Genomic DNA, 248,098 nt, shown 5'->3' on the forward strand with positions numbered 1-248,098 from the left:
TAGTGTCGGTGCTGCGTTTGTCCATTTGTTGATTGTACTGTAGGGGATCACTGCATGTATTCAGTGCTCCAGTATCTGTATGAAAAGGCCCGTGAGCTGATACACCCTGCTGCACTGTTACGATGTTTACAGGCGTTCCATCAAGGAGTGCTTTGAATTCCTGTTGTTCTACATGAGCGTGTAAACCTCAGATTTCTCAATAATTTCCTAAAAGAAGAATGTATTTAGGTGGAGAAAACTGAGGCTAAAAACTAAAACTAACTAAAAACTTCAGCTAGTTGTGTTCATAAGAAGTCGTTGATATTAGGCCTTTCTAATGGAAGGTATTATGAGATGTCACAGTAGGAGATGCAGGTATAAATAATACAATGACTAAAGGCCAATTTCCATTTCGCAGCTTCAGTTTCAGGCTCCTGCTGGCTGGCTCACGCTGTCATGGCTTACTGGGAATAGAATTGAGCCATTGTTAATGTTACTGGTGACACACACTTTTCCCACCGTGACAAGTCAAAATGTCTGCTGTGAAAAAGACCTTTTAAATTTGAAAGGGCAACTCTACTCAAACCTCAGCTGGATCAAACTGAACTGAACTGAACTGTGTATTTTTCTGTGAAATAAACTGAGGCCGGAGAGGCCAACCCCCCTGAAAGGACATTAAAGATATATTTATTGATACTTTTAATTAATGTCTCTGTATGTGTTCTGACTGCTTTGTGTGACTGTTGTTTGTCTTTCTTGTAAAAGAGACCTTGATCTTTGTTGGATAAATACTTCACTAAGTAAACTGTCCTTCCTCATGCATTTTAATTGGAAGCTTAATTCTCTTATAATCTTGTATTTAAGAAAAAATAAATCATTTTGTATGTGTAACTCACCTCTTGCACTGACTAAAATACATGAAGTTCATACAGTCAGCCCTGCAGAGTCCTGCACTCAGTACTTTTAATGAAAATTTGGGAATTTTAGCAATTTAGGGGAAGTTTACATTATAATTCTTACACATGATGCATATTTTTAAGGCTGATTCCACAATTTTCATATTTAAATTTAGGCCAACAAAATTAATCACTCACCACAGTTGTATTCCTGGCATTAAAAACACGGATTTCAACCTGCATTTGGGGTTTCATGACTTGAAATATACAGAAAATATAAATAACATGAAAAATTTAGAGACTTTTTGTATTTATGCATTTCTAGCTATGGCCCTGTGTACAGTGTACATTACATACAGGTACTGATCATAAATTACGTTTGCCAGCAGATCCATGCTGCCTCATGCCAAGACATTGAAGGCTGATCGGTGAACCTGTACTGTTCTTGTTTGGTCCAGATTCAGGGACACCCAGTGGCGTGATTCATCCCCCTCTGACTCTACCCTGACTGCACTAGAACAGCAGCTCACAGCCTCCTGTGCTGTGGATGGCTGATGTCACGCCAGTCCATTAAAGCCGGAGTACGAGGGAAGCGTGTGTCTGTCAGGCCGTATTACATGAGGACGACAGTGATGGACTGCCTCGGGCTACAGTTGGAGCCTCTCGTTCCTCCATCCAACCCTCCATCCCCTCTTGGTGAAACTTATGATGCCAGTAGCAGCCATCTCTTTCTCTGTGCACTCTTCCATATGGAAACCACTATCAGATTTTACTGCTTCATGGACCTGCCTCCATCCTTGTGTGGTCATGTGTGCATGTTACCCACATAATTACATAATTGATGAAAGTCACTTGAGCTGAAACTATTAGTCTATTAAGGGATTGGTTGATGGACAGAAACATCCTCTGCAGCTATCGAGTAATTGTTTCAGTCATGGTTTAAAGCCAAAATGACAAAAAATCACTGATTCCAGCTTCTGAAATTGCAAATTTGATGCTATTCTTTGTCATATTAAACCAAATATCTTTGTGTTTTGGACTGTTGGTCAGACAAAACAAGCAATTTGAATACATCACCTTGGCTTCTTGGAAGTTATAATGGCCATTCTAAATTATGTTCTGATATTTTCTGAACAACCAACTAGGAAGCAGAGTTTTAACTTATCTCAGTACAGCTTTACAGCAGATTCAGTTGTAGGAAATCACTGATTTACCCTCTAACACAGTAGCTATGCACCTGCTTTGTGCTGTTGTTTGTAAGAAAGATGGATTCACTCCAGCATGCTCTCATCCAAAAGGCCCGTGGTCCATATCCGTGGTCCATCTGCCAGTTATGTAGAATCCAAATGTTGTTCACAGCATGATCAGGCTGAAGAGTGCAGCATCTCCAGCACGCAGCCTCCTGCAACAATGATGTCACACAGACCTAAAAACACATTCAACACTCATATCAGTGTTCTCCTTTTGTCTCCAACTGCTAAAATATTACTGTACTGTAATAATCATTAGGCCTGCTGATCGTAATTTTGTAGTCTTCCCCAGGCATCTCTTCCATTCCTGCATTAAATGCTTAATAGATATCAGTTTCTTTAAAATAATTTCTCATGTGGGTTTAAACACTAGAATTAATTGGTATTTTTAAAAATATTAAAAATACATTTTTTGTTCTTGTGTTTATAGTGCCTGCGTGCATTTAGATTTTGATCGAATCAATCAATTAATCTAATCTGTGCTGCACTTGGACTGCTTTATCTGAGGAAAAGTTATGTTGCATTCTATGTAAGTCGGAAATTCCGGCTTTCTATAAGTATAACGTGTAAAACAGATGGTGTTGGCTTGATTCACGATTTCTTACCCAGTATCTTTCCAAAGTTCCGTTATATTATGTCTTCTAAACACAATGGCAGACACTGTAAATGTAGAAACGTTAGCACGTTTCTGCTTGAGGTACACCGCTCTTGCCGTTAGATAACGTCCAGGGCTGAGTGCTCAAAATTCCGGGGTTAACGGTGTGAAGAGCGTGCTGTTACCAAGGAGACGGATGAAGCCCAGACCAGCGCACAGCAAGTACATGCTAACGTTTGAGCGTGTGTATGTGAATAACGGTATTAATTAAATGTTAAATATCTGTCGGTTTATCACTTTAAAGATGTTTTTTCACTGGTACATTGATTGGCTGCAGTAGTAAGGTAGTAGCATTTAAGCTAACGTGAGTGTGGAGGTAACCTAAGTTAGTTTAGAGACACTTTTGGCTAACGTTAGCCGCAGAATGGCAGCATGTTGACGCTAGCTAATGCGCATGTTAAATGTCATTAAACAAACTTTCATCACATGAGCACATCAGAAAATAAGCAAGAATCCATCTACAGTTACTGTGATGTGAAACCTTCAATGTGCATTTTAATTCTAATGTTTCTTCTTTTTAAAGCAGATAGCAGAAGTACAAAAACCCAGCCACAATGCCCACATCCCCGAGTCCTGCAGGAGCCAACCTCAGCCCAGCTAAAGACTACAGAATGACGAGGAGGATCATTGCTGAGGATCGAGACTGGTCCCTGGCTATAGTGCCCTGTTTATCAAACCTCTGTCTGCAAAGCATCATGAGAAACTTTGAGGGTATGCTGTTGTTTCCAGTACCAATATTATACACACTTACATTTCTAGTAGATATGGAACTTAATGCTAAATTGAAACCTTTTACAGAAAAGCCCATATTTGAAGACCTGACACCCCACCAGAAAGACTTTGTGCAGGAGAGGCTGTCCACTTCCCTGAGCCTGCACGTGACAGCTAACCTGATCAACGATGGTGTCTATTGGAAGCGGTGCTGCGAGCAGCGGTGGGACCTTTGTGACGTCTCTCACTACAGCCACAGCTGGAAACGAATGTACTTTGAGAGGCACATGGAGAACATGATTGAGCTTTTTATCCCAGATGTGACAGATCCTAAGACAGTTCTAGAGACGGTACCTCTTTGTAAGAACTATGTGAAAAGACTGGATATCTCCCAACTCCTGCCGCCTATCAAGGAGCCCCAGAAGGAGGAAGAGGAACATGGCTTCGAGTTGGCAAGTGACACTGACTATGATGGACCGTCTATGGACCACTTTGACTTTAACATCATGCTCAACAAGCTGACAAACCTGGAAGAGCTCCACTTGGTGTACAGGGTCAAACAGTGTGGCATGAACTTTGAATGGAAGATGTTTGAGATGACTGACAGAGACTGTGAGTCCCTCGCCAAGGCCCTGAAGTCCTGCGAGACTTTGAAGGTGACCAGTGATTCCTCCGCAGTGGCTTTATGGCATGCTGACTCTTTCAGCTCTGATTGTGTGGAGCATGTTTGTTTGTTGTCATTCAGCACTTCTGACTTTCTTGGCAGTTGCAAAGCATCATTTACAGACATTTTACAGTCCCTGTGTCATGAAATGGGAAAATTGTTGTTGGCACTACCCGAGCATTAAATTCATGCTCTATTTACATCAAAGAAAAGACAGCAAAGCCTCTGGCTGCAACCTAAATAAGTCACTTTTTGAACACAACATGTTTGTCACATTAATTTGTCACTGCATGAGAACATTGAGGCATATATCTGGTTTCTGTGCATGACATGGGAACTTCACAAGAGATTTTTGGACTTGATATTAGGGCTGCAATTTATGATCGATCCATCTGTTCATAATTGTTTTGATGAATTGTCTACAATATATCAGAAAATAGTGAAAACTGTCCAGCATTAACTCCTCGGTGACAATTATGACTGCAACAGCCCAAAACCCAAAGATATTTCACTTACATTCATTTCATTTATGATATGAAACAGAAAAAACATTATATTGTATAAAGCATAGTCCCCCACTGTTCTGCAGTGCTTGCATAGAATAGTATTTATACATGTGTCGAATTCATATTGTTCAAAAAACAGAAAGGGTAGTTATTCTCAAGATCTTTGCCTATGACATATTAGCTGTACTCCTATTTATTATGTTTTTTTGTGCTACACACCCCACAATCTTGATAATCTTATATATATACTCTTTTTACAGCTTCTAAGGCTCCATCAAAGCCACATTGAGGACAAAAAGTGTCGCATGCTGGTGAAATACCTTTTGCACCACCCATCCCTGAGGGAGCTTGACTTTTCTCACAACCTGATCGGAGACAAAGGAGCCAGAGCCATCGGCAAACTGCTCACCAATAGCAAACTGGAGATACTGAACCTGTGTGACAACGACATTCGAGGCCCGGGAGCCAAAGCTATAGCTCACGCTTTGTCCAAGAATTCCACCCTTTTGTCACTCAACCTACGTCTCAACCGTTTGCGAGATGAGGGGGGCGAGGCTATTGGCAAGGCCTTGCTGAACAACCACATCCTACGTCACCTGCACCTGGGAGGCAATGAGGTGACGAGGCCTACTGCTATTGCACTGGCTAAAGTGCTATTTCAGAATAACACCCTGAAGAGCGTGAATCTCTCCTGCAACAACCTGGGTGTGGTGAGTAAATGACTCTTAGATCAACACCCCCAGGGAGGTGATAGATATAAAGTTTTACCTGAGGCTGCTGCCAAAGAAAAGGGTTCATAAACTGTGCAGGCAATTTTAATATGTTACACATTCAGTTTGTCAAACTCAATTTGACACAGATTTCATCAGTCAAATGTGGATTTTCTTTAAACTTGGCTGCACATGGGTTTAAAGTTGCAGTTTGAGCTGAATTAACCAGTAAACTGTTATTTTTCTAGCAAAAATACCAAAGATTCACTGATTCCTTTCTATAGAATGTGCCTATTTTGTGGTTTTGTCCATCTTTTATTAGACTTTGATTCTAAAAACACTGGGACATTGTGTAAACCATAATTAAAGCAGAATGTGATCATTTGCTAATCCTTTTTGACACATACTCAATTGAAAACAGTACAGTGACAGTATATTTAATGTTTGACCTCATCAATTTCATTGATTTTTGTAAATATCTGCTTATTCTGAATTTGATGCAGCAACACGTTTTAAACAAGTTGGGACAGGAGCAACAAAAGACTGGGAAAGTTGTGGAACGCTCCAAAAACAGCTGTTTGGATCATTCCACAGGTAAACAGGTTGATTGGTAACAGGTGATAGTATCATGAATGGGTATGAAAAGAGCATCCTGGAAAGGCTCAGTCACTCACAAGCAAGGATGGAGTGAGGTTCACCACTTTGTGAACACATGATTGGATAAAGGATGTTACTACACGGGCTCAGGAACACCTCATAAGACCGTTGTCAGTAAACACAGTTTGTTTGCAAATGATTGCATTCTGTTGTTCCACAGTGTCCCAACTTTTTTGAAATTGGGGTTGTAGTAAACTTCAGATTTTGGGGGTTTTAGACTGTTGATCAGACGAAATAAGCTATTTAGATATGTCAACTTGGACTCTAGGAAAATGTTACAAGCATTTTTCACAACTTTCTGACGTTTAACAGATGACTTGACTACATCCAGTAGTTAAAGAAAAAAAAAAGAAATGTCCAAAATGAACAAAAATATTGCAAGTTATCCTTCCAATGTTCTGATTTTACCATAAGAATGTAGATGGCAATTATTTCTGTAAAATGTTATCATAGGAAGGACTTTGAAACACTGGATTATCTTCACCCCTAAATCATGCTCGTGCCAGTGTAGACATAGTACAGTGAAAGTAGCACACAAAATAGCTTTAAAGTACAGGGTTTTTAAATTATTCATTGACATGTGGAAAACATGCAATAATGGAAAGCTAAGTAAGTGCTGTTTCCCCATGAGAGATAGATCAGATTTTTCCCCATCTCATGCTCTCTCCTCTTCAAGATTTCACTGCGCAGTATATCTGTGACTGGAATACACTGCGGAGGATCAAAAATCACCCACATAGCAGAAATGCAACGTGTACATCCATCAATACTGTATCTGTGACCTTGGTCTGCTCGTCACAAAAATAGAAATGGCTGTTTCAGACTTAACAATGAAATGACACTGCCCATAAGCAGTTTAGAAAGTGTGGGCTACAGTATTTCAGACAGCCAGAGTTGCCGCGGGGGATTTTTCAAGGTTGGCAAGACCCTCCTCCGACCTTTTCAGAACAGCATCCTGTGAGGTGCTCAACATGGCCGTGCTTTTACACCAAATGTGTTTGTTTGTTCTCTTTCTCCCTTTCTGTGTGTGTGTGTGTGTGTGTGTGTGTGTGTGTGTGTGTGTGTGTGTGTGTGTGAGCGCAGGATGGAGGTAAAGCTCTGGAGGAGGCGATGTCTCACAACACCAGCCTAACAGAATGTGATCTCCGTCTGACGGAGGTTGATGAGCAGAGCGTTACCTTCATTAACCAGGTGGTTTGGACCAACCAGAGTTTGGAGCAAAGGAGATCTGCACTAGAGAGTAAAACCAAGTAGCTTTTTTTTTTAAAAATACAACCCCATCTCTTTTAGAAATTGACTCCTGCACCCCCACATATTAATTTAGCCATGTTGCATGATCACTGTATGCCAGTTCTGCATCTCAAATGAAGTAGCTGATTACACAAAATAGGCATTTTGCTCATATGACGTGCTGCTATAAGAGGAAAAATCTATGTTATGATGCTTATCATTTGTCAGCTTTACATTTTTGTGTCCATCTTGATATTTGATGGTGTATATCTCTAATGGCTACAGAAAATTGCCAAAAGAATGTTCCTTATTGCTGTTTTGGACATAACCACAAACACAGCTTTAAACAAAACAACATGTGCAAAAGCTAGAATTGAAAAAAACAGCGATAATATGTCTCATCATCAGCATGTTTGTCACATACTAAGACATAGACCACATGTCCAGTTTACAATACGCAAACACACTGAATTTCTTTGTGATGTGGCAACAATTGTCATGAAGTAATTGTTGACACATATTTTAGTGAGCATTTCAGTTTATTGAGGAGTCTTTTTTTCCATTTTGATACACAGATTTGGTTTTCAGTCCTTATGTAGCATCAAGGCAACGTTGTGGTGGTGTTGGAATACATACAGACTTGTGTTGTTGTTTTTTTTACCTATATCTACTGGTTAATAGTATAATAGTAACATCTTTGCTTGGCAGCAACAAAACATCAAAATGTTTTCCTAGTTTTTAATCTTGCAAAAACACTACTTGTTTTCTAGAATCATATAAAAAGAGGCGAAGCTATTCTGTAAGTTGATGGTGGACGAGTACATAAAGCAATTTACATATGATAGAATACTGATGTTCTTTGGATCAGTAATCACCATCAATCATCACTCATTTTCCTTAAAAAGATGTGTTTGTGTTTACGTGTGTGTACAAATAATCCTAAATCAGTCAAATCATTTTCAGTTAAATAAATGTGCATCAAATGTGATTTAAGAAAATGTAAAAAAAAAATAGGTTTAAAGGGGAAAAAAGGGTAAATAAAAAGCAGCACAAAGATGCTGTTGGCTGCTAAACCTGAAAACTTTAACAAAGGATTGTATCACCGTTTGTGGCTTCACAAACTCACATCTGCACATGAAAAATGTCCCTGCTTCATTTACCTCTAAGTGTGCGTGACACATTCAGCTAAGCACATAGATCCACGTCGACAGTCCTGCTAACCTCTCGTCTCTACTTTATTTACAGTACAAATCCTTTCTGCCCTACAGTCTTGAAAAAGCACAAAATTATTTAAATATAAAAAGACGAACCCCAGAGCATTTCTGAGTGAAAGAGTACATATCATAACAACCTTATCTACTTAATCGTGGGCTGAGTCTTTCTGGAACAAGACTGTTGCCATCTCTCCTCCTCCCAAAAGCGATTACACGTTGGCGTGCCAGATTTACTGTCCTTTTCCTGTGCACGAGCACGAACGCTGCCTGTTGCTGATTGGCCGGAATCGTGTTGTGTGGCTCAGTCCGACCCTTTTACAGAGCCAGGGCTGTGTACAAAACCTGGATTTTCTCTTTTCAGGGCACAGAACATTTCATATTCAACAGTCTTTGTCCAGAATGACTCACCCCACCTTTAATACACATGATAAAGGGTTCAGTGCTTTGCATGACAAAAGCCTTTATGCTAACAGTCATCTATGGAGGAAAAATGTTTAGTTATGAACCTTTATAATACCCCAAATAGCTTTTTTTGTCACTGCTGTTTCGTAAACATTGCACAGGTAAACACATTTTTCTATTCTTACACAAGAGTATGTATGGAGATCACAGTGAAGCCATCTGAGCGGCTCATTGGCTGATGATGAATGAGAGCATGTGATGACTTCAGAATAAAACAGTGACTAAAATCCAAGATTATATACTAGATAGTGTAGCCTCTGTACACTTTACCCCACAGTGCAAGGACGGTACATGATTCCCTGTATCTGCACCAATGCATGCTGGGATATTTTCCAGCCGTTCATGACACAAATGAAAAATAACTGGCTAAAGAAACAGAATTCATTAATGAGAGAAAGGTTGCTTAGCACAACACCAATGAACTATTAAAGGGATCATTTGACATTTTAGGAAATATGCTTATTTGTTTCCTTGCTGAGAGTTAGATTGGAAGATCAGACACGTGTGCATATCTATCCAGTAAATATAAGGGTAGCAACCTGTTAGATTAGCTTAGCTTAGACTGGAAGCTACAAGCTACCGAAAATAATTAAAGCTCACTAATATTCCAGCACATACACCCGTAAATAACAACTTGTTGTTTTTATACACACAGAATAAAACTTGTTAATTAGCTTGGAGGTGCTGATGGTTGGATTTTGTTTCCAGTCTTTGTGCTAAGCTAAACAAACTGGCTGCAGGTGGTAGTCTCATTCTTACCTCACTGTACAGACATCAGAGAAACAAGAATAAGTGTAAATTAATAAGTGTATTTTCCAAAATGTCTACATATAAACAGTTTCTAAGACATTCTAAGACGGATCTCAATACATATGTGTCATGAAGACCAGGACCTGGAGTGGCTTGCCCCAGCTGTTCGTAAATTCAAACTTGGCCATTTTATTATACAAGCGTTTACCTAGTGGAGTTTTACACATTGTTAAATTAAAATGGGTCGCCCCACACAAACTAATAAGTAGAGATTAGTTCTATTATATATTTAAATATTTTAACAAATCAGATGTAACTAACTAATCCAACAGACCTACAAATTCATCTTAAAACTGTGCTTGGCCACCTCAAACTGTAACATTTGGAAGTTATGCTATCAATGTAAACCAATTTACACATTACAAAGGTCTTTAAGACATTTCTTAAGTGCTAACAGTACAACCCCATTTAGTAATCACTGGTTTGAAACTAGCTAGTGGCTACTAAGAAGAAAGAAATGGAGTTCTGAATAGCTGGTGCAACCAAAATTATGCAGAGGAATGGGAACATTCGTAATGTTTCGCCAGTTTGGTTCGACATCTGATGTTTGCAAACCCCTCGTTTAAGAACGATCTGATTCTTGCTGAAGCCGTTGAAAAGCTAAATAAAGCGTCTGCATAACTGCCTCCTAAGCCTAAAGTTTAGAGAAAGCAGGGATAACCAGTTTTTTTGGATGTTGTTGCAAAGCAGAAAATCTTTGCCCTGAATACTATCCTGAGTTCTAGGGGCTTGCATAGACGGTCTGTGAGCTGTGAAAAGAGCTTGAAACTGTGTTTTCTGTCTAAACTCTTCTTTGTTGAATGAAGTGTGAGGTCTGATAGAGTCTCGCCTGCTTTGACTGTTTTCTGTGTATTCTGTAGTATTGCTATAAAGATCATCAAGATAACTTTACACCACACATGGAATGTAATGAGCATGGCTAATTGGTCATAATTTACAGTACAGGGTCGTTATTGTGAAGACAGGCTGTAACAGGAAGTAAAACAAATCGTCTGACCAGAGGCAAGATTCTGGTATTTACTTACATTTTAATGTTTTTAATGGTCTTAATGGTGGCAAATGATCGATGCCGTTGTATCTTCCACTGCAGGGCTCGTGACATGGTTTGTTCAGAAATAACGAGAGATGAGATCTGTGCTTATTTTAATCCCTTAAGATTAAAACCACAAAGACATGAAGAACACTTTGTTGTGCTTTGGGATTTTACAGTTAAAATGAGCTAAATTGTTTTTGCAAGCTAATTCCTACATTTTTTTTCTGGCATGCCTGATTTTCATTACTGCTTCCATTAGACATGTATTTTTGTGCGTGGCTCGTCTGTAGGATAAAATTCACCGTGACTAAGATACTGCATGCACTCAATTGAGAGGAAGTATTTTTTTTTAAAGTTCTTCAAAGTAATCCTGTCATATTATTAAATCTGACACTATCAGGAGAGAATCCAGGCCTCTGCCTATTTCTAGCGTCTTTGATGGCCAGCTCTCTGGCTGTCTCTCTGATACGCATCAGAAGCAGCAGCAGTCGGCTGCACAGAGCTGTGTTATGTTACAAGGAAAATCATCTAAAAAAACATTTAGGGCCTCATTCTTAAAATGTTTTAAACAATAAGAGTTTCTCCAGTGCATTGTTCCATATAGCATGTGCTATTGTGAGTGTAAATTTGACTTGTTTTAATGGGTTTTTAATGACTTTAGTTGTAATAGCTTTTGTTCGTCACTAACAGTTGATCACTAGGCACTTAAATAAAGAGGTAGGCTAAATACAAATATTGCCAAATATGAAATTTAAGTAGCTTAATTGACACTGATCTTTTAATATTATGGAGAGGTTTATTAGTACATAGTTGGCCATTATACAAAGTGGACAGTTGAATGTAATTAAGAAACAGTTTGAAGAAGTGTTGTTGATTCAGTTTGAAGTTCTTGTGTCCTTTAGCCCACCTGTGCTAAATTATTTATCGACTGTGTTGCCATATTTAGCAGGCCAGGAAGTATAATGTCACTGCAACCAAGCCGATTTCAGCGAACTTGCTATATCAGCATCTGCATCAGACCTCTATTTTTATACAATGGGAATGTTTTCCTGTTTAAATGGATTTCATGAGCATTGACTTTGCATTATGAGATTTAGCAGTCGCAGAACGTTTCACAAGTAGATGTTAAGCTGTTAGACTTGGGTCAACGTGAACTTCATTTTATAAGATGTGTATTTTATTTCAGCAAATAGTTTTTTTAAGTATGCTTTGACAAGGAGGCTGATATCTGAGTCTATGATTTCCTCAATAGTTCTTCATTTCTCACTCAGGCTTCTGTTAGTTTTCCTTTCATTTCTTGGCAATTTCTGAGGCCACTGAGTCAAATCTATATTGGGTTTCCAATGCGGGAAAGTGTTACTCATGTTTAAATCGTCTGTGACTAAGATCTATAAATATGGCATTTACAGTAGGACGTGACTCCTCTCGGTATTCCTCGGTTATTCGAGTCTTGCAGGACAGTATGTGACACTGGCAGTTTGGTCCTTTAAGGACCAGTGTGTCAGATTTAGGGGGATCTATTGGCAGAACATGACAAAAATGGAATATAATATTCCTAAGCATGTTTTCATCAGTGTATAATCACCTGAAAATAAGAATAGTTGTGTTTTTGTTACCGTATAATGAGCTCTTTATATCTACAGAGGGGGAGGGTCCTCTTCCATTGAGTCCGCCATGTTGCACTGGCATGTTTCTATGGTAGCCCACAACGGACACCCAGAGAGCACCTTTCACGTTTAACACGGCCACCGTAGATTCTCCTACATGCTTGGAAGGGGAGGTTGAGGCGAGGGTTATTCAGTTGGTTGCAATCTGCAACCTCACCACTGGATGCCACTAAATCCTACACACTGATCCTTTAAAGCCGTATTGTATTTTAAACAACAGTCTCATCAATAGCATCAAGTCTTTTTTTCCCTGACTTATTGACTGTACTGCAAAGACGTTCCCACACACATATAGTATATATGTACGTATATATACCTATACACTTGTTTCCTGTTTGTTTGAGGCTACAGTATCTTTAGAAACTTGAACAAATCCTTGTTCGTGGTAAGCTATAGGTGACTATCTGTTGTAAAAGGGAGAAGCGTAAGTCTATGTTAGCCCAACCCTCGTGTAAAGAGGGTTCTCGCTCTGTTCCTCTATCTTTGTATTCCTTGCTCAGATAAGTCCGGCAGCTGTGGGTCATAGAGAGGTCTCGACACAGGAGCCGTTTCTGTGCAGAGAGCGGTGGTCGTGGTTGAGGCAGCCTTCGTTGCGATGCACAATGAGCACTGGGAAGTACAGAGCGTCCTGGTAGGCTGGAGGGTTCTCTTCACTGGTCTGCTGGCCTGACAGACAGCGCGTGCTCTCTGTGGGGCAGGACCGCTCATTCAGGCTCCCGCTGCTCCTCCACAGGCAGCTCCGCCTGGAGCCGTACAGCCGGCCCAGCGAGAAGCGGCTGGCGCTGAAGGGCATGCGGGGGCTCCCCGTGTTGCAGATGCTGAGGGCGCTGCGAGAGAAGATGGAGGAGCTGCTGATGGCACGGTGACAGCGCTCACAGTTCTGCCTGTAGCTACCGTAGCCTCCACATATGGAGTAGCTGTTACAGCTCCCTGAGAGCTGGGCCAGGTCCATGAGAACGGCCTCTGAGTAGCTGGGCACCAGCTGCTGGTTGGAGCGGATGTGCCACTCCAGCTCCGTGCTGTCGATTGTGTTGACTCGTGGGATGTGTCTGCAGTACGGCCGCTCCTCAGATGGTGTTACTGGCACGTAGTCAAAGCCAAACAGCTTCTCAACATGGTAGTGTACACAAGCAGTGCGATACTCCGTCAGCACCCGCAGAGGCCAGGACAGAGTGAAAGCAGCAGCTGTCCAGAAAGTGGAGTTGGATGCGTACCAGGGAAGGTGATTAGGGTCAGAAAAGGCAATCATGTACTCCTTAAAGTCTACATTCTTCAGGTGCATCCCCTCACGGGCCTCCATGTAGTCATCCAAGCCCTCATTCTCTGTGAAGAACCTGGCCCGCTGGGTCAGGTAGGAGTTCTCTGACTCCACATTGGCAAAGCTAAAGCACTTAGTGAACCTCAGCCTGGTGATGGCAAAGTCCTCCAGGCCGAGCAGGTGCTTCGAGATGTCCTTAACACCACAGTTTCCATAGTCGAACTCTGCCTCTGCCACGTGGGTGTTGACTCGCTCGTGGTAGACCTGCGTGGTGGTGTAGGCATCTCCATTACGGTAGCGCGTCACCTGCCGCGTCCTCCTGACATAATGGTAGCTAATGGCCTTCCACCAGATGCAAGGCGTAGCCTGCTGCATTTGCTGGATGTGCTCCGCCACACTGTCCACGTCCACCTTGTACTGCAGCTCGTTCCTGGTGTAGCAGTGCCAACACTCCACCAGGTAGACCACGTAGAGCATGACCAGGAAGGCCAAAGGGATGTATATGTAGCCGTTGGAGCAGGGACTGTCATGGTACATCATAGACTTTCCCTTATAAGCGCTGTCGAAGGAGAGGCGTGTGACTTTGGTCACTTGGCACCAGGCCATCACCCCGACGCAGCTGTACATCAGCAGGGACAGCAGCAGGCATTTCCAGTGAGTTTCCTGACACAAGGATTTGGTCAGAGACTGTTTCTGGGGCCGCTGCTACAAAGAAGGTGAGAAAACAACGAGGGATTAACAGAACAATGCTGCAAATATGGTTTTATTCAACATAGTAATTGAGAATATTCATAATGTAAATTATTTTCTAGGGGTAAAAAAAACAACTTAGTAACCTCAAAGCAATTAGGAACTTAAAGGGTCATATTACCTCTAATTACACACTTCAAAATAGAATTATAACTTAACAGATGAGCATATGCATGACCTAAATATCCGTTAGGTATAAAATTAGAAACAGTTCAGAAGTAGTGGCTCATGCATATAAAATATTCAAGGAAATATTCTGCGTTGTAAGTGCTTTTGCATAGTTTATGCATGAGCTGTGAGCCAATTTCTCATATCTTGGTCAGCACTTGTTACAATCAAAAGACTCAACCGCTATTCAAATGAAATTCAATAAAAATGTCTGATTAATGCAAAATACAAAGTCGGACATCCGCCTTGGTGCCTGTGTGTATATAAATATGATATCTGAGAATAGAAAAACAGTAAAAACAGAAACAGGATGGGGTATAGACTCCACATTTAATGTCAAGCCAGGCAGAAAAAAAGCAGTTGTTTGACTGTGGCAGAGTAAAGCTGGTGCCATCCTTTATCACCGCAGGGAACAGCAACCCCCAGCGCCTGCATCAAGAGCTAGTCACGCCTTTTGGGAACGCTGCCACACAAACCTGGCCGAGATTCAAAAGCCCCAGGAAGGATGAATTATAACAAAATTCATTCAAAAAAATTTGCATAGCAGACAATGCAGCAGGGCAGGGAGTACTGTGTATAGACATAAAACACTTCCGGTTGTATTGCAGCAGCACTGGTTTAGCTGGAAAACAAAGGTTATCCTCTGCATCTCTTACATAGGTCAGCCCTGACCACACCAGTGAAACAACCAGCATCACTGCATCGATGTATTGAATTCAATATGTCAGCTCCCTGCTCTTTGAGTGACAGACGAGCATAAATAATAAATGATCTTTCTCCGTAATTATCTTCCTCACCTCGGTCACGTGGTCCCCGAGTCCCTTACCAACCCAAGGCTACACCCCGCGGGGTCAAACGGATTAAAATTCCCCATTGAGATGAACCTGGTGCAGAAGGAGCATTTACTCACTGTAGCATCCTGCACACGCTCGACAGCTATAATCAATACAACATGACATACTTTGTGGCTCATGTTACACTTTACTGCTTCTATTTAAGCAGCAGCAATGAACGAACGGTTGGGTGGAAGGAAACGTGACTGCAGTCGTGCACGCGTTTTTACGGAAAGCAAACTGCACCTGTGTGTGGAAGTGTTTGATTCAAAATGATTTTATCGCAAAGAAATGACATTTCAATTAAAAACTCCCTGGTTGAGATGATAACAGAGCTGTTCATGACACACATGGACAGCGGAAAAGGAAGGAAGTGACTCACCACATGAACACGGTGGTGTTGACATTTTTGATGCATTAGGCCAATGAATTCCCCTGGCCTGGTTCAACAGCAAGAATGACCTCTTATTAAACATACAGGAGGGAAATATCTCACGTATTTGTCACGCAGGGACACAATGAGAGAGGAAAAACCACCAGTAGTTTTAATTCCCAACATGGATTTGATGAAGTGGACACAATTTCAAGACAAAATATTCAAGAAGTTGCTCTGGAAATTGGACATACGGTTCCAAAACAAGTTTTCTGACAGTGTGTTCCTCTGGATTTAAAAGCTGCTTCTAATTATGGTGTAAAAGTTGGCAGTTGTATTGTATGTACTGTATGTCCCTTCACATGAGAACACAAACAACCTGCATCCAGGCTAGACAGTGTAAAACTAAACACACATGGAATAGGAAACAGCATGCTCTAATGTTTTGGGGATATTCAGCATATCACCCTGCATGTTTATATCCCAATTTTTACCTTTGTGGGTTATAATGTCCAGAAGCTTTCACAGGTTAGCATGATAGTGGCTTTACAATACTTAACATTATATGGACTTTCTTATGTGAATTTATTTCTAAAAAGAGCATTTGAATAGATTAAAAGATGTTTCAACAGGAAGGATAAAATCAGTATTTTAGAAAGCAAATGTTTCAGCCAGAACCTTGAAGACTGCACTGTGGTGCCTTTAACTAAGTGCCTCTCACACTCATGGACACTTTCTCTTGACATAATAAGACCAGCTAGGTTATATAAAAACCCTCTTGTGTAATGGATATGTAACTTGTCCAACATGTGTGTTTGTAGGGAAGTGTGCACAGTGACAGAAGGGAAGAGGGGAAACTGGAACTCAGAAAAATGTGTAACATTTGAATTTAATTTCTATTTTCCCCATGCAGGGTTATTTTTCATGGTGTTTCAGATCTGGAGTTGCTGTGATAACACTTCATGTCTGTCCTCGCAGAGAGTTTAACTGTCTTCGTCTTGAAAGCAACAAACTCACATGGATTTTGTTACTGAGGACTTTTATTTTGTTCTGTGAGAATTTCAGTCGCTCTCTCTTCCCAGGACCCACAAGAGGTCCGAGGACCTCGTTTTGGAAACCACTTGTCTGGAGGGGAGACAAACAGGAGTACAGCCGCGCACGTTCACACTCTCGGCCGCGCGCTTGGACGCACGGGTTCATATATTGCTGCACATCACAATACAATTGTCCAGATTGAATCTCAAGGTTCCATGAAAAGGCCCCAGTTAAACCCCTAATCTCCAAAATCTGATTATCACAGTGAGATTACTGGGATTGCACATTGATGTGAATGAAATATGTCACACTAATTAAAGGCTGAATCTGCCCTCGTATGCATTAAAGTGAGAAAATCAGACAATGCGTCCTCACCTCCTCTCTGGGGCTGTCCGACTCCTCTTCGGGGACGGTGGTGGTGCTGCTTTCACTGGCCGTTGCAGCCGATGCTGGGGACATGATGACAACGGTGCAAAAACCGGGGCATGGATCTTCTGATGGGATGGGGGGTTACCAAATCAGGGTGAAACATAAAGCCACCGAGAACCCCCTCTGCGCATCATCCAAGAGAAACCCGTCCGGCCGGAGCCCAAATGGAACGGCTTAAAGGATCCACCGTCATCCCGGCGTCCTCCAGGTGGGCAGACGTCGCTGGGTATCGCCTACGGGAATCCGGTCATTGTGCCTCGGAAGGCGCGCAGAAATAGGCTACAAGACTCCTCCCGCGATGCAATGGGTGGAGATGCTGGCGGTGGCTGCTGCAAGGGATGCAGTGATAAGAGACGGCAAAGACGGCAGTCAGCTCCTCTCCCCGTAGGCTGTGCCCATGGCAGCCAGGGAGGCTGGGGAGCAGGACAAAGACGACAGGCAGCGGCACGTGTGAGCAGCCACCCCGACACCACAATGTAAATAACACAGGCGCGCGCACACAAACCCTCCTGTTCAAGTGGGTCCCAGCAGCACACAGAGGCGGTGCTGCAGAGAGGAACCCACCCCCTGCATGAGAGAAGATGCATGACCATGTCTGCATGGACCAATTATGATAATAACATCCGCTTTAAGTAATATGAGGGTAAAAAGCGGCAACAAATAATAAGAAGAGCTGTTTCCTGCAGGAATACAGTCAAGTCACCTCATGAAAACGGCCTCAACAGTGTCGAGCACCACAGACAGGGAAAAACAATAGAATGAATAAAGAAGAACAAGCCTGCAACAGTTCTGTGATTTTCATGTTTTGGCTGAGACTGTGTCAGAAGTGTTACAGTAAGTTTTGAGTTAGTGTGTTGTTGCATTAAATTGCGTTAAGATAAATTAATTGATACAGAATTATAAGCACGTTTAAAGTGAAATCTTTGCACGACTGAACTTATTGTTCAGTCTTCTGTTGGTCTTTTTTCCCTAGTTGAGCTGTGTTTCTTTTTTTCCCATTGAGTGCAGTGTTTAAACCGTAGCGCACACATGCTTGGCCAATAAAGCCGATTCTGATTCCGATCCTGATCCAAGCCACTGTTTTGGATCATTGTCAGAGCCAAAATGTGGTCTAAAGTGTAAGTGGCTCATGAAGTGGTTTATGTTTCTCTTCTGTGCTGTATGTGATTGGAGTTCACCTCACGGTCATGTGACCCCATAGTTATGATCCCCTTCCAGTGACACAAAAAATCTCCCCAAAAATATTCAGCTTACAATAGAATTAATGCATTTTTAGCATTCGCACACTGTGTTGTTAGTGCATTATGCTCTGGTTTTTGCTGTTTATCACATAAACACTGATTCATCTTGCTGTATTCAGAAATGACAGAGCTTTGTTTTCATAGACAGAATTCTTATTCTGCTGTTATCCTCTTTAAGATTGCAACACATCAACAGTCTTCCTATACATATCATGTTGTACAGTGATGCACTCATGCTTTTTTAAATGTAGAATGCAAGAACAGGTAATAAGAAGATGAATAATGTATAAAAGAATATTCTGCATCCCTGTTGTTGTTTCTCACTTCAGCAGCAGTATTTACACAGGAAGCCTTTACCTTACACAAGGCCTTGTTTATCATAGCCCACAGTATATGGACGTTGGACTGGACGGCTGGCAGTAAATGGAATAAACAAACATAGCAGCAGATGACATGAAAACAGATGGCGGCTCTTGGCAGCAGGTTTCTCTTTGACAGTCGCTATTGTTTTTTTAGGCTAAATTTACGATGAATCCGGCCCTCTCACAGCAGAGAGCCGTGGCTGCGTAAGTGAGCCCTCTGACGGCCAAACCACAAGAAGCATTTTCATGACAGTGAAAGAAACAAGAAACGATAGCTGGGTTATTCCTAAACTTTTGGGGAGGTCAAAAAACTTTAAACTCTGCTTACATGCTTTCTCTTTTCCTCTGTGCAGGCCTTGACCCACGACAGAAAATACCAGCTGAATGGAAGTATTTGTTCCGTGTCGTCTGATATTAATTGAGTTATTGTTTGAATGCATCAGTGGAAACATAGCGGAGGTTCCACACAAGTATGCAAAACAACTATACTGTGGAGTTATATAAGGGTGTATGTCAAAATGCATTGACATTGCGGTTGCTTCTAGACACGAACACATATAGGACACATTGCAGCACTAATGATTCTTCAGCATCACTGTGAAATTAAATTAAATAAAAAAAAAAATATGTAAACCAAATTCAGGGTTGCCTGCTTCTCAGAACAGCCTAAATCCCTTGAATAATAAACTGTAGTTAGGACGCAGGTCAGGACTTCCGGTTAGCATTTAAGAAAATAAGACGAATGTTGAACGTGTGTTGTTGAGATATAGTTTTCTTGATACTTGGACTTAAATCAGATTTGAGTCACAAACATGATGATGTTAAGTTTAATTGGTCACCATCCAGTGACTTGTATTTATAAAGACTTGAATTTACCCCTAAAGCCTTGAAGGGTCATATTGGTGTGTTTAAAATTTTTAGCTCTTCAACCACAATTCATATATGAGTCATAATTTTGCTAAACATCTTGACCATGTGTTGAGTATTTTTGTATGGCAATGCAGTTTAAACACAGACTGCACTGCGTGACCTCAAAACAATAATGCAACTTTGACAAACATCTCATATATCATTGTTAGCATTTAGATTTTTCACATTTAATTTAATCACTGAACTGTTCAGTTCCCAAAATGAGGAACTACATGTTGGTTAAAACTTTCTCCGCGATGTCAGGAATAAAATCCTTTGATTAGAGCTGGGGTAATTTATCTGATTAAATTATTTATTTTATAGTATATTTGTTAGGTATCAGAGTATAAATTACCCATCAAGTTTTTTAATTGTAGAATGTAGAACTAAATTCACAGGGGGAAAGAAAATCAGAGGACATGACCTCAGTAGGCCCAAAACTCAAGTCACTGCTGATTGATTTTCACACTGTAAGGAAATTAATGGAAATGATTGTGTGTATTGTATTGCAAAGTGATTCCTTTGAGTTAAAGTATTTTTTCAGTAAATGTCCTAAATCACTATCAAACAACTGCATGGATCTTTAAAAGCAGCTCTCAAAGTAAGCCGTTCAAGTTGTGGTGAGTTTCTCAGCTTTATTTTGAAAATCTCACTTCCGCCTCTCCGTTTGACTGCTGGACCTTGACGCACTTTCAGTCGAAGTTTGTGTTCGTTCACGCGCACCGGGGATTCCCCGGCGTGACAAAAACAGCTTCGCCTTTCACATGTCAGCGCTTCCCCTTATCGCTTTTCACTGCTCATATGCTCTCCGCCTGGAGCTCATGCAGTTACCGGATATGTCGACGACTAGCAGCCGTTTTTTCGCCTCATTTCGCTCGTTTTAACCCATTTCAGGAAGTCTGGGATGACCGCATCGCGTTTTAAAACTCTTTAAAATATACATAATCGATAAAAAGATTAAAAAACGAACCGAAGGCCTGTCGCTGTGAGGTTTTGTGTTATCGGTTAGTGGCATGAAACGGAGCGGCTCATTCCTCCGGTTTCACAAAGGAGCGGTGGTTTCCTCAGGTGTCAGCAGGCTATCCTCGGAGTCCGGTCACATCACCGAGCACCGAGCGGCGACGACACGCAGCTGTAGCCTGTAAATCCTCGGGGAAGGCGGGAGGGGGAAACCCAGCGGAGCCACCATGGCGAGCGACGACTGTCGGAAAGATGACTTGCTGGAGGACAGCCGCACAGACTCGGGCATCGACTCGTATCGCTCCATACTTAAGTCAGAGGAGCCCCGGGAGCCGAGCACCGACCTGAGCGGGCCGAGGGACAAGTTTTCCACCGTGGAAGAGCGCCTGGACTCAGCCTACGGCTCCTCGTCCATCACGGTGGAGAGCCTGTCAGAAATAGTGGGGGACTGCACGCTTTCCAGCGCCCAGGAGGAGCAGGCACACATCTCTGAACTCTCTGAACAGGAGGAGAACTTGCTCACAACCGTTACTGAAGATGGAGACACGTATGTTTCAGTTTATTTTCTCAGTTTCTTGTGCAAAAGCAGGTCTTTTCTGAGCTCGCCTCGGGTCTTTGCGGAAAGGCCAGCTGTTGCACACTGGTGGGTGAAGTTTAAACGCGGTGCCTTGCATTTTAAATGTGTTTTCACCACTTTTTCCACCAGTAATGATTGCTCAGTCTCTCATGAAGTCGTCTGCAGTCTCCCAGACTGAAAAAGTTGGAAAAAGAGGCAATTTAATCAGTTTTTTATTAGTTCTCATGCACTTGTTTTCAAATTTCCCACCTGTCTCTTTGCGCATAATTATGATGTATTTAATCACCACTGCACGCAGGTGGTGTTTCCTCTTAACATCAGATGCTCTGGTGGTCAGGGCTGCAACTGATCAATATCTCGATCATCAATCATTCTGCTTGGTTTTTAAAGTGTCAGAAAACAGTGAAAAGTCCAAACTGTTGTTTTGTACACCCAGCAGTCCAAAGATATTCACTTTACAGTGACGTGACACAGAGAAAGCAGCAGATCCTCACACTCAAGAGGCCGAAACTGCAGAATGTTTTGCATTTTTTCCAAAATGATGAAACCACTATCAAAATAGCTCCTTGTTTGACTATTCAGTGGACTGACTAAATGCTTGAGGTGGTGCAAGAGACGAATCAATTCTTTTTGTTGTTGTTGTTGTTGGAGTCAAAACATCCATAAATGGCACTTGATGAAGTGTGTGAACCGTATTGAAATTGAGGCGCAGTCCCTCCCCGTGATGCTGGTCGTGAAGGGGATTTCATAGCGGTGTGATACTGCAGGCCTTAATGAACTTTGTCCCTGTCATGAATGTGGACGCCGTCTCTGTCAGAAAACAGAAGTGAAACAGATAGGCCTGGACTTCCCCCAGCACACAAAGCACATGCTGTGAGGCAGCACTGTGGATGGCTTTTGATCCAAGAAACTTGTTGATCAGGATGGGACAGTGTGTGCGCATATTTTTATCGGTGGATCCCACAATTGCTGCTGCCTCTCTTTCTTTCTTTTTTTTTCCCCTACCAGACTAGACTTGAAACCTCAGTTACCTGTCATGGTGGCTGTTTGCTACCGTTCATTTCTCAGTTTGACTCAACGAAACTGCTGCTTTTTGCACACAATCCAAACATCTCAGCCTCCACGCTCGGCCTTATCAGCCCGTGTAGACCGTCTTGCGTGACCCACTCATCTTGTGCTGCCTTGTCATCAGCGTGTTTTGACGTGAAACTTAATGACAACTGCAGCCGCGATCCAGTGATTGATGCAGTCACAGCGTCGTAGAGGTGTTGTTGTGTCTCTGACCTCTTTTCATTTCCGCTCGCTGATTGTTGGGGCCACATGGTTTCATCATTGCGCCCCAACTATAGATACCTGGGATGGAAAAAAAACACCTGACACACACCACACTGTACTGCTCAGACTGAGAGAGAATCATGCAAACATTATTTTCCCCCCGTGGGATTTTTTTTTTTTCTTATTCATTCAAGTCTTAGTCAAACCAGGAAGTCCCTTTCACACCAAGAGGTTTGCTCACAGGGTTGACTCGTTGGGAGGATATATCCATCAGTCTGGGGATATTTTTGGTGGGACAAAAAAACTGCTTTGGCTACATGCCGTGATACTCAACCATGAGACACATTATCAGTACACTGATTGTCTTATAATCAGAGGAGCTCAGCTTTTCCAGTTTGTGGAAGGATCCTGTCCTCCGATCCTGCACTCTGTTTCAGCTACATTTAGGGCTGCAGCAAGGGATTAATCAGTTACTTGATTAACTGTTTTATAAAATATCATTTTATATCATATATCATTTTCTCAGTGCCTGAAGTAAAATTAAAATAGCTTATTTTGTTTAAAAAAAAAAACAGTCCAAAACACAAAGATACTGTGTTTCCTATCATTTAAAATGTGGAAAAGCAGCAAATCCTCACGTTTGCAAAGCTGGAACCATCTGAAATTTGTCGTCTCTTACATGAATGATCGATAACGAAAATAGCTGATAAACTTTCTGTCGACTAATCGACTAATTAACGATGAATCGAGCAATCGTTCAGCTCTAGTTGTACTCAGTGATACGCTGTACATGCACTGTGCATGTCCAGTTCCGTGTTTTTCAGAAAATATTTTGTCACGTCAGAGAGATGTTGCCATAATTTCAAGCAAACTGTAGAATTGTAGAAATATGGTTAGCTTGTGCAACATGTCATGATTGTGTAATATTGTGACTAATATGATTTTTTGCATCCCAGTCAAATCTTTCCAAACGCTCTTTAAACGATTAACATCAGGCGATGTGTATCTATTTATACTTAAAAACAATTACAGCAGGGATATTTGCTTTTTCTTTTTAGAAAGTGAAACTTGAGATTTCAATTTTCTCAATCATTACTGTTGAGTCCCAGTTATTTTTATATTAATATCTTTTTTTTTAGAAGACAAAGAATTATTTCTGGCTGTGAAAACATGCAAAGAAATAAGATGCAAGATAATAGAAATAGATGTTATTGTTCAGCCAATTAAAAAGCACAGCAATAAGTCATCTTTTATTATTTGTGCATAGCATTCTGCACTGCTATTTAAATCAGACTATGATTCATTTATTATTCTTCTGGGCAATGATTAAATGAATTATATATACTACTGCCTTAAATGTTACATAACATCATAATGAACCACTGCAGTCTTTTAATATTTTTTAAATGTGTAGATAAAACTAAAGTGTGTAATATTCAACTGGAGATTCAACCTGCTCAAAGCAGACCGCTGAGACGAAGCGTCTGTGCGGTGAGATTTTGTGGGAACGTTTGATCCCACACTGTCTGTCTCTGCATAGTCAAATGACATTTGTTGCGAAATAAGAAAAACTCATGGCTGGTCTTTGAGAGAGCAACGTAACGGCAGTGACACACATTTTACAGCACGCTATATACTTCAGTAAAACTTCCTCGTGCTGTTCGGTGACCAGAAATCAGTCTCAGCCCTCGATATCAGAGACGCTTGAAGGTAAACTTTGATAAGAATCCGTTAAAATCCGCTCTGCAGACGAGACCCTCTGTGTGTTGCTCTGTCTTAGTCTAAATTAAGCACTAATGCTCCGTTCCATTTCCTGCTTTTTTGCACACATTTGTTTGCTAGAACTTCCCACTCAGGTTTTGAGGTTAGTGTGTTTTGGTTTTGTTTTGTCATTCGCTTTAAGGGTTTAAACTAAAGCCTGCAACGCTGCACCTACTGATAGGTGGTTTTAACACGCCTTCAACAGCTTACTGTACCATCTCTTCTTGAAAGATTTCACGTTGCTCAATACCCCAGCCACTAAATCATGTCATTCAGCCCACTTAATGTTACATTTCGAGGTAGTCTCTCGAGATGAATAGTAGGAAAAATTGTGAGGCAACATCTTCTCTTGTTGAGATACGGTCTTTCTTCTTTTTTTTTTGCTGCTTTTTTGAGTGCCGATTGCTCAATGTAAGATAAAGTAAGCCTGCAGGTTTTCGCAAGCGTTATGGATAAAGATGTTTATTTTCCTTTGCCACTCCTGTAGAATCCTGCACTTAGCAATCATCCATGAAGACGAGTTCATCGCTCAACAGTTGATACAGCTATTCCCAAAAGAAATCCTGGACATCCAAAACAACTTATACCAGGTAAGTGCAACGTGAGTCTTTCCACTACACCAGCACTGCTTCTACTGGAATTTTTCAGTCCAGAGTGACTTCCTCTTAACCAGTATCTTGATTGTGGAAACTGTCATTATTTATGTCTCTGTACTTCCAGAGAACTGTTGTTCCTCTTTATTTGTAGTCCGTCCTCTCTCAGGGACGTCACTGTGGGTGGTTCCAGTGTTAGCTCATAAGGGACTTTGAATGGAAACTCCCCTCCTCTACCTCCTGTAGAAATAGAACCACAGGGAGCTGTGGAGTGCATCCTTGTGTGGATGTGGGTGGAGGAGTTGTTCCAGTCCTTTAAGATGTCAGACCTGAGTCTTGCTAGTGCAGAAACCAAAGTGAAGGCAGAGAACTGTCAAAAGGAAACATCTGAAGTCAAGACTCTGCCTTATTTCCTCTCTGTAGTCATTCCAAGACCTCACATATGGAGACATTATCATTTAAGATTTTTAAAAGACAATTTACCCTCAGAAATGTGCACACACAGGCTAAGAAAAAGGCGAGGGTGCTGCATATTGGTGCCATTTTTGCATTTTTATTGTGGGTTGCACAGATGCAATCCAATCTTACAGCGTTCTGATGATGAATGAAAAGAAATTAAAAAGCATCGTAGATAACAGGCTGAGGTATCAAATTCTGCACCCACAATAGCCTCAATAGAAGAGAACACAGTGTAACCACAACGCTTGTTTGTTTTGGATAGAAGGTGCAACTCTCACTTTCTCAGCTGGAACAGTTCTCTGAGCTCTTTGTTCACACGTACGTTATGAATTTACCTGTTTCGATTCATCACTTTGTGGGTAAAATGTCAGAAAGTAGTGCAAAGTGTCTGTTTTGTCTAAGCGACAGTCCACACTCCAAAAATATTACATTTATAATTTGATTTATAAAATAACAGCGGATCCTCACATTTAAAAGCGAGAACTAGAAAGTGTTGATTTTTACTTGATAAGTGCTGATTAATCAATCCATTAATTGTCTAATCATGAAAAAAATCTGGCATGCATTGGGTATGATGAATAAAGGGTATTTAATTGAACCAGAGACGTGCAGTTTTGAATGCATCACACATCCGTTCTCTCTGGTGATCCTCAGAGTCCTTTGCACCTGGCCACCTACCTGAACCTGACAGATGTGGTGAAGGGCCTGGTGGAGAAGGGGGCCAGCCTGGAGCTGCAAGACCAGGACGGGAACACAGCGCTCCATGTGGCCTGCCAGCATGGGCAGACGGAGTGCGCCACCCAGATGACCAGAGAGATTTCCCCTAGCAAGCTGGCGCCGGTCCTGGAGACCCAGAACTGGAGAGGTGAGGGAAAAGATTTGAGGTATTTTTATGTTTCTGCTTCATCTATGGAATTATCTATCGACTTTTAAAGCTTTGTTTACACAACAACAGTAAGAGCTGCATGCAGATGTGGCGGATTTGCAAAACCAAGCTGTAGTTGAGCGATGTCTTCATGGTCTCGTCATTTGAACAAACACAGCAAAATGTGCCCCATGTTCCACCTTTCAAACAAGATGTGTACTTGCAGGTCTTGCCTGTCTTCACTTGGCTGCACTTAACAGACAACATCAGATTATGCAGCTCCTGACGAAAAAGGGAGCCAACCTGAATATCCAGGTTAGTCTGGGAAGTGACACCTTACTTTACTGCATCATGTGGATTATTATAGTTTTTAATGCAACCCCAATTCCAAAAACACCCGGAGGCTGTGTAAAACACAAATTAAACAGAAACTTTATTAATCCTTTTTGACATAAACTCAAGTAAAACACAGTACAAAGACAATATATTTACTGTATTACCTCTTCAACGTCATGATTTTTAAAAGGAGCTTTTTTTTGTCCTTATGTAATTTAGTGTGAAATTACCCTTTAAATAAGCTTCAATAATCAAAAATCATTGCCTGATTTCAAACAGTAAACCTCTAACTGACCCCCGACCCCAACCTGCCACTCATAAGATTTCAGATACACATCACAGATTCTCTCCCTGACTATGTTGAGGAAGTTTGGAGGAAAGTGAAGGAGAGGATGAGAAAACATTACAGTTTGTCTGCATATAAACAAGTTTAATTAGTCTCTGAGTAGGGTGGCCCTGCAGTATCCTTCATTTGATCCAGTAATTTTCCAGTATTTATAATCACACTTATCCCTTTCAAACTGTGTTTACTGCGCCTGGTCTTATGCTGTGTTCCTGTCTATAAATCTGCTGCACCTGTGCAACGCTGATAGTGATATGAGCTGAGCTCAGGGCTTCCTGCGGGATTCATGGGGACATAATTAGATTTGAGATATGATTAGGCTGGGCTGGCAAGCCTCTCTTAATTTCTATTGATGGAAGGGAACATGGTAGTCAGTCCAGAAACTACTCCAGACATTCCTCTCAGTTTAAATCAGCGGCCAAACATATCCCTCTGCCTCACATCCTATTAATTATTATTCCCTTTCTTCAGAGCCTGCAGAATGAAAAAAATAAAACGAAAATGAATGAAAAGTATCAAACAAAAATATAAAAATTAAATGTCCTTACTTTATCGGCCCATTTGTGTAGCTCTGGAATGTCTCATTACTGTTTTACATCTACGCGCCTCGCAGGAAGGAACCAGCGGCAAAACAGCTCTTCATCTGGCCGTTGAGCTGCATGACAGCACATCCGTGAAGCTGCTGCTCAGCAGGGGAGCCAATGTGGACGCGGCCATGTTTAACGGCTGCACGCCCCTGCATCTGGCGGTGGGGAGACAGGACGCCGCCATCGCCAACCTCCTCTGCCAGTCCGGCGCTGACACAATGCTGCGAAACATGGAGGACGAAACGGCGCTGGATTTGGCTGACGGCAATGATGATGTAAGTTACTGTGACTGACAGTTACAGGTGCATCACTGGATGTACCTGTAACCACACTGGGTAACATGTTCCTTCATTACAGTCTCCATACATACACCATTCTGCGCTAATAAATACTCCCATCCAATGCGTTTTCATCCACTGGTGAAAATAGTCCCCAAAAAATGCACAATTAACTCCAGGTTGAGTAACATTTGCTCGAAGCTGCAGTGTCCAGCAGTTTCAGGAAATTACTGAGACTTCTTAGAAAATGTATTTGTCACTCGTTTGTAAAGATTTGTGGATTCAGTAGAAAAGTTTGTTTGTAGGGGACAAGTTGAACGGCATTTATTTTTCACCTGCAGTACTTACATAAATACTGGGAGTCACATATTTTACTTTTCCTACCATCTGGTGAGCACAGCAACAGCTAATTAGAGACGCCGTCAGTAAAACCTGACCTTTTGTGTCCTTCTCTTTCAGATTCTGGCTCTATTTCCTTTTGATGACATCCAGATCTCCGGGAGGTCGGTGGTCGGTATGAAGTTTTGAGCTGAATCACAGGCTGAACAACAATGTTGAAATTGTCTAGAGCCTCGCTGCAGCTTGAACCTTTGATTTGGAAAAAAAAAAAAAAACATATTTGAGCTGAAGTTTAGTAGTACATTCTGATTTGATCTGTATTTATCCATTATCTAGGCAAATATGTGCATTGTATAAATCCTCCTTCCCTCTGTCAAAGAGGATGATTCTGCTTAACTTAACACTGATAAAAAAAAAAATAATCTGTTTCTTAGTCATTACTTTGCTTCGTTTCGCTTGCCTCTGGAGGGGTTGCAGCAAAAGCCACCTCAATGTGAGTGCCAAACATTCTATCAACATGTCCAACGTCCATCAGAAATTCTACCTCTTCATCACATTCACCTTATTTTAATCGCTGTGAGTGGAACATTCAAATTGCTTTGTATATCATTTCTCACACGTTATCAGTGCGATGGTTTCATTTGTATCGTAACCTGTTAATATGTCTGAAAATGCGCCCTTGCATTGTAGCCACAGAAGGACTTTTTGAGGAAAAACAACCAGAGGCAAAATTAATGCTCCATTTGCTAAATGTAAAACTAACTGCGTGTCCCAAAGAGACCTTCAATCCTGCGCAGACAAACTGATCACATCCTTGCTATTTGTTAAAAAAATGGTAACCCACATGGAAATATCACGCATAACACAAATGCAGCTTCATCTGTTTGATTTTCTTTAGGTTTGCTGCTTCATGTTGGGAAACAGCTTTCTCTATTTATCTCACCTTATATTTTCTCTGCAGTAAACTGTTGTTTGGTGTGTAATCACACTGCTCTGTCTAGTTCATATCAGCAATTCATTTATTTTGTAATAAAAATGGAAACAAACTCACTGTATGTTGTGCTCATTTTCTGGGTGAAGGGAATCTGGGGGAAATTTTAACCTGTGATATGTGGAGTATGTATGGAGTATTTATATGCCAGTTGAAAGTGAAAGATGAGCCCTTGCAGCCTTTTTGTTAAGCTCACCTGTTGAAATCGTATTCTTCATTCCAAGTATGACAGTATGATGTACTATCACATACATCCTGTCATACATTTATCCGGTAAACTGAATTGAGCAGACTTCATGAAAAAGCTCTTTCCCAGTTCTTTTCTTTTGTTTCCTGTCAGCTGCTTGTCAAAGGTGTATCTTTTGCTTTCCAGTAAGTGGCCTCCTCCTGATGTCTCCTGCAACACAATGACAGCGGAGCGTCTGGAAATTCCACTCAGCTGCATCTCTTATATAAGTGGCACATTCATGTTCACAAACTGAACTTATTAGCTTCTAAACAGACAAACCTCTGTGGTCAACAGCTAGAACAGAGAGTTATGAAACAATGTCTACTTCCCCATTGAGCCTATGGCATGAAGCTATCTGTTATATACAGTGGAGGTCATGCTGGTGTTGTCATAGGCTGTGTTAAAAACAGAAAGGTGTCGTGAAAAAGTTTGATAAACCAGTTTCACTTATCATGAAGTACCACGTGTTTTCCTTGTCTAAAAGAGCCAGGTATGGTTTTAATAATACAGACTGTGATGTAGAATTTTCACATTTTACAAGACTACCGTGCATATCAAATGCTGCTTTGAGAAACGCTGGAAATCACATAAATGGACAACAGAATTTCCATCATTGCAGAGATGCACCTCGGGTAAAGCTACAATTAATGGCAAGATAAATTAAGTACATTTGTGATTATATATGACTATAGTTAGATATGAGTATGCATGAAGTGCTATGCTATTCTATGATATCCTGTTATATAAATATAGTATTGCTTCAAGTGCAGGCATGCCGGAAGCAAAACAGCTTTAAGCTGTAATTAAGAACAATAGTGATGGCTGCATTCAGTTTAGATGCGTCAGCTATTGTTCATGCTCACTTACAGGCTTGCTGGGTCACTTGCATGAAACAGCCTTTTTTTTTTTAACAGTATCAGTTCCACCTGTGCTTTTTCTGCTACGATGAGTCAAAATGTCTGCTGGAAAAAAGGCCAGTTCTAAATGCTTAGTATCAAAAGGAATAATACTCATGATTGCATACTTGTGTAGTGGTATGTGTATTATATTACCATTTCTCGTGCCTTAATATGTAACTAAGTACATGTACTCGTTACCTGTAATTTATTTGAGTATTTCCATTTTATGGAACTTCACACTTCGACTCCACTACATCTCGGAGGCAAATATTATGCTTTTTACTCCACTACATTTGTCTAACGGCTTTAGTTACTAGTTACTTTTTAGATGACAATCTTTTCCCTCCATGTCCAGTGAAAACCATGTATCTTGCAACTGAACTGCTTATGAATTTCTGATTAAGGGATTAAGTGTTCCTTTATGGGTAATGGGAAAATTCTCCCACTTCTTAACTGAAATAAACGATTTAAAAAGCCTCTTGGATTAGCTGGAAGATGAACCGTCACAAAGCTGGAAACAGGCTGTTTTTTCTGAGCTCATGAAAAGTTGACTTTCTAGAGATACGTGGTTCTCACAGAACAACAATGCTACAAACATATGATGATCTTGTAGAATATGGTGCATTGCTGTAAATTCAACTAGCCAACAGTATAGAAATTAGTTAAAATTATGATTATTATTATTACATTTCCATGCACATTTGTATATATATTTTTAAATAGTGTTTTTTTTTTGTACCTTATTTCAGATATTTTTACGTGTTTTCATGCTGTATTTCTCATGTAATGTATTAATGCATCATGTATAGCACTTTGAATTGATTTCTTGAATGAGATGTGCGCTACCTTTAACTTGCTTTGTCTTGCAGTTCCTCCTCCTCACCGGCAGGGGCAGGGCCGCCGGGTGGGCGCTGTTTGTCTGTCTCCGGCATCCTTTCGTGTCGAGTAAATAGGAGGGGGCCTTTCCTGCTCAAGTAACACATCAGCCATTGAGGATAAGTTGAAGACATCAAAGCTATAGGCGGCTGCTCCATCAGAAGACAGCCCCTAATAATTACTATTTGGTTTCCTGTCGGGTCCGTGCGGCTTCATGCTCGGTTACAGCGGAGGCGTTTGAGTCTGTCGGCGTGTGTGCAGCGCCAGGTGTCGGCCAGAGAGTGTGGGAAAATGCCATCTTTTTCATGGAGGTAACGTTAGAAACCAAGAGGACCTAACTGAAAAATATGTCTTGGGTGAAGGCAAGCTCAGCTTTTCACTGTTCACTGACACCCTCGTCAGCGTGATATGGCGTCAGATAACCATTAATTCTCGTTATTCATAGTTACAGTGACTGACAGTGTTTTTGAAGTCTACAAACAACCTGCTTGCTAGCAAAACTGCACGGTTCGTGCTGAGGAACCGGTGTTACACCACATTCTCAGACACGCATAAGAATTTCAGCTACCCAAAGTTAGCCATATATGTACACAGCAAATGTTTTTCTTTATCTTCATATTACTTTGACACCAAATTCAGTGGCAAGAATTTCAGCTAACTTAGCCTAATTTAGCCTCATATGTCCACAAATGTTTTTATGCTAACGTCACTTTTTAACCTACTTTGTTATGGTATGAGTCAGTATATGGTGTCCCCGTAGGGTCATAAATGCTTATAGATGTTAACGCAGAATTGTGACCCTGTAATTAGAGATTAGACAAGCAGTCACATAATTTGATAGCTATGAAATTGATGTGTACAGGCCTGTCTGTAGAGCTCCATTACCTCTATTTATCATGGGGGCACCATATTTGGTTACTGCTTATTAAAATACTTTGTGTTAAAAGGGATAATAGAAACATTGGCAGTGGCAAAAGGAAATTTGTGTACTGGTGATTGAATCTGATGGGTCACAGATTTTGGTGCAACACCAGTTTGGGGTTTTCCCTCTGCTCTGATTGATGCTGTGTTGTTTCTATTTAAGTCAATATTATGTGCCATCATATACTTACACAAGGCACAAGCACCCAGTCTCTCCTCAGGTACATTTTGGCAGTGCTCTCTCTGTGTGCCTGTGGTGCAGCAGCCTGTGGGTTGGCCGTCCAGCCAGCCAGCCAGTGCAGTGCATTCCTCCATGTAATAAGCTGCTTGTTCAGAGCCCAGGTCTCGCTGCAGTGGGCTACTGCCTGGCCAAGCGACAGCAGAGTCCCACACAAAGAGGCTCTGTATGAGTCAGGCTCACAGGCCCCATGGGAGGAGGCCCAGCCTCACTTTGATTCGGATGCACACTCTGTGCCACGACAGCAAGGAGCACACCTTTCTCATTGGAAGATAGGCTTTCAACCCAGGTGTGCTTGAGTCATCAATGTTATGCTGTTTGTGTGGTTGGGCGATGAAGCACATTTCTTCAGGACTAGTGTAACAGGTTCTGGTTGTTCTACGTGATTCCATAATTCGTGGACGGTATGTTCTCCATACCTTCCTCCAGCTACAGCCAGCTTATGTTGTGTAGGAAGATGGATTTGCTCATCGTGGGTTGCACCACTCAGCTTGTGAAAACCAAGTCCCCAGGAACAGAGCTGGGCTGTGAAACAATTTTGGGGCCGCCCAGGGTTTTGCATTTTCTGCGTTGCTCACGTGACACACACACTGCCCCAAAAAGCATTTTTCATATACACAATCATTGGAAAAGGAGTGGCTGTAAAATGATGACTACATTTTTCTAATAGTCAAAATAATTTATCCCATTCATGTGTGCTCGAAGCCAACAGGAAGTCAGCCAGCTTAGACGTGTATATGCTCAACTAGTTTGACTGGGGAAAGACCGATGTGTATGAACTCTCGGTCCAAAGTCGTTGAAGTGTGTGGAAGCCCGCAGAGGCTTGTTTGTTGTGGGCCCAGTGAGCAACTTTCATTGGACTGAATGGGGCACCCCAATCCAGTTCTCCTTAATACAACCATGGTGAAAACTGTTGTACAGTGTTCTGTGTGGCTCGGGAGGGAGTTTTCTGAGGAAACCCTTGTGATGTCATCAGGGTTATGTTACAGCTTGTAGACTGGGATAATTTTTAAGAGGAAGCCTGCCTTACAAATGTTCTTAAGGTGCATTATGGGAAGGGTACGATCCAGTGCTTTCGAAGCTTGACTCAACCTAGGGACTAAACGTTTGCATATCTTGCCCTCTGCTGTATCGATTTTCTAAAATCTGTCTCTTGCAAGTTCCCCCAATTTCATAAATACAATACTAAATTGCTGGAGTAGGCGTTTCACTGTTACTGTATTTACCAGGGTCCCAGTCCAATTCGGAGAGAAACGCTAGTTTTAGGTGTTCTGTCAAAGTTCCTGGAAGTATGAATACATTGATTCAGCAAAATAAATTGACTCAAAAGGCTTTGTCAGTGGTTGTATACATCCAATGAGGAGGGAAGTCATGCTGAATTTTTAACAAATTAATATTAGAGCCTTTTGAATTGGCTACTTAGTTTATGCTTACGTAGTAACAGACAAAAAAAGTAGTATTAACATTTTCACATTATAATCTAGGTGACAGTTATCATCAGCTTTGTTATTATGGATAGTAATGTAAATGCCTTTTCTTGATGCATTGATAATATTAAATGTACATTAGAGGGAAAGACTGCCAAATATTGAACAGTAAAACATGAAGGTTACATTCACGCACTTGTGTTGATGTATTTCCTCACTCGAGCAGATACACAACACCTTGCTTGTCAAATGTATATTGCTGTAGGATCAAGGATGATTTTTTTTCTGTTATGTACTTCACAGTGTGGCCTGATACACCATATTGTTTTACACCGTAGGGTTTGGCCTGCACTTTTGTTGCTCCTCTTCCCTTCCACTGTGGCTGCCGAAGAGTCGTCACTACTGGAAGGCTGGCAAGATGTCTGGTTCTTCCGCTTCCTCGTCAACATGCTGGGTTACTCCACCATCATCATCCCGGGCTACCTCCTCATTAGCTATTTCAAGCGCATCAATTACTTAGAAACAGGTTTGGGCTTGTGAGATACTGACATCTAATTTGGAAATGCATGCCACTTAAAGAACACAAACTTGTTGTCGTAGTCCCTTTTGACCACCCTGATATCAAGTTAGTTCATTCATTTGTGTGTATGTTTGCCTTTCCTTCAGGTAGTGGGATTTGCTTCCCTATCATAAAGACCTGTGTGTTCGGCAGTGATGCCAAAACAGGTCTGTTGGATGACGTGCCAGTTGCCATCAGGAACGAGGGTGATTCAGGATCGTCAGTCAAACAGGTCATCAAATTGATCTTTTGTGCTGCTGGACTGCAGGTTGGTATCCTCCCAGAAAACACATTCACTGAATACATAAAGCCGGTGTGTTAATCCCTATAAAAGCACCATATAATGATGTTTCTGTTTGTGCAGCTTTAGAGATGGTTGCATTATGTTTGTTTTACAAGTTGTGATTCCACTTTCAGTGTGGTCTGTTTCAGTGTTTATATAAAGGGAGGTGCAGGTGAGAGACACTTGTAAAAACCACTTTCTGCTCCTCATCTGTGTTGTGTTGTGTAGATACTGAGTGAGGAAAAAAAAAAAACACTCATCATACACATCAAGTCATCTGTGCGTCCCCATACTGAAAAATAAACACAAAATATAATATAACCCTTAGTAAAAAAGTAAAGCTATTATCAACGAATTACGAATCACTTATTCTGTGAAGGCTTAATCAAAAGGTTTATTAGCATCTTATATTACCATGTGTGCCACAGCAGTATAGTTTTAAGGAGAAAAAAAAGGAGAGGGCACATTAAAACATGACTTACCAGCAGAGCATCTACGCTTGCTGAAGCTGGACACAGAGGTGTCACGTTAAAAAAGGACCCAGAGGAAACAAACACGTATGCTACAGGAAGCCAGAGTAGCAACCTATTTACATACCAAACTGATTGGGGAAGTTCACAATGAAAAAAAGAGAGATTTCAGGGAAAATGGGTGCAGGCCAGTAACTTCATCGTCAATGAAATCGAGCTGTCAAACTATTACCCAACTCTGCAGATGCCCTCAACTCTACAGAGCATTTTAGCGTACCCTACCCAACCCACTGTACACCACCTGTTCAGCACCAAACTGCAGACACACAAACTTGGCGGAGGAGGAGTTGGTGGAGGCCAAAACAAAACTTCAGGTGGCCAGAAGCAGAACTCCAAATGAATGATAATGTTGTTCCATGTCTGTTGGATGTGTAAATAGGAAACTGTTTGCTAACACGTTCATGAATACTAAACTCACATTCCATATATATATATATATATATATATATATGTGTAGAAGAAGTTATTGGTCACTTTAATAATTCGTCTTCTTCATACTGGACATTAACTGACTGCTTCGTAATGTGAAAATTATGTGCAAACGTGTATTAAACTTCAACTGAGGCTTTGATAGTTTAAGTTAGCCAGCCTGGTTTGTTGCCAGGACATTACACTTGCAATAGAACAACATGCAGTTTATTACGAGGATGAAGATGCTTCATGTACATAGTGTAAGCATATGCATGTATGGGAATATGACCCAAATATCCATCAATTGTGACAATAAATGTTTCCATCAATGTATCTTTATGCACATTTTGAAGTCTCGCATGAGGAAATGTTGATGGAAACAGCAAAATTCCAAAAAAAAAAGAAAAAAACCCAACTTTTCTCAGTTTCCCAAAAAAAGTTTTTATGGTGACTTAAGGTGGGTTTTGCTTTTGCTCTTAATGGGAGATGGAAACAACTTTTCCAAAACATTTTGAGGTTTATTGGCAATTGGCAGACAACTGGTTTTGTTTCCTGTTTGCAGCCTCTGCTCCTTCCACTGTGTTTGTTACAGCCATGTGTAATGTAGCCTACACCACCACACCACTTCTGACAAAACTACACTTTATGTTGCCTAGTTTATCTGTTCCAAACCAGTTGATGGATGGAACTGCACCTGATGCAAAATTCAGTAAGATGGAAACGCAGCTATAGAAACACCATAAAGAAAGCTGAACCACCCAATGCAACAAAATAATCTAGCTCAGAGGAATCAACTTCAATTTTTAACATAAGCTACTCATAAAAAAATATTAGTCTACCTCTGAAAGGCTAAAGTCAGTTTTCTTATTCATAGGCATCGTACCTGACATGGGGAGTCCTGCAGGAGAGGGTAATGACTCGTGCGTATGGAGCCACGACTCCAGAGGAGGAAGGTGAGAAATTCAAGGACTCGCAGTTCTTGGTCTTCATGAACCGTATCCTGGCTCTGACCGTGTCAGGCCTGTGGTGCCTCCTGTTCAAACAACCTCGCCACGGGGCGCCCATGTACAAGTACTCCTTCGCCTCGCTGTCCAACATCCTGAGCAGCTGGTGTCAGTACGAGGCCCTCAAGTACATCAGCTTCCCCACTCAAGTCCTGGCCAAGGCCTCCAAAGTCATTCCTGTCATGCTCATGGGTAAGATCGTCTCCCACAAGAGCTACGAATACTGGGAGTACTTTACCGCCATGCTGATCTCAGTGGGTGTCAGCATGTTCCTGCTGTCCAGCACGTCCAGCAAGCACCCATCCACCGTCACCACCTTCAGCGGGATCCTCATCCTCATCGGCTACATCGTCTTCGACAGCTTCACCTCCAACTGGCAGGACAACCTGTTCAAGCACAAGATGTCGTCTGTGCAGATGATGTTCGGGGTAAACCTGTTCTCCTGCCTCTTCACTGTCGGCTCGCTGCTGGAGCAGGGTGCCTTCTTCGACTCGCTGGCCTTCATGACTCGCCACTCCGAGTTTGCCTTTCATGCCGTGTTGCTGTCCGTGTGCTCGGCGTGCGGCCAGCTCTTCATCTTCTACACCATCAACCAGTTTGGTGCCGCGGTCTTCACCATCATCATGACCCTGCGGCAGGCCATCGCCATCCTCCTCTCCTGTTTCCTCTACGGTCACGCCATCACCATGGTTGGTGGCTTCGGTGTCGCTGTAGTATTCTTGGCACTTTTCCTACGGGTGTACGCACGTAGCCGCATGAAGTCAGGCCGGCGGCCAGCACAGCCGCTCGGACAGAAGGTGTAGTGCTCCGAAGCCGCACCAGACTAGGACCTGAGGCCACGTTTTCTGTGGTGCTTTTTTTTGTCTGTTTGTGTGTATCTGTTGGGTTTGTTTTTTGTTTTTTTTTTTACTGCTCTTTTCCATTTGTTTTTATTTTTGTCAGCAGTGGTATAGAAAGGGATTCTGCAGTTTTGACTCTTACACCAAGATGCCCCTAAGGGGTCCATGTGATTTGTCAGGTCAGCAGTCACAGAACTTTTGAGTGCCTGTAAGATTGTCTGATACACGGGTCCCAAACCATAAACTGTGCAAACTGCCTCCTCACCTCTTTCACAGTTAAACAGTAGAGTATCCTAAACCACCAGACATGGCTTGTGTGTCAACTTATTCCAAATATTGGACAAGACTGTCACCTAATGTAAAGACTTTCTATCCGTTGAGGTATCTTTCAGTCACCATAGCCACATGCTTATCTCACAGTCCTCCATGTTGGAGAGCAGGGGCCTTTTATGTGTCTTAACGCGGGATTTTATCTTTTTAAAGCTGTAAACATAGCCAGAACACATGGTGCATATTTTACTATTTAATTTTAGGTGTATTAACATGTAACATAGGCTACCATCTGTAATAAAGGGTGGTAAATAGCTTGTGTAATAAAGCGCACTACTTACAAATTGTATAATTTACAATCACTGAAGCAGATGCTGATGTTGGTACTTTTTGCACCGCATTATTTTAAGGGTTTTTTTTTGGGTTACAGTCTTTACTTCATATTATGAAATCGGGCTAGAAATGTAATAGAATATTATCTCTACGCCATTGTTTATTTTCAGGCAACTTGTCTGTTGTGTACTTTTTTAAAAGGACTGCTTCAAGTGTTTATTACATGTGAGTGTTTGGAAGAATACTGAATGGATGATGATGATGATGTCGTCATAGGGTGTGAAAATACTTTTGGGCCGGGGGTGGGGGCGGGTTTGCAGAAAAGAATGCATACAAGGGGAAATGCAATGTTACAGGTACCTTGTTTTTATCATTCTACTATTTCCTCTGGTGGATTAATAATAAAACATATCAAATTAACTTAAAGCTATGAAGTGAAGTAGTTTGATTGTACAGTTTCACATTGTTTGCGCTAAAAGATTTTGTTCGTGGTCACTGCTGTTTGTATTACAGGTAATACAATAATAATAATGATAATAAACCTTATTTATGAAGCACATTTCATATACAAAGTCCAAGTCAAGTGCTTTAAATCAGGAATAATGACTAAATAAAATAGCAGGCAATTATCAACAGGTGAACTTTAAAGTGTATTCCAAAAAGAAGCTTGTAAAACAAAACGATGAAAAAAAAAAATTAAATAATACTTGAAAAATCCAAAGTTGTGCAAAAATACTTAATTGAAAACCAATCTGTTAAATAAACCAGAGTATCGGACAAATTGAAGCCTTGACCTGATGGTGGCGCTGCATGGACAGTCAGGGCATCACCAAAGTCATTAGGATTCACCCTCAGGGGGCCATGAAAGCATGAACAATACATTCCAAAGCTAGAAATGCAAACCATCCAGTAGATGTTCAGATAACTCAGTCTGACCGACAGACCCACAGTGCTAATGTGGCTAAACATGGCAGCATAACACCCAGATTTCTTTCCTGAGGTGTGACGTGCTTAATGTCGGAATTTTTGTCATCATCTTCCACCATTTCTACATTGGCATTGATCTTAAAACATTTCTATGCTCACTGTGTTACAAGGTTATCTGCAGATGTCCTCTGTAGGGATGCAAGGATTAATCGATTAGCTGTCAGCTAGGGAATCACAAGATAATCGATTAATCAGTTTCAGTAAGGAAGAAAAAAAAAAGAAAAGCCAAAATTCTGTGAATGCGGCTTCTTAAATGTGAGTATTTTCTGGTTCTTACTATTTTCTGGACAGTAAACTGAATGTCTTTGTCATTTGTGGACATCATGTTGGGCTTTTGCAAACGCTGATGAACATTTTTCTCCATTTCTCCATCTATAGGCCGAACAACTAATCCATTAATCGAGAAAATAATTAAGAGGTAAATCGACGATGAAAATAATAGTAGCAGCCCTGGTCCTGTGGCTGGAGGGGTCCAGGTCTGTACCGCTACTGCACGTTTTCATTTCAAACTACATCAAGTCAGTCATGAAATTCTCCATATTCTCTGTTCTCTGTTCATATTCCTTTCACTGTCTCCAGTTTCGTCGAGCGAGGACAGCACACGTTAATTTCGAAACAAACATGTCTGATCTGCTCTTTGCATTCTACACTGATTCGTAAACCAGACCACTATTATGATTCACGGAGCATCAAACTGAAGCCCGAATTTGACTGTGAAGTGCGAGAATTGTGAGATTTCCCCCTGGTTTATCAATCTCACAGCTGCTCGATGGGGGAATTTCCCTGTACCTCTCATTTCACAACGTCCTACACCCCAGTTTGAAGTAGTGCGTCACAATGGCAGCATCTCCAGTCTCCAGTTCAGTGCTGCAGATGACAGACAAAAGAGGTGGTGGTGTGATGGGGTTAGAAAAGGCCGCAGATGTGGGGACCTCTGACCTAAGGCCCCCTGCCAGTCACTCCGGGCTCTCGCTCTGACTACAGGGATGACACAGGCTGAGTGTTTTTATTGTAACTTATACTAGCCAGTGTGAGCATCAGACTGCATTGGCGATGCCCGGAATCACTTTGGAGCCCCCTGAAACGATCTTTGTGTTCTCACAGGGCAGCAGAAATCCTTTAAAAACACTGGTATTCAACACATACAAGTGTACAGTTAACCCAAATAGTGAAGACAGTATCTGCAGGAGGTTTCAGCAATTTGAATGATTTTGAGCTGATTATTTCCTGTGAATATTAGAGATATTTTAAGGAACTTTTTATGCAACTATAATTTAATTTTTAACTCACATATTTAATAGGCTTCTTCTTCTTTTTTTTTTTTTTTTGGTTATTCTGTGTTTTCTTCTCCCTGATGCTTGGCCATTGCTCTATCAGCTCTTTGGTTGTTTTACCTGAGTACTTCTCTGACGCAGGATGAGGCTGTTTAGCAGAGGGTGGAGGCTCTGTGGGTGTAGTGCAGTGCTGTTATTATCCTGTGAGATTTTATAGTTTATATCTTAAAAGATAATCTGAGCTTCAAACACAACTATTTCATTTAGTTCCCTTCACAGAAATGAATGAAATGCTGAGATACAGGCCTGTTGTATATTTAGCCCCCCATGAGGCTTTGGTGACCCCTAGTGGGGGTTGAGACCCCCAGGTTGGGAGCCAGTGTTTTAAAAGACATTTTGGTTAATATGCTTATTTTTTGCTATTTATGCTTTCTTGCTGAGAGTTAGATGAGAAGATGTCCTTGTATGTCCTTACGCTACTGCTAGCTAGCTTAGCACAAAGACCTGAAACAGCTAGCCAGGTTCAAAATCTGCTCACCAGTATCTCTAAAGTTTGCTCTTGTTCATTCGACCTGAACAAGAAAAGGAGTGTAAACACAACAAATAGCATTTCTTGGTGGTTGTGAGCCAGACTACTTCTTGGCCGGGACCAGAAACTTCCTGGAGTCCCTGCTGGTTGTGGCGCTGCGGGTCCTGACTAAGAAATGGTCATTTTTACACTTTTAGTTTGGATTAAACAAACGTGGTATAGCGAGTCACTCTGTGAGCTTAATAGGTGCTGGTAGGTGGACTTTGGAAAGAGCCAGGCTAGCTGTTTCCCCAAGTTTCCAGTATTTGTGCTAAGCTAAGCAAACCAGCTAGCTGGCAGTAGCTTCATATTTATCACACAAAGATGACAGAAGCATCAGTCTTCTTATTTAATCATCACTGTGAAACCGAATAAGCAGATCTCCTCAGATGTATATCTTTTGCTTTAAATGTTTTTTTTGTGGATCTGAAGAAGCAGCTTCGGGACCACAGACCTTCAGGCCTCCACCACCTCGCACTCCTTTACTGTACATGTGGAACACAGACAGTGTGATGGACCACGTGTGACTCTCCACCCTATCGTCACAAAGGTTATGATTTTCGTGGGTTGCAGCATTTTATACTTGGTGATAGAAGGTTTTATTTCTCTTGTGTAGGCCTTTTATCTGCACATCTTGCTTCCTTCCTTTCCCGCGTGGGTGTTGTTCCTGTCTCTAGTATTTACCAAGTGCTTTCAAATATGAGAAGTAACACTACGCGCGATGCGTGTAGCACAACTGTTTCAGATCATGAGTAGTAGTTGTGTTTTTTCTGGCAACTTGCATTGCAAATGTCATGGAAACTTAATTTCGTCAGTTTGCACGCAGGCCTGCAGGACTGTGTGGTTGCAGCATGTAATGCCGGTGTACACCTTTGAATCAAGTTATCTGCAGATTCTGCAGTGATAGAAAGGCCGCAGTTCACAGTGGTGGCCTGTTATCATTGTTGAGGCAGCAACACAGTAAATCTAATCTTATTCACTGAAGTCACCACAAAATATGAAGAGACACATAGAGGCAGGGATGCACACAAAGCTTGACAAGTTGGTCCAGAATCACCTGAATCTAAAGCGAGCATTCGTGCAGCTACGGCAGAACAAGAGCTCTTTTTAAGTAGGGCACGCAGTCTTCCCGTCAACACATTTCAAGCCGGTTTCTTGGCATTTCTGCACAGACGCACGATACACAGAAAAGAGACGGCAGGCTACAAAGGTCACCAGAGCTGTGACAGTGCAAGCAAATGTTAACGCCCCAGCCCGCCGAAACACCAGGAACCCCTCTCCAGTTAAAGCACTCAGCATTTGTGGGTTGATTTACACAGGGGAGTCAAATGTTTCCACAGGAAGTCCCTCGTTAAAACAAGTCAGAGTAGAAGCACCTTTCAACTTTGTTGTGAGGGAAACCCGCACTGACTCTTGATGACACTTCACCAGGAAATTTCCACCAGCGGAACCAGACAGAGACCTTAACACAAGCAGATCACCAATTTCCTTTATGTGTAAAATGCATTTTACTTTGATTTCTCTTTTTCAATCTAGACCCGGTTACTCACAGCTTTTAGGTAGTAAAACAGTCAATCACACTTACATTAATCTGGTTCTAGATGGAGGTACAGCATCAACATTCAGACACATACACAGCATAACCGCTTGGTTCTAGACATGAGCATCCTGTGTTAAACCAACACTGTTGCACAACTACCAAGATTACTGTACCTCAGTGCATCATTCTTCTATTTAAGGTCAATGTGTGTTTTTTAAACTTCAAACATGAAAACTAATTCTGGATGCACTTTTTATTGCAATTTAGCTTCGACTATGTGGTGATAAGTATGCAAATATGCAGTGAACACTCATACATGGATATTATTACTGTTAAATTATCTTCCACAGTACAAATGCAAATGAAGAAGGTGGTCAAGTTAAAGCATTAGAGGTGTCGCTGTAGCCTTCAGCGTGTTTCTGAATGACACGGCTGTAGTTCCCCGCTCACTCTGACTGGTGGAGCGTGTGTGTGAGTGTGTGTTCAGGAGGGATGGACGCCCACGCTTCGCCGTTTTCACTGATGACTGCAGAAAAGCTGCTGCCGCCCCCTCAGTCGTACAGAACACATGACTTCCAGGAAAGACTATGCTTTACGTTTCCCCCCAAAGAGTTCAGCTGTTGATGCCTCACACTTTCAAGAAACTCACGTGTGTCCAGGTTGTCACATACTTTTGTACTGGCACACTGAATGACAAGCTAGCATGAGGGATTTGAATTTTCCCCTTCCTGGATAATGTATATGATCTACTCTACTGTGTGGCTTGTAGCTTCACTCAGATGTTGCTTGTGACACTTGCATTTGCAATTTGTGGAAGCTGAAAATCACTGGTGACACATTTGTGAATGAACGAGCATATCAGCATTTCCGTGAAAAGGTGTCTTTTGGCATCAGTTGGTTTCAAAGAAATGACAATTCAACACATTGATAGCAAGTTTTCAAAGGGCTGCACACCCAGCTTTGATGATTTTGGCTGTATAAAAGGTGACTTAATTTCTGTTTTACTGAGGCTGCTTTGGTGTCATGGAGTTGCACTTGTCGAAACAAAATGTTTGGCAAATAAATGCAGCAAAAGAGCCTCTTGGATGCCTCTGTGGTAGATGAACATGATTAAGTGCTCTCTACGGTGGCCTAAAGTGCAAGGAAACGTGATGAAAAATCCTCTACGGCGCCTTTCTAGTGGAAAAAACGTGATGCAGTGCAGTAATGTGTGCACTTAAAATGGAGAAAACGCAATGCAGTGCCATAAAGTTTAGACCCCTGTGCATTAGAGGCGTATTAGTTATACTTACAATCTTATCCAGGGTTTGAAGCCATTTCACTGTAAATGCATCATGACTTTCTGCACTTCCCTGCACCTCTGACAGCCTGAGTCCATACTACTACACAGGATATTTACTAAAACCAATATATACACACAGGTTTTTCCAGTGGGAATACATTGCTTGCTCAAAGTTGCACAGCTGTAGTATGAATGAATTCTAACAATTTGAGGCTCCTGATGGAAATGTACTGGATATTTCTGTTGAGACCTTGCCTAGAACTTGCGATTGACACTAACTTATGGAGTATGTCCCCACCTAGTGGTCACTTAGAACAGTTGTTCTAACATGCAAGTTGTAAGTCAAAACGTTAAATCCCACATGATCCAATCAAAACCCTGCTTTCCCCCCCCTTTTTAAAAACTTTACAAAGTTGTATGGAGTTATGAGAACACTGATTAAAAACAATCAATAAACGGAGCGAAAGACCAAACATAAGGTATTACATCTTTAATTTTTTGCAAAACAAGACTTGGAATACAGATAAGCCTGGACTCAGGCAAGGAATCATACAGTCCTCTCTCTCCATGCAGCGTGCAGTGTTGCACATGAGCAGAACGTTCCCAAAACCTCCAGACCTGATCTGATAATGGAATGTACCATTCCCATGTTCACACATTTACCACTCCAACATTTAAAACTCAGTGCAACAGGGTACTCGTTAAAACATATGTGCTGTCACCATGAACGCGAAAACCAAAACTGCTTTTCTTAAAAAGGTCTTGCAGAGTAATGCTCTAGACACAAGAGCAACACTGGTCCACCACACAACATGAACGACTATTTGTTTTGCAGTTACTGCAGTTTTAAAGGATGAACAATTGAAAAGTGAAGCTAAAGTGTTAGAAATCTGGGAGGGGAGGGTTTGTTTAATCAACTTCTTCCATGCGTGAAGCATCATCGTCACCATCGCCTTCTAGGGGAGGAATCTCATCTGGGACGGATGAAGAGGTGGCCTCCTCTGTGGGAACATCGTCATCATCGATGCCTAAAGACAAGGATTAGACCATTTATTAGATTAGGACAAGTGAAGGTTGTGTGTGTTTAAAAAAAAAAAAGTCTAATATTGATCTGCTGCGTGTCCTCACCCAGTCCGAGTTTGATCATTCTGTAGATGCGGTTGGAGTGGGTCTGTGGGTCATCCAGGGAGAAGCCTGAGGACAGCAGGGCGGTTTCGAACAGCAGGATGACGAGGTCCTTCACAGCCTTGTCGTTCTTGTCAGCATCTGCCTTCTGCCTGAGAGTCTCCACGATGGGGTGGTCAGGGTTGATCTCCAGGTGCTTCTTGGCCATCATGTAGCCCATGGTGGAGTTGTCCCTGAGTGCCTGGGCCTTCATGATCCTCTCCATGTTAGCCGTCCAGCCATAAGTACTTGTCACAATACAGCAGGGTGAAGACACCAGTCTGTTGGACACTGTCACCTGGTAGAGTCAAACAGAGGATGTTAAGACTTAAAACAAAGCATGCGTAGCACGATGACACATTTTTAAAATTCAAGTTAATGAAAACATGCAGAACAGTCATGTTAGAAGAGAATGCTCAACACACCAGCATGTCCAAGGCAAAACTCAATTCCACACTTTAACTGTCTAGTCTGTGTAGAGCAATTTAATATCTGCGCACATTCTGGCCAATAAAATGGTAACTGGTTTAACTTTTCAGAAGTTTTAGTTTCACATTCTGTTAAGTCAAATGGGAATAAAACATTGAACGGGCATCTGTTAGATCACACTCAGGAGTTTCATTTTCAAGGTTCTGCACTTTCTCCACAACCACCACTAGTCAAAACTTGTTTGTCAAGCAAAAGCTCATTCTGGGCACACAAGACTTAAGGGCCTCCTTACAACTCTGTAAAACTCACCAGTACAACTTAGGACCAGTTAGGACACCTGTTTCCAAACAAAACACTGTCAACTGTAGTTGTGAACTCGTAAGAGCCTAAATCCTACAATATGAAAGGAAAAGGAGGTCAACATGAATCTCAGCTCATTAGGATCACTGACCTTCTCCACTTTCTTGTCAAGGATCTCCTTCATGAGCTTGCAGAGGCTCTCGAACTTAGCCTTATCCTCCTCCATCTTTTTCTTTTCCTCCTCATCCTCAGGCAGCTCCAGACCCTCTTTGGTGACAGAGACCAGGCTCTTGCCATCAAACTCCTTCAACTGTTGGACACAGTACTCGTCAATGGGCTCTGTCATGTACAGGACCTCGAAGCCACGCTTGCGGACGCGCTCGACGAAGGCAGAGTTGGCCACCTGATCCTTGCTCTCACCTGGACAAGTCAAAAAAGTAAAAAACAATTAGTACTATTGTGACAAAGTTGATAATATCTGCTTATACGTAAACCATTAAAAATTGTGCTATTTTCTATAAAAATGTATAGGCTTTAAGATAAACGTTTTGAGGACAATAAGAAAACAAAAATTCTGCTTTTCCAAGAGACAAACTCACCAGTGATGTAGTAGATGGACTTCTGGTTTTCCTTCATGCGGGTCAGGTACTCTGTGAGGGAGGTTGTCTCATCCCCAGACTGGGAGCTGTGGTAGCGCAGCAGCTCAGACAGCTTCTTGCGGTTTTGAGAGTCCTCATGGATGCCCAGCTACAGACAGACAATGAATTGTTATTACATGCTCATTTAAAGCAACGCAAGACACCAGTAGCCAAAATCACTTTACCCAGCTTAATTTTGGACATGAATCAAATTCCCTTCAACTGCTCATGTTGCATCATCTTCCACACTCATAGTGGGAAGAGTAAATCCAAGATAATCATCTCCCTGATACCATTTATCCAGGATAAGTAGCTGTTAAGCTCAGTAAAGACACTGAATTAAAACGCTGATCGTGACCAGGTGCAACAGACATAACCTCTTCATCTTTCAGCATTTTGTTCCCATACTACACACTCCAAAACAGAGGGGGTTATCATGTAGTAATACTAAAAGTGACTGATCTACAGCACAAAGTGACTAGTCTACAGCACATGAGCACTATACCATGTGTATCACACTGAACTAAGTGATGCATAACTGCATGAGCTTATGTAAATTGTTAATGTACAAAAACTAGAACTATTTGTCAGCTATGTAGTGACTTTTAAAAACAAACTATTATACTGCTGTGGGAAGCTAGAAGGTAAAGCAACCACTAAATTAAAAAAATTAAAAGGGAAACCTTATGAATCCATGGAGATGTACTGAAGACATGAGTGCATTGTGAAGGAGGAACTTTCATTAAAAACTTAATTTTTTTTATATATACATCAATGTAGCTCTACACTTGTTTATTTTAGATACCTTGATGTTTTTGGAGAACCCTTCGTAGAACTTCTTGTAGTTCTCCTTTTCCTCAGCCAGTTCGGCGAACAGCTCCAGACACTTCTTGACGATGTTCTTGCGAATAACCTTGAGGATCTTGCTCTGCTGTAGCATTTCTCTGGAGATGTTGAGGGGCAGATCCTCTGAGTCCACCACACCACGGACAAAGTCTGGAGATTAACACAAATCATGGGTTACTGAGACCCATCTGAGCATTTCATTATGCCTTTGTATCCATCTAGAAAAGCAGCTTTCTGTAGGTGGCGCAATAGTCCGCCCACCATTGTAGAACAAAATGTTATTTGAATGGGGAAAAAAAAATCCAAGTCAACTTACTCAGGTACTCTGGGATTAGCTCCTCACAGTTGTCCATGATAAAGACTCTCCTGACGTATAGCTTGATGTTATTCTTCTTTTTCTTGTTCTCAAAGAGGTCGAAAGGTGCACGGCGAGGAATAAAGAGCAGGGCCCGGAACTCCAGCTGACCCTCCACGGAGAAGTGCTGTAAACAGAGAAAAGAATTCACTTAAGGTTTTACTTGGACTTCAGTTTAAGCCACAGTACTGACTGAGACATTAACATGTTCTCAAAGAGGACATGTTACTTTTGCATTGCATCGCTCACCTTGACAGCAAGGTGATCCTCCCAGTCGTTGGTCAGACTCTTGTAGAACTCGCCATACTCCTCATTTGTGATGTCATCAGGGTTCCTGGTCCAGATGGGCTTGGTCTTGTTCAGCTCCTCCTGGTCGATGTACTTCTCCTTGATCTTCTTTTTCTTCTTCTTGTCCTTGTCTTTGGAGTCTTCCTCATCGTCTGAGCCCACATCTTCGATCTTTGGCTTGTCCTCACTGTCCTCTTTCTCCTCCTTCTCAGCCTTTTCCTCCTCTGCCTCGTCATCACTGATCTCCTTGTCACGCTCCTTCTCCACCTGCAAGTCAAAAATGAGTAGAGTTCAACTTCACTGAATTTAAAAAAAAAAAAGTGTTTTAACTTGCTAAAACTTAGGGTGAAACTCAATACTTACAAACAGGGTGATGGGATAGCCAATGAACTGAGAATGCTTCTTGACAATTTCCTTGACCCTCTTCTCCTCAATGTACTCTGTCTGGTCCTCCTTCAGGTGCAGGATGATCTTTGTTCCACGACCAATGGGCTCACCTGTAAACCAAATTGTATATCCATAAACACATTCTGTCCAAATAAAACGCAGTGTTGTTAGGAAGTTGCACCATTCCATGATACTGAGCATCTTAATAAATCTTGTCATAGGGTTTAAAGTTGAGGTCCTTTAAAAGCAGTGGCTACTGATGCAAACAAGTGGCCACGTGTGATTAGGGCACTGGTGTGTTAATCCTGTGTAAACAGCATAAATTTAGCTGGGTTCAAAAGCAGCTGACTATATGTTGCCATCTCAACAGCTTTCATTCTGTAATAGGACTCAGGCACTTACCACTGTCGACCTTGACTGTGAAGGAACCTCCGGCAGAGGACTCCCAGGCGTACTGCTCATCATCATTGTGTTTGGTGATGACAACCACCTTCTCAGCAACAAGGTAGGCAGAGTAGAAACCCACACCAAACTGACCAATCATGGAAATGTCAGCTCCAGCCTAGAGGAACACATTTAGAACTTCAGTATTCAGCAGTCAAAATAGTCTGAATTGAAATCCATTATCTAGAGATGTCTTGAGCTGATCCCAAGTATTGGTCTTGGGGCCAAGTTGGTGCCAACTATCTCTTTCAAATGGCATAGGTGGCAGGTCATTTCAACTGCTGCTAACTAACTTAAGTATGTATCTAATAGTAGTTTAATAATGCAAACAAACCCAAAGAAGTGCCATTTATTGGCACTGGAACATAAATAAAATCCATATTGTATACAGATATATAAAAAAAGGTTACAGCAGTTATTCCAATGTGTAAGATACATATTGACATTCGATTGATCAAATTTCCCCAGCTGGGGATTAAAAACGTTGATCTTAAGTATGCATGTACTCAACACTGAAGGACTAGGATTATCAGAGCTTTTTGTGATGCAATGTAACACTGACAATACACATCACATGTTGACTTGTGTTCCATTTGCATTAATATTGCACAGGCTGCAATATGGATCGTGTTCCACTGTAGTACCTGCAGGGCCTCCATGAAGGCCTTAGTGCCAGACTTGGCGATGGTACCCAGGTTGTTAATCAGGTCAGCTTTGGTCATGCCGATTCCAGTGTCGATGAGGGTCAGGGTGCGGTCAGCTTTGTTGGGAATGATGTCAATTTTCAGATCCTTGCCGCTGTCCAGCTTAGAGGGTTCAGTCAAGCTTTCGTAGCGAATTTTATCCAAAGCCTGTAAAACAGTGACAAAATACATTGAGACTACAGGCACCATTATGAAAGCATACATGGTCCTAAAATCAATTTTGAAGCATCATCATGACAACTACTATGAATAGCATCATTAAACACCCTGTTAAACATAAATATCAAAAGTACTGTGTGGCATGACCAATGGCAAGCTCCTACAGACTTACATCAGAGGCGTTGGAGATCAACTCCCTGAGGAAGATCTCCTTGTTGGAATAGAAGGTGTTGATGATCAGGGACATCAGCTGAGCGATCTCTGCCTGGAAGGCAAAGGTCTCAGCCTCCTCCTCTTGGTGCATTTCTTCAGGCATCTGCACAAACACAAAATGCAATGTCTGAGCAAACTGCCTCCAGTTCAAAATAGTACAAAATGAAAAAAAACACGCTTTCTACATAATCTTTAGAGGAGAACCAAAACAATGACTCAACAGTAGACTGCTACAGATCTTGTAAGGTTAAAATGGCCATTTGCTAACGCGAGCTTTATTTCACTTTAAATCGCTAATTACTCCGGTTTCATGAGACGTATTACGGCATCAAAATCTGACCATGTCGTCAAGCCGGTTTCGTGAAAGTGGACAGCTGCCATTATGTTAACGAAAATCGGCGGAAGTTAGCTGTTCGTTAGCCGCTAACCAACATGGCGTCGACCGACAGACAATGGACTCCGCAAACACGTGCTAAGGAACGGCTACGGACGAAAATATCGATATCATATGAAAATGCGCACTACAGGTTCACCTGTGATTAAAATGCTATTAATTGTAACATTAAAAGTCACTCTGTCACGTCGACTAAATCTATAAACGGCGGCCTTAGCCCCATGAACCGAAGAAAAGGCAAAACAATGACTTGTCATTGAAAATATCGCAGAGCATTAATCAGAAACCACGTGTATGCCATCATTAACCAAATCAGGTGTTTCATATTAGTTACACAGCAGTAAAATTTACCGTAACGGACGATACCAACAAGTTAAAATCAAACGTACGTTAATAACCTTAGACTTCAGTTAGTTAACGTTAAATGTTCAGTTGTGAAGAGATATGGCTTTGTGATGCGAGCCCTGTTCTGTGAGCTGGCCCAGATGGGTCGAGTGTGTGTTCTGAACACGGCTAGCTCAGTTACATAAACCGAGTCGGCGTTGTCATCTTCACCACACCTGCCTTGGTGCAACCCAAGCCTGCAGAGTGCCGCATTAACCACTCAGCATCGCAAATTATCGGCCAAAAACACGAAAATCTCTCTGTGAGGATTAAACATTATATAACAGCGACGAAAACCGACAACTGACAGCATTAATGTGATAGCTGTGGCCCACGAGACACTTATGATGCTAAGGTTATCGTCGTGACTCATGAGCTCTCATCGTGGATACAGTCAACCAAAGCACGGTCATGGGTTAACAAATTTCAAATATTAAAAGAGGATACTGTGTTCAGTATGATAGCAGAATACTTGTGTACATACCTTGTTTATTTCGTTGACTTATCTTGAATAAAATGCAGCCAATATACTGTCCCTTCTGCTCTCTGACGCAGGGTAATGGAAAGGGACTTCCTTTTAATAGACCGGAATCTTTATACACCGTGCTTTCAGTGTGCGGCCGTATCCATCCGCGGTGCACCATTTACCACTAAAACTGCAGGACAGTCAGTGAAATAGCAATTGTATTCAAGGAAACGGCTGTAAAAAATCAAATCGAGTGTTGACATGAGCGTATACAGAAGACGTGAATAAACGTGATTATTGATGTTATCAGGCAATTATCAAATTATGAAAAACGTATATATATGTATTTATAATGTACCGTATAAAATGTTGGTTAGCGCAAGGTGATGGGAATGATGATAGGAAACAAAGTCGAACTATGTTTATGCTTTACAAGACAACAAGGGTTATTTGCGGGCACTCTTCGGCGCATAAAGCACCTAGTTTTAAAGGTAACCTGGTACCTTTAGAAATACTGCAATGTAACTCAGTCAATGCTTGTACGCATCGCACCATTGATGCCACCTTGTGGCAGTTTATGCCAAAAGGATTGCACAAGATAGACACAGAGAGACAGCTATTCAGAGATCAAATTTTTGTTGACCGACCAGACTAGCTGCCGCCATTTACTAATGAGGTACAAATATCTGCGTCAACATAAGAAATCTATACAATAAAAAGCACAGGAACATCGTTTCTTTTCTAGCAAAAAATGAGGATCTCTTTAATCTGACGGAAGAATATTTAACACCAGAAGGGTGTGCTTCGTTTCTTCTAGCACTTTCCATGAAAAACCCGCCTAAAGTGACGTCACGGCTTGTCAGACGCAGCCCTCGCGGCACAGCTGCTGTCACAGAGCAATAGTACCGACAACAAGAACACCATGGTAACCAGCCACTTCGGTATTCTGTAGCAACAACATGCATAATATTAATGCACTATAGCACTTTTTCAACATTAAAATAAAGCATTATAGATGTATATTAGGATTATCGCGCTCAGCATGGAGAGATTTAATCAGGAGGTCCACTCTGATAGTTAAAACGTACTCCAAAATCAACAGAGGCATTGAGGTGATTGTTGATTTACACCAGCTAATAAACTAATATATTAATCAGTAGTTAATGTAAACTGAACAATTAGCTGGCACATTTGGTATTTACGAGTTGTTTAGTGTTGTTACTGATGAGTCTACATGCTTCCAATGATGGTTTTAAAGTTGATAAGTAAAACCGAAAGTTTGAAATTTTAACACGTTTTGGAGGAACTTGTACAATCACCAAGTAACATACAATATAATTAGCATTACACAATATCAACACGCATTATACATTTCATCGTATATATTTTATATTATTCTTTCTTTGTATATTTATTGTTTGTTTTATATATTTGCACCATTTAAGTTATTGTGCAGTCTTTTGTATGCCATTTTTCCTATGCACGTACATTGGGTGCAATGGTTAAACCAGGGTCAAATTCCTTGTATGTGCAAACATACCAATAAAGCCGATTCTGAAATTATTATCATTATTATTATTGTTGTTAATTGTACTAGTATTTACTCTATTGTTATAGGTGTTGTTGTTGTTAGAAGTAGTAATTTGCTGTTATTATTACTACTAGTAGTATTTGTGAAGTAGTACTAACTATTACCGGTTGCCCAATCACATTTTCCAGCTCTGTCCAGCGGCCACGTCCCGATATACAAAACAAGTGCGCCTGTAGTTTGGTACGTAAAGCGCTTGCGTCAATGTTTCAGAAGGCCCGTGACTAGCTACCGTGCTAATCCAACATTCTGAACGTGTCAAAGATTTTCATAATTAATGACCTTCTGATAGCGGTTTTTATCACTTTGTACGTGACCTAACTCGGGGTATGTATATATGGACATTTCCACGTTTATTCCGAAGTCATATTTAGCCCTCTTAAGTCAGTTTTTGTTGTTAGTCAACACCAGCTTCTAGCTAATATTAGCTTAGCCTAATTTACTTGTGCCGGGTATAGTAGCGTGCTTAATGCTAGCTTTAGCTAGCTATGATGCTAGTTTAACGGTTACTGAAATTGAGGTTGAGCTATTAAAAACAACACAGAACGTTATACCACCATAAAACAGAGTAATGCTAGTTCGACGGCGGAGCTAGCTGATATTAAGTTAGCGAACGTTAACTTACCCCACTTATCTAAGCTAACTTCAAGTAGCGTTACAGTTGATAGCAAAAGTCACAAATCGTTGTCAGACTTGTTTGTGAAAGTAAAGACACAACATGGCAGTATTTTCCTCAGTGGTCCTTTTAGCAAATTGATTTGCATATGTCTGAGCAGTAATCCTGATGATGAATTTACATTGTTCGGAAGATTTCAGACAAGTGTGAGTTGAACATATCATGTGTAGATAAACTGCTAATGAGAATCACTGTTCCATCACCAGGTCGGTCCGATTCACACCCACAATGTCCTTCCCCCCTCATTTAAACCGGCCGCTGTTGCCCCCACCAGGGATGCCCCCTCAGTTTGCTGGCTTTCCCTCAGGTAAGAAACCACCTGCCATAAAATAAATGCATATGACAGCCTCTTTCATTTTAAGGAATGTTAAACGCCGTGTTAAACATACTATTTGAAGAATGTTCACAAGCAGCCTTCCTGTTTGTAAAAGGGGCCTTATTATTGGAAGGTTTCATGATTGCGCTCTTTTATTACAGAGTTACGTAAGTGTTGGAAGTTACAGAAATCAGAAAGAATCAGAAATCATTCCAGACTGCTTTTTTTGAAGTTGATGTACATTTCCTTTGGCATTGCAGGAACCCCAATGATCCCAGTTCACGTGGGCATCATGACCTCCACCCCTACTGTAATGGTACCGTCTGTGTCGGTGGTCAGTAAGCCTGCAGTCCCTAAGAAGGACCTTGCTGCTGTGCGAGTCAAAGACAGCGATGAGAGCGGCCCCACTACCACAGTGTTCGTGGGGAACATATCAGAGAAAGCCTCAGACATGCTGATCAGACAGCTGCTGGCGGTAAGGGGCAGAGAGGGATTTACAAGTATTGCATGTACTCAGGTCACTCAGTTATGGAATATTTTTGTAATCCAAAAAGAATTATTTTGATGGGCATGAAAATTACATCCATGATTTCTCTGAAATGACCCAGATTTGATTCTACTCCACTTTTTTTTTTTTTTTTTTTTGAATCCTGTGCAGCAGCATTAAAAAGTAAGTCTACTTGAGTCTTGAACTCTTTCTCTTTGTGCTCATGTTATAGAAATGTGGAATTGTTCTTAGCTGGAAAAGAGTCCAGGGAGCCTCTGGCAAGCTTCAAGGTAAGTTATAATACACACATCATGCATCATTATGTCAGGAAGAACTTTCATCCATGTCCATCTTGGGTGATCAGCTCTAAATTTACAAGATGAGTTTACTTAAAACCAACCAGATATAACTTATTTTATATTTGGTATCCTTTTAAACCATGCATGGCCATTTGTGATTCTGCCTTCATGTATGTTTCCATGTCAATATCTGTTGCAGCCTTTGGTTTTTGTGAGTATAAGGAGCCAGAGTCCACGTTGCGATCACTGCGCCTGCTTCATGACCTGCAAATTGGAGACAAAAATCTGTTGGTGAAGGTAGATGCGAAGACTAAAGCTCAGCTGGATGAGTGGAAGGCCAAGAAGAAAACTGCGAATGGGGTATAATTCTGTTTGATCAGCGTGCCTGTATTTGTTGCCTCAGAAATTGGTTATTATTACATAGCCTTGTTCCAGATCTCTGAATCCCCACATCTTAGATTTGTTAACCATTCAAAATGGTAATTTATTGCAATAACTAAATTAGACAATTAACTCATCACTAAACTAGGATTTTTATTTCTGTTCTGGCAGAATAAGAAGGCTGAAGAAGGAGGAGATGATGAGGAAGAGGTTCTAGATGAGGAGACAAAGAAGAAGGATCAGATCATCAAAGGTGCTATCGATGGACTGATGCGGGAATATGCTGCCGAACTCAACGCACCTTCACAGGATGAAGACTCCCAGCGACGAAAGAGGAAAAAGGAGAAAAAAGAAGAGGTATACCACCTTCTTTTACTCCTCTCTGACTTGTATACTTGCTGTCTTGGAACTTAAAATGTAAAGTTTTATCTGACTTTTTCATTGGTATTTCTTTTTCCTTAGGACGACATTAACACAATTGATATGGAGGAGGACAAGAGAGACCTGATTTCCAGAGAGATTAGTAAATTTCGTGACACTCACAAGGTAAAGTGGCTCCTTTGATCTTGTAGTTGACATTACAGGTTTTGGACAGCAGCTGCTCACATAGTTCACTCCTAGAGCTTGCACTTTTTAGCTGACACATTTACCAAGCTTTTCTTGACCTCAGTAACATGCATACTGCACTACAATTTGGCAGTCATTAAAATTTACACCACCAAACATTTAAATTTGACCCATATTATTATATGAATGTTTCATGTTCAATGTTCGAACACCACAATTAGGCAGACAGCTAGTATTTTTGTCACCTTTTCTCAGGCCTGACTTGACACCTGTGACCTCCGTAATGAAACTATCTAGGTGTGACCATTATAGATCCATTCTTCATTCATCACACAAAAATGCATGGAGACGATGTAAAGTTACCTAAAAGCTAATCTATTCATTAAACCCCACCATTATGATAGTGATCATATGGTGACTAAAGCAAGATGAATCTCAGAGCTTTGGAAAAAGTTACGAGGATAGGATGTAAGTATCAGCCTTCATTTACTATATACATATACTGGGCGTCCCCCTGTTGAGGACTTGCATAGGGGCAACTGTGCTCTGCTTTTGTGTGTGTTGGTCAGGGCTTATGGTGCCCTTTATTCAGCCAACCATTTGACAATACAAAAGTGCCGCCTAAACTTTTGACCGTCATCTTGTGACATTGGTGGTGCCCCGGAGGTTTGAAAGTCAGTGAACCTGTGTGAGTCCTCTGTAAACTATGGTCTGTCTTAATGGTGTTCATGTTGAAGCACAAAGACTCTTGTCAATAACCACTGCAGTGACTTTGGCTGTAGCTTTTTATTATGCTAGTGTGGGGGGGCGCCCTCTCCACAGCAGCACGCTGAACTGAAGACTGCCAAGGTACGTGCTCTCTGTATGTGTCGCGTGACTCTTCCATCTCTTACTCTGCATCAGTATCTTCACTCTCTCTGCCTTACTTTTCTTTTTCTTCAAGATACATCATAGTTCATGCAGTTAATAAAAACAGTATAGCATGAAACTCAAGTATACCATCCACATTTTCTACTGTAAGAAAAAGCTGAAATTATGCCAAAACCAAGTCCTGCAACAAAGTCAAAAGCTTAAACCAGAAACAGGAAAAAGCTGTGCACTATTAGAGAATCAGAACAAAAAATATGCAGAAGTGAAATACCAGTATGAGTTCTTTTTTCCCCTTTTACAGTTTGTTGCTCTGGCTTTTAAAATTACAATTATTAAAACAAATCTGTTGAAACAGAACAAAAACCACACAACAATGAGTGACATGTACACTGTCTGATTGACTATACTAATAGTAAAATTAGGTTAAAATAAGTTTCTGTTCCGAGCTGTGCATTCAGTCAGATATTTCTTTAGCAAGCCCTGGTAGACACTCTGCAGAGGTAAGTGAAAAGACACAAGTGGGTGCAAAATTGAACACCTGACATGATTTGTTTTTGAATCAAGGCACATAAGTAATGAGTAATGATATTTCATCTGAGCCAATTAATTATTGCCAACATCTACCATCCTCTTTCTCATATAATATGTTTCCTTTTCTTGACTTGCATTACACCCAAGGCTTTTTGTTTAGTCTGTGTTTCTAGCTGACGACCAGCTGACTGCCTGTGGCTGCACATGACTGTGTTGTAGTTAGCAATTTACATCAAATTGAGTTAATTCTACAGTAGCGATTACTGTACATTACTCTGTATGACAGCATATGTGTCATAAAAGTATTGGAGATGCAGTACTCCAAGCTTAGTGTTTTTCTTTCTATTCAGTACTTTAATTCTGTGTCAGATTGTGCTTTAACTATAAATGCTGCCACATTACACTCAAAGCCTTGTGTGTAATGCCCATAAAGGCAGAATTAGGATGTGTGTGTGTGTGTGTCTGCGTGTGTGTGTGTTAGTAATGAGTCGTGAAGAGCTGCTGAAGACTTCTGCAAGGGTAAGACCGTTTCTACAATTTCATTTATCTGTGCAGAAATGTAACTGATGTTCATTATGTTCATTTCTTGATTTAGCACTTTACCGAATGCCATGTTACCCACTGAAGTAAAGGTTGTTTTTGATGATGATGATAATGATGCTTAAGCAAGACAGAATCCCATAACGTTTTTCCTTTGTATACGTGTGACCTGCTTTCCTCCCAGGCCTAACTTAAAAGGCTTGTAGGGGCAGCGAAGGGCTGAGTCCATAGTTCAACACCTGTAAGTCACAAACAACTAGTTCACCAAAAGACTGACGCCTGTTTTCTGTTTTTGTTTTCCTTGTTCTGAGAGGAAGACTCTTAAGGAGAGAAAAAGCATTGTCTTTTGCAGCGCCTTTTTCTCGTTTTGAATGCCTCAAGTTCACCATGTTCCACAGATCTTTTTGACCATTGAAGTGGTTTCCAGTCACATTCTTGCTAAACTGTAGTTTATGCTGCAAGTTTAAAGCAACCAAGTACAGCGTTTTGCTTTAGATGAATGAAGAAGCTGTCTCTTTGTGAGGGAGAGCCTTATGATCCTTCCAGGTTTTCCCAGTTAGGATTCCAGCTTCTCTTACAAGCTTTGCACTGATTAGTGTAGGGCATGTTCCTGTCCTTTAAGATCTGGAAACCACTTGAACTGTGCCCAGTAGCAAATTGACTGCAAAGACTCACCAGATCCTGTGTGCCATTGGCTGAACCTGTCTGTGTTTTGCTCTGCAGAAACTAGAAGAAGAGAAGGACAAGAGGGAGAAGGAGCGGTTGGAGTTTGAACGGGAACGGAGGGAGCGGGAAAAAGAGCGAGAGCGGGAAAGAGAGCGACGGGACCGCGAGAGGGAGAAGGAGCGAGAGAGGGAGCGGGAGAGGGAAAGAGAGCGAGAACGGGAGAGAGACAAAGACCGCGACCGCAGGACCAGAGAAAGAGACCGAGACCGAGACCGAGACTGGGAGAGGGACAGAAGCCGTGACAGGAGCACCGAGCGCAGCCGATCCAGGTGAAGACAAAAAACAAACTCATTTCACAGATTCATCACATCAGATCTGGGAGATCAGCTTATCAACAGGAAATGTATAGCCAACAACAGTTTTAAGTGATTTACATTAAGTGAAACCAATTGCAGCATGAAATGTAGGAAATCAGACTACAAATACTGCTCAGAGTCATCAGCCCGCCTGACTTAGTTTGAAGGGTCCCATACACTGTGCAATACAGACGATGTTGCAGATTCTTTACATGCCACAATGTGCAAGATGGGTCTAATAATATCTTGGTTGCAGTCTTATGTGAAACTGTACAACACCAATTTTGAGGCAAATCAGATGAATCACAATGAATGCCAAGTGAATCCTAGTGCTGTGATGTACAAACAAAATTATGCTGTCTGAGACATGCCATCAACTTGTTTCCACCATCTGCAGCAAAAAAACAAGCTTTGGCCATGTGCTGGCACTGTCATAATTTTGATGCAAGTGTACTATGACCACTGCTTAAATTAACAACAAAATGAACCCACAGTCACGGCGTATAGAGGCCTGAAATGATATGTTCAGGAAAAGCTATCTGCAGCTGCTGAAAGCCTTACACACCCACACAGGTGTTTTCACTTACTATGGCTGATTGAACCTCTTCTCAGGACCTTGTGGGCAAATATAGACTCTGCCTGATTGACGTCGTTCTATCTTCCCTGTCAGATTTGATTTATTTGCAATTTAAACTTAACCCTTTTGTATATTAGTTCCAATTTGGATTCAAGGATAATACATTCTTACCTTTGTGTCTGCAGAGAGATGAGTCGAGACCGAGACAGAGAGAAAAAACGAGACCAAGAGGATGAGGAGGAGGCGTATGAACGCAGGAAGCTGGAGAGGAAACTCAGAGACAAGGAGGCAGCCTATCAGGAGGTAGGGAGGGGTGGGAGGCTGCCTGGGCTGCGTCTGAAATAAACTCTCTCTTAGTGCACTATATTTACTCTCGGCCAAACAACTTACAATAGAGCAAGACACTGAGTGTTAAATTACTGTATATAGCGAGTAGTGAATATGTTGAGTGATTTTAAGACACAACCCTGGAGTGTTGGAGACTTAACATAAATGATAAATAAAATGAAAGATTAATTGTAGGTTATGTCCACATGAGACAGCCTTGAAATATTCAAACGTCACATTTCTGGATCTCTTTATCACAGGAGCACTTACATTAAAATTACAATAATACTCATCTTGGTGTGATGGAACGAGATTCTGTTTGATTGTGGCTCAGCTGATACTGTTGTAACTACAGCGTCTAAAAAACTGGGAGCTCAGGGAGAGGAAGAAGGCTCGGGATTACAGCAAGGAGTCCGAGAGGGAAGACGAGCGCCGCCGAGAAATGGTGAGAGCACATTGAATGACCACTGATTTTCATGCAAGTGTCCTACTTTACTTTGAACATTTGGTGTACACATTGTTCTCATTTAACAAGCCAGAATATTCCCTAGTTTTACTTCCAACCTTGCAGACTTTATTAATAACTAATTCAACTACAGAATGTGACTGGTTTTATATTAGTTTCAATGCTGGCTGGTTGGCATTATATACAAAAGCATATGTGCATATGTTACTCTCTTGCAAAACTGGTGCCTTTCAACTTATGATCATAAGTCATACAGTAGGCAGAAGTAGACATATTATCCTGAGGACATTTCCGTATTGTCCTGTGTGTCTTCAGGTGAAAGAGGGCAAACGGCTGAAAGAGTTTCTTGAAGACTATGATGATGACAGAGATGACCCCAAGTACTACAGGTGAGCAACATAAAAAAAAGTCTACAGTGCTGTTTACTAAGGGCAAATAAATAAAATAAGTATTAGATAAATAAATGCACACATGCCTCTGTATATATGATTTGCATCTGATATGCAGCGTTTTAGTAGCTTCAGTTTGCAGATGTGTGGTGTTTATGACATCTAATCAATTCAGTGTCAGAAATGTAGTGACATTTAGTTAAAGCTTGAAGACTAAACCCTCAGGTATTCATTCCATTGTCGTGTGTCAGAGATCTGAGCCATGTGGAACCTAAACATGTAAAAAGACGCAGCAGATGTTGTGTGACCCAGATCTGACTTGTAGGAGCAGATGCAATACTGCTGCTCTGGCTATTGTCATGAAGGCTGTTATTTTTGGTGTGACCCCTAGGGGCAGTGCGCTGCAGAAGCGTCTCAGAGACCGAGAGAAGGAGATGGAGGCGGACGAGCGTGACAGGAAGAGAGAGAAGGAGGAGCTGGAGGAGATCAGACAGAGGCTGTTAGACGAGGGACATCCAAATCCAGACGCAGAGCTACGCAGGGTATGCTTGTCTATGATCATAATGTGTGTCTGCCTGTCTGTGTATCTGCAGTGAGTGGGCATGCTGTCTGCTGTCTTTGTGAAGGTCACTTTATCATCCGAGTCTCTCTGCATCTCTGCACATCTGTGGTGTTCAGCTTTCATTGTCTTTTGACCTTCTTTTCTGTAAAACACTGTGAGTGATGGTTAATCTTTTGCATATTTGCCTCTTATTGGTCCAGATGGAGGAGGAAGAGGAGGAGCGTCTGAGACAACCTCCCATCATCCAGGAGCCGGAGCCTGAGGAGGAACGGGAACGCCACAGGCGTTCACGAGACCACCGGGGCCGACGACAGGACCAGGACAGACCAGAGGCCCGCTCACGGCCCGCCCACTCAGACGACGAGGTGGAGGAGGGAGAGGAAGACGATTATGAGAATGACGAAGATAACCCTGACACAAAACCGTGCTTGAAGCCCACAATGCGGCCCATCACAGCAGCACCCTCAGTGTCGTCGGCCAGCGGCAACGTGTCCCCCAATACGCCCGGAGACGAGTCACCCAGCGGCATCATCATCCCCCACGAAAACTCTCCCCCTGAGGCCCTGCCGCAGGAGGAACACCGGCCGAAGATCGGCCTCAGTCTCAAACTGGGTGAGTCTAAAAGAGAGGAGTCCTCACTGTAGCGTGGACACGCTCAGAGTGCTTTGGAAAGTTGCGATGAGCGCTTTTCACTATTTTCCGACATTTTATAGAGAAGATGATGAATTGATCTATCAAGAAAATAACTGACATATTAATTGACAATGAAAACCCTCAGCTGCCAGAACTCATGTCAGCGGTTACTTCGTATTCTACAGTCGTCATCTGACACAGCCAACAGCTTCACTGCTAAAGGAAAATGTGAAGTTAAACTACCTTAATAGTGCCAGATTTCCCTCTAAAACATGTTTAGTCATTCTGTTTTAAGTGTATTACAGTAAATGTATTGGTGTAGGAAAAAGAAAAGAGCTTCTTTATAGATTTTTTTTTTTTCTGACGTTCAACAACCGAACAGGTCTCACAATAGTGAGAGATACAGTACAAATGTCTCTGCTGATCGTCGCCTACATAGACCAGAATGTACAGCTGGCACATCTGTTGTCAGTAGCTTGTACGAACCAACGTCCTCTTCAATGGATTTTTGTAATTTTATCAACCACCCGCCTCATGTCATATTTCTGCTCTCGTTCCACACGAACTTTTATTCAACTGGAAAAACGTACAAAGCGTTCTTTGTTATGATTTCTTCCTCCACCTATTTGCAAGTAGCACAAAGAGCCCAGTGGATATTGAAATTTGCTCTGGATGATATATGGAATCACTAACTGAGAGGTAGAAAGCACATGAAAAGTAAATTCTGCCTGGAATGTGACGAATGTTTCTGGTGAATTATTAATTTAAGCAGTTTTTTTTAAAACCTCCATTATTATTTTTTTCATCATTGAAATGGATACTAGCAAACATTAAAGGAAACTGAATATCTCGCGTAGGATTCACTCACTGCAGAACAAGAGGACGAGTGATTCCAGCTGATTCAAGCAAACTTGAATACTGTATTCACAGAGCTCCCTGTCCTCTCTACAGGCGCCACAGGAAGCCCCAGTCAACCCAACGCAGGCAAGAGGAAGAAGCTGCCAGTGGACAGCGTCTTCGACAAGTTTGATGACGAAGAGGCTGACGAACAGCCCCGCAAGAGGAAGCTCGTGCCTCTGGATTACGACGATGACAAAAGCCTTGGGGTGGACGGAGCCGGGCTCTCCAGCATCAAGGGAGGCAACACCGAGGAGAAACGGAAACACATCAAGAGTCTGATAGAGAAGATTCCCACAGCGAAGCCTGAGCTGTTCTCCTACCCGCTGGACTGGTCTATGGTTGACACGGTGAGGAGAGAAAGAAAAACGAGCTGTTTCATTTCACTTGTCATTTTAACTTGTTTATAAACAATAAGTCAAGCTGCACAGAGAAATTGTTTATTAGATTATTATCACATTAAGTGTTTTCACAAATTTTGCACTGCTGACCTCTGAGCAGTCTCATTTCTTACAAAATCTTTTGCAGGCAAAGATAGTAGAGTAATTTATTCACTTCTGCCTCTTTACTTTCCTTATGTACATACTGTCAGCACGATTACTCCACAGCTGAAACATAGCCTGTGCCTTCATCCCTTGTCTTTCTCAGACGTTAATGGAACGACGTGTTCGGCCCTGGATCAATAAAAAGATCATTGAGTACATCGGAGAGGAAGAGCCAACGTTAGTGGACTTTGTCTGCTCCAAGGTATCGATCATGTGACGTCTGTACATTTGACTTCATTCACACTTGGAGGGGAAGTGAAACATGAAATGACTGTGATGTTTTCATCTTTCCCAGGTGATGGCTCACAGTATGCCACAGAGTATCTTGGATGATGTTGCCATGGTGAGTAATGCAATGGATAAATAAAGCCCTCATAGAGTTTGATGTTCATGTTGACTGTTAATGGTGTGATTATCTATTTCGACAGTAGTTACTTAGTTCTAATGTTGAAATGTTCTGTTTTAATGTCATAATTTAATGATGAGGGTGACGTCTGTGGTGTTAATGTAATTCCTGGTAGTGTAGAATGTGAGCAGTAACAATGGCTGAATCCAAAGCTCATACATACCATTATGAGTCTGACTTGCTCCCCATCATCACATCGAGTCTCCATGGATATGAATTCATGTTTGGAACCCATTTTTGGAGCTGGATAAAAACCTTTACTTTGCGAGGCAGCTAGATTCATGAGGCGTGAGAATCCGTCTCGCCAGGTGCTCGGACAAATCATCGTCCTGTAAGGAACTATTGGCAGCTACGGGCGGGCGTGGTTTAGATGTGACGACAGCGAGAGAAGCAACTGTTCGTTCATAATCAACAATGGCAGCTCCTAAAGATGTTAGCGTAGATGGTCCTACAGCATCAGCTATATCAAAACTGGAGAGTGTCTCTTCATTGAAAGAAGAGCATAGAACAGCACCAAAGGCTTTTCTGTCTTCTCCCAGTTGGCTTCTGTTTGGTTGAGGATAACATGTAGTAGACAGTGATGGTTGGATGGTTCATCCAATCACGTGCCAAGTATTTTGCCAGCCCTTTTCTACAGTTTTCAGGGACAACTTCCAAATGTTTGTCTGAACAAACCATCTGCTGCGTCTGGTTATTGAAACCTACCTTTGCCTTACTCAGAGAAGATAATACCAAATTCTTCCTATCCTTTGTGAGCATGTTTAGTCTTTATTATAAAGCAGGAAATGAGGAAGTTTGTAGTTCTTAGTGGGCATCATAGCCCCGAAGCCACGGGGTAATGTGTCTCTCATCTAATTTGTTCATGTGTAACTCTGTCAACCTTATTTTTGCTCCTATTTAAGGTTCTGGATGAAGAAGCTGAAGTCTTCATAGTGAAGATGTGGAGGTTACTCATTTATGAAACTGAAGCCAAGAAGATCGGACTGGTGAAATAAGCAAAACAAACCACTGACAGAAAGTTTTTTTTTTTCTTCGTACATCATGTTGAATAGTGTAGCGCAATCATGTCACCCCTAACAAAGTGACTTGTTCACACCAGTGCAGACTGTAACTGCAGAGTCTGCTCATTCTCACATTTGCACCAGTTGTTCAGGTCACATTAGTCAACTATGTTCACCTCCCCTCTCTGTTTGCAGGTGCTGACTGTGTCGGTGTGCTTTTGTGTAAATACAGTACGCCATTATTTGACTATGATGAAATAATTCTGAGAGGAAACTGCTGACAGATACCCAGGACCATTGCTGTGTTGCCAGATAAGGCGTCTTGGTCCTGTACTTTTGTTTGTATACATGCCAACACACACTTTGTGGAAGGAGGCGCTGCAGGATTTCAGTTAGCCAGTTTTGTGAACTTAATTGTAAGCCTCTGAAGGTGTGAAATCTGGCTTGCAGTTCAATGAGGGTTAAGTGGACACAGATTTTAAGTGTATGCGTAACTACAAGGATGTGCTATTTTTTTTTTTTACAGGTTATTTATTCAGGGTTTTGGACACAACTCCTCTTATTTCTGTCGAGTTGCTGCATCTTCCTTTCTCATCACATTCCTGATGAACGATTTGGCATGTTCTCATCCTTGGACCATCTCAAAAAGCACCGAGTTGTCATTTGAAATGTGTCTACACAGAATATCTTGGGTGGTGACATCCCCGCAGCTGTAAAAGCACACACACGTCGTAACCACTATAGGAACACAAGCTGAGAATGGGGGAAAAAAATATGATTTGAAGTTGTGAGAATGCTCTCCATTTGTTTTTGTATTGGTGAACATTTGAATAAAATTGATTTTTATAACAGTTTGTGAACCAGCAGTTAAATTTCTTACTGACCACTGGTTTCTTTAACAAATCACTATGGAGCTTGTTTTTTTTTTTTTGTAGACGTAGGGTGGGATGACAGCTGTGTAAAACTCGGTTAACCAGTGATTGCAAGGTTTAATGACTGCATTTAGGTCTTCTTTGCTATAAGCTGGAAAAATAACAATTTGCAGCCTGCTAGACAATAACTGAACGGTCTTAATTTAAGAACCACTGCAATTCAAGTGGAATTTGGTGATAAAATTACTGTACCGGATGGTTTGACAGGCATTCATTTCTCATGGTTCCATCTGGCAATCTAAGGTTAGAACAGAGAGAAAGTCAAAGCCTAAATACTTGTTTTTGTGACGATACATTTTGAGATTCACTTGAGTTTTATTCTAAGAGAACCTATATTTGCTGTTTAAAAAAAAGAGAACAATCCTTAAATTAGTGTCATTTCAGTCTACTGATAGCAGCTGACAAAGACGCATTGAGATCAAAACTTCCAGGACTTTATTGATGCCATGTGAGCTAAACAAGAGCAGGTCTCACCAGTAAAAACCCTTGAACTGGAAGAGAAAACAGCACATAAAGTCACCGCTGACCGGTGTTGAGACAGACCAGCTTATGTGTTTCCTCTTAAATCAATCACACCCAGTGACCAGCCAGAGATGACGCGCCATGGATACTGAAGACACTGGGCTCTTAAAGCAACAGTAAGTGAAGGCCACTGCTTGTAAACAGCTGTCTCAGAGTATTTATTCAAATCGATGTACTTAAAAATAGAAACTATATTGATGTTTTATTTGTAATTTAACTTTTCTTGTGTCCGTGTCTGGGGAAAACGACAGCTTCTTGTGCTGCCGTCCCCTGAAACAAACCTTGCTAATGAACAAACTGGGACGTCTGCCAATGACCTATAAACGCCGGTTAATGTTTGCAATGTGAAAGTTAACATCTGTTGGACTGAGTGACGGCTGCCACATCAGCCCGTGTTTCTCCTCTGATGGTTTTTCCCCTCGCCCGCCTTCCTCCGAGGACCGGCCCTAGTCCTCCACCTTGGCCTCCATCTCCTCTGCGTCGTCGTCTCCGTCCACCTCGGCGTTCTCCCGCTCTAGCCTCTCCAGCTGCCGGGCGAGCTCCGTCTCGTCTGTGTCTGTCACCACCTTCGGCTAAAGGGGACAAAGCGGAGTTCAGTTATTTGTGCCAATGCATAAAATAATAAAAACACGTTAAAAGTCTGTGTAATCCCAGATAAGAACAAAAAAAAAAAAATGTCTAATTTCATGAATTAAAGGTTAAAACGTGAGTATTAAGTTGGAATATTGAGAAAAATATTAATGTTCCGTTTAAGGAATATAACATGAATTTATTTTCAAAATAAAGTCTTTTTTTCCCCTCATTTTACAAATCTTTAAATTATATTTCCAAAATCTTTTTTTCTCTTAAACCACAGTACTAATACTCCTGTAGTTAATAGACCTAAACGTCCTTTTATTTAATGTTGTTGACTTATGCAAAGAAATCCAGGAAAATAATTTTATAAACTGACAGACATCTCTGCCCAGGGAGGAATCTGTGTTAATGTTTGTAGCTTGTGCTCAAATGTAGATTCATAGTTGAGGTTAAATACTGACTTTTACGTTACTTTCCTGGTGCAAACACTCAGTGATAAATATTCAGATCCTTTATTTAAGTAGAAGTGGAAATACTAACAACTAAACATTCGGCATTCTGAGTATTATCAGCAAAATGTATTTCAAGTATGAAAAGTACTCATTCTGCAGTAAAATACTCCCTGTTGGTGTTTTACTATTATTTATGCTGTTTTGGGATTAATATTACTGCTCGGTTCATGTGTAAATTGCATTTTACTTTAAAGCTGAGCTAATTTTAACGACTTTATATACTGTTGGTTCGTAAACATCGTAATCTACAGCAATCTATCATATTCTATGAGATCATCAAACATAAATCCACACACGTTGTACATTTCATTCATTTATATGTTGTTTATTGCCTCATCAGTCTTTGCATATATTATTTTATATTTTTGCAAAATTTAGCTAATTGTTCAGTCTTTTGTGTCTTTTTTTCTATGCAAGTACCGTAAGTGCAACATTCAAACCGGAGTCAGATTCATCGTATGTGGACACATAAGCTGATTCTGAACTGTTTGTAGCGCCGTTGCGTAAGAAAACCGCCTGTTTTCAGCTTTGTGACGATACATTTTGCAGCTAATCCAAGAGGGATTTTAAATTAATTCAGATTCAGAAGTACGAGAATTCTCTCGACCCATAATGGAAAACTTAATCTTTCATTTCTTCAGAAAAAAATAACTAATAATAATAATTAAAATTTGTAAATAATCACAGAGTAAATGTTAAAGTAAATTCCACCACTTCTCTCCGTACATCAAAGCCTGATTACAACTTAAAACACATTTATGCAAAACAGTCAAACTTAAAGAGTAAATCTTTGAAAGCATCGTGCAGAGGACAGGAAGTGGCTTTCACTCACCTCCATCTGGATGTTAAAGACGCCTCTCTTCTCTTCAATCTTCTCCTTGATAGCAGCCATGGCCTGGTTGAGGACAGACAGGCCCTCTGTGCGCTCCAGAGTGGTCGTGGTCATCACGTAGCGAGGGGGAGCGATCAGGTTGATCTGCCAAGAGCAATAAGCGTATTCAATTACGACTAAAGCAGCGAGTGTTTCATTTTAGTCTAAACAGCGTATCTCTTTATTCATGACTGAATCAGCATCACTGTACGAACGTGGAGCTGAGGGTGGCTGGAACAGCAGGATTACCTTGATGGGCATGGCCTCCGTGGAGCAGCTGAGCCCGGCCCTCAGAGCCTCCTTCACGGCATCGATGCCCTCGTACCCGTAGCACGCCACCTCGATGTCTGCAGGTGGGAGAGGAAGACCGTGAACAGGAGCTGTGCTCGCAGGCCACATCCAGTGTGGCCGAGAAAGTTTCAGTAAATAACTTGTTACATCCCGGCGTGGGATTAAATAAAGTTTTATCTTATTACCTCATCATTATAATAATCTCATTAACATGTAGAATAATTCAACGGTGCAATACTACGGTGGATATGTATATTATTTATATAACATTATTTTACTGCTATGAGTATATTATTACTATTAGACTACTATATATTATTATTGTTGTTAGTATTGTTGTTATTATAGTATTAGCATTAGCAGCAGTAGTATTCTAGTATTCTTATTATTATTGTAGCATAATACATAGTTTTATATATTTACATATTTCATATTGTTATTTGTGGTTGGTTTATATTGAAGCTATTTCCTATTTCCTCTTCCTGTTTTATTACTGTTGCACAATGGCAGCAGCTGCAACTGACCCAAATCCCTCTGCGGGATCAATAAAGTATTGATTCTGATAATACTGAATAATGGTCAAATGGTACTATATTGTTACCTGCTCTGATTTTGACAGCCTGTGGAGTGAGTCGCCTGTTGATGTTATCGATCAGCACGTTCCTCTCCTCCTCTGTTAAGTCCAGCCCATCCAGGATGGAAGGATCTCTGGGGGGAGGGAAGACATTCGCCATCTAAATTCACCAAATCAAACATTACTTGCGTACGTTCTGCTGCGGTTAGCCTCACGTCGGCCGCTCGGGACAAACCACTTACGATACGGCCTGCTTGAAGACATCATAAGCGCCGTATCCTGGCCGCTTGTATTTCTCATCGAAGACCCAGGCGGTGCGCTGGTACAGGCTCTCTAGCTGCTCGTCCTTGCTGTACTCCAGCACCTCCGCCACGTGTCGCAGGATGCTGTACACCTGCAAACACAGCAACACGCGCTCATGAACACGTCACAGCATTCAGAAGGGATCGAAAAGTCGTGTAACAATCCAGAAATGTACACAAAGGTGATGGTCTGTTTGCTTTCACTTATGATACGTTTCTCGTGCGTGAATGGGGAACACAAATGAAGAACGCAGGTCGACTTACAGTTTTAGATTTGGTGAATTTATCTTCACACTTGATGGCCTCCTCTGGTGAAACTCTTCTTTTTGATAAATCAATGTATCCTGAAGACAAAGCAGAGAAGAGTTATGTAAAAAAGTACAGGAACTGATAACTTGAATCACTCTGTTGTTCAGTTCATCCTTTTAGACCTTCTCTGTTGCAGGTTTGACACATTCAAATGAAAAACGCTGCCAGTCACAGTCCTAATTATACATTATAAATAAAACAGAGATGTCAAACCAGACAAAAACAACAGAGCAAACAGAAAGAAGTAATGGAAAGTACGTCATCAAAACTCAATTGCTGGGATTGCTCAGATGCTGAGGGTAAACCAGGCGTATCTCTCCTCCACTGCCTTAAATCGAAGTGAATAATGTTAATCAGACAGATTCCTCTTGTAGATTCGTCACATTCGAGTTTTCCTTTGGTATGAAGCAGCAAAAAATTTATAACATGATGTGTTTGGGTTCATTTGTCTAAATTGACATCAAACATCATGTGATCTGACTACTGCACGTTATCACATCACGATGTCGATACTGGAACGATACATCTTGCAGCCCTAACCTGATGCACCGATAACGACTGATAATGCCATTACTTGCAGCCTCAGACAATATAACTAATAGAACAACTGACTAGAGCCGGGCTTCCATTGAAATGCAGCACAAATTTTAACTCAATTTCAAGAAAATCAGCACATGAAAAGGGAAATGAACACATATTTCCATCCACTACTGTGATTATAAGGAGCTTGTTAGAGAAGACACAGCTGGTGGTGGTGCCATTAAAGCGCTGCAGAAGAAGAGGAGGCAGCAAGATGATGTAATTAAATGAGCACCAGTCAAAACTCAGAAGTAGTTTCACAGACGTGGTGTTTCAGTCTGCTGCTAGTTTTCATCTCTGCAGGACAGCAGAAGCTTCAGTGGACGTTCAAGTCACAAGCTTCATGTACATCGTGTCGTGATTTCTTGGCCATGTCTGTCTCCATCGCACTTTGTTGCATTCCGCGCCTTAGCCAAGCATTAAAACTTTGTGACATTTCAAGGTTTACTGGAATCTTCCGCATTTCCACTTCAGTTGTTTTATGCACAAATTGCAAATTGAAGATGTGCACACAAACAATCAAGGAACATCACAACAGTACGACTTCTCTAGTGGTTGTTACTATCCAAGGAACAGAAGATTTTTGCAGAACAAATGGAAAAAATTGCATCTCTCTTTCCACTTATCTTGTTATTAAAGTTCAGTCACACATTTCTGCTGTGTTCGGTGCACTGTGTCTCTTCCACCTGCCACTTTGCTACTGGCAGCCAAAAGGTTTCGTCTCTCGAAGTTTGGCGCCCTCCCGCCTGCACTCACCCTTCTCTTTGTCTACTCGGATGACAACCACGCACTCGTTGCGGCCTATGCGGATGAGCTTGTTGATGGAGCGGATACGTCGGCGTGACAGCTCGCTCAGGAGGATCATGCCCTCGATGTTGTTGTACTCCAGAAGGCTGACGTAGGCGCCCATCTCGGCGATGGACCTCACGTTCACCATCACAACATCCTCCACCTCTGGGAACCGGTGCTGGTAAAATCGACAGCTGAGCCCCGGCATCGCTGAGAGGAGAGACACAAAGAGAGGCGGGGGTTAGTTACCTGAAGCAGACGGCGTTGCCACAGATCCTCCTGGAACGGGACAAACCAGCAGTCTTACATGATTTTGGAAAGTATTACGCTATTTAAAGTATTAGTTAAAAATGTCAGTACAATGGCCTCTGTACTTCTGGGGGGGTTGAGAAAATAACCCTGATGATGTCATAGTGATGTGATCAAGGTTATATCGCTTCATCTTGAATAAATTATTCTTATTTTCTTCTTTAAGCAGAAACTGGGTGTGTGGAGTTACAAAAATGTGAGCATTTACTTGGCATGGAGGGTCTAACGAACACTGCATTCTGGGAAATGTAGGCCTGAGCTAGAAACTACATGTCCGGACATCTCAACCTCTGCTGCTCAGGTTCTGAACAGGTCTGACCCAAATTTGTAGAAGTGGAATACTGAATCGCTGAGTGCCCCCTTAAATGTGGGAATCACATCCCACATTAGCGCTATAGCTTGTGATGATGGAAGGAGTCACGACAAGCCATTAAGGCTGGGAACCAGTGAGCTACAAGCACCTTCCTGGCGATTTTACTGAAAAATACATGCACATTTTCTGATTCTTAGCTGTTGCTAATGTTTAAAATTGATTTACTGACAATGGACTTTAATCACCAATTCAGATCAGGGGTTAGATGGAAAGATTTCTTGCAAACACTCAGTTGCCACTTTACTGGACTAAACTAGCTGAAACTGGAGCAGTCTAACACATGAGATCTGCTATAAATGCCTCCAAAATGAAGGTTAGAAGGCTTTAGAGTTCTTGTTAAAACTGTGTGTGGGGGGGTTGATTCATATGTATGGTCACTGATGGAGGATTTAACGTGTGGTGCTGTGCAGGGTGATGTCCGTCCATCCTCTATGATAGAAATGAGATGGGCAGAATATTACAAACACCGCTCAAATATTAAATCAACGGTCTACATGCTTTTGAATGACACAGTGTTATTTCTGTTTCTGGGTGGTTTTCCACCTCAGGAGGTCAAACGGCTGAATTTAGCCTGGAAAATAACCCAAAAATAGCTGCAGGGAGATGAAGTGGTATTAAGTGAACTGGCAGCGTGGACACGAACAGTTTTATTTCAAATGTTTGGCTGTGAATGGGATGATGCAATGTAGACAAATGAGAAGCCCCTCACTGTTTCAGTTAAGAGAGAAAACTGACATAACATTATTGAAAAATAAGACAAACATAGATTAAAATGATGGTAGTATATTAACAGCGACTCTAGCTAGAAACTAGATTTCATACCACAAGACGATAATCTATTCTAGGACAAAAACAGTCACTTTAATATCCGTTAGCTTCCCAGCTAATAACCCGGTTCCCAACTCACATGCGGCACATGCACTAGTGTCGAAGCTAGCAGTTAGCTAGCAATCTAGTAGCCCCGTGTGTTCACAACTCCCCGTTAAACATCGGCTTTTTCAATAAAAACTCACCTGTGTCATATGGTTACAGAACGATACACTGGAATGTTCTGTACTGGAAGTGTTTAGATGTCCGTTTATATTCTCTCTGGAGATTTTTTAAATGAAGAATTCGGGCCCGCTAGCTCACATTCATGGGTGGGCTAATTTCTCGACCCGGAAAAGATCGTCAGAGCTTTTCGACGCGCGCATGTCCAGAACGCGTTCGGTTCAGTCACATGACCAGAGACCAGCTGATCATCACGGACGGAGAGTCGGACAAGATCACGACCATCCGCTCGATCTGAGCCTCTAATCCTGCACGAAAATCAACGGTTTTCTGCGTTACACACAGAGGTTAATAGAGTAGGATATAAGTCAACGTTTCAGTGTTAATTTTAGGATACGAAAAGTAAACAGAACACCGCAACTGTCGACCAAAGGACGAGAAGATGTCTGGAAAAGACAGGATCGACATATTCCCCTCCAGAATGTAAGCAGCTTGTTTGCTAGCTAGTTGCTAACTCACTAGAGCTTCTTAGCCAGCTTTTGTAAGGCTGTTTTGTTGACTTATTTCTTTCCAGACTCTCAGATTGATAATTTCCTGCTGTTGCCTGATGGAAATTTCTATTAATCTCACTCTAGGGGTTACAGTGTTGTTCTGCAGTGTGACTCAACCCTTGTTATAGCTTGTATCAGTGCCAGGTTGCTGTGTAAAAGAGGAAGAGTCCTTTTGTCATGTGATGTTTCTAATGTGACCCCAGAGTGAGCTGTCAGTCTGAGACATGTCTGCAACACACTGCAAAAGTCTGGATTTTAACATGGTGTAACCTGAGTATCTACTGAGCAGTGAAGTTTCCTGTGTTGTCTGTTAGGTCTGATCATTTTACCATATTAACTAAGCAACTTTTGAAGCCTTTGTGGCTGTGTGGTTTGACCTGGATGAAGCTTTTTCTGATAAATGCTCAAGTACCAGTTCTAGGTTGTAAATATCAGTGAGCTGGAGTATATACTTGATGAGTATGATTGATGGGGTCATGATTTGATAATATATATGCACATATTTGTCATACTGATCTTTAGTATATGTCTGAATGACTTACCAGCTGTGATCTGGCCGTTCAGGACACACCTCAGTTTTCAACCTGAGACAGTCTTAACAGCAAGTGAAGCGATTAAGGCTGCTTGAAAACTAGCACTAAACACACACACATTCAAAATGCCCTAAAAATGACATATAAATGGTCAAAAAGTCAGTTTTAAACCAAGAGACCAAGTCTTAACATCAACAATGTCCCGGATTATTCAACAATTCCATGCAGGCGTCCCTTCCATCAAAGCGGTGAGATAAGGAAATATGTGAGCCCATCTGAGAGGGCTGAGGGGGGACATCAGACAAAACAAATGGCTGCCTGTTAGCAGGTCACAACTGGCAAAAGCTGGAGAATTGTTGTCCATGCTGTGAATAAAGTGTCCATGCTTTCTGTGGGTAACATCTGGAAATATTTGAATCATGTCTGCTTGTAATTGGTTGGATCCAAATACAGCATTTAAAATCTGTTTTGTTTGGGCTCGCAGGGCTCAGACCATCATGAAGGCTCGGCTGAAAGGGGCTCAGACCGGCCGCAACCTGCTCAAGAAGAAATCTGACGCCCTCTCCATGCGCTTCCGCCAGATCCTCCGCAAAATTATCGAAGTCGGTTGAAAATGATCGCCAGCTGACTTTGATCTCCATGCATTTATTTGTTTAATAGCTCTGAATGGTTTTCTAAAGGTGGAATTGTGTCTTCTCATCTCCTTTCCTTAGACGAAGACTAAGATGGGAGAGGTGATGAGAGAGGCGGCGTTCTCTTTGGCTGAAGCCAAATTCACAGCTGGAGACTTCAGGTAGGAATCAGAAAAAGGTCATATAATTTGGTGTTTGGTACAGATGCATCAGTAACTTCCATCTGTAATTCTGTCCACAGCACAACAGTAATCCAGAATGTCAATAAAGCCCAAGTGAAGGTGCGAGCCAAGAAAGACAATGTGGCAGGTTAGGCTTGAAAATATCACCTGTTCACTGTTCACAGTCACTGCTGATGAGACCCGTTCTTATATGTGTATTATTCTTTTTTTTAGGTGTCACCCTTCCAGTTTTTGAGCACTACCAAGAAGGCGGGGACAGTAAGTCATGCTAACATGAAATTAGTTTTCATGAGTTGCGAGGGACAGTCCTCACCCTCACTGTGTCTTTCAGGTTATGAGCTGACTGGTCTGGCCAGAGGAGGGGAGCAGCTCTCCAGGTTGAAGAGGAACTACGCCAGAGCTGTTGAGCTGCTGGTGGAGTTGGCCTCCTTACAGGTAGGGGGCGCTGTAACAAATATGCTGAGGTTCATTCACCTCAGTTTTATTAGTCATTTCTTATGTGTACTTTACCTGAGTGTGTCCATTTTATACTTCTTTATACTTCTACAATTCATTTTGTTTGGCAGCAATAGTTACTGATTACTTTGAAGAGGTTTTACATGCAAAACACATGATCAGCGTTTTAAATGAAACTTCCCAATAGCATAAGGTAGATAAAATTAGCTTCACCTCCATGTAAACATTAAAATGCTGTATGCATGATAATGTATCAATAATAATAAGCCAATAATATATCCTTGGTATAATAATATAGCAATTTAAAAGGGGCTATTCTGCATTATGACTTCTTTTTAAAGCAGTATATAGTAGATTTTGTGTCTTTAACTATTTGTTGTCTAGAACTTGAATTTTTAGTTTTTAATGAAATGCTAGTAAAATTTACCACAGTATTTTCAGTTAAATAAATTAGCGTGATTGAGAGATTCTGACACATTTTGCACATGTTCTGCCTGTAGACATCCTTTGTCACTCTGGATGAAGCCATAAAGATTACCAACCGCCGTGTGAACGCTATCGAGCACGGTATACTCACACCTTTTCACACAATCGTTGCCTTTTTCCTCAAAGATTTAAGGACAAATTGATTGTTACTGTAGCTCATCTTCGTCCCACTTTGCAGTGATTATTCCCCGGATTGATCGAACCCTGACCTACATCATCACAGAGCTGGATGAGAGGGAACGAGAGGAGTTCTACAGGTGAAAACATTTTCTCTAGTGGCAGTTTATTTAAAAAAAAATTAAACAGCCCTTTTTCCAATGAAGTGCTTAGTTGCAGCAGCTGCATGGCTAGTTATTTTTTTTAAGACTGTTTCTTTTAGACCACCTGCCCACTTCTTTAAATTTACACTACTTCAACCTGATATTTATGTTATATCTCTGAAAATCTTTCCTCCTCTGCCAGGCTGAAGAAGATCCAAGAGAAGAAGAAGCAGCTCAGGGAAAGGACAGAACTGGAGATTGCGGCGCGCCTGGCTCTGCTGGGTCCCATCGCTGAGCCCACCAACATGCTGACGGAGGAGACGGATGAAGACCTGCTGTTTGAGTGAAGCATTTAACGGCAGTCGCAGATTTCACCCCTCATCCTATTTATTCTGTGCCTCTCAGGCCACGTCTATGTCTTCTCATGCAAGTGATGAAAGTTGTTTTGTGTGTACGTGTCTGTGATGATTTGTTCTGTTGTTTCAGTGCTGGAAGGCGCTGTGTGTTTGCAGATCTCTCAGTGTATGGAGCCAGCGTGTCGTCACACTTGGCTGTTACCCACAAAGGAGTCAGTTAATCTAAATAATAAAAATATTACGATGTTTTCACAGGGTTTGCGAGTGAATTTAAAGAAGCATTCCGTGTGTTTCTGCACAACATTTAGAGCCGTTGCATGCTGTAAAGCTTAGGGTGGTTGTAGATATCAGAGTGCGTGAGTCTTGTGTTGTGGAGGCCCGTCCCGCTGCTGACCTCATATCACGGGGTTGTTGTTACCTCATTTTGAGGATGTTTACCATTTCACCAGAAACCCCTTATTAAACCCTGCTGTACAACTTGGTGTGCAAGTCACCAAAGCCCCACAATTCATCCAAATAAAGATGTTATCAATATCAAACTGTCGCCTGGATTTCTTTCTAAGATTAGAGCTTTGACATGTTGCAACAGTTTTACATTCAGTCACACAGGTTGTTGCTCTAATGTAGGAGCTTTTCAGCTCCATATGTAAGGAAAAAGAGTGCAATCAAATTTCTTTCAGCATGTGCTGGGAAAGTATTTGAGGAACGGCAGCCATCTTGCACCAGAATGCTACTTTTAACACATTATTTCTAGTTACTGCAGGACTTTGGATTAGTTCTTTTTTTTTTTTTTGCAAAATCAATATTACCAACTGATTTCAAATGAGGTTCTCAAGGTGAAATCAATGCATTCAGTATCACTTGTTCACATATGTATCTGATTTTATTAACACTTTTCCAGAATTGTGCTTGTGATTTAATATGTACCCGGCAATGAAGCTATACTGTATTTGTTGGAGTTAGTCTAAGCGATAAGATGTTTTGTTCTTTCACTACTGGTAAATGGCTAGAGACAATATCTTAGATTTGAGGTCTGTTATCACAGCGTAAATAAGACCTGAGATTACATAAAATAATACTGACATTGTTGTAGAGGAAGTACTCAAACTGCAGGTCACAGCAGATTTTTCGTTCGTTACACTGCAGCCACTTTAAGCACAAGTCCTTGTCTTCTGTTTGATACCTGCTTTGTCAGGAAGCCATTTTTATATTTGCCACATTAACACTCCCAGTTGAGTGTACCGTTTTGTATATTACACTCACACAAAATGTAACAATATAATATCCTTTTCTCTAGAAAATATATATTTACAATTATAAATAACTATGAAGAATAGGATAGAAATATTTCTATTTGTTTGATAAATGATTTTGCATAAAACTGAACAAGAACCTTCATAATGCAAACAGGAAAAAAAAATCACCCACAAAGACGCACACGCACGCACACCAACAAAAAGACATGTAAGAAACTTGAGTCCATCCCTGCAGCACGTGGTAAAGGTCAACTCCTCTACAAACGAGGAGAATGTGCGAGTGAAAATCCAGTGACAATCAGCACCGTCCAACCTTCATTTTTTCAGTCGTCTGGAACATTCATTTCTCTCCTCTTTATCTCCGTCTAACCTGCAGTGGGACGCCGTGGCCTCTAGCACAGCCAAGAGGTGGGCACCCACTGTGGCTCAGTGTCCAGCTTGTCTATCAGCCTGCGCAGCTCGTGGAAAGCCTGGTCTGGATCCATGTTCACAATGGTCGCGTCAAAGAAGTGGCCAAAATTGTGCTCCATCTCACGGGCCTTTTCTATAACTGCCTTTAGCTCTTCAGGCTGTGCACAGAAAATGACACATGGCTTTTTAGACTCTCTTAAAATGGCAATTGGGCAAAAATCTCATGTGCTTTTCTATTATTATCATATTAACATTTTAATATCTAAATAAATGTATTTGGATGTACAGCGTGAATATTAACTTTAAATAGCGAAATCAAATTTTGCAACTGTACTGCAGTTACCTTTGGTGTTTTCCCCTCTGTGGCCAGTAGGGTGCGTAGTCGTTCTTGAGAAGGAGGAGCGATGAAGATGACAAAGGGCTTGAGGTTGGAGGACCTCAATACCTGCAGTGACTGACGAGGAAGAACAAGGACATAAATATATGAAATGGAAGGAGAGACCAAAACAAAGAAAAAAAAAAACAGGCCTTTTAAATGTACCAATCCAAACACAACAATGGTGTCTACTCTGATGACTATATTTTATTAGCCAAAAAACAATTTGAGATTTATGTTCAGGATTTGAAAAGGGGTAATTATGTTCTGGCCAAGCCACAGTGGTTAGGATCAAAACAGAGGGATAAAATCGGCTTTGTAATTAACATGTGAGACAGAAAAAATGACTCCTACCCTGGTGTGGAGGCAGAGCAAACAGATGCGTCCGGAGTTGACGACGTGTCGAACCGAGTCGGTGCTGGTGCCGTACAAGTTCTTCTCATATTCCCCCGACTCAATGAACTTCCCGCCCGCTAAGTCGGCTTCAAAGGCAGGCCGACTCACGAAGTGGTACTCGCGCCCATTCCGCTCGTGTATTCTTGGGTTTCTGGTGGTGTCTGAGTCACGAAAAAGGACACTCAATCTGACTTTTTGTGAAACACCCTCAAGCTAATAGAAATGCACAGAAAGCCCTTTTGAAGTTGTCAGTTTTGTGCAGTCACAGTTGAAGAAATGTGACGTTAAGAGTGAAATGATTGGAATTCTTTACTGAATCCCGAACACATGCCGTGTTCCTCATCTGAAATCATTAATCACCGATGACAACGTGACAGTACCGTGCCCCCATACTTGGACTTACGTGGAACAGCAACAGCAAACTTTTCCGGTTCAATGGACAGAAGCCTCCGACGCAGCTCGTCGTGACCGCTGTTAGTAGGACCAATCAGAGCGATGGGGCGTTTCCGGCTGGCAGGCTGGTGATAAAGCGACATCTCCTCATAGGTAAGGATGTCGTCGTAGTCTGAAGAGACAATCAGGAGGGGTTGATAAAACATCCCTGACCAACATATCAAGCCCTTTCTAGCTCCTGCGTTGCTGCTCTGTAACCAACTCTGACCCTTGACCTCTCTTTGGAGGCCAAAAAAAGAGAAGAGAGGATCTGGAGATCACTAAAGTCCCAAACTATTATATTATTATTCCAGTGTTTGTGTGTACACAGTCTTTTTAAAAAAATACCTATATCTCACCCTCTGAGGTCCACTCCACTAGAGCAGCACGTGTGTTTGAGCATTTATGTGTTTCTATGTGTCAACCAATAACACCGCACGTTCCTTCAAGCCATTTAGGCACCTGTTGGGCACCTGTTGGTGCCTCCTCTGATCCCGTCTTCACAGACGGGACTAATCTGATCTGTGACACACCAAGTCTGGACAAGCTGCTGTGAGAACAAGACTTGTCAACTCCAGCTAACGTGTGGGGTTAATACTGACAATGCGCGGACGTTTGGAAGCTGGCCAGGACGGGAGCAGCCTTTCACTGGTGGTAAATAGGAAGCGACAATTGGAGTTTTGTGGGTTAAGGCTGTAGCTTCTTAACTGTGGCTGTTGAGGAAGAGGGAGCGCGTTCTCAAGCACGCAACCCACTTCTCAAACCGTTAAGCTTCTGAGGAAACACAGCCAGACAAAGAAATAGTAGACTTACCAATATTTTTGCTCAAGTTAGATATGCTCTTCTTCTTCTGTTTCTTGCTTTTCTTTGCACACCAAAGCTTCCCTGGAGAAATGACAAGTCAAAAAACGTTTGCTTTATCTTTTCATGTTACTACGACCAACTAGACACCACAAATTCTATTTTCACGTGAGTGAGGGTGGAAGCAAATGTTTGAGTTTGCAAATTATGTCTTGGATTTTCTTACCGCGCAGTGTGTGTTTCAACGTGTTAGGCTTACCTTGGTGTTCTCGATCCCTGTCTGTTATAGTTTTCTTCAAGGTCTCTCTCTGTTGCTGGAAGCTTTTCCCTGAAAAAGAGGAAAGCAAAGAGAAACAGAACAGCTATTCAACACTGTAAATACACACACACAAATCCAGGGTATTTTCCATTTTGAGGGCCTCTATTTATTTAAAACTGTAAGTTTTAATGGATTTGAACATTTTGGTTGGTATTTAATAATATGTCTCTAAGAATCCAAGACTCTCTGGACATGCTGAGGAAGAGGCATTAAAAAAAAAAAGGTCTGCTTTCCATTCCCCAGTGCTCAACCTCATTTTCTTCCAGCCACAACAGGATGGGGTCAGAGAGTAATCGCAAATAATTCTTAGGTGTTTGTTTTAATCTGCTTGACGTGCCAGATGGGTGGTGTTTCCTGCCAGGATAGTGGTGCCAGGTAAGTTATTAGTCACAGACAACTTTCAAGTACTTTACTGTGACTACATTCCCACATACTGCAAGGGATAGAATTAATAGCCCACTTGGCAATATATCATTTGTAATGTGTAGTCTGTGTAGTGTGTTCATTATTAATATGCGGGTATCAAATATCATTGTTTATTTTAAGAGTGTATCATAAATTCAACTTTTTAGAAGACATGAACAATACAGATTTTTTAAATTAAATGCAATCTACACAGGTTTAAAACACCTCAGTTATTATCACGCAGATGCGCATTCCATCCAACGACAGACTAATTATTGTTTTTTCTTATATATTCTGGTAAAATACATTTAGATTTCTAATATCGATCTAAATGCATGCATGGCTTGCACAATTTCTGATCAAAAATACTGTGTTTGTAATTGCTGATGGAATAACTGTTTCATCAATCAAGTGACCATATAGTAAAAAACTGACCTGATCCTCTGACATTTACTCTCAGTACTTTGCATTCAGCTCCAATTTCTTTCTCCTTTTCTCACATTTTCGAGCCACATGTTGCCTTTGTGAAACAACAAACTACATGCTGATATTCAGCCCTGGTCTGGTCCCTACCTGGAATGAGTCCAGCCAGGGGCTGGTTGTCCTCATCTCCGTCCCTGTAGGCCTGCCACCAGTTGGGGTCATCCTGGCTGATGACGTGGAGGATGTCTCCCTTCTGGAAGGACAGGCCCAGCTCCCGACATGGCACGAAGGGGTCATCAGAGGGGTCGTAGTCAAAGTAAGCCCTTACGTGCATCTGAGGACAGGGTTTACAACGTCAAGGCTGGCACTGCATGCATGCAGACAGGCGATCTCATGCAGGCACGCACACACTCACATCATTAGAGACTTACCACAGTCTGTCTGTGTGGGGCAGGTTTAATCTGAGAGCTCGGGATGAGGAGGAAGGTCAGAGAGCCGTGCATTTGTTGCTGATGGGAAAGATTGAATGCAATGAGTTAAACATGACAGCGATCATGTTTCTATAAAATAATATCTCGCGATATCAATGCATCTATCGCGAAATGAGAAAAGTAGTGAGAATGAAACCCACAAACACTACCAACAGCTACTAACTAAAGGCTAAACAAACTAATTTTGCATTAACCTAGAGGTGGACATCCATTGTGGGGAAACCTAGTTTCTATGTAGCTATGGAGGAAAGGATGGTCAAAGTATCTATGAATAATTTCAAATGTCATTAATGTATCTACTTTTAGATATGAAGACATTGTAAATACCTTTATGTGAGCTATAACAAAGCTAGTTTCCCATGATTTAAAATAAAGTTGTAACAGAGTTAATTTCCCAAGAATTATTGTAAATCAAAAGACCACTGGATAACCTTTGGTCCTCACCAGTAAGTCATGGACTTCATTGATGTGTTTCCCACGAATAGAAATCCCGTTGATCTCCAGGATCTCATCTCCCTCACTCAGAAGGCCGCTACTCTCTGCTGCTCCGCCTTTCACTACACGACTCACCACCACACTGTCCATGTCGTTACGTACTGTCGCACCCTGACAACCCCACACGCACACACACACACACACACACACACACACACACACACACACAGTTCGAACACAGTAGACGACAGAGATGATCTCACAAAACAAGCAGCAGACTGGATAATTAATATGTAAAAAAAACACTTAAAGTTTAAAAGCGGGGGAAGAGGCAACAGTTTCAATACAAACCAACATGTCACATACAGTGAACTACTGTACATTGTGTCAGTGCCAATGTTTTCAAATGGGCGCCTGGAGCTCACACTGACAGGCATTTTACTGCCCTGTTGGTTTGTGGGTACGCTGACACCGGCACACCCAGATGATAAATGTGAGTAGCGGAGCATAGTGAGAGCTGAGAGTCGAGGCGTTTTTACTGGACTTATAACTGATGGATACACATAAAATAATAAATAACATAATAACATCAATGCTTAAGATCCATATATGTCTTAATTTTCATTGTACTGTAATTATACACAGCAACCACTTATTTTCGTCGGTTTTTGGACGTGTGCACCATCCTTGTTTGTCACTGCCTCACCTCTCTGAGTGGATTTTCACAAGGATCTGTGCTGATGGAGTACAACATTCACAAGTCGATTATAAAGTTTAAATGACTGTGAGGCTGTGCAAAAATACAGAAGGACCTACTCATCATACGTACGATTCAAAAAAACTAAGACATGGCGTCTCACCAGTGGAGTGTCGCGTGCCTTCTCCAGCCGCACCAGTTTAACTGTTTCTCCAAGGTACTGGGTCTCATTTTCCTCTGCCATTTCCTGCACTGCCACACTGTCATGGGCCTGCATCAGTGCCTGCCACATTAAACAAACACAGATGCACACATAGAGACAAACAGTACGCACATACGGAAAAACACATAATGGACGCAGACAGAAAAATAAAGGAGGAGGCAGCGTGAGGTTAAGAGAGTGAATGCTTCTGACTGTATCTATATAGATGCTGTCCTTCATAACGACTATGTTGGCACGGAAATAAAAGGATCATAAATCTGAAAGCATTGTTTAGAATGTGACACACATCCATTAAGTGGTTTGTACTCAGTGTTAACTGATGAAAAAGAAGAACCAAAAAAATTTCAAACATGCACCCGCAACAAGATGCCTACCCAACCCCCCCATCTTTTTTATCAAGACCAGTCCGCAAACCCACCTCTAAGCCAGAAATAAAACAGAGATTGCTCCTTCACTTCATTTAATGTGACAAGCACTCTGCACCCCACAATTAATAACCGTCGGTCCAAATTAGTTTCTCTATCCTGCAGCAGAGGGGACCTGAGAGAGCAGAGGCCAGGCTAAGCTTTGGCGTACGCACAATCCATCTTAATCTCCCCCAGCATTTAGGAGTCAGGATCCACCGCCATCAATCATCAAACCCCTTTGGCTTCCCTGCTCGTGAGAAAACTGTGTCCTAGAAAACAGTGACAGGAAGACAGGTGGACTTGAGGGGACCCTGTTCCTCTCACACATGTACCTGTGTCCATTAGTATGGGGTCTAAGGTTATTTACCTGTACACACTACACAGTGACTCATGTGATCCTCTGCTCCCTGCAGAGAAACCAACATAATCTGTTCCACTTTCTGTGTCACAAGGCAGGTTCACATCTCATCATACTGCCCCCACTGGCAACATGAATCCAGCTCATTGGAGGTTAATTGGTAGTTCACACAGTCACGTGGGTCAAACATCAGACCCCTGGCACTCACCTGTCAGGACCCACAGCCACAAAATCACAGCAGAGCCTTCCACCTGAGGTCTTTTCTCACCTTACCGCCTCTCTAATGGGTGATGACAGTCTGATAATGTGCCTACATGTATTTTTACAGGAAAATCACTGAAGCTTCAACTGACAAATACAGAGCATCTGCAGTTTGAGCCACTTCATCCAAATGCCCCTTCACAACAAGTAGGGAACAGTCTGTTCATTGCTGAGCTTCATGTAAGAATATCACCATTTAACAATATCATTTTAACATCTTTGATACTCTGTGGAATACATATAACCAGTTACATCTTGTAACTGCCTGGCAACATTAGTGTATTTAAGAGAAGTATTTCATTTATCTACACCAAACTACTGTACATCATTGCAGAAAAATTGTAAACTATTGCAAAGAGCTGCAGGCTGTCTTCAACAAAAACACATGTGACATAAACCAGTAAGATCTTTTACATTTCTCATTGCCTTTTTGTCTTAATTAATTTCAAAGAAACTGACAAGCACTCTGCTCGAGAGAATGCACCAATCCTTCGTTTTCATTACCAAGAGAGCTGACCCACATTACAGCCTACTTTACATAATGGCCTTTCTTGAGACTAGCTAATTCATCTTTGGGAGAAAACACGACTATCTGACCATGGTTTTTTTTGTTTCACTCACTCTAAAATAACAACATATACTGTAATAACAGATAAAATCAATGCATCATGAAAGATTTCATCTTTAAAACCAGCATCTGCCTTGCCCAAATGTCCTGAAGCAAAACAATCATTTTCTGCCAGCTCAAGGGACACCAACATGTGACTTCCTGATTTCCTTCATAAAGATCCTGCTGCTATATAATTCATACAGTAAGTATACTGTGTCATGATGGAGCAATCTGTTATTGGGTCTGCTTTTAGCTTAGTATACAGTATATGAATGCACAAGGTGAAAAGGTGAAGCTGTCCTTCATTTGCCTTTGAGCTGGTGAGCAGGTAAGTCCCACTTTTTCCTCTCATAATCTATGGACTATACTTACTGACCTACTCACCTCCCAACAGAAGGCGCAAGAGACACAATTACCCTACTGGAGTAAGTCAAGTATACACTAATTATATTTCCAGTATTCCAATTATCAGCATATAAACTAACAAATGAGTTGTTCTGCAAGGCTCTGCTAGCTTGCTGGGCCTCAACGTTGTTGTCTTATATTCTAATTATATTTATTATATTAGAATAATATTGTAGGTCAAGGGGAGCTGTGATAATTTAGAGATGGGGGGCTGACATCTGACCTGGAGATGAGGACTGGTGAGCAGAGCCCTGAGCTCCAAACCCTCCTTCTGCTGGCTGGACTGGAGGATCCTCTGTACCTGAGCAGAAACAGACACGCAGAACTACAGTGAGGTAAACTGTGGTTGGAATTGTTTAAATATAATCAAAACTATATTCAAAATCTCTAATCTCTTAATTCCAAGTCGTTTTTAAGGGTCAGTAAAACTGTGACTTAAGACTCAGATTTGGGTCTTAAGCCAATAAACTCCATCAGAACTGGGAACTTGGGGTGGGGGCATTTCTGAAACTGACAATCTGACATTCAAACCTGCTTCACGCAATGATTGGTCATCTGTGCTGCGGTTAGAAAGGAGCCAGGGCTTGAACATCTCTCTCCAGCTCTTTTACATTCTTTACACAACTATTTCTGTCACTTCTCATGTGACCAAGTGAGTGTAACATTATGAATGTCTTCCAGGAGAGACTGTATGAAAATATGTGTTGTTAACCCCAACTAGTTCTTTTGTAGCATAAGCCGGCCTTAAGCCATGTTTCTCGAATCCTCACATCTGATGTTGAACTGTTTTGATCTTCATTATAGAAGCACATTTTAATTTCATGTTCAATAGTGTGCTCTTTGGATTTTGGTGACTCCACAGCCCATTTCCCAGCACAAACTTTGGGGCATACTGTCAACTTTTTACACATGATATCTCAGTTTGTTTTGTACTGAGATATCCCAAACACACAACATCCAGAAATGTCACAAGTAGCTTACAATAATGACCTTTCCCTTAGCACCCTCACCCTGAAATTATTTTATGACCATGTACATTGCTTTCCAATTGTATAACATGTTCTACAATTGGTGCAAACTATCTTTTTATCTTACTTGTTTCTCTTCCTTGGCTTATGTGCCTTTTCTCATGACTCTGTGTTTAGCATTTCACTGATATTCACACTTACCACCAAAGCTGGGCTGCATAAACATCTATATAAAGCCTTGACACTAAAGAGTTGCAAGATCAATACAGACACAAATGTGTGCAGAGATATGAGTACATACATGAGCATGTGCGCACACACATACAACACACTCACACACAGAGTGTAGTACTTGGCTGCCAACTTGTAACTCACAGCAGGGATTCACATTCCAGAGAGAAGAGTGCTTCATATTCACTCTGCTGTAAAGAAACTTTCTAAGTGTTTGCTGTTACACTTAGGGAAAAACAACTAATCCACAACAGGATTCACTTTCAGTGTGTTTACTAGTCAATGTTGTATTTAACCCAATTACACAAGCATGAAGTTGGAAAGCACCTATCTAAACTACAGCACATTACACATCTCTTCTATGGCTTTTCAGACTTTCCACTGCACTCCACTGTTATTCCTTCCCTTCTTCCTCCTCTCTGTTACATGGTTCTATTTTAATCATGTGGTTCTGGTGTTGTCATTTGGGGGAAGATGCTATTGTTTGTGGCTTGGGCTGAGTACTGAATCATGACAGCAGGCCCTTTGGTGTTCTGTTACTCTGTCTTTCTGCCCACTTCCTCTTCATCTCCTGTTTGGAGCTTAGTTCATCCATTACGCTAATCGAAGCTCTCACTAACAAGGTGACGCACTCCCCCCTCCCCCCCGACCCACCCAACAGTGCTGCACCTCAGCCCACACTGCTGTAAGCTGCTGGAGTTTCTTTTTCTGGCTGCCCAGATCCTGCCCTCCTTTCGGTGGTGTGTTGCACCAAGGCCTGCTGAGAGATTAGTTTACCCAACAGCCAATCTGAGTGTCACAAAGCACAACCACTTAGTTGAGACACACTGCAGCTCAAACCCTTCTGCGCTGTTAGGCGCTTCAGGAGCTGTGCCTGGTGGGTAAGCGTGCACACTGATTTACTGTACACAGGAAGACAACGCGTTGTGTTTGTGAAGAAAAATAGATCATCTCAAAATACTCCTGTCAAGACTGGAATACCAATTCTGTAGCAGTGCTGCTGGGTGTCCTTTGAATGAACTCTAGTCTGCTACTCTACTCTACACAGCTCATAGCAGCCTGTTTCATCGAAACAAGGTTGACTCTTACACATCTAGCCATCAGCTAAAAATCACACTGCACCAGTCTGACTGCGCTGAAAAGCCTGTATTACATTTGTTCATGTTACACCCATCAAACGTTGACACTAATCCTAATGAAGTGCCTATTGTGGGTGTAGCCTGTCATTGTTGCATAGAGCGTATACCTAATTCATAGCAAACCATATCACAATTTCTGTCTTTTTACGGGTGGCTGGGTTCTGTGTGACAGGCTGCATTTGAACACTCAATGTGCAGAGGCTTGGATCTGCGGGGCCGCAAGTCAATTACTGTCGCTTTGCTTGAGTAGACACCAACTGGCCTGTGTTTTCTCAATGAGGAAGTCAGGTGCAGCATATACCCACCAACTCAAACCTGAGATAGTGTCTTGCTTTCTGTCACTCACCATAACTGTGCTCAGGTGTCAGCAGTGTCAACTGTTATTTAAAGAGGAAACAGCAATAGGTGGACAAGGAACTCAATTAAAAAAAAAAACGCTGTCATGGTTTGTACAGTATATCTGCAAACTAGTGGAATACTAAACCAAATATTTACACTTTGGTTCAGTTGTTCCTCCTTTACATTCCTTGTCCATTTTAAATACAGAGGATCCCCGTCATCTAATGTTCTTTTTATACTGATTCTCCTAAAGAAAATCTTCTACCATCTGCCTATTTCACCTTTTTTTTCAGATCACTCAATTTTCTTGCATGGCCTAGATTAAAAAAAATCCCTCACTTTCGTTTTCACTCACCTTGTTAACCACAAGACAATTTAAATTTCAGAATTATACAGACTGGCATGGCAGTATTTTGGACAGCTTTGTTGAATTAATCATCACCTTAGGCAAACATTTTTCCTGCTTCATTGAGCTTGTCCAGGTACTTCACTCACAAAGGTACTTGCCTCTAAATACAATCTTAACAAGGTCCAAACCACAAACTGGCCAGTACAATCTAAGCACCTTCATGCCTGTATGCACAAACTGCGTCCTCTCTGGAGACCAATGCTTGTCTCATGAGGTAGGAAATAAGTTTTGTGGAATGGTTAAAAATGTTTAAAAATTAAAGTGAGTTATTCATTATTCTGGGTAGTCAGTTTGTTTTCCCTGATTAAGTTTCTCCTAGAGGTATGGACACTGAAAGCACCTACATCCAGATCCAGCAGTAAAAACTGTGTTAACAAGAACTGATTCAATACTAATAGCAAGGTTACCACTGAGCTCTGTGTACATTTCCATTACTTTTCCATAACTTTTCATAAAGCAGCAAAGTCAAAGATCTCCCAGGCGATGTTTGTTTTGAGCTTTAAGAAGTTGCTTCAAAATGACCACTATGCATACCTCCTGGCAGAGATCCTCTGCTTGTACTGTGAGGGCTGAGGTGGGACTGACTCTGCTCTTCTGCTGGGATACAGCACTGTAGATGGTGTAGGCATTCCTGAAGTCCTCCTTGGCAAGGAGCTGCATAATCAGCTCCACATCCTGCTGGCTTTGCGCATCAGTCAGGCAGTGCTGCGCCCACTTCAGAGCCTGCAGCAACTCCTCCAGTTCTGAGAAAGAGAGGCAGAGACAGGCCAACAATACAGAGGCAACACAAAGAAACACAGGTACAAAGTGATGGTAGTTAGGAAATTCTTACTCCTTTAAGATAAGAATGTTTGCTTTTTGAAAATGCTTACACCAAGCTATTTCTAAGAAAGTAACTTCACATTATATATGTGGATATCCATATCCAGGAGGCGCAAACATATTACATGCATGTAGACTGGACTTAGGCCCCTGAGTCAGCCAGATTTTACCTCACTGCTTTCTGAGGTGAGGTGCAACCCCTACTGCAAAGGCTCAGACCTCATATATCTACTGTAAATATCTGCTTAACATAGTTGTCAACTTTCAGAGCAATAAAAATATCTATGCACACCCGACATTTCCAGTATATGGGAGATGTTGTTTTTGGGAAATGTTTCTCTCCAGTGATGTGAAGAAATATAACTGTGGGTTTCTGCATTGGAGGCCACCTGTGCGCCTGTGAGTCTTCATTTCTATTCAGGTCAGACTTGGTGGTTGCTGCAGTGTTTACACCAGAGATTTATCATAGCATACACAATGGATACATTTTGTAAGATTTATTTTCTGCAACAACTTATGTCTAACATTAATAACAGCAGATTTTACAATTGAGAGGCCCACGTTGACCCAATAGCAAAGATTACTGTAGCAATCCTGTAGCATAATAACAGTATAAGCTGCATAGCTGTCCTACAGAAACAAATGTTCACCTCTCAGCGTTTACCACTGAGCTCTGTCTGACCAACATTCCACCAAGGCTTGGAGCAGGGTCACAAAGTCAAGCTAGACAAGGTGCCCAGACACATTCAGACAGGCTGCAAACATGTGTTTATCACCCATCACTGTCCCTGTAAGAAAAGGGTCTGAGTTTAATGTAATGTTAGGTATTATATATACTATCAAAGATGTGAGAACCTTCTGCTGGACAATCAACTCTGACTCCTGTTTTCATTAGACACTCTTTGCAAGAAAGTAAATTCAACTTCTTGTGCAAAGTGACTGAAATCAATTTGAATCTGAAGAAATTTAGTGAGCCCACCCACTCAAATGTTTTAAGTTTGTGTCTACTCTTTATACAAATTGATAAACTGTGAATAAAGAATAATCCAAACAATGTTTTGTGCAGTCAAAATTACCAGTATGGTGCACCAGTTTACATACTGCACACACAATACTCTTTTGTATTATCAATATAATTTTTACTTCCCTGCAGCAATTGATGGCCTCTGTGCTCTTCAGTCACTAACAAGTGGAAATGGTGGACAGCCCCTAAATCCCATCACCCTCCTCCACTACCACTGCCCTCTGCTCTGCCCCCTCAACAGCCATTGTTTTGACCTCAGTTGTTTTCACTGTTTTTTTGTAAAACCTCACCACTTCCTATTCTTCTCTGAGGTCTAGCATCCTCCTCTCCTTTGTAATCGCCTTTGCTCCTTCCACCCTCTTTGACCCCCGTAAAGACCTTTTGGCCTCTACTGTCCTCCGCTTCTCAACTCACCGACTACAGGATCCTGGGAGCACATGTCTTTGGTGGCCTTTTCCTTCCCCTCGAAGGTGGGATTGTCAATGCCCACCTTTGGGTTCTGCGACAGCTTCTTGAGCCTCAGTGAAGCGTTGGGGTCGATGTCGTGCTTTCCTCTGCTGTCCTCCTCTCTCCTCTTCCTCAGCTCCTCCTGGTAGTGCTGGATCCTCTCCATGTGGGCACTGCAGTGTGGTGATTTGACAAGGCTACTTTCCTCCCCTGGGCAGTCCACTGCCCTCTCCCTGTGGCTCTTGGCCTGACCAGAGGCCTCTTGCACATAACCGTTCATATGGGACGTGATCATCCCTGCTGCAGCAGAGTACAGCTCAAACCACCCCAGTGTTTACTGAGATCTACTTGAGAGTTATGAAGCACTGCTGCTGACACTGCTGAAATCAGAGGCCATAGCACGCCAGTGGAGGATGTAGTCCTTTATGTTCTTTCTGTGATCTGTCATCCTGAAATACAGAGAGTTACAACAGATTTCCCATGTTATTCTTTACTTTAAACAAGTGTTAAGTTGGTAAACAAAGTCAAGTATTTTAAAAATGGTACATACCCTTTTTAAAGGATACATAGAAATAGTCATTATAAACAAAATTTAGAGAAGGTTAAAACAATGATTTCCAATGTTGACTGCCCCTTTATCACATTCTTGGGAATGCCCCGCCAGTCTGACAGTGATCAATAGCTCAATTGATGATACTAATAATACAGGAGAACTCTAGCGCTTTGGTTGCCGAAACATTCCCATGTTTTGTTATACTTCTGAGGTAGTGAAGAGTGAATCTGGGGTTGGATTCAAACAGTCAGGGTTTCATATGTAACATATCTACGGAACCAATCCTGTCAAGTTGTGGGGTGGGGCTACGTATCAGTAGCCCTTGTTCCGCTATAGTAGCTAGCGGAACAGAAAACAAGCAGAGGTTTGTGTGTTTAGTGAACAGGTATGTTGGAGCTGCAGGCAAGCGGCTGAGGGATGGGTGGAGACAGAGGCGGGGATTTAGATCTGCACTTACTACATGAATGCAACAGGTCAGAATAAGTCCATTCATTTTTTTCATAAAAAAAATACAAATATATAATTCTGATGAACAAAGATGAGGTTTTAGTGGTAAATACGAAAGTTGTTCAGCTACTTAACCTCATATATATGTATTTTACATATTAAAGTTAATAAATGTTTTTCTTCTTTGCAGTTGTTTAGGAATATCACATTCAACATTTGTTGACCAGGGCCAATGTTTGCTCCTACCTCCTCTCATCTATCACACCACTAAGTCTTGACATGGAAAGCTCTCTGGCCTCAGTCACCTGAAATCCCTTCAGTTCAGCCTCATCCAGCCATTTGCTTGAGTACACCTGTCCCCAGTTGCCTGTCCTCAAGAAAACTTTAAACAAAACATCCACCTGAAGCCTAAATAAAGATGTTTCTTTTTAAATTTGATGCCCAACACGCAACTACCTGAACCACCATTGTTACTGATGTAGATTAGAATCTATTTTTAGAGTGCTACATGCATTAATCTGGATTAGTAAATTGGTAGTATGTCTCGAAGATGTTCACTTGAAGTTTCTGCTAGTTCAATTTGTGAAACAAAAATCCTCAATCTATATTTTCTAAAACACAAAATCAGTTTACAAAAGCAGTCACTGAGAGAAGAGTGAAAGTGTTCGGTGCAGGCTAAAAGCCACAAGCATTTTCTCATCTTTTACATAATGGCATTAGCTTCTGTTTAAATACCATGCAGTGTCTTAGGCCGGGCTCTATTTCTCCCAGCCTCTTAAATACATTACCATCGCAACACATACCTGGATGTGCATTTACTGGAACCAGAATTGTGAAAAAGACTTACAAGTTAAAGTGCCCTCATTACTGCTTGCCAGTTAAAGACGCCTTTCTGTGTGCATAGAGGAAAATCCTCAAGTGCCAAAAGGATAAACATAGCTTTCTCACTGAAAGCCACCTATGAGGCTCATGTCATAGAGTCAGTCATACACACATGTCACCTACTACGTCATAGCAGCCCTCCCCCTCTTCTACCTACTTCCCACAGATAATTACGTCTGGCAGGTCTATCCCCCCAGCTCCAGGTCCAAGCTTTTAGCCACGTTTAGAGTGGCGGTGTATGGCTGACAAACAGCAGAGCTTGCCAGCGGGCCATCTGTTCCTGTGGGCTTAATTAAGCCTTGGATCTCATGCTCTACTCTAGCTCAGTGGCCACAACAAGAGGGACCGGAGTAGAAGAACGGGACCCACCAATATATAAACAAAAGAGGCGACAGGTTTAGGGCCACTGCAAGATCACGGAGATGGTGAAACATTTTTGTAAAATTAAATAATAGCTAATCAAGTCTGAATAGGGTGAGGCGATACTGGACGGTCAAAAATACTAAATACTTTGTACTTTTATAAAATAACTGACTGAAGAGAGTTTGGCATGAAATACCCCAGGAACACAGATACCATTAAAAAGACAACAAAAAGGATTTCAACTGAGTACAAATTAAAATGGGGTAAACTGGGCCCGCTATTACATTTTCAGAAATTACCCAACATAGTATATCTTGTCCTGACATACCCTGTCCTCACCCAACTTAACCTCTCACAGTACTTTCTCTGATGTACAATGAATCCAGAATTTAAGTGTAAATAGTGAAAGAATATCCTCCGTTGTTAGCAGTGTAGACGTATATGCAAAACAACGCTTAAGCAGAAGGTATGGTTGAAAGATCTGATCTGGAAAATGCTTCCTCACAAACACTCCAGAGGTTAGATTTCAGTTACTACTAAGGCAATGGTAATGTTTATATCATGTGTGTTGAAAACAACTCCATTCACTGACAAAGGCCATAAGATATTGTTGAGAGATCTGGAAAATGCTTCCTCACAGACACTCCAGTGGTAGATAAGAGTTACTATAGATAACTGTAACAGGGGCATGTCCTAAACTAGCATGCTTGGTATAAGCATTCTTATATACCACTCAATGTGGTAACAATTCTCATATATGTCCTAACAAGTGATTTCCTCCTAACTAAACATGGCATATCCTCCTGTAACAACATTCATATCATTCTCATAAATAGATTTCAACTCAGTTATCGAGTTATTGAATTAATTATTTTCCCAGATACATTACAGCCCCAAGAGCAGTTGTAATTTCTTAAGATACTCTCCATTGTGAATTTGTTATCATGAAAATGACGTTAATGTTTGTCACTGAAAGTCACCGAGCGTTAAATGATGAGTAAACGGAGTTTCGATGGGTTTCGTCTCGACCACCAGATCTCTGGCTATATAATTAGCTGAGTATGAACACATCTAGAGGGAGAAAATGGAAAATCTTCTCACACATCAGTCACAATTATGTGGCTTAAAAACCAGCAGCTGCTGGCTTGGCTTAAGGTAACGTTAAGCTGAGGTAGACGTATTTCAGTGAGTCACCGGAGGAATTACAGCAACTGAGTCTTTCTTTCTATCGTGTGGAAACATTTATCTATTTTGAGCGTCCTTACAAAAGAGCAATGTTGAGTAACGTTACAGCGGCAACACCAGCCTTAATACGCGCATTTAGAAATACACGTGTTTTATTTTACGGAGTAAACTGAACTTGTATAAACGGAACGGTAACAATAGCAAGGAACTTAGCTTAGTAACGTTAGCCTAGTATCGCTAACTGCGTAGCTTAACGGTAGCTGTCCCGTAACAGACTGCGTGTACTCACCACTTCAAAGATAGCAAGATGAATGAGTTTAGGTGAGAAGCGGTTATTCCTTTTTAGTCCAACGCTCGGAAGCGTGTGTTTAGTTCACACACGGACGGTCTGGAATATCACAGGGTATTTCCCGGTCTTCGCAGGACCGCGTTCCGCCGCTTGAGTGAGTTGTGTCCAGGCACAGTCGGGACACTTGTGGCCATTGCTGTGAGGCTGCGCCTGGTGTTGTGAGTCGTCTCCCTGGCAACACTGCGGCTCTACAGCGCCCCCTCTCTGCCAGCACTTCAAAATCTGACAATACACACTGAATGATACAAGAAAAACCTCTGAAGGTCACATTTTAAAGTCATGCTTGACAGCAGAGTTTCATTATTTTAACTAAAACACAAACAGTTTACCAAAATGACCTTGCTGTCAAAGGTTTGCACACACAGGCACACACTGAATTTAAAAAACATAAACGTTGGAGGCATGTTGCTAAAAACACAGCACGAGCAGAGTTATAAGAATGGCTTTTATCACTCCTATTTCTACGGCTTGACTTACTTATAATTTGAGGACAGCCAGGCTCTACATTTTGTAACTAATGTTCCCATAATGCTTTGGAGGATGTAAACAGGAAGTATAATGCTGCCATGGATTTAGTGAGTTATGCTATGAGCTCCATCCTGGTTTATCTAACCTATCTTTGTTTGTCATCTTTTCAGTTCAGATAGTTTTATTGTTACATACAGTATATCATATTGGATTACAATTATGCATAAATGCGTAAGCAGCATTTTAATGTAGGCAGTAGTGAAGTCAGCAGGTTGCAGGGCCTCTTCATATTGTGCCCCCTTCCTCTGGAGTAAGCTTCCTGCTGATATCAGACAGTTGGACTCTGCTGGGGCCTTTAAATCCAAAGTCTAAACTCACCTTTTGCCTTGATTTTCAGTTAGCTGCTTATTTCAATTACCTTGTACTTGATGCAGTTATCCCTCTGGTTGGTCGATCTTAGTCTCATTGAATCCACCTATTGAATCTACTGTAACCTCTCTCTCTCTTCTGGCTATCAGTGCCACAGTCCAGCTGCTTGGATCTGGATCTTTGTCCTCTAGGAGATTCAGCCTCTTCTCTCTTTTCTCTCTCCCCTTTGTGTGCACGTCATCCTTTTCTCTTTGTCCCCTGTGTGTGTGTTTTATTTGTCCCATTTATGTGAATGGTCTGTTTCAGCTTTGCCCCTTGTGTGTTTGTATAGTTTGTTCTCTTTCCAGACCTCCATGGTTGAGAGTCCTCCTGGATCCATATTCTTATGTTTACCACCTACCCATAATTTTGTGATTTTTGTCCATACTGTAATTTTACTATGTGGGCTAATATATCAGTAGACTATTATTGCTCATGCATTAATGTTTAAGCAGCATTTTATTCTTGTATCCGGTTGAGGTGGAGCTAATTTGTAACTGTTTTGTATGGGACAGCAACCAACGATTTTTTCTTCAATTACGGATTAATCTGCTGATTATTTTCTTGATCGATTTATTTATTGTTTGGTTTGTAAAACAAGAAAATAGCGATAAATGGCCATGCCTTTAATTAGTGACACAACATGATTCAGTTTATTGTAATTTCAGATGAGGAAAAGCAAATCTTCACATTTGGGAAACTGAGAGCATGAAATGTGATTTTTTTATCTACAGTCTAACCCTTCGATTACTACATATTTAACCTGGAAATATTTCCCTCATTATTTCCTCATGCTTGGAAAAACAGTGGGTGGGACCATTATAGCCTCCTCATATACACAGACCATAAATGATCACTCATTATCCTGCTGTCTACTTCTTTATCCCAATGCATCTCTTGGAAAATTCAAAACTCATGGAGCAACTCAGAGATAAAATGCTTAGTGAATCTCTTGTTACTCTGTCAGTGTATCCTCTAATAAATAAACACACGCTTATTGCACCTGAGGGTGTGAAGAATTTGCCGTTACTTTCTACTATCATCTTCAAACTGATCCCCTTACGTTCCACACATTTTATACACATTCACATAGATGAATTTAACTAAGTTCTTGTCACAGCACTATTAATCATCGCCAACTAATGGGATCTACTGTCATTTCACCTTGCAGAGCAGAACAGAAACTGTCTAATCTCATGCAGCTTCAGGAATATCTACACCAAAGCCTGAAGCTGCCTTTTTCCTGCTGTATTTTCTATTAACTTAATCTTTTCTGACACCGCAGTGCTTAACCTCTTTTCCTCATTAGGCTCTCTCCTGCCAGTTCCAGATTCTTAAATACTTACCTTCCTGGAAAGAGAGACAGTTAAAACCTCCATTTGCTTTGCACTAATTCATTCCAATGCAGCTGTTTTGTCTTTGTTTATCTCAGAGCTTTGGCGGCTAAAGGACTCAGATACTTCAGTAAAAGTATTATCAGCAAAAATGTACTTAAAATAACTAAAGCTCTGCAAAAAAAATGTAAAAGAAAAGTAACTGATGACTGTAGTGGAGTAAAAACTACAGTATTTCCCCCTGAAATGTAGATAATGAGAAGAATAAAGTAGCATAAAATGGAAATATTTAAGACAGTGCAAGTACCACAAAATTGTGCTTAATACAGGACTTGAGTTACAGTTTTCAGTTAATTCCCCCCATTGCTAAGGGGGGGATTTACCAATGCTTTTTTTAATGAAAATATTCATATTACTGCAGTTAAACACAATCACATTTAGTAACTGCATCTGCTGAGGTGCTTTGCTCATAGGCCTCAGCGAAGGTCGGTAAAGACGGTAAGACCACGGGTCATTCAATCAAAATTCATGCACTTCTCTAAACTACAGGCTACCACCTACCAAACTTTTAGTGCCAAAGAAGAAAATCACTATTTTTTCTTTAGATATATTTTATTAAAAAAGGAAAACCAACAAGAACTTTTTTTTTTACATAATGATCAAGGATTTTTATTATCTTAGTCTCTTTCATCAGTTTCATATCATTACAGAAAATGTTATAGTACAGCGTTGTTCAATGTCTCCTCATTGCTTAATAATTTCCTTAGGAGTGCTGGTCACATATATCTGTACAATATGGTTCTTATTTTTTCTGTACATTTTTTGTGAAGTTGGTTAAAAAGGCTGTCAGCACTTAAAGAAGCTGTTTCTTTTCTTTCTTTTTTATTTTCTTAAATAGTTGATCAAATAAAAGATTATTTTTCCCAGGTTCAGCTCGCCCCTGGGGGGGTTTGGGGCAGAGTTTACACCCGGTCACCGTGAATATAAGGAAGCTTCAGGGTCTGGGCAGACTGGGGTGTGCCCCCCCACCTCCCCAACCCAACATCACCTCTTCCCTGCCCAGGCATTTGGCACTGCGCACATAAACAAGACTCACAAGATAAACAACAAGCAAAGCTCTTTGTGAAGCCATTATGATGCATACTAATGAGAGAAAAACAGAAGTGTCACCTTGATGGGCGCTCAAAAGAGGAAGCGGTCTTGATGTGCCCCCTCTTCCTCTTAGCTGAGCACCATGGGAAATCTGGAGTCTTCCTCAATGTTTTCTTCATTTTCAAAAAACAGATTATTTTTTTCCACTAAAGATGAGAAAATAATAATTTTCTTTTTTTGTCCTGGCAGGCACCTACAGCTGTCTATTAAAATGCTACTGCTATAGATAAGGTCTAGCATTGAACACACAAAGCAATTGCAATGAAAGGAACAAAGTTGCCTTAATATAATAATGATAATAAGAAGAATAATGATAATAATAATAAGAATAATCATAATAATATATTACAGAATAAATCTCTTTTTATAATTAGATTTTTTCATTAAAAGTTATATTTTCTTTGTTTGAAATACTATAATCTTTTTAAATTAATTTTTTCATATGTATCTAGGTTGTGATCAAGATGTTGACTATACCTCAACGTTATCCAAATCAATAAAAACTAGCTGTGCCGTTGCATATTACAGAATAGTCAATGATATGTGGACATGCACCGTGAACCACCCATTCCAACCCTCGCTATATGACGCCGACACTCCGTCCCTCTGTGATGACATCATAGCCGGCCGATGACCATGACGTCGACCACCTCGCCCTTGTGCAGCTCCACGTATTGCTCTGTTTTCGGAGGTAGCATCAGGAGCCCGTTAGCACTGCGCATGCTCATCAGCCTGCTGCTCACCTGGTTCCCTGCACCGAGAAGGAGTGGGAGACAGAGGGGGCAAAATACTTTAAAATCACAATGTAACCCATGAGGGAAATTGGAGATTTTCTTTGTGCTTCATCCCATCATAATGAAACTGAGCATGATTAAATGGTCACAAATTCAAACAAGTCAAACTGTTAAAAGATCACCAAGGCCAAGTGCTTTAATCAGTGTCAGATGCACTAAATGCAGGGGACCTAAGGTGGTTGTGGTAATTATGTTTACTTCCAGTGTGTCTATGTAGAGCAACAAGTGTAATCAATCTACTTTATTGTTTCTGCCCTGATGAAGATCCTCTGAGGTTGCAACTGCCATTATGGCCTGAGTTAAGGCTTTGAACAGAACTTTTCTCTGCGCCTGAATAGCGTTGCCTTTTCTGCCTTTCTAATAGTAACTATGCCCCCAAAAAACGCACCACACTTTTGCATGGCAAAAACAGTGACATATATATTTATATAAAATAACTATAGTTCAGTCAATGCGCTTATTTTTAGTATTTAATACTATCTTTCAAAAGTATTCTATCTAGCTAAATTAACTATCTCCATTGGCTACAGCAGAGATTGCAGGGTAGCCTTTTAAAATGTAAACGTCCATAGCCTACACGAAATATGGCTGTTCTCAGCTGAGTACCGCAGCGCCACAACGTGATAAACAACTACTCATGACGGTGACGCATAGCCATGACACTGTGGCATTATAACATTTCTGAAGGGAAATGAAACCATCCATAGCTGACATGGAGCCTGGTGTCTGGAGCTGTGGTGAACATCCAGCCAAAAAGCAAAAACGTTACTGAAGGTACCGGGAAGAGCCGTCAACATTTCTGCCTTATGAAATCCAAACTAAGCATTTTGTAAAGTCAGCAGGACTTCATGAACAGCATTTTAGCGTTCTAAGTTTTACTGTTCTGGAGGGCACTGCTGCCACGTGAATTTGGTGAATCTGGATTCCACTTTGGTACCTGTGCTCTGTGCCCACGGCAGAGGCTCCTGGTGATGCCATGTCAGAATGCAGCGGTGGTATTCAGGGCGAGGGTCCAGCTTCACGTCACAAGACAACTAGAGACAAAACATACAACGTAAAATTATAATGACATACTTTCGCGTTGTAATCTGAGTTTCGCTGCCCTCTGTTTTGTGTGTGTATCGGCGCATGGGAGTCCCTCCATGTTCATACAGAGACGAAAAGAGTGACCTCCCACACAGTATTGTAAAAGCGAGATGGCAGTTTGAGCTGCTTGCCAAGTTGAATATGTCACTAATGTACAGCGGGGAAAAACAGCGTCTAGAGCCAGAATGGAGTCTGGTGGTGACATATGGCTGTTGCTGGTTTGGGGGGAGTGAATGTCCTATACAGAAACTTTAAGTAACAACAGGCTTCTTGTTCAAGGGCATATTTTCACAAACTTTGAGTGCAGACTGGTAAAGCTTTGGACTCATGACCGCAGTGAAGGCCAAGAGCTGAATCGTGTTTGTTTCACAGTGAAGTTGTTCACCATCCACTAGTTTTCCTGGAGTTCGGGCATCTCTGTGTACCTTGGGAGTAGGTGAAGTTGCGCCAGAAATACCTCGAAAGCTTTGGACTCGGTAAGATTTCATGTTTGTTCAGCATGTGTCCACAAAGATTGATTTCCAGCCAGAATAAGAATAAATCCTGGATATCAAACTTTTGCAGCACAATAGTTCAGACGGCAAAAATCCCAGATCACCAAGGTGTAATTCACTTCACAAATTCTGCCAGATACTTTTGCACATTCCTAAACCTTATATGTTTTCTAAAAGGCAACGAGACATACAGAGAGCAGTGGAAACTCTTCCAACTTTATTGGCAAAGGTACAGGTTTTTTCCAGAATACGCTTTGACCTGGGTCTCATGCCATCTGCTGAGGGAAATTATCTGGCTACATCTGTGCTTTCAGGCCATCAGTCCCACCACTAAGTGGCAGTAATGCATTCAAGTAGATTTCTAACTGCTTTATAACAGCAAATGTTGTCGCAAAGCTCTCTGGATAGCACCCATGATGGCAGGGGACCAGACCTCTTACTCGATGATACTAGTTGGGGACATGAGCTGTGGCTGTTCAGTGTGTATGATATTATTATGACGTTTCTTGCTCTGCGATTATGAATATTCATAATCAGGGAGCTGGCCTTCAGGTCAGTGTGGGCCGTGATTGGTTCCTCTGCCAAGTCAGAGCAAAACATGGCGGTCATAAATATGTATCAAGCGGATGATGAAAATAGTATTAAATCATGAGTTAAGATGCAATGGACTGCAATGATACACCCTGGAACTTTAGTACAAATGCAATTGTAAATATTCCCACGTTATATAAATTCCTCTCTACTGCGGTTTGTTTGACCTGCACTCAGATGTTCACATATAAGAAAAGAGAGGATCTATTTGCAAATAGGGACATGTGTTTCAACCTTTTTTGACTTGTGTGAGACAGAGACAATGAAGCATGAAAGGGTTGACACGTTTTGTTTAACCTGCTGCTTATCACTAAAACAATGACCGTGCATTATAAAGCCTCAGTGGATACCTTGTGTCTTGTCAATAAACAGAAAAAACCCTTTTTGTGGCCACCAGCGCCTCAACAGATGAACTTTGTGTGTCTTGGCCAGAGAGCGAAGCGTCCCTGGTTGCCCTGTGCATCCTACCCTTGCTTTAATGATGGTGGGCCTAGGGTCCAAAATGCCTTGCATCTTCCTCAAGGCAGGGATGACAAAAAGATTACAGGTGACAACAGCGGACACGGGGTTTCCTAGGACAGACGGACGGACAGAGAGAGGGCAGCGAGAAGAGACAAGGGAGAAAAATATATGAGTAACATCTCTTCAGAAACAGCGGAGTGAATCACTCTTTCTCTCAACTTCACACACTACCTGGGAGGGCAAAGATTAGCTTGCGAGCACCATCCATGTCCAAGGTGGCAAATGTTGTCGGGAGACTGTAAAAGAAAAATAACATATATTCAGTTTTGCATACATTCAACCATTGTAAGAAACCCTGTAACAACTCCTCAGTGATGTTTAAGACATGTAAAACTCCAAGTGCTATTTTAGTATCTTGCATGTCTTTGACTCGCACCTATTCTATTTCAGTTTCCTGTTAATCACGCGATCGCTGTGTTGCACAAAGCTGCATTAGAATAAAGTTTTCTTACCCTGGTTTCATGAAAACACGACCAAAATGGATCTGAGCATGAAGATCAATATCCAGCACCTGCTTAAGGTAGTCCTAAAAAAGACATTAAAATTACAAACCAGCATTTAACAACGATGAAAGAGCAATGCATATAAAAAGACTCAAAACTGTGATGGAGAATCAGACCTTCAACAAATATGGACGTTGTGAATCATTACTTTTTATGAATATTTATTAGTAAAAGTATGATTTATGGTGTTTTTAGCAGCATTTACTCTAAAATAAAGACCGTCGTTCCCATCTCCACCACAAGGTGTCAGTAAAACACAGTGCCACGATTGGACGTGTGCCTTCCTGCTGTGCCATCATACCTTCTCTCCCATGGACACTCCTCCTGAGGTGATGATGACATCAGCACGGCTGATGCCTTCATTCAGAGCGTTGAGAAGGTCATCGGGGCTGTGGGGCACAAAGACACACAAACACACAAGTTAACCACCAAATCACAGGAGAGGAAATAAAGGAGGGAGAAGGAAAATAGAGAGCTTGTTTGAGGGGAAGTAGAGGAAAGTTGTCCTGGAGGTGTAACAAGTATTAGAAATGTTCTGAGAATGCACATGCAGGCGTACTTGTCTCCCACGATGCCCAGGTTGATGGTGGGGTAGCCATGCTCCTGGATAGTGGCCAGCAGGGTTGAGCGATTGCTGTCCCTGATCTTCCCAGGATGGAGGTCGTCTTCTGGGTTCAACAGCTTCCATGACAGGTTTGGAGGAAAGACACATTAGAGATACTGTGTACCCAGTCAATTCACTTTTAAGGTGGTGTAAATAATAACCAGATCTGGCAAAACATTATTCCTAAATATTCTCAGCGTTGCAGAAAATATGGTAGATAAATCAATAATAATTCAGCTGGAACAGAAGGAGTTAAGACCTTTGTTTTCTACCATGTAATAACTATATTTAACCTGCAGTTGGGTTGTTTCTGATAAATAGGCTGGTAAAGTGATCGTCAGACAATTTAGTCGGTTAAAAATGTTATCCAATATTTTACGGTGACTGAGAAAATTAAAGTATATAAAGTTTCAAATTAATATCACCCATTTAGCGTTGCTTGTAAATAGTGCTAAAATGATTAATTGATTAGTTGATTAACAGGGAATTAATCTGCATAAATTTTGAAATTGATTAAACGCCATTCATTTTCTGGTTCAAGCTTTTAGTATTTGCTTCTTTATTTTGTTTTCTATCATTGTAAACTGAACATCTTTGGATTTTGAACTGTTTGCAAAGCGAAACAAGCAATTTGAAGATGTCAACTTGGCCTCTTGTGATGGGCATTTTTCACTATTTCGTGATATTTTTATTGACAAAATGACCAATTGATAAATCTAAGAAAAACAGACTCTTAATGATAATCATAAATATCTGCTGTATGATGTAATGTGTATTAGTTTTATTTAGGAAATACTGGAAATCATCCCACGGTATAATGTATGTCTCCTGACCTCCATACTTTTCATAATAGAACTGCAAATCTGAACTTCCTGTTTCCTTGGTAAAGAGATCTATAAACTCTCAGTTATAAACACCAGCTCTACATAGATATTTCAGATTTTCTTCATCTGGGTCTCAGAAATTAATGCAGCACTAGCATAGTCCAGAGAGAGGGTAAAAATGAGAAGACAAAGCAACGTATCCTCTATTTCATTAGCCTTAACCAAAGGAGGGGAGATGAGGACAATAAACCACTTCATAAATTTGGAATGGGGCCATGAAATAGGTGACTCATGGCTGATTTATACAATTTAGACATTGTATCTGCACAGTGCTGAGAACAAGGTGTTATGGGTACCAAGAGTCTGCTGAGGATCCTCATGAAGGTTACACATGCCCCATGAAATTGAAAATGCACAAATATGATCCCTGCATGTAAGAGAAACCACCTGGTCGCAGATAAACACATTCCTCACAACTGAAAGCACACATGAAACAGCTGAGTGCACATTCAGCTCTGAATGTTGTTCCGCTGTCCGCAGTCAAAGCAAACAATGTTGATTGTGCATAAATATGAACGAGGCTGTCGGGAAAAGATACCACATTGTTGTTACGATCAGCAGCTGAGGCTGAACCTTTGTGGCAAATTCAGATTCAACGGTGCACCTTTATCTGCGGTCTATCATGTTCTAAATGAAAATAATGGCCCAGCGGTCCTACAAGGGCCTTTACCCCTTACCTCATTTCCTGTGGACATGACGGCCACCACGGGGAATTTTTGGACCTCCACCTCTGTGACTCCCACAGTGGCCAGGAGACCAATCTCAGATGGGCCCATGTGGGTGCCCTTTGCAAGCACACACTCCCCGCGCTTAATGTCATGACCGATAGGCCTGTGGTGGCACAGCAGAGAAAATGGTTCAGAGGAAAAGAAAGAGAGAGAGGGGGAGTATGTTGAAAAGTGCCCTGTACAATTAACATTTGCATATTCCCTGCAGTATACTATGATGCAAGGTTACAATAGTAACTTAACAAAGCCTCCAAATTGTAGCCAAAATAAACATTCTGGTACAGACATTAAGTGTATTTAAATATTATTATTTTTCTTCCTGCTGTAAAAAGTAATGTAGAGATATATAAAATACTAAGTATGGTCACGATTAAGGCAAAGAGCCAGCTGTGCAACCAAAAAATCAGTTGCATTTTCACTCATATTTTCAGTTAGCATTCTCATTCTCATGTATAGAGGTTGTCTTTCCTCTTCCATGGAGTCCATCATGTTGCACAGCCATGTTTCTACACTAGCCCAGAACAGATAAACCACACACTGGCTCTAGAGAGTTGGTTGCAATCTGCAACCTCACCGCTAGATGTCACTAAATCCCACACACGGGACATACAACACAATAAGACACTAACCTGATGTCCTGCCCTGGACGAGCCTGTACAAGGATTCGTACCTCCAGCTCCTCTGTGCCCTGCAAGACAAACCGGCCGTCTGACCAATCAAGACCAAAATGCATCGTGTTTTCTGTTCCTCTCTGGGCTAACGCTAATTCTGACATCTTCACGCCTGTTTATTGGGTAAAAATCAGACTTACGTCTTCAGACTCGCGGAGGAGTTCGGTGTCCTCCACCTGGACTACAGCGTCGGCCCCGCATGGGATAGGGGCACCCGTCGTCACCCTCATCACCTGGCCAGGCATCACTGTGTGGGTAGGCTGCACAGAGGCACAGATAGCATGAAATACATGATTAAAATTAACATTAAAACACAATCAAAGTTCACCGTATGTTTTTTTTTGTTGTCCAGACTTTCTGAAATCAAAGTATGGATTCGGTCTGGCAGTCTGATCAAGGCCTTACTGACTCTTCCCCAAAGTTTCACAAAAAGCGTCTCACGAAGAGACAAAGACAACTTTGAGCCAAAGCAGTGATAAAATTGAAGTAAAAGCACAATAAAACTGCATGCATAACAATGTGTAGACCTTGTAAAGGACATGGCGGCATGCACAGAGAACATGTTTGCATGTGTGCTGATTTTGGTCGAGATGAGAGGTCGACGTAGTCAATAAATCTGTGCAGCCTACTCTTGTCTCAGAGGTCTAATCTGTTTTATAGCTTGGCAGCACTTTGACTTCCGAGCCCTGCTTTGGGGTGAAGGGCTTTTCATCACCTGCTACGGGAACACACTGGTGTGCAATTACAGCTGGTCAAGGCGTGAGGTGAAGGACAAAAGTGAAGTGCTTTATTTTCATATACGGGATATGTGGGTGTTTGTGTGTGAGGCTCCTTTTTTGCGAGTCTGAGTGTCAACGTGGGCGCGAACCTGCTCTCCTGCCTGGGACTCTCCAATGATGAAGCGGTCGCCTGGGCCATCAGCCGCTAGAATGAAAGAAAGATTTAATAGCATTACACATGTGTGCAGCTGGAAATATGTGTGTGTGTGTGTGCGTGTGTGTAGGAGTGTGCCATTTAGTTGAGTCATTTTATTGCAGTGGGCTACAAAATGAAGAAACAGGAAGAGAAGGAGAGAGGGAAACATTGACATTCTATGTTCTTTAATTAAACATCTGAAAAACAGATATACGCAGTATTCTCTTTGCTGGCACGTCTCAATCATACACTCTCATCTCTATTGCTGAGCCACGCAGGCCACAAGCCGTCACAGCCAAATAAGCAACTTGAGCCTTTGGGGAAACCAAAAATTCTGGAACACCCTTATTGTTCTGTTTTTTTTACAGAACAAAGACACGGGACCAAGAAGGAGGCTCACCAGAAGACAGTTCAAAACTTTAAAAACACCCTGTGACATTGCAAAATGTCCTTGACGAGTGAAAAACTTTAATTTCATGGTTTAACATGTAATCTTAATGACAGGATTAAATGCTTCCCTCCTTGTTATTAAAAAAAATTATATAAAAAATCTTCTGCCACTCTTTTCCTTGTGAAATGCTTGAAAAACCCCACTGGATGACAACAAACATCTGTAGTTGAGTAAAAAGCAGGACTTTGTTTTTCTATTTTTTAAAAATTTAAAATGTGGAATCGTCCAACCTCCAGATCCAGCAAGCACTGAAGCAGTTTGTCACCATCTTTCCCTGCATGTTCCCTGTCCTCATAGTCTGCATCAACGTTGCAGTTCTTACGGACTGTATACATGGTTTTTAACTCCTACCTGTCCAAACTGCAGCATGCTCAGAACACTCTGGCGCCATCAGGCCTCCCCGTACAAGCTCAGCACTTCCCCTTAACCTCAGCAAAAGGTGGATGCTGCAGGTTGGTAAGACAGCAAAAAAACATGCACTGGCTCTGGAGAAAGCATTAGGTTATTTTGCTCCTTCCACTCCCCACAGTCTAGGCACTAAAATCTCTCAAATCTGCACATGTATGCCTTGGCAGACGCCAGGCCCTCAGGACAGGTGCATGAAACCCAGAGAGACCTGTGTTGTTGTGCTCCTCCTACTCCATCAGCAAGAGCCAACAGCAGATGCTACATGCGAGAGTTTTTGAGCTGCCTGGAGCCAACAAGCTGCCACACTGCTCTCCAGGTTAACAGGGCCCTCGATGCTTTCCAGGACACCCAGTCGCCGATTCCTCGAGTCAACCACCTTTGCCTGGATATCACCCGGACATCACGCTAAGGAGCAAGTGCAGCCGTAGGAAGGAAACTCTGAAACTCGTATCTCTTGCCACTTGTCTCCACCTGTCAGCTACGGAGGACAGTCCCCGCCATGTCCCACAATGCAGAGCCTCAATCTCTCTTCTCACCCTGGCACAAGAAGCCTTTACATGGCTCCTGAGGCAGTTCTCTACTGCCCCAGTGTCCTGTTCGTCTCTAATTGGGACAGCTAGGTCATTTGAACAGGAGGAAAGACACACTGGCCTGGTTAGTTCTGCAACTTCTTCTTAAGAAAACACAACAGTGACTCTACGGACAGACGTTGACAGTCTCATGGACAACATTGTAGGTGCCAAACAAGTCAAATCCAAAGACTGGAAAAGTAAAGTGGATTGGGCTGCACCAGCACTAATTTTGTGTGTTAAGTCCTTCCTTAGTTCTCTGTACCTGCTAGCTAGTTTCAAACTGGCAACTTGCTAAATTGTGTTGAGCCATCAGATTTGAGGGAATATCTTAAATACTAAAGACTAGCAATGTGTAAATTGGTTGAATGTGTAGTACTCAGTTTAAAATGAGTGGAAAATACCTGATAAGACAGTCTAAACAATGTTTTTGGTACTTCAGAATAAGTTAGCATATCTTTAGCATAAGTGATTAGCATCGTGTTTTGTAATTTTGGGTATATTGTATTGATGTTATGACATGTAATTTGCAGTCTTCACAGTTTGCATCACTATTAAACAGCATTTTGATCATGTTTCAGGTCAGATGAGTGGAAAATATTCCATAGTACCCCTTTTACTCTTCTGTCAAACATTTCATGTGGCAAGCTAACGTTAGCTAGTTCAGTTAGCCAGGCAACACTTGGCAGTTACAGGCAACAGCTAATCTCTATGTTAGACCCAGTCTGTGTGGTGGAATCTCTTAATCTAGAGACATGTAAATTTCCCCTTAGTAAAGTCTTACATTAAAACAAGGCTAAATTTGATCTTACGAACAGCTGGTGCAACTGCTTGCAGAGCTTCCGCTGTCCCCTGTAACATCTCCTCAAGATAGAAACGCAATAAGAATGAGCTAAAAAGGACAGTGTTCAAAATGGCTTTTCTATTATAGCTTCAGTGACAATCATTATGAGCAGAACATGGTCTCTACCTACTATTTGTCTCTCCATGTACTTTGAAACAGATCCAACTTCTTTTACAGCGATGTTCACCATCCTAGTCTTTGTCATCATTAAACCTTTAATTAAGCAGTTAGCTGATATGTTGTTGAGGTCTGAATATGAGATTCACACCTATACTTTGTATCTTGTTGACATTGTTTCGGCAAAACTGAAACAATGTGGCAGGTGATATTTCAAATCACCTGCCATAATGCATGGTACTTACCTCTCACAGCATAACCATCCTTGACAGAAGCAGGGAAGGGTGGCAGGTTGTCTTTGGCATAAACGTCCTGAGCCAGGACTCGGCCCATCCCATCTGCAGAAGAAGAGGAAGAACACGGCTATTTAGCGAGGAGGAGTAGCTGGGCAAAGGGTGGCAGAGAGGATGAGGGAGACGGTCCGTCTGATTCAGATGGAGATACAGAGGGGCACGTGTGCTGGAGCTGTGCATATGTGTTTTAAAGGGAGACACAGTGTGACACCATGTATCCGGATCTCTTTTCATTACTCACCACCTGACCAACACACACACACACACACGGACACACACACAAACCCACACACACACACTCTTTTCAGCTTTCGTGATTCACACACAACAAGTGGAGGCTTGCAAGTGTCCCCATCCTGATTTCTTAACCACTTCCACCAGCCAGACAACTTGAAAACACTCAGGAAACATTTGTGTAGGAAGAACAGAGACTCTGCTCGGAGACAATAGCTCAGAGAGAATGAGGGGAAGGGAAGAAAGACAGAAAAAGACAGAGGGAGAGTGGGTGGAGGAGAAAAATCCTGGCACTAAAATACCTTAAGCTGCTGTGTGGCTATATATAGCATTTCTCAGCGCCTTTATGATATGATTATGTGGGCGTTAATATGAAGATCTAAGCTTTGATATCAATGAGTTGAAGGGAAAAGAAATGTGCACGAACACATACAGACACCCACACACATGCACACAACACATCAGCTTACTAGATGACAGTCATAACGAGCTGCTGTAAATAATGCATCTCAGCGGCAGAAGAAGACACGCGCTCGTTGTCCGATCCCTACATCTTTTTTAAGTCGGCAGCATTTCATGTGCGATATTCTGGTGTGTTTTCACAACCGCTACTCCTTCCAAGCTGCTATTTAAACAGCTTGTTAAAGCCGTGTGCCGAAGCTGAGTTGTGAATAAAAATAGAACAGAGGTGATGTCTTGTTGCTGAAGCAAAATATGCGTTTGATCAGATGCTTTGGAAAACATTGCGCGCGGTAGGGTCCAGGTTTTAAAAGTGTTACATAACGGTCATAAAATCAGGGGACACTGTGTGATCACTCGTCCAAATGAGCTGCTAGAAGCAAATCAACACATTTTAGAAGACAGCAAAGGTGTCATATAAACATATGCATGCACGTGCGCTTGCATACTCACACACCTGTGTCACCCACATGCTCTTTAATACACTGCAGATAGATGGGAATTAAAGAACTAGTTGACATTTTGGCACACAAGCACGCATACAGACAAATACAATCACTTCAGAGGACATTACATAGACTTACACTGACTTTCTGGAGACTTACCCAAACACACACACACACACACTCGCACAGACCCCTCTAAATCCAGCAGGGAAGTTTTCCAGCTGTCGTCTCTCTAAATATTTCATCTTCCACATCCCATTTCCCTCTCCTCCTTATCCCACTGTCCTCCTGCAAATCTCGCAATTCAGTTGGAACACGAAACATCACTTTACATGTGGGAAAAGAAAAACTGTCCTTCTGCCATCATTGATCTACAAGTCATGTGCGCCGCAGGCTTTTATTGCCCCCGATCCTTGCTACCCCGTCTTGAGATGAATTAAAGAGTGTGTGTTTTCCCCTCTGGCCCTCAGCCCTGCTCTGTGTCAACCTCAACTCTGCCAGAAGGCTGACTAGACCCACAGGTGCTAAACTAACTTCTCTATGTATGTTTGTATCTGCGTGTGTCTGCTTAGATATGCATACACTAGAAGCGAAATACATGCACAAAAATGTATTAAAAACATGCATTAAATGTGCTTATATAAGGGTGAGTTATTATGAAAACAAAAGTTGAGAAAAACAAAAATGTACCTGCAATTTAAAGTTTTAGTTGATAACGGTGAACCTTTTAGCAAACGGCTGCTTACTTACATATCGAACTTTATCACTCATTTGGACTTGTTCAGGAGTAAAACTAATTAGAGTTAGTCGCGTTGGTTGCAGCAGTGTTAAATCCTGTGTGGCGGTCATTAACAGGGAGACCTGAGTTATTGATTTTCTCAGAAATATTTACTATTCAGGGTGCAGAAGCCTCCAAATATAGTCTGGAAAAACACAAATAAAAACACAGGATATCCCGAATTTGCAGCAGACCCAACATACTATAATTACATAATTTGAAACAATACAAGCATAAGCCAAGGAGCAAACACACTGCGTGATGAAAACATGGTCATACTGGAAGTCAAGTATAGCTCAGCTACCACGTAGCTGAATCAGTTCATGCAAAGCAGGCCTCTGCCAGCTACCTCTTATTTGTGATTGGCCAGTTCGCTTTTGATTGAATTCCCACCTACCAATCAGGAACATGTCGTGATAACAGGATGATTAGTCTCTACATGAGGAGAGTTTTATAAAGGGCACATTTAGTGTTTCTGGCCAAATCTAATATTCTTTCTACTTTTAGCTCCGTTTTTGGTCTCTACCAACTCCTGAAGAAAATAATCTGGATCTTTAGCTGCTCAGCGCTCCGCTATGTTCTCCAGATAATTGCTAACTTTTTCTGTCTGCCTTTTGGTGCTGGGTAGGTTGTGTAGAAAAAACCATCACACAAACAAAAACAGAGCTAAAAGACGCTAAAATGCTCCATTTATGAAATTTGTCCGTCATTAAACCGAAATAAACTCAAAGATGTGGAAATGCTCATCAGAGCTGAGGGTGTGTGGAAGTGCGTCCTTTTTCACACACTAATCCAAATTATATATTATATATACAAATATATACATATATAAATACATTAAAATAATATATTTTTTTCTAGCTTTCCATCAGTTTGTGAACAAAATTTTAATTCTACAAGACAAGAAAATCCCAAATAAAACATAATAAAAGCTGTAAACCTGTAATAACCTTAGTGTAAACCTTGATAAATTTAAAATTTGAAATCCTGAAAGTTCATAGTCAGCATCTACTGTATTCTCTGGAGTATTGTCTCAGAGAAAAACAGCAGTAATTCTTATTGCAAAGGAGTAAAGCTACAGTCACACAATGGATGCAACTTTGTGTACAAGGTTGAGGGAGGATCCAAAGAAATTACGTCTTTGTGGCCCAGTGGTAAATGTAAATGACACATGGGTCATGAGGAAAGGTTTGTTTTTTTATGTATGAGCCCTTTCAGTCAAGTAAAATCTATGTGAGTGACACCGCGGCATGCAGACAGAGACTGCTGATTCAGTGAGGTGTCCAGTTGTGGAGCGACAGCGTTTAAACGCTGTCATCTGGACTTAGCGAGCGCACGTTGCTACATCGATCTGAAGGGGTGACACCTCAACATCCCAGCATGCTGAGTGGCTGATGTGAGCAGACACAATGGGAAGGCAAACTGGAGATGTCAGTTGGCGAGATTAACTAATTTAGGGCACTTAAGTGGGTGTGAAGACGATTTGCTGCATGAAAAGAGTAAAAGGAGCCGAACATGTGTCCTCCTCACCTCTGTAGTTGATGATCTCAGTGCCCAGGACGGCGGTCATCTCCAGCACAGTGATGAAGGCCTTGTCCATGGAGGTGAGGGGGAAGGGGGACATGCGGTGCCTCCGGGCCACCTTGGTGATGTCCACTGCACTGTGACCTGGGAGGACATGTGACATTACATATACTGTCATGAAATTGTCAGAAAATCAAACTGTATCGCAAAACAATAACTCACATTTGCTCATGCACTATTTTCACCACAACATGAATGCAGACCCTGGCTCATATTGGATTTTTAGGGCCAATATTTGAGATTATAAAAAAATCTGAGACAACATATCAGTTGATTTTTAATTTTTATTTAAAAATTTTATTTTATTTATTTATTTTTTTTTACCAAGATTGCGAACTTATTACCTCTTTGACTTTTTTGCATTGCAATTTGTTGCTACTTATTGGCCGACACAATTAACGAAAATCTGTAACCAGTAATGAGCACTTAATTGAGGCGCTGGACACTTATGAATCGTATTTTTCGGCATCAAAAGAATTGGACTTTTTAGCATTTTTAGCAAAACAACATTTTTTTGTTTTATTGCAGTACACAAGACCCAAGCTGTAAAATTGAAGCCTGGCCCAACCTCAGTCAGAAAAACTTGGGTCCACTCCCTCTTTTTAGCATTTTAATTCTTTATTTAGTTTGAAAGTTGAGAGGAAGACAGAGGGGAGGGAGGGAGGGAAGGAACAACCCTGCTGGGACTCAATCCCGAGACGGTGGAGGCAGGGAACTGAACCACTCCACTATCTCAAAAACAGTATTTTAAGAATCTTCTTTTGGCCCAAGAGCCACAGGAACAGAAAAAAACAAAACAAAACAGAGAAATTCAAACTGATCTGAGCGCACTGGGTGCGCAGCAGTAGCAGTAAAGGTCAAATTCCAAAACTCGGGGCACAGATGGAGCATATGCACACATGCAAAACATGCAACTTTATAAATAAACACATGTAATCAAATGCCTTTCCACACAACTGTCACCAAGATAACTGGATTAACGTGATTTATTTCTCAGCGCATGTACGTACATATGCGAAATAACACAATTTGAACACCACGAGGAGGGATTGGCAATAAATAGTGCTGTTTGTTTGCAGAAGCTGTGGAACCCAGCTGGATGATAGAGGTGCTCGATAGCAGCCATGTTGGTCTAATAATACCTCTCTAATAATTCCAAAGGTAAAAGGAACAAAGCAAGGTGTAACTAATATGTAATCTGCTCTCTCTCTCCTTCTCTCTTTATCTCTCTCTGCCTTGCTCTCCCTCTGCCTCTCTGCCTCACAGCGAAGAATAGGCGCTGCGCTTTGATTTCCCTTGACCCAATTTCTCTCCTTTAAACATACACTTACGCTTCCACAGCATATTCTGATGCTTAACATGAGGCTTAACAACCTCTGGCAAAACATCACATACACACACACACAGACGTGCAAACGCAACACAGCAGCCACACACAGCCAAGCGCGCAGACCATGCTCGCATTGTCACATCACATGCGCATTTAAAGTCTATTTATGCGTGTTTGAGAGCACACTCGGTGACACACGGATATGACACAGAGAAAAGAGAGAGTGCTCTTGAATTGGAAACTTAGTACTCACTTGATCTTAGGATATTTTCTTTGCTGCTGCATCGTGACTGCACCTAAAGATCGAGGGAGCGATTGGGGAGAGAGAGAGACGAAGGGCAAGAGGAGAGAAAGAGAGACAGAGAGAGGGAGCAGAGGTAGTGGTAATTTGAGATAAACTGGGCTGCTCTTTTGAGCTTGAGATGAGAAGCTGTTTATACAACAGTCAGAAGCATTGGCAAGAGCCGTGTCACACTACACTGTGCACTTTGTCCTGCTGTTGGGAGATGGCTGCATCTCCTGCATTGCTTTTATCATCACTCACTGTACACTACATCATCATCATATCACAGGTGATATTCACACTGATAAATGCACTGACATGTCACATCACTAGTAGATTAGAGCACTGAGAGGAATATGTGGACAAAGGCAACAACATACAGAGTGACAATATTGTATCACAAGGTCATAACAAGACGCATTAACTGTGCTACGGTGTAACATCAAATGTAGTGGAAATGTAGTGTCAAGTATAGATATAGAGTGGCTGTTCAGATGTGGTGCAGGCCGGTAAGATTTCTCTGGAAATCGCTGATGCTGCGCCGTAGCTGCACTAGCGCTTAGCTACTCGTAATCTATGGCGAGGTGGGGAGGAGAGCAGAGCGGGTTAAAACTGGGCTGAGCTTCCCAAAACCATCTACAGCTAACTGTACGGTTGTAGAACAAAAGCCGCTTTCTCACGTTAGCGCTCCTCGAAGTAAAGACCACGCTTCCCATAAACCCTGTTTCTTCCTGCCAAAAACAGGACATTGATGGGTGCCATCTCTGGAAGAACATGCTGGGGGTGGCCATAAAGGATGTGTCCCTGTTCCATACAACATAGTAATAGTGTGAAGTGAAGTATTTAATATATATTAATTGTCATTTAGCAGTATGATTTTGCAATTACAAGAAATCAGTGTTTTGTACAAACAGGAAATGATGCAGTAAGTGCACCAATCAAAACCAATCAAATTGCTACTCTGGAACGCCACCTCCAATTAAATCTAACAAAAAGCAGATTGTATCTCCAATGATTTTTCTCTGCAAAGCCAAAACTCAAGGCCTAACTACTAGCTTTTTCCTGAGCTTTCTACCATTATCACACAGTCTTCATCAGAGCATGGAGTTTGCTCAGTTGTCATGGAGACAGATTTGTTGATATGCAAGCTCAGCAGCCATCTTTCTTCCAGAAAGCTGAGGAAAAAGATAGAAGGTGGACTTTGACATAGAATTGTTTCTTCACCTTGCACAATTTTGACATTTTCTTCTTCCTACTTTGTGCAATGCATTGTGGGACAATATCATACATCAACATTTGACTCTATAATCAAGTAGTTTTATTTAAATAATAGTACATACTCAAAATCTGCTTAAAAAGTTATAATGGAGTTGGGACACAGCTAAGACGTGCAGATGTGATCAGATTTCAATCAATTTGCACATAATTTAAAGGGCAACGCAGATGATTGACGTCAAAAGAGAGCGAGAACAAAAAGAGGGTATACAGTTGGTAGGAGCGCTACGTGGACACATCAGCGGTCCCTTTTTCATCTCACCGCTGCTGTTAGAAGCTGCCAACCTCCTGGTGATCATCCTGTTTGTTCACGGTATTTATAGAAAACCAACATAGCTCGGATGCATTCACAGTACAGATGCAACACGGGCACTTTTAAAAGTCCTCGCGAAGAAGACGCTGTGTTACAGTACGAGCATGCTTTTGGGAAGCTCAGCCTCAGGGAATGAGTAGATAAGGGAAGGAGAATCACAAGTTTATCGTGCTACAAGATTGGCAGAGAATAATAGTATTCCTTTTATACAACTACACCAATGTAGCTCGGGGTGCAGTGAAAGCACATAAATCTAGCCAAAATCAATTCTGATGCCAAAATGAAGGCAGTTATTTATACTTAAGTGTCTGTTTGCTTTTGGCCAATTGTAAGTTGGGTTTGATTTGGATTTTGGTATAATTTAGCTCTCCTTTTCTTCTTCTTCTGCATGCTTGCTGGTCTGAGGGTCTATCTACCTTTATTCAGATGTGCTGACGGACATAACTAATTACCTGGTTGTCTGTCAGTCATGTTCTGTCTGTCCTCACCCGCTTTCCTTTGTTGCAACTGCTGCATCTCAATAACCTCTGTGTCCTGGCATTAGCACACAAGTTGGGTGTGGGCAGTGTGTGGTGTATGGAGAACCGAAACACCCATGGTGAAGGTGAAGGTCTCTCTACCCACCCACCCGCCTACCCACCCCCGTCTCCCCCCTCCCCTCCCTCACCGCCATCATAACTGGGCTAATACTGTGACACCACTGGGCACCAAACAGCCAAGGTGAGAGGGTGGGAGATGGGAGGTGGGGCAAGGTGGGTGGGATGGTGGAGGAGGAGGGATGGAGAGACAGAGAGAAAAAGACAGGTAGGTAGACAGTGGGAGGCAGAGGGTGGAGGGATGGCGGATCAGCATGACGTGGTCCCACAGCCCGGAAAGAAAAGAAACAAACAAAAACAGGAAGCACGGACTAGACAGACTTCACTAAACTACAGAGCCGAGACATAGCAGAAAGGAGGGAAAACAGGAAGAAAAGAACAAAAACAATAAAGACCACTAGAGCGGCCTGATGGCATCTACTTAACAGACATCCAGCACACCAGACATAGCTACTGAAAGCAGAGCATGTTAACCGGGAGAGACAGAAACAGAGATAGACAGACAGACGGAGGCAGAGGAAGAGAGACAGACAGAGAGAGTGGACAACAAGAGGACAGAACAGTGTGCGTGGGAGACGGAGAAAGGAGGAATCCTCACAGACCGGACGGAGAAATAGTGAGACAGAGTGACGAAAGTGAGCGACAGACAGACTGAGAGCGAGAGGGAGGACCGGTGGCAACAGACAGACAGAGAGACACACAGAGAAAGAGAGTGAGCGAGAGCTAGAGAGAAAGCTGGGCAAGCGAGGGGGGAGGGAGGGAGGGAGGGGACACAGAGCGGGGCGTTTGTTTTGCGCGCTCCTCGGAGGAGGGTGAGGGAAAGGCAAAGGGTGGGGGCGGGATAGTTACTCGAGAGCTGAAGGTCCTCCTGCGATCATCTTTAAGCCCCTCCAACCTACACTGGAGCTAGTGGAGATAAAGCATCGAATCACAGGCATCAGTGCATCTGTCCCGGCAACCACAACACCACAGACAGACAGACAAGACAGACGGACGAAGGGACAAACAGACAGACAGGCATCCACTACGACAGGCAACCCTAGCAGGAGGAGGGAGAGGAGCAGCGAGCAGAGAACTGAGATAGGAGGAGATAGAAGGAGAGAAAGCGTAACGGGCTTTCAGGCGGTGTAACGCACCCTGTGGCAGCCATACTGGAGGCCCTCTAAGCGCCAGAGCAACACCGAAGGTGAACAGCTGACGACATTTTGAGTTTCTTAAAAATAATTCTGCAGCAGAGGTTAATCTTTTGTTTTGTTTGTGACGTGCTGGAAGCAACAATTCGGCCAGCGATAAGTGTCATTATGTGTTGAGATAATGAAAACCGCCTGGTCACCTTTAAACTGACGAACTGATGCCGCCAACTTTTCTCTGCGGCCTGAGCATTTATCTGTGCAACTGTTGTCCAAAAACTATACATATAACTCATCAGTGAGCCACATTGTGTACTGGGATCCTTCAATACCATGAACACACACTGTACTTTATTCTAAGTCAGTCCTGCAGTACAGTCACCATCCTGCTCCTGTACATACTCACCAGTGAGCCAAATGCGTATTAATCCACAGCTGAAAATAGTCCCCAGCAAGTTAACATTTATTTATTCATCGACTCTTGGATGAGTAGATGTTTTTAAAAACCACAGTGCCCACATTCTTAAGGAAACTATTTAGCCTTCTTTCTTTAATGAACTTCCATATTTGTGACCCAGTTTTAAAGATTTATGGATTTTTGGGCTGAGTGCCACAGACAGCGTGGATGAATTCAGAAAGTAAAATATGCAAAAATGCCAGCTTTATTGTTTTCCTCCAAATATGACATTATTTCAAGTTGTTTACATGGGTGCCATTAAAATTTCCATTTTACATGACACTGAGCACAGCCCAAGTCACTGACGATGCCTCCCCCACTTTACTCAAAGTTTTCTTTCTGTATTACTAGTATTAGTAGCAAGGAGTGGTATGGGTTGTAAATAGATGGAGAAGTACATATTACACTCCAGGTAAATGAAATCTTTAACTTTTTGATTTGAGCACTTAGTTTGAAGACCACCTCCAATGAAAATCAAGTTTACACATAAGTTTATACATAAATACATCAGCATTCTGGCATATCAACTCTTAGGCGACCCTGTACAAGTCCCTGTTCTTCGCAGTCGGTTTAAGGGTCAAACAGGTATGGCTGAATTACTCCTGTACTACCTTTTGTCATTCTGTTGCGTGCGGCAACACCGAAAACAAGCAGAAGTTTGTGTTTGGTGAACAGGTTTCCTCGAGCTGCAGGCGAGCAGTGGGTGGAGAGAGAGGTGGGACTATTTAGATCTGTGCATACTAAATGAAGTCAAAGGTGTAAAGCTACATCTAAACCATTTTAAGGCAGGTAGGGATTTTTTTTAATGGAAAAAACTCATAAATATGTAATTTTGATGAACAGAGATGAGTTCTTAGGGTTCAATCAAGGCCATGAGATAATCTTGAGCTGGCTAACAATACCACAATGCCCAGAACTCAAGAACTCCTCACAATATGACTAAGACTGACCTAAATGAACCACACATGCAGGAGGCATTTGTGTATTGATTTTAAAATCTGCTATCTGTTCTTTCCGCTAGTTATTTCTGACATATTTTTGCACACAGCCTATTTTCCAGTGGACCTCCATGATGGCGCCAGATGTGACAGCTGGAAGATTTGTGCCACATCTGCACAGCCCGCAAATAGAGAGAGGCAGAGGGGTGATGGAAATTTAAAAAAAAAAAGACAGAAAAAGGACAAAGGTAGGGATTAAGGGAGCTAAATACAGCTAGAGCAAGACACACATCAAACTTGCAGACATTGAAAAGCACATATGAAAACTAAGGATCGACAGCTAGGACATTTTTCGTACAAGGTATGCCTTGCTAAAAAGGAACTGCAAAAGACATCTAAAATAAAGAAAAAAATGACACGATTAACGCATAGCAATTACATCAGAAGCTCACTACCTAGCTAGTGTCTTTAAACACACAGACAAAATAGGAGAATCACAAGTTTTCTGCTTCCTAGTCCAGTTTCACATACACCTTTATGATAATGTAGCACTAATCTGCTCTGCTATTGATGCAGTAGATAAACAGTCACCGTGAGCTAAGAAACAGCTAAAACCCTTGATGCAGTGTGGAGTGATGACACTAAGACTGACACAGGTGGAAAACAAGACCTCAGTATGGCAAAAAATAGCTAAGATCATACCATCAGAGAGCCATTGGGGGGGGACACATTGCAGATGGAGATGAACACAGTGGAAAAAGCTACAGAGGGGGTGGAGTCAGGAAGTGAGGAGAATATGTGGAGTGTAGAAGCAGAATGAGGTGTTGGACGTATGGTGGGGGAGAGGAGGGGGAGGCAAAAAAAAAAAAAAGCAGATTCAAACACTCTCACACTCATTTCTAATCTACCCTCCACTGCAATCCCCCCGTTAGTGGTGACCAAGTGAGAGAAGAAGAATGAGCTCACATGAGGGATGCAGATGTTAACATGCACGCCCCACACACACAAAGACAAAGCGGACTGGTTCAACAGGGTTCGGTTCAATGAAGTCCCAGAGAGCCACCGTGCGAGTGAGGATCCGGGCCTGACACCTTCACTCTTCTTAGTGGCACGTTGCAGTGTTCACACACACTCACACACACACACACACACACACACACACACACACACACACACAAAACCCAGTGGCCTCCATGCCAGAAACACTAATCACTCCACGCGCCAAACCCGCCGTCGCCACGGAAACAGCCTGACAACGGGTTGTCATGGAGATCTGCCAGGGAGATCAATGGGCCAGGGAGCGGGTGGCGGTGGCGGTGGCTACGGACACTGAATGGTGAGCGTGGCCAGTCAGCGAGACACGTGACTCAGGGGGGCTACGAGCTGCCCAGGGATGGGGGGAATCGATGGGGCCAATAACCGGCCGGCTGAAGAGACGCTCCAGGAAATGATGGGATGCAACCGCCGCGGTGCTGAGCTCAGCACAAAACAAAGGAGCTGTCAGACAAATTATGCAAAACGGGGGAGATTTATCCGTCCGCCGCGAGGAGGAGAGGGCTGTGACAGGGCAGGGAGACTCGTTTCAACCGGCTCCGACCGCCTCGCCCCACGGGACGGTGCGAGGGAGGGAGAGGGATGGAGCAGAGGACAAAACGCTGGAGTGATAGCGACAGAGAGGTAGAGGGCAGGACAAAATGCTACAGTGGCAATCCAGAGCCAAGTCCTCCTCCCTGGGGAGCGGAGGCAAGAGCCTGAGGGGGGAGAGAGGGATGGGGAGCGACAGCGGAGGAAGAGAAGGAGCGACACGGCCGGGAGGAAGGCTCTCCGCTGACTGCGGAGCACTCTTGGCTTCTCTCTGGCTTCCCAATTACTGCCCTCATGGATCATCTGTTAACCCAGAGACACGCTCGCGCTCAAACACACACACACACACGCGCACGCACGCATGCATGCACACACACTCTGCAAAAACAAAACACTACAACATCACCAGCCACTGATACACAAGTCACATCAAAAGACCAGATGGGCGATGAATGAGAGAGAATGAGTGCTGGTGGAGGTCGAGAGAGAGATAGAGAGAGAGAGAGAGATAGAGAGGCAATGGGGAGGAATGTTGCTGACCACTAAAGGTGGTGATACAGAGGGCAACTCTGAGGGCCACCAACACCATTTCTGCTTTATTTCTAATGACTTATCATCATGTTTAGTTTGGTTTTTCGCCCTCTATGTTGCCACGTGTACCACCACACTAACCTTGAAATCCTACATCTGAGTGACCTACGTGCTACACACCTCCCCCCTGTGCAGGTCTGTTGTCAGGGGAAGCGTTAAACGTGTGTTTGTGTTCGCAAACTCAACACTGACAGCCCACTTACACCCGGTGTTAACGTGCAATCTGCATCTGGGTGCATCACCTGCATGGTCATATCAGCTCACTGGCCTTTCTCATTGCGACCTGGTGCCATTAAGAGTTCTTGTCGGCTCATATTTGCCCACATTGTGATAGGATCCCAGTGTGCAAATTAATGGCAGGTCAATGGCAAAGATGCCGCTGTATGGGCTCTATGTGTGTTTCCTTTGGAAGCGGTCATCTATTGCTTTAAACATCAGGAAGAGGCCAAGTTGAGTGAACTATCAACTTCTTGGGCACAATTTTTTGCTTAAAGCCTCTAAATATGTGGTTTTAAATGGCAAAACTCAATTTAACATAAAAAAAAATCATTGCAGTATAATTCATTAGGAGTTTAACACTCAAATACTCAGCTTATCTCTTTCATGAGTGCTCTGGTTGGCCACTGCTAGCAACATACATGAGGCAAACCCATCCCATAGCTGAAGACACATTTTGATTCAAATATTGCTCAATCCGGACCACTTCCAAATGCGCTCTGGACTACCTGTTGCACCTATTCCCAATGCAGTGTCTCAGATATCCACGCACCAATCACACATTAACACCACCTGTAAACGGGCTCTGCGCTATCAGTGTCACCATGCTTAGATCTTTCGCACTGTGACATCTTCACTTGTCTGGTTTTTAACTTTTGTTTCTCTAATATCTCCCACTACAGCTTCACATGAGCCACTGTATATGTGTATTTTGTATTTGTTGTTCTCTGAGTACCAGTAGACAATAAACTAGGCTCCAGTGCTACATGCTAAAGGGGGTTGCCCAGTGCAATCATGTTTAAATTTTCAGGTGCCTCTCTTGCTCAGCTGTCTCCCTGCCTGTGTACATGTGTGTTGCCGTGTGCCACTAGTGTGGTGAGGTGCTATGTGGGATGCCAGTGGCCTGCATGCCGGTAGATAAGAGGTTGGTAGAAGGTTAGCGGGTTTACCTGGTCCAAGGTAGAGTACCTTGACTTGAGCGTGATGACCTCATCCAGGTGAGCCCTGAATTCTCTTCGTGAGGCCTGGGGGAAGCCACAGGATAGTCACTCACCTTCATGCCACGCACACTCTCACACATGTGCAGGCAGACAGGCATGCACACCCACTCCGATCAACACAACATACCAGTTAGTGGTGCTTTGAAACAGAACAGTTGCTCACACGGTCTCCTCACTTGGCACACAGACGCGCACACGCATGCCAGAACCAAGCCAGTACTAACCTGACACACATTCTGCAATCGGATCAAAGTGAATTTACAAAGAAAAAGATGCGGCGAGCGACTCACTGCAAAACACTAACCACCAACAACACAACAAAACCAAAGATGGATGAGTAACAGAGCCAGTTCAGTGGAGCGCTGCTACAGTGTGGACACATCCCTCTATTAGTGTGGGTTAAGAAGAGAACTCAAGTGAGTGCTTGACCCCTGGAGGGACCCAAGGCCTCTGTCTGACAACATGTGACCAGCTGAGATACAGGTTACCAGTAAAGGCACGAGAGTAATCCAGTTACAGTGACCTGTTTGGTATTGAACTTTAAATCCTACAGCTAAGAGCACAGTAATTGCATTACTTTCAGGAAGACAATAAATACTTGGATTTTTTTTCCCCATAATTTTGCCATTATGAATCCAATCCAGAATGAGGTACATAAAAATCCTTTAGTGATGGCACTGAAAATAGAGCCTGACTCTTAATAGATGTTTAGGCCAATATCCATATCAAAATTTGAGAGTTTAAAAAACAAGCCAGATAAATATAAGCTGATATTGTTTTTTCTTAACACATTTCCACACATGAACACATTTTTTTTTGTCTTAACTCGGCTTGTCACCAAGATGCAGTATGTGCTGAGCGGCACATGTCACAGGTGAAAAATGAACATGTTAGAAACTGAACACAAACAGCAAATATACCAGTAAAATTTAATTTAAATAATAAACTCACCAATAAAAGATATGAAGAACCACACAAATTCAACATAAATGCAAATAAGGCTAAAAAAATAAGGCTGCAAAATGAAGCCTATAAACCTTGAAAACAATCCAAACGGTAAGAAACTCAAAGTATGCTGAACAGGGCAACATCTTAAACATTAAATGACATACTGTTCAGTGCATTTGGCATTTCTGTACTGCAATTTCCAGCGGACATACTTGGTTAAAAATATTGTCCTGGCAGAAGTGTTGGTCAGGCTCTAAACATATTACAAGTAATGCATCTAAAGTGGTCCAATTGTGTAACCTGTTTATGAAGACAGGACAGCAAATGCACTACAATTACTTTTAGGAAATGAGATGATTTCTTATTTTTGATTTATAACAAAGTATTAAACGAACATTACCTCACACCACCTTTGAGGTTATTGTTTTAAAGTCCGCTGCCAAACCCTTTTTCAGATTTCATTACCGTGCAATTACAGATAATCAATGGATTCCAGTATCACAGTGGACAAGTGTCACCACTCCTCCACGCCCTTGCACTGACGCCATGTCTTTATCACTTACAGATCAGAGTCACTGGGCCCTGACCAGAGTAACAAGCACAGGGGAGCCGCAAAAGGCCTGCAGCACCACTTCCCGGGCCTTTTTGTCATTTACAAGCTGCTGTGTGTGTGTGTGTGTGTGTGTGTCTGTGTTAAAGAAACTGAGGTGTGTACACAGAGGGAGAGAAACGCACTTTGTTTGTGCAAGCAATATCACTTTCATTCAAATACATAATTCAAGCATCTTTCAACTTCAGTTCTGAGGTTGAAACGCAGTTGAGGAATATGCCAAGTGATGGAGGTTTGTGTCTTTGGGAGGGTGTGTGAGCGTGGGAACGAGACGAGGGTTAGATACAGTACGTGTACCCGAATGAGGGCAACAAGACATTTGACTACAAGACAAAATCAGAGGATAAAACATAACAAGACCACGTCCACACAAAAACAGAGAGGAGGAACAGAAAGGATTGTGGGTAGTGTGGAGAAAACCACAGAGAGACAGCAGGAGGGCAGCAGGCAGGACAGCACGCAACACAAGGGAGAAGACAGGACGTGTAGGCGGGAAGCAGTCATGCCAGGCAGGAAGTAAAGAGTGCGGTTGGAGAGGGAGGGAGCAGAAACTGATGCCATGATGACGGCCGTAACGATGCATTAGAACCCATGCAGGAGTACCTCAGCAATGCTTAGGGTGGATGAACAGGAGGGGAGCCGCGCCTGGTGCCGCGAGAGAGAGAGAGGAAGGGAGAAGAGAAGAGGGTTAACAGAGCCAAAGCCGGGTTGAGCGGGGGACAGAGGCACACAGAGACTGACAGGTGAAGCAGACAGCGCCCTCTGTCTTTCAGGAGGACACCTGCGTGGTGACAGGTCTCTGTGTGACTGTCTCAGATGGGCCAACGCAGCCAAGGGCATGACGGACAGGACAGGACAGGACAGATCAAGACAGGACAGGTCAGGACAGATCAGGACAGGTCAGGACAGCAGGTAGGAGTTGCATGGGTATTCACTCCCAGTCAGAACAATAGGAGAACAGGTTGAAAAGGAAACATCACACATTTTGAACACTGTGTCAAATGCAGCTTCAATTTACAAGCATAAACTTGTTTGCCGTATTCTTGTGACCTGATGGTTGAATGTCATCCACACATCCTCCGTTTATACACGAACATCAAAGCTTTTACTGCTCTGGGAAGACAGTTATGGAAAATCGGCGCAGCTTATAATGAGAGGAGGATCTTCCCACTGTGTCCTTTCACAGAGATCTGAATGACTTGTTGCAATGCCGCCACACAAATCCATTCTTGTGTATGTGCTCATCCTAATCCAGGATGTAAGTGCTTCTTGTAAACTCACACATCGGAGTTTGGAGGACATATGTACCATGGGTGACATGCTCTCTTGGTTGCACGCAGTATAACAATAAAATAAAGCTGCAAATAGACTCCTTTTCCTCGTGCTTCAAGTCCAGACCTGATGGAGCAATTTATCACAGCTTTCCTTCTGACATATCTTCAGATAACACCACTGGAACCAACTGCAATATCCCAGAAAACCTGCAGCTTTCCATTAGTATTCAGCACTCTGTTAGGTCATACAGTGAGCGGAAAATATACTGTACATTTTCCAATGGCTTCGAAGGTCACACAAATCCAGATCGATTGTGACTGATAAAGGATGCAAACCTCACTGCAACCAGAGTAAAAATAGCAATACCACAGTGCAGAAATGTAAAGGTCCTGCATTCAAAACACAAGTATCAGAAGCAAAATACGCTTAAAATACCAAAAGTAGAAGCGCTCTTTATGCAGAATGGCCCATTTCAGAATAATTATTGATGCATATAAATGTGGAAACATCACTTGAATGCTTAGGATGTTAAAGGTGCTAATTTTAATTACTTATTTAATGATTACATTTTGGATTATTAATCTCAATCTGCAAAGTAATTAAAGTTATCAAATAGATGTAATGGAGTATACAGTACAATATTTGCCTCTGAAACGCAGTAGGTATAAACTAGCAGAAAATGAAAATGCTTCAAAAAATGTATCTAAGTAAAGCACTTGAGTAAATGTTCTTAGTTACTTTGCATCACTGTAAGTAAGCCCTGCAATCAATGCAAATATCAATCATTGAGCCAAACTTACAACCCCTTCTTCCAATCATGCTGCAAACAGCAGACGTCTAATATCATATGTAAACCAGAAATCACATGGGAAATAAAATGAAGCACAAAATTGCAATGTAATTTAATTCTAGCACCCAAATGTATCAGCTATTACTGCTCTACTGGGGTGTACTGGTTGGAGTGTTTTCATTCATGCTGTGGTAAGGCACTTTTAATAACAATGCCTCCACCGAAAGGCACATGAAGACTTTTATTACCCACACTAATGAGGTTGGAGAGAGGTTATGTCTCTGCCTCTTTCATCAAGACGTTTCTGGAAGTTGCCCACAGATTTCCCTGAATTCTGCTGGACAGATAACAAATATCAGATTTTAGAGGCGATCGTCATCTAGAGCCATTATGCTGTTCGTTAACTGGTGGCACAGTCGTTCACTATGCCCGAGACGGCGGCTGTGCAGCATTTCATTCATGTGGTGTTTTGTCAAAATACCCAAAACAAAGATGCAACACAAACACGGCCATCTGCGTTGGCAGAGGTTTTTACTGGTCCGAGAGCCATTCCAGCTCAAAAATGCTGTATCACAGGGAAATCCTTCTAAAAATATCTCTCCTGTTACTGGCAAAATAATGGCCAGCATGAAAGCCAAGCTCACTATGAATTATCACTGAAGTCATTAGATAATTCCCGACCTTTCCTCATGAAACAGTAACATTTTAGATTATATAATAAATTGCCTTTTTTAAATGGGGCTGTCAAGGAGATGAGCACCCCATCCCTCCTAATTGAAATGCTGTAGATTCACAGTGGTCGCCTTCATCAGACTCACTGCTCAGATAATGGACACTGGCAGGAAACCGCAGGAGGTTACAAATTGAAACTCTGGAGTGAACTGCACAAGGATCTCCTAAATACTGCAGCAGCAAGGTAGCGCTCTGAAAGCTCCACTGGCCAACATCGAAAGACGCCCCACACACGAAGAGGACATCTAATTTACAGTATTCTGAAATTACCTACTTGTACTTGCAAAATCACTATGTGTCTTATTTTTGTCGTCTTTAAGTCTGCTGATGTCCACTGGTGTCTGCCACAGTGTCTTTTTTGATATTACCACAAGAGTGGGGTGTCAAATATGGACATTTTCTATTATGGCAATGCCAGCACTACCTGAGCAAACTTCAAACCATAAAATGTTGCATCATGCTACATTCATGACTAATAACTTGCAGTGTTTCTTCGCTGCCTATTGCTGGTGCATCACAGCCTTTCTCGATGCGTCACCACCGCCTATAGATCAGTGGAATAGTGTGGGTAGAGGGTTTCTGCTAATTTTGCATTCGTCATCTCCGCTGTGGAGAGTCAGAAATTGCAGACTCACACATGCAAACAAACCGGCGTGTGCAATTGAACAAGCAGATTTTAGGCAGCCGGCACGCCGCATTAGTGACATCTAATTTCGCCGTTACTTATAGAGACGAGCGTTTCAAGAGGCTTCAGGAGGCTCGAGCTGCTTGTGTCGATTTATGTTGTTTTGCCGGAGTTTGCATTTCCCAAATCTGCACAATGGAGGTGGTGAGTGCAACGTTAGCATTACCCTCAGTCAGAGTGGCCACAATAATTAGAATAAGATCAACAATTATGCAAAATAGGTGATTTTTCCTTCAACTGGCCCTGAGAAAGGAACAGCGCTGCTTTCTGTCTGCCTAAAGTTATCTTACAAGTCTTTTCACATACAAAACAACGATGTAACACACTCAGTCGTGAATATCTGTTATTAGATTACACATTCCTCATATCCAAACCGAATTATAGATTCAGTTTGATCAGCGTAAACATCGTTTGAACCGTATCACGCACTCTGACTGTGCAGGATTGCGATGAGCTGCTGTCTTTACTTGTCAAATTAAACTTGTGTGCTGTCAGTGCTTTAAACTGATCTGAAGTTTTGTGCTTACGTTTTCAAAACAGCGAGTTATTGAAAGAGAAAGCCGCTTCTCCGACGGCTCCCCTCAGAATAAATAAAGGTGGGGAAGAAACTGCGGCGGGGCAGGCCGGACGCGCAGTAACCACAGCTGACCAGGAGCATGTGCTGCGTGCTCCATCGCCCAGGCCCAGTCATTCATCACTGCCCTCCTATGGCCCTCTCCGTGTCTACATGTATTAGGAGTTAATGAGCTATTGAGTGAGTTGCCAGCATGGCGGAGAGTGAGAGCTAACACAGCTGATTTGACAGGGCCGTGTTATGCTTCTTCTCATCAGCAGCCCACATGGTGAGTGAGCACGCTCAGTACAGCTGGTCAGACAGTCTCATCCATTCCGTCTTGCCGCCTTTCATTTCCTGTCTGTCCTCTCCCCCTCAGCTCTGTCTGTCCGACTCTTCGTCTCTCTCGCCCGTTCTGTCTCGCTGTTCAAAGCTCTCTTGTACTCTTTCCATTCTCTCCCCGCCGCCCTCGAGGCAAACTCTCAGAGTCAGTGGGCGAGAGTAACTCGAGACAAATATAAGATCGCGCGCAGAGCGTGCAAACTTCACACGTACAGATGCATGTTGGTAATGCATGGAAACACACATTCAAACGCTATTTGATGTAGACATCTCCAGTATTTATCTTAATAATTAAAAGAAAAAAATCTAAAACAGCACACATGCTCTATGCACACATGAGCAAGCACAACTGACCTCAGCTGAAGCGATTCTGACTTAAGGCCTAAAGCAATATGACCCAAATGGTCTACGGGTGCTGTGAGCCAAATAAAGCGAGGGAGGGGGGCTGAATGTGTGTACATTAATCAGAGACAAAAAAGCACTCTCCTTCTGACCGTAGCTACTTTCATCTGGTCTCTGCAACAATACATCGCACATATTAAAACACATCCTGTGTTCTATATGGCCCAGCCATCTCAGCCATCCCTCTGCACCTGACATTCAGCAGGGTGGGAATCGTTCCTCACTGCTAAATTAATATCAAACTGCCTTTCCCGTCCAGTTATTGAGAGCTGTTGTCTCTCTTGTTAACAGAGAGGAGGATATACAGCCCGACGTGCATGCGTCTGTTTGCCCCTTGGCCACGTAAAGATTGGACTAAGCAGATTTTCAAAAAGGGGAAAAGAGTAGCAACCGCAAAAAAAAATATCCTTGTGAAGTCATTCTGTGTTGAGACTTTAAGGTATTATTTTCTGAAAAAATAAAGAAAAACTGTGCCTCAGACACCAGTCAACTTGTTTCATATATTTTCTAAAATTCTAGTGTAGCAGCATGTGTTGTTCTGTCTTATTCTAACATGCAAACGCTTCCAGGAAACAAGCAGATTTGTACTGTACAGGAAATTTTCTAATTTGATTTCTTGCTGAGAGTTATATGAGACGTTTGCTTCCACTTTTACCGCCAGCAGCAAATTATCTTAGCCTCGCACAAAAACTGAAAAGCAGTGGAAGCAGCTAGCCTGGCTCAGTCCAAACATACTAAAATCTGCATAAGGGCACCTCTAAAGCTCACTAATTACCACGTTATATCTTGTTTGTGTAAAAATCGCACCTTGTGGTTTTACTGGAGGAGCTGTGAGGTTGCCAGAAAACCAGCAGATTCCAGGAAGTCACAGCTCCCAACCAGAAACGAGCAATACTGTTAATTAGTGAGCTTTGGAGGTGCTGGTTGGTGTATTTTGTGAGCTTTGACAGAGCCAGGCTTGCTGGCTTCTCTTGTTTCCGCTCTTAGCTAAGCTAACAGCTGCTGGCAATAGCTTTATATTTACTGTAGAGACATAAGAGTGGTGTTAATTTTAAATATTCTCTCAAAAAGAAAGCGCTTAAACATACAAATTTCCGCAAATATTGGATTATTCTTTCAGCAAAATGGAATTTTCAGGACTCAGATGTAGACAGAGATGACTTGAAGAGGAAATGTTTTGCAGCACATCGTCTTTCAGATGTTTGGTGTCTGTATCCATTTCTTTCAGCAGGAATTCACAACTTTGTGCGGGAACAAAAGGCGTTAGCCGACCCCGCACGGATATATTCTTCACACACTGCGGGAACCTAATGTAGCACCGATAAAGCTGCAAATTTATCGCTGCACCTGACATATCGGTGGAAAGTCCACGGGGACGTCAATATCCCACCGCCTCTCCTCCTCAGCTGTTTAAAGCCGTCATGCATTCTGAAGGTGCTGCTCCCACACTTCTCCATCCATGCTGCCCTCATTACCATTTACAGTAGCGCTCCAGCTAAGCTGCTATGTTGGTGACTGGAGGGAAGCACATGATGACTCCAGGGACGAGGAAGAACAGCGCAGGAATCGGGATCAAGGGGGTTCTTATTGCTTTTTTACTGTCAGGCGCTCTGGATGAAAGCAGCAGCTAAATGAGGAAGGGAAATGTGGATGGAGAAGTGGCTCCTGTTTCCGAGAAGGTGGCTGACTGCTTGGCTTAAACACTGATGGAGTGTGGAGTCCTGGGAGATTGCTACAGCGTCCTCCTTTAACACTGCAGAAACGCCACAGCCACAATATCAGGCACACTTTATCCTTCCTCCTCTTCCTCTCCTGCTGCCCCCCTGCTAGTTTTAGCTAGTCAACAGTCCCATCGCTACATTACTCACCCTCCTACCCCCTAAACTCATCCGTGGCCTGACAGCGTACCTCCTTCAGGCATCATCATCCTCATCAGCGGCAGCACACACATGCACAAATACTGTATGTATGCAAGAGCACAAATTATATTTAAAACACACACTGTACACGAAATGCATCCACCCCCATTTCTACTCAGCTAATAATACAAAACCTTATTAAACAGGCACACAAATTACTTCTGCACACATACACACACACACACACACACACACACACACACATGCTCGAAACCTGTAAACATTCTCTCAGATATGCAGGAGGAAAGACATTACTTACCATCTTCTGCCTGGAGTCGGAACAGAATGAGCTCCCCGGCACATGCACACAAGAACACACACTCACTCACACACACTTTTACACACTCACTAACTGGGAGAGGGTGAGCGAGGGAGGGTGAGCGAGAGAGTGAGAGGGAAGGAGAGAGAGAGAGAGATAAGAAGGGAAGGCTGGAGTGAGAAGGGCGCACAAGAGAGCGAAAGAGCAGCAAGGAAATGCAACAGCAGGGAGAGACAATAAGGAGGAGGAGAAAGAGGAGGAGGGTATATAGCTGCACATACGGCGCTGCGCTAAATCATACACGCATGACTGAGGTCTGTGTGCGCGCATGTCTGTGTGTGAGTATGCGTGAGTGCATTTCCCATGAGCTTCCCATTTCTGTGGAGGGAAATGACTCTCTCTCCTCACGCTGCCTCCTCTTTCTGTCGTTTTCACACTGATTTGAGATGATGGAGTCTGGGGTGGGGGTGGGTGGGCGCCGGCTACGAGGTGAGCTACCGGACTCGTCCTCGGGGACAGACAGATGCACACAGATAGGCGGACAAACAGACAGAGAGACAGACTGCGCGGCGCAGGCCTCGCAGGCCGACCCGTCCTCCGTTTCCTGTGTGTCCGCTTCCTTCGTTTTCATTTATACCCATCTCCCCTTCCCCACCTCCCACTCCCTCTCAGTCCCTTGTCCTCTCTAACTCATTAGCTCTCCTTCCCTTTCTCTCTCGTTCACTCCCTCCCACTCCTTGTTCCTTCTCTCCTTCTCTCTCGCCTTTCTTTCTCACTCGCTCCATAATAAATCCTCCACACCTCCAGCAGGCCAGGAGATGAGGAGTCACTTTTATGAGTCTTGCTGCACTGAAGGAGGACAATAACACATATCTAGCAGTCACACACACACACGGCAACAGACACACAAGCGGTCAATACTGTCAGGTAAAACCAAACGTGAATAATTCCAGCAGAGCACAAAGGCATATAACAAGTCCTATCTACCGTTTCCACCGGGGAATAAACCTGTAAGGAATGACGACACAGGCTGTAAAACAGTGGCGGAGCATCACACTGCGCCAGGCCTCAATGTCCTCATCTCGGCAGACCAACAAAACCATCCAGCCACACGCTCGCTCGGTGTAGTGCATATACACACATAAACACAGCACAATGTCATGGAAGCAACAAAGAAAAGACGTCAGAGCACGAGAATTCAGTTATAATACCCATACCCATATTACCATACTTATTTAGCATGGCAAAAAGACTTAGCATGTCCCAGTATCAAACGCAGGATGGCAAAAACCCCAGGACGTCCAACTGCGCCTGGTTGCGTTTTGCAGCACGCAAGCCAGCATTCCGTTCTGGCTATTCTGCCCCACAATCCTCAGCACAGCGGAAGGTGACTGAGCTGCTGGGAGCATAGAAAGGCTTGGCACCTGTTTCAAATCACACACTTTTTTTCCTTTGCCCTTACAAAGTATGTACGTCTAATATGCACACAAATGGGACGTACCATTTCAAAACATTGCATCTTGAACTTTGACCCTCTCACTCACACATCCATTGCAGTCCGTAACACAAAAAGCCTGCAGCAGACCCTGCAGCCATGTTTGCCCTTTCCTGTTTATCTAATTTTAGTAAAAACCACCATTAAGTGTCTTGTGCTGGACTCTCACGAGTCTCCAGAACAGCTATAGCGCACCTTGACATAGATTCTGCGAGTCTGACAGCTCGACTGATGGATGAACGTCATTCTCTCTCAGCTGGGATGAGATCAGGTGACTGCAAAGGCCACAGCATCCGATTCACATTCATACTATCTCCAGTGCATGCAAGGGCGACACACACAAACACACACCCCACTCTGAGTCTTGACGACAGTCTTCCTCTGCAAGTACAAACACTCACCAATCAGAGGGTAGGCCAGCAGCGTCTTTGTAGCCTGAGAGGTGAAACAAGGGGCACAGCACTCACCTCTAATTACGACGCTTAATTGCCGTGAGAGCAGGAATAATTGAAAGCGAACCTGATCTCTTTGAGCTGGATGGAGGAAGTAACCACACACACTTCTGGCCACCTTTATCTTATTTTCAAAACATTCATGTGTGTGTAACAGGTATCCTATAATTATCTCCCCCTGATATTATATCATATTTACTCATGGGGGAAGATGGAGGCATGTGTTGAGTGTGAATGTGTAAAACATAAATAAACCTGAATGTGATCATTTGCTGTAATCCTTTCTGCCATTTACTCAATTGGAAGTACAAAGACAATATATTTACTGTTTAACCTAAAAACCTTCATTGATTTTTGTAAATATCTGCTTATTCTGAGTTTGATGCAGCAACATGCTTCAAACAAGTTGGGACAGGAGCAACAAAACACTGGGAAAGATGTGGAACGCTCCAAAAACACCTGTATGGAACATTCCACAGGTAAACAGGTTGATTGGTAACAGGTGATAGTATCATGATTGGGTATGAAAGGAGCATCCTGGAAAGGCTCAGTCGCTCATGAGCGAGGAGGGGGTGGCTTTCAGAGTTGTATATACAAAGTATGGACACTCAGACATGTGGTGAGTGGTGTAATTAGACTTCCTGTATACGCTTCCCCAGTCAAAAATAGACACAAACACTCGCAGCAGAGGTCCTTGACAGCGGACATTAGCACCGCCACTCCAGTAGAACACACCCTGCTTCACCCTCACAGTGCGAAACACACACAAGTACACACACACTTTCTACTGTACTGTACAGTGATAGTTATGGACAGCAAAGAGTCGTGTCCCCTGTGCCGGTCCGACTCGCAGGCGGAGAAGCTGCCGTACAGGCTGTAGATCATTGATCCGTCACACCACAGCCGGCTGATATGACATTGGAACAGTGCACACGCACACAGCCAAGGCATAAATCATTCATCTCCCTCTGTCTGATCACTCCACTCTGCCAATGATCCTCTGTCACTACTCATTTGCAAGTGATGATTCTGTGATCTGTGCACGGATCAGCCAAACTGCATGTGCAAGTGTTTTTTTTTCCTTGTTTCACACACCATGCCTGTGGCATTTGTTATGAGTGCTGTGAAAACCCTGCAAGGGACACATTACCATTCAATAGCCAAGCTTGTACTTGTGACTTTGAGCATCCATTGAATCTTGATAAACCAAATGCAGAATAGAATCAAAACTGTGTGATTGTAGCTCATGATTTACTTTAAGCACCATGCGGGTAAAGATTTCCAACATAAAGGAAAAATTCAGAGTATTGCAGAAAAGATTGATCAAATAATGTATTAAGTCAGAAAATTAATCAGCAACATTTTAAATGAGCTATTGATCGTTTAGGTAATTCATGACATTTGCTAGTTTTGGCCTCTCAAATGGCCTTGCTGCTCTTCTCTGTTCACTGTGAATTAAATATCTCTGAACTTCTGATAATTTTTTGCATATTTTCTGACACTTAATAGATTAAGAAATGGATTAGTCGTAAAAATACCTTTCAGATTAATTGGTTGTGTATATAATTATCACTTGAGGCCCTAGTTCAGATCAGATGAGTCAATCATGGAAAAGCATGCTAAATTTAACAACATTGTAGTAACACACTAGTAAACAGCACTATCTTATCTAGCAAACCTGCCTAAACACACCAAAAGGTTAGAATATTTTCTAAATTATTTTGCAGTGATATGGATTATATGGTTTACAGGTCTGGTCTGCATGCATAAGGTCGCCTATTTGTACGTACATGTGCATGTTAACATGGTCGCATTTTGGCTCGTGGCACTGACCAGAATGGCAATATGCCCATGGTGAAGGTCACCAGGAAGTGGCGTGGGCTGAATTGCACTACTGCACTGTGACTCATTTCCCACAGTGAAGAAAGAGGACTTGATTTCCATAAGCCTCGGCCTTGGCTCCAGAGCCATACATCAAGCCATTAATCAAAAAAAAAAAAAAAAAAAAGCTACAGGACCAGTGCAAAGTGAGGCGGTGTCCTCTACGAGCACAGCCAGCACCTCACAGAGTTTGTGCAAAGGCACCATGAGAGAGCGAGAGCGCTGAATACTTTAATCAAAATAAATGCCAATATCAGTCAAGTTGATGGGATGTTTGGAACAGTATACAACACACACAGAGCATAAATAATGTTTGCATTTGCAGATGCATCAAGGTGAAAGCTCTGATGGAAAGGGGGGAGCAGATGAAAGGGCAGCACACAGGCTTATTATTCTGAGCACTAAATTCACATTAAAACTTGATTTGCTAAGTCTTATATTGACTTATTAGCAACTGACAAAGAGAAAGGCGTTCAATAAGTGCGACTGCGTTCAAAAATCTATTTTCATTTTTGTCGTTTTTTCTTCCTCTCCCACCTCCAATAGCTTGTTCTTGCTTTTTTCATAGACAGCAGGGAGAGGAGAATAATCTCAAAGTGTCTCCACGTTCATGCTCGGTTTATCTGAAGTACTATATAACCAATTCATGTTGGTTTGCAAATGGTTTGTAAGAGCAGCCAATGGGTGTCGCAATATCACATCATGTGATGAGTTTTTGTCATATTTTTCTTCATTGGTCATGATGCGATTTTACTCATCACCTCCACTGTAGAGGCCTCTCCAAGGCCAACATCAGAGCACAGACCTTCTGGAGCTTTTGAAAAATCTTGAACTTAAAACACTTTGAGTCCGACCAAGACAAAAAGCGCTCCCTGGAAATCTGTTGTAGCCAACAGAGGAGCAAAAAGCAGAGGTTCCTGCCCTTTTTGGCTTGAAACCCCTTCAAATGAGCCCCTCATCACAGGCTAGGGCCTTAGCATGGACACAAGCTGTCTGCAGTTTAACCAAAAGGTGAACCAAATAGAAACTTTTTTACAGGCAGAAATGTTCACTCTTTCTTTTTATTAACTGTCTTATTGACTTCTTGGAGCATTTTGACCTCCAGTTTAGGTTATTTAGGCCGGCTAATAGTCAAGAGAATCTGTAACAAACTATGGAACTATAGTTAAAGCCTTTGCAAAGTGTCATTTTTGAAGTTGGCAGTACAGGCTACGTTGCGTATTATTGTAATAAACAGAGTGAAAGAAGAAGAAGTCACTAGTAGGAAACAAAATCAGTTGGCAACCACCAATAAACCTCAAAGAAGAAGAAGAGGAAGAAACAAATCAAGTGACTTTGGCCACATACGAGAGAAAAACGAGAGAAGAAGATTTTTTGACAGCAAAAACAGCTTCTTCATCTTCTTCTTCATCTTCTTCTGTTGGAGCTGAAACAGCTGATCATGCAAGCTAAATATTGGAGTCAGACCTTGTTCGGAAAATGTGTCAACCTTTTCTAATGCAGTACTTCAAAACACCATAAAAATACACCGAGGTGGACGAACATTTCCCTGTGTCAACTGTCAGACTATTCCTTTACTGCACAAGCGTGACTGGAAAATATGCTTTGAACTTTTAAAATAATCCCACATCTCTTTGTAGACACCCATAAACCAACAGCATGTGCCAGAAAAACTAAACACACACAGACACACACACACACACACACGCACGCACGCACGCACACAAACGCACACACACAAGAAAAAGCATGGATGTTCTTCCATAATGGCATTACCTGGAAAACAGGAAGTGGTATTTTTTTTGTAGTTGCGTCTGAGCAAACCAGCGCTAATAGAAATTAAAACCAACATTACTCTAGAGAAAATACGAACAGGAGACACACACACACACACGCACACACACACACACACACACACTGTCAACCATCCTCTGAGTCAAAGCCCTGTCTCCCATATGCTTCATTAATCCAAACTCACCATTACATAACTGTGCTAAATGCTCACAAGAGTGGAAGAGTACAACTCTCCTCCCTGTATCTTGTGCAGTGCATGTGTGTGTGTGTGTGTGTCTGCGTGCGCACGAGTAAGAGACAGTGTGACAGAAGAAGAAAATCTGGTTCCATGAATGATTGCAGAGCTGCTCAGTTTGTAATCCTTTTGTATCTGCTTGCGTTTGTGGGCTGTGGGCTGTGCGTGCAAGACACTTTCTCCCTTCAGGATGACTCTGTGAGTGCAAATTTACTGTATGTGCGTGCATGTGTGTGTGTGTGTGTGTGCGTGTGTATTCCCAGTTGTTGCTCTGCAGATAGACAGGTTTGGACATCAGTTGTGAGTCTGTCTCCTCTGTGGTCTCGAGGCGCACACACACACACGCTGGCTTTACACCTAACAGCAAAACCTCCTTCAAACACACACACACACACGCACACACGTGCCATCACAAACAACATTTTCGCACAGGTTCAAAATTCACTCACATCAACACAGACTCTGCACAGTTAATTGCGTCTTCACTTTTGCAAACACACACACACGCACGTCTTCCACCTGAAAACACACACACGTAACTTGACAAATGCTACTTGAGCTGGAAGTGCTGATACACGACCTGTGAGTGTATTTATGCATGTTTCTATTTGGCAGAGAGCGCTTTCTTGCTTGCGCTTTGCTCTGTGAGCCGTGGTGTCGAGCCCGTTTGTATGGGAACCGCAGCAGCGGCGGCGGCGGCTCTGGCAGTGACAAGATTAAGACCTACTCCATACCATCTCCTCTCAAAGCCACCACGCAGCGCTGCCAACAAGACCCAGCTAACAAACTAAAGCAGCCCACAGTGGCACATGAAATGCATCAGCGAACAGCCATTCTGGCTCCGGCTCCGGGGACATTGTGTACATACTGTCGGCAGCCGCTCGCAACGTGGGAATTTCAAAGAACATATGGCAGCTTGTCGCTGGGAAACAGCCCGTGTCAGAATCTAAACAAGCCAAGAGCTATACCTAGAGAAGCCATTAACTGTCTGCTATCTGCCGCGCACAAAGACACACATGTGCCGACGTGCATGTCACACACAAGCGCTGACTAATGTGGTTGGCATGTGATCGTGACAGGCCAGCGATGTTCAAACTGGGTCACTGAGAAAGAACGGCTTCAGTGGAGAGACAGGTGCGAGTGTGTGTTTGTATGTCGGGGGCAAGGAAAGAGGGGCTGATGGGAAGGGACTACCTCGCTGCATCAGTAGAGCCAGTAGTAGCACTGGGACAAGAGCAGCAGCATTACAGCTCCCCACTATCCAGTTATTTACAGCGCCACACTCTGTTGCTCAGAGGTCAAAAACACCTCGGCCGAGTCTGATGATGTCTAAACATGATCAGTCGCCTCGAGGCGGGCGCAGAGAACGCTGTAGAGGAAAAAAGTGACATAGCTTTGAAATGTCGAACAAAAAGCATCATATTTGTTCGTTTGGCGCAAAAAGACTGCAAAGACGGCAATAAGGTGTCACAGGTCACTTTCATCTGACATTAATCATTGAGAAACAACGTTAAAGATGTCACCGTTTAAGTATAAAATCCAAGCGGCATACTTCAGTCAAACTAGCGCTGCTGCAATGTTTGGCGTCTTTGCTCCCTTTACAGAGAACAACTCTTGTTCAAACAAACGCAAAACAACCCTGCCACCAATGGCGGGCAGACAGCTAAAGTCAGAACCGCATTCAAAAATCTTCGACTTTGACAGTTTTGTTTAATTTTTATTTTTTTTGGGACAAATCAAGAAAACGGCAGGATTTTTTCTGGGTGCAAATCAAATCTTGAGCTGGGTTGAGATCAAGCAGAGAATCAGCACCAGTTTTTACAAGAGCTGGAGAGGAGCTAGCTACTGCTAAAATGCTAATTTTGTGCAACAAACAGAGAGAAAAAAAAAATCTCAAAAACCTGCAGAATGGGGAATCCAGGGTCATGAGACTTTGCACCAAACTGGAAAATAATACTGTCAACTAGATAAAATGGTGTAATGTATAATGATGCTGCATAATGTGACTCATTTCAATGACACGTTTGCAGGTTCAAGCCTTGCAAAAGCTGTATCTCGAATGTTAGAATTCAACACTTCTCTCACACATCTCATTACTTGCACCTCAGTTCTCCACATCTTGACCGATTGTTTTCACATACGGCTGAGCTCTACATTTAAATATCCACCAGAATTTGAAGAATTCTTGCCGGGGTTAAGCCTCAAGCGCTGACCTCTCGTCGCTCTACGAACACAAAAAGATCTCCTCTGGCTGCTTCGTCCGTCTTAATGACCCGCCTTTGCACCCGCCCTCCCCTTTCCCCGCTAACATCCCATCCCTCTGTTCCCATGGCAACCCCCTCATCTATTCCCACAGCACCTGCCTGCTGTCCGGGAGACACACGAAGACGTGACACTGACAGATGAGGTGAGAGAGAGAGAGAAACAGGAGACACAGGAGAGAGAGAGCTGACGACAAACGGCATTTTAAAAACCTGCAGGAGAGATCGGGGGGAAACAAAAGGATACTTGGACATTTCATATTACAGTGTGTTGCTTTTTGCATCATGAATCGTGCATATCTTTCACGCTGGTAATTCAATTAAACAGAGAACAAGTTTCATTACACTCATCATTATAGCCAACTGTAAACAAGCAAAATGTTAAAGTATCCCATTAAAGCTGGGACGGACAAAGCGGTCGTTCAAAAAAACTGCAGAGTGTAGAATCAAGCCTGGGGAATAATCCTGTAGGCATCCAAGCATAAGACCCACAACCTGCTGTCTCCATAAACACACAAAGACACACACTCACCCACAATCAACAGGGGTTCGACATATAAAATACACTGACACAAACATAAAACACTGTGACACTGAAAGAGAACACCGGTCAAGACTGTGTGTGGCGTTTTGATATGTAAGCATGTATGCAGGTAAGTACCGGTTGTTATATTTTAGATAACCTGAACTAAAATTAAGACATAAACACAAATAAAAACACGCACAATACAATCAAAACTAAAGCTGAGGGAAAAAAAACATTTCTTCGCCAAAAAATAAATGAATGAAATAATCCAAATCTTTGTCTTTTGATTCTAAAAGTTATCCATAAAAAACAATATCGCCACTCTGGTCTGTGGAGGTCAACACAGCTGAGCTGCGGGGGACAAACAGTGGGGCAGAGCAGACAAGAAAATGGGCAAAGGAAGGCTTTGTCTGTGTGTGTGTATATATGAGCATATAAAGCGTCCTGGTGAGAACCTGTTTAAGGTTTTGGCACCTTTCAAAGGGCAGGTTTTGATTTAAGACTTGGGTTTAAGGTTACATTTAAATTGAAGATAAAATTTAGGCTTAGTTGCAGGATTAAATCTGCACATTAAAGTACAGCAAAATGCATACTGATAGTTTTAAATGATGTTAAACTGAAATTTAAGTTAATTCTCGATCATTGAAATACTAGTTCGACAAGGAAGTCCCAACTCAAGGTCCACTTACCAGCTTTTCTGGAGCTTCATCAGCAGATGCAGTTTGTTAATTTGTCATGGAGACCTCTTGACATGCAAGCTCAGTAGCTGTCATGATTATACGGATACTTATGCTCACGTTAAATCCAAACTGTAATGCTGGAACTATTTCTTGGTGACCGGCAGGCAGGTGCAGTGGCTTTCTGCAGCGGTTATGCTGCCTGGATTCCAGGAAGTCACTGCTTTCCTACAGCTTTCATTTCACTGTTCTTGTATCTGATAAAATCCAGATGAGATTCAAGACACTGTCATTTACACTTAGCCACTGGCCCGTCTTCGCTGGCCAGATCGCCCTGACTGCAGTCTGTCTTGGTGTTCACAGGCTCTGTGCAAATCAGACTGTCACAACTGTCAGAGGGCCTGAAGAATTATGTCTTCTCCACTTTAGCAGCTAGCCTCCCTTGTTACTTTATGCTAAACTAAGCTAATCGACTTCCAGCTTTTGCTTCATAGCAGCCTCAGACATGAGAAAGGTATGGATCACCTCATTAAACTCTTAGCAAGAAGCGAATCTGGTCCAAAACTGTTTTCAAAAAACTATTCAAGTTCTCCTTCTGAAGGAGAAAGCAAATTGGTGTGCCTTGAATCGGGATTGTGTTGTCAAAGTACTATTTCCAAGGTCAGGCATCAACTTTACATACTTTTATACTTTCAACCAACCCTAAAAGTACATGGATGAGATCCTATCAGTCACTGAGCTCGAGCACGAGCATGTAACCTCCATCAATGGCTGACGACGTCGAGCGGGGATTGCTTTGTCTTGTCTTGTCTGTCTACTTATCTCCAGCACTTTATATCAAGAGAAGCAAAAGATCTAATATGAGATTTGTCTTGCAACCACAATGATTAAACTTAAACGTTACGGATGGACTTCAGCAAATAAATCTTGTCAGCGTAGAATCCTCCAAAAGATATACTGTAAGCACAACCATGATACATCTGTGTTTGTCTAATTGTACGTACGAGTGTGTGTTTGCTGCATATTTACTCACTTTGGGTGTAGGACAGGAGGCGGTAGAGAGGCGGGAGGTGGCCTGGGCGCGGGGCGACTCCGAGGGCGTGGTGCTGAGAGAGGCTGTATCCCTGGGCAACACCTGCACACCCCGCGACATAATGGAGTCTGGGATCTTAGATCACACACACACACACACACAGACATACACACACACAAGCATACCCACACACACGTGCATGTAAACACCACACAACATAGACCCATAGCCAGCACGCATACACATACTGATATTCAGGATCCAGGAAGACACACATATATAGATACATAAAGTGTGCAGACTCTACAAGCCTCCCTACTTACAGATGCTGAGAACAGCTGTGCTTGCAATAATTTTTTTTAAGTTATCTCGAGATCACAAGTTAATTATTTTGTTGTCCTGAGATAAGAAAGCTCTGCCTTTTGTTTTCTCGAGATAACGAGATAAATGAACCGTTACCACGAGAAAACAAACGGCAATTTCTGTAAGGTGGGAAGCTTTAAAACAAACCATATGAACTTTTATAAACTTTTGTCATTCGTTGTGAGAAATGAATGGCTAATTATTGTAAGAGATAGTCTTACAAACAGAGATCAACATAAAGCAGATGTGTTGCTGTTCAGGAGGATGCAACCAAAAGAATTAATATTGACGCACATCAATGGGTTTTTGAAGAGTATAATAAAGTTTCTAGAGGTAAGACTGAAGTATAGTCTAATGCATTGATCAATAATTGGAAATAATCTGATATTTTAATCTTAAAACAGTTGCTATAGTTTGTCAAGAAGCCGTCTATGCATGCATGCTGGCATGGCTCTCCTTATCTCTGATAAATATTATAAGAAATAAGAGCACACAAGCTTCTGCTTTCCCATTATAACTGGTTGATTATGTCGTTATCTCAAAAAAATCTGCCTTTTTTTCATTATATTATTAACTCATGATTTCGAGATAACAGCATTAAAAAAATAATCACAGGCCCGGCCTTCCTCGGCTTCTGTTCTCTACCATGAGGCCTCACGTCAAACTTAAACGACCACGCCTACTCACAGGGTTGATGCAGATGACAGGCAAACGGCCTCAAAAACGTGACACGGGTGATGACATATAATGAGCTATCAGGGGGGCGGGGTCTTACCAACATCCATCTGTGACTGGACAATGAGGTGGGATGTTACCCTGACAACAGAGCCACAAAGCAGGGTCCAGGCTGCAGACAGGGCAGGATAGGATGGTGGGTATGGAGAGATACTTGATGTTAAGTGTGACAGAGTAGGTGCACACACAGATGTATGTAGAGACACACAGTCATGAGATATGACACACAGAGATACATGACAAACTAATAATGAAGAGGTTCACTCTTTTTCAACTCAAGACCCAATATTTGTCTAACAGGAAGCTCACAGTGTAGTCAGATGTGTCTTCATACGTACGACAGACAAAAAGGATCAGAAATCATACTTTATATTGGGCTTTGTTGACTTTACTGTTGCTTGGCTTCTGGTAAAGGTGTAGCAGAGAGAAATAAAGCCAATAAAACCTGAAAGAAAGATTGTTTTGCAGTTAGTTAAGCTCGATTCAGGCTGCATCTTCCAAATGAAGCTGGTTTTTCCGAGATTTTGTAGGATACAACAGGTGTTTCTTAAGCAGCCCTCAGTAAACCAATAATCCAAAGTGCACCAGGCAAATGTTTAATGGAACATTTGAGCGCTCCTGGTCAACGAGTCTTGTTAGCCATCTGCTGTTAACGAGAGGGGCTTTTTAAATAAGGATAAATGGAATTTATATTGATGCATTTACAAGACCCGCAACCTGGTACACTGTTAAATTAAACCATCACAGTTTACACTGCGCGTACCCGATTCGCTTTAAACTTGGTTGGCTGTTTATGAACAGTCGTGGTGAAATATTTGACTTAAGAAGTGCACCCAAATGCACCATTTGGTGAAGAGCTGCAGGATGATGGCAGCTGAGCAGGTCCAGCATCCAGCCTCTGACTGTGCACTTCCTTTTCTTGAGCCTAAATCATAGATTCTGATGGTGTGAATGGCTGCCCAGCTGGAGCAGCATAGAAATTTTATTCAGGTATGGGTTGAAAAACAGGAAATCCATCATGCCAAGGTGCTACCTGTAGCATTTTTAAACATCAATGTGTCGTGTTCAGAGTAATTGTGTACCTCTGGTATAATAAGATCACGACAGCTTGGTTCAGCAGCCTGGATCAACATCAATTATTCTCAAATGCTGGAAAGTACTGTACAACTTTGAACTTCTTCAAACATTCATCCCATATCTAAGACGAGTGCACTCTGTAATTCACACATTTCTACTTTATCTAATTTCAGCGTTATCAAACATCCCACAGCAACATCTGCCATAGATCAAAACAACACTGGTTTCTTTGTACTTTGTATGTACATAACACAGTGCTGTATAATTGAAGCCTTCGTGTTGGAGATGGTGTATTTCCCTTTGAGCAGATTCTATAGATACGTGAAATACATGAAACTGCACATAACGCTTCCTCCTGATTGGCCCATTTAAAGAAACTGTGTAAAAACTTTACAATCCTTTCAAGAACACATTTCCCATAAAAAACGCTGTCACCTGTCAAAGTTCTCATCTGCACTCTGCCGTCTGTTCTTTCATCTGCCTCTCCTAATACCAGACATTGTGACACTGCGATTGTCTTTAAATTATTTTTGTGTTGACTTATTGATGTTAAAATGCTACGTATAGCACATGCTTGTGTGAACGTGTATAGATGACCGTTTGAAATGGATTGAGTCAGAGCTCTGAAAAAATGCAATTTTATGCAATAACGAATCCTCTCCTCCCCACTGCTACCTTGGCGGCGATGGATGCTGCGGTGATGTGGGAGGAGGAGCTGTCCTCGGTGGACGCTACACCGCTGTCCTTCTTCTCCTCATCCTCCTCCTCGCACTGCACGCCCTTGTCTTCTGTCTGCCGGCGTGGCGAACTGTTGGGCGGCGGCGAGAGGGGCGGTGGTGGCGACGGCAGGTCCTCCAGCTCGTCTGCCGCCTCCTTTACCTTTACCACTGCATCCCGCAGAAGGTCGATGGCGTGTGGCAGCGCCGGCAGGATGAACTGAAAGCATTCCTGGGTAAAAGAGTGCAAGGACGGAGAGAACATCAGTGACAGGGATTTTGGCGACATGGACAGTTGTCTTACATCGATTCAAGAACTGCCAGCATGACCAAAATAAAGGCCGGTACCGAATAAAGGCCAGTAAGAAAAAAGCATTGTTGTTGCCTGTTGTTACTTTAATTACTCACATTAAATTCAGCACACAGCACTAATTCCATCAGTACATCAACAGACTAATGTTATACTCACCACTCTGCCTTGACAGAATAGTGTTTTCACTCGCTAAATAATTAAAATTGCTTCTACTTTGTCGTTTTTTCCATCAAAGTTGACCCACTGTCAATGAAAATCAACACTCCTGCAGCTGTTTCACATTAAAAGCCCCACAGCCCTTCTCAAGTATGCCATGTTTTATTCACCAAACATTTCCAGCTGGCTTGCCTTCATCAGCACATACGTATGGGATGGCTGGAAACGTTGAATAAAGCATGCTGTAGTCGAGAGAAGTTTAATTTTGATGGAGTCACACTGGCCTGCAACTCACTGTGTGTGCATTCTCAATGTTAGAAAGTGTCACGTTAAAAGCCTGACAGAAAATGAAGCCCTCTGGGATGCTGTAAGGCTTTTAATGTGAAAAATCCATGCAAAATAATGGCAAAGCAGAACTGAAGAACTAGAAATAATTAGTGACATAATACATTTTGGTTCAAGAGAAAAATGTAAGAGCAACACATTAAGTATGACACTACTGCTGATGGAATTAGAGCTGTGGAAATGCAGATTATGCTGAATTTATTAAAGCAACAAGTAAAAATAGGGCAAGTGTTGAGTTTACATGAACAGGAAACAACATTCACATGAAAATAAAACAGAATTGGATCTGACAATAGGGACACATCTCAAAAAAATATGCAAAATTCTACTTAAATATAGGAAATAAAGGCCTGTCTCTAATATACAAAATAAGTCTGTGTCAACTGGAGACCTGGCTTCCCTTGCAGTTAAGGTATTTTACAGCAGACTACTACGTTTAACCAGGAATAATGTTATCTACTCAGTTCTGTGTAACTGTGTGTGACCCTGTTTAAGGCAGAGAATGAAAACCAGAGATTTCCTCCTCGACCTCAGCAGGTCACAGTGCCTCCCTCTGGCCACATTTATACTAGCTTGTGCTCTTTCCTTCCTCCCTCCATATCTGTTTCCCTCTCCGGCGTCTCTCTGTGTGTCAGTGTGCCTGTGGGCTCCTCGGCTATGCTAAATGCTCCATTCTCCTCACTCCCAAGACAAGAGCTAATCTGTGAAATTATTTATCTTCTTGTGTATTTTAAGCATTGAGAAGATACATTATTAATCGCTCCCACACTTTACAGTATCGCTGGCTGCGAGCAGGCTTTCGGAGCCACCTTTCCACAACCACATCCTGCTTTATGTGTGCCTATCACAGGCTGGATTACATATGACAATGTTAATCTTGATTTGACTGAATTTAAATCCCACAGATCCACACGAGGATGCATGCATGGCTGGAACAGCATCCTCCGCCGCTGTGCATGAAGGATGCAAAAAAGAGAGCAGGTGGACTCCTCAGAGCGGGAGATGAAAGAGATTGAATGGGTTAATCTCAGCAGTTGACCACCAGCCCGCTAGCGCTGCTGTGTAGCCGCAAGCTAACCTTTCCACCCCATACCTCGCCTTCATTCATACACATACACATCCTAAACCCCTCAGCACACAGTAGAAGACGGTTTATGCCTCTTGCTGGTGTGTTTGAAGCCCACGTCTGAGTGTTTTTGGAAGACGTGGAAAGGAGGGCCGGGTGTGGAGGGATTGGGGAAAAGAGGGAGTGAGGATGGTGTCAAGAGCCTGGAGACATTCCCTCTTTCCCGTTTTGTGCTTTCATTGCGTGCCGGGAAATTTTTTAGGTACGTCAGGAGTGCCGGCTTTTTTTTTTCGCCTGCTCTTATTCTCTGTTTTGTCCTGGAGGAGAGTAACTGTCAGGAACACTAAAGAGCAGAATCCCTGGATATACTGCCAGCGGAAACAAGCGAGAGAGAAGGATGGAGGAAGGAGGGGAAGGCACTGCCACTCGGAGAGGGGGGTTTGCAGGAGATGACGAGAGGATGACAGACAGAGAGAGAGAGAGAGAGGGAGAGAGAGGGAGAGAGAGAGGGAGAGAGAGGATGAGATCTCGAGAGATTAAGAGAGACAGAGTTGGAGATTCAGTGAGAGAGCAAAAAGAAACTGCAACAAAACGACAGTGAGACAAACATAAAAAGTGAAGAAGATGGACAGAGAAACAAGAGAGACACGGGACAGTGGAGAAGAAGAGATGGAGAGTGAGAAAAGAAATGGACACCATTATATTTTAGACCAGTATCACTTCTGGAGTACAGGTTCTAGATCAGTAAAGTTGCAAGAATCCAGAAATAACAAATCAGGGCATGGGAGTCCTTACATCAGGGGCCCCCCACACTTTGAGGACCATTTTCATATTTACAATATACTTATAGACCAGCTGGTGGGGTGTGGAGGGCCAAAACAGTGGTTAGGATATTGTAACACACATGCTAGGCCTTTTATCTTCTAAAAGAAACCCTTCAGTGAAGTTAAGTACAGTTTTTTAGTCTAGTTAGCTGGTTGCAACAGTTGTAGGAGCGTAGTGTAAGCAGGTTTAGGGATAGGAGGGCATAAATGTGAGTAATTTCTCCACACTTCCCTCCAATTATTGCTTTTCTTAAATTCTGATTTACTGCTCTCTTCAACCCTGTGGAAATTATTTCTATAAAATGAGGAAATTCAGTTAAATTTACATATGGGGTCGAAGGCCTCAGATATGGAGTATTGTCATTCAAACAAAGCATTCTGCCAGTCTTTTCAGCCAAAGATGATATTGAACACACGGATATAAATACAAATGTATGCAGAGATGAAAGTATGAGAAGTGATCAAGTGAAGTTGCAATCAGTTCTGTGGTTTATGTAAAAAAATATCTGTCCCATCAGGGAGAAATGTCACTGCAGTGTTTAGAAATGTCATCACAGAGGGTATAAATGTCTTCACCACAAGGTAAATATCATCACTGCAGGTGGAGGCATCATCACCAAAAATTTCAATGTTTGGTGAACAAATGTTACGATAACCAGCAGAGATACGAGCGGCACACACAGCACAAGCATCAGAGCAGGGGAAACTGTCATTAAACATCATTACCGCAGGTAGGAATACTATCACCACGTGGGAGCAACATTACAGCACCTGGTCGAGATGTTGGGTCCATGAAGAGAGAAGACTAAATCGTTAATTGCGGTGCAGAAATTCAGGCTTGTGGGTTGAAGCATCATTACAGTTTGCAAAAGCCGCCGTAAAAAGTCTAAATGTGGTCGGGATGGGCTGAAATGTCGAGACCTAAAGAAACATCCATGTACAGGAGAGCGGCAAAAGCATTTTTCCTCTCCGGCTGAAGAGAAATTGAGCATGTTTTATGGACTATAGCCCTGATATTAGTTTTATTTAGCCTACATTGTAATTTAATATGTTATAAAATATTACAGTTTGACCAATATAGTACAGATTTTTAAAGGTTGGCTGTAGTATTTATTGCTTTGAAGCCAAATCTAGAGTTGAAAAGAGCTCTCTTCTGATTTGACATTACATTACATAATTTAGCTGACCGTTTTATCCAAAGTGACTTACAATGAGTACATTTTAGTACATCATCTTCATCAAATCTGCTGAACTGCTTCAAATGCTACAAAATAAAACAGGATGTGATCATTTGCTGATCCTTTTTGACATAAACTCAATTGAAAACAGTACAAAGACAATATATTTAATGTCTCTACTCATCAGCTTCATTGATTTTTGTAAATATCTGCTTATTCTGAATTTGATGCAGCAACATGTTTTAGACAAATTGGGACAGGAGCAACTAAAGACTGGGAAAGTTGAGGAACGCTCCAAAAACACCTGTTTGGATCATTCCACAGGTAAACAGGCTGATTGGTAACAGATGATAGCATCATGATTGGGTATGAAAGGAGCATCACTTCGTAAAACTTTTGTTGTTAAACGCATTATGGGAAATGTAGGATCCAGTGTTTTTTAGAGCTCCTCTCCAGCTTTAAGTTGACCACCACATGACTTTTAAATCTAACTCATAATTTTTTTTCCTTCAAAAGTTATGTCAAAACAATTTCTAAACGTACAAAGTTTCAATGTTCCCTCCTGAGATGCATTCATAAAATCACTTACACTGACACGAACCACTAAAACATTTCATCCAAAGTCATCCTAAGATTGCATCACAATATGCAAACAGCCAGGACATATATGGAATGCCAACAGTCCACAGATCAGGAGTGTGTTGTATCTGCGGGGTAAATGAGGCCAAAGAGACAAAATGAGTAGCTAAAAGATGCACCGCCGACACTCTGACATAAGGGCCTTCGTCTGGCTGGCTCAGCTGGACTTCCCCGTTATCTTTATGACAGGAGATCATCATAATAAAAGCCTGCAATGGGCGGCTTGTGCCGTTAACTTTAACTGGGGGTTGATGAGGGAGACACTAATATGGCAGCAGATGGGGGGGATGTGGCGTAATTGATTAAAAGAAATACTAAAATCGATCAGGAGAAGCGGCCGCGTAACGAGACAGAGACAGATGTGCAGGTCAGCACGGCAGAGAGGGAGACAGATGGAGGGGGAGAGGGAGACAGCAGTGGGCGAACACACACACACACACGCACGCACACACACACACACACACACACACACGCACACACAATGTAAACATAAACCCACACGTGCACTCTTGATCTTTCCTTTGCACAGATAGAAACACACACACAGATCTATACTGTACGCACAGACATCATGAATTCATCATTCAAATGCATTCACGCACTGTACACATGCTCCTCTCACACACATGTGCGCGTGTGCACACACACAAACACACACACACACACACACACACACACACACACACACAGACACTGACTGCATGTAGATGCATTTCGATCACTGACAATGTGCAGGGAAGAGTTCAATGTGATGTCGACCTTCACATAAGGAGTCATGTTTTTAGCACAATGCTAAGCTAACAGAGCCCATACAAACAGGTCATAGCTACATAGTTCCAGCATTCAAGACAAAGCCGCGGGTTACTGTCTACTCCTCAATTTTTTGTCAGTATAATCAAGGTGTCCTGTGCACAGGACCAGATCCGCAGCATTGACTTCTTGCTATATTTTGCACTGAAAAATGAAATTGCTTCTCATTCACCCACTTCCCCACAGTGAACAGCCATGCAAATCAGGAGCAATTAGTGTTTAGCTTTTTGTTCAAGGACACTTTGACATGGGGACAGAGGTTGGGAATTCAATCCTCAAACCCCTCGAAAAAGAAAGAAAAAACAGTGTAAGTGAGGCATATGAGCTGGCTTATCACTTCAACTCCTTAAAAATGAGTTTTTTTTTCTGCAAGCACAGCACCTGATCTGAATTACCCGTGTTTATGTCACTGCTGGTCGGGTGGCTCTGACTACACCCGGCCCTAACATCCACAGGAGAAAAAGGTGACGCCGCTGCAGCTGTTTCCTACCTGGGAGCCTTTCTTGCTTCCTGGTAAGTTAATGATGAGCGTCTTCCCTCGGATACCACACACAGGTCTGCAACACACAAACACAGGGAAGGCTTTAAAAGAATACGGGAGAAGAAAAGCGCGTTAGCGAGCTTCATTATGGTGATATATGCCTCTCCCTCCACCTTAAAGCCTCGATTCAGTGTTTCGCACTGCGCTGCACTTCATCACAGGTGATGAATGAACTCACTCAACATTTTGACTTAACATGAAAAGGTGGGATGTTCCTATTTAAGCAGGAGGAGGGAGTCGCACTGCATGTTATTGATCTGATAAGCTGAATAACTGTCTCTGCTTTGATCACGTCTAAATACAGGGACTATGAAGTCAGGTGACGGGACGTTTTAACTTTAGCACGCTGGCACAGAGGATTAAATAAATGAATTCAATAGAAAATGAAGTGTTTTGGTATGTGAGAGTGTGTGTCTGACCTGGAAAGCATGCCTAGCGGTGTGACGTTGAGGGATCCCATCAGCATCGCAAGAGACATCCCTGGAGCCTCGCGCTCTATCACCTCCTTAGTGGCCTGGAGAGAGGAGAGATGAAGATGAGGGTCATTAGTGTGATCACAGTCTAACTAAGCATGTGTCTATCTTCAGTATTTATGAAACGATTTATTCAAACGCTGTGGAGTTCTACTCCTGCAGATTAGTTTCAGGCAGTCATTTGAGCTAAAAATACCAGCAGGAAGGGGTTTATTAACCCAATCGGCAGAATAAATGTTGGCTTTGCACATTTCTGCAAACCACGGGTACGTTACAGCACTGCGGCAAAGGTCTGATCAGGTTAAGGGACAAAACCACTTGGTTGGGTTGGGAAAAGATCATGTTTTGGCTTAAAATACCCAGATTTGTCGGCACAAACATGGCTGGAAAATGTCCTGAAGCCTCATAAACACGCACCAGTAATCTGAACTCCATCACTTTGACCTATTGTAGAAACTTTGATGTGACACTTATGAAACCCACAAATCAAACGTGTCCTTGGTTTGCAGAAACGTACAATGCCAACATTTATACTGCTGACTGGACTGGGTTTATACAAGAGATGAGTGTCAGAAAAGCTACTATAACAACACACAGACATATGCATCCTTCCCAAAAGTACAGCTACGTTAATCTGTTAACCTGTGCTGTCATTTAGTCTTTGTCTCTGGGATGTTTGATACCTTACCCCGGTTCATTTGAAAAAATGCAATGAATCATGAAATCTGTGAGCAGTATTTAAATTTAGTTGAAGTTCTGAAGTCTTTCCATCATGCTGCTGGAACAACTGAGTGAACAATCAGCAGACTAAAGTAAAATAAAGGTGTCATAACTTTCCTTTTTCCTGATATAATATAGTTGATTAAAGCTGTGAGACTATAAATGTCAATATAAAAACAGAACAACAGCATTTTTCCACTGTGTTCAGTGATATGCTTTAAATATTGCACCTCTCTGTTGTATATTGTTGTATAGTGAAAAAAGACCTTTAACATTTAAGGATTTAAATCAAAATAGATATATTTTATATATATATATGATATTTCAACCCATATTTTTTGAGGACCTGGATACTGACACTGGCTTCTTTGATTGATCCAGAGTGATCAGAATGGCTGAAACAACAGAGAAAAGCAATGCGACGTTAAAGTTCGCTGCAGGAACAGCGCGCTTCAGAATAACGCCTCATTAAAAAAATCTTGTTGAAGTGCGAGGTTAAGAGGTAAACCCGTGACGCCTCCTGGATGCACGTCTTGACTCAAATCTGCCCTTCACGTATTGATTTACAATCCCTCACACACACGCACAATCCATGTCTCAGCTGTCTGACGGCTGAAAAATCCTTATCTGACCTGTCTGCTGTACATCCCCCATTAGCAATCATGATCGATTAAATCCCTGAAATCGATGCAGGAATATGTCTTTTTCTTGGTCAGCCTGCGCGGTCGATCCTGCAGCCTGGGATATTTCTGAGATGACGATTATTTATCATGTTTTGTAGACAATGTGCAGGTATCTTCAGTTGGTCAGCTGGGATTTTATGGCATTAAAAGCAGATGGGATACGTGTGGTTTTCAGGGGTGGCGCTTTGACCAATTTCACCGTCTTCGCAGGAAGCAAGGCATTTGTTTGGGCGTGCATGTGTACACATTTGTGGGACTGCGGCACGCTCTTGACGGATAGATAGCGGAGAAGATAGCGCCTTCTCCTCCAGCTGTGTGTGTTGGGTGCCCTTGAGTTGAGTGACACTTCAAACGCACCATTAGCGAGGGAGAGGGGAGAGGAAAGACTTCAAAGGGAGAGGAGCCACTGATGAGCATCGCGGGCTTGGACTCGGGAGGGAGGAGAGGAGAGGAGGAGGGTAAGAGTGTGGGAGGGACAGAGGAGGGGTGAGATAGAGACAAGAGGGGAGGAGGCTGGATTTATACCTCATCACACGTCAGACAAAGTCACTGATTAGAAGAGGAGGGAGGTGGGTTTGATTCAACAGGCAGGGAGGGACTATGAGGGTATTTACAGCCATGTAAAAGGAAATAGGAGCTGTTCTTATTTAGATATTTCAAAATAAACATTTCATCCAGTTAAATATTGGAGCAGATGTTTCGCATACATCCTCCATGCTTCTCTGGCTAATCACCAGAAATCAATGCGACCTGCATGAGGAGAGCAATTAATCGCGCATGCATCTGTTGGATGGCGGCTAACAGGAAGGGATCAAGCTCCAGCGGTTTACATGAAGTGTAGCTTTAATGTTTTTACAAGTTATGGACAGCTATGAAATTCCTCCAGCTTCCATATTGGATGAAGCAAACCAGCCTGATCTCACACAGTAATGAGTTTTTCCCACTTTCTGCTACTTCAAACTTCTACTCTTGAACAATTCATACACAAATATTTCACTTTTTATTCCACAACTTGCATTTGATAACTTTAGAGATACAGATTAATAATACAAAATATAACCAATAAATAAATGATCTAATGAGATCAGTAAGATTAACTGATCCCCAGGGGGAAATTCATTAACTATTCAGCAGCATATACATGTAAAACATGTAAAAAGACTGGCCACACATTTATCAGCTGTTAAAGTGATGTACACATTAATGCACTAATCATAAGCAATGAATACGTGAATATATACAGTATTCTGACAATGCTTTTGTACTTTAACAGAGTAGTTCTACACTGTGGTACTGCGACTTTTACTTGAGTAAAAGATCTGAGTACTTCTTGCACCACTGGGCAGGAATGGAAAATGTGATTATGAGTTACTGCTAGTAGCGCTAACTACAGCAACGTAGCAGGACAACAAACAGGCTTCTGCAAACCACTAAGATGACAAGAAAAGGTAAAACAGCAACATCCCGGCTGGTTATGTCCCTGCAAAGACCCGGCAAGACCGTCACCTATGAAAACCAAATGCACCCCTGCTGGTTGCATGTATTCATGTCCCGGCTGGTCATTCAACATGAAGCACAAACAAGCCCTGATTTTGATCGAATTCAAAGATGAAATCGGCCTTGATTGATGATGTAGAAGGCGGGCGCACGTCAGATAACACTGTACAAAGAGCTCGAAAGCTGCGAAATGTAATCTGTTACTTGTGTCCTGCTTTGAGCTGAAGCAGAATACAGTCATATGTGTCTTGTAGAGGCTTCAAACGCGCAGAGACAGACAGAGAGATACCGTCGTCTCCAGCACACAGGGTGGAATCAGATAGCAGGTATTATCAGCGACTACAGTGTCTGCGCGTCTTCCCTCTTCCAGGAAGGTTGCTGTCGACCATGATTGATGAGGGCCAATGATACTGCTGAGAACCACAGCTCATCCCCTGCCAAATTGCTTGTGTGTGTGTGTGTGAGTGTGAGTGAGGATGGCTGAGTGTGCGCAACACAGTGTAGCAGCGTAAATCCAAAAAATGGTCCCACTCTAACTAAAGTTATGGGGTTGACGGCGACGTGTGACGAGAGGAGATGAGAGAGACTGGAGGCAGATCCTTGCATGTATGCACGGTAATATACCTGATTCACAGCACACTACCCTGCATGTGTGTCTGCATGCAAACACACTTTAAAACTTTGTATTTAACGTTTTCTGCAATGATGAGCAGCAGCATTGAGGAAAGTGCGTGTGTGTGGCCACAGCTGCACTGAACCCCATTTGTTGTAAATGATTTGCGTTAATGCACCCTGGAGTTCTCCCCTGTTGTTAGATATGACATGATGATGGCCTGTGAGTTGCCAAACATAAATACATTAATTAAAACAGAGTGCAAAACATGGGGGAATTGTGTTTTTACTGCTGAAAAATTCCCATAATCTATATAAATGATTTATGTATCTATAATTAGGGGTTGAAGTCTAAAATAAATCTGATTCCAAGCATAGACAGCTACTTTGTGGTAAATCTGGAAATGTGTCGACAATAAAGAAATGGTCTTTAGCCACTATGGCCGCCTCTCCTGTAGTTTCTTCACCTGCCACCCATTATCTCTGAATTGCTTGCTACATAATCCCATATATATGATTTTTTTTTCCCCCAAAAAATGAACCAATAAGGATCTAACTTCCGCCTCTTTATTTCCCATGTGACCACGGGGCTAATTACACTGTGTGTTAATCAGCGCTGCAACAAATGAATAAAGCAACAACAGGCGAGTTCTAGGTTTCACACAACGACGTATTTCACGCATTCGTTATCGTCATACGTCCATTGTACAATGTAGTTGTATAACACCAGCTCCCTGACGTGACCTCACACCAAAACACTATCCATATTTCACCCCAAGCTGTCCTCTTTTATTCTTATGTAACATGTTTCCAGCTATATTTTAATACAACTCTCAGGCTTCATTATGCAGTTTGCTTCCTTATGAGACACAAACAGTAAAGCTATTACTTTAGTCCTTACACTACGTATGTTGCTGTACTGTTTGTCTCAATACCAGTCAGATTTTTTTTTATTTTGGCAAATTAAAACTAAAAAAAGCCTCATAATCGTTGCTCATGGAGAGAATTGCGATGGACACATTTAAACCCACCTCTGGTGTGACGTCTCTCGGGGCGAAGCCGGTGCCTCCGGTGGTTAGGATGAGGTTAAGTTCCTTTTCATCGCACCAGTCCACCAGAGTCTCCTGTTGATTCACACACACACAGAAACACACAATTAATCCTAATCATCACTGCAGATACTGTGTATAGATCGATATAGTAGATAGACAGACTGATAGATTAAATACCTTGATTTCGTCTATCTCATCTGGCACTATCTTGTAGGCCGAGATCATACCCCCCAACCTGAGAAAGGAAGAAAGCCATTAGATTACAGAAGCAGTTATTAACGTATTAGATTCCAGACAAGATACTTTATTGATCCCTGCGAGAAAATCCTCTTTTGTCTTGCCTTCCTTCTGCAGGGAGGTCAAAAAGGTCAGCTAAGGAACTGTGGACCTTGTAAGAAGAACAAGCTTTAGCAGAAACACAGAGCTTAAACTGAGGATGACCACCTGATTGTATACACCACAAGTAGAAGGTCCAAGTGGATCAGGGGGTTACGCAGCACACCGGGGATACTGTTGGCTCTCCTCTATCTTTCTGAGAGCAATAAAGCAGAAAATACCCATCTAAAAAATCTGAAACGAGCACCCCAAAGCTCGTCTGACTGAAACAATGCTTGTTCTGGTCTGACAGCAAACTAGAGTTTAAAAGCAACCCTACATCTGTCATTGAAGAAAATGCAGGCCTGCAAAAGCACTGATTGAGAGAAAAGAGAGCACATGACAAGACGATGTGTGAAAAGCATGAGAGGTATAGAGGAAATACAGACAGTTGAGACAGGAGACAGGAAAGAGAGAGAGAGAGAGACATAGAAATATAACGGCAAGCGAGGAGGAGAGAGAGAATGCCCTTGAACGTCCCCTCCTGAAAGGATTTTCCACAGGACGACCCACTGAAGAGGGAGCTCTGACAAGGACAGAGCTGCTGCTGCTGCTGCTGCTGCTGCTGAACCTCAATCCATGGCGACCTCCTGTGGCCAGACCCAGCATGACACCCCAAAAAGAACAACCCCAGGCTCAAGGTGAAGGCTCTGCACAGACACCCCTTATGTAACCCTTTTCTTTTTTTAAGAAGCGCTATTTTTGGGAGACTACTGCATCATGTTCCCCCTCCGCGTCAGCCACTTAAACGCCATGATACCCTCCCTCAGACAAACACACATGAACTCTGTGAACGTTAAAAGCATCCGCTGCGTTTTTTCAGATGCTTTTCATCCACATGCAAACCCTCGCTCTCCACACGCTGACTTACAAAGGATTCATTTTGCACCCTGGAAATGCCATTCACCAAATCCGTCGGCTCTGCTCAGTTCTCAAACTGTGCAGCGGAGCAGCAGAGAGACACGCTAAAGCGAGGCAACACCAGAATGCCGCAGCAAGCATGCATGGAGACGAAGCATGAAACTCAGAGGGAAGCTGTCTGGTTCTGACAAAAGAGGCAGAAGAAGTCAGAAAGAATCATTTGAGAAGGGCATTTCTTTTATGAAACACTGCACATGTAGGGCCACTCGGAGCATCCACTAACTTGTGCACCCACACACACACACACACCCCTGCTGACATTCCTGTGATGACACGAGTGATTTACTTTTCTTGATGTGTTTGCGTCTTTGTATGTGTCCGTGTGTTTATGATTGCGTTCATGCATGTGCATTCGTCCATTTATGTGTGTGTGTGTGTGTGTTACACCTCGGGAGAGTAAAGGAGCTGTCAGGACAAATCACCTCTCTCCCTCTCCTGGGGTTTTTATGCCTCTCTGTTTCAGCCCAAATGAAAATATGCTCAACACAAATAACTAGGGTTCCTTCCCACCGTTTCCTAGGCAACCCCTCCTGCCTGAAGCCTCGAGTTGCTGTGTTGTTCATCGTGAGAGAGTGTGTGAGAGTTTCGTGTGTGCCGGTGAATGTTTGTGTTTTCTTTTCTTTTCTTTTTTTTTTGTAACTATCGGGGATGCCATTTCTGCGCGAAGGCAGCAATATGTTGTTGACTGGGCATTTTTGAGTGTGCGCAGGCACGCGTGGCTGCATGTTGCATGAAATAGCTTTAAGGCATGAAGTGATGCGTGTGTTCACGTGTGCACACGTGTCCATGTCAATAAATACAAAATATATCAATTTTAACAGACATTTATGTGTGTGCCTGATCGGACATCTGCAGTATTTATATGTATGAATGTGTACATACTTGTGTACAGTAAGCTTGTGGATGTATTTGTATGTACTGACGTGCAGTATATGTGTTTGTGTATATTGTATTGTATTACACACCACATGTACACACAGTGATACATAGGCCATACGTTGCCTGTATCACTACATAGTGTTATTTGGCTCTACTAAGCATATTTCTATATGCAGGTATGTTTAAATATGCATGTGTGCAGTATACATTATAGGTATAAATGTATGTACCATATGTATGTGCATGTATGCTGTATGTGTTGTGTGTTTTCTTGTGTATGTGTGACTATTCAAAAACAGAGGTGTGTGCTTTGTTTCGCCAACTCTCACTGATATAAAAGGGGTGGACAAAAAAATAGAAACACCTGTCAGTATACTGCAACACAATTCAATATTGCCACAAACTGCAGCCTCCAAAATGACCAAACAGTTGAATCAACAACATAACCTTCATGAAATTGCAGGACTGTTGGATTAGACTATATGCTGTACTGGCCTGGTACCAGACCTCTGACTCACCTCAACATCTCAGTTTGCTCAGCAGTTCAAATGGAGTCTGGTGTTGTGACCATTGAAAGCAAATATGCCCCCCCCCCCTTTGGAGAAACAAGCAACCAATCAGAGCTTTGCAGGTGGAATATATAATGTCCATGTATGTGTGTGTGTTTTTGTGGCTTTTTTTTTAAACAGTTATGTATCTTATGAGGTCATGTTATGTCCAACCAAGTGGTTAAGACGCATTTCACTCAAGTGTAACATCCCTGGTTTAATTCCAGATGAGGACCTTTGCTGCATTTGTTTGTCATGCACCAACCATATGCATTTCCTGTCTGTCTATACACTGTCAGCTGTCAAATAAAGACAAAAAAAAAAAACAACAAGAAAATGAAGAAAAAACAACTCCAGATTTCTTAGATCAATGTCAAAAACTTCATTGATGACTTGATTTCAACTCATTGTTGGCTGAAAATTACACCTCCAGGACGGACATGTCACTCACTGCTGATTGGTTAATCCAAACCTAATAAAGAAATTACCAGAAATCTGCTGGGCTACTACAACGTAAATTGCAATTCAGTCTATATGTGTGCACATGCCCATTTGAGCATATATGTACTCTCTCTGTTTGTGTACATTCACATGCACAGTAAACACACATGCATCTGTATATGTGCATATGCTGTATAATTTACAGCATGTGTGCATGCACACGTGTATCTATGTATACACGTGTGTACATGCATGTATATACAGTATGGGTATGTACTTACAGATGTAAATGTGTATTTATACGTATATGAGTATGAGCAGAATGTGTGATTCGGCACGGCTGGCTTCTTTGCAGATAGAGTGCTTGGTCGTATTTTTGGGAGGGTGTGCTCTGAATTGAGGGAAGCCTATAAGAGGGGAAAGGGCCTGCAACATTTTAATCTCTAACACCCATCTATGTCTCTTTCTACCGCAGGGGGTTACGACACATAAAGCTCTTCTTCAAACCGCAGGCTGAAGGTAGTCAGCCTGGAATAAAGGCTTTTCGCTCGAGGTGTGGACAAATCCTGACGCGGGCGGAGGAGGGAATGGAAGGGGGGAAGGAGCGAGGCATGAGGAGGGGTGGGGGTGGGGTGGGAGCGTGGCAGTAGTTTTTTGGCCTGAAAGCCTGGACGCCTCGGCCAAATCTTTCTATGAATAAAAGACGAGCACAGAGAGGAGGATAAAGAGAGAAAGGCGGGATGAGAGAGAGGGGCACAGAGTGAAAAGAGCGAGAAAAGGCAGGGATGGACTGTCAGGGGCACACTTAACAAGAGAGAGGAAAAGCATGTGTGTGTGTGTGTGTGTGTGTGTGTGTGTGTGTGCATGTGAGCCAGCTGCAAATCTCGGCGGTTGTGGGACACTTCCAAGATAAGACCCATCTGCCAGGGTGATTTCATTAATAATACAAGCTCTTTGTACAGGGCACTCAATCTCACTCTCTCTTTCTTCCTCCTGCTCTTCAACACACACACGCACATGCACACACGCACACACACATACACTCCATCCGGGGAGGAGAGGAGAGCCTCGGCCATCTCCACGCTCCCAGTGGCAGCGTGGAGCCGAGCCCATTACAGCTGAGTTGTTGGTTCGTCCGTATGTAGGAAAGCTCTCAAGGGGTCACCTCTCAACATGTTAGCTGATAGAGGGAAGGATTGGGGGGGCTGGAGGAGGAGGAGGAGTGGACTAGCCCACCTCTTCAAACCCCTACCGTGATGAGAGCTTGAGTGCTCAGCGAGGGGTTCCACTCTCATGATTCCACTCACAGCCACTAAACAATCCCTAACAAACACTCACGCACACGGCCACGCTGTAAAAAATTCTGCAGAAGCGTTCTGTTTATTTACAGAATAAATGTCATCCCGTTCAAATCTGCCGCTGCTGACAGTCCCCTCTCCCCGTTTCATTTTCTATTCCCTTAACCGTCCCACACCGCATATCAAACACACCTCACATATTTAAACAACAAAGTTAACATCTGTGGCTGAATAAGCACAGCTCATATGTGCGTTTCATTTGCCAGCGATGTGCATCTTTGCTTAGGTCGCCGGGCAGAGCCTCAGAACCACCAAGACTTTACAATCACTCAACTGAGTCCCAATGCAGTCACAAATATGTTTGTTCTAACTCGCAGGAAAAAGGTGGAGTTTAACAAAGAAATGCAATCTTTGCTTTGCAGGTTTTGCACTTTTGTTTGACACATTTTTAGATGTGTGTACAAGCTGAACTAAGAGTCCTGAGCCATCATTGTAACTGACCATAACAGCAGTTTTTTTGCGTTGCATCCACATGTGTGTTGGTGACTGATCATATCCAGCTAATAATCATAATACATTAACTCTATTAACCTTATGAACAGTGCTTTGAAAATGTTTAGCCCCAAACTAGAGGCAGTGCTATAACAGTAAAACCCACATTAGTTGATTTTTTGGCCACTTGGGGCCAGCAGAAACAGTCTGTATACACAACACTGCCATATTTAAGTTGATATGAGTCTTATTTACGCATCCAGCAGACAAGGAGCAACATTAACATTAATTTGGAGTCATACTTGTGTCCACCTGATGAATGTAAGTGCAGTATTTGCTCTCCTTTTAGCTTCATTTCGGTCTCCACCTTCCACTGATTCAAACTCTTTAGCAGCTAGATGCTGCACTATGTTCACCGGCTAGCTGCTAAACATGTCTGCCTGCGCTGTTAGGTGTGGAGCAGGTTTTAAAAACTTTTTGGTTGGGCGATAATTCTCTGCATATTTGTCACTATGAGTGACGCCTTTTGATTGGACGCATTAATAAGAAGACTGATTACAGCAGCAGTAGCAGCGTGATTGTAATCACCCACTGCTGTGCATTTGAATGGAGGTTACTGCTTTGCATGCAACTTCATGAACATTTTCATAAGCAGATCCAAGCAAAAACATGTCAAACAGTCATTGTGAGGCTCACTGCCGCTGATCTCTAGCAGTGCAGGTGTATGCCTGTGTGTCCTTGTCTACCGACTGTGAAATTGGGCCTACTGTCACCCATCTGATTGACTTGTGGCTATTCTTAGCCATGACAATTTGTAAAATTAACAAAGGTTGTTGCAACACAAGTCGCTGGAGGGCAGAGACGCGGAGTTGGCTCAACAGCCCGGGAGGGAGGCACACATGAGCATAAACTCCCGCAGACACGCAAAAATATACGAATCTAAACAAAAGCACTCGCTCACGCTGGAAAGTAAAGATGCACGCAAACGCAAGGACACACACACCCACACACACCTACCCCTGCCTCATCTGTGTGTCCTTGAGTCTGGGTATCATTTGTTTGACCCCCTGCTGTTACTCTTTCTCCTCTCTTGCCACATATCATTTTTCTCTCCACCTGACACACCTCTGGATGCTCCTGAATGCCAAACCGGGCAGACTGATTGATTGCATGTGCCAATGCTAGTGTGTGTGTGCTTGTGTGCCTGTGATTATAGTTTATGTCATGTGTCCTGCTGTGGCCCCGTCCTCCCTGCCTCCCTTCCTTCCTCCTCGCTCTCTCTCTCTCTCTTTCTGTCTCCGTCTATGTGTCTCTGTCACAGCAGCGGTGGCACATTGAGGGCACAGCGTTCCGGCTGGTCAACCTGATGGAGCCGCTGACTCGTGGTGTGGCGTGGATTAACATGGCACGGAGGATCTCAGGCCAGAGGAGGTCAGCCAGAGCCTGTGTGCGTCGGCGCAACACAGCGGAGCGGACTGCCTGAACGCCCAGTTTACATGTTTAACAGCAATCTGTTTCATCCGGGATCAACGCTCTTGGTTAATTGGTACAGAACACCTTCATCCAAAGTGCCTTTTTAGTGGCGCGAGCGGGCCACAGAGCACATCAACAAACTTGCCAACCAAGGAAACCACACAATTGATGGGGGGTTGATTTTAGCCACTGGAAACCCCCGCAGTTCTCTGTAACTATCATAGTGGCAACATTTTAGTGGGATCCAAAGTCCTTGAGGACGCCATGAATGCAGCTCTTGCCTTGACTTGTATCCAAGTGTTTGATTAAATAGACCCACCTCTTATATTTCTCGTGTCAACTCATTAATCCAAACGACTGGTGCTCGTCATCACAATGTACTGACACTGAGTCCATCAAAGTGTTTTTTTTGTTGTGCTCTCGCTAACGAAAGCTTCTTTTGCAGAACGCTTTTACTACTAAAGGTTGGTGCTCCTAAAAATTACATATATACACTGCTGAACTACCAGCCTGCTAAAAGAAATGTGATCACTGCATGGACTCTGTGCATTGGCACGTTGGTCCTGTCCAGGAAGTGTTACATTCAGTTATAACAAGTGAGTCAAAGGAAGGTGGTCAGGGTGGACGGTAGGTGTAAGTGCATTGACACCACTGGGCTAAAGGTGCAGGATAAGCCCAAAGAGAAAAATCTTAACTCATCCTGTCTCGTGCTTCAAGTCAGCATTGACTTTTTCAATACTTATGCAAGACCAAGTACTAGATTCTACAGTTCTAAATAGAAATATAAAAATATTTCCTGTAAATTCATGTATTAAAACAATATTAAAATCTAATGTAGTAATCTAGTAGGTTGTTCAACATCCATATGTTATGGTATCATTTTGTTCAATCAAACACAATTTCCTTGTTCCTTGACCTTGCAAAATAGATAACTGCAAAAGACATGTGTGGATTAAAGCATGTGTGCGCGCATGCACGACCAAAACAACACGAGTCCAGATTCTCCCTGGTGTGCAAACTGTATAAATAAGCGTGCAATGGATCCCTAATCACTCTCTGGTGCTCCGTCTGGCGTGACGCACATGACCTGGCACAAGCCTCCTCACACTCCCTCTCTGTATCACACAGACTTGACACATACATTACACATCAGCCTCAAAATAAACACACCGTAAAGGACATGACAAGCATGGACCAGTCCAGGGACCCACCGTGGGGGGGGGGGGGGGGGGGGGGGGGGGGGGGGGGGGCTGGTGACACTCCAGTGATATTGACTGGTGTGATACTGTGACAGAGGAGCAGGATAGCGCCTGCAAATCAATGGCTGTGTGGCGAATGACTTGGACGTCTCGAGGAGCGTGTGTGAGGCTGCACGCTGGGGTCGCAGTTCGCCATGTTTTGAGTCACGGGCTGAGACGGCATTTCGAAAGGCAATGTGTGATATGTGTGATGATATGAAAGGCTGTTATGTTGAATCTGAAATAAATAAACTCTTTTCTGCTGTGGACTGTTGAAATATTCAGTATACAATATGCGGCCAAAAGTATGTGGACACAGGTGTTTCGTACCTCTGCAGCTGTTTAGGCTAGGTGCTTTAGTTCCATTTGTAAGTCTTAATACTCCATAAAAAGTGTTTTTCCCAGTTTGGTGAGGAAGGAACGGACTGGATTGCACAGAGCCCTGACCTCAACTGTATTTAATCCCACCTACGGGATGAGCTGGATGTGTGAGTCAGGCCTTATCGCCCTACATCAGTGCCTAACCTCACTAATGCTCTTGTGGCTGAATGGGAGCGAATCCCTGCAGCCAGGTTCCAAAATCTTGAGGAAAGCCTTCCCAGAAGAGTGGAGGCTGTCACAGCAGCCTATTAACGGCTGCAGTTTTGAAATGAGATGTTCTGTAATCACATAAAGGTGCAATGTCTTGGTGTCCGCATACTTTTGGCCATGAATTGCCTCTCATGACGCAGGTGGATACATGTTTTACAGGGAGTTTTTTTTTTTCAAAGATTTTACTTTGTTTGGATGCACACTTTGCTCACAAGTGGCATACAAAGGTGCACAAGTTCATTTGTGATGGAAGTGATTGTTTTCCTGTTTTTCATGCCACATCCCTGTAAAGGGAAACAATTGTTGACTTCACCTCCGTTAGCTTCTTTGAGCAAATAATGGCTTCTTGCAGGCACCAGGCATCATCCTTAAACAGAAGAGTGCTGCAGCTCTTTTGTTGTTGCCATGCATGCTGGGAATTTCTCTCCATAGGGCGACACCGAGCCCCGACATGTTGTGTTGAAGAGATATATTTAGTTTAGTTTCTTAGTTACACTCTTGCACAAAAAGGAGACAGCTTCCACACACACACACACACACACACACACACACACACACACGCACAGAACCTGTGCATCTTTCTTACAGTCGTAGATTTAAGGTTAGTTAAAGGACTTTTCTCTGGAATAAACATGACGGTGCTGCATTTTTCATTTCTGTTAGTTGATCTGTCAGATACTCACAGGGAGGGGTCGTGGACGAGATCTTTCAGGTTGACGCCACTGCGGTCCTCTGCAAGGTTTCGAAAACAGCTGTCACTCACTGGATAGACAGAGACAAGAGAACGAAATGAGCACACAAACTGAAGAGCAATCCAAAATTAAACGCATGAAGGGCTTCAGCACAAATCGCTAGCGTTAAGTCAGCGGCATTGTTCAAACAGTAAATGACTTTTCCTCGTAACTGTGAGTGATTATATGGTAACGGTATCATGCTATCAAAAAAAGAAGGATTAGTCTCCCCAAAAATCCCTGACATGACAGCTCACTCACTCCGCAAAGAACCGTGAATTACTGTTTCCCAAACTGTGTCACAGACAGCAACATGTGATTATTCAAGCGGGGAGACTGAAGTGATCCTCAGATGAGGAAAATGATGAAACACACCAAAATGATCTTCCTTTGAACTAGATGAAAACTAGATGAACGGCATCCAAGGCGCTGCAATCGAAGCACATCTCTGAAGAGTTCTGTCCTGTTTTGGAAACGTGTTCATTCTTACATTCTGATCCACATCTCACACCTGTGACTTGGACACAGAGGACTCTGAATTTATGTCTAATTTAGAGAGAATAGTATGTTCTCTCATTTGTTGCAGCCTCACTGCACTGAGGCAGGTGTACCTGTACGTAAAAATGACTTCTGGTGCAACTGCTACATTGTTCTCTGCATCATTCCTCCCAAGTTGTGTTGCAAATCAAATATGGCCACTTTGTGAATAAATCCAACGCTGACATCCCGCCCGCCACCGTCACCCTGCACACTATTTGATCACAACGAGCAGAGGCGAAGCCACACCTTCATCGTCTCCAACCTCTGCTTATGAAACCCCGACGGCCCGGCGACTGCAGAGCAGGTGCGAGCCACATGAGTCATCACGGCGATCGCAGACGGATAGAGTGACGGATAGAGTGAGACAGGGAGAAAGACGTGGGGAGATGAAGACGGGAAAAGGAAAACATAACAAAGCGAGAGGAGACAGAAAGCGACAGACGAGGAGGATGAGGAGAGGGACAAGGTGTTTTGTGATCTGACGGGGCCAAACGTGAACAGACACGCTTGCGTCCTAAAATAGATGCAAAGCGAAGCACCGAAGGGTGGGGGGTGATGGTGGTGGTGCAGTGGATTTAAGCCAAAAAACTTGATGCGCGAGTTGTAGACTAGACTGGAAATGTCATGATGTTACTCCAATGAAGTGCCATGATCCATGAACGAGAGGAGGGGCGGAGGGACAGGGTGAAGCAAGAATGGTGTAAAAAATGGAAGTGGGATGGCAAAAGGGGTGGGGGGGTGGAGGGAAGGAATGCAACAGAGCTGGGAAGGATGGAGGGTTGGTGGAGGAGAAGGGATGAAAAGGATGTGGGATGGAGGGATTTTTCTGGAGGAGGGGGGGATGAGGAGAAAAGCAGAGCCGACGGGGCAGCGCTGTGGAGACAGAGGTAAGCAGAGGGTGCAGGACGTTGCTCTGGGCTCTGGCAAATAAATGGGAGAGTGCTGACATTTGCACACCGAGCCAGCTCAGAAAGAGAGAAAGAGAGGGGGAAACAAGAGAGACAGAAAGCCTGCAAGGGGAGGGGAGGGAGGAGGATACAGATACAGCGAGAAAAAAGGTGGAGGGAGGAGAGAAAAGGGGAGCAAGCACATGGAATACACACCACCCTGGCTTTAGAGGGGCACTGCTGCATAAGTGCATGTGTGCGGGTGTGTTTGTGTGTGTATATGTGTGTGAAGAGGGAACTTCCTTCAAGACTGCAGTATTCCTTACACACACACGCAAGCACACGCACACACACACACACACACACACACACACACACACACACACACACAGCCCTCCTCAGTCTTTCTCTCCCAGCTACCCCTTGATCTAAAAATAGCCGTTCCACTCTCCTACAAGAGGCAGCAACCATTCTGAACCAATCAACACGCTCTGTCAAAGGCATCGGAACCCACCACCCCTCTATGTGTGTGTGTGTGTGTGTGTGTGTGCATGTGTGCAACAAGGGGAACTCCTGACTGAAGGTAATAAAACTGCCCCTCCCTTCTGGACCGGTTTGTTGAAATGGTAGGAAAGAGATCCCTTCGACAAAACAATGGCATGGAAAAAAATCAGAAAGCAAAATGAAGAAAAGGCGGAGTGGGGGGGGGGGGGGGGGGGCAAAAGAGAAGGAGAGCAGGAATGAGGGTGGAGGAGAGGGAGAAGGAGATCTGGCTGCAGTTGAAACAGGCTTCAAAGGAATATTAATGTGATCCTGTGCAAGAGCTGAAGACAGGGGAAAAGAAGGGGGGAGAGGGAGGGAGGGTGGAGGAAGAAGAGTGAGAGGGGAGGGGGAAAAGGTGCGCAAGAATTCATGACGCGGCTCCCTCCCACCTCCCGAGCTCCACCCAACCACCTTTCTCCAGGTAAATCTGCAGCTTAGCTTTCATCGCCTGACCCCTAAACGTCGCTGCGCGCCACATCTCCGTCCTTAAACCCACCATGTGGGAGAAGCCAGGGATTTAATCATCACAGCAGACGTCCGCTTAGCTTCGCCTGATCCCCCAGCAGCCGCTCCAGTCTTAGGTCACGCCGAAAGCGAAGACGCGATGCAGTGACCCCGTCTCCCCCCAGAGGGCGCTGCTCCCTGTGGTACGTGGAGTACACGGCGAGCTAAAGGTCAATGCTTCTACATAGCTGGACGACCACTAGGAGACAGACAGCTGAGGCCAGACAGACAGACGGCTGACAGAGCTGAGACTGGTTCAGACTCCAGACTACCAGCCTATCAGCCTGTGGTCACTTAAAGACAAGTGGAAGCTCATGTCTCGTCAATGGAACTTCAATACAAGCCGGCGCATGTAACTTTCCTATCTGACATTCTGGATACTGAATGCACTTTTGCTTCAGTGTGCCTTATTTTCTTTCTGCTTTTGTCTACTTTTGCATTTCACCATCAGTGTATATTTGTGTAACAACAATATGTGGTTGAAAGCTCTGGAAAAAGACATTAAGTGGATCTTTCTGGGTCAAACTACTTTTTACGTCTATGTAATAATATTATATTTCTATTACTAAGTAGTAAAATGATAATTATAATTGTGAAAGTTGAACAGAGAAGTAAAAAAGATAAGAGAAAATGGGATTTTGACTTTATGTGTTTGAGATGTAGCATCTTTTATTACACCTCTAATACATATGTTCTCTATTTATCCATATGAGCATCGCAGTAATTGTAAAAACTTTGCAACATCTTCTGGTGCCTATGCCTGTATTGGCTCCTATCATCCCATATTTGCCTCCACCTTTGAGTGTGTGTGTGTGCGGGTGCTGTAGCCTGGATGTCCCCAGGCTACAGCAGCGGGAGGAGGCCCGAGCTTCAGAAGCATTAGCAGGGCAACGCCGCTCGCACACGGGACCTAGGCGTGTACCCCCGAACACAAACACTCAGACACATCTTAAAGGGTTAATCGCTAAGCCACGGCAGAGCAGGAGAGATCAGGACACGGGGGACGACATCAAGAGACCAAAGAGAGCTGATCAGGGAGGAAAAAATGTCAATATGGAGCAAAAATACATGGAAAAACACAGACGGTGTTATTGCTTTGGAGGGAAAAAAAAGAGGATTTTGAAATTGTATTCTGAAAATGTGTTTTCCTATTCCGGAGGCGATGCAGTGTAAAACCAATGGCCACGTCTGCACAACACAACCAAATAGAGAAGCGCTAAGGGAAAAATGTGTGTGCAAGCGTCCTCATCTAATTTCCAGGCGCAAATTATATTGTTGTCAATTGATGTTATAATCAATTACAGTACAGGTAGCGAGGTTAGTGGCAGGCTAGGCCATCCTGTGATGCAGGTAACTCACCTACTACACTTGTATGAGTCACAACATCACAAGACTTCAAGCTTTCAGGAGCAGCAAAGAGCTAAAATCTCGGAATCGAGGGGTGAATGGTGGAGGGTGGGTGTATTTCCTTCAGAGCTATGCTTATTTTGAATGTCGCCGTGTATTTTCATTTGTCAGCAAGGTTTGCAATTAACAAAATAAAGCATAAAATTCCAACAAGTAGCATCTTGTTCCTGCTTTATTTTAATCCCCAAGAACAAAACTAGTGCGGGCGGATTTCCTTTTTTTGGAGCTTCTTCAGTTATTAACATCATGACAACATGAAAGAAACACTGACCAGACAAACAAACGAGCTAGTGTCGGGCTTTTGGTTTCGGTGGAATATTTGTGCATGGGGAGGCGAGCCCTGGCTGTAAACGGCTAAATCCCCACAGGAGAACCAAGCCGGCCTTCCTTATTGTACAATCAGCTTTTCGGCGTATAGGCTGCTAGCTCAGCATTGTTGTTGTTGTTTCAAGTAGCAGCGGGGACTTTGAACGTAACACACAGACAGAGGATGGGGAGGAGAACGGCGAGTGGAACAGTCGGCCAATGGCAGGCTTATACCAACAAGATGAGTAGAAGGCGACACACCTTTGTCTATTTTGTTGCGCAGATAACGTGTCGGCCTTTTTCAAGACATGGGTAAGGGTTAAGCAGTCTTTCTAATAAATCAATGCAGAGGTGATAAGCATGGGAACCAACTTTTTTCTGACATAGGCTTAATGGATACCAACAGCTGACTTCCTGTGAGTCAGAGCAATTGTGCAAAGAAAACGAATTCTGCAGTATTTTGTAATAGAGATAGCTTTCCTAGCAAGCTTCCTGCCTGCCTAGATGTAGCCAGGTTACTAGCAGGTTATACAAATGCTGTGTCCCAATTCCAAACCCCATGGGGATTTTATACAAATTACACTATGCTAATTGTAGGCATTTTTGTTGTTAGTCATAAGGAAATAAATATACTTTACCATTTCAGAATAACAGGATGTGATGCAATATGATTAGATCAGACTAGATTAGATTCAACTTTATTGTCATTGTGCAGAGTACAGGTGCAAAGCCAATGAAATGCAGTAAAGCCAATGAAATGCAAATGTGTGCTAACAGCTGTAAAATGTGACTTCGCACTGACCCTGTCAATCACCCATGAAGACAAAGCAAAACAGTTTTAGCACTTTAATTTTCAAATACCATCCAGGAGCTGTTTCACCTCCATTCACTGCTGCGGAAATTAAAAGCACACTCAAAAAAAATTAAGTGTTTTTGACATTGCATACCGACTTCTTGGAGTACATCTAATTTTGTCGCTTTCTAGTCTAAACACATTATGTGGAATAGGGACACAGTACACAGTCTGCGTAACAAGTAGGGCAGGTAGGGCAGATGCCGTCAAGGTCAGCAAGCAGACTGGGTTTGGTCTGAAGGTAGAGTTAGCATGCAGGCTAGGTGCTGTCCATCTACAATGCAGTATCTGAGCTAGCGATCAGGCTATGTGCTGTCAGTCTGACAGCAACTAGCAGAGGGGATTCATAAACTGCTACTATGTTCCACTCAATCATTTCCAGGACATAAAGCAGTCAGCACTCATTATCTCCCTGGGAACCCACACTAATGGGGTTTTCCCTTATAGCAGGTCCTGATACACACACGCATGCACACACACATGCACACACACACATAGAGAGACATAGAGAGAGAATCATGTTTCCATCACTTTTGGGGACATTACATGGTTTTCTTGGAAAGTTACCCTAACCAGAACCAGAAACACTACAGGACTCACAATATCCTTTAACCTAAACTTAACCTAAACCTTACCTTGACCCAAGTCTTCACCCTAAAATCTAATGGTTTACTTTATGGGGACTTGCGTTTTGTCCCCGTAAGGAAGGTGGGCCCCGCAATGTGACTGCGTAAACAGATTTATGTCCCCACATCATGAGTGATACAGGTCCACACACACACACACACACACACACACACACACACACACACACACACACACACACACACACATCCAACACACAGCTCACATGCACGGTGTGTGTGAGGGTGTGCATTTACACACACATATAGTCAAATGTCACACAACAAACATTGACACTTTTTCCAGGTGCAGCACACACACACACACACACACACACACACACACACACACACACACACACACACACACACACACACACAGCCTTGGACACCTTGCCATGGATCAGCAGTTTTACACAACTTGTGCTACAAATCACAGTGCAAGACAGAGTGCCTAGAGTTACTTGTGCCAAAGTCTGCCTCCAGTCCAATTATGACAGTGCTTATCTATCATTATGGCACTATATACCCTGCTGCTCTTCAAGGAAAAACACAGAAATCCATCTTTGGTGTTTTGGATATTATGTGAAGTTCTTGTCCAGAAATCAAAGTCCTTGTCCCTAAAATGTTTAACTATGCATTAACATGTTTCAGCATGTTTTACCAGTCAAAATGCAGATCATCCTGACTTAAGTGCTCAGTTCATCGTGTCCAAAAAATTGCTGAATACTTATACACATGTGCAGGGAAATGTGCAAATCCAGCAGCGGGGGGATTGCACAGCATCGCCTTCTTCGTCTGAGCAGCCCACTTGGCATCTCTATTGTTCCTGTTCTTTATCCGCTAACAGCAGTGCCAATGGCCCTCCAGCCCTGGAGAAGCTACTATGGAGGTCAAACACAGGATTGGGCTGACATCTGCTGGTGGGAGGGACAACACCTCTGCACACCAATAAGCCTCAACCAAAGTGATATCACTGCCTCCTGTCTCCTATTTTACTGGCTTGTTCTGTGTCAAATGGAAACACAGGGCCCCAGGCCTCGGATTAAATGGGCTTAATGATGAATAGAGGTATGGACCCGCCTCCAGATTGTAATGGGGTGGGGTAGACATCTGACTAGGGGGCTTTCAGTACTACAACCCCCTCCCAGCCAGAAGAGGAGAGGAGAGGAGCAGCGGTGCACAAATACCAGCATCTTCATTCCATGGCGGGGTAAATTTCCAAATTAATAAAGGCTTCACGGTGCTGGGTAAAATATAGTAACAGCAATAACAGCAGATAACCTAATCTAATATAAGACCACTGTATCTTAGCAACCTTGTTAATTCTGAGAGGAGCAGTGGGGTAAGCAGCAGAAGCACGGCATCCATCATCAAAGACACACCCAGCAGCAACACACACACACACACCAATTACTTACAAACTCTCAAACCCACGACACCACGCGCATGCACATGCTATCTCACCATTAGCCGCTATCTCAATCACACTGTGATGCAGATGAATGCATACACATGTGCAGGGCTACACACCCAGGCACATACACACAGATCCTCGGGCTTACTGTAAGCAGCCGGGAGAATGGAGGGGGTGTGGAGCGGAACAATGGGATCCTAATCGTCGGGCTGCATTTCAAAGCCTCTCCCCTCTACAACACTGTTTCTAGATAAGATTTGAAAATGCTATTTATATCCGCGGGGAAAGGAGCCAACCAGCAGCTTGATTTTCATTTATTTGAAGTCAGATCTAAATTGGGGTAGAGTTACATAATGCAAGGAGTGCGACACTCCACCTGCTACTGCCGAGCCAGCCATTGAAGAACACCACAGAGGGAAGCAGCCCAAAAAATGCACTGGGCCCACGCTAATACTGAAGCTAATAATTACTCTATCGGCTTAATAGCCATTGCTTACTACGCCAAAGGAGCCCGGCTCATCCCTGTGGGTACAGCAGTGGGCCGATCCGCATCTCAAATCCAAACCTACTCCAGCGTAGCCAGGCCAAAATCCGGCAACCATGCTGAGCCAAGGACAAAACAACACAGCACAACATGGCCTAGTCCCCCCCACGCACCAGATGTGCTGAGAAAGAGAGACATAGAGGGAGAGACAGCTCTGTTCTTCACAGCTGTGTCCCAGGCAGGCAGGCAGGCAGGCAGGCAGGGCCCATCCCCGGCCCCGGCTCCACCAACTCTCCCCCTCCCTGCCTCCCCGGAGAGGAGAGGCAGCTCCATCCCAGGCGGAGCAAAGCAGGAGGAGGAGAGGTGGTAGGATGGACATGTGGAGTTGAGGGAGGGTGAGCTGGAGCCTAACCCTGACAGGATTAAGAGAGCAATTCACGCTGGATGAGAGGAGGGGAGGGGGGGTACAGAGAGAAGAGGAGGGAGGCGAGCGGCGGTGGGAATACTCCAAAAGCAAAGAGGGAGGGCAGAGAAACGAGAGCAGGAGAGGAAAGAGAGCAGTGAGGTAAAATGGGAAGATGGGGAAATGACTGGTAGGGAGTAGGCTACGAGAGGAGAGGTGCAGTGGAATGAATAAAACACATGCGGGGGGGCGGGAGTGATGGAAGCAACTATGCAGGACGGAGAGAGTTCAACTGAGTGCTGAGCCCCTCCCTCTTCATCGCCATACAGATACATTTTCACCACCTCGGCACTTTGCTGTTCACAGCGCGGACACCGACGAGGGCAAAAGTTGGAGGGGAATTAATAATTGGAAAGCAAAGACAAAGACATACAGATGGACGTATAGATGTGAAAGGAAAGACCCCTGACTATCTTGATCTGGATAACAGTGTCTAATCATGGCTTTTTTTCATTTATGCCAAGTATTAATGCCATCTCAATTCTGCCCACAGTGATTGATAAGGTAGGTGGAGCGCAGGCCGATTAATAAAAATGTAGCCAGAACTGTGCAGACTCCATTTACACCTTGCTGGCTGCAGAATGCATGCTGATACCAGGTGTAAATGTGCTTTGCATCCACATTGGGAAAATTAAGGTTACACATCACAGCGTGCATGTGAAATGATTGGTCGATTAATCAATCAACTGACTGAAAGGTGACTGACAAGACTGCACGATGAGTGATTAATCATTTAAGGACAGTTAACGAGAAGCATTCACTGGTCTTTGCTTCACTGGGAGCAGAGCAGTGTGGGCTCGGGGGCCTTGCTCAAGGGCACGTCGGACAGATTTGCTGCCCTTCTGTTTTACATGACTGTTAACTGAACATATTTGGGTTTTGGCCTGTTGGCTGGAAAATACGAGCAACGGAAGCCGTCACCTTGAGCTCTAGGAGCTACTTTTTGATGGTGTAGCCTGGTGGTTAATTGATTAACCAAAAAACTAGTTGATAGATGAATTGATCATGAATCCAATCATGAATTACAATCCAACGTGTGCCGTAAGTCGCTGAAAGAGGGGGGGTGGATTGTGCTGACCCTGAGCGTTCACCCCAGCTCCTACTGTCATTTTCCACTGGAATAAATAAGACATGAGAGGCCGAACCAGGGCGCTTAGTCAGCAGCTGATAATACGCACACACCACCACCACCATCCGAAAACACACCCACCCACAATCAACACAGCAGCCACCAACAATCAAAGCAGAAAATATCTTTTCACCGGCTCTACTTCCTCTTCCATGTTGCAGTGCTTGTCCAAAAAGCATCCTGCATTTCGTGATCTCAGTCTCTGCTCACACTCTGCACAGCACTCACCTGAACTCCTCCTTATCGTCCAAACATCAGTGAAAAGCCCGAGACTGCAGCACCCAACAGCCTGCAGCTCTTCACAAAGGCCTCTCGTATTGATGTTTTATTAACACGGCTATAAATATTGAAAAGACACTTACTAATGAAGCCACAGAGAAAAGTTCCAGAGACAATTTACAGCGCCAGGGAATACAGGGACCTTGAATATGGCACCCTACACCCCGCTTTCTACTTTCCTTCTCCTTCATCTCATTTCCCACGCCATGACCGGAATGCCCCTGCAGCTTTAACATCATCCCCCACCCGTGCACAGTATTTTCCCCTCAACGACCCCCCATCTTCCCCCCCTTCTCTATTTTTCTTGTACAGCGAAATCAATGGATTGAAGGGGCTTGACGATCCGCCACACCCCTTGCAAATATTAATCATAAATCACAGGCTCTGAGTATAATGAGGCTTGTTTCTAATGACAACAGGCGTAATGAATGTGTCCTGCTGTGGCATTATCATATAGCCAGGCGGGAGCGTGCATGTGTGTGCGCACGGTATATGGAGGGTGGGCAGGTGTGTGGCTGTGGGTGGATGAGGTATCGCGGCTTTCTTCCCCCATGTAGCATGACATTTCGATGGCAGAGGGCCCACGGCAAGCCAGCTCTCCGTGGCATTTCCAACAGCTGTTTACACACACATACACACACACACTAAATGCGTGTTTTCCCAACACATGAGTGCATGTATTGTATATGCAGTGCATGAGTGCAGCCATTCATCCGGTGCAGTTTACTCTAAAAGCCATAGTAGATGGCATTTGAAGTATCTGTCAGTGCAAGATGGGGAAATAAAAGACATGGACTTAGCATTTGGCTAATAGTATATCATACTATGATATAGCTATTATAATGAAATAAGGACACTGGTGAAACTGAGAAAAAGAACTGTTTGTAAGGGCAGCACATAGGTCATGATGATGCTGCGGTGATTTTTACTATGGATGCACATGTGCCCTGGATACGCACAGGATATATACATAAATATATATATATACACTTTAAGAATCATTTTACACACATTACAAAAATGATATGCTTTTACTAACATCTAATGGTAACAGTTCTAGTCATGCAGATAGCTTTATATTCACCTTTCCAGGACTAAAATATGCATCTACGACCACTCTAATTACAAATAAATTAAATTTCGCTTGTGGTTCTCCAAGTATTTCAAAAACTCCCTCTCCAGAAAAATGAGGGTTGGGGTTCCACAGCACTAATCAAACCTGAATCCAGTATTGAAACTGGCTCCTGAACCTGAATCCTCTGAATTAGATTTCATATCTCAAGTAATGAGATGAGCAGCAGAACATATAACATGCTGATTAAATGTACCTGACACATCACGGTAACAGGTGTGACTTACTTTTACACCTGATTTGGAGGAATGGAGATCCCAGTGCACAGCTAAGTTGAGAAGCTTAAAACACTGATATGATGAGTTCCTGAGAAGAGTCGCCAATCAGTGCAACACCACTACATGACTATCAGCACGGAGTGGTGTTGCAGAGTGATATGTCTTCATGCTAACAAACAATCTCTGAGTGCCAGCTTGCAAAGAGCACATTAACCATAAAAACAGCCAAAGGTTTCATTTTAGCCGCTAAGAAAATACTTTTCATATGCACCGAAATATTTTGCTTCTCACCGATAAAGAGCAATGAGGAGAGATTGGTGGTTCGATAAGAGATCTCTCAGTGTCGGAGCTTACTGAAGCTGGCTTTGTTAAGCGGGAACCATCCAAAATTACACCACCTTTCAGAGCCCATGGCAAAGAAGAAGCGTGGAGGCAGAAATGGCATCAAGCCAAAAACTGGCCAGATTTTGTCAAATTTGTGTGAACTGATCCTTAAATTCTGATATATGTAACAGAATTCTGCAGATCAGAACACAACATATACAAAACACAACTTTGATTATGTCATTACAGTCTGACAGAAATACAAACAAATAAATAAATTCACACCTAACAGGCATGTTCTTCCCTCTTTTTTCAGCTCAGCTCCTTCTGTGTGTGTTATCTATGGCTGCTCCATTAGCGAGCCAGGTACCATTCTCTTGTTCGAAGCCAAAATGAGCTTGAGAGCAGCTCTATTGATTTCAATAGAAATGTGCTTACATTGGCATCAATATAGCTGCACATTTCTGATACCTCCTGTTACAAGCCTCGCTCCTCGCCCCTTCTGCCTCCCCATCCTCCTCTTCCTTCCACCTCCTCCTCCTACTCCTTCATCCTTACAAGGTGCTGATGCAGGGAAACCCAGGGTTGCACCAGTGCAACCACGGCTTAGCTGCACATTCCGGATTGCATCCTCGGACAGGCGTGCATGGAAAACACTCAGCTCATTCATTTCACTTTGCTCAATATGACCAAAGATAGAAGGGTTGGAAAGTGGATGGGCTCTGTAATGGATGGCTATTGGCTAACATTAGCAATGGGGCTCTTTATCTGTTGGCTTTTAGGGTTTGTCATGAAATGCATGTGCGGAGGCCTAATCAGATCAGGTATTGATTGGTCTTCATAGAGCAAGCTTAACGTTCTTCCCCCTCTCCGTGATCTGTCCCTGAAAGGAAGGAAGAGAGGGAAGAACAGAGGCAGAGGGAGGGATGGGAAGAGGTCAAGGGTTATGGTGTGACTCAGTTAGTCTGACAGGTCAAGGTTAGGCTTTCAGATGGCCATTCAGAATCAATGCCGGGCTCCTGATCAAACTTGAGGGTCACTCTCATGCTGACCAGGGGAATTGGCTGATTGGAAAGGCAAATGCACATCCACAACCCCAACCCTGATTAGGACAAACTCATCTCAAGAGCTGCAACTGTCGAGCCGATCTCCGGAGCGGGAGACTTGACCATATTGTAAGTGACACGTTGTCCGCTAAGTGGAAAGTTAATCTAAGCTGCATCTCCACAGGGTTCCCATGTGGCAATGACGGCAGCTTCATCATCGTCTGGTCCACCGGCTGCCCTCCTCATGACCAGCCCCTGCTCCCTGCCCACAAATCCCATTTCATGCCAGGCACGCTTCTGAAATGCGAGACAAAAGCCCGATCCGCACAGCCGCGGCTTTAGCATATTGTGCCGGCAATCATTGTGAAATCAGCGGAACAGAGCAAAGCGGAACTCTGCAGCGCCCGAAACTACGCAGCGACACACCAGGCAGCATTAAGTTAAGGGCACATCCGTCTGTGGCTTCTTAGAGGAGAAGGAACTTCCTGCTACAGCTTGGTGAAGGTCAAGAGCGACAACTCGTCAATGAACATTCTGCTTGGATGACTAACCCCTCTTAACAAACACACACCTGAACATTAAATCTTCGTCAAAATGATAATACCAAAGACTTTGCAGGGAAAAAAAAGAGGATCGGGTGGAGGGTGGAGCACGTAGGCATGAGCGTGATCAACAGAGTAAAAGTGACGAGTGTAGGGCTCGAGTAGCTGCTTGGATATGCTTGTAGCGTCAAATGGAGCCTCGAGTTCCTAATTTGAAATACCCGTCAACTCCACATCTGCAGGTTTTTTTCATTTTTAAACTCATAGTCTTCCGCCCCAACCAACATTGACTCGAGTGACATCACTTGAGGCAGACTTTGTGCACCTCCCTCTAGAGCCGCAACAGGCTTTATACAACTTTTTCACACGTGCGGACGTACTCCACAACACCTGTAAACAGACCAAATCCAGAAAAACTCAAATGTAAAAACGTAAATGCAGGATTTTGTCAACTAAAAATTTGCTGATTACAGCTTCTCACATGTGAAAATTAGCTGCTGTTCTGTTTTATTTAATTGTAAACTTCAAATTGTTGTGTTGTGGAATATTACTTGGCTCTGGAAAACTGTTTTCATTATTACTGTATGTTGCATGTTAAATACCAAACAACTAATCAATTAACTTTAAAATCAACTGAGTAATGGAAATAATCGTTAGCTGCAGCCTTTCGTCTTTTAATCCATGACACTTAAGACATCCAGCACAACCTTCAAAATGCAGTGTAGGGTTGCAACAGCAAAAAAAAAGAGGAACTTATGTAGTATTTCTATGTTTTGTCCGTAATGTTTTCTGAAGTGCAGCCTTTGTTGAGGAAGACGGACCTAAAGTAGCAAACAAACGGAGGAAATTAACACCTATGGATGAAGGTTACAATCAACATGTTCCACGCGTTGCCGATGCTTGTTGATGCGTTGGTTAATGTGTGAGTGGGTGGCTAGTAATGCATGTGTGTATGTGTGTGTGTGCGCAAACTGTTCAACTCCCCTTATTTCCCAGGATGCAGAGTTCTACATGCCCACACACACACACACGCACACACACACACAAACACACACACACACACAGGGACGGCCCTGGGCCCGGCTGTACTAATGAAGCAGCCTGTAAGCAGCTACCTTCATTACATTCAATCCTCTGGACAGTGTCAGCAATTACATTGCGGCTTCCCACTGTCAGAGCTCACACATGTCCACACACGCACATGCGCACACACACACACACACACACACACACACACACATGCACACGCATGCACGCAAATGCACGCAAGGCTAATGCTAGCTGAGGCTGATGCAGGGAGGACTTCCTGCTCCTCCTCCTCCTCCTCTTCTTCTTCTTCGGTGGTGGGTGTTTGGCTCAGGCTCAGCTGTTTAAAACCCAAACTCCTCAATACGCCTCAGTCGGGCCCACCAGCACGTCAGCACAGCCTCTGTGACGTCTCTCTCTCTCCAGCCTCACTGTATGTTGGAGCAGCAGGATGCCTGGAGGCGAGGGGGCGGGTGGGTGGGTGGGGGCTGCCTAATAGAGTGCTCCACTTGCCATATTTCACACATCTCATCACTTATCCCACTGAGACACACATGCATGTGCATGTCAGTGCAGGGGGAAACCGAGAGGGAAGCCCCTGGAGGAGTCAGAACATACAGGGAGTTTTTCAGGGTTTGGTTTGTCTGTGACGCTCTAACTGAAATCTGTGAATTCTATTCTGAAAAATTTAATCGATAATTAAAATAGTGGTAGATTCCTTTTCTGTCAATTGACAAAACATTTAATCAACTGATTGTGGGACTTTTTTTGTCTTTTTTATAACATTTGAAACTTCTATTGAGGTTTTCAAATGAAGCTTCAAACATCTGTTGTCATATTTTATATCATCACTCTAAAAACATAAAAAAATCCTTGAATAAAATCCTCAGTTTAAATAAGGCGATCAATCAGATTCAACCAGTGTTTTTAATTAAATCCTCCTTCTTTCATGAATATAACTCTTAAGTAATGTCAGCATAAATACATATAAATTCCTGAATGTATGTGTCTATCTCTGTCTGTCCCGCCCACAGCACTACCTGATTGGTTACACATCCCTGCACAATCATACGATTTATGAAACGCTCATTTAGAATTTGAAAGTCAGCGTTACGAATGAAGCTAATTTTCTATCACATGACTAATCAACTTATTATTCTTTCAGACACCCTTTGGGCCTCTCATGTATATGCTGCCTTCAAATGCTGGAGGCAAACTCGGACATCCGTGTTCTCACCGCAGTCGTGGAATTTCCAAGTGGGTCACTAGTGCTGAGACGTATTTCTCTCCATAAATCTGCTGCCACAATAAGAGAAGACGGAATACAAAAGAACAGGTGAGGCAATGGAGCAGAACGGAGGAAATTGAGTGAGAAACTCCCTGAGTCACTCGCTCAAACGTACGCAGTCGTGTGCCGAGATTGAAAAACCACCCGTCATGCCTGTTGTAGGACCATAAATGATGCAAAAGGGCAACAAAGCTGTCGAGCCATGCCACGTCATGTCAATCAAAGCCTTTCTTGTGTGTATGTGTTGAGCATTTGTGGCTGTGATGTGTGTGTGTGTGTGTGAGTGTGTGGGCGGGTGTCTATTAACATTTGATTCCCAGGTGCCATGATCTGAAAGGGTTTTGAGGTAGAAGCGGAAAAAGGCATGACGCTGAATTATGGAGGAGGAGAATGGGAGAACACCTTGACCACACACACACACACACACACACACACACACACACACACACACACACCGGGCTGAGGTCGGCCATCAAACACACCTCGTTAGGGAGAAGCTGGCCTCCTCCATTATTCACATGTACATGCTCCCCTCGCACTGCTCGCTCCTTCGCTGCGCCGGGGAGATGGAGCGAGTTAAGCGCAGACAGACGGCAAAGGTAAGAAAGTGAGAAAGGTGGACCAACAAGGAGAGAGAGGTGAGGAGACGGGGACCGAAATAGCGAGCGAGAAAAACAGAGATGTTTTTTTTTTTTTAGATAAAGTGTGATTTATTTTTTATTTTATTTAACCGTGAGTGAAGCCTCATTGGGATTAAATGTCTCTTTTTCATGAGTGTCCTGGCCAAGACAGACAGCAGCACAATCACACAGTTGGAGCCATAAAGACAGAAAAAGACAAATATGTAACAGTGTGTGTGCGTGTGTGTGGTGGGGGGGGGGCAGTGCTGACCTAAGGAAGCTCGCCGCTTAAATTCCCCGTACCAGCAGGCCAAACCTGGGTGGAGAGGGTGAAATGGCAGTGCTTGCCCCTTTCTCATTACCACCACTAAGGTGCCCTTGAGTAAGTCCCCTGACCCTGACGTAACCCCCCTGGTTATACTGGGCAGCTTCCAGGTGTAAATGTGTGCTACTGTGACTTCTTCTCAGTGAAACCTCCCTAAATAAATAACTGTTAAAAACAGAACAAATTACAGAATCAAAAAACATTCATCTACAGCGGCAAGTCATTTAAAATCGCCTCAAATGAATCCGGTGAAACCAGCTCCTGAAGATTCAGGTGATCTTGCAAGTGATGCCAAGCAGAGGGAGAAGCACACCACAGCAGCACACTGCCTTTTTCCCAGTTCAGTACAGACTTAAAGGACAGTCAGCAGGAAGAAATCTCAGGAGCGAAGACAATAACTTCCCACACTTTTTTGAAGGATGTAGATGAAAGCAGACCAAGAATAGCCTTATTAACACAACCTCCATTCCAAAAAAGCAGTGCAAAGCATAAAAACACAGACATATGCTCAACTGAAAACAGCACAAAGACAATATATTTAAAGTTTGACCTCATCAGCTTCATTGATTTTTATAAATATCTGCTTATTCTGAATTTGATGCAGCAACACGTTTCAAACAAGTTGGGACAGGAGCAACTAAAGACTGGAAAAGTTGTGGAACGCTCCAAAAACACCTGTTTGGATCATTCCACAGGTAAACAGGTTGATTGGTAACAGGTGATAGCATCATGATTGGGTATGAAAGGAGCATCCTGGAAAGAATCAGTCGTTCACAAGCAGGGATGGAGCGAGGTTCACCACTTTGTGAACACATGATTGTATAAAGGATGTTACTACATGAACACTTCGTAGTCTGAGCGTCCAAACGGTTTTACAAAGAATGTACCAATGGCTACGTCTATGGGTGGACAAGGCAGAATATCCAGCCTGAGCTTACAAAGAGCAATGGTGAGTGAGGGCTTTAATAACAAGTGTGCATGGTAGAGAGTATCCAGTGAGTGCAGGCATTGCGACGGTGCATGCATGTTTTGTATATAACATCACTGTAGTTGTATATAAACGTGAAAGAGAGGGTGAATGAGCTTTATTTATCGCTAAACTCCCAAGTCTTGTAACACTCGTCAAACTCGATTTCAATTATCATTGATATGGAATTGATTAGTGAAATTGATGTAAATATAAATGTGTGAGCAAGCCAATGACTGATATAATTACTGTCAATTATGAATGCAATCGCAGCACTCGCTCTGCAGCAACTGTAAACACTGCAGGGAAAAGCCTTTTTAATTGAGAGCCATCAAACGTAACATCGATTCTGGACACTTTTTCCTCCGAACATCCTCTCTCCTTGCCGTGTGTCACCTTTCGCGTTCGCTGCGACAGAAATAGAAACATTTCTCCCCAATTCGGACGACGGTGGTTCCCGGAAGCATGTGTCACACGCATCAATCAACGCGTCGCACCTCGACATGGCCGCTCTTTTGGCCTCGGGAAGAAGGGATGGAAAGGAGGGGGGGGGGGGGGTTTGAACAACTGACAAGCCAGTGGACAGCCTGGCAGCGCGTCAAGAAGGAGAGGAAGGGGCCGTTGCCAAGGGTGACAGCCAGAAGTCACACAGCGCTACACCTCTTCCCATCGGTGCTTTCCCGCCTCCCTGGTACGAACACTCATCTTTCTGTCATATTATGTGTCGCTGTGTGACGCTTCCTAACCTCAAGCTTTTCTATTGGGTGCTGTTTGCATAAATTAAATGGGACATATTTTGCAGTCGTGTGCACCTTTTTTCTTCATACTTTGACTTGCTCTCCCTGTTCCACCTCGACCCTCTTCAAAGTGCACCCACTTCTCTGTCTCTGTTTGGCAAACATCAACAAAGCATCAAAATGCTGAAAACCTGAGCGATGTTGACATAAATGAAGTTCCCTGTCTCTTCCTGCAGTGAGGAAGAATTAATAGCAGCTGCGCTAGATTGAAGATCTGAGCAGTTTGTTCTCCTCACAGTCCCCCTGATTCCCGTCCAGGAAGGGGGCAAAACTGTTGGCTTTTTAGTTAATGAGCATGTTTAAAAGATCCTGGAAGCATGCTTTTTGCATTAAAACAACATTGAGCATGACATGTAATGGGCGGGTACGGCGCATGTTTGCAACTGTTGACACAGTTTGTTGACTTAATGAGTCAATAAAATACTTTGACTTAGAATGTGTTGCTAAATGTACAGACAAAATCATCATTCAATCAATGATTAAAAAAATATAAATATATTTGTTAGAAGAGTACTTCAACAATTTAGTTGCTACTTGTAAGAAATTGAAGATAATCGAGGCCAAAATATCAAATTTTTAGTCCTCAGTATGGGTCAAACTCCAGATATATATAGGAAAAAATTACACTTCCCATGATACAACTCAAGAACACCTTTAATACACCCTCCTAGCCCAGTATGTCCATGTCCTGCTAACTTCAAGCCCCTGTTTGTCCAAACCACAACTACTCAACTGAGTCATTTTCTCAGACTTTTTCTCAACATTTGCAGATGTGGATAATTAATATAAAGTTTAGATTAATTATGATGTATCATTATAGATTAAGCTCTCCGGCCACATTTAAAGTAATTAAAACGAGACCAACTTTTACCAACATTACAGTGATGGACACTGTCTGTATGTGTCGCAGTCACTTGGAAAAGAGGCCCCAGCTGAGTGAAGCAAGACGGGAAACACGTTCTGTCAAGGATAAACACAGGATTGGGGGGAGGGGGGCTATGTCTTGTGTATGTGAATGTGAGTGTGCTGTATGATCACTTGCATGACCTGAATATGACTTTGCGGCAATTGGTCAGATTTTGGGGTCGAGTTAACAATAAGAGAAGGTTATGGTCAGTACATGCACAGCGCATTGGTACTTCATGAAGCAGAAGAATGAGAAGAATCAATGTGCGCATTATTTAATGTGTATTTGAGTGCTTTCGGACAATTTCCACAAGAACAAATTCATGCATCAATAAATATAATTAAATAATATGATATATATTGTTCTGAGAGGGGCCGTTTGGCACTTTCACCTCAGGTACTTTAAGATCCTGAGCTTTTACTAAAGCAAGATTTTGACTTGTAAATCAAACAGGTGGAGGGCAGCTCAGTACGACGTTCAAGGATGCCAGGATCTCATTATTACAACTGACGTGTCCAGCAGTCTACATTATGGATAGTGAACTAAAAATGGAGGGAATATTATCTGTGTGTTGACTTTGAAATGATTTCATATGACTAAAAAGGATGACATTGGAGCGCTGAGACTATTAGCATTGCTAGCGTAGCCTCTGCTCTCAATGAGGAGCTCCCTGTGACATCAGGACCCCGTCAGGCGGTGACAGATGCCAGATACAGGCGAGCTGACCTCCTCCCCTGAGTGAAACATGAGAGAGGTATGCATTTCAGACACCTATTAGATGAGGGCTGATAAAGACGTGAGGAGGCATGGCAGCGTACGCGGGCTACTAATGAATCAATGACTTTTTTTCCTGTTTTTTTTTTTTTTTTGCTCATCCCTCTTGCATCCTTCCGTCCCTTCAGCCCTAATTAACACCTCAAGCCAGGACTCAGGATCCAGCGGCAGCGGACCACAAAGTGACTCATCAGTTAAAACCCGCCGCTGTATCTTTTATCTCAATCTCTATCGCCATCACTCAGCGGCTTCTCTGCTTGCACAGGTTATCGCGAGGGACTGACCCAAGCAGAGGAGGAGGAGGGGAACAAGGAGCGGTCTAAAGAAAACAAAAAAACGAACCAGAAATAAATCAGAAAGTGTCTTAAAAGCAAACGGGTCTTTGAACTGATTACAGGTGCATCAGCTGCAGTGTTATTGCAGGGTCAAATTGCACAATACGTGTATCAATTATGTGGAAAAACAGGAATAAATTGATTTCAATCTACTAGTAAAAGGCGTTTAAAAGAAATTGTACAACATTAGCAAAATGGAAGATTTTGAAAATGCACTACAAAAAATTTCCCCTAAGCCCAAATTAAACTCCTCCGTCCAAATTTATTTGGTGATAGATTCGGCAAGGCGGAGGTTTACACTGGAAACGGCTTTGCAAGATCAAATGCAAATCTGGCATCAGAAGAGTATTTACTATTTCAACAAACTCCATGTTTCTTTTTACTGTGGACCAACCAGAAACTCACATGGGGCCACATGTGGCCAAAGTAGACCAATCACAGCTCTTGTGGTGTCAGTGTAGCTAGCTAGCTCCTACATGAGCTTTCGTTATTGAGGACGTGCATTTAAAACCGCTTTGTGTTTGAAAATATCTGACATAAAATGTGTGCATAACCGCGACCCAAAACGTGCATTAGGCTCAAAACGAGGGTAGCAAATGGCAGTACTGCACCTGAACGCATCATGTGCTGGTTTTGTTACGCAGGCTGCGCAGACATTGCAGGGCATACTGTAATTTCAGCCAACCACAACTGAAAACACTATAATTTATTCTAGCCATAGCCTTAGCTGTTCAGTACAGAATACAGATACTGTGCAACGTGCATGTGTACAAAACCTCTTAAACAATGCTAAAATCCCTTAAACCTAACATGCATTAAAAGCTTTATGAAAGATTTTGCTATGAGCATTATTAGCATAAATAGTGAGGAAAAGATGGAGAAAATGTAGCAGTATTTGCTCAAGCGTCACTGGCTACAGTCTGGAGATGGAAAATTCCACGCTTCTACGGTGTCTGACCTGCTATAGCTTTTGGCATGTGCAGAGAGTTTCACCTGTTGTGACCCGCGAGGCTGCACGTCACATGAATGCAAGGGTTTGGACATACAGTAGCTACCGCACCAGCCATCAAGCGCTTGCTGGAAGGTGTTACTACTCATTCCAGAATAGTCCTTCCTGTTTATCACCCAAACAAAAATAGAAAACAATAGCTTCAAGCTCTGCATGTCCTATGCCTGTTTTTCTGTCAAAACAAGATAAGTGCTGACACTAAAAAGCACCAGCGTCTCTGTTGCTCTTTTGCTTCCTCCCAAAAATATCGAGCGTAATCTCCCCTCTTTGTTTTCGGCTATGCTAGCCTCCCGCGATTATCACCTCAAATGAATGACAGACTGTAACGCTGCTTTAGGCCAGGAGGGAGTGGGAACCGGCCAGCTCTCCTACACCTACGCATCCAGTCTGGGAATAGCTTTCCAGGCAGCCCCGATGGAGCTCTTCTCTGGAGAGATGACAAGAGCCTACGAGAGCGGAGGAGACGCTGCTCCTTGTCCGCCAAACACCGTCTGCCTCTTGTTCTAACTCGCAATTAAAGACCATTTACAGTAGGGGAGGATTATTTCCACGGGCTGTGGAAGCAGAGAGGGAGAGAGACAGAGAGGGGTGTGTGCAAAAAGGGGGAGGAGAGTCACCTCCACCCGCCCCAGCACGCACTCCACTCCCCGCTACTCGACGCTGAAAATAATTCCTTTGCAGTGAGGACTTAATTTTCATTCTGTGTTCGTGTCCCTGATCCTGTATTGTCTATTCTGCTCACGTGGCCCGCCTGCCTTACTGCTGTCCACTGTCACAGCTGTGTGTGTGCGTGTGTGTGTGTGTTGTGCAGAGAGAGAGAGAGAGAGAGAGTGAGCAAGCGAGAGAAGGGTCAGTCTGTGTTCAAACTACTGCTACAGTGCGAGCCCCACCCAACCGAAGGATAAATCCTCCTCCGACCACATGCAAACAAAGAGCTTAAACACATCTCTCCTCTGCCTTTCTCCTGCTACCATTTTGTTTTTTACCCCCCCACCCGAGATCACAGCGTTATCAATATTTCTGATTTCACAGCGCACACCAAGGTTGATACAGGCAACAACCTTGAAAGCCTGAACCAAATTTGGCTAAAAGATGATCTAAAAATACAGGAATAAGAAGCACGAAAGAGAGGATCCCCAATTTGTGTGTTTTTTCCCCTCCCCTGTTTAGCGCCTCTGTTCCGAGTGTATCCCTCTCAAACTAGCATATTGTTGAACAGATGCCCACATATTGTTGCAAGGGAACACCCCGGTAGCGGCTTACAGATGATTCAACCACAGACAGACACAGAGAGTTGGGTCAAAGCATGAGAAAAGCAGGAATAAAATCACGCTAGTGGGTAGACACACGCCCGGGGCTCTCTGATTCCCATCCAGAACACGTATCTTTATATCACCAGTGAACCGAATGTTAACAGCTACTTTATGTTTTTGTTATCCAGTCATGGCAACAGCCATGTCAGGACGCCACGTCTGGCTGTCTCGGCGTCAGCCGGGTCGAAAATGGGGAGGAATGACAACGCCGCGATGCTAATGGGAGCACAGGCGGGCCGGCGGCCATGAGGGAGTCTGCAAAGACTTCACAAATAAGCAGGTGGGCTGAGTGGTCTTAAGCGCTTGATTATGGCTCCGGTAATTTATCGGTAAAGCGTCTTTAAACACCAAACTCCCAACTGATCTGTTACTCTGCATCTGTCTCGCACGCCGTCAAAATAACATCCATTTGATGTCCGTTTCGGGGTCTGCTTTACAGTCTGATGGTGTATTTTTGGCGTTCCCCACGGACAACTGGCCAGATGCAGACAACGTGATATTACCAATGCTGCAATTGAGTTTGAGAGCAGGAGGTTTTTCAGGCGTCTCGGCTTAGAATATCAAAGTCCCCCGAAATACGGTCCTTGTCAAAGCTAACTGCAGCTGGCTCCAAGAGCCTGTCGACAGATATTTGCTTTCGTCCAACACATGTTGCCGTCAGCTCAGCTTTTCGCAAGAGTGAGGAGGTCAATGGGCGCAACATGTTTCACGCTAGTATCACAATATCAATTAAAAACACTCTTCTGATATCTCTCTCTCTCTCTATATATATATATATATATATACACACACACACATCTTAATGGGGTAAAAATATGCATAACTACATTTGAAATTTAGCTTGATATTTTACACAATTAACTGAATTCACTGTAACGCATTTTGGCAGAAAACTCTCTTCTGGGTGATGTAGGAAATCATTATTGACCTTTAAAACAAGATTGTGTAAAGGCATAAATGATTTCAGGTGCAGTCAGTGCACAATAACACTGGATTCTTGCCTCGCCCCCCTATGCAGGCCTCAAAGCCAACCAGTTGGAGCCACTGGCTCGACACAGGGAACAGCTTCCCAAAAGCAGAAATTAGCCAATTGCGTTTGCTGGAAGCCACAACCAAGCCGGAGGTACCATTGAGAAATTAAACATTTTTAATTCTATAAAAACTCTACAGTCAACTAAATCTCACTTTGGTGTTCTCTGCAACAACAGCAACACGGAGAGAATTCCTCGCTGCGCGTCAGCTGGAGGATCTGTTGCATTTTGCATCTGCAGCACGCTATTATCAAACCCAAAGCTAAAATGTTCATGCACACTCAGTCACACTAGTGAGGTGACAGCAGTCTGGTGAATGTAGTCATTTCCTGACGGGGGAATATAAGCAGACAGCAGTCAGAATGTCACAGCCTGACGACGTGTCTGCGGTTGTAGCTTTCTTTTAATTGTAAAACCCTTGACTTGCATTGTAGACAGTAGATTGAGTCATTCAGAGAGAGACAGCGAGAGGAGATTGCTCCATAGCCTGGCAGCCGCCCACGCCGCTCGGTGACAGATGATGGCGTCTCCTAGTTTTGGTCAAGGTGCTCTGGCACGCAAGGCCGCCTCTTGCTGACTTGACTGCTGTTTCTCTAGTGAGCCTCTTTAGCGCCTGAGCTGTTAAGGTGAGCTTGGGACAAACTCCAGAGATTAAATTATGTGGAAAAGCAGATTAAATAGTTATTATCCCATCTGCAGCCAGACAAGTACACACACAAGCAGGCAGGCGTACATGTTTGCAAACCACATGCACGCAGACAAGCAAAAAGGGGGGAATACGCACACGTGATCAACACAAGAGGATAAATCATTTTCAACAAATCACATATTTAGTTTGGGGCTGCACAGTTTTTGTGTGACCATTCATCATGTATTCTTTTCATAATGGAAATGTGCTTTCCTCTGCCTGCTTTCTAGGACAATCCCTCACCTCTAACAGCCCAACAAACTGCAGACCACGTATGATTAACAAACAGACCACCGCTCCGCCAAAATAAAAGCTTCCAACCCATGCTGAAGGGAGTCACAGAATTAGTTCTACTTAACAGAGGGACTGTGAGAGCGATCTAAATGTGGTTGTTTTGGGAAGCCTGCCTGCCGCCGATTCATGTCTTTCTGATAGACATGTAAGTTTAGAGAGCCACCCACACATCCCCGAGCCTCTCTCAGTTGTTACAACCGAGGGAGATAGAAAAAGAGAGACAGAGGAGAGGGTAAAAATGTGTGCTGTCTGTCGCAGAGTGGAGCTTTTACCTGCCCTGGTTCCTCATTGGAAGCTCGGCGCTGAGCGTGTGTCCTGTCTCTTTGAGGAAGGGCTGGAGTTAACCCACACATGCTCAGCAGCCGGCGTCAATGGGGCTTTCTGCGGGCTGTGAATCAAGCCACACATCCGAGAGCATGCATGGCCCATGCATGGAGAGCTGCTGTATAATAGTGCCATATGGTTCCACACATACACGCTGGCTTTACACAGACTAAAAGCCACTGAATGCCTTCTGCAGCGCTCTCTATGTGTGTGTGTGTGTGTGTGTGTGTGTGTGTGTGTGTGTGTGTGCGTGTGAACATGGGAGGTATGCATACAGTAGCTATATTTGGGGCTGGGGGGAATTTGCTAAGCTGTGTTTTGCAGCCAGAGCTCAGTATTACTGCAAAAAAGACAAAGAGCAGAGCAGAGTCACATGCATATGCACATTTCGCACATGCAAAAGGCACACACACACACACACACACACACACACACAGGACATGCATTTGCATACTCATGTGTGCACACGGATCATGTGGGTAGAGGGTTTCCTAGAAAAATCTTGAAAGGTCTGCCAATTTCTGATAAACACCCTTTTAAGTCAGCACAGATGTTTATTTTATAAATTAATACTATACATCATCCTAAATCAGACGAGCAAGCTAGCATCTCCACGAGAAAGTAAATTAACGTGTCTGAAAAAATAATTTATCTCCGGAGGGTTTGTACAGTCCTTTGCCCATCACAAACTTGAGGCCACAACTCACCACCTCTTCATTTACGACTGCATCCCTGAATACACGCATGCATCAAGCGATGAAGGCGCGCATATTTAGCTGGAGCGAGTGAGCGCGCAGCCAGACCCCGAGGCGGGCCCAGGGAGAGAGAGACCCAGGACAATTAAAACTCAACAGGAAGAAACACCGACAGCTAGAGATCGGCCTCTGAGCACTCATGCATCGCGACACGCAAACACACACATATGCGCGTGCGCTGCGCAGGCACGCACGCACGCACAGGTAGACGGAGGGAAAATAGAAAATAAACACACACCTCACAATAGGATGAGCACAGCGTGAGACGCTTTCATCCACTCCTGACAAAGGTCACATTTTCAGCGTGACATCTCTGACAGGCGACAGCGTGTTCACCCCAATTATCCTGTTTCAAGTTTCCTTCCCCCCCTTCTCCCTGCAAATGAACCCCACCTCTTACTCAAACGTTCCACCAAACACATGCATTATTTCAAACACACACACACACACACAGGGACATGTCAACCTCACCTCCCCTGCACTGTGTGTCCAGGGTCTAAACTGAGATGTCCCCTGGGCTCTGTCACCTGTCTAGAGGGATGTGGGGCTAAGTGATGGAAGAGGGTGAGCCAAGGTCTCATCTCCTCCGCGGTGACTGAATGCAGGAGTGGACTGCTGACCTTTGACCCTCGCAGGAAGGGAGATCGAGCGCTGCTCCAGACCCCCCATTAGCATTCCGCTCACACAGGGCCCGTAACACAGTAGACTAACGGCATGAACGCCGCGGATGGAGAAGGCTGAGGTGTGGCGACAAAGGTTCATGCGGTACAAGAGAGATCCAGTCAACCTGAATATTTGGAGCTCGGCTCCCTCATGGCAGCACAGCAGGGGAGTTCTTGCTGTCAAAATACATCATCTCACAAGAAAAAAGAGGGGGGGAAAAAAATCAAACAGCGGTCTTTGTAGCCATGAGTAATCCTGCCACGATTAGATTCTTAAAAGGCTAAGGGTCAGCTAAAACATGGCAACTTAATGCCACCATGCCCCCCCCCCCCCCCCCCCCCCCCCCCCCCTTTGATGCTTTGTTTCCCTGACAGTGCAAGCCCTCCTACTCCATATACACACACAAATACATCAAAAAGACAAATAAGCCTGTCGCTCGTGTCTCTGCGCGTCTCAACATCGGCATATGTATGCGGGAATTGTCAACACTGCACAGCGAGATCAAACTGGCAATCTGTCACTACGCTGGGGATACAGTTGGGGATTCAAGTGACTGATAGAGAAATTAACCCCCTCTGATGTGGCGTGGGCATCGAAGTAGGATGGGGATACTCTGACCTCCAAAACAAGCACCTAGATGAGCAAAAACCAGCGTGAAGCCTAAAAAAAACCTCAAATCCTGATCAGTTTCTCTCCCAAAATCCTCCTCACACACTCATGTCAGCCCCAAAAATGGAGATGGAGATGAAGGAAGGTGGCTTGAGATGGGTTTATCCTCCTCTACATGCCTGGGTGTATCTATCTGATGCAGTATTTACCGTGCTAAGGTCAGTACCGCACTGATTTGTGAGTGACGCTGGATTTCAGCACCGCGGACAGCGCTCTGCCTCCCTCTCCCTCTCCAGCGCGAGGAGAGGACGACGAGGAGGAGGAGGGATGGAGAAGGAGACGACGGGTGGTTGTGGTGTTGGTGCTGTTGGTGGTGGGGGTTTCCCTGGCAGATTTCAGGAGAGGGGCTACACAGTCATTCCTCCGTCGCTACACATCGCCTACCACCTCCTCCGCGCTGGATTTCCATACGGAGGGATACCGAGCGCGTGAGATCACGGCTTTCATGAAATATTGATCGAGCGAGCCTCACACAGGATGGACAGAGAGAGAGAGAGAGAGAGAGAGAGAGAGAGAGAGAGAGAGAGAGAGAGAGAGAGAGAGAGATGGAGGGAGGGGGGTATTCCTCTGGACAGCCTTTATCATGCATCCACCCCACCACCATCAAAACCCTCCCTTCCTCCCTGTCCACATCCCTCCAAAAAAATTTAATTCACTTTCCGATCATGACAACAACCGCTGGATTCGCCTCGCGTGATGCTTGACGATCAGAAACATGACAAAGCAATAGGCTACACACACACACACACACACACACACACACACACAGGAGGAAAAATGAAGGCCGGCGACGGCTACATCCAGCACCATCCGCCGCCTCACAGCCGCGCATCGCATCCGAGCGCGTAACGCTTCCAATATTGGTAAGTGAGAGACGCGCCGTCATCGCGTTGCGTTTTGGAGGAATGTCAGGAGGGTTTACCCGTGCGTTCAGCCCCGCCGGGCCGAGCCGAGCCGAGCCGAGCCGGGGCTCATGTGTCATGCAAACTCCTCGGCCAGCGCCGTCATTCACAAAACAAGCCCCATCCGACGTCTGCGCGCATTTTCACAAATTGTCTCAGATCGTCCGCTGCTCTTAACAGGCCAAGGATGCGCTCATCACCACCACCACCACCAGCAGCAACAGCAGCAGCACCACCAGCACCACATCCACCTTCAGCAACTGTCGTGAGCCACACTTCAAAAATCGCTGCGCTCAGCTGGGTGTCAATAATGCAATCTATAGCCCGAGCATCTTTAGCGGCGACACAACACACGGTCAGCTGTAATTTTCAGCTCTGACAAGCAGATAGGGACATGAATTATTCAATACACATAAACTGAGCTCTTCTTCCTCGGCAGGGGAAACGGCTCGACGAGAAATCTACATGAGCGGACGCAAAGCGATGCAGAGCGCACATTCGCCGCTTCCACCGCATAAGCGCTGGATGTAATGTAGCATGTAGATGAATGCATACCGGTAAAAGAGCGCAGAGGGAGAGAAATAAAGGGGTTTTAATCAGAGGCTGCAAAAGCCAGCGAGGGAGCGAGAGCCGCCGCCGCCGTCGCCACGCAAAAACCAGCCGACATGTATGAAGATCCGGGCGGACAGCCGGCGGAAATGAACGCATGGAAATGTGAGCAAAATGCGAAAGAGGCGATTGGCATCTCTGCGTTTACCTGTCAAGACTCCGACCCGGATTTGGTGGTCGTGGTTCGTTAAAATCATCCCGTCTGACGCCATGTTCAGCAGCGCTGTCGCCCGCACCGAGAACTCACGGCAGGGCCCAGAGCCGATCGCATCGAACTTAGCGAGGAGAGGGAGGGGAGGAGGAGGAAGAGGAGGGGGGAGGAGGAGGAAGAGGTGGAAGAGATGGAAGAGGAGGGCTGGGATACGAGCATTAAAAAAAAAAAAAGAATAAGAAAAAAAAGCAGCCAGACGAGATGAGTAGAAAGCCGAGCGATCATCGGGACACCTACAGATAAGCGGGCAGGATGCGGGGGCTGTTTAAACCGCACACATCACTCAGCTGGCCGCCTGCCACGGTAGTAGTGTGGATCCCAGATTAAGTCTTATGGAGACCACTATTGATTTTCTGTGAAGGCTTTTAGGGGAGACTGACTAGCAGTGCGTCTGCAGACGCCACTTTCTCATGTCGCGCATTCGGATGTTGAATTTTAAATCCCTGCTGCTCAGATGCCTCAAGTTTGACCTCTAACCTGATGCATGACAGTATCAGGTCTCTGATCTGGAAGGGCCTCATCTCGGGCCCCCCGTAAAAGCCCCCCCTCCGATCCCCCACCCAGCGCATGCCTCCCTCCATGAGATGCACCCCTGCTTTTTACAGATTAAAGGGCACCCCAGAGATGTGTCGGCTACGTCTCAATGCAGAGGCTTAAGAGGAGATCACAGTCTGACCTGCAAAAATGCAACTACATCCCCGGGCAAAAAAAGCACCGCTTCTATTCATAGACTGGCTGCACGCTTCCGTGGTGTGTAATTTCCCTTGTTTATTCTCATGGAAAGAAAATGCCCATCCTCCAGCTTCTGTAGGGAATCTATCAATATACATAATTCATTAACACACGTGCATGAGCAGAGTAACCGTGGCAAGAAATGGGGCAACTCCTCCAGCTTGACTGGCTCGCTTCGGTAGCGTTGCCATGTCTGTGTCCAATGACCTAACCAAATAACTGGCACAATTTCCACACTTTATATAGTAACCAACTCCCCCTTCCATTGTGTTGCAATTAGCGACGAGGAGTGTGTGCCAGCCAAGGACATGAAATAGACCTTCAAAGCTTATCTGATCTGATGTCTTAACCTGAGTTAGTGCATCTTTTTTTTGTCGTTTTGGCCCATTAGCTTTCATGCACAGTGTAGCCTGGTTAGCAAACAAAAACTGGATAGACACTGCTTAACCTCCCTGAGCCCAGTGAAGCAGCAGCAGTAGGTTTTGTTTTGTAAATGCTAAACAACCTGCAAGTCTTCTTCTGTGCTTAAATAACACTATATACTGGCCACCTCTGTGTTTAATATCAGATCTCTTATCTATATGAAATCGCACACACACAGTTTCAAAGGAACTTCTTTCAAATCAGATTTTATGTTTAGATACACATACAGAACAAAATAAAACTGTCCCGATCATACAGATTTTTCACAATCATATTCTCCAACCGTATGTTCTCATACACAGATGCATACTTTATTAACACAAATATATACACACTGACAAACAATTGCATGGACACCCTCAGGCCTTTATGCTGGATTCAGACAACACGTTATTTTTGTCTGTTGGGATGGTGGCTGAGACAGGACGGGCTGATTTTGTGTAATCTGAACTACATTACAGCTATTGTTTGAATTAGGAGTTTTGGGGGAAATACGCTTATATACTTTCTTTCAGTCAGGCAACGGTTAGCTTAGCTTAGCATAACTTGCAACAGTAGCAAACAGCTAGCGTTGTTCTACCAGCACCTTTAAAGCTCACTGAGTAGCATGTTATAGCTTGTTTGTTTAATCTGTACAAGAACAAAGTGTGAAGACGGCGTCACTGCAGCAAAGTTAAAAGTTAGTGTTAAATCACTGGAGGTCACTGCAACAATTTACTTGTGTTCAGTTCACTTTAAAAATGCTTCAATTAGATAGACTTGTATGGTTAAACTAGCAACCGTTCTAAAAGTTGCTCAGATTTGCCTTGTCTGTGGAAAGAAACTCATTTCCTGGTCTGGAGCAGGAAATCTCGCTCGCTGTAGCGTGGCATCACGACAGCATCCACATCTGTCAGCCTGTCAGCGATGGACAGGGCCCAACGCTAAACAGGCCTTGTTAATGGTGAGAACCAGCGTGCGCAGAGGTGCTGTATCTGCACGTGAGCATGTGCACGCACAAACAGGCGTGCACTTGTTCGTACGATGCAAGCAGACGCTCACAGACATGCACACATACGCAAACACACTCCAAGGTCTGGAGCTGGCGAGCTTTCCTGGAAGGCTGGAATTCCCTTGTTGGTGCAGCGAGGGAGAGCTGAGGAGAGAAGATAGTAGAGCAGAGATGTATGAAGGAGGGAGGGAGGGAAGGAAGGAGGCATCGGGCTGAAGACACTGGAGACCCCATCTGGCGTGTAGAGGACTGTGTTTATGTAGTGTGAGAGTGTGTATGCTTGTGCACAAGTGCGCATTATAATGACGGTGTAATTACCTCATCGCCGGTCGAGCTGCTCGCTGTTCATGGATAGGTGATGAAGAGGCAAGGGCCATCGCTCTCCCCTTTTCCCTCACCATCCATCACAATAATAAGGGGAGCCCCAGCAGACGGAGGGAGCTGGAAACGTATGCTTCCCTGTATTCGTGGCGAGCCCAGGAAAGCCCCTTGTTTTCCCCAAAGGCTCCAGATGCAGGAGAGGGGGGGCGGCCAGAGGACAGCAGCTTGCTCTGGGTGTTTTTTGCTATGCAACATTAGAGGAGCCTAAGCCCTGTCGTTGGGCTGCTGGGACATGTGGCAGAGGGTGGAATCTCCCCCAAAACAAAAAAAAAAGGCAGTCGTCACACTCTGCATCAATGCAAACACCGCACAGAGCATAACTTATTCAACAACAGAGATTAAAGGAGATATTTTTGGATGCGGTTTTATTACTTCTGTCTCATGACTTTCCCCCCAGTGTGTCCAGGACTCGCGAAGAGGCTGGAAAAAAGGTGCACATCCATCCGCTGTCATAAAGCATGCAGGACTTCGTGGCCAAAGAGCCATAAAGCTTTACTTCCACCCCGATGAGCCCATGACTGCCCCCGTTGCTAAAAAGAAAACACCAGGCTAAAGTTGTTAAATGCATGATAAAGCATGCAGCTGCACGTTGTACAGAGCTCAACTAAGTCACACATCTCTTTATGGCTGCAGCTTTGTACCTCGTCATATTCTATGGGTCAGATATTTCATTCAGCATCAAATTGCACTTGATATGTGTTTGATTAGTCGACAGTATCAGAGGGAGAGTGTGAGTTTCTGTCATCTACAGCGTGATGGCAGCGATTGGAGCAAACAATTAGACTTGTTACTCCTTAAACCAATCATATGTTGTTTTGGATAGGCGCCCTGCTCATGATGGCGGGCTGCTCTTTAATTAAAAAGAAAGCAAAACAAGAAAGGGAAACTTACCCTGGGGCTTATTCGACATTATCCCATGATGCCTCCTCCAGAATACCTGACTAAATCTGGCCTCAGCTGAGGAGGAGAAGTCAGCGAGGAAGGAAAAAAAAAAACAATTATCCATCTGCGAATGAGCAGCAGACACTTAATTCAGGACTGCTGGGGACAAAGCCCCTTGTTTAGAGACAGTAATTAGGCAACAACATGGCGAGGAGAGTCGGAGGCGGGGTGGAGTACACCTCTGGTCATCCAAGGAGAGAGAAAAATGGAGGGACAGAGATGAAGAGCGAGCAGACAAGAAGGGAAAGAATGAGAGAGCAGACATGAGAAGGAAGGCAGGCGTGTGTGTGTGTCTGTGTGTGTGCGTGTGTGTGTGTGTATTAGGCAGCATTCTGATGAGTGCAGGATCTCTGCCGACTCCCACCACCATTACAGCAGCGCAGAACATCGCCCCAGGGCTTTGGAATCAAACCCATTACATCTGATACTGGATTCCTCTCTGCTCAGAAGTAATGCAATGTGGACTCGCCTTCTCTAAAGCTGGCCAGTGTCGCATAGCATCGCTGCGCAAAGAGCTGCACCACAAGGAAAAAGAGGACAGGGGAGGAGGAGAGTGAGGGCCTGAGAGTCTGAGAGGGAGACTGGAGAGGGAGGCTCGCTGCAGCCGGAGGGGTCATTTCATATTTCAATCTTTTTATTATATTGAAACAAGGGCTGGCTGTCTCTAATAACTTGCAGGATATATGGGACTATGTACACATAAAGGGGCCTGCGTATATGTTTATACAGGGGCCTTGTAGCCCATTTGCATAATTAACAGACTGGCATTTGAAAAGCAGAATGTCAGCACAAACAACCTTGGACACCAAACTACCCCGGGTCATTTTTTTCAGCCGTGTAATTGGCTCCTAATGCAGAGGAGTTAAACATAGAGATTTTCTGCCCTTAAAGCAAAAAAAAAAAAATCTCCTCTTGTTAATGGGCTCAGCACTCCCAGATTCCTGCTGGTGATTATCAGTCAGCTCAGACTTTTGGAAGTTTAGGAAAGGAGCGCCGCCAAATTACGTGGAAAGCTAAAGCATCTATTTCCCTCAAATTTCTCATCGGCGCGTGTCTGCAATGTAAGACTTCCTTCAAACGTCTAGTTTTGTGCAGTGTTCCTGGCAAGCCTGGCCTTCATTTTGTCTGAGCTGCACTGGAGCTGAGTGAAGGTAACACGTCCATCCATCTCTGCCTCTCTGCCCATTCGTAGTGACATGTCTGATGTAATGTTTGTGTAAGCGACCATGCTCTCTGTGGCCACGCAGCTGGCTTTGCACATCACGTCTACGCCGCGAATGTCCTGCACACATATAGTATCACTTGACAGCTACCTGCGCATGCAATCTCAAGCACACTGGCAGCATATAGAATGGAGCCTAATGTAAGGCAGCGCCACAGATGGTACTCAGAGTTTCGTGCGGTTTGTGCAATAGCAGAACCTTTTCTGGCACCAGAAGAGCAGTTTTAGAGAGCTTCTTTATTGAGCCATGCAGGGAAATGGTTAATAAAAGTCTTGAATGTCTTTCATTGAACTTTTCGAACCAATCATTGCAATTAGATCCTTATTTAGGACCATACAGACGAATCTAGCTGAATTGCCTGATTTAGTTTTATATACTGATCGTGCGAGTCCAACCAGAGTTCAAACGTCATCAGCTTGCTAATGGGGTTCTACCAACGTATTGCTTTGCCAATTTATCAGACCTGTACTCATTTTTTAAATTATATACTAGATACCAGCCAGTTACGTTGTGCTCTGTCACTACATGAATGGAGATTCTACTATAACCAAAACTACGTAAACATTACTATGAAATGTAATTTTATAGCCACATTATTGTGCACAGATGCTATACTGAAAACAGGTGGTGGTGTGCCCTGTGTTAAGTAGCTGCTAATCTAATATTTGTTAGTGTGTCGTGTCTCTTTATTGGCTGTAGCATTTTAATGCTATCGAGAAACACTAAATAAATTGTTCTGCATGGAAATGGTCTAATATAAAGATATGGTGATCTGCACAAAAAGCAGACATTGGCTACTTTATAAATTAGAAATTCAGCAACAGAATACTTCAAAAAACCTCTTTTCTGACTTGTTCCATAGGTACAGGTGCAGATTTATTCTAGTGAAGAATGGCATTGCTTTGTTAAATATATACATATATGAAACCAACAATCAATTTTCAAAGATATAATGAACCTTTTAAGGCCCTTCAAGGTTAAATTAATAAGAAAACCATCTCCTCCAGGTGTGGAGGTGCACTGCTGATTCGTTTATGCCTTCAGATGCACAGAAATGTTCCAGTGGCTGTCTCTTGTCATCAAATCTGACATGCAAGTCAGGAAGCGTGAACTGAATGAAAAAGAAAAGAGGTAAAAAAAAAAAAAAAAAAAAACCCCTCTGGCACCTGTCCTTCCAAACTGTTCCCAGCGAAGAACTGAATTTCGGGGTTTTGCCGGACGCCACGTAGCCTGTGGGATGTAATCTCACGTCCACACACCTATTAACCTCAACCAGCAGAGAAGTTGGAATGACTTTCAAGCTCCAGTGGGTCCAGTGCAGGATAATGACTGTGGTGAGTTCAGGTAATGTGGTTAGCGCGCTGTTGGGGCCAAGCTGTCAGCTCCGTGGCAGAGTTAGAGGTGGGGGAGGGGGATAAGAAACTCGGAGGAGGCAGAGACAGCGAGAGCTGGACCTGACAGGGCCTGGGAGCAGAGTCAGCGGCCTGGGATCAGTGGCATAGCCTGACTGGATTGGACATCTTCCTGCAGAGATCTTCCTCTCCCGACGCCTCAGCAGCACACACGCACATAGACACAACACGCACACACTCCAGCATATAAACATGCATGTGCACAAATATACATACTCAAGTGAGCATCTACTCGGACGTATTTCTGCAGAGATGCTCCCTGCTTTCCCTTACAGTACCCCTTATCTCCTTCCTTTTCTATCATCACCCTCCTCTCCCTGCGTTCTCCTCTTCCTCATCCCCTGAATGAAAGTACTGTAGGAGGAGGAGGGAAGGTGTCCATGGCAGCCAGCGCTACACGACATATTACTCATCCCGGCCTTTGGTGGACCTCAGAGCCGCATCGATGCCTGCTGGCAGTGACGTGGAGCTGTGAACCCACACTCTCCCTGTCCTGCCTGTTAGCTTGTCAATCAACCAGCCAGCCAGCCAGGCTGTCAGTCACTGAATCAGCCATGCAGTCACCCCTCCCTCCCCGGCCTGGGGGCTCATCCTCTGCTCCTGCAACTGCATCACCTGCGGGGGCCTCGTGGTCCACTCTTCACCCAGCTCTTCTCTCCCCGTCCGGCTCGCATGCAGACCCTCGGCCGTCACCCCTGGTGCCCCCCTGCACGGTCTCTCATTTCACCGCGGGAGCCCTGACTCACACTCGGGCCAGTCGGGAAAAATGAGCCAGCCACGCAGAAGAGATAAGATGCAGCGAGGGAAGGCACGCAACCAATAAAAACACATCATTCAAAGTAAGGCGATAAAGAGGGAAAGTAAGAGGAAGAAGATGTGCGCAGTATGAGAGGAGAGAGGAACGGCAGAAATACATTTAGTGTCTACTTGGCCAGGCTGAAAAGGCATTAAACACATAATTGCCAAACCTCTGTACTGAAAGTTTAAAGCTGCAGTCTTCCCAGTTTTTGACCACGTAGATTTGAGGTCTCACTACTTTAAATGTGTCATACTGATGGAAAATTACCAGCTTTTTAGTTACTCATGTGTGAAAATAAAGTTTTAACACAGCAACAGTACTGATTTAAACAGAACAAACAAGCAGCTTCAATTTGGCTTTGCAGGTTACAAACCTGTGTCTTAAATTTCGGTGTTGAGGTGATGCTTTTGTCAGCATTCGGTTCACAGATTGTGCTTTTATCCCCCTCCCTTATCTGAGACGTTTAAGTCGTCAAAAACGTATTCTTGAGATCAGTTATCGCGCATGTGCTTCGATATTTAAACACTGTTCTAATCTGGGTGAAATGCTGAGATATTGAGCATCAAAGATTTGACAAAGCGGCTGGCAGACGTCATCTTTTCATATATCAAATCCTGAAAGGGTCATCTTTGCCAAACAACAACATGCAAGAATGAATGCTGTTAAGATATGAAAGAAAACACTGATACCAATACAGATTCTGAGTTTGATCATAATTTCAAGTTTGCGATGCACGGATGTTTTGATTTGCAGAGAAAGAGGGGAGAATAATTAGCAGCTTTGCTCACCCTGGCTTTCTAAACCCTGAACCCCTCTCTGTCTGGCCCATTTGCGTTGGTGTGTCGTCACAGGGGCAGGGGATTTAAGCTAAGCCATATCAGCAGCTGAAAAGGACTCCTCTGAGAAAATACACTGGCCTGGATGTGGCAAATACATTGCTGTAATGCGTTTGCGCTTGCAGGGGCCAGAGATCAACAATGGAGCGAGCTGAGGCAGAAGCAGAGAGCTTCGCCTCTGGTAGAGTGCTCCTCAAGGACCCAGAATGCACATGTTGTAGTTTAGCACAGACATGTTATATTCTCAACAAGTACATGCTCCATTCAACCTTGAGCCGCAACGAAGGCAAGAGCGATGTCGGTTGCTAAGATCTAAAGTATGTCTATTATAAGCAGCGGTTTTGATTCTGGATCTGCAAAGTGCAAGTCCACTCAGTCATGAAGAGAGACCCCAGGGACAGGTCACAGCGCTCCCCCTGATCCGGTCTCTCACGCTAATACATCAAATGCTGGAACACACGCATTCACACGCAGAACGCAGAAACACACAGCTACTCGAACACACATGGGCCAACATGCACGAGTGCACACAGAGACGCATTTTGACAGAAAAGAGTGATGCGAGGTAAAAAATATGGATTTTCGGTATGTGGACTTTCAGCATTTGTTGACACCACAGATCTGTGTTATTCTATATTGTTTGTACTGTCGATATATCTTCAGACCAAGGGGTCAGAAGATATATCTGAGGGTTCGAAGGGGAGTCTGTTCACAGGCACTGAGGCGCACGACTGCATATGAGGAAAAAGGTGAATAAAGCCTTTTGCACAATCTCTGATAAATTGCCTTGAGTGATGTCACGTGAGTCTGTTGGTGCTGAAGGCGACAAGTTTGAAAATGATGGAAAAAAGATGTGAGCTTACCAGACCTCTGCAGCCTGCTCCTCACCTTTGTTTCAGGCTAGCAGCTTGAGGCTACATTAGCTGCTACTGGCATAACCCACCTGAATCTGACTCAAGCAAGTGAGCTGCATTGTGGGTAATGTAGGCCAGGTTTTGACAGGAAAGTTGAATGCATGGAATTAAAAAAATATCATTGGTTCTGCTGCATGCTTTGATATCATGTCATGAGTCTGATATACTGGAGGAGTGCAATGCTAAATTTGTGGAGCCCCAACTTTGCTTTTGAATATGATAATGTGAAATTATGTATGTAAAGATTTTAAAAGAGGGCTTACAGACACCTGCAACGAGTGAAGGTTTATTGTGTGCACACCTCTATCTAACAATGACTCTCTTTTGCACTAAATCACACTTAAGGTCAAAACAGAAACAGGACTGTACATTGTACATTCAGTAGAGTAGCACAACCTCCCCCGTGCAAATATGATCCCCCTGTCGCGCACAACTCGCCGTCTAAACTCTGACCTCTGCACGACACTGCGTTATTGGATAATGACGACAGCGGCGTGTATGACAACAGCGCTGCTGCTGCCACGCTGTGACAAATGGAGGGGATCGTGACGAAGATGTTAAGGAGGGAGGCTCATTTAGAGCGCTGCACATGTTGGAGATGTATGGGCCCAGCATGCAACGCAGCCTTAAGCGGAGCCTGACCTCCCAAGGACACACATAGGCCAGAATCCTTAACTTACACCAGGCGGGCAGGCAGGCAGGGACGCCAGATATTAAAGGGGGGCCCAGTGGCGACACGGAGAGTCACCCCCCTGGCTAGAACGCCTAATACCCTGCAGTGCAAGCTTTTATCTGGCAGACCTTAGTGGCCCACCTGAGAGCAGAGCCAGCTGGGGAGCAGAGTGTTAAGCTGTTGGCTGTCGCTGTGTCATGTCTGTGTGTTAACAGGAGGCCCAGGCTCTGCTGCTGCTGCTGCTGCTGCTATATCTGAGGGCTTCTGTGAGATGCGTGTTGCAGTTTGATGAGTGTTTCTTGCTGCAGTGCGAGAGAGAGAAAGAGAGAGAGAGAATCCCTCCCCATCAGAGCCTCACATTTCCTGCTGTTGCCAGCACGCTTGCACACACATATGCACATATTTACATGCAGGCACGTGCACATGCGCGTGCACACGCACTCTACAATGCAGACATGCATACAAGAGCAAACTTGCACGGGAATACACAAAACCGTGCGCACACAGGCGCGCACGCAGTGAGAGAGGAAGTGCTTCAGTGACCCAGCACGGCGAGATAAGGCTGCTCTGCAATTCAGAAATATGCAACCTGCATGTTAACAACCCCTGGAGCGCAGCCTCCCCGGGGTGCTCTGCCTCCTCTCTCAGCCTCCCCACCTCCCTGCTCTCCGCGTGCCCATCCTCGCTCCTCTCCACCCGTCCCTCCATCATCCCGCACCTCCACCTCACTTCACCTGACTGCAAACGCAGGGAGAGGACAGAAAGGAGAGGAAAATGGAGGATGGATGAGAGAGGGGGAAGAGAAATGGAAGGAGACAGCGAGGTGTGTGTGTGTGTGTGTGTGACTGCAGAGAGGAGCCGAGTGGATTTCTGCTGTGTTTCTCTGTTGGTCTGCAAGCATGTGCAGAGTCCCAGCGAGCTGCTTAGTGCAGCGCAGGGGCAAGAGGGCTCAGGGAAGCGAAACACAACATATGGAGGACTAATGAGGTTCTATTTGGAGGGCTTCTCGAAGAAAGGTTAGACGAGGCCAAATATGAGGGGATGCGGGAGGGCGGAGTTAAGGGAAAACAGAGGGATCAAAGTGGCCAGAAAGGGGAGATGTTAGCCAGAGAGAGTGCTGCTGAGAGAGGATGCGAGAGAGAGAGACAGGAAGAAGAGGAGAAGCATAAACAGAGAGAGAGAGAGAGGAAAAGAGAGAAAGAAAGCTGAGATCCATTCTCAGTAGTGGAGGGAGATTGGCAGGTTTCCGCACTGGAGATGCTATTGAGAGTGACACGTCCACACGACACAGCCGTAACACATTGGCTTTGATACTAATATCAGTCTTTTTAGTGGGAGGTTGATGAAATTTGCATTTAGATTGAAATGACTTGGGGACGGCCAGGAGACCACAGAGGGCCGCAGAAAGGAAGAGAGAGGCAAGCGTGGTGGAGAGGGGCTGGGGGTGCGTCTCTGCTTCACTTACAGCTATGGGACGCTCCAGCTTTGCCTGCCCTCCCCGAATCAAAGACGCATCTCCCCCTCACACCTGCCACATACCAACACATCCGACTCACACACACAACTAATGCGACTATTCACCGCAGGTCTGCCACTGCATCCTCAGCTCCCACCTGACTGGGTCAAGGATGCAGGGGAGCTCTGCACAGCAGCCACGCCTCCCCTCCCTCTGTTCTCCAGCTACATGTGCCTGACATTTGCATCGTCCAGAGACAGAGCCGCTACGAGGAGGAGGTGGGTAGCGTGCCCAATTTGTGTCTTAATCACATTAAAACGGCCCTGTGCAATTTTCTAAACAATTTAACGAGGGCTGCGCCGGCTGAGACGGATCGCGCACTGTGTCCTATTATTGAGCCCTGCCCGCCTAATGGAAGAGAGAACAAACGCTTATTTCTCCTCACGCCATGTTGGCACTGTATTGTTTAGCTAATGTTATCATAGCATTCAATAATTTTCTTCTTGGGGGCTTTGAAAACATGTTTGTTTATCTGCCATAATCACTGAATTGCTATTCAGTTTCGTCATTGGGATGATTTCATCAAACACAATACAGTTAAGTCAGTATGGAAGCAAACAAAAATTATGATTATTTGCTATAAAGCTACTTCATCATTAGTTCAGACATTATAATCATGGCCTGCAGTGACATCATAACTACATTTATTACTTAAAGGCTTTAAAACCAGTTAGCTTCTCACTATGAATGATGAGGTGCTTTGTGAACACACTTTTGGTTGTTTCACATGAGATTTCTGTGTTTGTGTTTCCCTCAGAGCACTTTGGGGTGGGTGGGGCTCATTTGGGGAAAATGTGATGTCACCTACTCCAGTGCACCAATCAGAATTGAGCAGCATTTGAATCCTGATCTGATGACAGTTGTGGTGCTGTCTGCATTTAATGCCACTAAGTCATCTTCAGGAGTTACACTCTTCATGAATAATACCAGAGAACTGATTTTTCCTCACTTTAAATTTGGTTGTTGCTTATCAAGCTGTGGCTGTTTAAATTATAGAAAAATAACTGTGTGTATTACACCTCATTTATCACTGGAGAAATAGAAGAAATGTAAAATATAAGTCAGTTTTATAAGGTTTTCTGTCAAATATTAAGTATAATATTTGGATTCTCAAAGATTTTTAAAAAAGATTATTGTTCGGGCTTTACGTCTTTAATTTTGAAAGTGACAGTAGAGAAACAGACAGAAAACACAGGAAAATAAAGGCCCTCAGCTCGAGTCAAACACATTGGGGTTTTATGGTTTGTGTCTTGGCCACTTGACACCCCGGCTCATCTTAAAATAAAAGCACATTAAAGCCTGTGTGTTCAGAGGTTTGAAGATGGATCACATGGAAATTTCCCATTAATTTGACATAAATGAAACAATTGTTTTCATCCTTGCCCTTCCGGTTATGTTAATATCAGACATATCACAATTAAATATTTTGACCAACAACTGACATCAGAAGGTCAGTTAAAGCTCGACAGTCTGAGAGAGAGGGGGCTCTTCCAGAGGACAAGAGCACCACCTTGTGTTAATATTTCATAAAGGCACCGGACTCAGCCTTGACTTGCATTCTGATCACATGTAGCCGGCGCACCCAGTGCAGGTGGCTGAGGACACCTGACTCGACAACTTCCTCACTTTGGCGATTACATGAGAATGAATTGACTGTCAGTGCCTCGTTACGTCTCAATAAACCGCAAAACTCCAAAGCTGCATCTGCAGAAAAAGTAATAAAGCTCCTTCTTGAAAAAGAAATTTACACTAGTGATCAATTTATTTCCATCAAATGTGAACATAGGAGTACATATATTGCGCTTGCCTTAAATCTTAAACAATAGTGTATAATAATGATAATATTTATAATGATAATAATAAACTTTTTTTGTATAGCACCTTTTATACAAGACATGCGCTGAGTGCTTTACATAAAAAAAGGCAGACTGAACATATAAACAGGCATAGAAAATGAATGTAAAATAAATTGGAGAATAAAAGCCACTGGGAAATAATAGTTAAAATAAGATAAAATAGAATAAAGATGATTCTTAATGTGAGGTGGGAAATAAAACACTCTAAACAATAGCAATAAAATAAAGTTATTAGATAGAACGCATAAAATCAAGTAAAATGCATTTTAAAAGAAGTGCAGCAGAGCATAAGTGCTAAGAAATGTCAGGAAAGTCTCTATAAAGGCTAAAGTGAAGAGATAGTTTTTAGCTTTCTTTTAAAAGTATTTAGTGAGCTGGCTTCCTGATATCTGTAGGTAATGTGTTCCAGAGCTTTGGGCCTTCATATAATCACAAACATTTGGCAGCATAATTGAGGACATCAATATGAAGCCATGAACAAAGTGACTATTCTGCAGTTCTAAATAAATCAATAGAATGTAGTCAATAGCATTATAAAGTGCACATATGCTATTAATAAACAATAAACTGCACTGCAGGCAATCTGCATCCATGCATTAGGGCCTGAAACTGCACTCATATGGGCAAAACCACAAGTGTGGCTCACTTTGGCCCAATGGAAGGATCAATACTTCATGTTAAGTGGTATCCAATTGAAATAGTGGTGCTAGTGGACCTCTCCACCACAGCTGACCATTACTGTATATTAATGTGTGCTGAGGAGTCAGTGATATGCATTAAGAGGGAGATGGGATTGCATTAAGTGTTAATAGCAATTTACAATGCCACATCGCCTTGGAGGATTTATAATCTTCCATGTGAAACAATTTAATCCTCTCTGTCAATATAATCCTGCTGATATTATTAAAAACACCCATGATGACATGTTGATATTACTATTTTGCCTCCGAGCCAATAGCTTTAATTTACCTGGTGGGAGGGAGTCTGTGTGTGTGTGTGAGAGAGAGAGAGTGTGTGTGAGAGAGAGAAAGAGAAAATGAGTGCTCTGAGAGATGATGGGGGAGTGCAAAAGACATTTTAGTGATGAAGAGGCCCCAGGGGGGAAATAGCTCTGAACTACCTGGGTACTTACATTACAAGTTAGGGAATCAAGCAGATATCACACAGGCATGCACACACACACACACACACACAGAAGATATGCATTAATATCGCAGTTTCTCAGCTATCAATTTTAATAGACCTACCGGTGTTGGTGATGAGTAGGGAGGGGGTTTAAGAGGGGGAAAGCAGGGAATATAAGGGTAAGTGAAAGCAACTTAGTCCCGATACAATTCTCCACATTTAAACAGTGAGTGATTACCCAGCCAACCCAAGACGTATTATAACCAGAGTAGGACACGACTCGGCGGACTGCCTCGGTCTTGTAATTCATGAAAGGCAACGATGCTTTTCAAAAAAAAAAGGAAAAAATGAGGAGAAAGTAGGACATGATTTAATGTCTTAGGGGAGATTTTAAGCCACTCTTAAAGGCTTAGCCCTCCCCCATCACACCTTAATAATGTGCTGCCATTTGTCCAAAGTCATAGGCTAATGGTCAAATCACCATATGAATGCAGCTGCTGTGCGCCCTTAGCTGTGTAACATTTTTATCATCACTCCAGCGTGAGGATCACTGCATGGGTTAATGGGGATGGAGGCGGCGGTGGATTAAAGTACCGCCAGCCGGCCAGCAGGTGTCAGTGTAGCCTTCAACCCCGGCTGCGGCCGCCTTCAAATGGGGATTGAACCTTGAGTGGAGTACAGAGGGGAGCGGCCTGCAGTGGACTGGCCAGCCAGAGCCGCAGTGCATCAAACACAAGGTGGGTAAATTGCTGTTAATAAGCAAGAGCAGGCTCGGCTGGGCAGCGTGACATGGCCTAGTCCAGGATTTATGGACCCTCTGGCCCGCGAGCATCTTATAACTCATTCAGTATAACTCATTTTTAACCATCAGCAAGTGTCGGATGCCCGGGACATAAATTTGTCCCACACGCTGTTTCAAGTAAGTGAGACTGTCAGTGTATGTGTGTGTGTGTGTGAGGGAGACAAAGAAAGCCCTATTTGGACTTTAAAGTCATAAAACACTCCCTCCTCCTCCTCCCTCTACCAGACAAATGGACCCAGTGCAGATATACAGTGCACACGAAGCCAAGCAGCAAGTGGAGGATGGGGGTGACACTGTGGGCTCAGCCACCTAATCTGAGTTTTATTACTCTGTCTCTCCTGCCTCTTCCTGCAGGTTATACTGCACATGCAAACATTTAACTGCTCCTGTGTGGACTTTGCCCTTTGTCGCCAGTGGCTACACGTAGAGAGACGTGGCTTCTTCTCATGATTAGCTGGGCAATCTGGCTAATGATCAGACTTGTAAAAAAAAGTCACACCATGGTCAGAGCTTGTGTAAGATTACTTCCACATTATTATAGTTAATGTTATTTTACATGTTTTTGCACAAACTGAAAGGCAGGGCTAAAAGTACCTGGGCTGTAGCTGATGATTATTTTCGTTGTTGATTCCTCTGCATATTATTTCTCAATTAACTGATTAAGTGTTGGGTCTAATGTATAAAATGTCAGAAAATGGTATATTGCATATGATCCCAGAGGTGACGGCGACATCTTCATGTTCCCTGTTTTGTCCGACCAACAGTCCAAAACCCCAAAAATCAATGAATTATCATATGTGGCACTGAAAAATTAACAAAAAAATCCTTACATACAATAGTTTGACATTTTGTGAAATGCGCCCATTTGCTTTCTTGCCAAGAGTTAGAGGAGTAGATTAGCGGCGCTCTCATGCTCGTATGGTGAGCATACGGACAGAGCCAGCAGCTGATAAGCTTAGCTATTGCGCAGACTTTAAAAAAAGGAGCTATAACATGTTAATGAGCGAGTGACGGCAGGCAGAGCCAGGGTAGCTGTTTCCAGCTAACCAGCTGCTGGCTGTAGCTTCATATTTAGCAGACAGACATGACAGCGGTATTGATCTTCCCGTCATACTCACAGCAAGCGAGCACATTTCCCACATCCACTATCCCTTCAAAATATTGAAGTGGAACCGGCAACTTGACGGCATTTTTGCTCAAACAACTATCTGAAACAATTATCAAAGTTGCTTCTAGTTGATTTTTTTTTTTTTTAATCCAACTTATTGGTCTCAGCTTCAAAGGGTGGCTTCTATTGTCTCCAAAGCCCATGCACACATTTCTTACAGTACAGTACAGGAGCTTGACAATGCAGATCTAAGCACAGGATAAACATCTGCTTTTGATGCTTTAATAATTTCAACAGAAATGCACAATGCCAGCTATCAAATGCTCATGTTGAACAGCTTATTGATAAGTGCAATATGGGCGACAGCTGGTTCTCCGGGGGTGTAAACCAGTGACAAGAAAATGCCACTGTCAAACACAGATTCACACGGCAATGCATTCACCATGGCAACAAGTTCTTCTCACACGTGAGCCCGTCTTGTTTGTGCGCACTCTACAGCATGTGCTGGTGTATGAGGTTGGGCTTTGTGTCCCACCCCACCTGTCCACATTTCACTGTGGACCGTGCTAACCACACCTCTCTGAGAGCTGACTGTGCGCAAGGCAGAAAGAGCCGAATGAGAGCAGCGCTCGGCGGAGGAAGTGAGATAAGCACCTCTTTTGAACACCAGTGCATGAAGCGCACAAAATGAGCACTCATTCATGAGCAAAGAATGGCCAAACGGAGTAAAAAACAAAACAAAACAAAACAGAAAAAAACAGATAGAGAGGAGATAAAGAGATCGCAGATCATTTGGGTAAAATGTTGACGGAGGGAGCGGAAGAAAAAGGGGAAGAGACACGGAGCACAAATATTGTCTGGAGGTAGACAGACAGAGGGAGGCAGGGAAGGAGAGAGCAATTAGCGAGAGATAAAAAGCATGGCAGGGAGGGTAAGACAACCTCCTATTACTCCAATTAATCCAATTTGGAAAAAAAAAAAAGTAGAACTTAGCGCACCAGAAAGGCAGATCCATTTCCCTGACAACAGCAAGTGTTTGAGGGTCATGAGTGGGAAGCCGGAGCCGGCCTCCTGCCAGGCTGAGCAGCAAACAGCACGCTGGCATTTCAGCCAGGCGGCGGGGAGCGCACGCCCTGTCAGCGGGCACATTAACGCTAATTCAACATGACTTGTTGATATATTTCCATGGCGGTAATGATGTTAATGGCAGTATTTTAATGCCCGTGTGCATGGAAATCAGAGGGAATATTAATGCCGCCCGCCGCTGATCGTGCTGAGGGTGGAGCACATTAATATGTATCGAGCAGGCCCGTGTGCGTACGCGTGAAGTGACTAACACCGCTCCAGTTTAACGTTTACATGCCCGCTGCTGAATTAAACAAGCAATGAAATGGTCATCACTTATTTTGCTGTTAAGCGGACTTGGAGCGTGTGTCAGTGCCACAACACTTAAGACCTGTGGATAACAGCCTCAGTCCGGCCTCCGTAGAGGTGAATGTGTGGTGCCAGTAGCGTGAGCAGAATCTATTTTGAGAGATCTGTGATGGGCATCAAAGCGTTTGCTGTGGCACGCTGCCACCACACAGGCCTTTACTGACCCAATTAATGTGTTGCCTTAGCCACAAGTAGGTGGAGTGATGTCCACTGCAGATGAAAAGATCTGAGCCACTAATTAACTCCAAAGCTCTGACGTGTCTGTGATCTGCCTCGCGGTCCCGCTCTTTTGAAAGCTCGGGCCGTCGCGGGACACAAGCGAGAGCCGTGACGGCCATCACCGGCCGAAAGCCGCGATCGCCCGGGCACTTTCTCGCTGGCAGAGTCGGCTCGTTGTCACTCACGTTTGGGCTTTTCGTCGCCTCAGACGCGACCAGAAAAAGCAATTTATTTCAGTTTTCAGGCTGCGGCTTCATTAGCCTTATCTGCAGCAATTGTTCCGAGTTGTGTTGGATTCTGTTCGTGTCCTAACGCTCGCAATCAAAACACTGTTTTCTCCACCAAACACGCTCGGAGTAATCCCGCAAATAATCAGCTCCATTTGCGATCAGATCACTCTGGTGTTTCTACCAGTGGCAGTAATGGATTAGACCTGTATGCGATAGCACAGTGGAACAGATTGCGGCCCTCGGTGTGATCTGCCGAGTCTTCATCCGGCCCGTTTGACAGCTGTACTGTTTGAAAAATAGCAAGAATGGAGGCTGCTGTGAAATCCCACCCTGTAGGGGCTCTTTAAGCTGTTCACCGCCTTCCTGGCTGCAGTAGTCTGCGATGGCAGTGTGGCTCTCACTCTTCTCCCCAACGTCGACGTCAACAATGAGCTATCCAGCGCTGTTGACATTTGGGGCCAGGTTGCTGTTTTGACACCCCGTTACCGAGTCTCCCCCTTCAGTTGGCACTCTCACTCCTGTCACATATCAGGCTCGGTGTGGGACTGTTGTACATAAACTGTACTTCACACCACGAAACGAAATAGATATTGCACAACTTTGCGTCTATATTTAAAAAGTTGTTTATCGCTGGTTACAGTGTTGTCCCCGTCTCCGATTCATTTGAGTGGTTTCCTTGAATGTGAAAGCATCCAGTATTTCACAAGGAATAAAAAAACACTAAAATGTGAAAAAATGTATATAACAGAAATGCTTTTTTCCCCCTGTTCTTTCCCATCTTGCTAATCACCTTCAGATTTATTTTACGATCCCCTGAAATGTCCCCCGACACTCGGATTGGGACCATAGAGAGATATTTCTGTGTGTTTATTATTGTTCCAGTTGCTGTTAAATAATATTGTATTTACCAGGTTTATTAGTGAGATCTGGGAGCTCACAACCTCTCCGGAAGACATCAAACAAGGCTGCAAATGAGCAGTCAGACAAAGATAAGAGATCCTAAAGATAAGCTCCAGGTTAACCATACTTCTTTGCAGAGATGGGAGAGCAGTACTGGGAAATTGCTCTCAGGGAAAAGACTGTTACTCTACATTTTGCTCAAGTTATTGTGTAAAATGTACTCAGATAAAACCTTCAAGGCCTCACGTCAAATCCTGCCTTCCTCAGCGTGGCCTTACTAGAATTCACCAACAAATAAACTCATAAAAACTGACTGGTGCAACATGCAACAAGCCACATGAATGAAATAACCTTTAGCAGCAGAATAGCGCATCACAGAGGCAGACAATGCAGAGGTGCGATATAAAACTGTCAACTCTGCAGCAGCTGCAGCCAATATGCACGCAAACGAAAGCAAAACAAATCAGGAACAGTTTTTGCACACTGTCGCTGCACATGCGCAAAACACTACCAAGCGACGCTGCGAGTTACATCCAAGAGTTTGCTGCTCTCACCTGTCTGTGAAGTCTGCTCTTGGTTCAGCTTGATTTGTTGTTGATTCTCGAAGCATAAGTATAAGCGGTTCACTGGGCCTCTCTTGTCCCACTTTGCTCCTCAAGGTTTGAAAATGTTGAGCAGAACGAGCCCTCGGAAGGCACGACAGGTGAGCGCACTTCACTCCGGGTAGAAGCTCCTCTAGAGGATCCCTCCCATAACACGCTAGCTTGAGCCAGCTTGCACCTGAGGGTCAAGCGACATTGTGGCACAGGTGTGTTCAATTTGGGTCGTTTACGTAGCAGAACTCACCGGCTGGTGCGTTAAATCAGTGACTAATTCAGGTAGATGCAACCTTTTTTTTTTAACTCATGCCGCGGTACAGCAATGCTAACTGTGACCCACATTTAATTTAACTGCACTGTTGTGCATTTTCTGCACTTTTCACACACCGCTAGGCCCGGTCCTGCACCCCCTGCACTTCCTCACAGTGACTTACACATGCAGCCACATCTACGATATACAGGTGCCCACGTGGCTACAGGCCTTCCACATCACATTTTTTCCCCCTGTGATGATGGGATTTCCTATGATGGTAATGGTACCTTTAAGGCATCAGTGCCCATGTTGTGACACCTCCAGGTGCCTGATGTTAGAATGTGTTTTTGCTGTGTTGACGTGCTGCAGTTCAGTATTAAGCCCCGCTGCAAGACATTACACCCACGTGCGAGTCTACTTTGTTCAGTCTTGACACCTGTAAACCTGTCATACAGCAGGCTTTGTCACACATCGACATCTCAAACGCTTTACCCTGGAAGGCCATGAATGCAGCAAACTGCTCATCTTACTGTATAACCACCATTAAAACGCTCTCTCACTGGTTCTATAGGAATTCCTACTTGTCCACCAGACTGTCTGTGACATGAGTGTGTCATGAGCAACTGTGCTGGTGATAGCATAGGAGCTGCCATTATTACACTTTTTTAAGCAGATTTTTTTTATAGTCGGTTCTTTCTGTTCGACCAACAGACCGGGTGTGATTGGCTTGAATTCCCAGCTTTCTGCAACGTCTTTGAACTGAGCACTGGCAGGCCGGGAACCATTATCCGAGATGCCACCGTAAGGAATGCCATGCCTTGCAAACATCGATTTCATTGCAATAAGCACACTGCAGCTGGTGGTGCTCCTTAGTGATCTCTGGGAACTTTGAAAAGTAGTCCACACACATGGCAGAAAGTCTTTGCACTGAGAGAGATCAGTGCCTGCTTTCTCCCATGGTCTTTCTGCTATTGAGTGCGAGACTAACGACTCTCTAGGATTGCTGTTCCAGTTCTTGTTACAAATGGCACACTGAGATACCATCTCCTCAATATGTGAAGACACGTTTGGCCAATTAAGAATGCCTTTGGCTCTTTCTTTATTCTTGACAATTCCCAAGTCTGACTCATGGATTTTGTTAAGCATTTCTTGTTCCAGTTGATGTGGAACAATGAGCGTTGCTGCTTTGAACATCAGCCCAGATGTGTGATGTGATTTCATCCCTGAATGTCCGATATAACCGAGTTTTCTCTGGCAATACTCTCACTCAGCTCCCTGTTTAGTGTCTTTCAGTAGCTGCATTTCGTGGTCCTCTGCTGTTGATTCCCTGAAACTGTGCACTCTTTCCTCTGAGGTGGGCAAGTAAGGTGTGAGCTCGGCTGTTTCACCTTCACTTCTCTCTCTCTCTGCAATTTGAAATCTAAATCATCAATCATTCCTCGCCGGGCTGATAGTGAGCATCAGTGACCTGCAGTTAAAGCAGCTCAAACCTCCTCTTTCGTGCTTCCTCACACAGTAAAACTCCAGTATGACAGGTTAGGTATGAACTTGTTAAGATACTGACTCATTTCCATGAACCTCAACACCTCCCACTTGTCCTGGCAGTGGTAGCCTGGTCTCTGCTCTCATTTCTTCCTCATCTGGGCTCAGTGTCCAGCTTATTTGATTTCCATTGTCCTGATTTTGCGCTTGTTTTTGTCGTGTTTCAGGTTATACTCCCTCGCTCAGCCTGTGGTTATGCTCTTCCACAGAGCATCTCAAACGAGCAAGCCATCAATGATGTTTACAGCGCCATCCAGACTTTCCATCATCTGCGCGATGGACCTCTGAAACACCACCAGCGCCGATGAAATCGAAAATGGCAAGCGCAGGAATCTGTATCTTCCTGAGGGGGTCTTAAAAGTGCACAGCTTTAAGCTTTCAGTGTCAAGTTTTATCAGCCAGGAGCCCTAATTAGCATCTGGCACAGAAAAGCACTTTGCATTTGGCATGCGGGAAACTACTTCCTCAATAGTGCTCCTGTTTGTTAGCTCTGGTTCGAGTTTGGATCCATGCAGATATGGATTGTCTTAGGTGTGACCACGGTCACCACACTGTTCCCTCACTCTCTTGGCTCAATCTGCCTCCATGCACTTCTTTCTTCCTCAGATTATGTCCCTGCATCACCTTTTGTCCTGTTCCACTTTAACTGTCCTTTAACCATTCTCACCCTGCTCGTTTGCATGCGCTGTCTTTCCAAGCTGATACCGAGAGCCTGAGTCCATGCAATAACATCCTTTATCCAATCATGTGATCACTAAGTGGTGAACCTCGCTCCATCCCTGCTTGTGAATGACTGAGCCTTTCCAGGATGCTCCTTTCATACCCAATTATGATACAATCACCTGTTACCAATCAACCTGTTTACCTGTGGAATGTTCCAAACAGGTGTTTTTGGAGCGTTCCACATCTTTCCCAGTCTTTAGTTGCTCCTGTCCCAACTTGTTTGAAACCTGTTGCTGCAATCAAATTCAGAATAAGCAGATATTTACAAAAATCAATGAAGTTGATGAGGTCAAACATTAAATCTAATGTCTTTGTACTGTTTGCAATTGCGTATACCTATATACACCTTTTGAAATCAGGGTGCGATGTATGTCTCATAGGCATACTTTACATCCAACAGCAACATGTTCCTGGCTCCTGCATTACATCACATATATGAGCTACAGGTGTCCACATGGCATTCAGGCCCGTTAAAACACAAATGCTGCCTCTCTGCCCTCCTGCAGCCTCAGACACACCAGCAGCTTCTTCTCTGCTGCAGCTGCTGATTTGATACCTTCCTTTTGTTCCCTTCTCACACGGTTTATCGAGACTTTTTCATGTGTCTTTCACTCACACATGTACAACAAGTACATATCTATCTATCTAGATCTTTTTAACAGGATAAAGCTGTTACATGTACTACATAAAACTAACAGGAATGAACTCATTTTATTTTTTCATATTGCTCATGTTAATAACCAGCGTGCACAAATGATTCATTTTGTGCACATGAGATATAAAACCTAAATATTATCTGTTGGGACCTCTGTGGCTTGATAATACTGCAACACTCTGAAATAGGCCATCTGCATAACCTGCAGGTCCTACTTTTTCCTTTTGTTCAAGTTACATTACAGTATTTTCTGCTTATATAGCAGATCTGAGTACTGATTGTGCACACTGGAGATGTTGTATATTGCCTATATCTGAGCAGTCACTTTGGGGAGGACAATGTTATCGTATGCAGCAGAGTTGTAAACCAAAAAAAAGGAATTTTCCTTTAAAACTCAGTATTTTTGTCATTTGGGATTTTGCTGTCTTGGTCCCTTTCCAGTCGTACTTAATTATGTAACATTATATTCTCTCCCAGCAGTAAAATTCAGTCATTTTAAGCATCTAATCAGAAATCATTGTGACAATCCAGGGTGTACAGCCAGAGGGAGATTACAGGACCTGGGCTCTGAGACAGCGCTGAGGACTCGGCGGAGAGCCAGAGCATGTTAAGTTTTGAGCTTAAGCTGAAGAGGGAGAGGGGATGCTCAGGCCTTGAGAGGGCTCAGAGACAAGTGAGTGGATAAAAGCCAGGCAAAGGAGACACGCTCACAGGTGGGACATGTAAAATAGACTGGACTCTACCAAGGACCCGGCCTAATAACTTCAGAAGTGTCTTTACCCACAAGGCCTTTCAATTCCAGGTGTGTGTCAGCTTCCACGACAGAGCCGCAGCTTGACGCGCACAATTGCTTTTTTGCCAAGTGAAGCAGCGAAATCCCCAGGCCCTGCTGACATGTAATGACAAATGTGTGAACACTGGCTGAGAAACCGGCTGTGATTTCTGAAACATTGTCTGAAATAATGGTGGCAAAAGGGGGGGCACGCTAGAGAGTGCAAATTACAGCAAAGGCAATGGGCTGGAAAAAAGAACAGCCTTGTTGATGACAACACTGTGTGCTTTTGTGACAGAGGCGCTCACTTTAGTATCCATCTCTCAACTTATTCCATAAAACACACTGTCAGCTCTGAGGGGAAATGGGCCGCTGAATGGCAGCACACCATAACAACTCCTGACCGAGATCTGAGGAGATCTTGTAAGGGCGTCTTGTAAATGCGTAAAAAGCGGCTCCCAAAAATCCCGATGTGGCTTCTGATTTGAATTTATCTAAATATTATCTCAAGTTTAGCTGCAAGCGTGCGTTGAGCGCGCAGTGTAGCTGTTCTGCCCAGTGAACCTTCCCTAAACTGCCTCGATGAGCACTGCTCTTGTGCCGCATGTTTCCGCGCGCAATGAATAAGGAATGAATTCCCGACGAGTTTAAGTTGCTCCCTGGCATTTCGCGCTAAACTAATGGGCCAAGCGTGAATCATTGATGAGTGTTGATCAAGAAGAGAGCAGAAAATATCTTACCTATAAGCTCACGCTCAAACACAGTGACATGCCTGAATATTTCATCAAAAGGGGTAAATAGGCATGTGATGTGATCATAATATTCCAAGGCTTTCCTTCTAATCGCTAATTTGAGAAATAAAATGAGCCCCGGCGTTGCTGTTGACTTGTGCTCTCTTCTGCTCGCAAGACCTCATTCGACTTTGAAGCCTTGCTCAGCAGCAGTCTTATCTCTTTCCTTTAACCCGCGCATCCCTCGCTCTCTCCCCGTTTGCTGTGGGAAGCGGCAGCTCGCGAGAGTGATGCGAGCGACCTTGGCCTGGTTCTGCGGGCTCCAGAGGACGGCCGTCTCTCACAGCGATCCGTTCCTCCCCACCAGCCCCGATTAGCAGGCGGGCAGCAGGCAACGGACGGGAACAAAGTGTCGCAGTGCAGAGAGGGCTGTCGAGGAGCTGGAGCCGGATCTCTGGCCCAGAAGAGGTGTGAGGAGGGGTGGGTGGAGCGCTGCTGGGACAGGGGAACAACAGCCTGTGGGGTGGAGGGTGCGCATGTGAGGGGTAAGACAAGGATAATGGAGGGATAGTTCAGCAGCAGGTCAAGGAGGACAAAGAGTCACAACTGATCTCAGTGGGGAAGGAGATGAGAAGGCATAAAGGCCCGGAAGGAGGCCGCAATCGGGGCTGTGCTGCTGAATGTTTTACTGCTCTTCAGTGCCATCGCTGCACACTGGGGCGACACACAAACAGAGCCAGATGTGCACACACACACACACACACACGTGCATGTGCGTGCACATGCAAACACACACCTACGCACAAACACACACACACACTCTATCAGCAAGCAACAACTCCCAAACTAATCTAACATGTTGAACATTTTTTGGTCCATTCATCACGCTAAAGGCCAGCATCTGCTTAAAACAAACTAGTTCACACTAAATGCTGTCTGACTCCGTCTAGAGCCGTAAGTGTTTATATCTCTTCCAAACGGCCACGCGAATGTAGGCCAAAAACCACAGAGAGAGACGAGATGTGATAATTGTCCAAATGGGGATACGGCTCGCACTTCCAGACAACATCATTTATGGCGTGATGTGCTTCTGTGTAGATATACCGAAAAAAAAGCGTGGGAAGGGGTTGTGTGAAATCCTGCGATTTGTTTGGAAATAAACTGCTGGAGAGGACGTTCTCCCTAAGTTTGATCTGTAAATGTTCCCCCGATAATAAAAAAAGAATAAGTTTTATCTGTAATTTTTTTTTAAAGAGAAAAGTCTATATGCAAATCTTGAAATATGTAAAATATGTTTCACCAGTGATAGGTTTAATTGGGTAGTTGTTGCATAATGAGATGGAATGTAATAAAATCTGCAATAGCTGTTTTTTTTGTGTGTGTGTGTGTGTGTGTGGGGGGGGGGGGGGGGGGGGGGGGGGGGTGGCATTTGAGAGGATGTAAAATAAGCTGTGAACACAACATTTGGCTATTTACACATCCAGCAGATAAGGAGCTGCATTCATCTTATCTCTGGTCACCTGATGAAGGTCTAATATCCATTCTCCCTCTAGCTCTCCAGCAGCTGGGCAGGTAGCGCTCGCTCAGGTTTTGAGGCTTTGAACCGCCTGCAGCAGCCAGAAAACGAAAAGAAATGAGCTTAAAGATGCTAAAACACTTCATAGAGTTGCAGGAAACCGCAGAGTTTGATGAAAAATGAAGTTTAATAACTACGCTCAGGAACAAGACCACACCCCAAACACATCCGGCCTCTGCATTCCTTCCCCCACAAACCCTCGTTCTCTCTATTCTTCTCTTGTGTCCCTCGTCTCTCATCAGAATACAGGAACCACCAGGGCTTAACCAGAACCAAGGGCATCAGAAGAGACGGCTCCCCCACCCTGAGTCCTCCCGTCTCCACAGTGGCAGCCAACGCCGATCTATCATTGCAGCCCATCCATCCAAGACATGGAGTTCTCCCTCCATCCTCTCATCCCTTTCCTCCTACCCCTTCCCCTATTCAGCCCCTTATCCCTCATGCCCTCATCCTCCCTGCATACAAGCGCATCCTCCCTCATCATCCCTGCTCCCCCCATCCTAAAGAAGCATCAAACCATCTTAAATATCAAGCATTTTTACATGTTTATGCCAACTGATGAACAAAGCAGATTGAGTCATACAGTACATGTGTTTTTGTTGACCTGCTCAAGCTCAACTTAATAGGCCCCTATAACTGGGAGGGTGGGCTTCCTTATTAAATATATGGGAACAATATGGGAGGTGTGCAGATATATGACCAAATAGATAGATGGAGTTAATAACAGTACCAGCACGGGTTAGATTTATTTCTTATTCCTTTAAAAAGTTTTAAAAATCACACTGAAACTTTGTTTTAACCTCCGAGTTTTTCTTTGGAGATTGCAGCTTAATGACTGCCTGTTTTCTTCAAGCCTTGAGGCAAACATTATGTTCTGTCCCCCTCAACCTCCTCCATGCAACCTTTCATCGCAACACACACACACACACACACATGCAGTATGTGCGTAATGCACACATACACACACACCCAGCAGATGGGCTCGTGCAATGACAGCCACCTTTTCAGTGTCCTTGGCTCCCTCCTCATATTCCCCCCTCCCCCGCCTGTAATTCTGCCCTCTGCCGTAACTCTTTCCTCCTGATTCAAATCAATTTCAGGGCGCTTCACTTGCAAGACAGGTGACAAGGTTTGCCATGCAGAAGCACTGGAAGTTTTTTATCTCCCTCCCTGCCTTCCTCCGGCCACGTCCATTTCGTTCTCCCTCAGTCCGACTCCCCCTCCCATTATACACTTCTCTTACATGAGGCCCGGGCAATCGACCCCAGTGATAATCCAGTCTTTCATATTGGCAGATTAATATTGACTCGGAGCCCTGGAGCTGATGTTCAGCCCATCCTCCAGGTGCTGGAGCATGCAGAGTATGAGAGATGGAGCTTAATATACATTCTGCTGCTGCCTCTCAGCCCAGAAGAGCTGCATGAGAAACACTGTTAAGGGTGAGGAAGTGATTGTGGTTTGCCAGCTTTTCAGCTACACTGTGAGCATTAGCCACACATGTCTTAAAATGAGAAACACTCCCCGCCGTACATGTACGCTGATGTGCACGCCTGTGCACGCAGCTGGACATACTTGTAAAGCCCTAGGCGGTATTGAGGCCGGGAAAAAAAAACATACGGTTGATGACTAATAAAGGATATGCCAAAAGGTTTATTTAAATATTCTTTATCCATTTGCCCACTCGACCAGAACATGTGCAGGCGGCAGCGTCTACTTTCCAAAGGAGCAACCATGATGAACACACACAGAGACAGTTTCATGGTGATTAATGAGGATTTGATGTAGGCAAATCAATGATGTTCATTAAATAGGAATCGGGGAGAGACATGAAATCGAACGCTCCGCAACATGAGGTAAAAATAACATGTGAATATGAAATGAATGAAGAGCAAATGGAGTCCACTGCAGGGTGACGTTTGAATCGATGGCCGCAGATTTATTGACAAACTCGCTAATTTAAACGTGCTGATTGGAAAAAGAAACAATGGTGTGTCAAGATTAGCAGCGGTCTTCTAAAGGGTAAGCTCATGACAAAAGCTTTTAATTCTTCCGCATGATCCACAAGTAGACAATAACAACAGTAAGGTACTGCTTTGTGCAACAATAAGCCCCGCCCTCCTTAGTTACTGTTGCTACGCTCTGCATTCTAGAATGTTTTCCTGATTTCATACGCCATTTTTGGTTCCTCCCAAAATTTAGCAAAGAGCGAAATAAAACAACGACTGAGTCCCGGTTTCCACCCACTGGATGTTAAAGTCCTGAAATTTCAAACCTAATCCATCCAAAAGGTAGGAAGTTAGCTTGGTATGCTAATATTGGCATGGTTTCAGCATGCTTGCTTTTGTGTTTTTGGCTTTAGTATGCTTTTGATGGCTACATGCATGAATGCTAATGATGCAAAAAGGACTTAAGCTGTAAGATACAAGTCCTGGGTAAAAAGTTAGCATCGTCACCAGCTGATGATGGATGTTAAAGACAAAGCAATAAATGGTGGTATTACAGGGTAGAGCTAGTTAGTCCCAGTACAGTATTATACAGAAAAATGGCATAACATCAGACTTTTATGTCACGCTAATGTAAAGCTCTTCAGATGCTTGCTATAACTTGATGGATGAGGACTAACCACTGAGTTTGGGTCCAGGGACAGATTCCAAACAGTGGATATATGTGTAGCTAGCTAATGTTTTACTATGACCTTGGACCTGAAAGTAACACTAGACTACTACTTTTGGTCTTAGCTCCAGCCAGGCTTGCTAACGTTAGCAGCTCACCTTAGAGCAGACAAACAAGCCGTTTAATTCATTGTTTTTGGAAAGGCCAGGAAACGACAGCACTCTTCACTCTTTGAGATGAAGTTTCGCTGTTGTGTGGCCGCTAAGCTATTGACGCACAATTGCCATACATGGGAAGGGTTCAGCGAGCCGGACTCCTCAAGCCAAAGTGATTTCATGTCTTCATAAAGCTTCTTAAAGTTATTATTAGTCAAGCAGTTAAAGCTAACGGCCATGACACAAATTTTTGGGAGCAGCCTGGCAGTGGCTGGTTGTTCTTCATGCATTAGTGGTGTTACATTTTTTGCATTTGCCACAGAAAAAGTGCTAAAATTCAAAATGTCACAGCATCCATCTAATTAGTAAACAATATGTGGCTCTTGCACCTCTTGCCCTGTACCTGTCTGACCCTTCATCCACAACCCGATAAGCAAATACGTGCAAGCAACAGCACATTGTTGAATGTTTTACAACCTGGCGATCACATTTCCGCCCTTGTCCTTGGAATTTATCACATGCAAGCTGAAGTGCAGAACAATATAAATCTGACTGCAGTGGGACCATAAAACACAACCAGATTTCAGTGTTAACAACCTCCTGGCCATTACACCTCTGCCACTCCGAGATAATAACAACAATAACAACTTGACAACGCAAACGAGGAGGGTCTGGCAGTGATGTGTGACTAATGTTTGCACTCTGTTATTTTAGCGCTGAACATACAGTTGAAGTTCAAGTTGGAGCTGTTATCGGCTTATCCAGCGCGTGGGCACCGCTCGGGAATTTTACAGTGGATAATGCACTGGCCGGGCGCCGTCACGTTGACGTTATGATTGTGCACGGCTGCACGGGGACATTTTCTGTCCGAGACTTCAATTTATTATTTGAAATTGTGACACAGATCTGCAGAGATGATTCATAGCTGAAAGAAAAATAGCTTTCTGTTTTGACAGGAGAGATGCGATCAGGAAGGGGAGACAAGGAAAACAAAATGTTTGGCCGCGTTTGAGAAATGGCTGACAACGGAGGACCAGTCAAGTTGACAGCCAAAGTGTTCTCATCCTTGCTGACTTTTTGTGTCCCTGCTGATTCACAGCTTTTGACTTTTAGCACAAGTTTGAGTACTGCAGAGTGTCATGAAATTATATGCTTGGGCCTATGCAGTTCCATCTGCGTTTGGAGTAGTTTTTAAGCATCAAGCTTCCCGTTTTACGCCATTTATCATTTTAACTGAGCAATGAGCCGTGAGAGTCTGTTTTACCGCAGCTTAAGACCAGCTGAGGTGGAATTAGGTATCACATAAAGTGAAAAAAAAAAAACCCTTGAGCAGCAAGAAAATAAGACAGATGCAACAAAACACCTCCGTCATTATGTGGTGATTGTCAGCCCTTGTGTTATTTGTCAAAATGAACAGTTGAAGCCGTCAAAGGGTGTGCGTTTATACGCTATTTTATATCTCCAAATTCAGCTCATCCAATAAAAACCAAGGACTCATACTATCAGATTAATCGAGGCACAGAAATGAACTATTCCGCAGAACAAAACAAACCTCAGCCAAATTAAAAGGCCTGCTTTATTGTCTACTATTTAAATCCTAATTGTCAGATGCATCTTTACTCTCTGCAGCGCAGTCTACACCTTTTTTTTTTATTTCTGACCAAAGAGCCAACCTGGAGGTCGTAATTTGTTTTTTTTTTTTTCTATGGCATTGAAATCTGAACTTTGCACGGCACTGCGACACTCAGGGATTGCTGTTGTTCAAGGTTCAGGCTTGACAGAGAACATACTTAGCGTAATGATCCATCGGCTGTGTGTGTCTAATGAAGAAATAGATTATATGTGGATGCTTGCCCACTTCATTGGCTCGTTAATGAGCACATTTGTTTGCATGTATGTGGGAGTCTGCGTGGTGGCTTGTGTGTGTGGAATATATAGCAGGGGAACCCGCAGTATAGCCAGCCTGAAGAGGAGGGGTTAATGAGCCAATCACAGTCCATCAGGGAAGCTATCAAGTGCCCAGACGAGTCCACTGGTCATTCACTCTGTCTGGTTCTTTCTTTTACTCTTTCCTCAAACTCCTTTTCACTCTCCAGCCAAGCCTCCCTTCTTTTTCTCTCTCTTGAGCAGCCTCCCTCCTTTTCTCCATCTCCCACACTCCCCACAGATTAGTGTTAACGAGGATATTAGCCATGGCAGTAAACACAGTCCCTTTCTCCGATCCATTTGGCAGCGAAGAGGTGAAGGGAGGATGGTTCTCACTTTTTCCTCTCTTTTCTAGCCCTCCTGGCTGCTAAGGTGAGCACTACCGGAGAGTAAATACAGCGTGTATGTGTTGGGGTGTGGAGAAGATCAAGGCAGGGGAGACAGTGGCGGTACTGTAGGAGGGGTCGGATCACACTGGCACCAGATCAGATTAGAGGTCACGTAATTTCAGCCCTCTGACTGGAGGAAAGTAAAAACCTTTCATCAAAGCCGGCACTCATCAGGCCAAAATTCTCGGGATGCTTGCCTGCGAGGAAACCCACTCCCCGGCCATTTGGCGTTCTTTCATGCACCCCAACTACCGCTGCAATATTTTGTGCCCTGAAACGTGAACGTCATCTCAATTCGACCATTTCCATCTAAGGGAGAACTATACATTTCTCCTGTGAGTGCTGGAGTGGTTTAACGAGTACCCCGGGTTCACCTTTGTATTCCCCAAAAACACACATGATCTTGCACACACCAATGGGATGCGGTGTGAACCCTGTGGACGGGTCGCTTTGATAGAGGGGTTTATGTCCCTCCCAAAGGGCCTGCAGCAGTGCTCAGAAAACAGCCACGAATCAATAACAAGCACATCTGTCAGGTTGTGATTAAATTCTCCCATTCCCATGACATCACCCGCCCCATACACGCAAACATATATGAATGTACGTGCTCCCACACACTGAAATGCACTTAAACACACTCTTTGCGCTTGGCGGGGGGGCAGCTGAGACAAAAGAAATGTGAGAGGGAGTTCATGGCCTGAGAAAAGGTGAGTGTTTAGTCTAAGGTACAAAAAGTCTGTGTGTGTGTGTGACCTCAAAGGCACAGCTTCACATCCAAACTGAAACTCACGGGCTATTCTCTCTTGTACAAACCCTGGTGTAAGGCTTCAAGTGACATGCTGACATTTGCCCTCAGGGTCCGTGCAATTTGACTACGATTTGAAGGCTTTGGTGGTGCAAGGAGACAAAAGCTGACCTAAATAGATGGATCTGTGGATTGCTCTTTTTGGACACAATGGGCTGCCACAGCTGAAGTACCTAAGGACATGGAGGAAAGAAATTCATCAAAAAGCAATCATCAGCGCTAGGTGGTGACTGATCTAGTGTGGCATCCATTCATTATGTAAATCTCACAACCTAGCCTTCTTTATCATCAAAGACCCTCATTCTGAAAAATTAGCCACTCTCCGACTGTGGAAAAACAACAGAACACTAAAACTGGACTGTTGCTATGGAAACTATGTGGGAGAAACCATTTTAGGGAGAGCGGGCGGCCGGGGTGTGTGTGTGCGGGCGTGCGTGTGTGTGTGTGTGTGCACAGTCAGGCAGGTGCATGAGGAGAGCAGTGTTAGCAATCAACAGGTGTACTGGCAGCAGCAATATCAGGGCCCCAAATGGAATGGTAAATTAGATTTAGGATGCCGTGACATCGGACAGTGGATTAGTCTGGCAATATGATGGCGTCTGTGTCAACCAAGATTGCGTATTAAAGTGAAGGTGCTGTACTTATTGTTGCTGCCGCAGATGGACCTCATTATTAGGAGATTAGTCCACGGCTGCGCGAAAAATAATCCGATTCATTGATGTCTATCAACATTGCAGAGCTGCGAGGAAGGCACCGGCTCACACGACCATTTGAAACAAATGTGGAATTCCTATTGAGGTGGGATAAAAAAGCTAAAATAATACAGCAGGGTATGAATATTGCAGGATATGACGAATACCCCCCCCAACTCCCAGCGTCACGCTTACTTTTAGCCAACTGCAGCTAACAGGGGCTCAATGAAAGATTCAAAGGAGAGATAGCGAGAGAGCGAGACTACCTTCAAGGGCATATCAAACCCTGAACGATCATTTACATTCATGAATCAATAATCCTTGTCGGATGAAAGGGGGAGATAAAGGGTTGTCTCATCTTTGGGGTCATTTCTTTGGTGAGGGACCTAATTTTCATTACCCGGGATGAAACGCACGGAAGCCCAGGAAACCTCCATTCGCCCAAGCATCGGTCATCTCTGATGGCGCCCTACCTTTTCATTTTGGAATTTATGAGGGCTTTTTATTCTCCCCCTTAGCCATAACTTAGCAAGGTTTGACAGCAAACAATGTTCCTCATCCCGGCATCTGGGATGTCTGTGCTTGGAATATAAAACGTGATGCGTCGCGGGGGCCCATGTGTTCACAATCTGATAAGAAAGCGTTTAACGCATCGACATCGTACAGGGGGGGGTCAAAGTCTGGCCGAGCAGTTTGTCTTTCTCTGCACCTTTAGTTAATGTGGGCTGGGGCTGGAGCCACATTCATCCAGGATTTGTTCTCAGGCCATCCGGATTATCGGCTCGGGGAGTTCCTCTGAAGTGTTGCTTCTGCTGACTGACAAAAACACACACACACACAGACACAAGCATGCGCACAACAAACACCACAGGTCAGAAACACAATAGAAAAAATTTGTTCTTCCTCGTAGAATTGCATCATCATCAAAGTCGACGAGTTATTTCGGACGTCCAGGGTGCTGGAGGTTCGTTTCCTGCACAGAAACTGCAATCAGAATTTAGCAGCCAGGATTAAGAGTGGGGCCGTCATTTAGCTGGCTACCTAGCTTCATCCATGAAAAATAGCGTCTGCTAGTGATGGCTACTGCGGCGCCTACGTCAACTGAAAGCGATGTTGCCGTAATAGATATGCAAGAATACACACATATAAATGCAAAATCAATATAAATTGCCGTTGAACGTGCAGCTAATGACGAACTGAAGCTTAATATTACGCTTAGAAGTGCAGAAACCCTCTAATGCATTTAGCATTTAAAACCGGCACTTCATTTAAATTGATTTTATGTGTTCCATGTACTCTATATTTAACTTAGTTGATTTATTCATTTATTCAGTGCTTTTATTTTCCATCCTATGTTATGCTTTGTCTTTTTCTAGATTATTATCAAGTGGATTGAATTCTCCATCTAATTTTACAGTAATTTTCTATCCCTTTTGTTCCCATTTTTTTTTTCACTGTTTGTATGAAGGTGCTATACAAGTAACGTTAACTATTGTTATATTTTTACTATCATTGACAGCTCAAGGCCAGAATATAAGCTGTAGTATTGTTTTATTATCCTGGAGACTTCTATGCTGCTATGATGGAAACATTAAAACCATCATTTCTTTCTAATGCTAATTTACATTGAGGAAACACGCTTCTGGGACGAGTGCTTCCTCCCACTTTGCTGCTCTGGATTTGCATACATGTACAGCACACCAGGACACCCTCTGAAGCAAACCTCCAGGTATCTGTTTCAATTCATCACTGTGTTATAAATCACTCTGATGTGAAATTACTTACAAGAATATACAGATTTCATTGCAATATTCTGGCTGATTCGTGCACCGCAAAGCAGCGTCACGAGCGCAATCCAGCAGCCGCCTGGGAGCCGGGTTGGTTGTGACAGGATAAGGAGGAGGTGGAGGGGGAAAAAAATGTGAGAGTGTGGCGCACTTGTGATGATTGGGTGAGGAGGACAATGAAGAGGACGCGTGTGCATGTGTGTACGTAGGGGGTACAGATGAACGATAGATTGGGTGTTGTGCTCTGTCACCTGCACAGGCCCCAAAACAATGTCATCATAAGCCAGGCCTGAGCACCTGTCACACGCGATAGATGGAAGGCAGCCGAGTGGAAATACCTGTATGTGTCTACCTGAGAAGTGAACATTGCGGTCCTTTCAGCTCCTGATAAGTGTGGGAGTTAACAGCTCACTCCTGGCGTTTGCTGCGGCGGCTGGAGCCTCTTCCCTTCTATCTGCCTCCACAGGGGGAGATGCAGGCATGCACTGAGTTCACCTCCACTTGTATCCTGAGGAAGCATCCAGATCTGTAACCCGAGTAAAAGTAAATACCCCATCTTGCACCTTTTGCAACAAAATGTACTAAAGCATTCTACCTAAAGCGCTTCTCATGAAGAATGGCTCCCATCAGAGTTAATAATTGATCCCTTAACGTGTAAACAGCTGCTTCATTTTGCAGGTGGTCCAGGTGGAGCAAAGCTTAAAGGACCCGAGAACCCATTTAATTAATCAGCTTTATACTGTATGTGATGGGGACCTACAACCCTGATTCCAGAAATGTTTGGACCTTGTGTAAAACGTAGATAACACAGAATGGGAAAAATTAGCACAAAGACAACATATTTCTTGTTTCACCTCATCAGATTCATTGATTTTTGTAAATATCTGCTTATTCTGAGTGTGATGCAGCGACACGTGTCAAACAAGTTGGGACAGGAGCAATGAAAAACTGGCAAAGTTGTGGAACGCTCCAAAAACACCTGTTTGGATCATTCCACAGGTAAACAGGTTGATTGGTAACAGGTGATAGTATCATGATTGGGTATGAAAGGAGCATCCTGGAAAGGCTCAGTCGTTCACAGCGAGGATGGAGCGAATTCACCACTTTGTGAACACACTGTGATTGGATAAAGGATGTTACTACATGTAATATATTTTTTGTAAATACCTGAAAGACTGAGTTCTCCCTCACTGTGTTAACTGAAGACTCAAATGTTCTGGTAAATGCACATGGTTCCTCTCATTGGTGCCTGTTTGTTCGTGTTCTTCACGAGGCAGCTTTAGACCGTCCTCACTTTCTTTTGCTCGATGGTGTTTGCCCGAAGGCTGGTCTACACCCAGAATGTGTTCAGTGGGATCTCATGAAGGATATCATTGAGCGTAGGAGAGCTTGTTGAGCCAGAAGACAAGGCACATGTGGGATCTGTTGTGGAAAGACTCCAGGCAGCTTTTTCAACCTTGACAACCCTCCAACTTTCAGATCCACACGGAAAAGAACCGATGTCAAATTTCAGACCGCAGGAAAGAACCTCAGAACAACTGTTTAGAGCAGACATCTCAAACCGGTTCCATAAAGGGCCGCGTGGCTGCAAGTTTTCATTCCAACCAAGGAGGAACACACCAGGCTGGAATCAATTAATCAGCTGATCTCAGTCTTCAGCTGACTAAGTGATCCCTTGATGTTGATTGGTTGGCCTGATGTGCTCCTCCTGGGTTGGAATGAAAACCTGCAGCCACGCGGCCCTTTATGGAACCGGTTTGAGATGCCTGGTTTAGAGGCTGGTGGAATTTTTTTATTATTATTAAAGAATGAACCAAGAGTAAATCACAGTTCTTGTGCAGTAGTGCTGCTCTCATCAACCTTTTTCTTTGTCTTAATGCATTTTTTTTTAAGTCTGTTTACATTTAGGTCAAACATAGCTTGAAGTTAACCTACAAAGATGCCCTTGATATAAAAATCTGGATGGAAGTTAGTGGCAACATGTTTTCGGGGACTTTTTCCTCACTCTTAGAAATTATGTTTCTATACAACTAATTTGCAACAGCAAATACTTTTGGAGGCAAACAACCAACCAAATTACATTTTCCATTAACATACTGAGGAAATGTTAAGTAACATACTGGGCGTATCAGCAAATTGTTTACAAATTTCAACAAAATAGGCAATCTTGCAATGCACTCTGCACATTATTTAGCTATTTATGCTAATGTTTCGTCACTGGCAGCGCTTGTTTAGGGAAAGATTATGGTCTGTTATAATATAGAAAAAGTCAGCAGTGACTATGAATATTTAACAGAAATCAGGATCTTCACTTAACTTAATTAAAGTGCTTTTGTTAACCACAGAGAGGAGTCTGCATGTAAAACCTGGATCCTGGTCTCACAGTATATACAGTCTCACAGTGTATATCTTCCACTCCAACCACCTCCCCGCAACGCCAGCGCAGTACATAAGTGTGTTTGATTCACTCAAAGAAGCAACATAATAGAGGCAGCCTTTGCGTCGCCTTACAACATAATTACGAATGCACATTAGCTGTATATAAATGTGATTCCTTGGAGACGGCGTTGCGTGATGATGTGTGTACTGATATAAACATACTCTGCATGGACACAGAAATGCTGGCAAAGTCAAATAAAGACTTTATTTTAATGAATTATTCCACTCCAATACTTGATTTTCATACTATAAAAGAACATGTGGGAGCATGTTGCTTCCTCTGAGGAGGAAACCCAAATACATTCAACTACGCTTGACTCCGTGCAAACACAAACACAGATAATGTCCTTTAAGTTTATCTGTGAAGCCTCTAATCATAGAGGCGGCCTCTGGAAGACCTCCCAAAACACACAAACAACGAATAAAAGTGACCCTCACTAAGATAATGCAGGAAGACGAGACAGATGATACAAAACTTGACTCTATTTTACTGCTTGTAATGCAGCATGAAGACAGAGGAGGGCTGGATTAAGGCAAAGAGGAAAAACAAAGCAGCGCCATATGGTGCTAAAATTTTTTTTCACATTTTAGTCAAGACACCATCAATTTTTTTGCAACAATAAAACATTTGTTAGGCCGTATGGCTCTACTCATGTGTTACTCCAGCACCACAAGCCTGCACACAGTTTCCTCTGAGTTCACAATCCCCCTGGCAGAGATCCACAACAGTTAAATGGATATAAACTCCTGTTCAATAGACAAACATGCTGAATTCACATAAATCTAAATCCTAATACAGGAGGAGGTGGAGGGACTTAAGTGCTGGGAAGCAGGCAGCGGCGGAGGCAGAGAGGATGCAGTGCTGAGCCGTGGAGTATGCGGGACAATAAGAATCAAATCTATTCATATGGCTCGCCTCGCCGTCGAGTCAGGTCATAGTTGTGGTATATGATTGGAACGCGTTTAAAGCAGCGTCTCTGCCTGGAGGCTCCGCGGATGACTGCACGAAAATACATATCTGCGCATTTCAGCCCCGAAGTTACAGCTGCAGTGTGAATTTATTGTTAGCTGTGACCCGACCTTTGGCCCTCACGTCATTACCTTGCACTCACTTGCCATTTGCCTTGAAACATCATTTCAAGGCTTACCTTACACCAGCGGTTGCCTTCAAAGTGACACAATCTACAAACTACCTAATATTTAACAATGTAAAAGCTTAGAGGAAAGTCAGAAAAAATAAACATGATTTGTATTTTTTTTTCTTGTTTCCTGTTTTCCTATTTATCTTGTGACCCCTGAAAGTAGCGTTTCTCAACCTTTTGTTACTTGTGACTCCTTAAAACGAAGCAATAGTTATGACCACTTGTGGCAGGTGAACATCAACACGCAAAGACTTGAAACCAAAGGTTTCCCATTCTCAGATAGCTTCATTTGAATGATACACAGGTTGCAACAGGTGCGGGGTAAAGTCTTAGCGTTGTTATTAGGTATCAGGTTAGCGCCGACCATCATATGAATGCAGCACTTCTCTTTTTCTTAGGATGCTTTTGTAAAATTGTGACAGTGAATTGAACAAGAATCTCCTCCCTCTTCGCTCCCACTGGTGCTCGGGCTCGCTCGCAACAGACCTTCATTTATCATCATCAGCGTAAACCCGGGGGACCTCCGCCCCCCAGCAAAGCCTTGTCCTGCGCATCCTTCTCTAACCGCTCTACCTCCGCTCACTCTGCTCGCCATCTCGCTGGAACTCTCGGAGAATACCGCCGTCTCTGCAGTCCTCTGTGACAAAAGCTCTCTGACAGCCTACCAGCAGTCCATTTCTTACTTCACCTTTCGGTGTGACACCAGCTTCCCGAGAGCTTAATTGCTCTGAGACAAGTGAACTTTTCATCAGGCTCCTCTACCATGTCTGACAGATCCCACTCATCAACTGTCGTCGGCCATCATTAACAGAGAGACAGAGGAGCCACCGGAGGCTCTAAGAAATCCTGTATCACGCTGGCTGATGACTTCGGCTTCAACCATTCTTCTCTGCCAGCATGCTTACACTACATACGTACACATTGTTGGCAAAGAGACAGGCTACATGCTGCCCCAGTGTAGCACTGTATGCTATATAAGGCAGGAGGGAGCGTAGTATGGGGACATCCCAGTGACCTTTCGGACACAGACACACAGCATGCACCGGTTTGATTCGCTCTTACCTCTTGGCACAACCTGTTCTCACTCCCAGCTCGTCACATACGGACGCTTGGTCATGACCTTTGTGTCATTTTTTTAGCAGGCGGGGTAGTCTGAGAGACCTCAAAAGACTCCCAGCACGTCAAATGACAGTATAAAGAGCGAGAAGAGTCCACATTTGGATGAAGGCGTGGTGGTTGGACACTCCGGAGACCTGGCTCATGTCCGGAGTGAAACCAAAAGTGAAGGTCAGTCCTTTGTTAGTGAAGCAACATACGTAGCTGCATGTATGTAAGCAGCATATGCAACTAAGTTACTCATTTCATGCTAAAACATCACCTTTTCATAAACCTGACCAAGCAGTTTTGGTGCCTGAACTTGACCAAAATGGGACAGTTTCACTACATTAACACGTGTTTATTGCTCTTATCAGAAAGCTTTATTTTGAAAGCAACAGGATGTTGCGTATTTACTATTGCTAACTCGACTGCAGAGCCGTGCACATTTAAAAATGACACTAAATGTGGCGCCAATCATTCTCTGAATTTTAACATTTTTAGTGGTGTTAATTAAACATGACAATTCAAGAATAAAGAGACAAAGAAATGAGGTAGAGTAAATGAATTCCCTTTGTTGAAGTGTGTTTTTGGATATGGTTTGAGCCAGGGACTCTTGGTATAATCAGCCACTCACAGTCAGCGCTAATCGTGGAGCTAAATCTGACATTTTGCTGCTTTTCCAATTGTTCACAAGAGGGTTTGACAAAAAGGTGAGACCGTCATTTAATCAGAAAGATAACCAAACAGTTAACAGTTACACACAGTAAAGCATCACCCTATAAAACTAAATATCTACAGAGCATTTATCAGAAATCCACAATTACTTTCTTAATGACAAACCAGAGACAGAATGATTCTCAGAAAACGTTTTAATGATTTTTATCAAACGTTGCTCTAAAGTGTTTCTGTACCAAACCGAACTGACTCCAAAGGTAGACGCCTTCAAGAAGAAGCCTGTATGGAAGCCTGCCCTCTGTCCTCACACCCCGACGCCGTTCTAGCTGCAAAAAGGACGCTGATACTGACTCTCCTCCCCTTTTACACTGTGTTTTCTGTGTGCTCACATTGATTTTTCCACTACTAGCTAGCCCCCATCTCTGCCACTACCACACTTAAGTTTAGCAGTGCAGTTCAAATGCAGTCTGACATCCAATATTGCAGTGTATTAAGTTTGTGCTACAGCACTTCTACTCAATAAATAATTTAATGTAATTTTAAATCCATCTATAACCTCTTTAAAGGCCTGTTCTGAAGGTATTTTGCAGGACGGATTGTTTGGGGGCTCAGCCACTAGGGGCTGTCTGCGGCTAGTGAATGCTGTTGCGTTTATTATGGTTTAATTCCAAATAAAACGCCCCATGCAGACTCCCGATCATAAACACAGACAATATGATTGAACAATGTAACTAGCGGGGCCTACTTAACGGTGGTAGAAGCAGAATTAATCAAAGAAAGACGAACAAATCAGCAAAGTCCAAGGAAGTCAACAAAAGAGAGCAAAACGCTGGATGTGTCCTGTGGAATCAAGGTGTTATGAGTGAGCTGCTGTTCTTGGATGCATTGTTTTATCTTTCAGAACCACACACACACACACACACACACACACACACACACACACACTTTATTTGTATTGCATTAAAATGCGGTAAATTGATCAACTGTCTCAGGTCTTGGGGGAACATGGCGAGTGCATTCTAACAGATGAACGCTCCACGATTATAACCGAGAGCAGCCTGCCTGCAATTATTGAGCAGCCGCCAAAAAGCCCTTAACGCCCACACAGGTGTTTTCACTTATTCTCGCTGATTTTTCTACTGCTTGGGTTGAAGTTGGGTAGAAAAATGCTGGAAGTGCAAGATGAATCGAGTCGACTCGAAGCAAATGTGTGTCGGCCCGTTTTATATAGGAATTAATGGGAAGCGAAATCCGCCTGACTTCACTGTGAGGAAGATAAAGGTGTGAGTTAACCCGCCCTAACAGGTGCAGCAAAGCCAAACAAGTGTCAGATAAAGGCTCATCAAGCACAGTCCGGACGCGCCTGCACAGTCGAGAAAAGAAGGTCTAATAGGGGAAATGAGTGAAAACATCTGTGTTGGATGTCGTAAGATGAGCCAGCCCGCCTCCCTCAGGTGGTTTTGAAGTTTCGGGGGCCTGAACACAGGAAGTCTTTATCGCCTTTACTTTTCACAGACGTCAGAATTTCCAGGAAGGTTCTGTCTGTGGATTTAAAGTTGCTTTCTGGCTCGTACTCGGCTTATCTTTCTATGAGATATGGTCAGACAAAGTCAAATACTTTTACCACACAAAAGAAAAATGACAAAAATCAGAGGAAAAAGAGAAGAATTTAAGAGCCTGAGCAAGGAAACGATTTAAGTCGGAAAGACAAGTAGATAAAAGCAGCGCAATGAGGAGATGGAGCATCATTTTCAGCAGATTACTATTGATAACTCACTATTCCGGAAAATAACTTTTCATTAAATCTTTGATAACCACAAGAATTTTGCTGCACCCTAAACGTAATATCCCAACACCTGCGTGTGAAGCTATTAACAGGCAGATTGCTGGTAGCACCATAACCTGTGCGGTAACCTTCAAGATGATCCATGATTCACACAACACGGGAGCGTGTTATCACATCTGTGCGCATAGAGGTGCGGTAATTGCTCCGAGAAGTGTGTGTTTTTCATCCGTTTTCTCTTCAGTATTGACTTTTGTAGGTTGGATTTAATGTACTCCACCGGTGCCAGATCATGGGAGCCATCTTCGCCGCCCTAAACAGATGGATATCTTTACACAGAAACACACACATGCATGTATGGCACGACAGTCACTTTAAACCAGTTCAGCCAACAAACAGTCCCACGAACAAGCGAGTAGTGCTCCTTATTTATTCTGAAGGTTTAAAACTCTGCCCTCTCACACACATTAAGTGTTATACATCTACACTGGTTTCCTGGAGCTCTACATTTATCTTAACTGTAACCAGGACATCCTAAATGCTAATCCTGACGCTAAATGAACTAAAAACCCTTAAATTACACTAGTCATCATACTTAACGAACAAATCTGCTTTAAATTTTTATTGCTTTATTTATTGCTAAGGTTTTATTATTTTACCGATTTTTATTGCCATTTTTAACTAAACTTCCTATTTGTGTTTCTCTTCTTTTTTTCACTATTGTAAATGACGCTGTACCTCAGTGTGTTTCCGAGTTGAAGGCTGAATGAAAACAGGCCATTAATCCAAACATACATCTACATGCCTGTCTGAAAAACAATTCATATGATCACCTGTCATGTGGGTTTCTGATTTTCCGCCTCTATGGATGAAATGAGCCTGCATGATGTGAGAAAGCGTTCAGTAGCTTTCAGCTCATTGTTTTCCCTTTCCGGCCTGCAGCTTTACAGTTATGGCTCATTCTCACTACACAGAGTTAGGAGGTGGTGGAGACCAAAACAGAGCAACTGTAGAAGGAGAACGAATGCTAACGTTGCTCAGTGTCTGCTGGATGCCTGTAGAGGCAACTGCTAGCATCTTCTCCGTATCAGTTTAAGAAGCTGGTGGTACGTCAAGAGCTGGTGTGCTGCCCCCAAGTGGCCAAAAAGATAAATTGATGCAGATTTAAAGTTAGGGAAAGATGGCGGTCATGCGTAAAAGATATCAACGCTGACTGTTGCTAGGGGACAGCATGAGGACATTACTTCACCTCAACTCTCTGAGTCCCCATAACGTGACTGTGGGACCGGATTCTGGTCCCCACAATGCAGCTAATATAGATATACTCACACACTAAGACACACATACCTGAGGGCCATGCCCCTGTCAGACGGACCCCGGTGCGTCCCCTGTCCTGGGGATCCAGCAGACAACCAGCCTCTCTGTGAAGTCAGCACTTTAGTGCCAGATCAAATAATTGGATTCCCATTTGTCAGCAGAATACACGTGTTCCCTCACTCAGCAGATCCAAGCAAAAGTGAGGAGGGGGTGAGGGCACGCGAGGGGCCATTAATAATTCTTTTAGCCATTATGTGATTTGCCAAACAAGGAGATATTATGGCTTGAAGATTTTTTTTATTATTATTATTAATAGCTCATTTGCAGCTGAAGGACACACTTCTCGAGCAGAGTTTAAGCACCAGGTATGAAGGCTCTTGTCATGCAGACCCCTGCAGTGCTGTCACAGACTTCAGCGAGACCCTGACACTGGTCTAGAGTCAGTGGATGCTGGTAGAGGCAGCAGTTAAAATCCCCAGTGCAATAAATCGCTGTTGTCGCTGTGCCCCGAGGGAGAGGGGAAAAAAACAATATTGAAAATCTGAAGATTTAAATGACTCAGTGATCCCTGAAGGCTAAAGGGGGTCTAACGTGATGTAGATAATGTCAAGAAGACAAAGGCAGCACAAGACGAGTGGGAAAACTGCACCTTTTTCCAGTGCATAAGCAAACTGAAGGTAATAGCTCCGTTAAAGCGTTCACATTGTTCACAGTAACCTTGTATTGTAATAACTGATGATTGTTGAAATATAATGTGGGAAATGCACGTTTCATCAATTGCATCAATTTGAACTCTGACCCAGTGTGTCAAAGTGTCGCCAATGACCGCTCAGGTAGTGATGCGAGTGGGAGACAGAGATGAAGAAATGCAGGCTTGTATATGGTAGAAACAGCCTGAGCGCTTGACTGAGCTCCTGCAAATTTTCCCTGGATCTTGCAGATAAAAAGTGATGGTAACGCTATTTTTCCGGGGCAGCCGGCTAAACAGTTTGGAAATTTTACCATCCCATCAACAAGCGTAACAATTTTCCTATATTCTATCATTTCATCCCCTCATTAGTTATTGTAATTCTGTCTGGACAAGAACTCATCTAAATTACGACTTATCTCCAGGCGGCAGAAACGCGCACTAAAATGTAATAAATCTGCAAAGCCAAGATACGGGCATTACCTCTGTTCCATAAAAATGCTTTATTAAATGTTTACCAAGTCACACGCACGTCGCTCCATTTGTCCACGGCTCACTCAATAACAACTTTCTCTTTTCCCCTGATATTCTTGCTCATAAACATACTCTCAGATATGGGATACTCTGCCAGTATACACACAACATAAAGTCGAGTTCAGCACGGAGGCCCCAAGATATTTTTTTGTTGAACCAGTAGCTTGGCGCTACAGTTTTCTGCGGACACGTTAACGTGCCTCCGATTCAGCTCAGCCTGAGTACAGCCGAGGCCGACCAAGTGCAGCTTAGGCTGCTGTTAGTCGAGCCAAACTCGACATCGTGGAACTGCGTGGACAAAATAACTCACAGCCTTTCCTCTAGTGGCTCCCTCAAGCCAAAATATACATATTTTTTTTTGCCTCACTAGTGGTAACGATCAAAATCCAATTTTTCATCCACATAACAATTTTGTTTCCATGGTGTGTAATGAGCATTGCAGCCTCATGGGGCCACTAACAAGGCGAGAGACTATTGGTCTTGTTGTTTTTTTTCCCCTCTACTTTTGCTTTGATTGCTACATTTTTATGGTCTGCTTACTTTGTTTACCTTCATCTGCATGTGTGCGTGCTGCATGTGTGCGTGCTGCATGTGTGGCACAGTGTAGTGGTGCAGGTATTGATGTGATAAGTTGCGGCACAATTAGGGGATCTGCCATGAACCTCTTGTAAACCCTCCCTCATTTTTCCTCCTGCATGTGTTTCGAGCGTTTCAAATGTGCAAATAAACCAAACCAAGCATGTTCTCTGCACTCTTGCATCCCAGCAAGGTTTGGTAGTGCAGAGTGGCTGCTGCGGGGTTCAAGCGCTACACTGTGTGATTAGCATTATATGTGAATGATCGTTTTTCATGTGCATGGAAAAAACACTGAAATATGGTGATGGGGATTAGAGGCGGCACTTTATTTGGAGCTAAATTGTTGCCTTATGGCAACATTGCATGAATACTGACTATGTAACCAAATTCTGTTATACTCTAATTTTGCTTTTGCTCATAAATATTGTACTATATTTCTGAGCTATCATTTATTATAAAAGAGTAGCTCTCTAAAATATGCTGCCTTGCCATAGAAGTCTTATTTATATTTCTTATCAAGACTTATAATAAATAACACTATGAAGAAATGGGAACGCAAATTGCTGTAACATTCATACTGAAACACACTGAAATTACAAGTGAAAGAAATACTTTAATCTCTCCAAAGCTTTGAAAATGGTATCACAGGCAATTACAGTGAATGAAGACACCGACTCTGCATTTCAGAGGAAATGGTTCTAAACATGATGTCGCCATATGGAAACAACTGTATAACTCAAAGAAAAAGTGAAATATTTTGAGGATGCTTTCCATAAAAAATGCATCTTAACCAAGGCCAGATTGTGTTTCTAATATTTCAAATGTATGTCTGATCCATCTGTTTGATGCTAGATTGATAACAAAAAAGCATGTTCTTCTGAATGTGTGGATACAGGAGACGGAAGGAGTCAAATTCTGAACGTGAACGTGGACGTTTTTCCAACACGGCTCTCATAAACCCCAGGAGGAATATGGTTTTGTTAGCCGCTAATGTCGGAGAGGCACAGACACATGGTGGAAAGAAGAAGCCCACTCACTTTAGATTATGTTTAAGAAATGAGGACGGACACCGCAGGATGTCCAACCCCGCAATGAAAAATGATGCATCAGACTGTCAGGAAAATTCCACTGCATGTAAGCGAAAGAGCTGCTTTGAGAGATATCATTAACAGGCTCACAATGAGCTCTGGCCGTGTCGCTGAGCGGTCGCTCTGTTTCTGTGCAGGCCCTCTGCGACCTGAGAATTTGGACGGAGCGACTCGAAGGCACAATGAGAAATCCTGAGGCTGGATGGCAGAATGACTTCTGTGTTGTCACAATCCCTGGATTTGGTGCTTCATCAGCTGATGATCTCTGCAAGCTTCTAACACAAAAAGGCATTTTTTTCCCCATCCAGCAACAGGGTCTCTGCCTGTCTTGCTCTTGCCTTTTTTTTTTTTTTACTGGCTTCCAGTCCAGTGTTAGCCTGCTTAGCTCCTGAAAACTGGGGTTCATTGTCTTGATTGATAACACCTCCATGTCCTGACACTAAATATGTAGCTCCAGCCAGCAGGTGGTTGGCTCAGCATAAAGATTGGAAGCAGGGGACAAGAGCTAGCCTGGTGCAGTCCAGAGGTAATAAAATCTGCCTGACAACACAGATAAAGCCCTCTGATTGTACAATTTGTGGTTTTACAGGGAGTTGCATGCTGTCATTACTTCTTGCAGGGACTTCGAGGTGCTGGTAGGCAGATTGTTTACCTTCGGACAGAGCCAGGCTAGCTGTTTCCCTCTGCTGCAGTATTTATTCCAAGCTAAACTAACCGCCTGCTGGCTCTAGCTTGAGACCATGAAAGCCTCCTGCAAAAATGAATGGAAATGAACGGTCGAACAAATACATGAGAGTAAATAAGGATTATGCAGACTTAACGCTAATTAATTCACCATCATCCGCTTTCTTATGATGTACCCATGATGGTCCAGGAGACAATTCAAGGTTGCTAAATGGTTATAAACAGACTAGATCAGTTTGAGATGCGAAACAGGATTTCCTTTCCCCTTTTTTTATGCCTCTACAAGGTCAGACTAATATCTCGCTGGATGTGTGAGGACAATTGGATCACTCTGATCCATTTCTTGTAGGCATGCCCGAAAGGTCAGAGCATGTGGTTAGAAATTGATGGGACTATCAAGCTCGTTGTTGGTCACAACATCCCATTTACACACAGCCGCAGGGCCTCCTTATGCCTTGAGTGCACAGAATATCTATATTACATGGGGCAAAAAAGCTTTTTCCTCCCAAAAGATGTAAATCTGCAGAATGAACCCCAGCCAGCTTAAAGATAATGCAAAGCGTAGAAAGACATGTATCTACTCTGCCAGTATACACACAACATAAAGTTATAATGATGTAAAAATGTTAAATTTTACTTTGTCTGGTTTATATATAAAGCAGATTCTCTCATATTTTGCATGATTTGTTCTTTTAAAAAATGCAATAAAACTTTGACAACAGCATATAGCCTGTTTCCAAGTTAGAGCACCCTTTGCCACTCTGTGCTGCATTCGTTCTACATTTGCACTGAACAACAGAAGAACTACAAGTAAACACATCAGGGCTGCCGTCGAAGAACACAGAAACACATATTTGTAATCATAGCTATTCTTGAGTATTTACCAATTTTATACAAAGCACTGTTGTTGACATTTAAATCTGCCATCTATCTTGTCACTACCGCATCCCTGCTTGCTGACGACAGATTAAAAACACACCTTTGTGGCGTTCTGCACACACTTTCAGTGCAGGTGCTGCAGGGCACTGAGTGGAAGTTACACTCGTGCATGATTGCTCTGTACTCTATATTCCAAATCCATACCAGTTAGGCCAAATGAACAAAAATGAATTCCGCGATGAGATCTAAATGTTCATTAACAACTTGTGAGCTATGATGGCGGCTGCAGAAACATAAGACCTGCATGCTGCATGGTGTCCCGGCTCAGTCTCCCACCCTCGCTACTTTGTCTGCAACTCTCCCGGGATCCCACAGAACTCATCTATCTGTAAGGAGCGAGAACAAGGTTTTTTGATTTTATTTTTGGCGTGTATAAATTATTCAGAGTGCATCCCCCTACATTTATCTCCGATGGAGCCTGGCTGTTCAGTCGGTGTCGAACTCTCTCCATCTAACTCTTACTCCATCTGTCTTTCTCCTGCACACTCACTCCGTCTCGCGGCCCCCACTCCTTTCAAACGGGCGCACGCACACACGGCGGATAAGATCTGTCTTTACCTCATCTCAGAGGGGCCTTGGCAGGCACTCTCAGGAATATTGATCGTGACACCCTTGTGTGGCAGGCCTTCTCCGCAGCTGCGGCACACAGCAGATAGAGCAGGAACTCCTTTGGGACGGCTAGACTGGGATTTTAGCTGCATGTTATGAGGTCTGAGCGAGCTCGGTGGCCCACGAGGCACAGCAGGAAAAGCCTTTACATGGAGGTACCAACATACTGTGGGGCTCTCAGGGGCTTGGATTAGTCGTGGAGACTCTGAATAGTGTCACTGCATTATTAATCTAGAAGGAGGCTGAGGCTTACTTTCTGTCTTGTCCTACCCCACAGGCTAGGCAAACCATTCTTGGCTGCCTCAGACCAGCTGGGAAAAACCTGCCAGAGAACGAATGAGACTCTACTTCACTGCACTAACTGCTGCTGAGGTGCTTTTGAGCAACAAATTTGACACCGAATTGCCCAAGTGAAGCCACTCAGCATCCAATAGTGGTAGAGCGCGGCTGCGGCGGGCAGTTCCCAGGTGGGAATCTATGTAGGAGTGAGACTGTGAAGTAGAGCAGAGCTAAAAAAGAACAAGTATGCAAAAGAACATGCCTGCTCAGCAAAAGCATCGCCCGGAAGAATAAAGGCTCAACTAACTTCATCCTGTGACAATCTGAAGACACAGTTCTGCGCATTTGCATCGCATTATTCACATACAGTATGTTCCCATCACAGTGTGCTGCAGGGTTACCGTATATTTACTGCATGTTGGTCTGCAAATGCCAAAGTAGAGCCAACACACATTGTCCTGTGTTTGAAGAAGCAAGACGCGTGCAGGAAATTGTACAGCTGTACCCCTTAAACCTCACCTGCAGGTGGGTCAGTCTTTGTACGCTCAGGCTGCAGCCATGCAAACGTTTCTAAAGATAACACATGACCCACAGAACACCTGCGATGTTTGAGTGTTGGGTTTGAATATTTCACTCTGAAGCTTAAATGAAGAGCAAGAACAAGCCGATACACATTATACAGCATATGATACTCAGCGGGATGGAATAACAGTTTTTTTGTTTTTTTAACAGCCGTGAGGGGAAAACAGCATGTTAAAGTGTCACAATGAAAAAGTTAGGAAAAAGAAAAGTGAGAAAAATCGCTCACCACCTGTGGTATCCAGCCAGCCATGGAGCTCGCTGTCAGCTGTTTGCGTCTTAAGAGCTGTATCGTCAGTAGAAAGCAGATCCCATGAAAAGCGTTCGCAGTGAGGCATACATGAATTATCCAGGGACACGGAGCCTTGCACAAGAGCATTTTTGTATTGTTATCCCAAAACTGCCGTACTTTTTTTAATGTGAGGTTCGCTTGTGTTCCGAGTTGAATTCACAAATTCCTCCAGAGAGCACAAACTTGTGAATCACCTGTTTCAACTTGATGAATGCCACCTGTTTGTGAGAAGTTGAGGTGTGGTCATTGGCTGCCTGTCCTGATCCATATGTGGGCAGGTTTCATTCATGAAAATGTCTCCTAAGAGTAAAAAAAAAAAGACCTTTACACAGGGGAGCCTGAACTATTTCTGTAGTATTCATGATTTTGATGATGATGAAATCAACAGACGGGAAAATTGTAACAACTGTAGCAGCGTCAGTCTTGGTATTTGGGGAGTGAGAGAGGAAAACGCTGTGAAAGCTGTCAGAGCTGTGTCACTGCAGAGCTGCACGGCGACAGAAATAAAGAAGGAATTGTTTGACATTAAGTCAGATGTCAAAAACATCTTGCTGAAGCAAAGCGGTCCGTAACTGGAGCTGACAGTCCTCAGTCCCTCTGGACACAGACTTGCATGAAGACCCTGAGGCACAAAGTCTGAGATTTTTCCTCGTAAAAACTCAAAAACTGGCAATCGCTCTGATACGCTAAACAGAATGTTAATATCACATTACGCTTTATTTTCATTTTAGTTGATTTGGGTGACAAACTGAAGCCCTAAATACATCTAAAATTCTAAATACAAGAAAGTGGTGAATGGTGCAAGTTAAATCACTCTGTAGGTGCAACTTAGGAGCAAATCTGATCATGTGAGTGAGTTAAGTTGTCCTTTATTGATGCCTGTGGGGAAATTTGTTCTCTGCATTTAACCCACACTAATGATTAGGAGCAGTGGGCAGCTACTGTGTAGCGCCCGAGGACCCGCTCCAGTTCTGAACCGGTGCCTGACAGGAGAATCAACCTAACGTGCATGAAACTGGAGCACCTGGAGGAAAAATGCAAACCTCACAGCAGACTGCCGCAGCCTTGCATGCAACCCAGGGCACAGTTACCGCGAGGCGACCACTGATGCACCGTGCTGCATGAGGCCTGTTGGGGCTGAATTTTTTACTGCTGTGAGCGCCAAAATCACCTCCATTGTGTCAGGGTGGGAAAAAAAAAAAAAAATTAATCAAAAACCAGGACCAAGAAAACCACATATGTGGCTTGATATCACTGGAGGAAAGTGTGAAAATATGCTTTTTTTTAAAAATAATTTGGGTGAACCGACCCTTTGAAGAGCTTCAAGTAAAAAGGTGGCTGCAGCAGTTTGTCACACTCAGAGTCATTACTGCGGTGTGCCCCTTTGGCTGGGTGACATGAGAATTATGTCATATTGCATGGAAGCTGACAGCGTCAGAATCAGCCTCTCAGTGAGTAACCTGTGATTAGCCGGGGCGCCTGTTTGCTCTGGGGTATTGCATATGTTACGGCTGTTAAGTAAATTGGCAAACATCTGGGATGATATGAATAACCTGAATTTTCCACTAAACTTGGGAAATGAAATAACCCCCACTGTGCGGCTGATGAACGGCGTGCTCAGGCATCCTAATAAATACTTGCTCATAATTCCGACTCGCTGTCATGCTGAGAGAGGGCGACAGGGGCGGCTGGCGAGGTCTCACGGGGGCGTGAGAATAAAAACACCGTGAGCGCCATGTGTGAGTGTCGGGTTAATTTGCTGTCTATGCTCTCAATTCAAAGTGCAAACTGAAGCTGCAGTTAATAAAGTCATATTGCTTAATGTTTAATTAATTGATAGAACTTTTTTTTTTTTTTTTTTTTTTTAGCATTTGGATTTATGAGGACACATGCTGGCTGAAATGTGACTTGACCCCCACTGCAATGTAAGTCAAGAGTGAAATTACACAACACTGAGAATAAAAGAGAAAGATATGGGCTGTATATCCTTTCCACAAAGCAGCCATCGATCTTTAAAGCACTGTCACCGAGGCCACAGGGAAATACGAGCCGGTCCACAATCTGCAGGGCTAACAGTACACAGCCTGGAGGGATCAGGCGGGTGGGGCCAAAAACAGAGATAAAATAAAGCAATGTGACATTTTTCCAGACCCACAAAACCGCACAAGCGCTCATCCATGTGTTAACACGTGCAGATGCGTTCTGCCCGGCAGACGTGTCCATCCTCGCGCGTGTGCACGCTCCCGGTCTGCAGCCAGCGGCCTTCACCGCACCTGAGACGACAGCAGCCAGGATCACAGGGGAGCAGGTAAGTGTCGGGTCAAGGGCGAGGCCACCGTCACAGGGGGGCCGGAGCCGGAGGCAGCAATCTAACAGCATGCGCAATCGAGGCCTCGGACTCCAGGACTTCACCCATCTGCATGTGGGGGGTGGAAAAAATAACTCCACCTGGAATTACAAAACCTTCACCGGGCCCGAGCTTCAAAAGCCAAACCTGCATGCTCACGTCTTACAGCAGAACACTCCTCACAAACTGACTTTAGAGGGATGGGAAGGCTGGAGAATATTGTGCTTTAAAAGATAACAAAGCAGAGCTCAGATATCAGGTTTTTAGTTATCTGCCAAAATCAAAGAGTTGCAGCCTGTAAATAGCTAAAAAGCACTCTCCTTTAATCCCCCCAGAAAGAGAAACAAAACTAAATGATGGAGAAAATATCCTCTGTAGAATTACTCTGATGACTAACGTGGATGGGAACATTAGGGCTTATTCATAATGAGGCTTATAGGTAATACCTTTCATCTAAGGCTCCTTTAAACACCTGCTTCCTTTAATATTAACCGGATAATTGTGGGGTGATGTCAGATACATGCGCCTGAATTAACATATGATTAAACTATGCATAATCAAACTGACACTGAAACCTTTTTTTGGAATTCAGGCCAGTTGAGGTTTTTTTTTTTTTTAATTTTTTTTTTGGATGGGGGGGTGGGGAGGGTGGAGGGGTGTCTATTAAAAAAGCCTGACAGTGAATTTATCACAGCTGCAGAAATTTATGAATAAGTCCTCAGCTGGTTGGGCGCCAACTGGCAAAAGTGGCTACTTTTCCATTGAAATGCCACAAGCACAGTCCATCACCTCCCTGGTGTTAATGGAAGACATTTTTTTAGAGCACTTCAATTATCATACTCCATGCTGGGCAATTTGAATTTCGCTTCTCTGCATTATTTGTTCGAGACAGAGACAAATGTACAGTAGATGTGACCAGAGGCGGCCAGTGTAAACACAGGCAGGGACGGACGTGCCAGCCTGGCTGCTGCAGGGACTCAGACCACCACTTTGGTCCATGCTGAAATATTCCGACGCTGGGGTTACCCTGAGTTCCCCCCATGAGGTTGATTAATATTCCAGTTCGTATTTTTGTTTTTTAGTAAAGTATCGCAACAGCTATTAAATATCTTGCTCTAAAATTGGATGCAAATATCCAAAGTCCCCACAGGATGAATACTAGTGACTCTGATTTCTCATGTAGCGCCACCCGGAGGCCCTACGTCTTCAAGAGCCTCCAGCAGGCGTGGCTGCCCGTGATTTAGTACATCAGGGGCGTGGAACCTTCGTATGCAGCCCGTGAGGCGGTTCATGAATACAACAAAGCAATGCATCACGCTGTCTCTGCTTCCAAACTAGCTCGTGCAGCTCAGCATGTTTCAAATCATGATGGAGCTTGACTTTGACCTTTTTCATCACTTTTTCTCACAGATTAATAGGTACACCAGCTTCCCTTGATCTTCAACACACACACAAATTGTTGCCATGAGCGCCACGATGTGTTGACGTGACATCAACCACCAAGTCATGGGTGGCTGCGCCTGCTTTGCTCCATCAAAACACCAAGCACCCATGAGCGGCTATGCAATTAAGCTGCGTTGCCCAGGTTGATACGTTCCTCCTGGTGGCAGATTATGGCCTTGAGTGCACGTTGCAGAGCTGCAGGTCAGGAATATGCTGTGATCTCTGTGAGGAGGAAATCAGAAGAACTGAAAAGCTGAAAAGTCCAAGTCTGTTTGACCCCTGCAAGCTAGTTCGATTATATTCCAGAGAAGGTCTACATCATTTACAACATCTACTACCTTCAAGACTGAGCAATGAGCACCAAAACAATCTAGAAGGATGAAGAGCACTGCATGTAAGAGGAAATAAATATATTTTTGATTTAGGGTTGAACTGTCCGTTTAAGACATTTAAACCACAAATGTAAATCTCTTGGTGGAGCTACACGAAGGAATGAAAATTCATTAGGATTCATTAACTGGAAAACATGAATGTCTCCACCAAATTTTGTCCTGATGCATTCAGTGGACATCTAGATGAGGGCAACTTGAGACCGGCTGCTCCCTGCAGCAAGGTAACTCATTAATACCAAAAAAAAAAACAAAAAAACAAAGACTTTCTACAGCGATAAATAGCACATTTAATATAGACTGACACATTCTTCCAAGTGGTACCTGAACGCAGCACGCGCGTAGAGGTTGATATCATGTCAATGCATCATGGCGCCCATCAACAAAACATCATTAGATGCAAAGTGTCGTGCTTTTCAAGAGATATTAAATGTTTTTTTTGTATTGTCAAGCCAGCGTACCTTCATACTGATGAAGGCCAGAGCGCAGCTGAGCTGGACGAGCACATTTGGAAGCCCAACAAGCAGTTTTTGTCTCTTGCCTGTAGTCCTAAACGGCGGCGATGGAGGACTGAGAGGCAGAAGATGGACGTGGAGAAGAAAGCCAGACGGACGGAAAGGACGAGAGCCCACTCTCCTCTCAACATATGTCCACACACAAGAGAACTTTGTGTCCTGCGGCTGCTGTCGAGGCTTTTCTGCTGTCACACAATGACACTGTAATTACAGAGCGGGGACCAAAGGAAGACAGGCACTGCCCACTTAGCCTCCACAGTGGGAAAATCAGCAAGCACGGGCAATTATACAACTCCTGAGTTCAACCGCTCCTGTCTTTACATCCAATCTCCTCTGGATCTTCAGCGTTCCCCTTAAGATAACAGGCATTTTTCTCTCATGCCCCGCAGACAGCGGAAATTTCCTCACATATGCACATCCGAGGAGGATGAAGTAATCCCTTTTCCTGCTGGAGGCTGCCAAATATGTTACGGCATTAAGATTTAATCACCAGTCTATAGACATGCCAAAGCCGTCTGAGCAATCAGGAGGAATAATATTTCTGTCGCTTGTTGCCCCCACTCTGAGGTAGAAAGCCCTCAACGATGCATAATGCTGTTTTTTTTTCCCCCCCCGTTGAGGAATGATAACATCACCAGAGCTTTTATTGGTGCACCTACTGTGATTAGTGTTTGGCACTGTGCATGAATGGTTGATGTACGGCAGCCCTCGGCGATTATTATCCCAACTGCATTCATCTCACCAAGACCATTGATTTGCAATTAGTCCAGGGGTGATGTTACACACTCAGGTCTCTCTTTTTACAACCAGGTACAGTATCTTTTGTGTGCTGCGCTCAGCTATTGTTGTTGAGTCCCACTGTGTCGCCCCAGGCTCTAAGTCTGCGTGGATAAAGTATTCAGCAGGTGTGGTGTTGTCGACTTCCACTGTGATCCTCTGAATTGCTGCGTATAAGTATGCAGGCGGAGTGGCGGCGTGCGTCTCCTCAGCCTCCCGCTCCTCCCCTTTGGTGAGGTACGCAGGCGGTTTTATCAAACCCTGACTGGGAAGACAGATGGCTTTGAATAGGGGAGCCTAATGTAAAAGTGTGTGGAGTATGGCGGAGTGGGAGATAAGCAGCAGCCGGCCATTTCTCTCTGGCTGTGTTGAGGTACAGGGCCTTAAATCACCTGTTATCTCCCGCAGCCTCAGCCAGACGCTAATGGTCATCACAGCGGGCTGAACCCCGCAGGCAGCGGCAGGGGGAGGCGGGGCGGGGGCTGGAGCTGTGGACTCTCCCCTCCACCGCTGCAGCAGCAGGCTTCACGTGGCCTCACAGAGGGACGGCGGATGTTTCAGCAGCAACATTAGTCTTTGTGCCGTACGTCCCGTGGACACGAAGCCCATTAGGCTACTGTAAAGTGTGACATCACTATCCAGGCAGAATTATAGCACGGGGACTGCATTTGAAAGGAATATTCAGGTTTCTGTACAAACGGGGTCTTATTTTCTGAGTTTGATGACATTTTAGTCTCTAAAGTAATTGCAGAGATGTGGGAAAAACAGCAACATCACGACAGTTAAGCCCCACGGGGCGAGAAACGCCAGACATTCTGACAAATTGTGAATAAACCCAGAGTTTAGACTGATTATCTAAAGCAGGCGCGACAGCGGTGGTGGCTAATTACAGAGACTAATTGTCCACACGAGAAGATAAATTCAGACAGGGGGTCTCTCAGTTTGTTTACCAATCACTAAGTTTTAGCTCAGGAGTGGTCACTTTAATCCTGATCCAGATGAACCCTCATCTGGTCTGTATTTGTGCTTCATTACTAAATGACACCTACAGGTGGACCACACTCAGGTAGTGTCCTCACAGTGATCTCATCTGCTCAGTGCTGAAAGGTGGTGAAGGCAGACTGGTCGCCGTGCACGCTGACCACCCGCTGAAGGTGACAATCTGTATATTGTTGTCGGAGGCATAACAGGGGAGTTCAAGTCAATTACCACCAAAAAATGAATTGCCCATAATAGCACATGAAGTTCTATCATTAGCATTCGCCTTTTCTAGCCCAATCATATCATTTCCTCGCGGCCCAGCAGCGTGCTGGTCCGGTTTTTGTCTGTGGCCTGAGGATTGATAACCTCTTATCTAAACCACTTCTTAATAGTAAAAACCAAACATTAACGGTAATAATCCCTCATGGCACAGGAAAAGTGTGTGTGCACACAGCTATGGCGAGCGCAGCTGGACCGTAAGCTGTGATGGATGCTTACTACGCACGGTTCGGGGAATGACTTCGCCGCTTGCCTTCATTTCCTCCTCCGAAATAAGTCTGAACTCCGCTGTTTGTCTACAACTTACAGTATTTTCTCAGTCAGTTTCCTCCTCTGAGCAGTGGGCTCTGACATGAATGCATCATTTTCTGCCAACTTCTAATTAGAGATTTCTTCTTTTTTTCTCTCTTTCCTTCTCACGCTGGTTTGAAGGGGGACACTTGGTTGGATGACTGCATCACCACGAATGTTTAATGTCATAGAGAAATTCTGAAGATTTGGAGCGAAGATATACGTTTCCTGCCCCGTCAGACACATTCTCAGATCTTAACAGTCACTGAGAAGAACGATGGCCAAAGCTATGAAAATAAGACCCACGTTTTGTAATTGTACCACAATTACCCCTTAAAACCTCATCATGTGCTGACACGATGTTACATTCACTGCCATCATTGCCGTGCATTATTATGCACTATTATGACATCATTGTCACGGTGCTAATAATACGCTTGGCCTTCATCAGGCTGGTGATACAAAGCGCTTTGTCTGTTTCACGACAGTGGAAGCTACAGAGAGTCGAGTGAGTGCAGCTCCATTGTCTGTGTGACAACTGAGCTCTCAGACCAGTCCTGGTCTTTATGAGACTGTCAACAAGTCCTGCGCTGGTACATGCAACTCAGGAAAATGTTGTCAACCGTGCTCGGCTGATATTTTTCAGACAAAAAGCCGCTTTCATCAATCGGAGCTGAGTGGAAGTTTTTGACCTTGTTAACGTGTCCATATGGTGTCTTTTATACGCTACAAGTCATATCATCAGCAAACTAAGCAGTCAACGCCATGAGAAGTGCTGCCTTGATAATGCGGACCAGTGACTCAGAAACACAAATTCAGACAGCTAGGATTTCATAATTTCACAGGTCACAAAGCAAAACATCAACTTTTGGAGTGGGGCTATGGTGAAACGAGGGGTGTCAGAGGAGAAGCAAGGTGTAGCTACGTATCGGTAGTTTGCAAGCTTCAATTTTGTCTATTTTGGCCTTGATAAGTGAATAAGGCACATGGGAGAGGTCTTCCTTCAGGGCTTTCTGCCAGAAAGCGCCGTTTGTGTGTTTGATGAGCGGAGTCGAAGGTGAGCAGGTGTGCTCGGGCTGCAGGTGAGCGACGGAGGGGCGGGAGGAGATAGATATGCACATACTAAATGAGGGCATCTAAGCCATTTTAAGGCGCAAAGGGATGTTTGTGATGTTTTTAAATATGTATTTTTGATGAACAGAGATGAGTTTTCAGGTCTGCAATCGATGACAGGAGAAGGACTTCAAGCTTTTTTAACCTCCTGTTATGCTTGCAGGACGATAACAATATAGAGAACTTTTTATGGAGTGCTGACATGATTGATTAGATTCTCATCTTTTTGGCCTTTTGGTGAAAATAACCAAGTGTTCGGGCCGACCTTCACCTCCAAAAGGAGAGCAGCGTGCTGCATGAGGCCAATGAGAAAATAGACAATCCTTGTTTCATTCATAAAGATGAAGGTGACGTGGTCGCGAAATGTTTTGGAGAAGGTGTCGGTTTTCCTCCCGTGTGTCAGCCCTCCATTGGAAATGATTTACTGGATTCACAGCAGGGATCACAGTTACGCACAGTGCGCGTGCCAAACAAAACGCTTTGTTGCTCTGAGTGATGATGTACTCCTCGCCGGCTTAAGTTGGCCCCGCTCTGTGCCAAGAATCGGGTTTACTGAATCAGGTTTATATCGAGTCCAGATAACAATTGGGATTAAAAATACAGAGCTAATAAAAGGCAAAGTGCGGCCGTTTGCTGAGTTGGTTTAAGGTGAGGAGGAGGCAGATTGACACCCTCTTCTTTGCCTCATGAAAACCTGACAGTTTCTTGTTGGAGTCCCCCCAGCTTTGATGTGGGCCAGGTACCGTAGGGCAGACCTTACTTGTTACTGCTGCGCCAACAGACTACCGATTGGAGCCGGCTGGGACTACAATAATCATTTCCATTTCCTCTCCTTTTTTCATGAGTCAGTCAGAATTAATTCAGCTGCCCTTTACAAGATTAGGGTTCCACAAGAGGACGGCGTGCCCACTTATCTCTATATAATATGAATTCCATCAGAGTCACATGGCCGCGTTGAAATCCCCGTCCGTGTTCTCGGAGCATTAAAGGATGGGTTCGCAAAACTACACCTAAGTGCCCATGTGGACATCAAAGAGTTAGCGGTCACTGAGACTGTCCCTGGTTGTGAAGTGATTCCTTCCTCAGATGGTTCCTAAGTCCAAAGTCTTTAATCCAAGCAAAAGTTTCTAGCTCAGCTGAAGCGAAATTGATGACGAGGCTTCAGCAGTCTGAGTTTGTCAAATCATGTGAGCTGCGTGGCTTTATGCATGCCGGTCCGCCACTTTGATCCAGAATGAACAACCATGATGAGGACTGTGCGTAAATCCGTTCATGGTGCCCAGACGATGAATCCTAGCGGTTTTTGTGATCCTCCAGGGACAACATGAGGCTGACATTTGTGGTTCAGAGTGATCTCATCAACTGTTGGATCGATGGCTAGGAAATGTGCAACAGGTACTCAGAACCCGTCGAGGATTGCTTGTAATGACTTCCCTGACCTTTCATCTAGTGCTACCATC

The 248,098-nt window shown here is 43.5% G+C and overlaps 10 protein-coding genes across 14 annotated transcripts; 5 read left to right on the forward strand and 5 right to left on the reverse strand.

The window, feature by feature from the left end:
* Positions 1-2,775: 2,775 nt before the first annotated feature.
* On the forward strand, positions 2,776-7,282 carry tcte1 (t-complex-associated-testis-expressed 1). Its single transcript, XM_041959391.1, has 5 exons — positions 2,776-2,787; positions 3,311-3,491; positions 3,579-4,147; positions 4,922-5,371; positions 7,112-7,282. The coding sequence occupies exons 1-5, from the start codon at positions 2,776-2,778 to the stop codon at positions 7,280-7,282; spliced, it is 1,383 nt and encodes a 460-aa protein (XP_041815325.1).
* A 5,682-nt stretch (positions 7,283-12,964) lies between these two features.
* On the reverse strand, positions 12,965-17,320 carry tmem151ba (transmembrane protein 151Ba). The gene is made up of 2 exons (XM_041959224.1): positions 17,237-17,320; positions 12,965-14,407 (listed from the first exon to the last, which is right to left on the reverse strand). The coding sequence occupies exons 1-2, from the start codon at positions 17,318-17,320 to the stop codon at positions 12,965-12,967; spliced, it is 1,527 nt and encodes a 508-aa protein (XP_041815158.1).
* A 3,246-nt stretch (positions 17,321-20,566) lies between these two features.
* nfkbie (nuclear factor of kappa light polypeptide gene enhancer in B-cells inhibitor, epsilon) lies at positions 20,567-28,433 on the forward strand. The gene is made up of 6 exons (XM_041959169.1): positions 20,567-21,309; positions 24,863-24,965; positions 26,082-26,292; positions 26,519-26,607; positions 27,585-27,833; positions 28,296-28,433. Exons 1-6 carry the CDS (start codon positions 20,990-20,992, stop codon positions 28,362-28,364), a joined length of 1,041 nt encoding a protein of 346 aa, XP_041815103.1. The 5' UTR covers positions 20,567-20,989; the 3' UTR covers positions 28,365-28,433.
* A 2,822-nt stretch (positions 28,434-31,255) lies between these two features.
* On the forward strand, positions 31,256-38,279 carry slc35b2 (solute carrier family 35 member B2). The gene is made up of 4 exons (XM_041958914.1): positions 31,256-31,481; positions 34,095-34,282; positions 34,423-34,583; positions 36,414-38,279. Exons 1-4 carry the CDS (start codon positions 31,462-31,464, stop codon positions 37,344-37,346), a joined length of 1,302 nt encoding a protein of 433 aa, XP_041814848.1. The 5' UTR covers positions 31,256-31,461; the 3' UTR covers positions 37,347-38,279.
* Positions 38,280-44,111: 5,832 nt separating this feature from the next.
* On the reverse strand, positions 44,112-50,948 carry hsp90ab1 (heat shock protein 90, alpha (cytosolic), class B member 1). Its single transcript, XM_041958373.1, has 12 exons — positions 50,826-50,948; positions 49,523-49,666; positions 49,132-49,338; positions 48,446-48,605; positions 48,020-48,153; positions 47,618-47,923; positions 47,330-47,495; positions 46,973-47,163; positions 46,129-46,276; positions 45,681-45,949; positions 44,765-45,098; positions 44,112-44,664 (listed from the first exon to the last, which is right to left on the reverse strand). Exons 2-12 carry the CDS (start codon positions 49,664-49,666, stop codon positions 44,546-44,548), a joined length of 2,178 nt encoding a protein of 725 aa, XP_041814307.1. The 5' UTR covers positions 50,826-50,948; the 3' UTR covers positions 44,112-44,545.
* A 1,636-nt stretch (positions 50,949-52,584) lies between these two features.
* On the forward strand, positions 52,585-64,738 carry rbm25b (RNA binding motif protein 25b). Its single transcript, XM_041958609.1, has 17 exons — positions 52,585-52,722; positions 53,278-53,378; positions 53,648-53,862; positions 54,107-54,164; positions 54,373-54,533; positions 54,726-54,911; positions 55,017-55,100; positions 57,786-58,057; positions 58,847-58,964; positions 59,344-59,433; positions 59,770-59,843; positions 60,235-60,385; positions 60,606-61,017; positions 61,990-62,285; positions 62,584-62,682; positions 62,776-62,823; positions 63,789-64,738. Exons 2-17 carry the CDS (start codon positions 53,300-53,302, stop codon positions 63,879-63,881), a joined length of 2,436 nt encoding a protein of 811 aa, XP_041814543.1. The 5' UTR covers positions 52,585-52,722; positions 53,278-53,299; the 3' UTR covers positions 63,882-64,738.
* Positions 64,739-65,239: 501 nt separating this feature from the next.
* On the reverse strand, positions 65,240-71,986 carry eif2s1b (eukaryotic translation initiation factor 2, subunit 1 alpha b). The gene is made up of 8 exons (XM_041958173.1): positions 71,840-71,986; positions 70,112-70,354; positions 68,732-68,811; positions 68,408-68,559; positions 68,193-68,299; positions 67,550-67,647; positions 67,262-67,405; positions 65,240-65,913 (listed from the first exon to the last, which is right to left on the reverse strand). The coding sequence occupies exons 2-8, from the start codon at positions 70,350-70,352 to the stop codon at positions 65,788-65,790; spliced, it is 948 nt and encodes a 315-aa protein (XP_041814107.1). The 5' UTR covers positions 70,353-70,354; positions 71,840-71,986; the 3' UTR covers positions 65,240-65,787.
* A 76-nt stretch (positions 71,987-72,062) lies between these two features.
* Positions 72,063-75,797, forward strand: atp6v1d (ATPase H+ transporting V1 subunit D). The gene is made up of 9 exons (XM_041958174.1): positions 72,063-72,299; positions 73,385-73,502; positions 73,614-73,693; positions 73,774-73,841; positions 73,928-73,972; positions 74,046-74,149; positions 74,671-74,737; positions 74,835-74,913; positions 75,119-75,797. The coding sequence occupies exons 1-9, from the start codon at positions 72,259-72,261 to the stop codon at positions 75,261-75,263; spliced, it is 747 nt and encodes a 248-aa protein (XP_041814108.1). The 5' UTR covers positions 72,063-72,258; the 3' UTR covers positions 75,264-75,797.
* A 371-nt stretch (positions 75,798-76,168) lies between these two features.
* pals1b (protein associated with LIN7 1, MAGUK family member b) lies at positions 76,169-93,185 on the reverse strand. Of its 2 annotated transcripts, none has more exons than XM_041958590.1 (14): positions 93,077-93,185; positions 89,325-89,806; positions 87,599-87,807; positions 84,202-84,279; positions 81,878-81,985; positions 81,027-81,188; positions 80,523-80,600; positions 80,242-80,425; positions 79,204-79,272; positions 78,957-79,028; positions 78,115-78,276; positions 77,670-77,872; positions 77,283-77,393; positions 76,169-77,097 (listed from the first exon to the last, which is right to left on the reverse strand). In XM_041958590.1, the coding sequence occupies exons 2-14, from the start codon at positions 89,650-89,652 to the stop codon at positions 76,921-76,923; spliced, it is 1,941 nt and encodes a 646-aa protein (XP_041814524.1). In that variant the 5' UTR covers positions 89,653-89,806; positions 93,077-93,185; the 3' UTR covers positions 76,169-76,920. The 2 variants fall into 2 exon arrangements, with proteins under 2 accessions (XP_041814524.1, XP_041814523.1); XM_041958589.1 differs by having other exon boundaries at positions 81,878-81,997.
* A 2,847-nt stretch (positions 93,186-96,032) lies between these two features.
* On the reverse strand, positions 96,033-190,051 carry gphnb (gephyrin b). 4 transcript variants are annotated; one of them, XM_041958142.1, is made up of 25 exons: positions 189,985-190,048; positions 161,796-161,874; positions 153,034-153,091; positions 152,836-152,928; positions 148,239-148,333; positions 147,769-147,835; positions 141,907-142,179; positions 139,057-139,191; positions 128,401-128,435; positions 115,282-115,309; positions 115,120-115,176; positions 112,057-112,099; positions 110,420-110,557; positions 106,925-107,017; positions 104,244-104,299; positions 103,516-103,635; positions 103,334-103,392; positions 102,654-102,807; positions 101,048-101,169; positions 100,790-100,877; positions 100,438-100,511; positions 100,157-100,221; positions 99,932-100,035; positions 98,230-98,326; positions 96,033-97,249 (listed from the first exon to the last, which is right to left on the reverse strand). In XM_041958142.1, exons 1-25 carry the CDS (start codon positions 190,046-190,048, stop codon positions 97,116-97,118), a joined length of 2,331 nt encoding a protein of 776 aa, XP_041814076.1. In that variant the 3' UTR covers positions 96,033-97,115. The 4 variants fall into 4 exon arrangements, with proteins under 4 accessions (XP_041814076.1, XP_041814078.1, XP_041814077.1 ...); XM_041958144.1 differs by lacking the exon at positions 115,120-115,176; XM_041958143.1 differs by lacking the exons at positions 115,120-115,176; positions 115,282-115,309; positions 128,401-128,435 and adding exons at positions 130,215-130,237; positions 134,070-134,088 and having other exon boundaries at positions 139,024-139,191.
* Positions 190,052-248,098: the final 58,047 nt, after the last annotated feature.

The sequence above is a fragment of the Chelmon rostratus genome, chromosome 18 (genome assembly GCF_017976325.1).
Source record: "Chelmon rostratus isolate fCheRos1 chromosome 18, fCheRos1.pri, whole genome shotgun sequence".
NCBI classification, from domain to species: Eukaryota; Metazoa; Chordata; class Actinopteri; order Chaetodontiformes; family Chaetodontidae; genus Chelmon; species Chelmon rostratus.

Coding starts and splice junctions, on each gene's coding strand:
- tcte1 (XM_041959391.1), top strand. Junction 4,148..4,921: donor AGTCCTGCGAGACTTTGAAG/GTGACCAGTGAT, acceptor CTCTTTTTACAG/CTTCTAAGGCTCCATCAAAG. Junction 5,372..7,111: donor CCTGCAACAACCTGGGTGTG/GTGAGTAAATGA, acceptor GTGTGAGCGCAG/GATGGAGGTAAAGCTCTGGA.
- tmem151ba (XM_041959224.1), bottom strand. CDS start 17,320: ATGTCCCCAGCATCGGCTGCAACGGCCAGTGAAAGCAGCACCACCACC. Junction 14,408..17,236: donor CGGACAGCCCCAGAGAGGAG/GTGAGGACGCAT, acceptor CCTTCTTTGTAG/CAGCGGCCCCAGAAACAGTC.
- nfkbie (XM_041959169.1), top strand. CDS start 20,990: ATGGCGAGCGACGACTGTCGGAAAGATGACTTGCTGGAGGACAGCCGC. Junction 24,966..26,081: donor TCCAAAACAACTTATACCAG/GTAAGTGCAACG, acceptor GGTGATCCTCAG/AGTCCTTTGCACCTGGCCAC. Junction 26,608..27,584: donor GAGCCAACCTGAATATCCAG/GTTAGTCTGGGA, acceptor CGCGCCTCGCAG/GAAGGAACCAGCGGCAAAAC.
- slc35b2 (XM_041958914.1), top strand. CDS start 31,462: ATGCCATCTTTTTCATGGAG. Junction 34,283..34,422: donor CATCAATTACTTAGAAACAG/GTTTGGGCTTGT, acceptor CCTTTCCTTCAG/GTAGTGGGATTTGCTTCCCT. Junction 34,584..36,413: donor TTTGTGCTGCTGGACTGCAG/GTTGGTATCCTC, acceptor TCTTATTCATAG/GCATCGTACCTGACATGGGG.
- hsp90ab1 (XM_041958373.1), bottom strand. CDS start 49,666: ATGCCTGAAGAAATGCACCAAGAGGAGGAGGCTGAGACCTTTGCCTTC. Junction 48,154..48,445: donor CACAGTCAAGGTCGACAGTG/GTAAGTGCCTGA, acceptor TTTGGTTTACAG/GTGAGCCCATTGGTCGTGGA. Junction 47,496..47,617: donor AGGATCACCTTGCTGTCAAG/GTGAGCGATGCA, acceptor CTCTGTTTACAG/CACTTCTCCGTGGAGGGTCA.
- rbm25b (XM_041958609.1), top strand. CDS start 53,300: ATGTCCTTCCCCCCTCATTTAAACCGGCCGCTGTTGCCCCCACCAGGG. Junction 54,534..54,725: donor AGAAGAAAACTGCGAATGGG/GTATAATTCTGT, acceptor CTGTTCTGGCAG/AATAAGAAGGCTGAAGAAGG. Junction 59,434..59,769: donor ACGAGCGCCGCCGAGAAATG/GTGAGAGCACAT, acceptor GTGTGTCTTCAG/GTGAAAGAGGGCAAACGGCT.
- eif2s1b (XM_041958173.1), bottom strand. CDS start 70,352: ATGCCGGGGCTCAGCTGTCGATTTTACCAGCACCGGTTCCCAGAGGTG. Junction 68,300..68,407: donor GTCTTCAAGCAGGCCGTATC/GTAAGTGGTTTG, acceptor CCCTCCCCCCAG/AGATCCTTCCATCCTGGATG. Junction 67,648..68,192: donor GGCTGTCAAAATCAGAGCAG/GTAACAATATAG, acceptor TCCCACCTGCAG/ACATCGAGGTGGCGTGCTAC.
- atp6v1d (XM_041958174.1), top strand. CDS start 72,259: ATGTCTGGAAAAGACAGGATCGACATATTCCCCTCCAGAAT. Junction 74,738..74,834: donor TGTGAACGCTATCGAGCACG/GTATACTCACAC, acceptor CCCACTTTGCAG/TGATTATTCCCCGGATTGAT. Junction 74,914..75,118: donor GAACGAGAGGAGTTCTACAG/GTGAAAACATTT, acceptor CTCCTCTGCCAG/GCTGAAGAAGATCCAAGAGA.
- pals1b (XM_041958589.1), bottom strand. CDS start 89,652: ATGATCACGTCCCATATGAACGGTTATGTGCAAGAGGCCTCTGGTCAG. Junction 80,601..81,026: donor ATGAAGTCCATGACTTACTG/GTGAGGACCAAA, acceptor CTTTCCCATCAG/CAACAAATGCACGGCTCTCT. Junction 79,273..80,241: donor CCTGGCTGGACTCATTCCAG/GTAGGGACCAGA, acceptor CCTCTTTTTCAG/GGAAAAGCTTCCAGCAACAG.
- gphnb (XM_041958142.1), bottom strand. CDS start 190,048: ATGGCGTCAGACGGGATGATTTTAACGAACCACGACCACCAAATCCGG. Junction 148,334..152,835: donor CGAGAGACGTCACACCAGAG/GTGGGTTTAAAT, acceptor TCCTCTCTCCAG/GCCACTAAGGAGGTGATAGA. Junction 98,327..99,931: donor CCACCATCATTAAAGCAAGG/GTAGGATGCACA, acceptor TTTTGTCTCTAG/TTGTCTTGTGACGTGAAGCT.